Genomic DNA, 283,822 nt, shown 5'->3' on the forward strand with positions numbered 1-283,822 from the left:
CGGCGTGGAGCCTATCAGGCATCGAGTCTGTTCTACCTTGTTCTGCACGTGTGGACTCCATTCCCAAGCCCCCTTCCTGGTCTAAGGGGCCTCCATTCCCAAGACCGCTTCATGGTCCAAGATGCCAGTTCCATATCCCACGGCACTGAAGAGGAAAAGAGACCGCGGGCGGGGGGGAGGGGGGGCCCTGTCTTGGCTTTCAGACAAGCTCACACATTTTTGACACCCCTCTGAATCAGAGCGGGGGTCTGGGTCCTCTCCCTTGAATCTGGGCCACCTTTAGTGACAGGCTGACCGAAGTGATGCTATATAATTCCCCAGGCTAGCGTAGAAAAGACGATACAGTGTCCACACGGTTTTCTTCGGACGTTGATGCTCGGGGCCCAGCTCCATGTGGTGGAGAGGCCCAAGCGGGGAGGGAACCAAGGCCCAAGGGAGCCTCTGGAGAGGGCTTAAAGGGGAGCGAGGGAAAGGTTCCCGGAAGGAGGGGGTAGGGGAGCCTGTCGTGAACGTGGCGCTGGTCAGTGTGCAGCAGTGGAGTGTGATAAAGCAGAAACCCCAGGACGCGCGTGTCCCCCCGAAGGAGACGTCGAGGCCCGGTGCTTCGTTTCTTCCAGCTGTCCACGGCAAGACGCAAGAGGCACGATGGGTTAAAAAGGAAACTTTTCCGTTTTTAATTGAAAGGAAAATGCAAAAGAGCCGTAACTTGCCGGGTTTGAAAATAAAACCGTTTTCTCATTCCCGGCTTCTCCAGATGGCAAAGGAATCTCCAATGGAAAAACTGGCCTCCGGGCAAAGATCGAGCCCAGGCTGGGGACGGAAGATCCTTTGCAATACCTCAGAGGCACTTAACACGGTGCCTCCTTTTGCCAGCCACCAGCTTACTGCCGTTCGGTTCCGAGTTCGTCCTTCGTCGCCTGATCTAGAAGATGGATCGGGGCCCTTTAAATGGTTCTTTGCTCACTGGCATGCTGTTAAGCACTGACAAGGGTGTGTCTGTGTGTGGAGGGGTGGGCCTGGGGCTAAGAATGGCCAGGGCTCTAACTGAAGCACGTGGACTGAGGAGGGGGTGAGGGGTCGTTCTCCAGGGGCAAGGTGACGTTCATTTTATCCCAAGAAGGGCGACGCCACCAAGGTGTCTGGATTCTTGGCATCGTGTGCTCCCGCATGGCGGGTGCCGTTCACAGACACGGCTCGTGGCGGGACGGCATGGCTGACACGTGCCTGGCGGCCTTGGGGCACTGAGGCATCAGGCCGCAGAACCCCCAGCCTCTCTGCCTCGAGGAGCGGTTCGATGTGTTTTGCAGCTTAGCTGGAAATGCTAGTGAAAGCCCTTTGCTCTGGACGACTACAAGCTAGGTTCGGATCATCGGTATTTATATTCTGAGAAAGGAGGCAGGGCTGCTCTCGTTCCCTGGAGCCCTCAACCCTTCCCCCTGCGGAGCGAGCAAGGTGCCTTGGAGCCGGGGCAGAGGGCGTGGCCTGGGATCCCTCACGGAGGGCTGAAGACAAGTTACACGGCGTCACACACGCACCCACTCAAAGGCTGTCCGGGGCTCTGCGGGCCCACGGCCAGGACTCGGCCACGCGGGGAGCTGGTTTCTCTCGCTAATCTCACGAACATCCCTTGGCTATGGCCCCCAAGTCTTTGGAAAAGTCTAGAACTACCCGCCGGCTTCCTCATTAGCTCCCTACTCTTTTATGCTCCCAAGTTTTCCTGAACTTTGCCGGTTTGCAAACTAATGGAAAGAAACAGGAAGGACAGCAAATTAACTATGGCCTTTTGGCGATCATTAATTTGACCAACTACCCTTTGGAAATGAAAGGCCAGCGCCTATTAGCTTTAGGGGCATCGAGTGCAAAGTCAAATATCAAAAGGCCACGGCAAAAGAGGGGCCCCGTCCTAATCAAGGCAGGGAGGTGCGGCGCATTCGCAGAAATGCAGATAGGACTGGGAAATGGGGCGGTGTCCTGTGATCCTGACATTCTCTTCAGAACACTTCCACTCCTGAGACGGGGTTTTACATCTCTCGTGCTGAAGATTACGAGGAGGTCCCGACGTACCGCTGAGGCCGTTCCGCAGTGTCTGCAGAGGGCAGGCCATCCCACGGCATTGCCATCAAACCTCTGGATTCTTCTCGGAATCTCATCTTTGTGGGAACGAGAGACGGGAGGGGGTCAGAGAGGCAGGAGACGGAACAGGCCCCCCACGGACGGCTACGCCCCCCGCATCCATGCTTGTGCCTGCACTGGAGTCGCTGACAAGGCTGCCTGCCCGTCTGGCCCTCTCCCATTTGACGTGCGAACCGTATCCCGGCGACAACCACCGGTATGCAGTAGGCGCACAATAAATACCTGGCGTGGTCCTTCGCAGGACTCGCGCGCCTGCACGGCCAAACGACTGGCCCGATTCCCAGATGAATCCAGGCTCACGGGGACCACGTAACTGGCCCACGGTCGCCTGTCTAGGGGCAGAGCAGAAACCCGAGCCCGGCTTTCTTTCTCTCGTCAACATTTGGCAAAGGTTACTGAGCGCCCGCGCTGTGCGAGGGGACAGACCAGTGCTCCGGACACTTCCGGGAGCCGACACTCTCGTGGGTGTCAAGAGGGCGTGGCTGACAGCGTCCAACACGAGGGCTGCTCGGAAGAAACGAGGAAGGGGGCGGGAAGGGATGGGGATCACTCCCACAGCGAGCGGTCGGGGGACGCCTGCCCCATAGGGTGACTCTCCCCGGAGGAGGAAGGGAGCAAGCCCGGGTGACATTTTCCGTGGTCCCCTTCAAATCGAAGCGGAAGACGATTTGGACTCAAGCTAACAAATACGGTAGCCATAGACACGGTAATCTTTGCCACCCATCGAACACTTCCTATCTGTGGCCCGTTTCCAGGGTATTTACATGATGTGTGGGGTAAACGACTCCGGCAGTTATTTGAGAAAAAAACAAACCTACATCTCGGTGATTTGCCAGAATAAAAGGTTTGAAAGTTTACTTCGCTCACACAAAACCCACCGCGGGGGCTCCTGGCTGGGAGGCTCACCCGGGCAGCCAGCTCTTCTGTGGGTCCGGACCCGGGGATCCGGGATCTTGCCATCTTGTTCCGTCGCCGTGTGTCACTTCCGATGCCGCCTCAGAAAAGGCAGAGCGAGCAGGGCAAACGCATGCCTTCTTTCGGCCACCTCTGAAAGTGACACAAAACCGGGGCGCACACCCCGCAGCCCCGCTTAGACTCAGGGGGGCCGGGAAATGTGGTCTGTCGGGTGCTCTGGGGCAGGAGATGGTTTGGACGGGCATCGGCTTAGCGATCGGGAAGAGAGAGAAAGTGCGCGAGCATGTGTGAGCGCCGTGTGGCTTTCGGGAGGAAGAATGTCTGGGCTGAGAAGAACAATCCAGAGGCCGGGGGCGGGGAACTCGCTGGCGCTCCCGGGAGGGAAAGGATCCTGTTCTGGAGGCTCTTTCCACTCCAGGCCCAAGGCCCCCCGCCCCTTCCATGTTTGAGGATGGTGTCCTCCCAGAGGAAGGTGACAGGAAGCATGAGGCCCAGGTGACGGGTGAGGACAGCCCCTGTCTTGAGCGCGGGCCCCCGTGGGCTGGTGCTCCACCCCTCCCTGGGGCCCTGGAACAGGCGCTGAGGGCAGGAGGGGAAGGGGGGAAGTCAGCTGGTTTAAATGGCTTCCACATCCAACAGACCCTGTGCCCTCCTTTGCCCTCCCAAGGCACAGCCGTCAGTGTGGGCTCTCCGGGTGGCCTGGCGGTCCAAGAGGCTGGGAGCCGTGTGTGGGGCATCTCCCCCAGGAAGCCCTCCCGGATTCCCTCCAGCCGCCTCACGCGCGCTTGCTTAAGCGTCAGGACTCGGCACACTGCGGCGCATCCGACCACAGGCACGAACCGCCTGTCTTCCGGGACAGGGAGGGCCGGAGCTCCCCCGGTGTCAGACTGCCCCTGACAGAGACGCTTCCCCGAGCACTGCTACTGGGCTGTCACTGCCAACGCTTTCATAGCCTGTGCCCCAGCGGGATCTATTTCACCGCGACACGGTAGGCCAAGTGGTGTCCCAAGAAGTGTTGGGGAAGTGGAAAAGGCGTAGGCTGAGGGCTGCTTGGCTGTGGTCCTCGCCGTCGCTCACCTGCCGGGTGAGTGAGGACGGGTCTCCAGGCCTTGGACGCTCTGACTGCCCATCAAGTGCACAGGCTGAAACAAAAGGCAGCTGAGGTCGCCGCCAAGATCGGAGATCAAGATTGCTGCCAAGATCAAGATCGGAGATCTACACGGGGCTGTAAGTCAAGACGGAGGGAGAGTGAGAGGGAGAAGGAGGAGAAAGAAGAGGAGGAGTGGGGTGGGACACAGAGGCGGCAACAACGTTCCTAACGGCAGAATGCTGGTCCCCTAAAACCCAAACAGGTTAGACTTGACACCAAAGGCATGATGCGTAAGTGGAAAAAACGGACAAACGGGACCTCATAAGAAGTGAGTATGTGTGCTCTGTGAAAGATCCCCTTAAGAGGATGAAAGGCAAGCTACAGCCCGGGAGAAAATACGTGCACGTCACATGACCGACACAGGATCCGCACCTAGAATGTAAGAGGAACTCCCGACGCTCAACAGTAAAAGATCATCCAAGTGGAAAATGGGCAAAACACATGCACAGACCTTTCACCTGGGCTGATACACACATGGTAAATAAACAGGCCCACGACCGGCTCCTCAGCAGCGTTAGCTATTTGGGGGTGGGGGGCCAGGGGGGAGGTTTGCAAATAAAAAGCACACTGAGCTGGTGCCTCACACCTGTCCAGTGGCTAAAACAGGAAGTGGCGCCGACGCCAGACGCCGGTGGTGATGTGGAGAAGCCGGATCCCTCAGACTGTTGGCGGGGAAGTCAAGTGGCACAGCCACTCTGGAAGATGGTTTGGCAGTTCCTTTAGAGCTAAAAACGGACTTATGGGGCGGCCCAGCGATCGTCCTCACGGGCGTCCACTTCCACGCAGACACGTGCGCACAATGCTCCCGGCAGCTTTACCCCGAAGAGCTGCAAGCCGGAGGCTCCCAACGTCCCCGCGTGGATAAACGGTCGAGGTGTGGTGACACACGGCACGGCATATTCCTTAGCGATGAAGAAGAGTGGTTGGCTGATATGCACAATGACCTGGGTGAGCCACAAGGAGATGAGGCTGAGCGACAAAAGGCAACCTCAGGAGGAGACGCGGTGCGTGATTCCAGGCATGTGACGCCAGGTGACAAAGACGGTCACGGTGATGGGGAACGGATCGGTGGCTGCCTGGGGACAGGGATGGGGAGAGGAGGCGTGCATGGCTAGAAAGGGGTAGGACGAGGGGGTCTGGACCGTGGCAGTGGTTCCACAAAGCGGCACCAGGGCAGAGGGCTACACACAGACACACACAGCGCGTGTGGAGCTGGTGACGTCTGGATGAACTCTGGGCACTGCACCAACGTCAGCTACTGTAGATGTGAACACCGGGGAGGGGTGGGGGGCGGCTGGCGAAGGGCACACAGGCCCTCCCGTACAGATCTTTGCAACTTCCCCTGAACGTACAATTACTGTAAAATAAAAAGCTACAGGAGGCCAGCAGGAGACTCATGGTCTAAGCTGTGGCCATCGGACACTGGAAGGCCATCGCAACCCAAAACTCAGGACAAGGCAAATAAAACAAACAGGACCCCGAGGGCAGTGTCAGTCCCGAGGCAGGAAGAGGTTCGGGACAGGCTGCTGACCATCCACCAGAACAGGCTTGCTTCCCTTCAGAGAGAGTTTCTGCCGGACCCACGGCCGCCCAGTTAGAGACCACATTTCCCAGGGGCCCTTGCAGCTGGGTCTGCCATGTGACTGAGTTCTTACTAATGAAGTTCAAGTGGAAATGACACGTGCCAGTGCTGGGTCTGGGTCTTACAACATCGGGCACGTGTTCCCACGTATCCTTCCCTTGTAGTGAACTTGGAAGGGGCCAGTGGCCCAGCTGCCACCATGCAGACCGCGTCCTAGGCCAGGCGGTAGGGCGATAGGGTAAGAGGAACAGGATCGCTGAGTGGCTGCACCCAGCGGAACAGTCCTTTAATCGCAACCGCCCCCCCTTGGGGGTTCAGGGCAAGAGCAGTGTCCACATTTTTTAAAAATTTTTTGTTTTTAACGTTTATTTTTATTTTTGAGACAGAGGGAGACAGAGCGTGAGTGGGGGAGGGGCAGAGAGAGAGGGAGACACAGAATCTGAAACAGGCTCCAAGCTGTCAGCACAGAGCCCGACGCGGGGCTCGAACCCACGAACCGCGAGATCACGACCTGAGCCGAAGTCGGACGCCTAACCGACTGAGCCACCCAGGTGCCCCCGAGAAGGGTCTACGTTCTTTAAGCCACTGTATTTTGGGGCCTCTGCACTAGAGCAACTTAGCCTTTGCTAAACGGGAAAAAAAGAAAGCAGGTTTCAAAACAGAATACGGCATGATCCTATTTTTGGCAAAAAAATGGGATGCGCACAAACATACCCATATGAGGGTCTGGAAAGAGATACAGCAAAATGCTCTGTTAATTATCTCTGGTGGGTGGGAATTATGGCTATTCTTTTCTTTGCTCGTCCACATTCTCTTAATTTTCCATAAAAGGAACACATGCGTCCCTCTAGTAATTAAGAAAGCAAGCCGATGGGAGACGACAGAGGTAGGAATCAGGGAACTGGGACAGTGCGGTTAAGTAACAGCCCATCCCACGGTGTGGGGGCTGACGAGGTTCGCTGGTGTCCCCGGCCGGCTCCCAGGCTCCTGGCCTCTGTCCTCCTGCCTCTCTCCCTGAGCCCTCTTCTCTCACCGCCCCCCTGTCCCCCACCCGCCCCGAGGGACACGTCACTCTTTGTCTCTATCAGGCTTGGACAAGCACGGTGCCACTGAAGCCGGCTGCCGGCAGCACCAAACCACAGCTCGTATGGTCCCAGAGGACAGCCAATCTCCAGTGGAAATTTCAAACTCAATTGGCACAGAGACAGGCTGGAGCTGTCCTCGAGTAACTAATCATCTGAAAGCTGCCGAGATGGCGCTTTACCTGGATGTGCTCGTGAACTCTAAGGTTTGTCTCTTCCAGCACTAATGACAGGGAGCGGCCAACCTGCAATTTAAAATTCAACTTGAAAGTGATTTTTGAGGTTCCTTTCCGCTAACTGAAGGAGCCAGGGAGGGGATGGGAGCAGGGGGGAAGGATGGCAGAGACGGGAGAAAGAAACCCGCCTGTCCTAGAAAGTGAAGCCTGATTATTCCCCCGAGCAGGTGCAGACAGACCGCAAGGGTTGACGGCAGGCAGGCTCGCCCACAGCACCCCTGCGCCGGCTCGTCTTCGATGTGCGCGTCGGGCAGGCCTGAATGAGCTCCGAGCAGGTGCAACGGAATCGGCCCACCCTTTCCTGTCAGATGCAGGACAATTAAAGTTCACCGAAATCATCCTGGGCAGAGATGCAGAGGCCGGGAGGCGCAGACGAGCAAGGTGAATCGTTCTACCTTGTCCTCTCTCCTACACACCCGATGGCCTGACGATGCCTCCCGTCAAGTTGGCCAAGGTTCCAGATCTTGTGAGATCCTGGTGGTGAGGCTGATGTCCCTTCTCCTCCCCACGAGGGTGACCTTACGAGGCTCTCGATTTAGCATCAGGCCCGCACTCCTGACAGTCTTAACGCGATGGAGAGTTTGCACGTTAACACTGAAAGATCACCATTTCGTGCCTACGGCTTTCCGTCGATGGTGTGAAGTAGAAAAATATCACTCGATACCAAAAGGCCAGTTCCCAATTTAGTTCAGGAAAAAAAAAATCTGGACAACCCTGCCCAGATTTCCTCATTCCGTTCTGTCAGGTCCTAACGACCGCCCCGCTGACGAGCGGTCACCGGGCCGGCAGACGGCACAGGTACCTGCCTCACGGATTTTCACGGCAGAGGGGCACGCGCAGGACCGAGATTTCTAAGTTCGGGCCCAGAGAACTCAGGTCCCACACGCGGCAGAGCGGGGACCGGCCCCTTTGCCTCTCAGGAGGTGGCTTTGCCGTGAAGCAGCCACAGCGCGTGGTGATGAGGTCTGACACCCGGCCCCTGGGTAGACTGCTGCGTGAGACCCTCACCTGGTTCCGTCTGTGCGACGAGGGGAAACAGCACGCGCCCACTTGGGGTGAGGCACCTGGCCCAGAGCAGACGCCGAGCTGTGGGGGTCACGATTAAGTCACTTACTGTACCTGGTAGGTCTGGCCTAGAGGTCACCTTGGACAGCCTAAGTAGCATCTGAGCAGCACGCTCACTGATGGCCACGCTCCTATCCGCGAGAGGCATCAAAGGAGGATTCCGGAACCTGATGCCCTCGCTCCTGGGGCAGCAGGCCTCCCGGCCACCCTGCAACTGGTCCCGACGTACCCCCAGTCCCTACCTGTGCCGACTTGGGGTCAATACGTTGTCTGGATTTTAATGGCCGACGACAAAGCCAGTCTCCCTCGTGTCCGTCTCTCAAGCCGCCAAGCATTCGTGGATTTGGCACAAACAAGCTCGTCACCCTTCCAGCCTCGCTCAACTCGCCAGACCTCAGTACGACTTCCTTTCAGCTTTCCCCTCTCAGGACTGAAGAGCAGAAATGCCAGAGACGGGAAGGCCGTGGTGGGTGACTGCCCCGGCCCTTGTACTTCTCAACGCCCCCCCCCCCCACATTTAATTTGGGAAAGATTTTTTTAAAAAGCATATATATATATCATGTATACGGAGAGAAAAAAAAATATATATATGTAAAATATATAGAGAAAAAATACATAAAATATAGAAAAACAGAACAGCTAACATCACCCACATATCCAATGCCCAGCCATAGTTCATTATCAACTCATGGCCCATCTTGTTTCATCTATAAAACCCCACCCCTGGGGCGCCTGGGTGGCTCAGTCGGTTAAGTGTCCGACTCTTGATTTAAGTTCAGGTCGTGACCTCACGGTTTGGGAGATCGAGCCCCACATCAGGCTCTGCGATGACAGCACTGAGTCTGCTTGGGATTCTCTCTCTCCATCTCCCCCAATCACCCTCCCTCTCTCTCTCTCTCTCTCTCAAAATAAATAAATAAACTGAAAAAGCCTCAAACGCATCCCTCCAGCTCCCCTTTCTCACCATCACTATCAGCCTTCATCTCACAGAAGCGGGAGCGGGGGTCATACCAAGGAAGGGTGAGCTGTCTGGGCCCCCAGCACTGGGGGCAGGTGGCCAGGATTCAGGCCCTGGCTGCGCATGCCTCCCCGGTCGCACCCCCACCCCCATTTCTGCTGTAGCCACGCTTCAGCTGTGCCAATATTTATTTAATGTTTTTCCTCTAATGGTCTCACTTTTCTGCCTAAATACACTTGTTCAAAATGGAAACTTTATACCTTCCCTGTAAATGGGAAACAAGCATCGTTCGTCACGAATAGAAGGTGTCACTAAGTAGGACACAGAGAAAACAGGGTCATTAAGCAGAAGCTCTTGCCCGCCCCAGGCTCTGGACTCAAGGCCGGCTGGCTCGCTCTCCCGAAAACAGGGGCCGGCAGCAGTCAGAGCCCCTGGTTCTAGCGAGGACCCTTCTCCGATCTGGGCAATCGGGAGGATCCAAACAGCTCTCTCACAAGGCGATCTACTGTTCATCTCATCAGTGCCCCCCCGCCCCCCAACGCACTTTTCAAAGTCGCTGGTGGGTGCTGGCAGCCATGATGCACTTGGCCCTCCACGGGCTCCAGCGTGGTCACAGCCGGTCACACCATCATCACTGCACGCAACAACGCGCACTGCAGCCCCGCAGAGGTCAGTCTACGTGCCGTTCAAATGTCTCCCAAAAGGCGCGCAGCAGTGAGATGACATGTTATCACCTACCCTGTGTCCTCAGTTCTGTGTTTTGTCCCAGAGCAACAGACAAGCGTCTCACGAGACCAAAGAAAGGCAGCTACCCGTGAGTCAAAGGAGCGTGTTATGTTCTGTTACCAGGGGCCGTGCAAAGGGATCGTCTGTCCCACGCTAAACAGTAAAACTCAGGCGGGAGAAATCACCAACCCCCTTGGAAGACATGAAAGGCTGGTGTGACCGACTCATGTGTCACACAGGATTCTCATTAAGGCCTGGGCCACGGTTTAATTGGCAGCCTGTTTTTTTTTCCTAGTGGTTCATGAAATAATGGTGCCTCTCATGAGCGACAGCATCTTGAACGTGACGACCATGGTATTTAGTCTGGAATCTCTGGCTGTGTGGGAACGTCCCCGCTGCCTCCCATCACACCTCCCCAGACGGGGCGCCCATCTCCTGAACGGGGTCTCTCAGACTTGGGCCCACAGCAGAGTCCCCCGGGGCGGGGCCTGAGGCTCTGTGTTTCTAATCTGTCCCCATGTTGCTGCCGCCGCTGGGCCACGCCCCAAGCGGCACTGTCTTATCCTTTCTCCATCACTGGATCCTTTGTCCTCAGCTCCTTTAAGCCTGGTGGGGGCAGGTGGGAGGGCCTAAGCGGTACCAGAAGTCACCCAGGAACCACTCGCTCTTTTGGCCACCTCAAGACACCTCTGCCGTCTTCGTCGCAAAGGGAACATTTGTAGCGTAGGCTGGGCCGGAAAAGCTCTAGGAAGCTCCCCCATCCTTCAAGAGCTTCGCCCGGTCTTATATATTTCTTCATACAAACAGGTTCTAGCTTTTGATGTTGGGGTCAAGGCCCCGAATGTCCTCAGCAAACTGGGCTGGAATCTGTTCATAGTAACGTTTAGGACAAAACCTGGGACCAACGAACCAGGTACCACCGTCACGCCCGCTCACACGCGTTCTAGCTGCCGACACGGGCAGACTCCTTTCCCTTGGGCATGCATGTGCCACTGGCTTAGTAAAAAGAAACATCTGTGCGCTTTTTCCTCAAAAAGAACGATCCGTTTTTCAAACTGCAAAAAACATCTTTGAAATGGAATATTTGCCAACACTGTCCTCTCTCCTAAGCAAGAAGCAAGAAACTGTGTCCTCAGAAAGAACAAGGTTTTAAATGCAGACATTACTGTTCTTTTTTCTTCAAAAGGCCCAGATCTGCCCACATGTTCACTACACTGAATGTGGAAGGTGCTTTAAGAGACAGGAGACAAAGCCTTGTCCTGGGTACAAAACGTTTACTGCTTATGTATGTATATATATATATATTAAAAAAAAAGTTACAAAACAAAACGCTCAGCATGACAGGATGTACGGACATGGGCTTACTCAGACGATAATGGCTCGTGAACATGACTTAGAGCACAGGCCCAGGAGGATCATTCGCCAACACACAAGGACGAGCATGCTGTGTGAGTTCCTTACTCTGAGTTCTAAAAGGTTTTCTCTGCCTTCCGTTTACCACCTGCAGTGGGTAATTAGTCCCATCAAAACGAGAAGGAATCTGTTCCGCAAGTGGCTCAGCCTTAAGGTAGGACGTGCTGCTCTACGCACGGGGAGGAGTGGGGTGCTGGAGTCTACGCGGTGAGGACGGGGCCGAGCCATCAGGCTGACCGAGGGATCCAGGGAAGGTGCGGGGCAGAGCCTGGAGGCCGGCCCGGGGCTGGGGCGGGGTCACTGGCGGCAGGTGTCGTGGAAGGCTTCGAGGGTTCGGAAATCCCTCCACGTGGGGGGAAGGCCATCTTGTAGAAACTTCCCGCAGCGCTGGCACGGAGCCTGGAACAGCTTTATGTAACTTCGTAACCAGGTCTAAAAAGAGAAGTGAAGAGACAAATAAAAGAAATGGGATCCGGGAGCTTCCAATGTCATCCTTCCTGTCAAGCCTAATGATCTCGAGGCCAGAGGACTTAAGTTGGCTGTGCCCCAAAAGATAGCCTGTGACTTCACAGAAAGCTGCACGTGCCATCCACAAGGTCGTAACACTGCTGGCTGTCACTTCTGGAGCTCCCCCTGCCCCTCCCAAATGAGGGAGTTTTTTAAAGTAGAAATTCCTGCTCTCAGGGGCAGGAAGTCCTCCCACAGGAGTGGCCGTGCCCTAGCGCACAGCCCGTGGCTCGGGGCTACACGTAACCACGTTTCATTTCTGTGTCCCGTGTCTCCTGACTATGCGTACTGATGTTCTCCTCGTTCGCTACCGAGAAGTGGGCACAGACACGTGTGAAGGAAGACGTCGCATCGATGACAATGCTCGAACCCTCCACTGAGGTCAACGTGCCTTCCTTCTAATTTGATTTCAGAGGTCATCACTCACTGTCACAATGTGGCCCTTTGCACCTGTGGGGGGGCGGGGGGGACAGCCTGGTGCCATCGGGTAACATAATAAGCGGCAAATACACCCCGGAGTGGTTCAGAGAGCAGAAATCTCTCGGGCATCATACATAAGGATGAGGCTCCCGTAACTCAATTCCCAAACTCAAGGAGATTTGCTACAAAAAAAAAAGAAAACTCAACCCAACCCACACCCCGCAGCAAAAGGCCTGCGAGCAAGTTAAGCACGTTCTCACTGTGACAGGGGCACGTGAATCTCATCATTTAATGTCCTCCCGAATTACGTCCATAAGAGAAAAGTGTTCTTTGAAGAGGTAGGTCGAGTTTATTGATACAAATCCTTCTGTCTTCGTCGCAGCCGCCTTCGTGGTGGCAGACCGTGGCCCCCCGACACTGCCCCCTTCCAAAGGCCAGGTGTTTGAGGTTCTGGCAACAAACGTGAGGGGGTGGACGGGTCACTCAGCTAAACTATCCTCCAGTGCCGATCAAGTGCAAATGGTCCCCGAGTCCCAGAGTCAGTTACCAAAGGGAAGATGGGCACGACACGTGTTAGGTTAGACGGCGACGCTCGGTACGCGTCCGAAAATGAGGAGCTTGCTGGAGGCTGTCGGCGGAACCGTCCTCCGGACACACGAAGGAACCACGACGCGCACGGCTCTGCGGACTGCCCGGGCCTGCTTGTCCGCCCTCCCCAGCACCGCGGGCGCCGATCGAGAAGTCGGGTCTGTGTCTTCCAAGAAATGAGCGGCAGGTTCTCTGGGCAGCTCACTTCCCGAGGCAAACCGTGACGGGATACGCGGGCAGCGCCACGGCAGCTGGCTGTCAACACGGATTTGGACTTGCGAACAGGTAGGTCTTCTGAGTAGGTCTCCAGCTGGCAGCCTTTCGAGCATGAGCGGCAAAGGGAGTTTCGGCCGCGGTGAAAGGTGGGCGCCCGCTGAGGTGAGGGCACGAGGCCGCGTCGGCACGATGCTGGAACAGCTGCCGGTTCCGTCAGGATCCGGTGCGGCCGGCTGACGGCCCTGCTCGGGCCAAACGGGGGTCGCGGGACAGACGTGGGCCGCAGCACGCTTTTGACTCAGCCCTGGGGTGGTGGGGAGTCCTGACTTGCGGCGTTTGCCGATTTCCATGGTGTAAACCTTGGGGTTCGACTGCAAGCTACCGACGGTCGAATAACCGGGTTGCCAAATTCCGCACGCTTCACGGGAGCTGGCAGGAGCCAACTCCAACACACCGGCGCAACGGCCGTTTGGCTCTTTTGGGGTCACTCCCCATCCCGAGCTCCACGTCTTGGGGGCACCGCAAGATGTATCTTCGTCACTGCTACCTGCTCAGTGCCAAGCACAGGGCCTGGCATGGATTAGGAGCTCAATAAATATCTACTGACTAAATCAATGTGGGGAAACTGTGTTGGGAGATCACATCTGAAACCACCATTTGTTCAGCACGATAGAAAACACCGGTTAATTAAGTGGGAAACGGTTTCTCATAAATCCCTTCCCCGTTTAAAGGAAGCATCGGTTCTACGCTGGCCGTTGTGGGGCCCTGGCCCACTGTGAGCTGCGTTCTGAACTGCCTGTTCTTACCGGGAGGGCACCACGGTTTCCATAGGAGGCTCAGCTCTGAAGCCCACTTACCATGAAGGATCTGACCACGACGTCTGGCATCTGGGGCAGCTGATAGTGGAGCAGGGCGGTGGTGGCGTGGTCTGTCACCTGGAACCAAGGACAATGAGCGGCGTTAGATGCCCCTCCGAACCAGCGCAGAGAAAACAAAACCAATGCATTCCCTAGATAGCGTCTTGGGGGCTGCCTCTGGACGCCTCTTGGAGGAAAGGACATCTAAAATACAATCGGAAGTATGAAAATTAGCGAAGTTGGCGGTGGGGAGGACACAAGTGTTGGGGCCTGGAGGCAACGGAGTTGAGTTCCAGCGATGGAAAACCCTGGCGGGTGGGCGGGAGCACCTGTGAGGGGGGCGTGGCCACAGGCCAGCGGAGAGGCACAGACCGGGCAGGTCACGGGGAGGCTATGGAGCCAAGTCGCTGCAGGGAACGCTGCATGAACGCAAAGGTTCTCCAGCTGTCCACATTCGACTTCATGTCGTTTTCTGAAACGTTTACTCATTTGTTTTGCAAGAGAGCGTGAGCTGGCGAGGGGCAAAGAGGGTGAGAGAGAGGGCAAGAGGGAGAATCTCAAGCAGGCTCCGTGCTGTCAGTGCAGAGCCCTCCTGGGGGCTCGAACCCATGAATCGTGAGATCATGACCTGAGCCGAAGCCCAGAGTCGAACGTTTAACCCCCTGAGCCACCTCAACTTCATTTTTGCAATGGAACCCTTTCTCTGGGAGGGTAACTGGTCTTTCTGCTTTCTGTCATTCTCATTCTGTCTCATAATTTGTAGTCACAGAGATTTTATGACCAGGAATCTGGTAATTTCTGATCTTTCTCTTGGGCCTCAGTGTTCCTATTATCTTTCTGAGGAGCCTTGACGCTCAAAGTGTGGTCTTCTCTCCAACAAAAGTTGTGGCCTATTTATGGCATCTCGGAGGGCCACACCCCCCCCCCCCCCCACTGTCCCCAAACTCCAAGTAGAGGCTTTGCCAGCAGGGCCGAGGGCATGAATGCCTCAGGTCTACTAGAGGCATTCGGTGACCAGACAGAACGCACACTGGCTTGAAGCCCCAGCACTGTCCGCTGACCTTGATTCGACTACTTAATCTCTCTGGGTCTCAGTGTCCCTTCTGGAAAACAAAGGACTAGTTTCAGCTCCCCTGTAGTTCTGAAATTGGACACCACAAATTGCTAATGCCTGCCATCAATCAGCAAATTAATAGATTGTACCTAATTTGACAGTTGTGTTCACACTCGTGGTTTATCGGGTGGTCCTCACTAGGGATTCTCGTCATTATGAATGTTGTGGTTAAAAAACAAAACGAAACAAAAAAAACCCCAGATAAAACGATCACCTTTGTGAGCAAGAGTAAACATGCGTCTGCGTTGCGTAGATGCCTCAGTTTTCCAGCTGTCACCAGAACAGTAAGGGACAAGCAGCAGTGGGTGAACTGATCAGGTGGAAAGAAACTCGAAAGGTTGCTCCAGGCCCACAAGGCAAAGCTGCACACGATCTGGAAATCAGTCCTGCTGTGTCCACACCTAAGGCCAGAGAGGCCACACCCCAAGGTGGAGGGTGTAGGCCCCCTAGCTTACCTGAGCCTCACTTTCTCTAAATAAATGGCTGTGCGTGTGAAGCACGCCCCGTCCAGCCACAAGGCAGCCCTGCCTCTCTCCCCTCCCTCTCTGCTCCTCCCGCCCTTGGGTGGGCACTCTTCCCTTGCTGGACTTTCATGGCCTGCCTGGTGGCTGGTGAAGCCACAAGATGATGAGCTCTCTGGGGACAGGGATCATGCCCATCTGGTTCATGGTACGTCCCCAAGGCCTGGAACATCACCTGGCTGGCATCTAGCAGGAGCAGGTGCTCAATACATATTTGTAGAATACAGAAATAAAAATGCCACTCGCCAGGGGCGCCTGGGTGGCTCAGTCGGTTAAGCGTCTGGCTCTCGGTTTTGGCTCAGGTCATGATCTCACGGTTCGTGTGTTCGAGCCCCAAGTCGGGGTCTGTGCCGACAGGGCACGGCTTGCTTGGAATTCTCTTTCCCTCTCTCTCTGCCCCTTCCCTGCTTCTGCGTGCGTGCTCTCTCACCGTCTCTCTCAAAGTAAATAAATAAACTTAAAAAAATAAAAATAAAAAAAAAGTGCCCACTCACTGACGGCCACATACCAGAAACACCTGCCCTGGCTTTCTCGAAAGGACAGCTATAGGTCGTGGATCCAACATGGCTGAGAAACTGTCACCGAAGTGACTTTCAAGAGAAGTGGTACTTACTCTTTCAAGTGCAGACTGGTTTTATTTTAAGCATTTCTGACAGACAGCCTTCTAAAATGAGCAATGCTTTTTTTCTTTTTTTTTTTTTTGAACAGTAGTAATGATAACTTGGCAAGAAGGTGGGTGGTGACTGGGGGGGGGGGTGAAATTAATGGCTACAAAACACAGCAAAGCAAACTGGGCCCCATGGCCCCTGAGCTTGGAGGCTGGTTCTTACCCACCCAGACCCCTTGCCAAGCGGGACAACCCACGCAAGTGCCCCTCTGTGGGCTATCACATTTGCCATTACGAAGGAAATTTCCGGAAGAGGGAGCTTCTGGAGCATTCTTACCCCAGCGCCTACTACTTGTTTCAGTGTTTCGAGCAAGCTCGGCCCCGCACATCAGTTGCTGTCATAGCAGGGAAGCCAGGCGAGCTGTCCACTAGTTCGGGCTGCTCCTCACCCAGGACACAGAAAGCTCATCGGCGGTCCCAGGAGGCCTCTGGGACAAGCCTAGATCCGTCCGTTTCAGCAGCGTGAGCACCGGTCCTGGGGCTGGATTCCCCAGTCACACTGGCCACCCAGAGCCCACACCCCAGGCTGGCATGCCGCGTCTGGCCGCACATTTTCTTGGCTTTTCTTTGTACAGTTTTTAACACGAATGACCAACCTATAAAGTTGAGCAGCAAACGGCAAGTTAACGGAGGTGGGTACTCTCCTTATTTTCATCTTACAGAAGAGGAGGAGGAGATTCCCGGAGGCCGGGAAGATGGCTAGGTCACACAGCCGGTGAGGGGCCCTGGGTGTTTAAGCCCAGAGGCCGCGAGGCCCAAGCCTAGGCCAGCCCTCCCCAACAGGCACCCCCGGCCAGCAATCCTGGTTCTGGAAAAGGCACACGCTCCAGGTGCCCGGGGCATCATCTGCCCACACGCCCCAGCCTAAGGTTCTTGGAAAGCCGGAGTCCCGATGGGAGGTGCAGGTTAGGAGGTTTGTAAATGTGGCTGCTGGTCAGCGAGCTACTCTGGAGCAGAACCGGACGAACCGGGGAATGCCCTCCAGATACAGCTCTCGGTACCACGGCACTGTTCCGGCATCTGGCTCCCAGAGAGGGCACCCAATTAGCTTTGCTGCTAGTGGGCTGGCCATCTGGTCAAGTGTAGCCACTTTTTCGGATGGTCCAGTGTGAGGTACTCCCTTAAATCGCCCAACGGGGGCAGGGGTTTTTTTTGTTTTTTTTTTTGTGCTGCCATGATCAAATGATGTTTGATTTCAGTTTCTTCAACTCTCTGTCACTGATGACAGACATTGTAATAAAGGGAAACAAAGTTGGCTGATCTACCGTATGTCCCCTCCCTTCCTCACAAACTCCTCCGCTCCTGGTTCCGGGGTTCCTGTGGCCGAACTCCAAAGCACCAGGCAAGGCATGGCTGCAGAATGGGGGGGAAATTCACCTATGATGCTCTTCCTTTCTTGTCCAAGCATTCATTCAACCTTCAATGTTTTCTTGTTTTACACTTTTCAATATTACAAGTCCCCCCCCCCCCCCGCCCCAGCATCCAAGGTGTGGAGGAAAAAACAGGCCTGGGGCAACAAAGAAATATTGCTACTAACTAATTTAGGTGAAATCCACTCTGTGCCAGGCCAGCCGAGGCTCAGGCCCCATTGTAAGGTACAGCTCCTAAGATTCCACTGGGAGATCAAAGCCACCCTGCCCAGCAGGGGAGGCTGAGGAGGGGCACTGATGCTCCTGAGGAGGGGAGACCATTCATCCCTCCTCCACTCACCGCTGGTTACGAAAGTGCCTGCAAACAGATCAAAGCGGACCTTGAGCTGCGAGCCCCTGGCAAGGGAGGGAGGGAGGAGAAGACAAGAAAGAAACAATAAACCAGCGGGATAGGGGACCTTGGGAAGAACAGGAGAGGGGCAGCGATGCCAGGTGACCAGTGAAAGCACCGCACAGAGAGACAGGGCCACTCAAACAGCAGTGAGCAGGGGCGCCTGGCGGGCTCGGACTCTGGAGCGTGTGTCTCTTGATCTCTGGGTTGTGAGTTCGAGCCCCACGTCAGGGGTCTGGCTTACTTAAAAACAAAAAAGCTGCCCCAAACCAGTGAGCAGACAGCCACGCAGGGGCTTGGCCAGGAGGTGTCCCTTATCGCCTCCAGGCAGAGCAAACTGCAGATGTTCTGGCTCAGGCTGGGGTGTGCTTCCCTCTCTATCCCGAAGGGAGCACTGCCGGGGAGCCTCTCTGAGAGCGACGTGCCCATCGCAGCCCCGGGGGGCCTTATCCCTCTCTCGGCGTCGTCCTCCTCCGCCAACCAGGGCTTACCGAAATTGTGTCCCCAGCTCAAACAGGTGAAGGTCTTCGTGCCCCCAGACTGGCAGGGAACTAAGCTCGGAGGGAGAAAGGAATCTTTCAAGAGCCCTTGAGACAGCTGCCAGTCACACTGGTGAAGGAGATGCCAGTCAAAACAAGTCTCCCAAGGCTCCTCTCCCATATTGCGTGTGAGCCTCTCTGACGTCTGCACTCCGGAACCCGAGAGCGAGGGGTGCTCGGGAAGTCACGAGTTAGGTCGGCCGAAGCCACGGCAGCGCTGCCTGCAGTGAGGGCCACGGCCCTGCGCGAGGTGATGCGCACCGCACAGCCGGGAAGGGGTTGGGGCGGCCCGGGAGCCGGCCCGCACGGGTCGGGGTCTTGTCTGCTACTCAGGGGCCGCGTGACCTCGGGCACGGACTGCGTGAGCCAGTGCCAGGGAAGCACTGGGACGGCGCCTGACAAACAGCAGCCACCGACTGTGAGCCTTCCCCTCCCTCCCCGCCCACTCCCCCCCCCCCCATCTTCATCCCTACAACTACCTCAGGAGGGCGCCGTGATGAGACCGCCCGTTCCCAAGACAGGAAGCAGTCGCAGGGAGGCGGGGTGACAGGCCCAGCCAAGTGGCTCCAGACGGCGGTGGCACAGCCTGGTCACCGCCTCCCTAGGAGGGAATGGCCCCCAGGACTCCTGGGGGGGGGCAGGACTCCATGCCAGTCTCTTTACTTCTGCCCCAGCGCTTGTCGCTCACACGACTCTCTCTCCCTGTCCCTTTTGCTCGCTGCCACATCCCAGGCGCCCAGCCCAAAAGAGCCCGACACAGGTGGGCCCTCAGGAAGTCTCTGGACTGGAGGAGTCTCCCTGCCACTCGGAATGAAGGGGGGAAGGGGAAATGGGGCAAACAGCAGCCAGCAGCATTCGGTCAGTGTGTGCACGCATTAATCAAGGGCAATCAAAAGCACAGTGCTAACGAGTGGGGGAGGTCCTATGTCACCACGTCGATTTTGGCACAGAAAGCCCAAATCCTCTTTCCCACTGGTGGCCTCTGGCCAGCTGTGGGGCAAAGAGAATGGGGGGGGGGGGTCCCGCAAGGCTACTTTCTGCTTAACGTCGCCCTGCAGAGCCCGGGTTTCACGGTGACCAGAAAGGCTCTGGTCTCTGATCTGTAGAGGAAGAACCAAGGACAGAGCGGTGACAAGCGTAAGGGTGAGCGGGACACAGAAGGGGACAAAAACTCTCAACATACTATCACTCCTCAGCAGTTCCCTAAAGTGACAGTCTGTCGTACAGATCTTCCCCGACTTACGACGGGCTTACGTCCCGATAAAACCACCCTAAGTTGAAAACGCATTTAATACTCTCAACCTACCGAACGTCACAGCTTAGCCTGGCCTACTTTACATGTGCTCCCGGCATGTGTGCAAGCCTACAGCCGGGCAGAGCCGTCCGACACGAAGCCTGTTCTGTAATAAAGTGCTGGATATCGCGTGTAACGTACCGAAGACAGTACCGAAAGTGACCAACGGAGTAGTCGTCAGTGGGGGGGGGGGGGGGTCGCCCTCGTGACGGCAGGGCTGACTGGAGCTGTAGATGTTGGCCAGCGTCACGAGACAGCATCAGACCGCTCACCGCTAGCGGGAGGGAAAATCCAATTCAAAATCTGAAGTGTCCTTTCTGCTGAATGTGTGTCGCTTCTGCACCGTCGTAAGGTCAAAAAATCGTAAGGGGAGCCAGCGTAAGTCAGGGACTTGCTTGGTGGCCCAGGAATCGCCCTCGGGGCTTCTTGAGCTTGCCAAGGTCGTAGGCGTCACCCTGCTGAGGCTTCCAGGCCGGACTAGGGAGGCCGCAGGGCGGCAGAGGTGACGGGGTGCCAGGCACCATCCCTCAGCTTCTAGAAGGTAGTCCAGGCTGGGGGCCAGGATGTGTGTGGTTAAAAAGCTCCCCAAAGTGACTGTCAGCAGCATTAGGGACCACAGGTGAACGGACCGCTTGCGTCCCACCAGCCGGTGGGAGCTGAGCCCGCACCTGGGCTCTGGCAGTTAGTGCCGCTCTTGCTAATGCGACCGACGGAGAGCACCGAGCGAGGCATCTGTCAGCACAGAGCCCACAGCCTGAGGCCGCCACTGCCAAGCCAGGAGAGCTGAGCGTGTCCCGCAAGGTTCGCAGGGCAAGTTCAGCACCCAAGTGTCCAGAAGTTGCTTATTTAAAAGAGAGGCAAGGTGGAGCCCCAGATTCTGGCTTCCCTCCAGCCGATACCTGCTTTCCCAAACTCTGAAGGGACCACGCGGTCTCTGGCCGACAGTAACATGACCAGAGGCGGCGTGCCGGGAAAGGTGATGTGGAACTGTCAGGAGACCGGAGTTCAGTCCCGGATTCACCACTAATTATCCGGGTGACCTTGGCCGCATCGCTCTCCCCGCTGGCCCTGGGAAAGGAACACGAGGCTGGGATCCCCGGCACCGGAGGTCGAGCTTTTCAGTGGACGCAGCTGCAGGGCCTGACTGCACGCCCCGAGGGTACCCCTGTGCTGAGCTCCACCCTCAGGCCAACCAGCAGTGACACCGAAGCCCTTTGTTCTTTTAAAAAGGACGAGCTGGTCTGCCCCCACCCCCCTCCAGGAACGCGCCCTCCGCCTCCCCGCGCGGTCCTCGACTTCTGGGCCGGTCGCGAAGAGCCTGGGGAGCCCAGCTCAGACCCAGGGAGACCGTCCGCACAGACTGCTCTCGGTGCCGGCAGCCTCCTCGCACGGTGATGGCCTCCAAGAGCTGTGCAGCACAGACGAGGTATTTGCTACTTGGTTGTAACACGCTGCAACCCAAAGGAAACACACTTCTGTTCACTGGATGTACTTTAATGCTGCGCAAAGAGAGCAGCCCAGGACGTCGGGGTCTCCACTCAGGGCTCTGCCAAGGACAGACCCACCCTTAAGGAGAGGGGCCCCAGCAACCTCTCAGAATGAGAACATTCTTTGTGGGTCCAAGGAGTCAAAGACGGGAACGCCGTGTGTTAAACGTTCAACGAGACAGAGATCCCTGCCGGCCACGCTGCTCTGAGGAGGGGCACGGGCTTTATGAAGAATATTTAAAACGGCCCCCGAAGTACTCATTCCATGAAAAGAGAAGCCATCATTATTTCCAAATGGGAATGCTATGAAGTCAGTCTTGAAAGTGCTGGGGGTGGGGGCGATGGGGCCGGAGCAGGGACAAGCCTCTAAAGCTGGGATAAAAGTCCAGTAGAGTGGAAGCTGGCGGTTTCATTTTATTATGTGCCCCGAGTCTCTAATCCGCACCCTGGATCTGTATGCCGCGGGATCGTCAGGCCCAGAGGCCCGAGGAGAGAGCATCGCAGTCCGGGGGGACCGGGGATTACTTAGACAAGATCGATTCTTCCCTCTCTGCCGATGAAGGGGCTATCTGCATGGGCTTTGAAGGGCTTCTCGCTGTCCCCGGAGCCTGGCAGTGCCGCCGGGGGGTGGCGGGAGGGGGGTGGGAGAGCAGAGGCAGGGCTGCCCGCGTGGGAACTAGACAGGTCAACACGGACGCGGCTGCTCCCTCTGGCTTGAAAAGTGGCCACAGTTTTGAGACGCAGCTCGGTCTGAGAAGGGTGAGACCTTGTCTATCAAGTATTGACCACGGCCCGTGGCACCTACCAGCGCTTCCATAAAGGAGTTTTGTTTGGTTTGGGGGTTTTGCCCCGATCTCTTTCAAGTTGCAGCCAAGATGCCACGGACACCCTGAAGGGAAGCCCCTCAACCCCCTGGACCTGAGTGCTGGTTGCTGACGGCCTCTGGAGGCAAACGACAACAAACCACACACACACACACACACACACACACACACACACACACACACACACCCCACGGGGGACTTGGAAACACCGTGGTGTGGCGCCTGAGGGCCCGGATGACCTGGAGGTCCCAGCCATGCGTCCCTCGGCCTCACGACATACTCCGTCACTGCTGGCCACTCTGACTCCTCCCAAACCTGTTTTCCTGGCCCTTCTGTCCCTTTGCCCGTAACCCTCAGCAGCATCTGTGGACACCCCAGCCCCGCACTTGCCTGACCTGTAAGCAGGAGCCCTGCCTGGCCCCAGGCTGTGTTCTCCGTGAGGATGAGGTCATGCTGGCCTCGTGTGGCCTCCGTGGGCCTAGCTCGGGGCATCTACAGAGAGGAGAGTGCTCAAAAAGGGGGCTCCGTGCTGGTGCCACTCACCTGGTAGGACCCTGAGTGAATGACAGACAACGTAGGCGAGATTCTACTGATTTATTTTTGGCCAGTGGCGTTCGGGGAGCAGAGTGGAGGTGTGGGAGTGGGAAAGGCAGAGGTCGCGGGGCGCTGCCGGGAGGAGGGCCTGGGTGAAGGGGGAAAGCCCAGGGTGGCCACGAGGGAACTCTCCAGAGTGCTGACCAGCCTGAAGCTTCTGCCACAGGCCTCGTGCAGGGCTGAGAGGAGCTGCACACAAAAGGTCCTTGACATTTCCCAGGATTAAGGAATTAAAGCTCTTCATTTAGATGAACAAAAAACAGTTCCATGCTTTCCAGATGGTAAAATGCCAGATTCTGTTGCTGGCTGCCAGGAGAGTCCAAGCCCAAAGACACCTGAACTGTTCTGTACCCACTTGGTGTGATGTTATTTTCTGCAGGAACAGCCTTGCAGTTAGAGAAACACATCCAAAGACATCTGGGCTCCCAAGAAAACCCAGACAATACCACCTACTTCCCTATGAAAACCGAGGCAACCGCAGGGAAAAGAACAGAGTCTGCAGAGCTGGGAGAGAGCCCCGCCGCCCTGCTGCTGGCTGCCTTCTGCCCAGGTCCTGCTGGGTGGGGGACATGGGGCGTCAGGGCGGAACACATTGCTCTCGGGCGCCTTCTGGGGATCACCAGAGGTGCCCCTGGGCCTCTCAGGACACGGGGGAATGTTTCAGGTCCTGGGACCATGATTCTATGCCAGCACGTCACGGCTGCCCAAGAGGCACTGCTGGGCGGTGGTAATTTTGGGCACGGCTCACTTTGTGCCCGGGTGGGGCGGTCATATGCCCGGACAGAACTGAAGATGGCTGTCGCTTTGGTGGGAGCACGTGGGTTGTTGTGGCAGCTGGTCTTTGGATTACCTCACTAAGAACACGTAACGTCAAGCGGGCTGTATGTATATATTTGGCCACGGATTCTGAGTTCCGCGTCCCTTCCCCCGTAGGGTAACAGCAGCCATCACTCACTGAGCACTTCCTCTGGGCAGCCACAGTGCCAAGCACTTCTTAAGCTTTATCATCATGCAGAATCCTCACGATATGGACCCCACAAAGTAGGTTCTTTTTTTTTCTTTTTTTAAAATATTTTTAAATGTTTATTTATTCTTGAGAGAGAGAGAGAGAGTGCAAGCAGGGGAAGGGCAGAGAGAGAGAGGGAGACACAGAATCTGAAGCAGCTCCGGGCTCCGTCCGAGCTGTCAGCACAGAGCCCGACGCGGGGCTCGAACCACAGACTGTGAGATCACGACCTGAGCCGAAGTCGGCCGCTTCACCGACTGAGCCCCCCAGGCGCCCGTATTGTTTCCCCTTGTAACGGCCCCGGGACCTGAAGCGTGGAGAGGCTGAGTCTCAGCTGGCGACTCCGCGTGGGGGAGAGCCGGTTGCACGTCCAGCCCGGCTGACCCCAGAGCCTGAGTCTTCTCTACTGTGTCCACAGTGAAGAGACTGCGAAGAGGTGCAGTGAAGACAAGAGGAGACATGAGGAGGCGTCAGCGAGGCGGGAGATGGGCCGGGGGAGGAGAGCTCCCCTAGGAGAGGAGAGCGGTCACTGCGGGCGAGCACCCGAGGGAAGTCGGGGGAGCCACGGACTGGAGGTGCCCCGTGCACTCCATGCCTGTCACTCATGCCTGACTCAACCTCCCACCACTTCTCTGAGGCGAGTATTCGTCTGATCTCCATCTTACACACGGGGAAACTGAGGCAAGTCGGGCCACAGAGGGAGTAGCGGTCACCTGGCAGAACGGCTCTCAGTCACTGTGCCGGACTGCCAGTCTCTGGAAGGGTCACCGCGGGGAATGCTGACCGGGGCCCGAGACTGGACTGGGCGGGGGGTGGGGGGGGTGGGAGGCGAGGCAGCCTGGTGGCCCGTGGGAACAGGGCTGGGAAATGCTGGGGGGCCAGGCTTCCCGGAAGCACTTGCCGGATTCTGGCCTGGAGCGCACAGAGCCTCGGGCCACCCGTCAGGAAGAAGCCGGCTACAGAGATGAGGCCGACTCCCTGCCTCCTCTAACGGCAGAGAGCCGAGAACCGCCTCCAGCAGGGTGGGCCGCGCCCTCCCGCTCCACCCCGACCGCGGAAGGGTGTATGAGCAAGTACCCGGACAAGGCTCTCGGGCATCACCACGCTCGGCAGTGGCGGAGGGCGCCTTGTGGAGGAAGGTGTCGGGCTATCGCGAGGGGGAAATGAATGATCAAATCTGTTCTGTGGATACTCGCATGTGCCCCTTACAAGAAAAGGTGGTGACGAAGCAGTACTCAAGCAGTAGGCGGACAGTGATGATCCGTCCCCGCCACTCTCAGCGCCCAGGGCCCCTCGGGCTGGCGCACCACAACATCCACTCCCGTCTTCCTTCTGCTTATCCAACCCGCTCAATATGGCCCGGCTCTCGGCTCGGGAAAGGCTGCCCTCGGGGACGACCCTGGAATTGTCTGCCACCGCTCCTTCCCTGAAGCGAGTCGATGGCCCGGTCTAGGCCCCCGCAGGCCTTCCTCTGGCACCGCCCCTGGTCTGGGGTCGGCCCGCTGGCCCTCGCACCTCGTTTTATCTTTCTGGGAGCACCAGGGCACACGAGGCAGCATGCCGCAGTTCGTTCTGCGACCGCGCGGCCCGGGGAGGGCCGTGCTTTCCTCTGAAGCCTCTGGAACGATGACTGTGGACTCCGAGCTGGGCATCCGCGGGCTACGGCTTCTGTGCTTCCCTCCGAGTGGGAACGCCGCGAAGGATGCGCCAGCCCCCGTGGTACGATCTCTCCCGTCCCCACCTGCCCGTCTTGGCTGCACACGCGCCCCCACCTCTCAGCCTCCCCGCCGGGACTTAACGCAGGAAGTAGCCGCAGATTTGCTCGCACTCTTCCTAAGCGCCGGGATGAAAACGCACACGGTTTTGAAACGAGGAGGCTAAAGATCAAAACGGTGGCTGCCCCTGCAGAGTTTAAATGTCAGGAAAATACGAACACGCCTGAAACCCTTCCTGGCTCTTTGTGCTTCTGCCCTTTCAGACGGCCCCCCATTCCTAAGTCCCATTCTCCGAGTCTGCTCTGCTGGAGACGGGCCGGCTATAAAAAGCCTCTTCGCCCTAGGACGAAGCGCACAGAGCCTCCGGGGCACCGCAGGAAATGACAGGAGCCTGTCGGCAGCCGTGGCCCCACAGCACGCTGTCCCCAGCCCTCCGCCGGGGGAAGGGGTCTAATGAGGAAGAGGGAAAGGGCCTACTGACAGTCCCCGCTGCAGACAAAAGGCAGGCCACATTTCGATTCACGTGGGGGGACTTGCGACAGGACCTCGTGTGCCTGTCTTTGACCCAGGGAGTCCCGCGCACGCGGCCTGAGGAGGATTTGACAGGCGTGTGCTTCTATTCTCTTAGCTCCTGACATTATCTTCCGGGAATAAAAAGGCAAGTGTGAGCTCCGCGCGGCTCTGTGAAGCAGCCCCCCTCCCACCACCTTGCTTTGTCACATCGAGGGCAAGACCCGGGAGGGGTCCCACCTTCCCAGCACGCCTCTCTCTGCGGCCGCCGCGGCTGCTTGCGGGCAGGGAAATACACAATCCGTGGTAACTGCCACCACATGGCGAAGGAAGTCCTGGCGCTCTGCGGCACAGCAATGCTGGGAGAGGGTGCCTCCCGCCGTTCGAGGAGGCCGGGGCCGGCGGCACACAGCTGCGGCACCTGTCACCACGGGCACTGTTTTCTGCCGGGGAGAGCCCCTCTTACCGATGACCAAGGATGCTCCTTGACCGTGTCACTGTCGTCTGAAAATGCACTCTGCTCCTGATTCGGGTCCGGCCTTTCCGGACAGTGGGGATAACTAGCCCTCCCCTGCCTGGTCCGCCTGCGTGGGTGTCAGAGGGCCGACGCCAGGCAGGAGGGGACGTTTTCCGCGGCACTGTCAGTTGCTTTCTGGGGACTGCTACCAGTAACGTCGATCGGGGACACCCGAAATCTAAGTGGGTTGGACAAGCAGCAAATAGGATTCTGAGACAAAGCGGAGACTAAAAGGGAGAGTTTAGAAGCGTTGCCCCCTAACTCTTCTCTGTTGGCATTCTGAGTCTGAAATGCCAAATAGCATCCCATAAACCGCACCAGATCCTCAGAACCCGCAGCAAAGTGGCCCCAGCTTTGCTCTATCGTGCGGTGTGTCCCCTGTCCCCCAACGTGGCCCGAGACTCACACAGAAAAATAAGCAAGGTACCGTCCTGCCCCTTCGTGAGCGAGGCCACACTATGTGTCCCCATCCTCCCCACCAGCGTCTAACGCAAACACAGGACTTTTTAAACAAAACCCCAAACCCTTTCCATGTGATGATGATTAGTTAAAAGCTTCACTGATAAAAGATTGAGCTTAATTCTATCCTATTTTCCAGTATCTTCCTTACACTGACAGCAAACAGACAATGTTTTAGTCGGGAAGCCAGAGGACTCTTTAACCCGCAAACCCTTACCTGCCCCTGGAACAGGAAAAGTACTCTTCACTCCCTGTAATCAGAGGGTACCATCCCCTATCCCCAAATTACGGCTCGTTAATTGAGTACAGGTCAGTATCAGAGGTCAAGTCCATTTAGGTAACAACAGTCGAAGGTACGGATGACAAGGAGCGTCACAAAGGGCTCTGCCCACATACGACGCGCCGATCGGCAGTTGAGGTCAAACCCCCATCCCTACAAATGCGTCCGCTTCTCCTGCTTCAGACGCGTTACATAAACTACGAGGGAGGAACTGGGGAGGGGGGGCTCTCCACGTCTCTGGCTAGACTAATATCAAATTTTAAACACTGCTTCTGTGTGTGTTTGTGGTTTTAAACAAATACAAAGAGTGCTTGGCGGGTTATTTTTAGGGGAGGTAGAATAAAAATATAGCACTGTCTCTCCACATCTATGCCTGACCAAATCTGTGTCTCACACATTTCCCAACTTCCTAATAAACTCTACGCTCGCATTCAAAAATACTTAATACTACACAGGACATTAAAATACACACACACACACACACACACACACACACACACACACATGCAAAGGCAAGCATGTGCAAGCCCTTGTCACACGGGGTATTTGTATGGAAACTGGACCATTGTCAAAAGGCCAGGTTAGGGTCTGCAATGCTCATGGCTCCCTGAAGCCACCGCCTGCCTGTGCGGAGCCCGGGGAAGGGAGCTCATCGCAATACCACAGAGGGACACCAAGAGGAAGCAGGTTAAAGAAACAAAACCGCTTTAATGGTCCTCACTATCGAAGTGACACACAGTGCAAGATAATGACGGCTGTCCTTTCTCTTTAGAATGCTTTTCCACAGCTGCCGGGGGAAAACTGACGAACGCAGTCAGCCTGGATAAAGTCGGCACTCAAGGCTGAGACCTGACGCATGCTCAACAAGTACGTGCCGCAGGTATGGTCGCTTAGATAAGGACGCTACGACTCACGTGCAGCAGCCGGCCCGTGACCACACACATTTTCCTGCAGGCTCTGGGCCGAGAGTCGGCGGCTCTTTTCTCCATTCTCCTTCTAGCTAGCTCAGCTGGGTAAAGGAGTGCTAGAGGAGTCAAGACCATGATTTTCTTTTTAAAATAAACTCAATTTTGGACTAGAAAAGTTACAACGATGGTGCACGCAGCTCCCACGTACCCCTCGCCCAGTTTCCCCCTGTTAATATCCTTCACAACTTGGCACAACTAAGAAACCAGCATTGGTTACTTACTATTGATTCAACTCATTTTCTCATTAACATCCTCTTTTTGTTTCATGATCCAACCCAGGATTGCATGTTCTATTTGACTGTGATAAGATCGTGAAGCTTCAGGGGCGCCTGGGTGGCTCAGTCGGTTAAGCGTCTCACTTCGGCTCAGGTCATGATCTCACGGTTCATGGGTTTGAGCCCCGGGTAGGGTTCTGTGCTGACAGCTCGGAGCCCAGGGCCTGCTTCGGATTCTGTGTCTCCCTCTCTCTCCGCCCCTCCCCTGCTCATACTGTCTCTCTCTCAAAAAAACATTAAAAAAGAAAAAAAAAAAAAGATCGTGAAATTTAATGCTTTTACAGGCTCCCTAAATGTGTGGTGTTGCGTCTCAGACCCCTCTCCTAGCCCCAGGCATCTGTCCTACCTTAGCCTTTCACGTACAAGGGTCCAGGGAACAACGTGGAGTGATGTATTAAACACCATTAGAGGGCTGGTCCATTATGCTGCTTTGATACAAAAGCCTTAAGCTCACTGCTTAATGGGGACGGGGTCTCCTTTCGGGGTGATGAAAAGGTTTTGGGAGTAGAGGGTTCCACAGCACCACAAAGGTTCTACAAATCACAGAATTGTGTGTGTTAATTTTATGTTGTGTGAATTTCACCTGCGTTACAAAAAAAAAAACAAAAAAAAAAAACCAACAAACCTCTGTGCTCTCCCTCTAAGCTACCTGGCATCCCTTGGACGCAACTATGACTCAAGTGGAAATGATGTGGGCTCAGCTTTCAAAACCGTGTCCCTCCTCCGCACCAACCCCTTCAATGGAATCGAGGATAAGATCCAAATTCTGCAGCAGGACCTAGAGGCACCTGCCCAGCCTGGGCTCTGCCTCTCTGCTCCACTGCACGCTCTGATGGCCCAGCCCTCCATGGTTCTTAGAACCTGCTCCTCAACACCAGGTTTCTGGGCTGCCGCTTCCGTGGCCCGCCAAGCGTCTCCCGTGGCTCTCCGCACGACCGGCGCGTCTCATGAGGTGCCCGTCCTGTTAGGTTTTGCCCCATAAAGTCCTCCTGGCACCGCCCCAACGAGAGGGGCCCCTCCTGTTCTGGATTTCGGGCCCTCATTAACAACCTAGAGTCGTCATCTTCCCCGTCTGTCTCGTTTTCCCTCGTATCCCTAGCACCTCGCGCTAGGTGCCTGGCACATGGCAAAAGGGGCTCAATAAATAACTGTTGCTGAGCCGGATGAGGCAGCAGAGGAAACTGCAACCAACTCCATCATGTCCACTGGCGAATGAAAGCAGAGACGGGGGATGGCTGAGGGCAGGGGAAAGTAGCCGGCACCCCGCAGGGGAACCGGCTGGGGCGCCGTGGGGGGGCGCGGGGAGCCCGCGTAAGCCCCAGGTGCTGAGCTGCTCCGGGGAAGGGCCCCTTCCACCATCAGAAGCTGGGAGAGGATCTTCTGTAGTCACATTGCCTTTCTTCCGACATTTCCCAAACACCATTTCGTGGGGAAGCCCGACATTGGAAAAAGAAGTCACCAGGGTGTTAGGTGGGGGTGGGGGTAGGGTGAAGACGGGGCCAGCCTGCCTCTCTCAGCCTGTGCTAGGCACCTGCGTAGACCACAGGGCTCTGAGGAACGGAGCTTAAAAACTGGGTTAGCTTGGAACTCAAAAGCCTCTGTGTTTTTCTTTTTTCTTTTTTTTTTTTTTAAGGTCTGATTTCTGTACAGCAAAACTCACCCTTTGTAGGTGTGAGAGAACAGGAAAAAATACATGTATTTTTTTCATCTCCGTCCCTGGTTCCTGGCATAGAGCTCCTGAAACCCTAAGTGACAGAGTGCTAGGGGTATCTCTTGTTCTAATGAGGGGACCATGGGTGGGCACCTGGATGGGGGCTGGTCACCAGAAAGACCAAGCCATGATCAGAGTAATTAGAGGCTTAGAATTTTCCGTCCCATCCCCCATCCTCCAGAGAAAGGAAGTGGGGCTGGAAACAGAGTTAATGATCGAGTATGTCTGCGTGAGGGGGCCTCCATGAACTCCCAGCAGCACAGGGGCGCTGGGCTGGCTCAGTTGGTGGACTCTTGATCTCAAAAGAGTTGTGAGTTCGAGCCCCACGCTGGGTGTAGAGATTACTTAAAAATAAAATCTTGGGGCGCCTGGGTGGCTCAGTCGGTTAAGCATCCGACTTCGGCTCAGGTCATGATCTCACGGTTCGTGGGTTCGAGCCCCGCATCAGGCTCTGTGCTGACAGCTCGGAGCTTGGAGCCTGTTTCAGATTCTGTGTCTCCCTCTCTCTCTGCCCCTCCCCCACTCGTGCTCTGTCTCCCTCTGTCTCAAAAATAAATAAACATTAAAAAATTTTAAAAAAAATAAAGAAAGAAAAAAAGAAAGAAAAGAAAATCTTAAAATCCCAGTAGTACAGGGCTCGGGGCGCTTCCAGACTGGCCAACCCAACCCCAGAAGGGTGATGTGCCCCCACTCCACAGGGACAGAAGCGTCTGTGCTTGAGACCCTCCCAGACCTTGCCCTGTGTGCCTCTTCATCTGGCTGTTCACCTGTATCCTTTCTCGGGTCCTTTCATAAACTGGGAGGAGTTAAGTAGGCATGTCCCTGAGTTGTGCGAGCTGCTCTGGCGAATTAACAGATGGGCGCCGGGGAACCTCTAATCTACGGCTGGTAGCACAGAAGCACGGGTGAGAACCCGAACTTGTCACTGCGGTGTCTCCGGGTACACAGTGTCAGACTGAGCTAAGCTGCAGGACACCCAGCTGGGGTCCGGGACTTGCCTGTTATTGTGGGGCAAAACCCCACACGTCTGGTGACCAGAAGAGGCAGAAGTGAAGTGTTTTATGTGCCCAGTAAAGGCGACTCACTGGAGACAAACACAGGAGGGAAGGACTGGGGTGTCCCCTGTATAGGAAGGAAAACGCAGGTCTTCCTCTAGGGTAGGTATATGGTTGCAGGAGTTTGGAAACATAATAGTGTGCAATCACCACCACAATTAAGATCCAGAATATTTCCATCACCCTAACACATCTCCTCTTGCCCCTTTGGGGACAATCTCTTGCCCTTACTCCTAGCCCCTGGAAACCACTGGTCTGATTTCTGTCCCTAAGGTTTTCTCTTTTCTAGAATGTCATATAAGTGGAATCGTATCGTAAGCAACCTTTTGTGTCTGGCTTTTTTCATTAAACACACACACACACACACACACACACACACACACACACACACAACAACCCTCTAACTTAAGACCAATGTTTATACTTTAAAGCATTCACATTTCTCTTACTGCCTCATGAGTAAGAAGCAAAAAATAAAGCTTACCTTCTGGAAAACTTGATAGTTGGATTTGGACCATATATCGAGCTGGGGGGGAAAAGACAGAAAAGCATCATCAGCATCGTTTTTAGAATTTTGGACTTCAAGAGATGACGCTGTAACCCCTGCTATACCTGTCAGCTTGAAATAATAAACGTGATTACGGAATAACAGAACCATGGCATTGCACAGGCGTCTCAAATGTCCTGCTTGACTTTCTTCTTTCTCAGCCTGTCAGTGATTTAAGGAAGCCAACAGAAGGGACACAGAGAAGTCAGTTGGAGCCACCTGCTGCACCCAAGGCCACATGAGCTGAGCTTCTGGCTCACTCTTCTAACCTGGACTCCTACCATGGTTCTGTCGAATGCCAATGTCAATCCTGCCTCAGGACCTTTACACTTGCTGTACCCTTTGCCTGAAATCCTCACATAGCTCCTCGTAGCTCTCTGCAGCTCAAATGTCACCTTATTAGAGAGTCATATGCCAGTTACCATGTCTAAGATATTATTTCCACATGTGCTATCTTGATTCTCTTTGTCTTTTTAAAAATTTGAAATTTTCATTGTGCTTAAAACTGTCTGGAACTTTTTTTTTAAGTTTATTTAAGAGAGAGAGGGAGAGCAGGGGAGGAGCAGAGAGAGGGAGAGGGAGAGGGGGAGAGGGGGAGGGGGGGGAGAGAGAGAGAGAGAGAGAGAGAGAGAGAATGAATCCCAAGCCAGCTGGCTCTGAGCTGTCAGCACAGAGCCCAATGTGGGGCTCGATCCAATCAACTGTGAGGTCATGACTTGAGCTGAAATCAAGAGTCGGACGCTCAATCGAATGAGCTACCCAGGCGCCCCCAGCCTGGAACGTTCTTTTGCTCATGTTGTCCTGATGTGGGACCTAGCATGTCATAGACATCAGTAGGTCTTTGCCGAGTGGAGGAAAGCTAGCAGCTTCCATGCCAAGCACCACCCTGGGCTCTCCATATGCACTCTCACTTAATCCCTGGAATAAGCCAGTGTGGCTGGTCCCACTAGCAACCTTACTTTCCAGAATGAGACGATGGTTCGGAGCCATCTGATTGCCTGTGGTAATCTGGAGGGGCTTACTTATGGATGGTCTCCCCCTGTGGTGCTCAAACTTGGCTGAAGTCAGAAGCTGCGGGGCTATTTTTGTTTTTGTTTTTTTGTTTTTGATGTACAGATTCCTTGGTTCCTCCCCAGGAGTGTCTGAATTAGCAGTTTTACAAGTGGGCCTGAGAATCTGTTCATTTGTTTGTCTGTTTTAGCTTTGCTTCCCAAACGGTGACACAACTGTGGTGGCCGGTCAGGCCAGGGACCCTTGATCTTGCACACCCCTCCTTCACAAACGAGGGAGCAGGAGATCCCGGCTGGGGCTTGGAGTAAGCCCAGGCCAGTCCTCCTCTGGCTCTACCTGATCGTGCACAGGGCACTTCGGTGGCTTATTCTAATCAGAAGGATTTTTGTTCTACAGTTTCGTTATGATGAATCAAGTCAATGCATTCTCATTGTTTCATGAGTTTGGAACAAATGAAGTATAGCAAAAGTACAATGACCCCAACACAGTGCTGGCTCAAGGATAGTGCAGATTAAAAGACGGGCTGTCAGTATGTCCCCTGGGTATGTCCCCCTCCAACTCTAACATAGGAGTTCAAGAGCTGAACAAATTGAAACAGCTGGTCAGTGGGCCTCTTGGAACCCGCCTCTGGGGTTGGCCAGTGGTCAAGGTAGAAGCCTGAGATATGACTGCATGGCCTATAGGTTGTGTTATTGATTTTGGAGCACCTGGGAACAAGAGAAGCAATCAGATGGGACGATTCCTCTAAGAAGACAGGGAGTGGAGTGTTTTGCTTGGCTGGACCACTTCAGGGTTCTGTTCTGTTCGCAGGAAAACACCAAAACCTGCTTTTCTGAAAATGGTCCTCGGAAATCCAAAGGTAGTCTGTGAGCTGGCACGCATTCGGTTCTCCCCGGCTTCTTCCTGTTCAGAATTAGTTTCGTGTAAACTTCGCCGTGTCTGAGAACTTTCAGGCCAAGGAGGAGGCGGAGAGGATTCTAAAGAAGACCTCTGACCCCCTGAGTGCCTCCTGCTGGAGAGGGCAGGCTTAGCTGATCCAAGCCCAGGAAAAGGACTGGAGGAACACCGCCTGAACGTGCACTCGAATTGGCCCACCCCTCCCCATTCCCTCTGCTGTTACCAGCTCCTTCCCGGTTTCCACAGACGTCCCTAACTGACCCTGCTCCTTCTACTCTGGCTCAGCTGCTCTCCAGAAAGGGGGTATCAGTGTTCAGTCACTGTCCCCTGCCCACCCCCCACCTCCACTTAAACCACTTGATTAAAAAAAAAAAAATCTTTAGGCGTTAGAATTTTAATTTGGCAGGTTAGCAATTTGTAGGGGGGAAAAGTGACATGTTACCTCCAGGTAACTCCGAAGGAAACCTCAGAAGAAGTCTATGAAATGAATTCCCCACCTACACTGTCCATTGTGGGGAAGAAAAGCGGCCGGCCGGCCAGCCGGTCGTGCCTAGGGGAAGTCAGGTCCCTGCTGGGTTCTCAGGGCCACAGTGTAGCCCAGGGCTTTAAAATGCTGCACTTAAAGATTATTCAGAGAGGGCAGAACGAATAAGAATGATTTTTTTTTTTTTTTTTTTTTTTTTAGCTCTTAGCTCTACCAAATCACTGCCAAGACGACAGGGAGATGCCAAAGATTCTAAATCTACATTTTAGGGAGAAAAGCATCAGTGTCTCTACTTGGAACTGATGCCATTCTCCTTCCATTTGAAGCTCACAGATGTTTCTTCCGAGGTTCTCCACGGTTTATCCCTCCTGCCTGCCTGTTCCCATCAGACGTAGGCAGACTAAGACATAAACACAGGGCCATGGAAAGAGAGACAAGGAAGAAGCTGCACAGAAACCAAAAAGTTCTAGTTTTTATTTAAAAGGGACAATTAAAAAAAAAAACAACTCTTCGGTATCTGCAGACTGTTTTTTCAACGTTTATTTATTTTTGGGACAGAGAGAGACAGAGCATGAACGGGCGAGGGGCAGAGAGAGAGGGAGACACAGAATTGGAAACAGGCTCCAGGCTCTGAGCCATCAGCCCAGAGCCCGACGCGGGGCTCGAACTCACGGACCGCGAGATCGTGACCTGGCTGAAGTCGGACGCTTAACCGACTGCGCCACCCAGGCGCCCCATATTTATTTTTGAGAGAGAGAGAGACAGAGCATGAACGGGGGAGGGGCAGAGAGAGAGGGAGACACAGAATCGGAAACAGGCTCCAGGCTCCGAGCCGTCAGCACGGAGCCCGACGCGGGGCTCGAACTCACGAGCTGTGAGATCGTGGCCTGAGCCGAAGTCCGAGGCTCAACCGACTGCGCCACCCAGGCGCCCCTCTGCAGACTGTTTTAATGGAGAAATTATCCAGGGAGAAATACGCACAAGTTTAATTAAGAGGTGGACTCGCCAGCCTCATTGTGGCTTCTCAAAACACACCATGCTCATGCAAAGTGAGCACGCTGCTCTTTTCGAAAGGTGGTTTAAATATATTATTCAGGACCCTAGGGAATAGCGCCAACCATCTGGGAACGAAGGATGTCAGGCGATACAGCCTATGTAACAGGTGCACACGGGTAAGAAAGGGATCCGACGATAATGGGTCCCCGCGTTGCTGCAAAGGCACAGCAGGCAGTTTGTAACTTGATTTTCTGCTAGATTTATGCCAAAGAAAGCCACTGAAGTGAGTGTTCTGGAGTCAGTGCCCTGCCTTTCCTCAGGGCCAGGAAGATTTCAGAAATTCATTTCAGGGAACCAGGACAGATCCAAGTGAATATTTATTAGCTTCAGCTTATTTGCTGCAGAGGCAGGCATGGCTACCAATTTTTTACTGGCTGTGATATTCAAAAAGGAGCCTTCTGGAAGCTGTAAACTTTCAGCCTGATGAATGGGAAATTATTCTGCACTACAGGGAAAGAAATTAAAGCACCCCTCAGTATTCTGGGCGAGCATTAGGAAAACCTTAAAATGGAAAAGCCAACTTTATGGTAATTGGTGGCTGAATCTGCAGTCTTAGGAGTAGCCTCTGGGCCTCTGGGGATTGGAATGAGTATTTGGGGGGTAGGAGTGTGCTCTATTCTTGGGTAAAATGGAAACACACCCCACAGACGATCAACTGCTCCAGCATAGACACATCAGGTTCGACATCAAGACGTCAAAGGGCCTCTCGACTAATGAGAATGGTGACAATCAGCTGAGTTACCAAAGAGAACACTCAGCACGCCCAACGTCAGAAGGCGAGGACACGGCGGCTATGTCACTGACCCCTGCCATTGGCATCTCTAGCACACCCAGCGAGGGCAGACGCCATTCGCGAAGGACCGTGCATTTGGTCCGCACGACACCTGCGTTACCTTTCTAAATGCTTCAGGGTTCCGGACGAGGATGATAAAACCATTCCCGACTCACAGAGGAGGGCACTGAGGCTCACAGAAGTTGAGTAACCTGCCCAAGACCACACAATGAGTATGTGGTGGAAAATTCAAAACCAGGCCTGTCCCCAGAGGCCCAGCTGTCAACCTGGAGGACTGCCTATCGGCTAGAATCCAGGAGTGCCGACTGCTAGCACCCCTGAGCTGTCGTGGCTGTTGCGGGGGGCGGGGGGCACACTCTTGCGAAGTTCAGTGGGACAAGTCTGCTTCGAGGCCTGCTCATGTGACAGTACGTGACAGTCGTCGCCACTGAAGTGAAAACTTCTGGCAGCTTATCGGGAAGTTACCAATTCTTCATTTCCAAAAACACAGTACAAGATACTATAAATTATCTAAAATGGACAATTCCAAAGAAAACGTAGAAAGCCTCACGAGGGTCTTCCAACTTTTAAAGCTTTTATTTATTAGCAGCTTCACCTTGCAAGGTCAACAGGTGATGAGTCTGTGGGGGGTGGAGGGCCACAGACCAGCAGCGGTCCTACACTTCTCCGTGACTGTCCCGGTTTTCCAAACCATCAGCTTCTACGTGGTCCCCTTCTTAATGTGCCCACTCTTCCCTGGAGAATACAGAGGTGGGCAAGTCTTCCCAAAGAGAGTAGTGGTACAAGTCTGCTGCTCAACTTTTCACTTGCCATCAGGACAGACATTCGTTGCCAAAAACTGCTGAAAGCACAACTCCGGGGGACCCTCTGCATGCGAATTACACCGGATCCCCTTCCCCGGCTTCCCCCCTTCCCCCATAAGCAACAAGAGGCCGTTTTTCTGAAGGTCGTCTGAACAATTTCAAAGGCTATAACAAATCAAAATGTTCCCTGCATCTAATATCAAACGGGGCCGATGCCAACACTTATTAGAGAAATCAGATTCCAGCATCCCCCGCCCCCCCCGCCCCCCCCCCCCCCGCCACGCACACACCCCACTTTGAAGTGGGAAGAATGCAGGGATCAGAAATCACCCTGGAGACAGCTCTGGCTGTCTTTGAAGGTTCCCTTTGATACTACTATTTCTCTCCCTCTCTTTCGCTAGGAGGCTAAAAGCTGCCTTTTTTATTGATATGGGGTAATTAATGAAGCTATAGCATTAACATAACCTAAATCCCCTAATAAGATAAATTCAACCGAGACACATATATTTCTTCAGTTAAGTCTGACGGGTGTAAAATCAGGACAATGGCCAGGTATTCAACTTAAATCTGCCTTTTAACATGCTGAGTCATGGCTCTCCGCTCCTCCCTGGTTACCGTGAATAGCGGGTTGGTAAGTTTTAAAAGCATTTTTGTATTTTATTAGAGGAATGAGTGTACAGGAGCTTGATATCAAAAATACGCATCCCAGGTAAAGAGGCAGACCGATTAGGGCAGTGGTGGCCGGTGGTTACTGCAAAATGCAAAGTGACAGCCTTGCAGGGATTCTGACGGGGGAAAAAACCTGCCCGGTCTGGAAATGAGGGCTGGGGGGGGGGAGGGTGGCGCTGGGCCACTATTGCAACAAAAGGGCCAATTAAACTTTTCAGGACGTGCGGGCTGCTTGGGGCCTGGGGGACACAGACCTGCTGCGGTCGCAGAGGTTCAGGCCCCAGCAAGTCGGTGGCTTTCCAAGCCACACCCACCGTATCAGTGGCTGTGCTGAGACTGCAGCAGATTACCCCCAGGCCAGCACCCGGGCACCAGCTCAGCAAACGCAGGGCTGCAGGTTGGGAACAGCAAAACTGCAGGCAGCAATCTGTTCCTGCGGACCACACCCCAAGCTCCCACAGCTCCTTCCAAAGGTTACATTTTGTTTGGGGCAGGCGAGACATTTCCACACATTAATTACCCTAATGCTTACGTGTATATAAATATATATAGATTCACATCCACCAGCATCAGTACTGAAAATAGAACGCTAATAACGTCTGCATGGTTTTGCAAAGTGCTCTGAAAAAAAGAAGGGGCTAATCAAATTGGCTAGGATTCGATTCCGGGCAGACCAGCCGATTGAAGGCATCTCGGCCAGATGAGGTGAATGTACCTTTAAAAGCACCAGCGACTCGGTCCTCTCGATCTCGCTCTTCCCAGTGTTAGGGTCCCTGCTGACCACTTGGGCCGATGTGCGCAGCTGTAAAACGCGGCGAGAGGCCTCCAGTATCGCATGTGTGATGTGAATCATAGCTGAATTCAGCTTCCCAGACACACACTCGGGGTCCTGATGAGCAGGGAGCCCACGCTAATCTCTCATCAGGAAGACACGTGCCATGTGCACACGTGTGTGTACCTCCTTCATTTTCTAATTTACTTATGACTTCACTCCCTGCTGCTTCCTTGGGTCCTGTTGTGATGTTTGGTTCGCCACTTTTCCAATCCCCGCTGAAGCATTTTCACATCCCGCGTGGGCTTCTCCGGCTATCCCTTCCCATGTGTTACCGGGCTTCTCTGGCTCTCCAGGCACCGAGGCACAGCCCCGGGACAGAGTCACAGGACAGAGTCGGGCCCCTTGAGGTGCTCCTGGCAGACGGGGTCTGAGGCCTGGCGGGGTGTGACCGCGGGCAAGTCGCTGTACCGTTCCGGGGCTCAGTCTCCTCGTCTGCTGAACGAGTCTGACTTAGACAGAACCTAGGACTCTATTACCCCCGTGGGCCAAGTTTGCTCAGCAGGACACCTACAAGGTCAACATATGGAATCCTCTTGGTGTTTCTATCAATTGCAAGATAGAAACGTAAACAAATAACCAGGAGGTGCTAGTTCTAATCCTGGACAAAGACCGTTCTAAACGCTACGGGCGTGCTCACGAGGAAGCTAGCCTGTGCTGCGTTCGGACGCACGCCTGGGCCTGTGTCTCCAGAGCCCATGCTTGTACAAGAGGCTCCTGGGAAAATGGGGACAGGAAGAGAAAGAGGATGGCAGGAGGTCAGTGTGAAGGGCAGAGGGAGTCTGTCAGGTGGACAAGGGGGAGAAAGCATCCCAGGCCAAGGGCACAGAGGGTGCAGACGGGCGACAGAGTCGTGGGAGCCCCAAGCGGCACGAAAGGCTGGAAGATGAAGCTTGCATACGGAGACGGACGGCAGGCGAGGTCACGAAGGCAGGGGCCGCATCACTCGACATTTCTACGCATTGCTAAGGAGCTTGGATTTTGTTCTAGAAGCCAGGGTTTTCAGAAGCATTGCTGCTCAACGCCACTGTCACAATGTACTCTGAGATTAAAGGGAGAAACGATGAATTTGGGGTTCAAATAAGTTGGGAAAACATCACACACTATGTCCTCCTCTAGGGAGATTCGTAAGACTCTCAGCAACCTAAAGCTTCTAGGAATTTCTACGGTCAAAACGCCTGCTGACCCTTCCCTATCCCCGTGTTTCTCAGACGTTTTGACTGCGGCCTGCTTCGTGTCCAACACCTATCAATAGTCTACTTTCCTGTCTGCTTTGGGCAATGCGGGTGGTGCAAAGGAGTCATGTGCTTGGCTGTGTATCCTGGGAAGACCACTCTGGAAGCCAGCCAAGGGAAGGAGAGGCCGTGGGAGGGAAATAAGACTGGAGACAAGGCACGAGGAGGCCAGTGCACTCTCTCCGTTGAGAAATGAGAACCCGGAAGGACAGGCGGGGCCCGACTTGGGAGAGATTTAAGCGGGAGAATCGCCAGAATCCACTAGACTTGAGGGAGGGGACGGTTTCAGTGGTTAGGTGGGGTACGATTAACAGCGGCGGGAAACCAAGTTTCGGGAGGAAGCGTGACAGGCTGAATGTGAGGTGCACCTGGGGAGGAGAGGTCCCACCTAGACACAGGTCGCGAGCGATCCTCGTGGGCTGACACACAAAACCACGGCGTGGGGGGACGGTCGGAAGCCCCTGAAGAGGAGCGACCAGAGAGAAATCCTAGAGACGTACATTCGCGACTGTTTTCTAAGTCCCTTGTTTAGGTGCAGAGTAAGAAGGACATTAGTTATCTACTGAGTACGGACTAGGTGGCAAAGTGCCAAGTGCGTTCCGGGTCTTATTTAGGACACTTCCGGAACGGGGCAGTTAAATGCCACGCATTTAAAGAGATCAGGCAAAGCAGGTAAAACCTCACTCCTCAGAATCTAACATCAGAGAATGTTTCCTTCCTCTCTTGAGTCTGGATCTCTTATCGCATGGTCGCTACCGCTGCTTAGCTTTCTAGGTTTCTAGCCTTCTGTGAGACCCTGGACGGCAAGGGCTGTGTTTCACACCAGCCGTGACTACGGAGTCGTGAACCTCGGACAAAGGCAACGAGAACCACAACTCTCAATGGCCGGGAGCAGTGACGCGGGGGCTCCTGGCCAGGGTACGTGCTACCCCGGGGCTGCTTCTGCGGAGGCTAACCAGTTTGGAGCTGCTCGTCAGAACGGCCGCCAGAGTCCACGAATCGTACACAGGATCACAAATCATACACACGCCCGCCCTGATGACGCACATTATTCTCCATCCCTGCTCTAAAGAGTCACTCTGGTGTTTCGAAAGAGAAACAAGAAACCTCCCCTCGAGGAATGCTTTGTTTTCAACGGGGAGACATCCGAGAACTTGGCAGAGTCCCTGAAGTGAGAGCAGCTTCCCTCGTCGACAACACTTGAGTGGGACGTGGAAATGTGGGGTCACTTGTTCAAAACACAGCTCTTGTGCAACACACCGGTATGTGCTAAGCTACCTTTGCCACTTTTGGAAGAATGTTCTGTCCTCATTATAATGTGGCTGTCGGACGGGGCGGGGCTAGCACCGTAACAAACTTCAGAATTTTTACGGGGATTCGCGAAGCAAAGGGAGAGCTCAGGAGAGAGGGGCAGACAGAGGCTTAGTGCAAAGAAGTGGGCAGGGTGTGTCCGGGTGGGCATCTCAGGCGGAGCAGTGCTCATTACGTTCCGGAAGCAAACACAAACGAAGGCTGTCAGCTCCCATTAGCATCCTCTGATGCTTGCTATACAGCCATATGGACAGTGTGCAGTCGAGAGAAATTAGGGGTTCACACGGGTGAACTGTCTATGAAACAAATCACCCGTGGAAATAACTTCTCTTTTTTCAATTACTGTGTTCCCTACATACTGCCGTGGATACGCGACTTCCTCGGGGCCCCTCGTTAGTCTCATGGAAAAAGATCGGAAGCAGGCTGTGTGTCAAACTAACTCGAAGTTTCCTCATGGTTCTAGGAAAAGCAAGATGCCGAAAATGCCCAACGCTGGGCTATTGATGTGCTTGCACTACTAGGCAAAAAGGAAAAAAAAAAAAAAGAGAGAAAAAAAAAGACAAAGAAATCCATTTCCTCAGAAGACACATTTAATGAGGCAACTGGGGTCTAAGGTGATAAATTAGAAATTCAACTGAGGGCATCAGGCTTAAAGGAACAAGCAGAAGCATGATGAAAAATGCAGGGGGAGAGAGAGAGATGTTTTCCTGTGCAACGTTCGTCTTCCTACTGATAAACTATGCTGGCTGATCATTTCGGCTATGACTGCTGGCGTCTAATGTCATTCGTCTGGGACTCTACCACATCTGCTCTGGGATACGGGAAGTAAAGGGAAACAGAACAGAAGACTCCAGAACGCTTACCTTGCCATCTTCCGTGTAGACATTTTCATTATATCCCTTAACTATTGTTCGATCAATGAACAGGCTCCGCATGACGACAATCACTTTCAACACCTTTCCCAAGGTCACCTGTCAAAACACGTGCACGTGGGCATGAGAGCTTACACTCGAACATGCAAATGCAGGAAGCGGGGCAAGACGACGCGAACAAGAAAGGGTCACCTCTCCGTCCTGTTCCAGAGGGACGTGCCGGAGGGCCTTCTGAGGGAAGACATCCTCAAACGTTCACGAACCAGCCCTGAGAACAAGGCCCTCCCGCCGTTGCTTCAGGATGGACGGGTCCCCATTTATCCACCTACGCCGAATTTATTCAGATTTTTGGCTTCTAAATCTCAAGATAAGTTCCGTGTGTTTACTACCTGACGGATAAAATGAAGTTTCCTTCTATTTGGTTCTATCTTAAGATGATCCTGTTCAAAGGCTATCTAGGATTCTGGCATCCCAGGATTTGGTAAACGCATTTGTTTGCCTGTTATTTCGTGGCCCCACGTACGCACAAGGATTATGTAGAGACGACAACAGAGAGATGAAAGGCAGGTGCCAAATGCCCGCCTGGCTCAGCGATCTATTTATAATAGCTGGTACTAGGTGGAGACACAACACCAAGTAAGTTCTGGAGGTAAATGGAAAGTAGCTGAATTTTGTCTCCAAAAAGGGACACGATCCTGGAAATCCATTAAGTGCTTTTACTCTGTTAGAAACGAAGCATGTATCGTGGATAAAAAACAAAACCCACACACCTAAAGAAGCACGCAGTTTCCTATAACGCCAGGGAAGAAGTAACCCGCCGTGCTTGCTGGGACGGGCTGGGCACTAAGACTAGAAGCAGCACCTCCCTTGCTTTCAGGGGCTCCCGTAACTCTGCCAATACTCTGCTAAGCCTCTTGTGTTCATTTCCTAGATGAGACCCTAGAGGCATACTTGGAACACGACCCATCCTAGGCCCACGGTCTGGGTTGTTTGATGAGGCTCCAATATCAGAGGATGGACCCCAAAAGACCCCCCTGTCCCAATCTTTTTTTTTTTTTTCCTAATTAAAAAAAAATTTTTTTTTTTTTACATTTATTTGAGAGACAGAGTACAAGTGGGAGAGGGGCAGAGAGAGGGAGACACAGAATCCAAAGCAGGCTCCAGGCTCTGAGCTGTCAGCACACGGCCTGATGCGGGGCTCGAACTCACAAACTGTGAGATCATGACCGGAGCCAAAGTCGGACGCTTCACTGACTGAGCGCCCCAGGCGCCCCCCGCCTCTCCCCCCGCCTGCCCCAATCCTAACTCCACGGGCCAACGTGCACTCTGTTTCTGTGGATGCCGCCCTCAACCGTCCTCTCCTTATTTCCCTGTTCTCCACAGCTTCTAACCCTCAGCAAAACCCCCCTCTTTCCTCGACTAGTCCTGGAGGGGCAGTGAACATTCCTAGTATCCGGTTCCTTCAATAACTTCTAAGTGCTGAGAGGAGCTCTCTATTTTTGTATGTTTAAAATGGCCCAGGATTATACACAGTGTAAGAAAAAGACAGGATAGCCTTATCTACATTTGAGAGAGTGTTAATAAAAACCTCTCGTTTCTGTGTAGTACTTTCTTTTTTAAAAATTTTTTTTTTCAACATTTATTTTTTTGGGACAGAGAGAGAGCATGAACGGGGGAGGGGCAGAGAGAGAGGGAGACACAGAATTGGAAACAGGCTCCAGGCTCTGAGCCATCAGCCCAGAGCCTGACTCGGGGCTTGAACTCACGGACCGTGAGATCGTGACCTGGCTGAAGTCGGACGCTTAACTGACTGCGCCACCCAGGCGCCCCTGTGTAGTACTTTCAAATATTGTATACCACGTAGCATTTCATGGGCCACTTCTGGTATCCCTGGAAATCACTATTGAAGGATGTCAATAAACCACCAAGGTAGGAGCAACGGCTCTCTCTAGTTTACATGCACTCTAGTTGGGGGGGGGGGGGGGGGGAAAGAAAAGAATCAAATTAATGGTTTTGTAATCATCAGCACTGGAATGAACAGCCTCTCACTGGCCTGCAGTGGAAATCCAACACACCTTTCCCAACAGGGCCACCGTTTTCAACCGCCCTTTGCGAATAAGCAGAGATAACTAGGCAATTATTTCCTTAAAAAAACCAAAGTCTAGCCGACTTTAACCAATAAACTGCCTCTGTCATTTCTCAGGCTTCTTAAGATGGAATTCAAAGAGAACACACACTAAAAACACTAGATATTTTACATGGAAAACTTTTTTTTGTTGTTTTTAAGAGTGACTTTTGATACTTTAAACCTAACTAATACTAAAAAGTTAATAAATAAGCTTGCTATAGAAAATCGAAAATTGGAGTAAAAAGGAAGAAAATAATCATTCACAGTCTGCCCTTCTAAACTGTTAACATTTGGGGGCGGGGTATTTCCTTTCAACCTCTTTACTCTCCAAGATCTATGGACTCCACAGAAAGAGAGGCCAGACCTGTGGCTGCCAGAGACAGAGGGCGGGGCAGTAGGCGAGCAAAGGGCACAATGGTCCAGTTACACTACAGGTAACGTCACCCACGATGACCTCAGCTAGCACTGCGGCAGGAAGTGCAGGAAAGCAGTTTCCAGAGTAAACCCTCCAAGTTCTCTTTACAGGGAGAAGTCTCTCCCTTTTTCCTCTTCTTTCTGGTACTTCTATTCCAGAAGATGGATGTTAGCTGAGCCTCCTGTGGTGAGCGTTTCGCATCAAACTTACACAGTGGTGTAAATCGATTACTTTGGAATAAAACCGGAGGAAAGAAAGAGCTACTGTTTCTGAATTTTTGACATGGTTGTAATTGAAGCCATATATATAATTTCAAATCACATTTTTATTTAAAATTCTGACACCAGCACCCGTTACACATCGCCGTGCAGTCTCCAAAAATGGTGGCTGCATAGCATTCCACTTAGTGGGTCTATTTATAATTTCTTTAACCATTCTCCTACTGCCGGACATGAGTTGCTTCTAAGTTTTCCCTAATATAAACATGCCTACCACGTGCATTTTTGTTTTTGTTTTTGAGATGTTTATTTTTGAGAGAAAGAGAGAGAGACTGAGAGAGCATGAGTGGGGGACAGGCAGAGACACAGGATCTGTGTTGACAGCTCGATGCGGGGCTTGAACCCACAAACTGTGAGAACACGACCTGAGCCGAAGTCAGACACTTAACCAACTGAGCCACCCAGGTGCCGCTACAATGTGCATTTTTGTTCACCATCTTCGTTGCGTCTGGGATGACTTCCTGAAGATCTGTAGAACTGTAATTCCTGGGGCCAACAGGACAACTATTTTAAGGCTTCTGATACAATCTGCCAGCCAACCATGAACCACAAGGGTTATGCCAGCCAGAAAGGTACGAATGCAACTATTTCACTCTTGTCTTGCCAGTAACGGGTGCCATTAAATCAAAACAAAAGTAAAACCACCCCCTTCTGGAGGGAGCAACTTAGTTATTATTATTATTTTTTTTATGTTTATTTGCTCCTGAGAGAGGGAGCGAGAGCGCGAGTGGGGGAGGAGCAGAGCGGGGAGAGACGGGGGATCCAAAGCAGCCCCCGACAGCAGCGAGCCCGATGTGGGGCTCCAACTCACGAACCGTGCGATCATGATCTGAACCGAAGTCAGACGCTCAAAGGACTGAGCCCCCCAGGCGCCCCTTATTTCCTTAACCCATTTATTATGGAAGATTTAAACACATATACAAAGGTAAGTGAAATAAAACAAAGAACCTCCACAGACCCACAGTTCCACAGTTCCAGCTCCTGGAAAACCCCGTTTCACCGCTACCCCCACCTACTTTGCCCTTTTCCTGCGTTATTTTGAAACAGGTAACAGCCGTAACATTGTTTCATCTGTAAACATTTTCCTTCCGTGGCTCTAAAGGATAAGGGCGCACGAAGCAAAACGCACAAGATTATGATGCCATCCCCCATCCCAATCAACAAGAATTCTCCAATATTATCAAGACTGAAGTGGTCAGGGCTCAAATTTTCAACGGTCTCGTAGATGCCACTCTTAAGAACGTCTGCTTGTACCAGGATCTGAATACGGTCCACACCATGTGACGGGCTGACACGTCTCATAAGGCTCGCCTAAAGGTTCCCCATCGCCACCCTGCCCCCCCCCCACCCCCGTCCCCTTTTATTTGTTGAAGAAACTGGGTCAGTTTTTTTCTATAGAGTTCTCCATAGTCTGGATTTTGCTGATGGTGCCCCCATGGTGTATTTTACACGTTCCTCCTCACTCTGTACTTCCTGTAAACTGGCAGGAGAGGAGATTCAGCGTGATTTCTTTTGGCTCCACGAGTTCACAGGAGGTGTCACCGTCTACCAACAGGAGGCAAGCAAGCTTGGGTGTCTCGGTAGGTGATGCTGGCAGCGGCTGACCCATTAATTCGCCAGGGGTCTGTGCTGGCCACACACCAGGGTGACCATTCCGTCTTCATTTATCAGCTGGAACACTTTTATAAAGAGAAACCTCCCCTCATCTACGATTCGGCTACTCAGTGGTTGAGTTTATTACGCAGGAGGAGAGGCAGGATAAATGCTCCGTTCTTTCCCTTTATTTACCAGTTTTTGAAACAACGCATCAATTCACTAGTTTCCTTCCCGTGTAGACGGCTCAGTTTTCCACCCAACATCATTATAAACTCGTGGATCGAAACATGTTTGATGTATCTGTATCTGATGCGATTATTAGCCTCACAGTCTTACTGATGCTCACACTGTCCTGTCTGTGGCCAGGGGGCATCTCCCTGGTTGAGTCCTTCCGGCACACTCTAGTCTCTGTGCCTTGCTTTCTGGTGCAGGGCATTCCAGGCTTGTCTTGTTACAATTCCTGCCCGAGCTCATGAGTCGGCCGTTTCCTCCAAGAGTCCTGCTTTTCAGTGGGAAATGGCATTTCACGACCACGATCAGGGCAAGGGAGGCAAATAATTTTGACCGGTTGAAATTTTTCTTTTCCATTTTATGAGTAGGAATTAGCTCAATATTTTCCTGTCCACTTCTCCCTTAGCCTGTAATCATTCAGACACGGAACACCCCCACGGCTTGTGCCTATACTGGGCTGTGGCGGTTTGTGGACAACTTTATTATCTCTCAAACCGGTAAAGCTCTATGAAGTCTACCCATGCTTATTTTTTAGAAAGCCAGAAAGGACCCTGGTGTTCATCTAGGTTGAACATGCGTAGATTTATGGCTTTCTGAATTTTTAACATGGTCATAACGAAACTACGTATGCGACTTTGAAGCCTGAGGGTGAGGCCCTGGAATCGGGTGCGCTCGGGCCTCAGCTCTGCTGCTGGAAAGCCTGGTCACCTACCTTCTCTGAAGGTCGGTTTCCTCCAACGGAGGGGAGACGACGACAGCCCCACCTCGGGGTGGCAGCGGGGAGTCGGTGCGCCGAGAAAGCCGCGCAACAGGCCCCGCACAGGGTGCAGCCCAGGCGCAGCTGTCGCTACTCGGCCCAAGCCCTTGCCTGGATGTGGCAGAGGCGAGATCGCTTGGAGCCGGTCGACGTCGAAGCCGGAACCACGACGGGTGCTGCCTCCAGTTCAGCGAACTTGGCACTGGCGTTAATCTACCTTCTTCTGCTATCGCACCGGGGGCTAACGGGAAGCTGCAGAGAGGGGGTGACGGTCGGGCTGGGCCCTGAGGTCCGAACAAAAACGTGCCTTCCGATGAGCGGCTGCCGAGTCAGGGCCAGGGTCAGGGCAGTCTAGCGGAAGATGTGAATGAAGCTGTCACGTGGGCTGATCGAGACAGACCCTGCTGACACCCAAAAGAGGCCATTTAGTGTGCAGGTCAAGTGCACTGGGCTTCCTTCCCACGTCTGCCACCGGGCGGTGTGATCGAGGGGAAGGCAAACCATCTCTCCTGCCCGTTTGCTCAGCTGCGGAAGTCGGAGGGCCCGAGAGGAAATCAAACGAGTCGGTCCACGTGAAACACGTGGCTACCGCTGTGGCACACGACAGCACGAGACGGCGGCCGGCGTCGTTTCTCCTGAGTGCGGTGTGGTGCACAGGGCTGCGGGAGCCTCTGGAGCTCCACCGAGATGGTGCTTAATGAACGTTCTCTAGCGGGCTTTCCAGCCCTCACGTCACTCTGCAAGGGTTCACCTCCTCACCTGTCCAGACTGCTCTAGCGTAGAAGGTAACTGGATGCACCAGGCTGTAATGACCTTGCAGTTCCGGTAGACTGATACAGCAAGGCGTCGCGTACCAGCCCACGGACAGGGTTCTACAGCGTAGCCAACGCCGGCCACGGTCACAGGCGACACGCCCAGCGACCGGGGCTACAGGCTGGTTGCTGGCAACTGCCGGGGATACCGCAAATAAAGCTAATGCCATCTGGTAATGAAGCGGGTTTGCTGTTACCAAGGTAACACTTCTTCTATACCGAGCAGCACATTTCCGGAGAGCTCACTCACTACTCCTGTGTCTGTCCCCATGGGGGTTCAAATGGCAAGTTGTGAGGAGTCTGAGGAAGCCAGCGGGCCTCCCAGCTGCTCGTTGTCCTTCCAAGGAGGTGCCTTTAGACATGCTGCCACGGCCTCGTCCCTCGTCAGGCTAGCTGTGCTCTGGGCAGCTGGGGCCGCGTCGGTGGTCTTCCCTACGGGGTCTCACAGCGGTTGCCTACCAAGGCGCATAGCCCAGCAAGAGAATTTCTAGTTCACGATGGCAAGGCGAGTCGCAAGATAAGGGGAAGCGGGAGGAAAGTTGAGGATAACAGCAAAAACACTTAGTTGTATTCTCACCGACTGCTGCCTACCACAAACTTACCAAATCTGGTAGTTGAGATGTCGTCTATACTGGCAGACCACGTGAGCTTAGAAGTTGAGAGAAACTGATCGCCTAAAAGCTTATTCCCCTGGGGCGTGTGCAGAGGGAAAGGCACCTTGAAACTGAACAGTATCTGTGTTTAGGATACAGGGGAGGTGAGTGGACCAAAAAGCTCATTTGCATGGGGAGCCCAGGACCGGATCCGGCATCCCTGAGCAAGCATAAAGCATGCGTGTGGGAGGTGAAGGGGGTAGCACGATCTCTGTCATTCAGACAAAGGCCACATGGCTGAGCAGGGGGGTCGGAGGGAAGGAGAGAAGCCAACCATACAGTCATCATCCAATGTCATTTTCCAAGTATAACCACGGGAAAAGTCAAATATGTTAAGCAGACCCCTTAATATGTTAATTTGTACTTTAACTGACGGCTGCTGTGCTTTAAGTGATGTCCGTCAAAGTGTGGTTAGAAGGGTGGGGATGGGGAGGGAGGGAGAGCCACAGAGGCATCTCTACCCAGGCTCAGAAGTAATTATCTTTCAGTATGGTGTTATTAACAGCCTTCCTCTTGGTATTAATTCCAAAGAAAGAAAAGGATAAAGTGAATGGTTTCGGTAAACATTTACCGAATACCTACACGTCCTGGGCGAGGACACAGAGTCAATCGTGTAACCTTAGCACCGGAAAGGATTTAAAAAAATCATTTTTGTCAACTCCCCCATTTTTTTTGTAAGTAGGCTTCATGCCCATTGCCGAGCCCAACGCAGGCCTTGAACTCACGACCCTGAGATCAAGAGTCGGATGCTTAACTGACTGAGCCACGCGCGTGGCCTTCTTCAACTCCCCCATTTTATTTTTTAATTTTTAAAAAATCTTTATTTATTTTTGAGGGAGAGAGAGAGACAGAGCATGAGCAGGGGAGGGGCGGAGAGAGAGGCGACAGACTCGGAAGCAGGCTCCAGGCTCCGAGCTGTCAGCATGGAGCCCCACGTGGGGCTTGAATCCATGAGCCACGAGACCATGACCTGAGGCGAAGTTGGACTCTCAACCGACCAAGCCAAGCCACCCAGGCGCCCCTCAACTCCCCCTATTTTTTTTTTTAAATTTTTTTTTTCAACGTTTATTTATTTTTGGGACAGAGAGAGACAGAGCATGAATGGGGGAGGGGCAGAGAGAGAGGGAGACACAGAATCGGAAACAGGCTCCAGGCTCTGAGCAGTCAGCACAGAGCCCGACGCGGGGCTCGAACTCACGGACCGCGAGATCGTGACCTGGCTGAAGTCGGACGCTTAACCGACTGCGCCACCCAGGCGCCCCTCAACTCCCCCTATTTTTAAAGAAGGTTGAGGAGTGTCGAATATGGCTCCTGCCTTGAAGGAGGTGATAAAACCAGCGTGTGCCTGAAATAATTTCAGGGTACATAAGTGCCACAGCACGTGGGGCTCACAGCGTAGGAAGAATTTCGGGGGGGGGGTGCTCCATCACTAAGCTGTCTGGCACAATCAGAAAGTGCTTGGTCTGGCATCTGTCCGATTTAGCACACGTTTTGACAAGTGGGGCTGGTTGTATAGACGAGCATTCCCCAAATGGTATTTCACGGAACATTCCTCCAAAAGATATTCTTAGACGTGGCCTGGAACAAATGTCCAGTGCCACCCAGTCTTTTCCCTGTCTCCTGGAGGTCTTCCCCCGCGGACTGCAGCCTTACCACTTGACTCCAGAACAAGGACAGAGATGTGTCCAAGAACCCTGGGGTGCAGCCCGGCTAGGTGTCTTACCGTCATTCTTAATAGAAGGAAGCTGAGGTCTCGAAAGATCAGAGTCCAAGTTCCCTGCTTTTCTGTGCAGGGTCAGAAGCATGCCTCTTGCTGTCCCCCTCCCACGCCTACCCCACGACCGGTCTCCCTAAATCACAAGAAATGGCGACCACAGAGCCTCGCTTCGTCTAATCCTGCAGCCACCCGGCCGTCTTCTCTGGGACTCTGGTAAGTGGCTCGAAACCTTGCTTCAGAAGACTCCTGGTTTCCCTCACAAGTGGCTTTATACCCACACTCTGGACCCCATCTATACAAGACCCTATTAAAGCACCTGTTTCCTCTAAATTTAGTGGTTTTTAACCAAAACTTAGCGCTCTGACTTCTGCATAGCTGCTAGGTATGTGCGGTCCCGACACTCACACCGGGCCAACTGTTCTCCCGACAGCCGGCTTCGAGAAGCCGCGGCAGGACTGGAAACTAAGAGGAGCAGTGGGAAAGTGGCTGTTGCTTCCTTCTAGGAAAATGCTAAAACGGGATACAGCTACGAGGAAGTGGAGACAGACCAGCCCTGAAAGGCTGAAACTCCGGCAAAGCTGAGGTGTAGAAGACAGACCGGCTGGCAGTGGCCTGGAAGGGGGGGCCACCAGCACTGCGGTGAGATGGACAGTAATCGAACCGTAAAAAGAAAATGGGCTATGTGACTTGGAAACTAAGGGGTCAAAGTGAGGGACTGTCAGAGACAAGATGGATGTTCTTCCAGGCTGAAGGTCACTCCTCTTGCTCAAAGGGTTGGATCAATTATACCTCCGATGATCAACGCAACGCAATGAAATGCAAGAGAAGAAAGGAAAAACGAAACTGGAAAGTAACCCCCAGGTACAGCCCAGACTTGAGACAGAGTCCTCAACGCCTCGAGCCGGGAGTTCTGCTTTCCCTACTCCAGAACCTGTCTCCCAACAAGTCAGAAAATCAACTGGCCAGCAGGGCACGAGGGCATGGCCGTTCGGTTTATGGACTCTGGGAGAAAGAGACCTGAGTTTAGATGTTAGCTCTGCCCCTTCCTGGCTGCATGATCTGGGACAAGTTCCCTGGCCTGTGAAGCCCCCATTTTCTCACCTGTGCACCCAGGATAAGGCTGTTGTGAGAGAAGTTACCCCAGACACGTGCAGTGCCCAGCACTGGGATTAATACACGGCAAGTACTTCAGCAGTGGTCAGGCTGGGCTACCCCCGCTGGCGCCCTGGTCATGGAGGGAGAGGCCCAAGTTCAAATTCTGCCTCTGCCACGTACAGAGCAGGGTGGCCCTGGGAAAACCAGCCCAGGGGAGCTCTGGCTGTGTCACCTCTAACGCGGAACCTTTATGAGAACGGGACAGCTAGTGGTATCAGGTCCCGAGGGGGGGCAGGTCACCACCGGCCCTTGCTATGCGGTGTAAGTTACGTGTAAGTTAGGGTGTTAATTACCAAACACCCTGCCTGAGAAGAGGAGGCTATTTTGCATTAGTGGCTTACACTGTTGATGAATGACTCCGACTCATTTGCTAAGAGCACCCATGTTAATGTTCGGGTACCTGATCCTCCTGAACCCCTGCCTCTCTTCTAGGCTTAGACCTGCCCTGGACAGAGGGGACTGTGCCAGACAGCACGGATGCGTTTGACAAGCCTCATCAAAAGGTTTCGTGGCCTAGGAAACAACTTCCTCTTTCACACACTAACTGTAAATTTCCTCACCATCTTCCTACCCCTCCCTGCACCCTTGGCGATCCCATCAAAACAACACAAATTCACACACGGGGTTAAAAACCAGAGTGAACACAGGTGGACTGTCCATCCCGATCTGGGTTTCCAGCTACCTGTGGGCTCCCCTTGCAGCGTTATGAAAAGTTCCCTAAATCGTCAAAAATAAAACTTAACTCACTTTAATTTATAAACTATATCTTCAACTGGGAAAGAGGAGGGGTACTAACGCACGGCCGGCATGAAAACCGGGGACCCCAGTTCCGGAAAGATTCACGTGCCTGCAGTGGGGCTCAGGCTAGCTGCCGAGAGGAGAAGCTGACCACCGTGTTCTCGAACACACTGACCGTGGCGAGCTTCTCCTACCAGATGTGAAGGGGCGTCTTCAGCGACACGCATGTTTCCTGCATCCCCTGTACTGAACACGTCGGCAGGGAGGCCCCTGCACGCATCGTTCCAGCTCACGAGCCGACCTGCTTCCTGCACTGGAGGGGGGGGCCCAGCGGCAGAACCGGTCCGAGGGCGACCCCATACGGGGCCCTGGAAGGGAAGGCTCTGCCCAGCCCGGCCAGGCCAATGGGACTGCCTCCTTCTAGAATTCGGACTGCAGCAGAATGCGGAGACGAGCGGGAAGAAGCACAGCACTAGCACGAAAAGGAGGCCGTGTGGGAAGAGAGGGAAGGGGTGAAGGGGTGAGGAAGGAGCGGGGCAGAAGGACAGACAGACACATGGCCACGACCCAGAGCTGCCGTGGACCACAAATGCCTTGCTCTTCCCTTCCTCCCGCCCTCCTTCCGCCCAACGGTTCTTTGTTAAATAGGGATTGTGTGCAGGCCAGGCCTCGAGTACACAGAGATAAAGAAACACACGTTATAGAGCGACAGGCAACACATTAGTATAAAGAAAGGAACACGATTTGCAAAAAGTTTTGAAGGAAACGAAGAAAAGGGGGGCAGCTTAAAGAGAGATTTGGGTAACACCTACGTGTGAAAAAAGTGACATTTACATCAGATCGTTCAGTTCGCTCAAATATTTATTCAACGAACACCCACTATGTGCCACATGTTCTAAGGCTTAGAGATGGAGTGAATGACACAACGTCTCACGAATGGACATTCTTCGTGGGGGCAGCTCTGGGCAGACAGCAAACAAACGTAAGACCATTTCACCGCACAGGGCGACAAAGACAAGGGGGTGGTTCAAGTTCGGCAGAAACCAAGCTCGCCCGTGTCAGTGCTGGGGCGCAGCAGCCCGGGCTGGGGGAGGAGCCTGTGTGAAGGCCCAAGCGGGGGAAGACTGGGCGTCCTGGGAGCGGTGGGGCGGGCGAGAAGGTGGCATGTGCTGGGTAGAGGTAGGCCAGGTTGGCCACGAGGAGCCCCTGAGGCTCTGGTAAGGCCTCTGCTGTTAGTCTGGGAGAAATGGGAAGCCACTGCAGGGTTTTCAGCAGAGGACTGACAAGTCTGCTGCGTGCTTTTACAAAACACGCCCCTGGCTGCTTCACGGAAGCATCGAGAGAAGGAAGGCGGGGACTTTGAGCAGGGGCGATGCCAGTAGAGATGGTGAGAAGCCGATGGATTCAGGACATAGAGGACACGAGGTGCCAGAGACTGGACGCAAGGTGAGAAAGAGGCAGCTAAAAGCTAAGGAAAAGTCTAGGTTTCTGGCTGGAGCACCAGGTTGACAGTTTTGCTCTTTATTGAGACGAAATGAGGAAGAAGAGGGGAAAACCACTTCCTTTTTGTCAAGCTTAAGGTACTTCTGAAATATCTAAATGGAGAGATGCTTGATGGGCAGTCTGGAGATTAGGATTCACAGCTCAAGTTCACGAACGAGCATAAGAGTCGCTGGTTCTCAAGGAAGCCCGTGTAAATTCGCAGGAGCCGAAACGTCATAACCCACGCACCCGAGCGGCACGATCTGGGCTCTGAAGTGCTCAGGGACGCTCTTCCCCGGGGAGGCAGGACTGGGAACTGACACAGGGGCTCTCCCTCTGATGAGGCAGATTAAGCCCAGGCGAAGGCGGTCCCTGGCCAGATCTGCCGCTCGTCACCTGCCTGAGAATGGTACCCACGGTGCCCTCTGTGGCAAACTTGGCCCCGTTACATCTCGACTTCTTGCGTCGATACCCTGTTAGACCGTACTTGGCTTTTTAATATTTCGACTGTAGGATGTGTGCCAACCTGACCTTGATGTAGGAAATTTTAATTCAGATCAATACAGGGACAAGGTCACTTTAGAATCCAATTAATATGAATGGGAAAATATGCCCCACAGTTCTGAGGGCTGAAAATGGAACAGTTGCAAGTTAACAACAACAAAAGACACATCCACACAAGCCTGGCTGGTCCTTCTGTTTGATAAGGCAGCTAGCTGTGTGCCCTTAAATACATGCGGTAGTTAGAATACCGACAAACTTCTTTCTGTTGGGGCAGGGGCTCTATTTAGGGTAGCTTAAAATTAAACTGTAGTTTGTTTGAAGAAAAACATAAAATGCAGTGAAAACTGTGAATTCCTATAACCCAATTTTAAATAAATTGAGCCCTGGACTTCGACTCACCCAAGAATCCCTAGAGAAATCTAAGGTGTTAATATAGTTTGAGTAGTAGCAATTTGCATTTATATAGAACACATTCACAAAACTGTTTACCAGGATAACCAGAACATAAAGGGAAACAGAGGCACTGGTATTTGGAAGCCTTATTCCTGCAAGCATTAGGCAACCAGGGTGCTGTTGCTGTTCCTCCTCCTCAGATTTACTGCCTCTACACCTATACTTGGTTTCTTTGTAATGAGAAACGTTTCTTTTATGCCCCAAATCAGAGAGTCTTGTAAGAAACGACGAAATGTATTGTTACTTCAGGATCTTGGGCGGGGGGAGGGGGGGGTGTTCTCTTTTCCTTCTGCTGTACTGCTGTCCCGTTTGGAATCTCAGGTTTTTCAGCCTTGAGCCAGGTTGGAAGAGAATATAAATGATCCCACATCCACCTAAAGAAGCGAAGATTGCTTTGTAACTCCAAGAACAACTGCAAATTACGTAAAACTGGGATGAGATATTGGGGTGCCAGGGACGTGGAAGCCGATTTCTCAACTGACTTTACGTTTGCTCATTAAAGAAAGAGAAAAAGGCTACTCCATGCGGAACGTCACACGGTTGGGCTTTTTAGGCTTTTCTGGCATCCCGGGGAACCCCTGCCGATCGAGGTGCAGGTGTCCCGCACGGCAGGGCTGAGAAGAAAGCCTCCGCCTGAGCGCCGCCAGCTGAGGTCACAAGACGACCGTGCCAGTCCGTGCTCGCCTGTACAGGGGACACCGCAGAACACATCAGAAGCAGCCCGACCCTCTGTGGCCAAAGGACGAGCTGGCTCCTGGCACAGGTCTGCTCCGTCCTCCCCGTGTGGCCTGGCCCCGGGGGTGGGGGTGGGGGCATTCTGCAGTCTCCATCCATTCGCAGTAACGCAGACCGGCAGACTTCCCGTCCGTACCCGCACCCCCACCCCCCACCCCTCGCCGCCCCCGGCCAACCCCCCGTTACCTCATCTGCACAAGCATTAATGCTCTTCACATGCTCATTATTCTTTAATGATGCCTGTTTGTAAATAGCAGGACGGGATGCAATTAAACCATGAGAGGCTAAATAAACACACATACTAATTAGGATCTTTACAAGAAATTTTTTTTCATGTATAGACTGAAATTTACCTTTCATTAATCTAACTTAATTGCAATAGTGCACCAATAAAGAGTCAACACAAATTAAGTGCTCTAAATGATTTCTCCATATTAAGGGTGAGCAAGTGATCCTTCCTTTGGGTAACAAGCCCTGTTCTGCAGCAGGCGGGGAAAACATCGCAGCTCTGCAGCAGGAGAGGGATTTCGGCAGGAAGACAGGTACTGCGCCATTATCGTGATGCCGGTGCTTCCGAGGCCTGAAGTTAAGGAGGTCAAGGCCATAGGTTCAAACTGCAGCCTCACCCCGCCTTGTGAGTCAACTAGCTTCGCTCGGTTCCGTGGTAGCAGACGTCACCCCCTACGTTCGTTGGCTGTCACTGGGTCCGAGAGACATGCAGCAAAGGTTTGGATCAATTGGTTAAAATCTACTCCCACTCCTGGAATAATGATGCCCGGGAACGTTTGCTCTGTGGCAAGGCAGGACACTGTGGGTCTTTCTGTATGAAAAGGACATCCGGTATTTGCAGAAATAGAAGTTATTGCGCTTTCGCCTTTGATTTCAGAAGGCGTGGAAGATTATATACGTTTGGCACCTAAACTGAAACAGAATATGATGGCCCATCAACATTAGATCTTTTCTGCAGAGGCCTCAGGGCACCTGATAATTTATTCGTACGACAAATATTGACTTGAAGCCCTCCAGGCAGCAGGCGCCGGAGCAGGGTCAGGAAACTAGGAAAAATGTCACTCGCTCCAGAATTCTTTTTATCTTTTGCAAACGTCGTCCCTCCCTAATCACTGATGCTGAACCGCGCATCACTTTCTTTTCCTTGCCAGGCACAGACACGCATGGGCGCACAGAGCCCCCAGCTCTCCCAATGGCTCCCTGGCTTGGGACCCACAACTCCGAGAAAAGCCAGGCCCCGAAAGGTCCAGAGTGGCAACGTGGCTGCGGCAACCTCCCTGCAGAAGCGAGACTGGACGTCACACCGAGTGACTAAGACAGCCTCAACTAGGTTCTTCGGTTCCTGCATGAGAAAGAATACTTGGGAAGTTCACCATGACAACATCTCCCAAAGTGTATTCCCTGGAAAGGGGTCGGTGGTCAAACATGTCGGGGAAACGGTGCGTACCTTCTCCTCCACCTGGAAGATTCGTGGTATGTGCAAGCATATTAAACGTTCTGAAAAGGACTGCAATAAAGTGTGAAATGAATCAAGGGAGACCGTGAAAGCAGACTCAGGTGGCCAGAAGGGAGAGCCGTACTACTCAACATTAGTCACAGGAAGAATCGTCAATCAGAGACCCCAGCAGAGGCATCCTTACCAGGAGAGCATCGTGATCACAGGCCCAACAGGGAAGGACGGACCCTGCATCTCCCGTGAGAGACATCTCCCGCGAGAGACATCTCCCGCGAGAGACATCTCCCACGAGAGACATCTCCCACAAGAGATCCACCACCCCAGCACTCGGCCAGTGAGAAACCGCCGTCACCCTGAACTCCTGCCAATCTCCAGTGAACTTCTGTTCAGGACAGCCTCTCCCAGCGCCCCTCCTCCTTCTCATAAGATAACGCTCCTCTCCGTTCTTCATTGCACTGGCCCGTGGTTTTGCCCCAGCTTGCATGTCCCCAATTGCAATTCTCCGCTATTCCCAAATAAACCCATTTGTGCTGGTAAAACAACTTTTATTTTGAAAGTTAACAAAAGCAACCTTCTGTCTGCCTTTGTTGAACCAGTTAGTACTTCCTAAACTTAAGGCACATGTCAATTTCCTTAAGAGTTAGTATTCCAAGAAATGCACTGTCAGGAAACAAATAACTCGCCTATTCAACCAGCCACCGGCAAGCCTCGATCCTGTTCCTCCACTGAGACACACACCTTTCCTCCTTCCCTCCCTGGGAGCAGACACAAGACATTGGTGCTGCCCCTCCCCCACTCCCCCCAGAGCCTGGACCCCACTGGAGCTGGGCTCTCGAGCAGCAGACCAACAGAGCCTCCAAGGATGGAAAACGGCTCCCCGATAGACTGTGGGTAAAAATCCATCAGCTCTAACACATTTAATTACTCCCAGCTCAAGAACTTTCAAAGATTCACTCTGAAATTTATTTTTATGGTTACACGGTAAGTCTCTGAAAATCCTAGTCTTCAAACAGCATCACCGACAGCCCTCACTTAATCGCTCTGGTAGATCATATATAAAAACAAAATAGAGCTAAAAAAAAAAAAATCATTCTGTGTTAGTGAACAGATGTCTGGCCCATTTGCAATTAATACGACCCACTTCCATACAATCAGACTGCTTAAAATTCCTGGAACAAGATGTAAAAGTTAAGATGCAAATGTTCCGATTTTAATGAGAATGAATGGAAACTATAAAATCCTCTCTCCCTTTGAGGGAAGGTACAATCTACATATAAGTCTCAACTGCACACTAAATTTATCAACAAAACAATCATTTGATAAAGCCTGTGTGAAAGAAGAAAATAGAACCAGGAAAGTCAGGAGTATATTCAGAAAGCATTTCCTACCCAAATTAAATGTTGTCAGAACCATCATTCTTTTAAGAAGCTTTAAAGAAAACCTGACTCATTTCAATTTATTTCTGCCAGTTACCTGCATGTCCTGGGAACCTCTTGCGTTTCTTTGAATCTCTGGAACCTTTTCACGGGCAGTAGGGGAGAGTGACAGAAAGATCAGGATTTTGAAGTTTCTTGCATCTTGGTTCGAACCCCACCCAGCTCCAGCACTTAATGTGACCTTGAACAAGTTATTTAACCTCCCGGGTCTCAGTGTTCTTATCTGTAAAATGGCAGTATTGCCCCCCTGCACTGAGGGGTTGGTGTGAAAAATCAATCAGCATTCCCAGACTGAAGGGCCAAACAGAGGAGCACGCGGTAGGCACGTTAAATGGCGCAGTGATTAGAATTATGTTCACGGCGGTGGCAGGGGCATACGGTTCAAGCGTCACAAGACAAGCCTCACGTCTGATTTTTAGTTCTCCCTGCGTGGAAAGCTTTTCGGTCGACTCACCCAAATCTCACCCCTTCCTTGATGGTCCAGTTGTGTTGTCTCTCCTGTAGTCTGTGTTTTCACCAGGCAGCAGGGAGTGGGTCTCTCGATGTGTGAGTCCCACCGAACTCCTTCTAGACCGGATGCCCAACCCCGCTTCACCCCATTAGCTCTGGGTGGAAACTGACATTTCCAACAGGCCCCAGGGGCCCCAGTGATTCTCCGAATATTGGTGAGGTGCCTAACACGGGCGGTGCTCAAGTCCGTCTTTGGTGAATTAAAAACAAAACAAAACAAAACAAAACAGAAGAAAAAAACTTGAACTCTCCCAGTTCCTCGTTTTCAACCATTCTTTCAACAGCTATTAACAGGTACCCCTTCTGTGCTAGGCATAGCTCTAAGCCTGGCAAATACGAGTAAGAACAAGAAAGAATTTGGTAACGTTCTGTTTTTCTGGAAGAACTCACGGTGTCGTGGGGGATTTGCTCAAAGGTGAGGGTGGAAGGACTGGGACCAGGCACTGACCCTCCTTTTACCTCTGTGACTGGCATGAGCTCTGTGGAAACCAGGCACTCGAGCACTGGATGACAACAGTGAACAAAATCAAGACGGTATGGCTTCAAAAGCACAGGAACATTCTAGAGAGTTGGTAGTGGTTCAGAAGCATCTAGAAATGAGAGGCCATGCAGGTTATCAGAAAGCACAAGCACTTTGGAGTCGAAGTGACAGAGGTTAAACCTCAGCTTTGCCACTTGTTTGCTACGTGCCTCTGGCAATTTATTTTGCCTTCCGTTACAGTACCCATCTCAGAAGGTCGCCGTGGGTCCAAAACAGCACATTCATGCGTTTCATAAATGCTTGCCGGGCATTCGGCATGTGCCAGGCACTGTTCTAGGCCCTGAGGATCTAGCGGTGGCCAGAACAAGGTCTCTGCCTTCACAGAGCTTCTATTCCAGTGGGTGGAGATCAACAATAGGCTAATAAAACAAATACCAACCATGCCACATGTGAAGATGCTATGAAGAAAAATAAAGCAGTGGCAGGGACAGAGTGGCCAGAAGTGGGTACTATTTTAAAACAGTGTGACCAAGGAAGACCTAGGAACCTTCAGGAAGTGAAGGAGAGAGCCAGAGGCAGAGGGCACAGTCCGTGCAAAGGCCCTGGGGCAGGGGCCGGGGCAGGCCTGATGTACTCTAGGAGCCGTGAGAAGGCCAGTGTGTCTGGAGTGGAATGTGCCGGGGGCAAGTGGTAGGAGATGGGGTCTCAGGTAACATGGGAGAAGGGGGTGGTTTATAGCGGGCCTCCGAGATCCTGGCGAAGAGGTGTCTAAGTACAATGGGAAGCTAGCAGTCTTCCGGGCAGAAGAGAGACACTTCTGAAGTAGCCCTCCGGCTGCGGTGTGCAGAGATTGCCGAGGTGCCAGGGGAGAGGCAGACAGGCCAGCTGGGTGTTGCGATAACCCAGGTGAGAAAGAAGAGGCAGGGGGCAACTCTAAGACTTCTGGGTTGGGCAGCAAGAAGAATGGGGAGGTCACCGAGGGACACAGAGGCCACTGCTCGAGAGCACGTGTGGAAATCAAGGGGAGACGGCAACAGGCAGGGGCGGGGATCCGAGGCTGAAGCCCAGGGAGAGACCCGGACTAAGGGTGTAAACGTGGGCGTCACCCGCTAACAGGACACATTTACAGCCACGGGTGGAGGACGGCATCCAGGCAGTGCGAGGAGACGGAGGAGGGACTCGATCCAAGAACTGAGCCCCGGGACACACGGATGTTTTGGGAAGAGGAAGAGGAATCTGCAAAGACTGAGAACCCAAAAGCAGGGCGCGGGGGGAGATCCTAAGGGAACAGCGGCTGCTCTCATGAAAGGTGACACCCACCGAGCCCCCACTCTGTGGTTCTGCTGCACAAGACCTCCGCGCTCTGTGACTGAAGGAGCTGCAGGGATCCGGACGCCCCACAAAATAAGCACGGTCGGCAAGCAGTCACCTTAAAAGCAGACACAAAGACCATCACCGTGGCATTTTCACTGAGAGTAGAAGGCAAGAACGGGGGGAAAGGGAGAAGGTAAGTGTTTTCATTTCATGTTTCCAAAAGGCCCCCCACATTACTACACAGGATTTTTGAACAGAAACAAAGGAATCTTCTTATTCACAGTGTTGGTGATCGACAGTCCTCGTGGTAGTTACGTCACACCAACACCTATAAGACCCCGTGACCTTCACCAAACGCGCAGCGGACACGACTGCAGCCGTCCCCACCCACGCCCCAAGCGTGCTGCCGGGACAGCGTCACAACAGCCCCGCGAGCGGGCACTCTGGGCAGCTCTGGTTTACACGGGCAATGACAGGAGAGTCTCCGGGTGACAACTTCACGTCACGTAGCTAGCAGTGGCCCAGCAAGGACGCAGACCCCAGCGAGCTTGCTCCAGAGCCTGTATCCTCACCGCAGTTTGCTCACGAGCTGGGTCGACGATGACGACGGTGACGGTGACGGTGACGACCGCGGCTCTGTTAACTACGTACAGCAAAATTTGCTCAACTAATTTTCACTCAAATTAAGCATCATGTAATTTGTATAATTAATAATACCATGGGCCGTATTAGCGTAGACTCGTACTCCCCTGTTGAGCCAAACGCCAAAGAAAAGGATTGTGTCACTTTTATTAGAATCCAGCAACCGGTTTACCTTGACGCACAGAGAAAAGGAAAAGATGAACTGGAGGAAAAATCAACTGTGTAGACTGGGATTAGGAAATAAAGTAAAAGGCCAAGATAAACTGCTTTTAACGTCAGCTGAAGATTTAATATAGCTCTGGAAGGTTTCAATTATTTACATGCTTGGTCCATGCAGTGTGTATCTGGGCTAATGAGATTCAATTGCTGGGTATAAATCTGAAACAGGACAACCCGATTGTCTAAAGGAAATAGTTGCCTGGGCTCCTGTGTTAATAACTCTTCAAAACAAAGATTATGATTCGGGAAGGGTAGCATCATTTCTGCTTCATGTTATTGATTGCAGCCGGAGCTGAGAGAAATGGCTCCATCTGGTCAAACGCAAACTCTGAGACGAGGTGCAAAGGATTCAAAGAACCTATTGATCAGTATTGTTGTCCTTCCAATAACAAGACCAACAGTAATAATTTACATTGTCTCTTTGTCCTGCGGCGATTATGAAGCCCCAAGGGAACCCCACCTCTTTGTGAAGTTCCCCACGTCTGGCACTAAGGGCTACGTGACGCCACATAATGATGTGGACACAGAGACGTTAGCGGGTAATTGGCCGGATCACAGCACTTCCCCGTTAGGGTTTCCAGAAGGGCTTCGCGCACATGGTAGGTGATGAGGTAGGTGCTGCAAACACGTTTTGAAGCAAAGGGACCCATTTAAGATCAATCCACGTATGGTCCTTTAATACAGGCATAAACAGGGCGGAGGAGCACAAAGGAAGAAACTATCTCCGCCTGAAGTAAGGGTGGGCTTCTGGAAAGGTCACATCAGGTCCCAATCATAAAGAAGACACGGCAGGTTTGTCAGAAAGGGCAGGAGGGAGACAAGAACGCCACAGGCAGAGGGAAGAATGGCACGAGGCACCGAGGCAAAGGGACGTGAAGCATTTGGAGACTGGTTCCCAAGGAGCTTCTGGAAAAGAGGAGGTATTTTCGCTTATCACAGTAAGCGGAGAAGAGCTACGGGCATGTCGCAGCTTGGGGTGAGGGGTACTAAAACTTCTGCACTACTCTGGCCGGTACCATACCAGGAGGAGCCATTGCATCCGAGATGCCAACCGTGCCTCCACTGTGAGCACTGGAGGGCGGGGAGAGTGCCCAGGCAGAGGGGAGGCAGGCAGGAGGAGAGCCGGCAAGGTAAACTGAGGCCGGGTGACAGAGACCACACAAGCTTCCCTATGGAGGCAGGCTTTATACACTGCAAGCCAACGAGAAGCCAACAGGGCGTGGCGAGACCTGCCCTCTGGAGCGATCGCTCAGACGTGGAAGATGGAGCGGAGGCAGAACATCCAGAAACACGGAGACCGGGAGAACACCTGGACGGCTGTGGCAAGAGTTCCGGCAAGAGTGGGGAGGAGCGGGGGGGCGGAGGGGCTGCGGGGAGACGCCGGGAAGGATGCGTGTGGCATTCTGCGTGTGTGGGGACGGCTCACCGCTGGAGATGACAGTCTGGAGTTATCGTTCCCATGGGATTTGATCAGTAAGCATTTGTCACGAGAATGAAGACGAGTACCGGAACAGAGAGCTGTCAAACGGGGGGCAGAGTGTAAGACAAGGAGTCTGGAAGTCGGGTACCCTGAAAACAGGCCCAACACTTAGCCCTGAAGAAAACCGAACGAGACAATAAAAAAACCAGTTACGGAAGCTGTGGCACTGTGCGTGCCCGGAACCCACTCTTCACCCTGCCCCACAGAGCTAAGTGCCACCTGTCTGCACCAGATATTGAGTTCAGAGAATGTATTCAAAATATTTTTAAGGTAAAATCCAACTCCAAAGGACTTCACGAATAGCCTTCTCCCACATTTCAAGTCACTACCGTAAATGCCAGCCTCGTGAGATACACCTGTCAGAGCTGATGGAACATGCCTCCCAATATTTGGGGGACAAATGCAACTGAAATGTGCCGAAGGAAGGAAGCTGTCGATCTGAATTACAGGGGCTTTAAAGGGAATCACCAGAAACGGCAGACTCCTGGCATACTGGCGTTTTGGGGTGCGGTTCTAGGGCGCCTCACTGGGCTTTCACTAATTTAGACTAAGCATTTTCAGGGAATCCTAGGGAAACTACCAAACGAAACGCCCATTCAAATGACAGATGTAAGCGCACCACTGCCTCTGGGAACAACTATGTTGAAGTAATAGCTAAAGAAACTAGACATGGAACATACATCTAGTAAATGGTATCCTCAAACAAGGAGAGAGAAAGAAAGGAAGGAAGGGAGGGAGAGAGCAAACAGTATAAACTGCTCCTTGAAATTAGTCCTAAAAAACATGCTTGTGTCAGAAAATAAAAATCACGTAACTCAAAAAAATGTTTTTGAAGACTTAGCCGTCAGAAAACGGAAAACTAGATTTAAACACCCAAGTATTTTTTTTAAGCCGCTCTGCTCTCGTGCCTGAAAGTATCAAATCCATCCGCTTCCTTTACATGGCCCGCATCACTAACACGGTCCCTCTAAGGCTGCACGTTAACCTGGAAGCTACCGGAAACTCGCCTGGAAGTGGAGTACAAACGTTAAGATGTAGTGAATACAAAACGAGAGTAAGGAGAAGAAGCTGGTGACCAGGCAGCCTAAACAGTAAGGACTCAGAGCTCCAGCTGGGGTCTGAGACCAGGGTAATTAGCCTCCCTTAGGCACCAGGCGCCCTTCCGCCCTTCCTTCCTCCCTTCCTCCCTTTCTTTTTTTTTTATGTTTATTTATTTCTGAGAGAGAGAGCACCCGCAGGGGAGGGGAAGAGAGAGTGGGAGACACAGGGTCTGAAGCGGGCTTTGCGCCGACATCAGTGAGCCCGATGCAGGGCTCGAACGCATGAACCACGAGTGCATGGCGGGAGCCAAAGTCGACACCCGACCAACTGAGCCACCCAGGTGCCCCAGGAGCCCTTTCTAATGGAAGCCACAGTCCCCCTCTCTCAGGAAGGGGTACAGAAGTAAGTGCAGCCACACACGAAAACTGCAGAGATTTCCGGAAGCCTAGCCATCACCTCCCAGGGCGTCACGGACCAAGGTTAGGACCCCTGCAGTTAAAGCAACAGCTGATTAATTATAGCAGATGAAACAGGAACAGGACAGGGAGCTCCCACAAAACGACATCTGTATGTTTTAACGGAAGATGGTGTCTATACCGAACTTAAGATCCCACGCTTTCAGAGCCAAAGCCAAGCATATTTAGCAGAAGCCCTACAGACACTTCGCCTAAGAAACCAAGTGGGTCCAGAAAAATTACCAAGGCCACCACCCCACCCCCCGCCCATGCCCCAACGTCGTTTCCTGTTCCTGGCGCGCTGAGTCCCGAGTTCATCTCTGGCGGCGGGGGGGGGGGGGGGGGGGGGACTGGGGACTGCAAGGGTAAGTGTCCCCCGAGCAGGCAGGCACAGCACAGTCATGGCGTCTGGGGCAGCTGCAGGTAACTTCTCAAAGATGAATGAACGTCTGGACACTTGAGTCAGACAGACTAGGGTCCCACCTCCACTCTGCCACTGAAGATCTGGGTTTCTCTTCCGGTGTGCTGAGCCGCCCAGCTCCCGGGGTCCCGACCAGGACTGCGTGAGGTGGCGCATGGAAGGAAGGGAGCTTGGGCCTGGCACAGAGAATGCGCCTAGTAAATGAGGCAATCTCCTTAAGAAATATTTCTAGTATCAGGACAGCCCCTCTGTACCCAGGGAGTTCTATCCTGGAAAGGACAGTGTTTCTTATATAAATTTGAATCCTAGAGTAATGCAGACTTACAATAAGTGCTTATTTATTATGTGAAACAGTAACACAGTTCTAAAAGTCAAAAACCATACAAAAGGTGACACCCAGAGGCATGTCACCTCTCCCCACGCACCCCCCCCCCCAGTGTTTTGCTGCAGGTGGAGCCTTCCTGTGCGTCTCCCCTTAGAGACAAGCAGATGACGGTTACTTTATATGCTCCTTTCTTACAAACAAGGAAGCAGATTAAGAATACTCTCGCACTTTGCTTTTTTGCTCCTAACAACATGCCCTAGAAATCGCGTCGTAGGAGCCACAGAGGTCTTTCTTGTTCCTTCTCAAAGATGGAGACAGAAATGGTGTGGCTCCATGGTGTGGCCATATCACAGTTTACTCGGCCACTCTGCTCTGCCCAGGTTATTTCCAGTGTTTTGCAATTGCAAACAGGCTGCAATTAAGGCGTCTGCGGACATGTGCGCTCACACTGTAGGAGGTGTGTGTTGCGGGTATATTCCTGGGGCAGTGCCGCTGGGTCAGAAGGTGCTTGTACACACGGCTTTATGAGACGTTGCCGAAGTCCCTCCAAAAGGGCTGCGCCACTCTGCAATCCCGCCAGCAGGGTACGATGGTGTGTGTTTCCTTACGGGCTCACCAATGTGAGAATGTGTTGTTACGCTTTCTAACTCCTGCAGATCTGGAAGTGGGACTTGGTGCCTCTGAGTGGTTTTGATTTGCATGTCTCGAATTACCGCTAAGGTTGAACATCTCTTCATATGTTTAAGTACCATTTTTATATCTTTTTGGTGGGGGGGGGGCATGAATTGTCTTTTGTTCCCCTTTATTTTCTTTATTTTTGGTCTTTTTTCCCTTTAAGATTTAAAAAAATGACCTTAGAAGGGCACCTGGGTGGCTCTGTTGGCTAAGTGCCCGACTCTTGATTTTGGCTCAGGTGATGATCTTAAAGTTTGGGAGTTCAAGCCCCAGGCTGGGCTCCATGCTGATAGCACGGAGCCTGCTTGGGATTCTCTCTCTCCCTCTCTCTCCGCCATTCCCCCTGCTCACGTGCCTGCTCTCTCTCAAAATAAAGAAACTTAAAAATAAACATAAAAAATTACCTTAAGGATATTAGGTCTGTATCTGTGATATATGTTGCAAATATCTTCTCCCAGACTATCAGTTGCCTTCTGACTTTATTACGGTGTTTCTGGCCACCTACAAGTTTTTCCCTTTTTATGAACAAGGCCCTATCAACTTGAGATGCCACCTTTATCATATGCTAAATGTACTAAATCTTCATATGTACTTGAGTCTACTTCAAGCCTATCTTATTCTACTAGCCTGATTGTCTACCTATAAGCCAATACCACACAGTTTCAGTTACAGAAGCTTTAGAGTATGTTTCAATGCCCAACAGACAAGTTTTTTTGTTCTGTTTTGTTTTGGGTTTTCTGGCGTCTTCCTACCCTTTCTTACATGTTTCTTTTCCATATGAACTTTAATATCAACCGAAAAAAAAATCTTTTAATGATTGCATTCAATTCATTCACATTTATTGTTATGACTGATACATATGGACTCAACTTGGTCACACGGTTGAATAGTTATCATGGGTGCTATATTTTCAGTGCTTCTTTCTCTGAGCGATGTTTTGTTGGCTCACTCAGTTATTGATTGACTCACTGTATTCAGGAAGGCTTGTATTTTTGTTCTCTTACCTTTGTACTTATCCATTTTAATGCCTTTAGACTCCCATTTTCTTAGATAGCATTTTAGTATCTCGTTTGTCAATTTTTAATGGGGTCCTTTCATGTTCATCTATCACACACACAAATACAGTCCTGCATCGACAACTGAACACATCACATGCTCACTGTCGGTCCTTCGGCTCAGGCTCCCCAGCACAGCTCTTGGTTGGATGAAGCTCACCCTCCGGTAGATTCCACAGGATAGGCTGGCAGGTACAGAATTCTCATATGTTCAAATGGTTCTTCCCGGCTTCACTACTTAAAAGACACACGTATCCTTCATTCACACTTTGAAAATGCCGTTCCATGACCGCCTTGCTTTATATATTGTTTTGGAGACATCTGATGCCAGTCTAATCCTTTCTTTCGCCTTGTAAGTTATCGGATTTTTTTGTTTGTTTGTTTTTTTTTTTTTCCTTGGAAGCTTTGAGGATTTTTTTCTCTATCTTTGTAGTCTGATAGCATTACTAGAATGTTTCTTAGACTTGATTGTTGCTGGTCAATTTCCCAAGTGTCCAGAGAGCCCTTTCAATGTGCACATTCAGCCCTTCTTTAAGTTAAAATTTTTCTAACAGTCTTCCATATTAAGACTATTTGTTCCATTCTTTCATTTTCTCTTCTCCACAGACTAATTACATACATGTTGTGTCTTTGCCTCTGTCTGGCTTCAACCACTTTCCCTCTGACCCTTTCTTACTTCTTTGTCTTAGTTTCATTCTCTCGGTTTCCCCACCTTTCTTCAATGTTCTCTAGCAAATTTCATTTGAGTATCTTTGTCCTTGAATATCTTGAAATTTAGTCTTAATTTCTGAGACAGTTTTATCATCTTCCAAGTTTTCCAGAGTATAATAAATCCTTTTCATTTCTTCATAACCTTTTCATTTCATTTCTGTTCTTAATTTCTGAATTTCTGATTCAAGGACTTTCAAAAAAGTCTCCCCAAATGCTTGGGGAGTACCGTGTTAGACAGTTTTCTTCTGCTTTGTGGTGTTTGTTTCCTTGATGGGGGGCCTGGGGGCATGTCTTCAGTTGAGGTGTTTATTCATTGAACATTTTATTACAAAAAATTTCAAATATCTAAATAGTCAGAAGAACTGTGGAGTGAACATCCATATTCCCACGAGCTAGGTTCTGTGATTGTTACCACTTTGTTCTACTTGCTGTATCACACATCCATCTATCTCGCCACTTACCATCTTCTTTTGTTTTTTTTATTAAAAAAAAATTTTTTTTAACGTTTATTCACCTTTGAGACAGAGACGGAGCATGAATGGGGGAGGGTCAGAGAGAGAGGGAGACACAGAATCCGAGGCAGGCTCCAGGCTCTGAGCTGTCAGCACAGAGCCCGACGTGGGGCTTGAACTCACAGACCGTGAGATCATGACCTGAGCCGAAGTTGGACGCTTAACTGACTGAGCTGCCCAGGTGCCCCCCATCTTATTTTCTTGATGCATCTGAAAGTTGCAGTCGTTAGTAATCAACCCTAAACACTTAGGCAAGCATATCCTTAAGGAGAGTTTAATATTTATTTAAAAGAAATTTTTCTGAGGGGCACCCGGGTGGCTCGGTCAGTTAAGTGTCTGACTTTTGATTTTGGCTCAGGTCATGATCTCACAGTTTGTGGGTTCGAGCCCCTCACTGGGCTCTGCGCTGACAGCGCTGGGATTCTCTCTCTGCCCTTCCCCGGCTCGTGTTCTCTCTCTCAGAATAATAAACATTAAAAAAATAATGAAATCAAAATTCTTAGGCAAAATCTGCCTGTAACAAAATTGCATACACCTTTGTGGACCACTCTCTGAATTTTGAAAAGTGTGAACGGCCACCGTAAACCACATCTCTATCAAAATACAGAGCACCTGTACCACCACAGAATGTTCCTTCATGCCCTTCCCAGTCAATGCCTGCCCCATCCCTCCCAGGGCAAATCCTATTCTGATTCTGTCCGCCTTAGTCTTGGCCTGTTCTATAACTTCATATAATGCAACCACACGGTATGTCCTCTTCCGTGCGAGGCCATCCACAATCTTCCTGGTTGTGAGCAGGTTCAGACACAAAGAGGGATTGCTTGGTAGCCACCCAGATTAAAAAACCATCAAGATTTTGCCACACCTGCTTTATCTATCCCTCCTCTTTCTCTGTTGCAGTATTTTAAAGCATACCTCGTATAGCACGCCATGTCAGCTCTAAATACATCAGCATCCACCTTGGAAAACCACACCTTTTGTTTCCGGACCACGAGCTCGTCATCATACCTAACAAAATTACCCCACATTCCTTGGTATCATTTGAAATTTAGACCATCTTCAGATCATTGGGATTGCTTCAAAAAATGTTTTGCCGCTGGTCTGTTCGAATCGGGATCCAAACAGGGTCCACATTCCACATTTTGCTCTAAAGCCTTTAAGCACTCCATCCTCCCTGTTGGTCCCCGTCACTGACTTTGTTGAAGAAACACAACTCACTGCCCTGTAGAATGTCCTGCACGCCTTTGCCTTGTGCTTTTTGCCTTTTTTTTTTTTTTAAACCTCAAAGTTTTCTATCACTAATAGACTTCCATTCATGTCACTGCCATTGCAACCAATATTTCTGGAACCACCTTTCTGAGATTTAGTTTGAGATACTGTTTTTGAATATGCTTAATAACTGAATGTACTTCAAGTACTGGCTCTCAAACATTTTGGTCTCAGGACTTCTCTCTACACTCTTGAAAATTATTTGCGGACGCCATGGAACTTCTGTTTCTGTGAGCTACAGTTACCAACATTTACCATATTAAAAATAAAACAAATGATTAAAGACTACCAGAGCTGGGACACGCGGGTGGCTCAGCCAAGTTAAACTGACAAGTCTGACTCCTGATTTCGGCTCAGGTCACGAACTCATGGTTTGTGAGTTCGAGCCCCACGTCGGGCTCCACGCGGACAGTGTGGAGCCTGCTTGGGATGCTCTGTCTCCCCCTCTCTCTGCGCCCCCCCTGCTCACTCTCTATCTCTTGCTCCCTCTCAAAATAAATAAATAAATAAATAAATAAACAAACAAACAAACAAACGTTAAAAAATTATATCCATAAAAAATAAAGACTATCGGAGCCAATCAATTGGGTGTCAGCATGACGACATCATCTTATGTTGTAGAGGTTCTGGAAAACTCCACCGGGAATGTGTGAATAAACAAGTAAAACAGGTGAACAATGTCTCAGTATTGCCATAAACACAGTTTGGACGTTGCAGACCTCCTGAAAGGGTCTCTAGGACCCTTGTGGCTAAACCATAATTTGAGACCAGCTGCTACGAAGAATGGATCTGATTTTTGGAGACAAATGTCTTTTTTTTTTTTTTTTAATTTTTTTTTTCAACGTTTATTTATTTTTGGGACAGAGAGAGACAGAGCATGAACGGGGGAGGGGCAGAGAGAGAGGGAGACACAGAATCGGAAACAGGCTCCAGGCTCTGAGCCATCAGCCCAGAGCCTGACGCGGGGCTCCAACTCACGGACCGCGAGATCGTGACCTGGCTGAAGTCGGACGCTTAACCGACTGCGCCACCCAGGCGCCCCATGGAGACAAATGTCTTTTGGAACCAGGTTTGCTAAAGCAATTTTGATGTCTCCAAAATGAAGAACTATAAAAACAGATTTTTCTTATAAGTCTTATAAAATGGCATTAAAAAAAAAAAAAACACAAGCATTTAACAAAGAATTCCAGTAATATTCTATGCTGTGACAAAAATGTGAAAACACGGGTAGAGTTCCCTAAACCGACCGTTGTCGCATCACAGACTTTAGCTCCAGATGGTCTTCAGACATCTCCAAGGTCAACCAAGGTCATGATCTAAGTCTTCGCACGTCTGGAAAAAATCTGTGTTGCTCCTTTGGAATTCCTGGAGGGGTGTCAATCAGCACAGCCATTCAGGAAAACGCTTTGGCGTTTCCATGGGCAGTCACACGTCCGCACGCCCTACACCGGGCTTTCTCCGCTTTGACACTTTTCATTTGGGGCTGGGCGGCCCCCCTTCGAGGTGGGGGGCTGTCCTGTTCGCTGGAAGACGTCTAGCATCAGGTCAGGGCTCTACCCATAGGATGCCAGTCACACCCGTCCCCTGAACTTGTGACCGTTAAAAAAATGTTTCTAGACTGTGCCAAATGTCCCTTGGGAGGCAAAAGTCACTCTGGCTGAGAACCACTGCCCTAAACCGAGCATTCAGCTCCTAGGAGTAGCTCCGGGCAAAGCTTGGGCCTGTGGGTCCCAAGGAACACGAACAAGAATTGCAGAGCAGACTGTTCAGGGTACAAACACAAAAACCAGAAGCGCATCAGTGACCACTGATCGAAAAATGGTTAACTAAATCAGTATACTTTCATATAATGGAATATTTCATATTAGCAAAATGAATAAGCTATAGCTAAACCAACAATTTGAATCAAATTAAGTAAAAAAAAAAAAAAAATTAAGTCCCTGCAGACAACATATGATATCTTTTAAAAATAATTAAGTACAACAGGCCACATTAAAGAGTACACTAAGAATACACAGTACATGTTAAAGCTTCCCTCATAAAAGGCCAGGGAAGAGAATAATAAACAGGGGAGAGACAAGAGTTCCTTACAGGGCAGGGAACGGGAGGAGATACTCACAGGGTGTACAGACCGCAGACAAATTCTAGCTCTGGGGCTGGGTGGTAGGTTCACACACTAAAGAGATACACGAAGGGGCCACGCCTGGATCAACGATGACAGTGTGCCATGAATCAAGCATTGTGATCAATTCAGTTTTGGACACCTAACGTTAAAGTAAAACTTAAAAGATCCCAGTCCTCCACACAGTCTGTGAGTCTGGTCTACCGCTCCTGTGGTCTCACCTCCTCTGCGGGCGCCCAGCCCTCCGGGCATCCCAGCCTCCTTGGTTTTATCTGAACACACCCACTGTCATCCAGCTAGGGTCTTTGGTACCTGTGCCGCCTCTCCCGGACCCAGCTCAGCACGTCACCCCACTTCCTGCAGGTGTCTACTCACAGAGGGCTACCTGACCCCCAGCCCCACCCCTATGGCACCTCTGTTTCTCTCCAGCCCTGTTCCGCTTCTTTTCCCCTCAGCCTGATCGCCATCTGCCATCAGATTACACAACAACTGGCTGGCGTCCCATCCATTTTCCGTTCTCAACACAGGCTCCGTGAGTGCGGGGACTTGGGTCGGTGCCGAACAGCACCCCCAACCATGTCTTTCTCTCGTGGTGCTCTGAGTATTTACTGAACAAGTGAATGGATGCTTTAGCAACCTAGCTCATAAAACAGCGTGATGCCAAAGCTGGGACTTACCGAACAGCCCGCCTTCACTGGAACTCCAAGGGCTCCACGGGTTGAATACTGTTTCTCAAAACAGTGCTGCACAGATTACCTGAGGCTTGGGTGGGGCACCTGTGAAATGAGGTTCTTGGGCTCTATCCCGGAGCCGCAGAATCAGAATTTCTGTGCTGTCTGCCAGGGATGTGCACTTCTCCCAAAGTATACTGGTGATTCTTGGGCTGACAGAAGTCTGAGGACTACTGAACCCAGTGGAGACGGCAAAGCCCAGGGGACATAAGCAGTTCAGCTGTTCAACAGTCTTTCCTACCGCAAGAGCTTCTGCTAGAGCAAAATGATATAATCTGCCTGAATGGTTTAAAAAAGATGTGTTGTTCAGGGGCACCTGGGTGGCTCAGTCGGTTAAGCGTCTGACTCGGCTCGGGTCATGATCTCACGGTCCGTGAGTTCGAGCCCCGCCTTGGGCTCTGTGCTGACAGCTCGGAGCCTGGAGCCTGCTTCGGATTCTGTGTCTCCCTCCCTCTCTGCTCCTCCCCTACTCATGCTCTGTCTCTCTCTCTCTCAAAAATAAATAAACATTAAAAAAAATTTTTTTTAATAAAAAAGTAAGTAAATAAAAAGATGTGTCGTTCAAATGCAAGGCATGAATATGTTAAAAAATTAAAGGTTAGTTAACGTGTATTTAGAAAGATTGATAAATGAGTCTCATCTCTTGTAAATCGTATACTGTAAATAAAGAGTTACTTACAAAATAACCAGGGTATATTTCAACTATCATGGTTGAGGTTTCATCTTTTTCTTCTTTTCTACGTTTGTATACCTAGCGGATCAGTCAAAAATTGTAGATTAATATTTTAAATGCCAAAAGAAGCCAGCTGCTTGTTCTAGTCTCTGACTCAGTTAAGCTCTTACAATATTTTGACTGTTTGAAGAAAATTAATAATGGGATGTTAGGTGGTAGATTAACTGAAACTAAATATCAACACAGCTAGATTTATTTTTGGATGGCTGAGCTCATCCCTTCAAAGAACGGAAACAGGATTTATTATATCATGAGTTATGAACTTACACAACACCAAAACGGCCCCCTCCACCCCCCAACAGAGCAGAGAGCCAGCCACAGCATATTTCAAGATTATGTAAGAGGCTGAGAGTTTATGTTTCCCATCAGCTAGGACTTGGCATTTACAGGATGCAGTCAATTACCTAAGGCTCACGAAGACGAAGGAAGTTAAGACAATAATGGGAGTCAAACTAGTACCAATGCTCACTGCTCCTCCCTTGAGCAGAAGGTCCCCCCCTGCAGCCAATGCAAGCAAACGGATACATACAGAAAAGAAAGATGCTCTTATCGGTCGCTCCCGCATCTATTCGGCAAACACTCCCCGAGCACCCCACCTGTCCTGCCTTCCCTCCTCCAGCCCCACCTGATATGCACGCACTATCTGGGGGTCCACACGTGTGACTGGGTGTGTCGAACACAGTGCCCAGGCGGAAGGCGATCGCTCCTGACGTTTCTGATGGGCTCTAGAGCCCCGATGCTTCCAGCCAACACAGAAAGGCTGGTTTCACTTCTGATGTGCCAAATTGACCCCAATCACCTGAAAAAGTGCCAATCCTATACTCTCCGGTTTCTCTTTTCCCCTTCTAGACTGTGAAGAAAACTTGATGATAGACCGTGGTTCCCCATTACAGATCTCTGTACATCTAAGGCACTTGGCTGCCTTTTAGCAGCGAATGCTTGGTGAAGGGGGAAACCCATACGGGATCACCACACCTGCCTTTTGTTCACAGAATCCCCTGGAGTTCAATGACTTTATGCCATTTTCCTGTGCGCGTGCACAAAAATATCGCCACCGCGCCCCCCCCCCCCCCCCCCCGTACTCACACACCCAAACCGGAAGAGATCTGTAACAACAAGATCGGCACAACAGGCAATCACGGAAGAGAGGCCATTTAACTGGAGCTGTTTCTGGACCCCCCTTGTACGCCAGTGTGGGCACCGTGCCGCTGCGTCTTACGACTCAAGTGGCCCTGAGGAGAGAGCTGTCTGCTCTACTGTTCTCAGTGCTCCCCTTCCTCCTCCAGACAGAGGCCAGCACTGGCTCCAGAGCTTGGGTTCAACATCCACATTTATAATGCTCAGGCGACTATTGTTTAGAAAGCACCACTGGAAACAACCCAAACACACACAGAGAAAGAATACAACATACCTAGTCACAGAAGGGACTGCTACCTAGCAATGAAGATGGTCAAACTACCAGATCCGACCACCAACATGGATACGTCTCAGAAACCACACACACACACACACACACACACACACACACACACACACACACAGGAAAGGAATACACAGTATGACGCTATTTTTATAAAGTTCAGAATGCTTCAACCAAACTAATTTGTACATTACCTAGGAATGCATGCCCACATGGTAAACTGCATTTAAAAAGGAAGAGAAGAGGAGGATTACCAGGATAGTGGTGACTCTGGATGGAGAGGCAGGGACTGGGGAGGGGCACACACTGGTGAGGCTGTGCTTCTTAAACCGACTGGGGAGCGCCTGGGCTTATCCCTACGCTTTAGAACTGGCACACACGTTACACACATTCGTTTGTATGTAGCAAATTACAGAATAAAAAACCTTTCAGAAGAAATGATCAGCTCAACGCCTGGCGACCCAAACCTTACCTGCCACCATCAGGAGCTGTCAGCGACGGGAGGAGAAAGGCACCCGGAGACTTGGGAGTGGTGTCCTGGCTGTGGGGCCCAGGAGAACCTCCTGTCCCCGGCTTTCTCACTTGTGACAAGAAAACCAAGTGGACACTGACCTTCCCGGCCCTGCCTCTCTCTCCCTGGGGAATCATCGCCTCCGGCCCGCGCAGTTCCCGGGGGTCATCACGGGAGGGGGAGCGACCGCAGGGAAGCCTGGCCGGAGTGCTCGCCCAGGGTGCAGGAGCACAGGCATGGGATGGAAGGCTGGGGACACTGAAGCATCTGGGCCAGAGGGTCCTCAGAGGACCATCATCCTGCTCTGGACACCCCCGGGACGCCCCGGTGTCTGTCCCTCCTGGCAGAGCAGCTCTACCTTCGCGTGTGGGAGCATCTGGCATCATCAGAAAGCAAACAACACCAAAAACGAACCCTTTTCTTGCTTGAGGGAATCAGAGCGGGTTTCTGTCGACTGCACTCAAGGAAGTCTGGCCGACTCAGGAGGACGTGTCATTTTATTCAAAGGCGCCGGGGCACTTCGGGCCTTGGCCGAGGTAGGGAAGAGGAGAGGTCAGCAGAGACGGCTCGCGTGCGTCCTGTTCACCGGCCGAGAGCATCTTGCCCTGTCAGCCTCGCTCGCCTCCCAAAGCTTTCCAGCACAAGCTGTACATCAGATGCGTACACCCCATTCCAGACGAATCTCCAGGAAAACCACACTTTCAACTCTCGCCTGGCCCTCCTGCCCACAGTGCAGGTCCCACACGTTCTCTGCGGAAGACACAGGAGCGGCTGAACGGCAAGGGCACTGGAGGAGCCGCCGGTCTCGCTCCTGTGCCAGGTGAGAACCCCCTTCGTCTCAGACAGGGCGTCTGTGCAGCAGCAGCAAATGGCCTGGAGGCCTGCAATCTAATAAAACGCCATCGTGTAAAAGCAAAAACCAAATGAGACAATTACGTTAAAAGTGTGACTTGCCACCCAGCAATGGGATTCCGAATCCCATCTCTCACTGCCCTTCCTGTCAAGACGCACCGCCTTCTGTGAATTCCTGCGTCACCTCGGGAAGGTAACAGCTAGCTGGCTGGATGCGTATCGTACTCCGAATGAGCCACGCCTGGGGATAAAAATGTGCACATAAAACCGGGTGTAAAACGGGGTTCTTCCCCTGAACCGAGCCCCTAACTCTCTCATCGGCCTGTTAAAACAGCAGCCCCACGGGAAAGGAGATGGGGCTGACGGGTCATCGGAAATAAAAGCTGCTTTCTCGGGTGGAAGTAACTCTAATATCCTAGACTTGTTTACCTGTGATCCTGTTCTCTCTGTCCATCCCCCTCGATGCCAAATCCCTGCCTCCATCATGAAATGAAAGCTCAATGGCCCAGAGATAATCTGAACAAACCTATTTCACTGGGGACATTCTCATTTTTATCTTCGTTAACTCCGTGGTCCCTGTCAAGTATGCTGAAAGCAGGATTTATGCTTTAGCTGCTGGGTGGAGAGGATCTTAAAATTTAGACAACTTGTACATTTAACTGAGGCAGAAGATATTACAGGTTTTGTAGACAGATACAAACTGTTTTCTTTTTCTAGTAAAAGAAAACCGTTATCACCTCAATCACTGTATTTTTTAACTGAAAGAATTTTATAGTACGATACCCTGGTGAAGTTCACTAATTTTTTCTCACAAACGAAACAACACGCATTTATTTCATAAGCCCACATCTCTTAAGAGAAAAAAACACGCGCGCACACACGCGCGCGCGCGCGCACACACACACACACACACACACACACACACACAGTAAGCCTGTTCTCAGGTGAATGGCTAGGGTGAACAGTGGCTCATCCTGGGTGACTGGCTCTTCATAAAAATCTGCAAAAGTCAGAAATGCTAACGTATGGGGAGTTCACACGACGCCCCAGAGCAGCAGCAACTGACAAGACACGAAAAACACTCCATCCTGAATCCCATCTCCCTGATGCCTACAGAACACCATCACTCTGATTCAATTAATTCTACTTTTTTTTTAAATGTTGATTTATTTACTTTAGAGAAACAGAGAGAGGGAGAGAGAATGAGCGGGGGAGGGGCAGAGAGAGAGGATCCCGAGCAGACTCCTCGCTCAGCACAGAGCTGGACAGCGGGCTCGGTCTCCTGACTGTGGGATCGTGACCTGAGCCGAAATCAAGAGTCGGACGCTCAGCCGACTGAGCCACCCAGGTGCCCCAATTCTGCTTTCTGTAAAATGTGGTGGCTCCTCAAAACCTGTGTTCAGAGAAGTGTTCTTCAAGCACCCGTCATCACACAGACGATTAGGAGAGCTCCACATCACTGAGGTCTCTGTCTTTCTAATTAAGTACAACTCAGCATTTGTGTTCTGTTCTATTTCCTGAGCACACAGGTCTTTGGTGAATTCAAGAGGACACAAACATCGGTGGTGCAGTTATGAGGCACACGTGCTCAGAGCAACTCGAAACCAGAAACGCCCAAATTAGAAATCATCAGCGGTAAGGTCTCAGAACACATTTTTCAAATACATAATGGATTTTATAAGTGATTTTCCACAGAACCTGGTTCTGTTTTAAGGTGGTGTTTTCCTGAGAAGGCTCCAATAGCTGGGCATTTCTCTGGTCTTTGGACAACATGAAACAGATTCACCAAAACATCATGGACTGACTCACAGGTGACATGGTCCTTCAGGATATTTCCTCTCTGGTTAATACTTAGATGGGCTCTGCAATTTCATTCAAAAGCAAAGTTTCAATGTGCAAAATTTCTAAACTGCAGAATGCCAGTGAACAGAGATACGCCATTCACCATCAAACTGGGATTTAACCTCCATTTTCTAGATCCTACGACACAGAACCAGAGACCTAACCTTGAGGCCAGTCTTCTTCTACGTGGCCCTACGGATAGGTCCGGTAGAACTTACCAGAAGCATTGCTGATGTTCCATTGGGCCTGGATAAGTGGATGGACATTTCAGGAAACATCCTGTCGATGCGGCTAATCACATCATCAACATACCTACGTGGGAAAAAGAAGTGCACACGTATGAACCGGAAACTTAGTCAAAGAAACGCACATCTACGAGGTACTAAAGACTTCTCGCTCCCATTTGCTAATCAGTGCAATAGAGTCGAGGAGGCAAATGGCATTTACAAGTTCTTTTTACAGAAAGTACTGCTCCCTTGTTCCTCCTTGTGCCTTTCAGGGCCAACCAGTTCTCAGTGAATTCTTCTGGCATTTACCTCTGTATTTCCACACGACACGTTTTTAACGCCAGTTCTTGCTTTCTCATTTCATTTTTTTTTTAAGTTTTTATTTAAATTCTAGTTAGTTAACGTACGGCGTAATGTTAGTTTCGGGTGTACAATACAGTGATTCGACACTTCCATGCATCACCCAGTGCTCATCACGACAAGTGCGCTCCCTAATCCCCGTCACATGTTTAACCCATCCCCCCACCCAACCTCCCACTGGTCACTATCCGTTTGTTCGCTACAGAGTTTAAGGGTCTGTTTCTTGGTTTGCCTTTCACTCTTTTCTGCTTTTTGAACCCCCTTTGCTCATTTGTTTTGTTTCTTAAATTCCACATAAGTGAAATCATATAATATTTGTCTTTCTCTGATTTATTTCACTCAGCATAATACTCTCCAGCTCCATCCATGTCATTGCAAATGGCAAGATTTCATTCTTTTTATGGCTGGGTAATATTCCACTGTGTATGTATATACACCACTTATATAACTTAATCCACTCATCAACTGAGAGACACTCAGGCTGTTTCCATAATTGGGCTACTGTAAATAATGCTGCTATAAACATTGGGAGGCATGTATCCCTTTGAATTAGCACTACTGTATTCTTTAGGTAAATACCCAGTAGTGCGATTGCTGGGTGCTCTGTATTTAATTTTTTGAGCTGCCTCCATACCGTTTTCCACAGTGTCTCCACCAGTTTGCATTTCCATCAACAGTGCAAGACGGTTCCCCTTTCTCCACATCCTCGCCAAACTTGTTGTTTCTTGTCTTGTTGATTTTAACCATTCTGACAGGTGCGAGGGGGATACCGCACTGATTTGCATTTCTCTGATGATAAGTCACGTTGAGCATGTTTTCGTGTGTCTGTTGGCCACCTGTACGTCTTCTTTGGAAAAATGTCTATTTATGCCTTCTGCCCATTTTTAAATTGGATTATTCCTTTTTGAAGTGTTGAGTTTTGTAAGTTCTTTGTAGATTTTGGATACTAACCCTTTATCAGATATGTCATTTGCAAATATCTTCTCCCATTCTGCCTTTCAGTTTTGTTGATTTTTTTTTTTTTTCACTGTGCAGAAGCTCTTTATTTTGATGTAGTCCCAATAGTTTATTCTTGCTTTCCTTTGCTTCAGGAGGCCTATCTAGAAAAAAGTTGTTACGGCCAATGTCAGAGAAGTTACTGACTGCTTTCTTCAAGGACGTTTATGGTTTCAGGTCTCACATTTAGGTCTTTAATCCATTTTGAATTTATTTTTGTGTATGGTGAAAGAGAACGGTCCAGTTTCATTCTTTTGAATGTGGCTGTCCAGTTTTTCCAACACCATTTGTGGAAGAGTCTCTTTCCTACTGGATATTTTTTCCTGCTCTGTCGAAGACTTATTATATAGTTACAGGTTCATTTCTGGATTCCTACGCTGTCCCACTGGTCTGCATGCCTAGTTTTGTACCAGCACCATACTGTTTTGATGACTAATGCTCCGTAATATGACTTGAAGTCCGCAATTGTGACGCTTCCAGCTTTGCTTTTCTTCTTCAAGATTGCTTTGGCTCTTTGGGGTCTTCTGTGTTTCCAGACAAAGTTTAGGATTGTTGGTTCTACTTCTGTGAAAAAGGCTGTCGGTATTTTGATAGGGGATTGATTAAATGTGGACCGTTTGGGGTAGTACTGACATTCTAACAATATCTGTCCTTCCAATCCATGAGCATGGAATGTCTTTCCATTTCTTTGTGTCCTCCTCAATTTCTTTCATCATCGGCTTGTAGTTTTCAGAGTCCAAGCTTTCACCTCTTTGGTCATCTTCACTCCCGGGTATCTTACTCCCTCTCTGGTGCAATTGTGGATGGGACTGAATCCTTAATTTCTCTTTTTGCTGCTCGGTTATTTGTGTACTGAAGTTCAACAGATTTCTGTACGCTGACTTTGTATCTTGAGACTTTACTAATTTATCAGTTCTAGCAGTTTTTTGGTGGTCTTTTGGGATTTCTATCTACAGTATCATGTCATCTGCAAATAGTGAAAGTTTTTTCTTCCTTGCCAACCTGGATGCCTTTTATTTATGTTGTCTGATTGCTGTGGCTAGGATGCGTTTTCATTTTAACGTGTGACCTCGTGACTTTCTTCCCTAGGAGATCAGAATTTAGCTCTGTCACCACGCTGGCCGCTGGGCTCCAACACGGAAGCCCTTCCTTCTGCCTTCTAGTCCTGTCACTGTTCGTCTCTAGCAGCCTCGCCGTCCCGTTTGGCTTCTCACTTCAATCACCTGAATAACTAATTCCCTGTATCAAATTCCCTCTGGTTTTTTTTAATTAATTAATTTATTTATTTATTTATTTATTTATTTATTTATTTATTTTCAACGTTTTATTTATTCTTGGGACAGAGAGAGACAGAGCATGAACGGGGGAGGGGCAGAGAGAGAGGGAGACGCAGAATCGGAAGCAGGCTCCAGGCTCCGAGCCATCAGCCCAGAGCCCGACGCGGGGCTCGAACTCCCGGACCGCGAGATCGTGACCTGGCTGAAGTCGGACGCTTAACCGACTGCGCCACCCAGGCGCCCCAAATTCCCTCTGTTTTAAATACCTGAGTTCCTGTTTTCCTGGTTGGTTCTAATTAATTCAAGTTCACATCGTAATTTCTGCTTAAATCGGTATTTTGCATGTACATTCTAAAATCTCTTTATATATTTTAAGTAGCTGAGCCACACATGACTCGTGAGTACATTTATTTACTTGTACGACTTTCTGTTTTGCTTTAATTTTCACTTGGTTAGTTTTCTATGTCTACTACAGTTTTATCCCGGAACTCTCTGACTCTAAAACTTCTCTCACTACAGTCAGACATAACAGGCAATCTGTCAGTTCCATTTTTCCTGGAGACATTCCTCTGCAAGAGTCTTCTCCTCTCCTAGCCCAAATGGAACTTAACCCTCTTACGGTTTAATAATCGTTGAGTTTCGTAATCACTGATATTCAGTACTTAGCATGGTGCCTGGCACATATTAAGGACTCGAAAATTACAAATACTCTTACTGGTACCTCACGGGCCTGCTCTGCAAAATGCTTCTCTTAGCAGGATGAACTCTCCCCTCCGGTGGAACTCTCCCCTCCGTGCCAACCCACAGTATCAACAGAGCTGGGTCTGGCTTACATCCTTTGAGGATAAAATCATACCAATGTTTGTGCTCACCACCAATCACACTGGATACAAAGGGGATGTATAATACAATAGCTGAGATGCAAAACTATCTATTAAGGATTCTGCATTGGATTTCATATCCATTGGATATGACAAATTAAATTACATGTCCATTAGATCAGGCACATATAAAAGCTACATCCTCTTGGGGGAAGAGGGAGATTAACTCTCCACTCACAATGTGGAAAGATTTTAGTTCAAAACCGGGGGCTCACGAAAGATAGACGACATTAAGCCATTTGTTAAAAAGGGAACACCAATGGGGGCGCCTGGGTGGCTCAGTCGGTTAAGCGTCCGACTTCGGCTCAGATCGAGATCTCATGGGTTGTGGGTTCAGGTCCCGCATGAGGCTCTGCGCTGACGGTGCAGAGCCTGCTTAGGATTCTCTCTCTCTCTCTCTCTCTCTCTCTCTCTCTCTGCCCCTCCCCAGCTCGCCCTGCTCTCGCTCTCAAAACAAATAAATAAACTTAAAAAAAAAAAAAGTGAACACCAATGTATCAGTTATGAAAGTTGGGGAGTAATAGTACTGATGAACCTATCAGGTTTCCTTAGAGAATGCCCTGCAGTTTCAGACTTGGAGCTGAAGAAGGGAGAAAAAACCAAGGGGGCCCAGTGGTAAACAACAAGGATAGTAAGCAGACTGGACCAGAGAAGTGCGAGAAGAGAGGGTGCAGACGTCTAGGAACTCAGTACCCAACAGCCCTCTCCCACCTCTGGAAAGGACCAGAAGATGAGGGCAAGGCCTTAAAAAGTGAACTGGCTCAGAGACAACAAGAGGTATTTCTTAAAAGCGAGGCCCCATTCTGTTCCTTTTTTTTTTTTTTTTTTAAGATTTTATTTTTTTAAAGTAATCTCTACACCCAATGTGGGGCTCGAACTCATGACCCCAAAGGACCAAGAGCTGCATGTTCTACCGACTCAGCTAGCCATGGGCCTTCCCCCCATATTCCGTTGATTTAAAATGGGCGAGGAAACAACCTTTCCTGGATGGTAAGGAACAGACCAAGACACCGCACATCATCTCCCACAGCCCCCCTCTAGATTAACAGCTTCATGATACAACCTTGACTCTGAGCCACAAATAGGTAAAAAGAGGAAGAAAGGAGGAAGCTAACTCATGTTTCATCACTGCCTGATGCCTGATGTTGAAACGGCAGAAGACACCTGGCAAACTTCATGTCAAAAGTCTACACCAAGACGCTGGAAACATTTCTGCATTTACATACTTCTCGAAATCTGTGTGCGTAGTCTAAACCCAATTATTTCAGACTCAGCAGGAAGCAAAAATCCACTGTCCTGTGTGATTGGAGGTCATTGCTAAGTATATGCTAATGGAGAGGGGGGTGGGCAGTGTCTTTGGAACCAATCCTCAATCAATAACCATCATAGCTCTGGACAGAAGAATGCAAATGAGTATATGGGACATCAGTACAAAGGTAACATCATAATTTGCTCTCCCTTGTACCTTTCACCTTGAAGGTTTCAAGACGCTTTCTGGAAGACTTGTCTCTTTAGGCTAGAGAAATAGGGGGCGAGTAGGTCACGTGATGATGCCAGAAACCAAGTTCAGCGTGTGGATTTTCAGGATCCCACGCCAACTACCTGGCTGTGCTTGCTTTTAGTGAGGGCCAGAGTTCTACACAGGCAGACGACAAATGTCCCCTGCCATTTCTGGATTCCCTTATGCGGGAGACCTGTCAACTCAGGAAGGTAGTGAGGTGTGGGGCAGCATTTTTGGTGTCCTCCCCAAGCAGTGGTCTCAGATAAAGCTCAGCAAACTCAATCCAAAGATTTTAGTAGGAGTCAAAAATGAACCTCAAGGAGACTGTTTTCCACTCACACGCCTAGCATAAAGGAGATGCAAATTTTCTTTTCACAGGTGACATTATGTGTTTGCCAAAAAGAGGAAGAGAGAAAGTCAGCTGCGTTTTTAACTGAGGAAAACAATGTCTAAATCCTAGAAGCAAAAATCAAAACATTTCACTTTCAGATACACCCAACCTTTAAGACGCAAATCCACCGCTAGTAACTTGACAGAAATCAGGAAAGCTAGGAACGTCAAATTAAAAAGCTAGAGACAAAATGTCGCTTTCCTCCCGCCGTGGGTGGGGGTCGGCATGGGGGGGGGGGGTCCTCGTCGCGCTGCCGTGAGCCCATCAGCGTCTGCGCAGAGCTCGGCAACACGTCGTGCCCCCCTTTGAGTGCAGGGCTGAGGACAGGTAGGAACAGCGTGCTCTCCTCCTACACGGCCACCATATGCTCCACTCCATTCTGTGGCAGGATCAAGTTCCTTTAATTTCTACCTTCGGAATATAGGCAAACAAGCAGTAGCGCAGCAGCGGTGACTACTTTGCACTTGAGCAGACGCGGCGCGGAAAGACGTTAATTTAGTGCCAAATTGAGCAGTGAGTCACAATTTGCACATATCTGTCAACCTGTTAACAGGGTAATAACTTGGAAAGGTCGCTGTTCCTATTTACATGACGGAGGCCTCTCGAAACGCAGAGCTGCCTGAAGCTCTCCTCCCAAAGCACTCGGCCGACGAGCTGGCTTACAGTCCAAGAATCGGGCTAGAAACACAGACTCCTAGAAATCACAGGTTCACATCAAGGTGTGATTCAGAACTTCAGTATTTTCAGGCAGAAAGTTAACTTTTCAGCAATTAGAGAAGCCAGTCTCCCTGCTCTGCCCTCCAGTTCCAGTCAGACTTTCGATGGTTTCCGAGCCCGTTCTCCCCAGTGCAATCCAAGCAGTTCTTCCCAAAGTTTCCAAAGGCTTCTTTGGGACCAAGCCTCACGCCCAACGACTTCAACATCTCGGCGGCGTCGGAGACGATCACGCCATTCTCGGACTTCTAACGTTAATTTCTGAAGCCCCATAAGCCTTGTTCTTTCTGTCTTCAAGTAGCTTGGCCCGCTCCTTTCAGTGTCCTCCGTCAGAGAATTCTAGAACACCGGGCACCCAGAGGGCCTCCCATCGGAGGCCGCGTCAGTCTAGGGACGAGCAGCATCTCCGAGAGGTGGTCTGCATGAATGCCCCGTACCGCCCCTCCCCAGGGAGCCCCGGACCCCTCCGCGGCCTCGTGGCATCACACACAAATACTGCCCCCAAAACCGAAAGGCTTTCCACAAGCATAGACAAGACGATCAGGCTCTCCAATTTCTTCTCTCCGTGTCTCGTGATCTTCCTGGGTCACAGAACCCTCCAGGAAGGCTCTGAAAACGAAAGTACACGACCATCTACAGTTCTCCGGCAGCCATGATGAGAGGGCACGGTTAGCTTCGTTTGTTTGCTTGCGTTTGAACTACTGCCTCTCACTGTTGCTTAGTCTTTCCGACGAAGTCAAGGACCTACTTCTATGACCAGAGAGGTCATCTGGAAGTGAGTAACCGTTTCTGCCCTCCAAAGCCACACCACCCAGAAGCTCCTTGCTTGTACCAAGGAAGAGGTCCCTGCTCCCTGCATCGCTGCTTAAGGCACAGCTAGGTGGCGAACTGAAGTCTCAAGTCGTAAGGGGGCCAAGGAGGCCTGCGTCCCGGCTGCTGCTACCGCTCCAGCCTCGGCTGGCCTCCTCCTTCCACAACCCTGAGCAGGCTTGCACTACCTTGCACGTCGCCTTCTCTGCCCAGAAGGGTCTTCTCACAACTGCTTCTGTCCCCACGTCCAGGTCGGTCCAGCTCACGTGTCAAGTCTTCGACGCCTTCTCAGGGAGCCTTCCCTGACCGTCCTTCAGCCCGTATGGGTCCGTGAACCCCACCTAACTTCTTATGGCGCTTTTAACTCTCTTTGTCGCTCCCGTCCCGCTTGTAATCGAGTACCTTTTCTAGTGATTATCTGCTTCATGTCTAGCTCCCCAAAAGGATTCTCTGAGGGGTGGTACGGCTGCTTTATTCCATGCTGAATCCCAGCACCCCGCCACGCTGCCTGGTACCCTCGAGACGCTCCCTAAGTATCTGCGGAATGAGCAGGCAGGACCTTGAAAGTAAGCCACGGAGACCCAGACTCGGCAGTTACGAAACACCCAAAATGCAAAGTTCTCTGCAGATGAAGGCTGGAGGTGCTGGGGAGTTCATTACAGTAGCCACCAAAGGTGTCTAACAACAGCAACGGGAGTGCTCCACAAACAAACCTCAAAGAAAGGAGGAGAGATTCTTCAAAGTCTCCCGGCTTCATATGCAGCTACAAAACCCCTGCATCTGTTTTGGTAGCTCGACGCCTCTTAGAAGCAAAAGCCTTCTAAAGGAATGTACTGCCTTACTGACATGCCCGTTTTAAAATGTTGCTTTTAATGAACTAATTAATTCTGCAAAAACATTAGTACAAAGATGTGCGCTACCAAACTGGGATTACAATACCAAAATGATTAGCAAAACAGAATGTGGAAGACATTTCTAAAGATATCGGTTTCGCAAGACCTTAATTTTCTACCCCACACGTGAAAATATATTGCGAGCTATTTGTTATTAAAAGCCTTAAAATAATTTGCTGGACAGATGGCTTGGTTCTCTAAAGTCTGACCCCTCTTCAAAAGAAAAAAGAAAAAAAAAACCAAAAAACAAAAAACACAACCCCACCAACCTGGACTCCAGCCAGTGATCCCGTGTTAGTGAGATGTTTAGCAGCTCGAACCAGATTTAAATAGCATCTACCCCACACAGTGTGTACGACATGCTGTTCATTTTCTCCACCCATACAAAATCTGAAAGTCAGGCATGCATAAATTAATAAACCACCTTTTCGGGGGAGAGGGTAATGCCCAGTAGCTATCACAAAGAGAACCATGTGCACAATCTGAAAATGGTTCCAGATTTTCCTCCACACCTGTCTAGAATGATAAGTCCGAGAGGACTGCCAGCGGGTGGAACAGAAGGGGGTTTGTTTAATTACTCCACGAGAGCGAGGCTGCCTGAGACTCAACAGTCAATCTGAATAGATGCTGAAGGCACAAGACGGTCCAGCTTCTCAGATTTGTAAGATATTTGCATCGCGTGTGTGAAAGACTTCTGGTTATCCTCTCGAGAAAATTAAACGTATTCTCTGAAAATTTTTTTTAATGTTTATTTATTTTTGAGACAGACAGAGACAGAGCATGAACGGGGGAGGGTCAGAGAGAGGGGGAGACACGGAATGCGAAGCAGGCTCCAGGCTCCGAGCCGTCAGCACAGAGCCCGACGCGGGGCTCGAACTCACAGACCACGGGATCATGACCTGAGCTGAAGTCAGACGCTTAACCGACTGAGCCACGCAGGTGCCCCAAAAGTATTCTCTAAACTGTACGTGGAAAGGCAAGCCTCGATGTACCACAGATGGGAACAAGAGCATTTGCTTAGATGTCTACACCATCTTCCGCCACACTCCTTCGCCGTCCCTCCCTGCGATAAGGGCGCTATTACCCTCTTCCAAGGAGAGACACTCACCGCTCCAAAATCTCTTTGTGGAGACTCAACGCCTAAGCAGAGAGGGCCGTGGAGATTAGGAAGAGCTGCTTCCTGAGAACGAGACTGTGGCCAGGCAGTGAAGAGGAAGGGAGCCTTCCCCCGTTCTCTCCTTAGCAGCTTAGGAGTTTTGAACTCCATGAGGACGCTACCTGTACAAATTTAGGAGAACCAGCTGGGCGAGCAGGCCGACGCTATCTTCCATTTCCTGAAGTTGAAACAAACGCACGGGCCCGTCGCACACAGAAACACCCAGGTGACCCTGCCCGCCTTCCTCCTTCCTGGCGGGGTCGTGAGTTCACGGGCGTGTATGATCTAGAATGCAGGGCACACACCACCCAGCGGAATCGGGCCCTCTGTGGGTGCCGGGCAGCTGGAGGGATGGCTCTGGCCTTTGCTCCCCGCTGGAGAGTCAGAGGAGCTCAGGAGGGCAGGCACTGCTGCCCCTGTGATCTCATTTGCTGGCTCGCCCGCTCTGGGAGGTAGGAAGGGGGAGTCCAAAACTCATTTGATAAGTGACAGAAAGAAGGTGAGGCGACACGCCCAAGGGAACAGTACAGCCGAGGGGCGGAGCTGAGCCCGGAACCCACGTCTGCTTCCCCACTCGAGGGCTTTCTCGCGCACCACGGGGCTTTCACCAGGTCTGCGAGGGTCCCGCAGAAAAAGGAGGTTTCGTTTTCTCATTCCCCTGACTTTTTATACCACTACAGAAAAATTCTGGTAGCATATTAATGACATAAAGCCAATTCATGATTTCCTTTCTTTCCGTAACTATCCATTCGGCGCCGCAGTGAGGCAGGGACACAGCTCTTTACGGTGGATTCCATCCTCACGGGGCTTAGGTTTCACTTGCTCACGAGCCATTTTCCAGAAAAACAGGCCAACCAAGTTCCTTCCGCTCTCCTGTTGGGTTTCTGATTTTGCGCCTCTCAATTAATATGTGAAATTGGCAGGTAACAGGGGCAAAATATTTGTTTGGCGGTTTGTTTTACATTAATGAAGAAAAATTTCTTCAGGTACCTGTGGGCCTGAGTTTTTCCTAAAACATTTCAACAATGTATTAAGCTTGGGAAAGAATTACGATTTCACTCATCATCTACCTCCTATACAAGCCCTTACATGTTACAGAAAGAGAGGAAAAAAAAAAAAACAAAACCAGCCCATCTTGAGCTTTCCAGAACACCAATTAGCAATAGTTACTAAATCAGTCATCTCTGGTCAGATCTGGGAAAATGACACTCGGGGCTCAGATGGGCAGTGATGCACGTGTGAGCGGTTCGCACCGTGAGGAAGCACCCCTGGGCCTCCGACTTTCAACTAGGGAGCCGGTCGGGACAGACGAAGCATGCCGGGAGGCTACAGCCGTTCCCAAATTCACAGAGCTCTCCTTCCCAGCCCTGGTGACACCTGAGGCCTGGTTTCCTAAATGCACAGTGGCCTGCTCAGAGCTGGCACTTCTTGGCAATGCTTTAGCACGGCGACCGTGTTCCACTAATTCTGAATTCACTGCACACGTGCACAACGAGATTTTGTTCCTACCTGACTTGTAACGTTCCCGAGAACATACGTGGTAGATTTCACGAAGAGAAATGCCAAAGAGAACACTAACAATCACTAAACACTAACTTGTTCCAACCATAACAGTGCATTAAGCAAATGCAGAAATGGCCAGAAACAGCCAGCACATTTCAGGAAAACACAAAACTCTTTTTTTCCCCTCGTGGGACAAACGTGTGTGTATGACACAAGTTTCTGTTCACTCATCAGACCGTCACTCCTTGAGGAAGAGTCTGAGGCCCGCCCGTCTCCAGTCCCTGCAATGATTTTGCACTCACTACATACTTAATCAGCATTCTGTGGACTGGATTGGGTTAAGCAGACTGGATCAGGGCTAAATAAAAACTAAAGAGTAAGCAGAACCGTATTTTGTAATTGATCCTTTTACAAAACATAAAAACTTCTAAACCGGAAAATACTACCCACCAGGTTAGAGACACGCTGGGGTTGTTTCTTTCCGCTCCCCTTTTCTGACAGCGGCTGGGTTAGACGACGATACAAACGGAAAAGAACGGAAACAGAGGCAGAGCTGCCTGGGTAGGGTCTCTCGACTGGCGCTTCAGGGGAAATCCCCACATACTGTCACCGGGAGTGCTCCCTGCCTGACTCCTCGTCCCCAGTCTGACCCCCTCCAGCTCTCTGCTGACCCCAAACCCTCAGCAAGAAAGTCTTCTCCCGGACCCCCAGTGAACAGAAGCCCAACGCCATCGCTCATGGTGTCCTTATTAGTACGTTTCACAATCTCTCCCACACATCCGGGGCACTGGCTGTTTGACGTGTGCCTTTCCCACCAGACGGAAAACTCCTTGAAGCGGGGGGCCGGGTCCAGCTTGCTGCTCCTCGCCGTCAGCCCCTGGCACCCTGCCCGGCTCACAGCGAGCTCTCCACGGACGCCTGCCTGCATGGAGACTCCTTCCAAGTGTCTGCAGCAGAGCACTGCCGGAGGCCGGGGCTCAGGAATCCCACGGCCCGACGCTCTCCGTGTCACTCTGCCCTGTCTCAAACGAGTTACTTTAGCCTCCCTAAGCTTCGGCTTCCTCGTCTGTAACAGGAAGAAGAAAAGCACGATCTTCTCTGAATGGTCACCGGGAGAATTCAATGAGAATGGGACCCACGGAGCACCCGGCGGGAAGTAAGCAGTTAGCAATATCGGCTGTTCCTTTTCTATGTACAAATATTGCCTTTTTCTCCAAAAAGAAAAAAAAAAAAGTTAGGAAGGCCCCTGCCCTACGACCTTACACAGAGAGCACAGGGTGGAAGTAAGACCAAAAAGACACCCTCCCTTCCAGACCAGCCCTCTCCTCCACGGTGCTCCCTGCCCCGACCCGCTGAGCCCTGACAACAGGCTCCTTTCTCTCTGGCTCCTGGATGAGTTTGGTCGAAGGGAGGCACAGGCGACATGGAAGGAGAGTGCGGTGAGGGTGTGTCCTCTGCCGGCACGGCCACTGGGAGCGGGTTCCATCCCTGGTCACAGCCCTGCTGACCGCTCTCCGCATGGCTCCCTCTGCCTCTGGGTGCCTGTAGCCACATCCTTGGGGGAAGGACCAGCCTGAGGGACCGCACGCACTATCCCCTGCGGTTTCCCTGCACCTGCCCGCACCTTTGGTGACAGTCCTTTGGTAAAGTCTCCTCAAACTGGAAACAGTCCCCTTGCTGGAGTTTCCTCCCAGGACCACAGAAGACCCTTCTCAAGTAAAACACAGGACATTAAGACACACCCTGCAATTCCCCCACTGGAATAAGAAAGGCGGTAAATTGAAGACTATTTAAGTTAATTGAGGGTAACGGTGAGAATGGAAAGTCTAAACTGGTAACAAGATAAAACTCTGCATACCCTCTGCTTCCTACTGAATTCAATCATTCATTCACCAGCTATTTCCCGGAGTGTTTGAACTGTGGCTGCAGCTAGTTCTGAAATGCACAGCATTCCCGGGGCGCCTGGGTGGCTCAGTCGGTTGAGCATCCGACTTCGGCTCAGGTCATGATCTCGCGGTTCCTGGGTTCGAGCCCCGCGTCGGGCTCTGTGCTGACGGCTCGGAGCCTGGAGAGCCTGCTTCGCATTCTGTGTCTCCCTCTCTCCCTGCCCCTCCCCCACTCATGCTCTGTCTATCAAAAATAAATAAAACATTAAAAAAAATTGAAATGTACGGCATTCCCACAGAATAAGGGAATCACAATGACAGGATCTGCCCCCTGAGAAAAAGCTACTCCTGCCTCTTCTGCTACTCCCTCCCTCTTTCCTCGTGAAGGAACCAGTGCCTCCCGGCCACAGGCAGAGAGCATTTCCTCTTGGACCACTGCAAGTACTAGTCTGTTTCTCCCCTCTCTCCAAGGTCACGGTCAAATTCACATTTGTCCCAGATCAACAGTTTCCATAGGGTGATGTGTGTACTCACAAAGCGGTCCGTGACGGATGTTAGGTGACACAGATGGGCAAACATTTATAATTTGAATATACACGTGTATATAGAAAAATATATAAAAAGCAAATAAAACCTGTGATTCCGTTTCTAGAATGAGGCTAAGTTTTCAAAATGAGTTTACTTAAAGAAAAATATTATGCAGGGGCACCTGGCTGGCTCAGTCAGTTAAGCCTCCGACTTCGGCTCAGGTTGTGATCTCATGGTCTGTGAGTTCGAGCCCCGTGTCGGTCTCTGTGCTGACAGCTCAGAGCCTGGAGCCTGCTTCGGAGTCTGTGTCTCCCTCTCTCTGTGCCCCTCTCCTGCTCATGCTCTCTCTCTCTCTCTCTCTCTCTCTCTCAAATAAATAAACATCATAAAAAAAATTTTTAAGAAGAAAAATACTATGCAAATGATAGAACAGCTGGCCAAAGGTTATGGCAAAAATCCTAAAGGTGGCTTGTAAGTGACTGAGTTGAGAAGCCCCCTTAAAGTAAAGCGGGTAATTAAACAGCTTGGTTCAAAAAGATCTTGCTTGTCTTTGTAAACTGTGTTTTTCCCATTCTAAATAAATTCACTTTCATATCTTAAACAAACAAACAAACAAAGGTCTTCGTGCATGTATCTGGAGCTACTGAAGAGAGAGAAATGGATAAGCATCCCAGGAGGGCCAGGGTGTTTAGGTCAGCAATACCATGAAGCAAGGGCTGCGGGTGATCGATCGATCACCCTGGGAGCTGACTACACGGGAGCATGTGCCTGGGAAGTGCAATCTGGGCATGGGAAGAGGGCCTCCATAACGGAAAATAAAATGGCTTTCACATAGGCAGTACCTCGTATGGCCACTGGCCCCCACACTCCTTTTGTCATCTCCAAAAGGAGTTAAAAACTGTGCCAAGATCGATCTCTCCCCGTGGAGCCAAAGCTGGGATTCTACCTGAGACGCTTGCAGTGCCCCGAGCAAACTCTCCGAGGGCGCCCTCTACAGGTGCAGAGAGGCTTCACCAAACTACAAACACTCAACACTTCCTCCCCAAAGCTGAGAAATCTTGCGGCTGTCTTTTCAAATCCTGCACAGACTCTTCTACGTTGTAAATCAGAGGGGAAATAAAGTTAGCCAGTCTGACCTCCTGCTCACCCATACCTCCACCGCCCCTCTGAGCCCTACCTACGTGTTCAGCCTCTATGGCACCCTAATCCAAGGAAAGTTTCCTCTGCCTAAGGAGAGGGGAAAACTTCAGGGGAATAAAGCCCATCATTTATAAACAAAAGGAAGGTCACAAGAATGATTTGAAAAATAAAGAAAGGAAAAGAATAAAAGCTCAGAAGGGTGACTTCATCCAGAAGGTATAACAAATCCTAAATGTGTGTGCTCCTAAAAGAGTCAATCACAGGCCTTTCTTAGTATTTTACTAGAACAAGCAGATGGAAAATCAGTAAGACAGAACTTCCGAATCACGCTCTCAACTAACTTGACCTGAATGACACACATGTTCCACCTCCCCAAGGAGTAGAATACATACACTTTTCAGGTGCAAAGGGAACATTCATCAGACAGATCATAAGCTGAGTCTAAAACAAGCCTAAAAATCGTGCAGAATGTGTTTCCTGACCACGGTTGAAGTTAAAAATCAGTAACAAAAATCTATCAGGAAAGCCCCTCAGATATTTAAAAATTGAACAACATACTTCTGAATAACTCATGAGACAAAGAATGGATAACGAGGCAAACTAGAAAATATCTTGAACTGAATGATGATAAAAATATATCAAAATCTGTAGAATGCAGCCAAAGCCATGCTTGGAGGGAAACTTCTAGTTCAAAAAAGCTTTATATAAAAAAACAAACAAAAAAAAATGAGTAAACGATCAAAGACCCATGCTTCCCTCTTGAGAAGTTAGAAAAAGAAAAGCAAGTTAAGCCCAAAGTAAGAAGGAAGGCAACAGGCTATGTAAATAAATGAAATGGAAAACAGGCAAAAAGTAGAGAGAAATCATTGAGATCAAGAGCAGAAAATTTGAAAGAAAATTAATAAAACTGATAAATCTCTAGCCAGACTGATCAAGGAAAAAGAGACAGAGAGAGAGAGAGAGAGAGACACAATTTGCCAGTATTAAGAATGAAGGAGGAGATAGCGCTCAGATTCTAGGGACATGAGAAAGCCAGTAAGGGATTATTAGGAATGACGTTATGCCAATGTGCTCGACCTCTGTGATGAAATGGACAGTCCTCGAAAGGCATAAATTAAACAACTGATTAACAATAAACGCCTAAGGAGGCTCTGTACTTCTTAAAACTTGAATTTGTTATCAAAAACTTTTTTTTTTTTTTAAACGTTTATTTTTGAGACAGGAAGAGACAGAGCATGAACAGGGGAGGGTCAGAGAGGGAGACACAGAATCCGAAACAGGCTCCAGGCTCCAAGCTGTCAGCACAGAGCCCGACGCGCAGCTCGAACTCACGGACCGCGAGATCATGACCTGAGCCGAAGTCGGCCGCTTAACCGAGGCGCCCCTCAAAAACTTTCTTGATAAAGAAAACTCCAGGCTCACATGGATTCACTGGTTGATTCTATCAAAAATTTGGGGAAGCAATAATATGAATCATAGAGACACTTTTGGGAAACAAAAGAAGAGGGAATTGCTTCTCTACTCCTTTAACGGGGCCGGTATCCTCCCTGACACTAAGACAAAGCCATTACAGGTAATACATTCTTCATAAACAAAGACACAAAATTCCTTAACAAAATAATAGCGAACAGAATCCAGCAACATGTAAAAGAGACAATTTACCACGATCAAATGTATTCCAGAGAAGCAAACTTGAAGTAACATTCCCAATCACTCCCTGCTGTGGTGTAGACAATGGAATATTATTCAGCATAAAATAGGCACGCTTTATGTAAAGTATACCTCAATAAAGTTGATTTTTAAAAAACGTTTAGAATATGTGCTGAATTCTCCACACTAATCTCAAATATTAACAGGATGAGAGTCAAAGGAAGTGGTTTTTAATAAGTCGTGGGGAGACAGGCAAGAGACTGGATCCGCTCAGAGCGGTGGGCTGCATCAGGGTGGGGAACACCGCTGACGCACGTGAGAGCCAGGTGCTTTGCGATCCCAGGCCCAGAGGCTCAGGCACAAAGCTGGGTTTCATCATCACCGTCTTCTCATCGGAGCCCAGGCCCGTCTTTACAACTGGTGAAAATGGGCATTTTCCATGCGCCAGGCATGCCCCAGGGCAGAATGTCAGCAGGGTAACCTCGTACAGCGGAGCCCTTTTGGCCTCCGCATGTGCCCTTCTGGACTATGAAGCGTTTCATATACATCTGAATATAGAAAACAGTCTGGGTATATTTAGATCTGTAATCACTACCAAAACAAGATACTATGGCCCTCAAAATAACTTTTGTACAGAAAGTCTTTTCTCTTCCTGCTGAAAGGGAACTATGAATAAATCAGGAAGGCAGCCCGTAGTTCCGATCATGGGATCTGGAGTCCCGCTGGGTGGGTTCAAGTCCTGGCTCTACTAAGTGAGGCAAATCACCGGGCTTCAACCCTCCTCTTGAAGTGAGGATAAGAATAGTATCTTTCAGAGAGTGGTTTTCACGACTACAGGAGACAATGCACGGGAAGAATTAGCACACTTCCTAGTATCTCTCTCTCTCTCTCTCTCTCTCTCTCTCTCTCTCTCACACACACACACACACACACACACACACACACAGTAATAGTAGGTTATATAATCACTATGGTGAGTACATTACACTCTCACCCAGAATCCAAGTAACTGGGTCTTTGGCCAGCGTGTCCTTCGTCCCTTCTCCTTGACCCACGGTGTGTGGGGCAGGGGATGCGGAAAGGCCCAGGCTCTTCCCCCCGTTCTCCTACTTACTCATGGGCCACAGCGGGCAGGTGTTCTGGCCCATCTGGCTTTGAGGAAGGTCTCTGATGGTCCTTCTAGCTCTAGTCAATTCTGTGTCTATGTCCCCAGCGCTCACTTTGTGCACAAAGAAACAATCACACACTTCTGAAGACTCTCCATCTGGGAATGGTACACGGGGTAATTATTCTGGAAAATCCAGTCCATCGGAATACACTGTTCCTTCAGCGTTGTGAATAGCTGGGATCTACTGTACTCGCTGGACCAGTAGGACCCTCCACATCTTCACAGCAGGGCTACTCCAGGGGCAGTTCTGCGTAAAACACACTGCCTTCGTCACTATCTGGGGCGCCAATTAGCAGACATTGCCGAAGAAACCCGCAACCATAAAGGACCGCTGCAACTAACTCTCAGGACTAAAGGTGAGGATTGTCACAGGAGCCCCGGGAAACAACACTTTTGTGATCAAGGAAATTTACAGGAGGGACTCTGCCCACTGGAGGTCACAAACATATGCTGGCTACGGCCGAGTGGGCTGCCCCAGTGTGGCGGCATGGGATGTTCAGAGCGCACGTGTAATTAAAGGGCACATATCTAGTATGTCTTTCATTTGAGGATCTCATGGTAGATAAAAACAATTATTTATTTAAAGGTCAACAGCTCTAGAAGTCGAAGGAGTGTAAGCAGGGGGATAAGCATCCACGTCCTTAATTTCTTAAATTTCAGACACCCACTCTTGTAAACAGATCTGCCATGAGAACAGATGCGGCTCTAACTCAGATTCAGTTGTGCTGGATCAATCGCTCCATTTAATGCTCCAAATATCACCATATGCACCTGCCCATCAAGTTGTAACTCGAGCTCTGACCGTTGAAGGGAGGGGTGTGCACGCGTGCGTGTCCGCACGCACACATGCAATTTTTCGGCGGGCAGAGCAGATTATTCAAGAGTTAGGGATACAGCTCATAGTGATAAAACAATGTCAGCTTCCCCTGCTCAGATCCCATAGTCGTCCTCGACAAGGGAGACTCAGTGAGCCACTCTGCCAATGAGTCAACAACACAGCATTGTTAAAGTCAACCGCTTGGAGTTGCGTTAATAACGGAAGATTACGTGTAAGAGGACAGATAATCATTCCGTTTGGGTAAAAACAGGTGCAGTACGAACGTGAGTGATAATAAAGGGATACGACACATCAGAGGGTATGCACAGAACACGAACACAATCCGTAATCCTCTTGGGAAATGAGGTGCATACGGATGTAACAACGAGGGGAAAGAGTTTGTCTTTAGCAGAGATGAGACAGATGACACAGTTACTCCTACAACATGCAAATGGAAGTTGCTGAGTGAAGACAGATCAATTATTCTCGGTCGATGAGAATAATAAGAGAGAGTTCCAGCAGGGAACACTGAGGTTAAGCATTAGGCAAAAGTTTACAAGTACAAGGATTGCCAGTAGAGTAGAGAGGCTGCTGGGAGAGGCAAGGAAATGACCCCTGTAGAGGCATGCAGGGTTAAAACTCGACACCCGCCTAATTACAGGTGGAATGATTCCTGCCACAATGGAGAAGAAGGGAGAGAAATGTGCCATTAGGGAGGGCTGCTCCGATCTAAATGAGAACGAAAACAAGGAGGTTAAACTCTTGCTCTGCAACATTTTTAAACCTCTAGTGCTAAGTGAGGGTTCTGCCCACTGGGCAAAACTCTCAACATGTAAACCCATCACATGCCCATTACAATGGCCCTGGCGTGTGCTGCAGCTGGGCAAGAAATCAACACGATGGTGACTCCTTTCAGAGGACAGAAAGGCAAGTTGTCTGGAAAGTGGCTCTCAGGTAACGCACATCACAACCACTGAACAGTATTTCTTCCCTGCCTGAAATGCTCTCTGACATTTTTCAGCCTTAATTCAAAGGTTTCTTTCTTTGTGGAGTTCAAAACAGTCGCGTATTATTTGTTGTTAAACAACATAAAGCGTTTCAGCTTGATTAGCACGATTCCAAAACTTTTCATCATTTTCCTGAGGGTTCTAAGGGCCTGCTGACAGCTCCGGGAAAGAGGACTTTTTCTAGATATCCACTGTAAATGATGATAGACCGCTGGCCTCTGCATTCCAAGGCCTAATGAAGGCAGCAGGGTATGTGACCGAACTTTTGCCTTGGTTGACTAGCTAAGGAATCTTGGTGTTGGGGAAACTCGGCTTGCCACATCCCTTGACACCCAAAACAGCAGAGTCCAGGGGCGCCTGGGTGGCTCAGTCGGTTGAGCATCCGACTTCGGCTCAGGTCACGATCTCACGGCCCATGAGTTCAAACCCTGTGTCAGGCTCTGTGTTGACAGCTGGGAGCCAGGAGCCTGGAGCCAGCTTCGGATTCTAGTGTCTCCTCTCTCTCTCTCCCCCTCCCCAGCTCATTCTCTCCCTCTCTCTCCCTCTTTCTCTCAAAAATACTAAACATTAAAAAACAAAAACCAAAAAACAAAAGAAACCCCTCCAAAACAGCAGAGTCCATTCATGGCCACTGGGACCACACCTCCCCAAGGTGGCGAAGCCTTCTGCTTGCTCTCTGCAGGTGACGTGTAGACTGCCATGTCTAACGCTCCTTCCTCCACGAGGAGGAAGGCACTTTAGAGAAATCAATTCGTGCTTGGAAATATATTTCACAAGTTGACAGATTTGAGAATTATAGTAACAGCCCCCAAAGGAATCACATAATTCTGGAGCTGGGCAGCAACCGAGAGGTATCCAGTCCAAGGTCTTTACTTTCTGGAGAGGCAAGCAAGGCCCCCAGGGTTGGCTGACTTGTTCAAGCCTGCTGGCAGGCTGGCTGTCGGGCAAGGCTGGGGTGAGAACTCACATCTTCTGAATCTGTCCTGGGTACAGACCTTTCAAATGTGGCTGCTAATAAACATTATAAACCAATAAACTCTTCCAAAAGACAGATGTAAGAGCCTCTCAGTCACATGTAAAGAAGCTTTCGGTGTATTTTCCCAAAGCATTTTTTTTTCCTTACACTATTCATATCCACTCCTGCTTTTCCAACAATGAATTCTGGTCACAGTTTAAGTGTAATTGAAATTATGCCACAAGGCTTTAGGAAACCTTCTTGATCTATTTTCAAGCACAGATTCTGGAGAAATAATGAGTTTGTGTTTAAACGTATGCTTTAATGCACTCAAATCAGTCCAAGCTGGGTGCCACCGTGCTCAATCAATACCTGCTTTGGTGTTTTCTGAAAAACTTTTGGAACAGAGATAAGAACCCAGCCTTTGGAAAGAGTCTCGGTATTCTCTCCTTCAGCGAAGAGGAGAAGCTGGATGGCAGACACAGGAAGACAGTTTCATCCTTCGTGGATTTCAAGTAACTGGCTAATGATTTTCATGCCGCAGATGCGGATGACATTTCAGCATTGATTCAAGCACACTTGATTCATCTATTTTGGTTTGAGAGAAAGTTTCCAGTCCAAAAATAAAACTTTGAAAAACCGAACATATATCTCTAAGACCTGTGCCGCAGTACCCAGTAAAATACTGAAGCATAATGTTCAACTAAACCATTTTCAAGCCATACGTCACTTTCTGTTTGGGTCCTGCCCAACTGTTTCAAAGTTCATTTTTACGGTGTTAAGGGATAATAGCAACCATATCATTCACAGAAGCCATGTCCAGTCAATTTCTACAGAGAGTAAATGGAATTTTTCCAAACAGATTAAGTTTTAGTGTAGAGAACAGAGACCCCCCTGAGGTTAGTATTTCTGAAACAAAATGGCCAGAAATTAAGTTTAGATAATTTCAAGGGATATTTTTCAAGTGTGACTGGCTCCAAACGGGAGGCCCGCCATCTTCAACATGAACTTTTTAAAAGCCCCCAGAAGGGGCGAGCAGAGAAAAAAGATGGGAAGAATCAGGATTCCTGTATCATGGCAAAAGTATTCCTAATACAAATGGCTTGTAAGGTGCGAGACTGGGTCCCTCTAACCTGCGCTCATCGCCCACCGCTACCGAACAGTGTGCTTTCTCATCAGCAAAGGGTTCAGGTCCCTCAAGCCGATCTCTTGATGCCTCGACTATTTTAATGTTATCTGTTTTGGGGGCGCCTGGGTGGCTCCGTCGGTTAAGTGTCCGACTTTGGCTCAGGTCATGATCTCGCGGTCCGTGGGTTTGAGCCCCGCATCGGGCTCTGTGCTGACCGCTCAGAGCCTGGAGCCTGTTTCGGATTCTGTGTCTCCCTCTCTCTGACCCTCCCCCGTTCATGCTCAGTCTCTCTCTGTCTCAAAAATAAATAAACGTTAAAAAAAACTTTTTTTAATTATGTTTTTATGAATATTTTTGAAAAACAAAGATCTACTTATTCCTAACCAGAAAACAATTTAATTTTTCATTAACGCTGTAAGTACCAACTCAAGCCCTGTGTTTTATATTTATAGGGTTTTTTTATTTGTTTGTTTCTCTCCCTGTTATGTAAGCACTGGCTCCTAGCTGTTGTTAGTATGTGCGCTGTTTCCAAACACGTTACCCTGACAACCTGAGGAAAACGGGCTCTGTGGGAGGGTCTTTCACCGTCTGGGAAACTGACGACAGCAATGCCGGTTAGGCCTGCTCTGCGTTCCAATTTGCAACAGGGTCAGGAACCAAGCAGGGACTACGTGAGTGTAACAAGTGCCCACCCGGCTCCAGCACCTCTGGGCTGATCGTGAGATAATGGAGGAGGCAGCACGGACGCTGAAAGGGCTGTGAAACGTAGGCTCCGGTGAACTTGGGCAGGCAATCAATCATCACAGCTGCACCTCACTCACAAGGCTGTCAGGGGCCAGCCTGGGGGGCTCTGTCGGTTGAGCATCCGACTCCTGGTTTCAGCCCAGGTCATGATCTCACGGTTTGTGGGACCGAGCCCCACGTCGGGCTCTGTGCTGACAGCGTGGAGCCTGCTTGGGATTCTCTCCCCCTTCCCAGCTTGTGCGCATGCTCCCTCTCTCTCTCACACTCTCTCAAGGTAAATAAATAAACTTAAAAAAAAAAAAGATCGTTAGGATTCAGTACAGTGTTAAATGCTTAGCATAGGCCTGACACCAAGTAATCACTCAATAAATCACAGCTGTCGGTGGCGCTGATGGTGGCCGTGATGATGCTGACAGTGGCAGAGATGGTGGTGATGGTAAGAATGGTGTTGGTGGTGGTGAAGGTGTCAGGACAACTGTGAAGCAGCAACGAGACTCATCTGCACCTTGATTAACTTCTTCAATGTCAAGACTGTCACCGACAATTTCATCCACAGGCAAATCGCTGTGGCCACATAACAGGCCCACAGATACAAAACCATGGGAGTTTTTTTTTTTTTTAACTTGCTTTTTTTTTAATTGTTTAACATTTATTCATTTTTGAGAGAGAGAGAGACACACAGACCCTGAGCCAGAGAGGGGCAGAGAGAATGGGAGACACAGAACTGGAAGCAGGCTCCAGGTTCTGATCTGTCAGCTCAGAGCCTGATGCGGGGCGTGAACTCACTAGCCGTGAGATCATGACCTGAGCCGAAGTCGGATGCTTAACCCACTGAGCCACCCAGGTGCCCCAGAAACCATGGCAGTTTTTAATGACATAAGAGCAAGGAGAGGTGGTGTGGTGGGGGAGGGGGCGTAGTTTCGGTATCGTGATACTGGTACCTAATCCCCACTCCAAACTCTCTTAATTTAAACCTTGAACCAAGGACGTGCAATTCTTAGAAGACGGTGGTCTGTTTCAGAAAGCGGAGAGCAGAATGCTTAAGCACAAGGGATCAAACTGGTCTGCTTTGATGGAGTCCTTTCCGACACAAGGACATATTAACCATATTTCAAGCTTTCCCATGGCACTATGCTAATGCATGTTCAATGTTACGTCTAAAATCCTGCAACCCTTCCAGCAATTCTATACCCACTTCTTATTTTAAACTCACTGTATTTACATGCATATGCACCTTTCTCAGTAAAGGTTTTTTTTAAAAGTGAAAGTATATAAACTTACATTGTGTATATTAACAGTTCCTTATCTGGATCTGTATCATTGGCAGATTATTTTCAACTTAAGTTAAAAAAAGGTTTGGGAAGGTGAAAAAGTTGAGATCCCTTAATCTTTTCTTTTGAAAATAAATTATTCATGAAGCTCTCTCCCTCATTCCCAAATGGTTAGGTTTAAACAATTGCTTAAAGTGCTCTTTTTAACTGAAGAACACATTATTCATAAAGCCTACAGCCCAGGAAACACTTACTTGCTAACTGGTCATTTTCAGCTGATCAATGACTTCACGGTGTTGAAAGAGACCACAGTGGAATGTGCTTCCAGCACGAGGTCAGTGGCATTAAGTGCCCGCCTCTCATAAACAAAGCAAGTTGGTTAATGGTCATTTTATGGTCCACATATTACCCTGAAACTCTATTACAGTGTGGCGTGGCCAACCCTATCTGAGATGATTTGGGGGAACTAGGCACAGTGAAAACCTTCCTGTAACAGGTTAATGGATCAATTTATTTACTTCAAATTTGTTCTTTTCAAGTTGAAAACCCACTAAAGACTTTCCAAGCAATCAGCTCAAGAACCATGAGGCGAGGCCGTCATGCTGGATCTGTTGATCTTGGCTCTTGTCTGTCATTTCTGGTTCCTGGGTCAGTGCTGCTGGCTCACTGCCAGCAGCCAGCCAAGCTGCAGGGCTCGGATCTGCCTCCCAGGAGTCTACGTTGATGCGACTCTCACGCTACCTTATTCTCAAAGGCATCACTGGGCTTCACGGTTTCTTAAATACAATCTTGAAGTTAAGAAACAGCTCAAATGGCAAATACTAACGGACTCCATTTAAGCAACAAAGCCTAAGGCTGCTCCCACTTGTCAATATTACCTCAAATTTCTCATAAAAAGACGTCACTAATTTTAGTCCTCCTCCTCCCTGCCCCCGCCTGGGAATTCTCTTTTTACGTGAGTATCTTTCAAACATTAAAGTCCCAGTGAGAGTAACCAAGCATCAGCAAGACAGTGGGTGGCAATCAGAGATTCAGGAGTCTCGAATGTTTCTCGGTGACCATGGGCATCTAAAGAGGACATCTGCGTTGCAATATGGTTCTCACCCCTGAGATTAAGACTATGTTGCTGGTATTGGTCCCTAACCTGAGATTTCAACACCAGGCAAGAGGAAGTTTTATTTTTGCTGATTTCAGGCCTCATGCAATAAGGTTAAAAACTCAATGTTGCCCCTAATATAAGGAAGAACAAGTTTAAAATTTCTTAGGATTCTTTTTGCTCTTTTAGCACACTTCTAATATATATATATGTGTATATATATTACGTTTATTTATTTGGGGGAGAGAGAGAGAGGCAGAGAGACAGGGAGACAGAGAGTCCCAAGCAGGCTCTGTGCTGTCAGCACAAAGCCCGGTACGGGGCTCTATCTCACAAACCGTGAGATCATGACTTGAGCCAAAGTCAAGAGTTGGCTGCTTAACCAAAAGGGCCACCCAGGCGCCCCAGCACACTTCCAATGACATGGTTGAAAGCACGAACTTGGGGGTCTTCCTGGCAGTCACCATGCTGTGGCTGGGCAACGTGACACAGTAGTACCCAGACCCTGGACCCTAACTGCCCGAGTTCCGACCTTCACTCTGACACTAATGAGCTACACAACGTTGACCAAGTCACTTCACCTCCCTGTCTTCGTCATCTATGAAAGACACACAATACCGCAGTGTGCCCTTAGCTGCGGTCTGTCACCCACGGTTAAGCGTGGTCTGGATGCAGACGACCCTCCTGCCGACGTGGCGACAGGAGGTCAGTGGTAGCCTAATGCTACGTCACCGTGCCCACGTCATTCACCTCATCACACGGGCATTTCGTCAGCTCCCGTCATCACAAGAAGGGGGAGTACAGAATAGTACTGTGAAAAAAATCCCATTCACACAACACAGTGACTACAATATATTGTTACAGTTCCTCTATTTTTTTTATTAGTTATTGTTGTTAATCTCTTACTGTGCCTAATTTATACATTAAACTCTATCACGGGTACGTACGTATAGGAAAAAGCTAGCAGACACAGGATTCAGCACTACTCACGGCTTCCGGCATCCACTGGGGGTCTTGGGACATATCCCCCACGGGTAAGGCGGGGAGACAACAGCAGTACCAACGTCACGGGGATTTGTAGGGACTAAGTGGCTCAATAAATGCAGACAGAGTACTTAGGACAGAGCACAGCACCTACTAAGTACTACCTGTGTGCTCACCAGAACTATTCTCCACTAGCTGTGAGGCACTGTTTCACATTCTCTGATCTCAGCTTCCTCCTCTGTAAAACAGGAGTAATAGTCACGTTTTTCTCACAACCTGGCTGAGTAACACTGTATGAGCCGTGCTTGGCACAGGGCCCGGTACATATGTGCCCGACATGATATGCAGTAGAAATCAATCATCATTATTCTATCAGCAACCGAATGCCTTCTCACCTTGTTCTCTACTACGTACAGGAATCTCTGTGCTTGAGTAAACAATATGCCACAAGCTTATTCAACACACAACCCAGGGCCATTCCAATTTGTGAGTGATCACTCAAAACCATCAGAGACGATAGTACTATTTTCCGAGCTGTACTTCACCAAGAAATCTGCCTTAAATGTGTCGTCAATGACACCACCACTGGGAATCAATAAAAAGGCTCAATGGCTACTTGCAAATGGGTAATTGTAAAACTAAACTGAGGCGTATGTATGGCTTGTTTAAGGTATTACGTCTGCTTGTGCATCAGCAGGTTGCATTTGCAGCAGACATTCCAACTCAGAAAACACACTTGTACTTGTGGGTTAGAGTCTGTCCTAAGCTAACAGACGGTGACGCTTGCGAGAATATTTTTTTTTTTTAGTGTTATTTATTTTGAGAAAGAGAAAAAGCACGTGCACGTGCGAGCAGGGAAGGAGCAGAGAGAGAGGGAGGGAGAGAATCTGAAGCAGGTTCCACGTGCTCGGCACAGAGCCCGATGCGGGGCTCAGTCTCATGACCATGAGATCGTGACCTGAGCCGAAAACCAAGAGTAGTAGGCTCAACCGACTGAGCCACCGAGGCGCCCCAATGCTTACGAGAATTCTAGTTCTCAGAGCTGAAAAGGACCCAGTCCCCTGATTTTACTGACGGAAGGAGACCCAGTGGCATTAAGTGGTGGACCCGAGGCTGTGTAATTGTGAGTGGGCAGGTGGGGCAAGAATCTCGCTCTGCTTCTGGCTCTAAGTCTACCTTCTCTCCCACCATGTTATGGGGCTGCAGTGGAAAACACTCTACTTGTGAATCTGGAGTTTATACTGTCTTAGGTGACAATTGCTATTCTGTTTTTAAACACGGCACACGCGTGAGTACACATACACGCGCTATAATGAGAGACGACAGCAGAAAGGCAGAGACACACATCAGTCCTCTTTGCTGAGACAGGTAAGCCTGCCTTTAAGATGTTTTGATGTTTAGGGGCGCCTGGGTGGCGCAGTCGGTTAAGCGTCCGACTTCAGCCAGGTCACGATCTCGCGGTCCGTGAGTTCGAGCCCCGCGTCGGGCTCTGGGCTGATGGCTCAGAGCCTGGAGCCTGTTTCCGATTCTGTGTCTCCCTCTCTCTCTGCCCCTCCCCCGTTCATGCTCTGTCTCTCTCTGTCCCAAAAATAAATAAACGTTGAAAAAAAAAAAATTTAAAAAAACAAAAAAAAGATGTTTTGATGTTTAATTCAGTGCCTACGTCATTACTATTCTAATATCTTAAATGGAACTAATTCTTCTTGCCTTTTTTTTTTTTTAAGCTTGTATGCCCTCAAAACCTTTTAGAAACAGATTTTTCTTTGACTTGTTTTTCAGAGTAATATAAGTCATGGTAAAAAGGGTTAGAACTTTTGGGAAAAGTTTCACAATTTCTGGGTTGGCCAGGGAGGGACCGGGCCCTCTGTCCCCGTGACTTATCCCCTACCATCACAGGGCCACCACTATTCCAGCCCCGTGGGGACTCAGGAGCGAGGGAGAGGTCCCTGACAGGCGACTGGAGAATAAAGAGAAGTTTCTGCTCATGTGGCAATGCGTTATGAGGCACACGGCTCCAGGGGTGAGAGGGCAGTGTGCGAGGGTGCTCAAGGAGGCTCTGAGGCGACAGTGAATTTAATGAGCCAGCACGGTTTTGGCATCTCTCTAAATCGCCTCCTGGAAACTAGACAGAGCGACTGGAGTAGGAGAGTCGGGTGAAATCTTCAGTAAAACCTGATTTTTAAAATTCTCCACGAACCACCAAATACACATGGGTAGGACCGCCAGGGTGGAGGGACGGGAAAAGGGACAAATGATTGGCTCAAGGGCCCCAAAGCCTCCAAGCCACCAGGAAATACCCTCCTCCAAACACAGGGGGCCCCACGGGAGCGGGGGTCCCGCAGCGAGTCTGGGAACAGCTGACACGGTGAGTGCATGTGTCCTCTCGGGGTCTGCGTCTAGGTGGCGATGCACACCCGGGACGGGGCTCACTGAGGGCTGCAGGAGGGTCGGCCAGGGCTGCCTGGGCCGAGAGCCATCCGGCAACACTCCACTCAGACAGGCAGAACCCCCTCCTGAGGGCGTGTGCTGGGAGCAGCGATCAGAGGGAACAGAGTAGGGAGCCCTGAACGGTAGAGGGGGGCGCTGTCCAGAGGAGGTGCAGGGGAGCAAACACAGCCCCTAAAGGCTAGGCATCTAGCACCCTTCATGCCCAGGAGCCTTGGAGCTCTGAGAAGCAGACCAGTGCCTGGGTCTTCTGTGAGCTGGGAAGGCCACCTGGCTACCAGGCTCCGTCCACGGACCTGCCCTCCACAGAATGGGCTAGCCCATGCGACACATGGGGACACACCAGAGATGACCTTGCCCTGCTCAACAGAGTAAGAGAAGAGAAGGTGAAAGTGAACGAACAGGCCACACCGTGAAAAAGTGACTGCGAGCAGATCGAAACTGTAACCAATTATTTCAAACTGAGCTAAAAGAAATTGAGAAAACTAACTGGTTTGAAAAACAGCACAAGTCAGAAATAGTTCTCAGAAGTGAGATGGCCAGACAACGGGAGGATATGAAATGAGAACTGAGAAAACCCAGCAAAATGAGAGAAAAGGCTTTGGAAGTAAAGACCACATTAAAAGAAACACGAGGGCAGACACCCCAGAAAGCACAGAAGAGAAATGGAGGGGGAGACAAGGAAGGGTACAAAATTCGGATGCGTCGTGTGGAGTCTGTTTGGATCCTGACAAAAAACACGCCAACTGTAAAAGGACATTTTCGACATGAGCGGGGAGCCGTGAATACAGACTGAGTAGACGATACGAGGGAATTACTGTTAATTTTGTAAGGTGTGATAATGACATTGCGACTGGAAAAGTGAATGCCCTTATGTCGGAGCAACAAGTAATGGGGAGTAAAATGACAGGATGTCAGAGATTTGCTCTAAAATATTACAGAAGTTGGGGTGCTCGGCTGGCTCAGCCAACGGAGCGTGTCACTCTTGATCTCAGGGTTTTGAGTTCGAGCCCCACGTCGGGTGTAGAGATTACTTAAAAAAATACTACAGCAGTAACAAGAACAATTGAAAAAAGCAAAACAAAACACACACACAAAGAAAAAAGGATACAGAAAACGTGTCCAAATGACAATGATTTAGAATGCAGGGGACTGTCCCACGGGAGTTCATCCCGCCATTCTCTTTCGCGCGTGTTTGAAACCCGAATGAAGGGGGGTGGCTACACGGGGATCAGGGGAGCACCGCAGGCAGAAGGGACAGACGGTGCCGAGGCACGAGGGGGGAAACAAGCACGGAGACTCCCGGGAACAGGGGCGAGCCTACGGTTAGAACGGGGGGGCTGGGGGAAGGGGGTGGCGGTGCAGCTGCGGTACCGGGCAGGGGCCAGATCAGATCGTGTAGGCCTTCGTGGACCACTAGAAGGAGTTTGGAACTTTTTCTGAGTGTGACGGGAAGCCGCTGGAGGGTTTCATCGTCGGGGATACAACTAAATCAACATCACGAACCTGTTCTGCCTGCTGTGTGCCGGGGCAAGAAGGGAAGCAGGCGACGAGTGTGAGATGATGCCACGTGAGTGACGATGGCGAGAAGGGTAGGGTTGGAGACAGTGCTGATGGACTAGATTGGCAGGGAGGGAGGAGAGGGGAGGAAAAGAGGTGCTGACTCTTGGATCTCTTGGACGTTGGGCTTGTCGTAATTATCTGTCTGATCGTCACTTTCCCCCCAGAAACGAGAAAACTTTGCATTCTCTATGGTTACCTCGAAAAGGTGCCCTATGCAAAGGAGCCTGTATCTCTAAAAGGAAATTTCAGAAGCACGGTCAAGATTTAAATCACCATGGGAAGTCTGATTTACATATCCGCTGGCTGAGGCCACTCCCTACACACAGATAATGAAGCCATAAACCCATAAACGTTGCAGGTAACTCACAGAAGAGATTTTACTGCAAAACCAACCAAACTCTCTCACCGAAAAAAGCCCCTCCGTGTTGGCAATTGCTGTCTCCCTCCCAACCCTCTTAGCTCTAGTACAGATTTCTTCTAATTGGATTTGTTCCGTCACGAACCTAAAGGTTTCAAGTATGAGAGGTCTGAAGCAATGAATATTTATTTCAGATCCTTTTGGAGGAATGAATACTAAAATGATCTGTCCCTACTCCCTACATGGGAAGTGAGGGTGAATTTCATATTCCAACCTCCAACTGGAGCAGGTCCTCGATACAAAATAATGTCTTTAGATTTATCGGGGAATGACAGCTTTGGCTGTCATTTTGCTGCTATTCCTATATCAAATGCTGATGTTCAGAGAAGTTGCACTGTAAACAGAGAAAGAGAGTCAAGGAGATACCTCTGTAGTTGAGGGACAAAGCACAGAAATAGCTCCGAGGCAGCAGAGAACAAATGTCACCTCCAGTAGTAAATTCCTCAAAAGCCAGATCTTCCTCCTGAGAGCACTGAAGTCCAAGGCGAGACGCCCACATAACCTCTGTGGTGAGCACAGCACTGGGCCTTGCAGACAAGGGGGCTTGGTAAATACCGGCTCAACGAATGAATGAGTGAATGTTATCTTCGACTCCAACTGTCCTTCTCCCCTGAACTCTCCAGTCCCCGGGGATGCACGAAGAGAGCCTCAAGTAGGGGCGGTGCTCCCGTGTGAACGAGGTCCCGGAGACCGGGGGTGACATCCACAAGTAGAGCCACTATGCCACCAGAGCTACCGTCTGGACGCTGAGCCGCCTACAGTCTGCTCCATCAGTCCTGTCCAGAAAACCAGGGATGAATCAGGCACCAACCTCTCAAGGGTTCTGGAGAAGCAGGAGATAACTAAGTCTCGGGAAGCCTTTAAAGAAGAAGGTGGGGGAAACGGGTCACCTCTCCGCCCCTGAGGGAGGAAAGGGGCACTGCAGGCACGCAGGTTAAGGCTTAAGAGGGTGAGCTGGACACCGTGCTTCCTTATCAAACAGCAAGTGGGTCACAGCGTCTGCATTTCCCCAGACGTCTATCGGGAAAAGAGCACCCGAGAGGCTCAGTCGGTTAAGCGTCCAATCGGTCAAGCGTCCGACTTCGGCTCAGGTCACGATCTCACGGTTCGTGAGTTCGAGCCCCGCGTCGGGCTCGCTTGTCAGTCTGTCAGCACAGAGCCTGCTTTGGATCCTCTGTCCCCCTCTATCTGCCCCTCCTCTATTTGCGCCCTCCCAAAGATAAATAAGTATTGGGGGGGGGGGGGAAGAAACGAAAAAGAAAAAGCAAACAGCTGCACTATTCCAAATAAAAAGCGGGAACATTGAGAATACCTACTTCCTTTGTTTAAAGCATTTACAACTTACAGAATTAAGCCTAAAATATGTACTCAGGGAGGAAGACAGGAAGTGTTCAAACACCATCATTAATCTAGCATCTCCCTTTTAAGGAATTTTTTAAAAATTTTTGAGAGAGAGAGAGAGAGAGAGAGAGATAGAGTGCAAGTGGGGGAGGGGCAGAGAGAGAGGGAGACACAGAATCCGAAACAGGCTCCAGGCTCTGAGCCGTCAGCACACAGCCCGACGTGGGGCTCGAACCCACGAACCGAGAGACCATGACCTGGGCCGAAGTCAACGCTTAACCAACTGAGCCCCTCAGAGCCCCTCCCTTTTAAGGAATTTCAAGGGCATCACGCCATAATATAATCAATCACCAAACATTTAGAAATAAACTTCACGGCTTAAAAAAAAGATAATTTTTCCAAAACCGATTATGTTCTTTGCCACCGAAATGTAAAGAAAGTAACTACCACTGCAGAATTCGTAAACAATTTAATATAGCAATAAAACATCAAACACTCAAACGCTCAGAGCAAGATGATCACAGACATTAATCACAAACCATCTTCCTGTCAACAAATTTCTATCTGGAAAAATTCTGAATTCGATCAGGATACTTGCTTCAGTAGTCCTCTATCCTTCCCTCTTTCCTCCTTCTGAATCAAACCCCGTCTAGGACAGATTATCACCCCCGGAAGGTGGCCCAGTCCCCACCTGGGGGGTAAAACCCGAGCAGTGCGACTCTAACCACGCGAGGGTAATTCCGGGTCGCTTGGCAATGACCAGGATGCAATGACCAGGATGTGGGGGCATCAGCTGCAGGGGAAGGTTTCTTTTCCTTTCTCATAACGTGGGGCGCCAGAGAGGCAGAAACACCCACATCTTGGCTTTACCATGTCATGACCGGATGGGTGCAGCCGGCTTGTAACTGCTGAGGGAGGAGTGAGCCTGACAGGGTCAACCTGTTGAGGACGGCAGTCTGGAAAGATGATACCCGTGAGCTGCTGGATTACTGTATTTCACTGGAGTCCAAGATACATTTTCCCCCACATCTAATCATCTTTGAAATCAAATCAAATGTGCTTTGTCATCACTAGTACGTCACAGTTTAACGTACAGATTGTTCTTTCTTAGTGGGATGAAAAATAAGGATACATCTTACGGTTAGAGACGTCTTAGATTAAATACGGTGCAACCTTAGATTAAATACGGGGTTCAGGGCTACCCTACCTTGGAACCTACCGTACAACAAACTGTCTTGTTATAAATAAATCGCCCTACTGTTCAAATTACACTGGGGTTTCTGATACCTGTGAAGGAAGGGAACTGACAGGCAGGTTAGGAAATAACCTGCAATTCCAGGTCAGACCGAGCCCACATCCTGATTTCGATTCCTTACCACAGGTACTACTGCTAGGCTGAGATGTTAATGACCGTGGACATTCAAGATGTGTGACCGTATTACCGAGGAAGAAGGGGGGCTGGGGGGGGGTTCATAGTGCAGAGGGCCCTTGGAGACCGCCCAGCTTCATTCTCTCAATAAATGAGAAGACTGAGGCCCAGAGAGAAGTGACCTGCCCCAAAATGCAGAGCTGGGAACAGAACCGGGGAGTTCCGGGCTATCCAGCGCCTCCCCGCCCCGGGGCTCCGCTGCCCAGCTGCCCAGAAGTGCAGCACAGGACAGAAGGCTGGGTCAGCAGAGGGTGTCACTCAAGCGACACCCTACTGTCCATTCTCCTCCGAATGCAGCTCCAGGCGGTTATCTCTGCCCTGGGAGCTCTCCCACCGTCTCCGCTGTGTCCCAGGGGGCAAACTCCACATCTCCTGTCATCAGCTGCCACACTCCTGACCGCTTCCTCGGGGCCGGTCTTCTAGATCTCTCCTCCATTTCTCATCAAGTCAGGAGGGCAGCCACATTTTTTTAAGACCGGCAAAGCCAAGAAGTGCCAGGGAGAACTGTGCGATTCAGGTGTGAAAAGCCTGGGTGGGAGTGGGTGGTCGACGGAGCCCAAGTGGCGACGTCTGTGTGCTCGGTTCCAAGTTTAACTCTCGTATCCTTTCACGCTGACCTTTAAGCCAATGTAAAAACACCAGAAAAAGAACCTTGATTACTTTGCAGTCACTTGTAAAACTTGTTTTGGTTACTGTTATTTATTTTTTATCCTTTAAATATGTGATTTGGAGAAGGTCTGCTGAATACTTAAGCAAGTTTTTATAATATCCTGGAGCCAATATTTTTTAAAAGGAATCGATCTCCAATTTTATCACCAAATAAATGGCAGCTTAGCATTACCCCTCTATTATGGGAAGTTCACCTAATTTTTAATATTGCGAGCAGTCATCCCTCGGTGTTACAAAGAGTATGTAGGAATGTGATCGGTGGCCCATCTAGACCACGTCACTCTTCCTATAATCTTGTCGGCCAGCCCCACTGCTCAACACCTCCAACAGACAGGGGCAGAAGCACAGACTGCTTCTGCTACATGCTAGAACACCAAGGAAAGAATTGACAGAGGGGAGAGGCGTCTAAAACCAGTGGCTATAGAGAAGCACCGTTTGATAAGAGTCTTGAGTTCTGATCTAGTTTCTGCCTCTAAATAAACAAGCTTCATAAAATTTAGGCACATGTCATCTCTCTGGGTTTCAGTTCTCTAGCTAAAAAAAAAAGAAAGTGCTGTGGCCTAGACACATTCATCGTGTTACCCACCATTTACCACATGCTGTCCTGTCGTACGTGTGGAGAAGCAAACGTGAACAAGATACGATCCCTGCCCTCAGAGGGTTCAGGGCCCAGAGAGGCAAAGAGAAACACAACACTTCACATCCAACCAGATAAGGAAGACGCAAAGAGAGAAAGACAAGGGATTAGGAGGGTACAGATTAGGAGGATTAGCTGGGACCGACTGACTGCAAGGAATGAGACTCCGACAAAACCAAATTGAGGATTAAGCACAGTCCACGGGCAGGATGCCCAAATGTCTCTCTCAGACCCAAATAGCAGGAAAGCTGCCAGCAGCTTAAGGGACAAAGCCTAGGAACTGAGGGGTGCGGGGGGATCTAGGCAGCATCCATCTGTCTCTCTTATCTGGTCCTCTGCGACCTGGTGGCCGAGAACCGTTGCACTCGGCAGGTCTGTGAGGGAAGGCTGTGGGGTGTCGGGCAGAGACGTCCTCTAAGAAGGCAGAGGTGAGGGCAGAGGAAATAACCAGTAGAGGCAACGATTATCCGATCGAGAGACAGAAGTTCTACAAGAACCAGAATGGTATCACAGACAAGGGCGAAAAGAGACGTAAGGACTCCAACTTCTCACAGTTAGAAGGAGAGTAACTGGGACGGACTAAAGTCAGGCAAGCGCGGGGTCACTTGGCCAAAGTGGAGCCCAGGGAGGACCCAGCCTCTTGTCTCTCATTCTGTCCCGGAATCTAACCACACTCAAGCTCTAAAATGCTTTCATGCTAGAGATTCAATTATCCTCTCCATTATCCTGATCAGTTGATGATAAGTTATGCTCTTAAAACCAAAGGCCAAGAAGAAAAGAGGAAAATGAGAAGAGACGCTGGGCAGTGGGTGCATTAGATTAAGGTGTTCCTGAGGTGAGTGACAGGATTATTCTCGGGTTCCCGAGTACCAGTCCTGCAACCGACGCGAACAAATGCTGTCACCAATCCGATCGTCCGATCGTCCGGTACTGTTGGCCTTGCCAAGGAGTCCAAACCAATCCCTCGGGGGAAAAACAAGGCAATCTAGGAATGAAATATCTTCAAAGTCCCTTTTCTTCTTTGACACACTAAACTTTTCACCAATTTGCTTCATCACTTGCTTTTAAAAAAATCTGTAAACATAAACTATTTACAGTGATTACAGAAATAGCTGCCCCAAGACGCGCAACTAAATAACAAATGAGCACAGCAATGAACTAAGCAGGTTCGGTGCCTAATCTACAGCCCTATTATCTCATCAGGAAAGACGGAAAACCCAATCATTATGCTTTCAGAGCACTGCAATTACGAAAGAGGCCTTCCCCGTCCCTGCTCTCCCAATCCCTAATCACAACACGGTTATTCCCAGCTTCAGCTTGCAGGAGCCCCGTTCGAACAGGAAAGGCACTAAATGGGACTCTAACAGCAGCTGTACCACTTTGGCGTCAGCGACAAGGCGGAATCTGAGCGGAATTTTTGACGGCCTCGCCAGGCCAGCCGGTCAGGAGGGCTGGCCCCGAGGCCGCTCGCTATTCCGGTCATGGTTTCCGGGACCGTATTCAAACGCCCCACATCCTCTGGCTGGGGTGTCCGCTCCGGGACTACGACAGAGTAGTCGAGTGGCAACCGAAGAAGACTAATGAGGAAGCGGTAGCTCTAGAACGAGGCCGTCGGGTCAAAGCCTGCCTGCTGGAAACAGTGCTACGCTGAGCAGTGGAAAATCTGGCTTCTAGTGGCCATTTCGTTACTCTTGCTGTAGCCTCAGGCAATCTTTCCGGGCCTCATTTTCCTCATCTGTAAAAGTAAGTTGGTCTAGATGACTGATAAGGAGTGTTCCAATTCCTTGAAAACCAGGGTTAGGGCAACCAGACTTACCCAACCCAGCCCCCGACCCCACAGGATCTCTGAGTGGTGTGGACCAGTATGCCCTGCTGGCCCCTGAAGAAGGCCTCCCTCCCCTTGAGAGCTGCGTCCTGCTCTCTCTTGGGAAGGTTCTGGAACCTCCTGCACCCATCAGCTCTCCAACAGCCTGGAGATGCTCTAGATCCATGGAAAAGACCATCTACGCCATCTCGAAAATGAATGCTCCTAACCAAAAAATAAAAGAACTTACTTTGAAAATAATTAGAAAGTGGGGCACCTGGGTGGTTCAGTCGGTTGGGCGTCCGACTTTGGCTCAGGTCATGATCTCGTGATCCGTGGGTTCGAGCCCCGTGTCAGGCTCTGTGTTGACAGCCTGGAGGCTGCTTCGGTTATCTGTGTCTCCCTCCCTCTCTGCCCCTCCCTTACTCGTGCTCTGTCTCCCTCTCTCTCTCAAAAATAAAAATTAAAAAAAAAAAAAGAAAGAAATTAGAAATAATTATAATAATAATAGAAATTATTATTGAAGGGTGCTAGAGAACCAATCGGTTTTGAAAAGCTTCTTCCCTTTATTTAAACGGGGGAAAAAATCAAGCATTTATTCTGCCTGTCCTACTGGATAACCAAATAGTTGATAAGGGGGAAATTTCTCTTTACAGAGGCAGTAGATGAACAAAGAATGACAACATCACTACATCACTGCTCCGTACCCCGACGAATCCAGATGCTGAGCGTCAACATCTAATATCATCTAATATCATCTCATATCATCAAGAAGAGGGGTGCCCTGTGCCTCCTGATAGAAGACATTACCACCGATGAAGCACTCTTGCCAAAACAAACAAGTGAAGCAAACATGACTGTGACCAACCTTCAGGGTCCAACATTCCAGCTACCAGTTTCCAGGACCTAAGGAGGACAGAGAAACACGCTCAACAAAACCACGGGGATGCCATCGGCAAAATCCAGGCTTTGGAAACCTCTGAAGGACAAATGACACGACCTGGTTTCTTCAAAGCAGCAACAAAACCGTGTGTGCGTGTGTGTGTGTGTGTGTGTGTGTGTGTGTGTGTGTATGAGAGAGAGACAGAGACAGAGACAGAGAGGGAGGGAAGGAAAGTGGGAGAGAAGAATGTCGGGGGAGAACTGCAGAATACAGAGACACAAAAGGCACATCAACCAATCACAAGACGTGGACTTTTTAGGATCCAATTAAAACAAACTGCTCAAAACACAAAAATAAACAAGAACCTGTGCCCCCTGTGAGACGAGCAGGACAGTAAGAACTGGCGGGACACCCGATGTTACGGAGCCGCTGTTAGTTTCATTTTAAGTGAGACACCAGCGTCAGGGTCGTGTCTTTCAAAAGTCTTTATACTTCGTGTATCTCTCTATCCTGAGATACACCCTGAAACACTTATGGATAAAACGATGGGTCTTCGATGTGCTTCAAAATAAGGTTAAGGGGCTGGTGGCCGCCAGGGTATACGGCGAGTTCATCACAATATTCTGTCTGCTTCTGCTTCTGTGTGTATTTAAGGTTCTCCATTAGAAACTTAAAAAAAATACATTTAAAAGCATTGTTGGGGAAGAACAGGCAAGGCACAGAGGACCTTAGGGCAGGAAAACTATTCTGAATGATGCTACAGTGGTGGGTACGTGTCATTACGCGTTTGTCAAAACGCAGAGAACGCACCCCCCCCCAAGAGGGCACTGGTTGCAAACTACAGACTCTGGGGGATAACCAACCATGTGCCGGGGCAGGTCCTTCCGCTGTAGCAAAGGCACAGTCTGCTGGGGGAGGCCGTGCGTGTGTGGAGACAAGGGGGTATGTGGGAACTCTCTGCACCTTTCCCTCCATTCTGTTGTGAACCCCAAAATTATTTATTACGTAAAAATATTTATTACGTAAAAAAATTATTTAGCATGTAATTTATTACATACAAAAGAAATAAGAAGAGAAGACTGCCCCATGCATGGTTGTACTTCACCACGGCATTCAACATGGTGCCATATTGCACTGGGGTTCAACCCGGCTAAGACACAGGGCTGCTTTTCAAAGCAACCACAGACCCGGCGCCCCACCTCAAGGGGGGTCTTTCACTCGGTTTAAATTTGGTAAAGAACTTCCAGCAAAGAAAATGTCGTTGCTGTTTTTAATATCGCTAGACCATCTCCACCCCTTCTCCCACAACTCCCGCCCTTTGTTTATAAGACAAAACCCTACAAAGAAGCCGAAGACGGTCCCTTGGTACACAAGCGTGAGTTACTATTCTCAATGCCAGACACACTGGCTGATGGTGCCACGGCTGTCTGGCACCAATCTGGTGCACAAGTGTGAACAGGGAGGTGGCGTACCTGAGACAACGGCTGTCGCTGCCACTCTGCATCACCTGCCTTTTTCTGTCTCCCTCCAACCTGGGCCTGGGGCCGAGGGAGCCCCCTGGGTGTAGCCTGGCTCTCTGGAGGCAGAGGGCGGGAGGCCGCAGACAACCAATGTAGGTGGCACACGGGACCCGCCACCTTCCATTCTGCCTCATCATCTTAAAGAACAACATCAGGCCAGCCGATTAATCACAACAGATAAGATCCTGACTATCTTTGCAATCTCCTGTTGGGCCCAGATGAGGAAATTTAACCTGTGTGTTTTTATCTTTCTTTCTGTATTAGAAACATACGACATATATGAGCAAAGATTTAGTTTTTCCAGCCAAGTGACGTTACTTACTTGCTACTGTATTTTTTTTTTTTTAATCCCTGGAGCTCTCAACTGAACTTAACTCCCCGTTTTGGAGATGGAGAGGTCATGTGACACCCCCACGGACATCTACCTGCTCAGTGGCAGAGCCACCCACCCTGGAACATTCCTCACCTTGGAACAGAGCTCTTTCCAGCAGACAAGGCTACCTCCTTACAGAGTAGCCCTTGCACCAGTAGGAGAGATGGATGGACGGATAGGTATTTAATAAAATCCACCCACCCACAGGACTCTAGAGAATCTTTTTGTCTTTTTCCTCAAAACCTTAAGCTATTTGATCTGCCCAAACTGACATTTCCACTTTTCATTTAAAACATAATAAAAGTACATGAATCTCCAATTTCAAATCTCAGCTCAAACTGTAACTGCTTCTTTAAATGGTTATTGGTCTGAAAACTGACCAAAGTACAAATATATACCAGAAAATCGCTGTTTCCTGGGGGGGGGGGGGGGATATACACACACATACGGACACATATATATATATATATATATATATAAGCTCACAATGTGAAAATGGCCTTTAAGAGGGGAGGTGGGTGGAGGAGAAAGCAGCGGCTCTCAGCACTAAACTGGTTTACAAAGGAACCAGCTGCCCAGTTCATTAAATATCAAATGCTGGACGAGGCAAACATTTCCTCTCACTCACGGCACACCTGGTTTGGACCCCAAAACACGGACTACTGCGATCAGCAGAAGGCTGCACCGATTAAGAGATTCCAGTGTTCGGGAGATCCGAAAACAGACTGGCAGGCACCAGCTCACGTCCACAGGAAGCAACTTCATGTGTCTGCACTTTGTCTTTCCCATAAAACAAATGGGACCTTAGGGCAAGCAGGTAAGGGGTACAGAATAATACATCACCTTCCGCTTATCAGGAAGAACTGACAGTAGACAGGCTTCCCAATTATTTCTTAAAAATCAGCTCACAATATTCAATCACTGTGTGCATGCTGCTTGTCGTGGAGACCATCTCTTTAAAATGGGTTTTGACTGTTTGGCGGAAGAGCTGTATAGAAACATTAGCCTGCCTAGTCCCATTTAAGAAAAAAAAAAAGGCACCAGAGATGTGGAGCTTTTTAACTACTTCACTGCTACAGCCTTTTTAGTTCAATGAATTCTGACACCTCTCAAAGTAGACGGCAGTCAGCGAAGACACAACGCAACTCCTTGTTAGTGGAAGAAACGGTTCAATGGAGCAGATTGGGAACTAAAACCCTAGAGGAAGCGTTTCAGTCACCCAAAATTTTTGACAGAATTTTTACAATTTCAAAGCAAGGATTAAACCTCGGGTTTTCACCAGAAATAAACACAGCTTTCTTTATCATGGGCTAAAGCTGGGTGAGGGTATCATTTCTTGAAGCAGCAGGACTCTCCGGTGCAAGAGAGAACACCAGTGAAATTGCTACCAAAAATACAAACGCAATTTCAGAGATGCTGGCTGGGACTCACATTTTGCAACTATACGGAACTTAATTTCACACCTTGTATAAACATTTGCTCGTTCACAGCAATTGTTGCAAGCTTTAAGGAAACCACTGTTTGTTTTGGATGAATTACGACAAATCACACGCTTCTGAGTTTTGCACAGGGCAATGTCTAAAGGCGTTTCCCCTCAAAACTGGCGTAAGACATGCGTAAAGCTCCACGGAGCCTGGGCTCTCGTGCTGAAATGCAACTGAAACGTCGTCACTGATAATGAAGAAGTCCAACACGTGTGAAAAGGCACACAGGATCCAAAATCCCTTTCTCCCTCCGTTTGTTTACTTTAAAACATGGCCATTCGTGAGAAACAGTCCTCACTGACGCAAGCCGCAGAGTTCTTCCTTCCTCAAGCATTCCAAGGAGAAGGAATTACTATTCCAAAAGGAATCACTAGACCGGGGGGGGGGGGGGGGGGGGGGGCTCACAGAATTTACAGCCATCTGGGTGCCTGAAGCCCGGTCTGCACTCACAAGAGCAGGAAGGCAATTTCTCACACCGACACCACCACAGGGCGATGCTGCAAAGTGAGGAAGGGGACTCTGGTCAGCTGTGCGGGCCCAGAATCCGCTTCCCACCGCCCAAAGGCGGCAAGGGGGGATCCGGGGGAGGGGCGTAGTGCCGGGCAAGGAACTGCCACCCCTTCTCACAAACACCGTCCTCGGATTTCCAACGAAACTCGACCACTGACTTCTTTCCTTCCCACTTCATTCTGGAGCAACAGGGAAGGTGAGGAACGGGATTCCAATCAGGAGGAAAGGGAGCTGGGGAAAGGAGCTTTCCACATGGACACCCCCCCCCCCCCCGACAGGTATACGTGTGCATCCGCAGCAGGAGCCCCCATTCGTTACGCGCTCGCTATGCTCTTGAGTGTGCAGCCACCGCCCCACCGATGGCCCCCAGTGGAACACTTTCTGGTATTTATGCCCTTGTGCAGTCCCCTCCCCTCGAGTCTGGGGTGATCCTGTGACTTGCTTTAGCCAATCAAACGTGGCTGTCCCTTCACGGAACTCACCCTGAGTCTCCTCTAGATGCCTCATGAACGGCACGCTTACAAGAAGGGAAACGTTAAGACATGTATGCGAAACTTAAAGGGGACCCGTCACGTTGCCAAGCAGACTTTCCCATTTCCTAGTCATTTCTGCAAGCTTTCCCCCTCACTCGATAGGCACTGCTAATTGCCTGGGAAGATTCTCCTTTATTTCGGCAGCAGTTCTTATCTCAAAGGCCGCCTGGAATACTTCACGAAATTGGCTTTGATTTTTGCGTGAGACAAATACGTGCAAGTTTACCTACTACGTTAAACCTGGACTTGCCTTCCAGTCATGAACAATGAATATTTTTAGCATGTGAGAATGTGCATCTCAGACAGACATGTAAATATTTAGCACCACCCTTTTGAGACTGGTAAGTGTTCATTTTTAAGCATGCGGAGGTATGCGAGTGTTTTCATTAACAGCCTAATTACATAATATATTTTCATTCCGTAAAATATTGCGCTTCTATATTTGAAACAATTGAATTCATTTGTGCTAATAAATGTTCTAAATCAACAATTCAATCATTGAAGCGAGCACACGCCGTACCCCTCCAAACAATTTACAAAACAGCAACTAACGTTTCTATTACGGCAAGGCAAAACTGCCCATAACCAGTGGCTTGGCTCAAGGTCACATATCGGTTTAAATTCCTCCTGTCGCCCCACTGGGCTCATCTATACCTGATCGGGGCCAGTTGTTGACCTCTAGCGTCAAGAACAAGTCCAGGCTGCCTCGCTTGGTGTTCAAGGCCCCAGCCCGCCTTTACAGCCTTCGAGTAACGCTCCCCATCCTTCCGTGTCTGGGACACATTTCCCCCAGACACCTCAAGGCTAACCCCCACCCCATCACATTCGGCCCGATCTCTAGGTAAGTCCCATGCTCGCCATTCTCTTTAAAACAGGAACCCACCTCCCCGAGCTCTTCCTATCCTGCTACACTCCCTGCCTGCAGTGCTCATCGCCTCTAACATTCTCTGTCTTTATATCACCTGTCTTCCATACACTCTCTGCTAGAATGTAAGCACCGGGAGGGCAGGGGGCTGAAGTATTCCGAGCACCTACAACAGTGGGTATGTGTTAAGAATGCTTCACCTGCGAGGCACCGTCCTAGACAAAAAGCTATAGCAGTGAACAGGACAAAACAGGGTCTCTCCTTTCTGCACGGAGATTTTGGCCAAATAATTAAAAAAAAAAAAAAAAAAAGGTACTACACTAATGAAAAGAGTGCAGGGTGCTACAAAGATAATAAAAGGGGGTATGACAGAGCGTGACGAGGGAGCTAGTGCAGACTGGGTGGTCAGGGAAGGCCTCTCTGAGGAGGTGATGTTTCAGCTACAAACTAGAAAAAGGAGAGAGCCGACTCCTGCACATGCTGGTTTGACCTTCTGTCTCCCCGACCTGGTGAGGGTTCCTGAGAAGAGTCACGATCCCTGCCCACTGCTCTCACTCCACCTCCAGGCGCCTCCTGCCCTTCCCAGGATTGGTCATTTACACCACATGCCCCCAACTCAACTTCTCCAGTATTTATCTCAAAGGCAGTTTTTTCGTGGTTAGCCACAGGGTCTGTCTTTGTCCGATATCGTTTGAATGAAATGCATAGTAGGGTTTTGTTTTGGGTGACAATCTGCACCTTTTTACTTTAATAGGTATGTATTCCACTGGTGTTCATTGATAATACAATATATAGTCTGAATCTGGTCATCTTATTTTAGGTTTTCGGCTATTACTGCGTCGTTTCTAGCTCTTGCTATATGGATGGTCTTTCTTGTTGCCTTGGGGGTGGGAGGGGGCCGGTTGGGCTGCATTTTTTTAAAGTCCTTCTTTCTAGGGGTTTTCTTTCTTTTTTTTTTTAATTTTTAAAAAAGTATGTATTTACTTTTAGAGAGAGAGAGAGAGAGAGAGAGAGAGAGAGAGAGAGAGAATATCTGAAGCAGGCTCCAGACTCTGGGTCCACGAGATGTGAGATCGTGACCTGAGCCGAAGTCGGATGCTTAACTGACTGAGCCACCCAGGTGCCCCGGGGTTTTCTTTCTAATTGTACATCGTGCACCTAAACCTCTATTTCTCAACGTTTAGACAGATCTCTGGCTCCCAAATAAGATAAGAAAAGCTGCTTAGCCAAACTCAGTGCTATTTGTTCTGTGAATATTTTTACACTCCCATGGTTTTTAACACATACCTTCGGCTATATTATCATCTCTGGTGATCATCTGGCCTGGACTATAAATTTAAAATGACCGATGGCTCTGCCATAATTCACCAGAATGGATCCCTTGACTCACTGGATTTTGTCACTGAGTGGGTTTTTAAAGAAAGGCTCGGGGGTCTTTCCTTGAATTTATGCTCCTCCCCCCACCCCCTTTCATTAAGAACTCTGCCTTTCCGTGTAACAACACTTGGCTGAATAGAGAAGTCCTGGGTCAAACCTTCCACCCAAATTCCGTGGGGCTGCTCCTGGCACCGAATGAGTGCTGTGGGAAAACGGAGGGAGTGACCCCCGTAACCTTCTGAGAGAATTTCCCTGGCCACCAGTTTTCAGAGAAGTTACTCTGATCAGTGCATCTTTTGCTGGTTTTAACTTTTTTTTTCTTTTTTTTTTTCAATGAGATGTGTGAGCAGTAACCTGGCACAGAGACCAAAATTTCAGGAAGTCTTGGGAACAGGGAGATAAGAATGCGCAGGAAGTGGTAAGAATGAGCCACAGTCAGTTGGAAGGTCTGACATGATGTGATGTGTCCTGAAACCAGTGCAGCACAGCAATTTACTCGGCGGGAAGGGGAAAGGCGGGAAGGGGCAGGCAGGAAGGGGGGCCCAGGTGGGAAGGGGATGCCAGGCGGGAAGGGGCCAGGAGGGAAGGGGCAGGCAGAAAGGGGGACCCAGGTGGGAAGGGGATGCCAGGTGGGAAGGGGGGGACCAGGCGGGAAGGGGAAAGGCGGGAAGGGGCAGGCAGGAAGGGGGGCCCAGGTGGGAAGGGGATGCCAGGCGGGAAGCGGCCAGGAGGGAAGGGGCAGGCAGGAAGGGGGACCCAGGTGGGAAGGGGATGCCAGGTGGGAAGGGGCCAGGAGGGAAGGGGCAGGCAGGAAGGGGGACCCAGGTGGGAAGGGGATGCCAGGCGGGAAGGGGCCAGGAGGGAAGGGGCAGGCAGGAAGGGGGACCCAGGTGGGAAGGGGATGCCAGGCGGGAAGGGGGGGACCAGGCGGGAAGGGGAAAGGCGGGAAGGGGCAGGCAGGAAGGGGGGCCCAGGTGGGAAGGGGATGCCAGGCGGGAAGGGGGGGACCAGGCAGGAAGGGACCAGGCGGGAAGGGGGGCCAGGCAGGAAGAGGAGGCGAGGCGGGAGCTTGAGCTCTTTCCACAGCCGTGTTAAACTCAAAGAAACTTCATGCTTAAACAGGTTCTGTCTTAAAGAAATCACTACCTCCCCCAAATATCACACCTGACAATGCATGAGATCAAAATGTTTTCCTGATGATATTAAATCAGTCTTTTAGGTATTTCAAAGGCATTCTTATTTTCTTGCAAATTTACTCAATTTTCGATCTCCTCTTGCTTTCTGTTTACATTATCTCAACTGTCAGGAGGACAATATTTTGACACAATAGCAAGCAATTAAAATGCTATGGGCAGTCCTGAAGAATTGCCAGTGAAATTGGTCCTCTCGCTACCAGAACAAGTTCCAGAAACCTCATTAATCTAGATTCTACTGAGGCAGTGGGGGAAGGCAGGCTACTAGGAGTCAGGACTGGGGGGTGGGGGAATTAACTCGGGCTCCTGTCCCGCCCACCTCGCCCTCAGAGTTCCCAGTGATACAATGAGAGGACCCGCCGAGGTCCTGGGTGGCAAAAGGCTGTTGTAAAAGGTCAGTGTGTGTCTATGAAGACACAGACTGAATTAGTTGACTTTTAGGTTTACAATTTTAAAAACATATGAGCTAGGAAAGTTACTTTTGTAAATACAACAGCCCCAAGGTAAAACAAAATTACTATACTCAGGGGTAAAACGATAAGCTCTTTTTCCAAAGTGTCTCTGGTGCGGGATTACTCAGTTTTTAATTTAAAAAAAAAAGTGACAGCTGAGATAACATTCTTTGCTAGTCACTTCGGGATGCTGGCTTACACGGGAATAGTTACTAATGTAGCAACTGTCATTTGTCCACTAAAGAAGCCATGAAGTCTGCAACCCTAGGTCTGGACGGAGACGTTCACCAGCGTGGGGCCACCCCACCGCATGGTGCTGGGTTTCTTTATACATTCATCACCTTCCTGAAACTGCACAACAGGCGCAAGGTGTAAATATCATCATCCTTATTTTGTAGGTGAAGAAACCAAGGCCTATGGCAATTATATACGTAGCTGGCGAAAATTACAAGAGAACGCATTTATAACACTTGGAGAACACCTCACTGTTCGGCCTTCGCCGATTCAGACTGAGCTTTCCCTTAGCAAAACCGTGAAGTGAGGAAACTTCTCCGGTTCTAATATTTTGCCTGGAACTTCCCTCTCAGACGACAGCAGGAGCCCAGGGTTTCCTCTGACCTTTCAGCCCATAAAACTGTGTCTTGAGAGGCCCTGGCAGTGGGTCTGTGGCTGCCCATCACTGTCTGATATCACCCCTTTGTAGGTAAGATATGCCTTCTTTTTTTTTTTTTTTTTTTTTTTAATGTTTATTTATTTTTGAGACAGAGACAGACAGAGCATGAACAGGGGAGGGTCAGAGAGAGAAGGAGGCACAGAATCTGAAACAGGCTCCAGGCTCTGAGCTGTCAGCACGGAGCCCGACGCGGGGCTCAAACTCACGGAGTGTGAGATCATGACCTGAGCCGAAGTCGGCCGCTTAACCGACTGAGCCACCCAGGCGCCCCTATGCCTTCTTTTTTTAATGTGGTATAAAATACACACAACATAAAATTTGCCACCGAAACCATTTTCAAAAGTACAGTTCGGGGGCATTAAGCACACTCACCATGTCGTGCCGCCAGCCATATTGTTTTTAATTTCACTTTTTTCATGGAAATGCTTGAACAAATCCAGAAGCAGAGAGAACCGTCTCATCAACTCCCACGTCAGCCAGCTCGAGCAATTACCCATACTGTGCCATCCTGTTTTCTTTACCCGCCCCTTACATAAACATACTTCTTCAGAAATTGCAACAGAATAACACAAATTCGCTATCAGTCCACCTATAATCTACTTCAGTATGATACAGTTGTGTTTTAACACCCGCGATTAGGAAGCAATATATTCACACGTAAAGTAACTGAACTGGCAGCACCTTGCTCAAAACACTGTCACTGACGCCCTTCTACTTAGACTCTAACTTGAGCCAGAACCTTCCCAGAGTCCGGCTGGCACACAAACTGCGCGGTGGACTCTCCTCCTCCTACAGGACCAGCCCCACCCCTGATCGCCCTCACCGTTCTTCTTCAGCCCACCCGACGTCTCCTCCCCACACCTTCTGCGTTTAAGAGAGGTTCTGCTTCCTTCCAAGTCCAGATCCAATCTTGTCTACAAAGGGTCAGGGCCCTTAGGAGTGCTTTCATAGACACCTTATAATCAATACCTACGGCTCATCTCCAACAACCTCCACCTTGATTCCCTCTTTCGGACCGACCCTGAGGTTCCTGACCTAGGGTCCTGAAACTGCATGTACTATTTATATGTTCCCAAGATTATCAAGTCCGTGAAACGGGATCTCATCTGGTTAGGCATCCCAGATCTCTAGCATATGGAATAGTTCCTAGTGCACTGATTCCACAAATGTTTGCACATCTTCCAAAGGCAAGGAGCGTCTGTGATTCCAAAAAAGGTTCAGAACCACGGGCTTAGTCCTTTCGGATCCAATCTCTGGTCGTACATCCTATCTGGTCACCGATTCAATGTTGCTCTAAGAGGACACGGCCCCTTGGTTTGCCTTGAACGCCATGCTTTGTAGGTCTGCCCCAAGGCCCTCGGTTCTGACCCAATCTAGGATTTCCATTAGAGCAGAGATCTGGCCAAATCTTACTTTCCAGAGGACTTCAGCTCACAAGAGTCTCCTGGAGAACCGACCATACAAATCACCAGGAACCGGTGGTCTCTAATCTGCCTCTGAACACAATTTCAACCTCCAACCGGACTGCAAGTTCCTCACAGTCAAGGGCACATAACACTGTGCACTAATCAGACATGGAGTGGCAAATCCATAAACATTTGCGGTCAGTTCATTAATCAATGTCATCGGCATTACAGGGGCAGAGAGCGATGAGAAATTTGGAGGCGTGCTAAAGAACAGAGCAGAGCAAGTCCCGTCTCTTAAATCATAACCCAGAGGCACTAAGAGCCTGTTTTCCCTTCCAAGACAAGTTTTTCATAACTGCTACTTGCACCCAAATATCTTTAAGGCAGCCATGCAAAACAACAGATGCCTGCCGTGTTAAAGTACGGCTGCATTTCCAAACCTGCAGGTGCCATCAGAGACCTAAGTCTGCACCTGTTGGGAGAGAACTACCCTCAGATACCACCGCTCAGAACTCAGGTTTTAACGCAGAGCTCTCTAACCCAGCCAGGAACCCCTTAGAAAACAACTTAAGAACATCCCAATTTTGTTAGTTGCCGCAGAAATCCAAAGGAGCCCATTTTCTAACTTGAAAGCAGTAAAGACACCTTTGAGACTTGCCCCTGCCCATACCTCTCAAAGCGGAGTCAAATTCAGTAAGGGTAAGAGGTAAACGTGAGCTCTGTGATTCATCTGTCCTCTCAGAAAAAGCCAGGGCGTTCAGAACCTAACTTCCTGTTCTAAGGCACCACACTTAACATACATATATTAATAATTTTCAAAATTAAAGTACAATAAAACACAACACAAAATACATGGAATGGAATCGAATTTTTCCTGAAGATTCAGGAAGGAACTCATAGGTTTTTCAGTGTCTTGGATGCATTACTTCTTACTAACCAAGACATTTACCAAAATTGCCTGTTAGCAGAGCTTTCAGAAGTTCATTTGGTGACCTGTGTTACGACATTTTATTATCCTTTACTGCCCAGTTTCCAGGACATTATCTGGAAAGAAAACAATGTCCTCCTATGCATATCGTGTGTGTGTGTGTGTGTGTGTGTGTGTGTGTGTGTGTGCGCGTGCATGCGTGCGCACAGCCGAAAATGGACATGTCAATAGGAGATGTAATTTCATCTCTTTAAACTGATGAAAAGAAGAGAAAAAGGAAAAGGGAAAGGAAAGGAAAAGGGAAGGAAAGGAAAGAGAAAAAAAGGGAAAAGGAAAAGGGAAGGAAAGAGAAGGGAAGGGAAGGGAAGGGAAGGGAAGGGAAGGGAAGGGAAGGGAAGGGAGGAGAGGAGAGGAGAGGAGAGGAGAGGAGAGGAGAGGAGAGGAGAGGAGAGGAGAGGAGAGGAGAGGAGAAGAAAGAAAAAAGAAAAGAAGAGGCCACGTTACTGTCTCCACCACACTGACAGGAAATCTTCTCACCTCACAGGAGGAAGCCAGCTCCATGCAAACAGGGGTAGAAGTGTCTAACGCTCTCATCTATCCATACTGCCTTCTTCGGTGCCCACTCTTGGAAGGGACACACATATTCATACAAAGGATACCGCTGCGGAGCCTGCCTCTACCGCGGAGCCCCTGCCGCCCCTCCCCGGGACCCCTGCGGAACTCGCCACCGACCACGTTCATTTCATGAGTCACACTACCGTCACCGTCAATAACCATAATCACGAGAAATGAGCAGCCAGCAGTGACCAAGCCGTCACCACATACTCGGATGGTGGGTACTGTCCCTTTATGACCCCTGCTCCACCAACGATAAAACTAGGAGGGAGTAACGTGCCCTGAGGCACACACAGCGAGTGGGAGACCCTGGGCTCAAACCTGGTCAGCTGGAGAACCTGTTCTTTCCGTCCACTTCCTTGTTTATTTGCATACCCACTATGCTCTAAATCCCCAACCTGACTAGAAATTTCTAAGAACAAGTGCTCTCTGCAGTCCTTACATAAGTTCGCTGATAATAAATAACACAGTAGTTTAACACCAGCTGGTAGTTTAAAAAAAAAAGGCAAAGCTTCTTCCTTGCAAACCCTTCCTTACCATGTTGAAAGGTTATACAAAAAAAAAAAAAAAAAAAGGATTCATAGTGGGGAGTGGGGATGGGGGGTGGGGGCGGGGAGGAATTAAGACAAGAGTAGTATTCTGGATCTTAGCCACACAGTAAGTCTCGTAGATGAGGAAGACTGAGGCAGAGATGGAAACCACCACTCAGATCCCCTTCAGGAAGGCCTGGAGGCCCAGCTGTGGGGGTGCAGTCAGCACGTAACCTCCAGCCGGCAGCTCATTCGGGGTCGGAGTCAGCTGCAGAGAGCCACTTTTCTGCATTGACTAATCCCCTGGGACCTGAAGCTTTGTCACATCCCCCGGCTGTTGAGAGCAGGGGCATGGGGGCCAGGTACTAGATGGGAGTCCTGACCAAGGTCTGGTTTACAGTGAGCGGTTCCAAGCCCTGGGTCTGTCTGCAGACCCATCTGGTGGCACCTAATTGGGATCTACGTACTTGGCAGCTGGCACAGTCACCACTTAGGTCCTTGGTTCGTGGGGAAGGCCAAGTGGAAGTCTGACGCCGCCCTGGCCTGTCCCACTCCTATGCAAACAAACAATATTGCATCCCAGGGCAACGGCAGAGGTTAAGCGCCTTCCTGAAGGATCCAGAGGAGGCAGAGGCAGTGGTCTCCATCTTCTCTGTTTAATTTGCCAGTCTGACCCCTGCAGAAACCAGACAGATCCTGGAGGGAGACTGCAGGCCACAGAGGACTCAATCAGGAATTTAGCCCTGATCTTGGCCGCTGTGTCAAATGTACCCTCTTTTCTAGAGCAGAATAATACAGCCTCCGGTCACACACAGCCACTGATTTAGTGAATGCCTTTTTTTCCTATTCCAATCAAAAACGAGGACCAGAGGGGCCCCTGGGTGGCTCAGTCGGTTAAGCCGTCCTACTTCAGCTCAGGTCGTGATCTCACGGTTCGTGGGTCTGCTTCGGAGTCTGCGTCTCCCTCTCTCTCTCTCTCTGCCCCCCCCTCCTTCTCTGTCTCTCTCAAAATTAAATAAACACCAAAAAAAAATTAAAAAAAAAAAGAGGGATCAGAAACAGTTCATGTCCCGTGGAACCCAGAGCAGTATTTACACAGTCCTGCCTCAGAGCAAACTTCTGCCCTGCTGGGTGCCTGGACATCCCTCGGATCATGACAGCGATCCATGGTATCAGTGACATAATGATCAGGGCGGATGAGCACGAGGGGCCCAAGTCATCGGAGGCCTTGGTAAAACACGTGCTATGTCTTCCACGTCCATAAAGTGTTTAGCAATCCAGGGGCCAGGCGCAGGCCAGCCCATCTCATTATTGAGAGACAGATTTCTCGCACTCCCACACATCTGCGGGAGATGCTGGGAACGCGAAGCCCCGACCACTCTTTGTCTGGGAAGTTTCTCAAGGTTGTGTTTGCAGCGAGCGGCCTTTAGGGGTGAGGCAATGGCTCCGGAAATACAGAACAGGCTTGCTGACAGGTGGCCCTACAGCAGTGGGCCCCCCAGGCGCTGAGCCCCCCACCGGGCGCAGGCATCCATCCATCCGGGCCCACCCACATCAACTCTGCGGGAACGGGGCACAAGGAAGCAACGAGACCCCGCTGACGCAGACTCCTTTCGCTGGGACCATGTAACTTGGCATCCGTGTAACTGCGGTAAGCTAACATTTTAGCTGAAAAGGGGGAGGGGTGGGGACAAAAGTCTCAGACCTTTCACAGTTCTTTCTACCCACCCAAAGCAAAACACGACTTACTGCGTGTCGCACCTGTTACCACGACGAAAGCAGCTCGGTGTCTGGAGGGCCTCTCTAGGTGCTGCTCTCGGGCCGAGCGGGCCCCGCAACAAGCACGTCTGGGACCGAGCGCAAGCAGAACCCGAGGCTTCAGACGCCGGGGCACCCAGCAGGTCGGCCCGGGATTCCTCCCATAGCTGCTGTCTACGGCTGCACAGGGGACCCCGTGCGATCGAACGGAGGCGGCGGCAAAAGCCCAAGCTCGCCCTACGGATGAGCCACCTTGGTACGTGGGTACGAGCCAAAAATGCATGGCAGCTACGTTTCGGTCTCGCTCAGGAAGGCCGTGAGGGCCAGCGGGAGGGAAAGGTCTCCCAAGGGGCAGTGCCCCGAGCGTTGCAGAAGGCCCGACCTCGTGGGGGGGAAGAACGAGTGGCGCCAAGTCAGAGGGTAAACAGCCTCGTGGGCAGTGGTGAGCGGTCGGACCGTCGAGGGTCTAGAGGGAAAAGGCCGGGAGGCTCTCGCCTCCTGGGTGGCCAAGGCTCTGTCGGGCCTGCATCCCAGCGGGCAGCCGCCCCAGTCCAAGCTGCTTCCCTCCTCCTTCCTTCCACAGGTGTTGATCCCCGCTAACTACACCGCACCCCCAGTTCCACCTCGGCATCTGCGTCCGGAAACCCCGACCTACGTCAGGGGTGAATACAAGGCACAACTCGTACGGCTCAGAGGCGTGGGTTCTGGAGTCCCGGCACCAAGGTCCGAACCCCAGTGCTGCTATTTCCCAGGTGGGAGACTGCACGAGGTCTGAGGTGCGGCGCCGTCGTGGAGAGGGCCCGTGCCTCTCAGAGGACGGATGGACAGCTACCCGAGTGCCTTCCGTCCCGGCGTCCAGTTAGGAACCAGCCCTGTGGTGTTTCCTCCCTCGCTGTGCAGTCAAGCTTTGGTTGGTGATCTCTCAACTCATTTCTTTGAACTCGGGAGTCTATAAATCTGGGCTCATTTGTAGAACAGAAATCTCCCTTCCTACTGGCTGACAAAGTATTGCTTTTCTGCCAGAAAGCAGTGCTAACAGGGGCAGAGCTCCAGGGCCGGGAGGCGCGCTGGAGGAGAAAGCTGGAATTTTTAACGCACAAGTGCTGAAACCATCCCCTTCCACCTGCAGAACCAGAAGCAAACGGGCCAGGTGGTTTCTGGCAGGTTCAAAAGCAAGACTCAAGGAGGAATCAGCCAAGTATCCCACTTGGGGAAATCTCAGAAAAGCAAGACAGGGGTGGCGATTCTACGGTTCCACCCAGAAACACCAACTTTAAAAAAAAAAGACACGATTTTTCAATATCCTGATTGTTTTCCTCCCTCTCTCTCTCTCTCTCTCTCTCTCTCGTGCTTCTCTATCACTCCTACCCACCCAGAGCAGGGGGCAGTGGTAGAGTATCAGCAGGAAAACAGTCAAGGGGTTCGGGTCCTGGCTCTGCTAATAAATCTCTGTGACTTCCTTGAGAAAAACACTTCACGACCCAAAGTGAAGCTTCCTCCACCGTGAAATGAGGGCAGAGGAGTAGCTGCCTCCTGGCCCTTCCAGCTCTGGGCTTTCATGACACTCTAGGCATGTCCCTCAACAATATCAGAGGTTCCTCAGCGGGGAGCACAATGCCATACACTGTCTAAATGTCTGCTGGATGAACCGCATTGAATTAATTGGTCTTGGGAGACCTTTAAATTATAAGTACGCTTTGTTAGAAAATAAAGCACCAAGAAATGGGGAGAGGGGAAGTTATTTGTAAGAATTGAGCCTAGTTCCCCCATCGGATGTGTGAAGTCAAGTTCGGAGCATGCCACACCATGGGGGTTGGGGGTTGGGGGTGGGGGGGAGGAGGGTGGGTGCATTCTAGTGAACAAGAAGAGATAGGATTTCTGGCGAAGAGAAGGAAAGGAATTTGGAGGCTTTTGTTTCCTTATCTCAGTTATTTTATTTTATGTTTTCCAAGGTATCCAGGCCCACCCCCCCCCCCAAAAAAAAGTCTGTATCTATTTTGTTATACATCGGATAGGAAAATAACATCTTTCTAGAGCTATTGTTGTGCTTGGGACTTAGGCTGGCTTAATGATATGACAAAAGTGAAGTGAAACTTTGCCAAAGACTGTGAGAGGCCATCACGGGGATATTTTCTGTGGGGCGCTGAGATGGAGTATAGGAGCAGGTGTGTAGGCAGAACGGGACCCTGGGAAACCTTCCAGGCTGCAGTGAGTAGGCTGGGGGTGGTGAAGGGAACAGTTACTGAATCAGTAGCTAAGGACCCCAAGTTTCTCCTCTGAGGACATTAAGCCCCAGTAAGTCTAACCCCTTGTGTGGGGAGTTGGGACAGCTGCAGGGGGAGAAAGTCCCTGGAGTCACGAGCATTTTGGAAGAATTCAGAGAGATCTATGCAGGAGTGCCTCTGCCCGGGCCCCAGGTGCAGCAGAGTAAGAGAGGTGGAGGGGCATCAGAAGCTTTGGCTCACGAAGGCACAGGGCAAGGCACATGGGGGAATCCCAAAAGGCTATCCTGCCCTGTTTTCATGTGTCCACCAGGATTAAAGACCGGGGTTTGATCTGAGACTCCAGCCTGGTGAAGCCTCTCGTTGTGGTTACTACAGAGTTAAAAACAAGGTTTCCAGGGGCGCCTGAGGGGACTCAGTCAGTTAAGCGTCCAACTTTGGCTCAGGTCATGATCTCCTGGTTCGTGGGTTCGAGCCCCGCATCAGGCTCTCTGCTGACAGCTCAGAGCCTGAAGCCTGCTTCGGATTCTGTGTCTCCCTCTCGCTCTCTCTCTCTCTCTCTCTCTCTGCCCCCACCACTTGTTCATTCTCTCTCTCTCTCTCAAATAAATAAACATTTAAAAAAAAAGAAAAACCCAAGGTTTCCAGGGATGAAGATGAGAGGGGTAGGGGAGAATAAACATCTGCCTTCGAAGGAGGGCCAGAGAAGGGGCTGCATTTCAGGACCACTTTCACAGCAATGCCCCGATCGCCCAGGTACATCCCGGCACCCACAGGAGATGGCATCGATAGGACGCTGTGGGCTAAGCAGCAGCCTGGGCCCCAGCAAGCCTCCTGAGAGCGGCGGGATGGGCATCCGCTCACCCCTCTCGGTGGTGGGCTCCAGGAGAGCCGGGCAGGGGAGTGAGGGCGCGGGCGGCTCACTCAGCAGTTCCCACTTCTATTTCCACAGCGTCTTGCCCCGTCCCTTCCTTTCATCTCCTTTTAGGGGATACTGGGCAGTGGGCCTGTCATCGGCTGCTCTATTTAAGTCCCTTTATGAGGAATTTCAACTTTTCCAAGTCCACGTCCTCCAGGGAGCCTTTCCTGGCTCCTTAGGGTCAATTTCACGTCCTTCTCTCAGATCCTAATGGCCTCTTTACTTGTCTTATCTCTCCAGGACACGCCAGGTTCCTTAAAGGAAGGTTTATTCATCTCTGAATATCCAGTACCTACCATTACGGACAAGGGGTTTTATTTGTTGAATTTTAAAAATAAGTAAGGGGCGCCTGGGTGGTTCAGCTGGTTAAGCTCAGTCAGTTAAGCATCTGATGTCGGCTCAGGTCATCATCTCAAGGTTCATGGGTTCGAGCCCTGCATCAGGTTCTGTGCTGACAGGCTCAGAGCCTGCTTCAGAATCTATGTCTCCCTCTCTCTTTGCCCCTTCTCCACTCGCGCTCTCTGTCTCCCCAAAATAAACATTTAATAAACAAATAAATAAATAAATAGATTAAAAATAAAAGGCAGAGCAGACTGCAAATAAACACCAACGAAAGGTAAAGGACAGCAGAAGTCTAGACTCTGGTGGTTGGAAGACAGGAACCACTACCAGAAAATCAAAGTAACTTTCTCAAAAGTACTTTCTCATGTAGTAGGCCTCAACTTTCTTTCTGCACTTCACCAAAGAAGTTACACAGACGGTAACTAAGCATGTGAAAAGATGCTCGACGTCATTAGTCATTACAGCCACACAGCCACTACGTACCTATCAGAATGTCTAACATAGAAAGACTGACCATACCAAGTGTTGGCGAGGACACAGGGCAACTAGAACTCTAATCACTTGGAAAAACAATTTGGCAATTTCTTAGTGTTAAACATACACCTGTCACATGGCCTAGATACTGTATTCCTAAGTGTTCACCCAGCAGAAATGAAAGCGTACGTCCATACAAAGATTTGTACGTGAATTATTTATTAGCAGCAGTAAAAAACAAAAAACAACCCAAACAGCCAGCAACAGCTGAATGGATAAACAAAGTGTGGTCGTATCCAACCAGTGGAATGAAATACAGCAGTAAAAAGAAATGGTATACTGATACACGCAACAATACAGATGAATCTCGAAATAATTATGCTGAGTAAAAAAGGCACATTTTAAAAAGTATCTACTGGGGCGCCTGGGTGGCGCAGTCGGTTAAGCGTCCGACTTCAGCCAGGTCACGATCTCGCGGTCCGTGAGTTCGAGCCCCGCGTCGGGCTCTGGGCTGATGGCTCAGAGCCTGGAGCCTGTTTCCGATTCTGTGTCTCCCTCTCTCTCTGCCCCTCCCCTGTTCGTGCTCTGTCTCTCTCTGTCCCAAAAATAAATAAACGTTGAAAAAAAAAATTAAAAAAAAAAATAAAAAAAAAATAAAAAGTATCTACTGTGCGATTCCATTTCTATAAACTTCTAGAAAATGTAAACTAATCCATAATGACAAAAAGCAGCCCAGTGGTTACCGGGGTGGGGTGGAGGTGTGGGGTGAGCAGAATTATAGAGGGGCACGAGGAGACCTCTGGGGTGATGAATACGTTCGTTATCTTGATAACGGTAAGTAAGGCAATGATTTCACAGGTATATACATATGTCAAATTTTATAGACTTTAGACAGGTGCAAGAAAGCTCTTAAAAAATAAAGCTGTGGGGCGCCTGGGTGGCGCAGTCGGTTAAGCGTCCGACTTCAGCCAGGTCACGATCTCGCGGTCCGTGAGTTCGAGCCCCGCGTCGGGCTCTGGGCTGATGGCTCAGAGCCTGGAGCCTGTTTCCGATTCTGTGTCTCCCTCTCTCTCTGCCCCTCCCCCGTTCATGCTCTGTCTCTCTCTGTCCCAAAAATAAATAAACGGTGAAAAAAAAAAAAAATTAAAGTTAAAAAAAAAATAAAGCTGTGAAGGGGCGCCTGGGTGGCTCAGTCGGTGGAGCGTCGACTTCGGCTCAGGTCATGATCTCACGGTTCATGGGGTTGAGCCCCGAGTAGGGCTCTGTGCTGACAGCTCAGAGCCTGGAACCTGCTTCGGATTCTGTGTCTCCCTCTCTCTCTGCCCCTCCCCCACACATGCCCTGTCTCTCTCTGCCTCTCAAAAATAAAGAAAAATAATTTTTAAAAAAATTTTTAAAAAAATAAAGCTGTGAAGACAAAAAAATCGCAACAGATTTGCAATGAACTGAATTGTATAGTTCTGACTGACATAAATACATCTAAAAGCGTCTTTAATGACAAAGCAACACGCTTAGTTAGAGATACTAATTTAACTAGAGGGACCAAACCACAATATAAAATAAAAAATCTACCCAAAGGAAAAAAAGTCAGACTGTCTTTTCTGGGGACCCAAGGGTCACAAGCTACAACTGGTCAGGGGAATGTTCTGGCAACCCTGGATACATCTGGGAGCTGATGAGGAAGCAATCAAATTAGGATCCGCCTTCTTTTGACTTTTAAGTTCCAGCAGGTTCCCACGTGTGGAGTTAAAGCCATAAGCACAAGGTTGGCCGGGTCTCCCCATAATGGTGACTCCCTCCTCCTAGAGATGTCCCGACGGCAGTTTTCCCAGACACCTCCATCCCTGGAGTGCCCCCTACAACCCGCCCGCAGCAGTGGTTCTGAATCTCAGATGCAAACAGGAATCTTCCTGGGAACTGTTTCTGAATGTTCGTAATGGGGCCTCTCCTTGCAAAGAGCCCCCCATGTGATTCTAACGTGCAGCCAGGGCTGGGCGTCACTGCTCGACAGGCTCCCTCATCTCTGACAAGGGCTGGGTCCCCACATCTGGCTGGCTGGTCCTTCTGCTTGGGAGCCCACCTGGTCCGCCACAGACACACCTCGTTCTACTGCACTCTACTGCATTCTTTCCCAATCAAAGGTTTGTGGCGACCCTGCATCGAGCAAGTTTATCGGCACCACCTGTCCAACAGCATTCGCCGACTTCAAGTCTCTGTATCACATTTCGGTACCTCTTGCACTATTTCAAACTTTTTCATTAATGTTATATTGCTATCGTGACCTGTAATCAGTGGCTGCAACTCACTGAAAACTCAGATAATGACTGGCATTCTTTAGCAATGCTAATATTTTCTAATTGAGGTATATGCATTGTTCTCAGACGTAATGCTATTGCACACTTAATAGAACTACGGTATAGTGTAGGGTCGCCTGGGTGGCTCAGTCCGTTAAGCATCCGACTTCGGCTCAGCTCATGATCTCGTGGCTCGTGAGTTCGAGCCCCGCATCGGGCTCTGTGCTGACGGCTCAGAGCCTGGGGCCTGCTTCCGATTCTGTGTCTCCCTCTTCTCTGTGACCCTCCCCAACTCACACTCAGTTTCTCTCTCTCAAAAATAAATACACATAACAAAAATTTTTAAAAAACCACTGCAGTATAGCGTAAGCACAATTTTTATATGAGCTGGGAAACCAGAGTTTTCATTTGATTCGCTTTATTACAATATCCACCCTTATGGCGGTGGTCTAGAACCAAGCCTGCAACATCCCCCGGGTGTGCCTGCACCACCCCGCTGGCAGAATGTCCCCAGAGTGAGAACTGACCTTGACAGCTCACCCCAAGGACGAGCAGGCCCTGAGCTCAGAGCTTAATCGAGGTTGAGAGATTGCTTCCGAACAGAAAGGCAATGACACACTAAGCAAGCTTGGGGAGACAGTGTCTCTGAAAACAGGTTTTTTTCACGTTCTTACTTAAAAATCCTGAATGAGGACTATCAGAACGACCAGTACAACCAGATCAAAATCCACCCTGCCCTAAGAGTCTCAAGCTAAGAGACGGAGCCATTTCCCACTCTCTCCTGCTCTCATGTGACTGAGGTCACTGTTCTCGTTAGAGTTTATGGAACGGTTTTCAGCAAAGGTGAACAGAGAAACTGGCTACTGCTTCTTGATCACTCTCAACCCTAAATAGGGACTTTCTGGGCCAAAATCTACGGGTTACTAATAGCCTCAGGGCAGAGTGACAGAAAGAAAAAGACACACACATCAAAAGACCACTGAAATGACTCTCCATTAAAAAAGAACAGAAAGACGTGGGGGGGGGGGGGGCAGGGGAACAGTTTCAGTTGCAAACAGCATTAGATAGAAAGGCATAGTGCGAAATGGTGACTAATAATCCTGAAACTTTGGCTCTTTGTTACGCAAAAAATAGATTTTAAATAGTGCAAAGAGGAAAAAAAAAAAAAAGATCCAGCTTCTATCGGATGAGCTGTATGATACAACCACCCATTTCTTCCCTTCCTTCACCAGTAATGGCCAGAGTGATGTCATAACCACACCAGACAGCTGTCTTCCTGGATAAAATCACCTTGTAAAGGAGAAACACAATTAGCAGATACAGCGAAATGTAATTAAAAAAAATTTTTTTTAATGTTTACTTTTGAGAGACGGAGAGAGAGACTGTGTGAGCAGGGGAGGGGCAGAGAGAGGGAGACACAGAACTCGAAGAGGGCTCCATGCTCCGCGTTGTTAGCACACAGATCGACATGGGGTTTGAACTCATGAACTGTGAGTTCATGACCTGAGCTGAAGTCGGACGCTTAATTGACTGAGCCACCCAGGCACCCCTACAACAAAATATAATTTTTAAACCGATTCTGCAGGCTGCCACATTTGACTTGGTGCCTAATGGCCAAGTTCTTTACTATAGTTGTCTATTTTATGCGATTTCTCTTTGATTCGGTATCTAGGGAAGACACTGGGACTGAAATTCCAGGCTGTGTCACAACAGGTCTGGGACAAACACAGGTCAGAACAGCTGAGAGTGAGGCCAGGACCAGAATCAGACAGTAAGAGGCTGCAGGGCCACCAAGAGGGGAAGGGCTGGGCGGGAGGGCTGACTCCTCCTTTGCTGGCCCTCCTCTGGTCTCCCTTCAGAACCCCCCCCCCCCGCCAGTGGATTCTATCCACTCTGGCATTTTCCCTACCACCCCTACAATGCTGATCACCAAAACCATTTCTTCAACAACAATGTAAGTTTCAGACTCATATATTAAAAACACTTTATTGTGAAAATATTCAGATACACTTAAAAGTAGATAAAACAGAGTAAGTAATGAGCTCATCAACACTATTACGTTCTCATCCCCCAGTTTCAACAGTTAGTAGCTAATTTTTATCATATTCTCCCCCACTCCGACACACATACTGTCGAGAAGGGGGAAGACGGCGGATCTTAACACCAGTCCGTCATATCCTTTCACTCAAGACTTAGAGCTCCTCCTTAGGAGCACCTGGGTGGCTCACTCGGTTGAGCGTCCGACTTCGGCTCAGGTCATGATCTCATGGTTCATGGGTTCAAGCTCCACGTCAGGCTCCGTGCTGACAGCTCAGAGCCCGGAGCCTGCTTCTGATTCTGTGTCTCCCTCTCTCTCTGCCCCTCCCCTGCTCATGCTCTGTCTCTCTCTGTCTCAGAAATAAATAAACATTAAAAAAAATGTTTAATAAAAAAGACCTAGAGCTCCTCCAACTTAACATGCTCATAACGGAGCTCATTCTGTGTCTCGTCTGTCTGCATACAGCAGGAACTCTGCACCTTTAGAGTTCCAGCCTGATCAAGCAAACACCTAGCCTGTAGAAAATGCCTGGGCAATGGTTACAGAGTGACAAGTATAAACACACATGCACGCACACGCACGGGTACATGCACACAGACACAGTAGGTGGCCAGACAGCACGAAGCAAAGGTCCAGACGGAGGTTCCAGCTAGTAAGACATGATCCTGGACTTCCTCCTGGCTTCCTGCCATGGGCCAGCACTTCTGAGGATGGAAACCCTCTGGCTGAAGCAGGAGGGCAAAGTCATTCTGTCCACCGAAAGGATGACAATCAGCGACACGCTACAGATTTCAGCGGGCGGCTATTAGCAGAACTAAATACGGTCTCTCAAGGGGAGAAAAGGAGCTTCTATGACATCTATGCTAATGAAGCACAACGACATAGAGCATTTAAAACAAAATGTCCCTATATTTATTCTCCATAGACAGATTTTTGCATTAATATTTATGAGGGATTCCTCGTTGATTTCTCCCAGAGATTTTTCTCCTGCCCAAAGAGAGGGGATAAAAGATAAGTAACATGAACCAATTATCTTTTAAACAGCTACAAAGGACTACCTTATTTATCTGCATTCTACTACTTGATTAATCGTCCTCATATACCACTTTCCATACACGGGCCCCTGCTCGTGAGCCCCCAGGGCCCGCGGCTCCCTGCAGGAACCCGCTGCAAGGCCTCGGCCCAGCTGCCGGGCCCTGCTTGCTGCCCGAGCCTCCAGATCCAGTCCCAGCCATCCTCCCTCAGCAGGGCCACACCCACACCTCGGAGTCCCCGCCACCGCAGGGATTTCTGTCGGTCCAAGTGGTACCTGGTTCCCGGCCATTTAAATACCCAACGCTCACATTTCCGATTTACTAATAGCCATGAGCAGTAAACATCTTGTCAAAAGGTGTTCTCAACCTTATCGCCCGGCGGCGGAGGGGGTGGGGGGTCGCACAGAGGGGAACCAGCCCGTGGTACTTGTCCGTTCAGCCAGTCGAGGCCGGACGGGAGACGCGGGGAGCCCTGGTTCCCAGGAGTTTCCAGCCCAACCAAAACATACTGTGGACAGTGGCAAATGCCACGGGAAGAGCTCCAGAGCCGAGCATCACAGCAGTGAGGAGTTGAGGGTTTCTTCCTGCCCAGTCAGTGGACCACATTTTTCTTGTCCCAGTGACAGGCCGGGAGAGAGAGAGAGAGAGAGAGAGAGAGAGAGAGAGAGAGAGACAGGCAGAGACCCTTCCCTTCTCTACCTGCCAATCACACGAGCACATAAACACAGGAGAAAGGACGTTGCAAGAACTTTTACTGAGCGCGTTGTGTCTCCTCCGAGCCCCCACACGAGACACCCTGGAGAGCAAGGAGAGCGAGGCAGGAGGGCAGACCGGATGTCGGGGAAGACAAGTCTGCACCCTGGGCCTCAGAACGCCTTCTGATTCTATTTCGAGGCAGACGGAAACCGAACAACTGTGAAGAGCCACGAAACAGCAGGGGGAGCAAGTGAAATAGCGCTCAAGAGGGGAGACTCTTACAAGGCAGCCGCGCGAGGCCCCGGGCCTCCCCCCTCCCCGGCTCCCACTCGGGGGGCCGGGAGCGCAGGCTGGCTCCGTGGAGCTCTGGACACCGAGGGAGTCCTTCCGTCACCGTCAAGATGGCCTGACACGTCACAGTGCTCTCCCCGCTCTCCCGGTCCCCATTACGAACCCCTGCAAGAGGCAGGCACGCCCGTCTCTACCAACCTTCTCACCTTCGTACAGAAAACTGGCTGAAACTAACAGACCAAAGATAATTTTGTTGACAAAACGGGGGGAGATGACGAATTAAAGAAGTGAAGATCCATACACACAGGTAACTCTTGCCGTGTGCACGTTCCTACCCAAACTCGGGACCCCAAAGAGATGTGGATACACTTTTTGCGAAGGGGCCAGTGTCTCTCACCGTTTCCGGGACACGGCGCCGGCCTTGTAGGGAAAAGACAACAGCAGCCCTGAGTCAGACAGCTGACGCACGGCTGGTGCGAATAAATGAGCCTGTGCGCTGCTGGTTATTGGAATCTGATCTCTCCCTTATTAATATGGTCCCGCAATGGAGACAAAGATTTCTCCATGTTCTAGAATGCAAACAATGTTTTAATCTTTAATTATATTCTCAATTTCAACTCTTCTGGAGAGTTACAGCCACCAAGGCCTAGGATTATTTCTTTATTACACAGCCTCTCAGTGGTATTTAATGAATATTGTTACTTAATACTTGCCGGTAGGGGAAAGAAGGATTTAGTGAGTTCCTCCTCGAGTTTTGATGACTTTTCCAAAACTCAGGAAACTCACAGCCGCCAAGTTCTCTATTCCTTTTCGGGGACACTCGGTACAGGCAGGACACCTGCTCGGCTCACCAGCCCAAACTCAGGAAGAGTCGGCCTGTGGAATAAGCATCCCAGGAGAAAGGGATTCAAGACACAACACTCTGCATTTCTAAAGCTCACGGCAATGAACCAGTGTGCTCCTCGTTCATGGTTTATTCACCGTTGGTCTGCTCGGAGGCAAACGAAACTCCAATAAAGAGGGATGCGAAATATTCTCGTTCAAGGGCTCCCATCATCATCTAAGTGGAAGAATTTAATATAAACTTATCGACATATTACCAAATTCTGCCCTCGACGAAAATACCAAGATCCTCATGAGGCAAAACAAAAGCTCAATTAGTCGAGAAGCAAATTCGGTCCCTGCAAGGAAGCACGTCCACAGTTGCTACTCAAACATCTGCATCAAGGTTTTTGGAATGGCAGAGCAACCTCAGAAACCTGGAGTTTCATATCTGTGTGGCTGAGGGGAACAACAACATGTTAAAAAAAAAAAAAAAAAAAGTCTTGAAAATCGGCAACAGGAAAGATAACGATGTAATGGCCAGGAAGCTACAGGAAGAGGCCCCGGGTGTACTGCACTTCGTCCTGGCAGATACTGGCCTTGCTCGGTTGAAACACCAATGACCACGAGAGGCTCCCGCCCTCATTCATCACCATCGCCAAGGACAGATTTATGCCACTGCTTTGCTCTCTGCGATTCCTGTTGGTTTCACGTTAAGCAAAAGACAACATGAGCCTCTGCCTTTCAAGAACAGAAGCAGCGTTTACCACACATCTTGGAAAGAGTCCAATCATCTGTACAAGCACCGTGTGTAATTTCAAGTCGATGATCTTCCTGGGAATTAGCGTGCAAGGTAGTGGCGGAAAATGAGCCTCCGTCAGTTAAACTCCCACAGCCAAATTAGTGGCCCTACCGAAGGCAATCTGTTGTTCAAACACTGGAACCCCTAGGTGTATGTGCCGAGTCATTATCCCTGCTACCTCCTGAATTGGTGGCATTTCTTTCCAGCAACACTTGTCCCTGCGTGCTGTTTTTGTTACTCAAACCCAGGGTAGGTCATCCACGAACCGGAGCAGGAAGGCTCCCGGCACTCCGAAAGGTATGAGGTGATATCGAAACAGATGCAAAATGTGGAGGAAATGGTGCCAGCAGACTCCAAAGAACACCAAGGAACACCACTCTGCGATGAAACGAAACAAACCACTGACACATACAACATAAACGAGTCTCCAAACCATCACGTTGAGCAAAAGAAACTGGAAAGAGAATACTATGTTCTGCATGACTCCATTTACGTGGAGTTCTAGAAAAGGCAAGACTAGGGTACGGCGATAGAAATCAGAACAGTGGTGGCCTGGTCGCGGAGCTGGAGAGAAGCACAGTCAACTGTTTCGAGAAGTCGCGCTGTCACGAGGAGAGAGTGGGGGTGGGAGCTGGCAGACGCGGGATCGTGAGCCAGGTCTTCCTACGGGAGGCGGGTCTGGGTGAGCGTGTTTGCACACTGCCGGAAATAAACTAGGAGAAAGGGGAATCCTGACACGTGGGAGACAAAGGAGACCAGGGGACACATGGCTCGGAGTAGCTGGGAGGGTGGACACACTGGACAAGAGGAAGAGCTGTTGCCGGTTGGCCGCATGGACCGTGTATCCCTAATGACTAGAGAAAAGGCAGCCCGTGAAAGGGAAGGTGCCCTTAATTTATTTTATCTTTTCAAGTTTATTTACGACTTATTTTGAGAGCAGGAAGGGACAGAGAGAGGGAGAGGGAGAGTCCCAAGCAGGCTCCACGCTCAGTGTGGAGCCCAACACGGGACTCGATCCCACGAACTGTGAGATCATGACCTGAGCTGAAATCAAGAGTCGGACGCTTAACCGACTGAGCCACCCAGGCGCCCCCAAAGTGCCCTTAAAAAATTTAGCAGTCAGGACCTTTCCAGGAAGGATAACGTGGCACGAAAGAAACTGCCTGTCCCCACGACTTCCGGGGGATGGGAGGTAGTATTTTTAAAAATAACATGTCTGTAAAACGATTTTTCCCTCAAATCGAAATGAGATCTAGGTGTGCAAAAGAAGAACACGTAAGTGTTCTCTTGCCTCGCTGCCCTGAGAGCCAGCATGTGTTCAGGCCGATGCCGGGCACCACGGGCCATTCAGCCTGGCTTATGGACTAAAACCAACATCCCGTGTTAGCACAAGAGGACACGGGACAACGTGTCAGGGCGCTGACACTACTGAGCGAGCGCAAACACGCTTCCATCTGACACACGCAGCTATCTCCACGTGCAACTTGCAGATCAGTGGAGTAAGACAGCCGCTCTCCAGCTGATCTCGATCCTACAAAGGGCCAAAAGCCCGATCGAGTTCGCCCAGGAACAGGGGACGCGGCTCCTTTCTGGCAACGCCAATGCCCCTTCTGCAAGAGACTTGACGCGAGCACTCGGGAGTCACAGGAGGGAGGTCGCTTCATCCGCTGACACGTGACAAAAGAGCTTTCATCACGGAACGGAACGACATCTTTGTCTTCCACCCAGCTTCTTTGGAGGAGGAGAAAAAGACGAATCATTAATCTCACGAATCGCTAATCCTCCAGGAACTCAGGGGACACTGAGTCTTCAAAGACTGCTACTGTTCAAGCCAACCGCATTTCAAAAACAAACACGCCGTACAAACCTCCCGCGTTCTTGCCGTGCCTGTGGTCTCGGCACACTTAGGCCGAGCCCGTGGCCTTGTGTAGCCTTACTGCCATCCAGATGCCGACGCAAGCCAATGCAGAAACCCATCGGTCACCGCACTAACAGAGCTGCAGAGGAGGAGGGGTCTGGAGCCCAGCACTGGCCCTCCGCTGCTGACACATAAAACCTTTCCTTAGAATCCCGTAAGCCTGTGCGAGAAAGCATCGAGCCCTCTTAATAAAGTTCAGCCTCCATCCTTTACACCCGGCAGCGGAGAAATTCAGTGAAGTCTGGCCGGGCCCCCCCGAAGCGTGGGTCCCTCTCAGCACCCTGCCCGTGGCCTTCTCGAGCACTTTGGGGTCGTATCCTCGGGACTTGGCACACATTACCAGGATTCCCTGCTACTTGTTTGTTCCTCTCTTTCTGCTCGGAGCTTCCTGAAAGCCAAAATTCTATCTTCCTCATCTCCAAATCCCCAGCACAGTGCATAGAACTAAACGCATATAGGCCCTGAGAAAATATTTGCTGAGTAAATAAGTGAAAGGGGCTTCCTGTGGGCTCAGCCATTCCTCCCTCTGTGCAAGGATTCTCTCCATTGGCAACTGAGGTGTGTTTTATTTTTTTATTTATTTTTTTTTTTTGAGGTGTGTTTTAAAATAACATCCTCAGATTCTTTCCACTCCTTCCTTCAAAAGGGAAAGCCTCGTCCCCTCCCCTAGGACATGAGACTTAGAAATTCATTCCTAACCAACAGAATGGGGCGGAATGGATGCTGTGCCTTTGAGGCTGGGTCATAAAAAGGATAAAGTCCTCCTGGCTCTCGTTCTCTTAGATGGCTTATTTGGGGACAAGTCACCTGCAGTCATGAGGGTACTCAAGCGTCCTGTGGAGGGCGACTGAGGTCTCTTGTCGACAGCCGGCACCAACGTGCCTGCCACGTGAGGGAGCCACCATGGACAAGACCTTCAAACCTCAGCCCAACCTCCAGATGACTGCATCCCTGCCTACATCTGACTGCAATCAGACTAACACGTTTTGGGGTGATTTGTTACGCAGCGATAGCTAGCTAATGCAGCCAGCCCTGGAAGATTTGGGTGTTGTTTTATAAGGGATTTCCCTAATGACAAAGTCAGCTTATGGTCATGTCGTGGTTATAACAAAAAAAAAATGTTATACTCAGTAGTGTTCTTCCCAATACAACCATAACGTGGCTGATTAATATGCAAATTTTATGTTCCGCAAAATCACACTAATGTCTAACAGCTACGCTCAGTAAGTGTGGAGATGTGATACGGGACATTACAATACAACCCTTTTTGGAGGTTGTTTCTTGTTTTTAAAAATTATATATGCACAGAAGTCGAGAATAATATCCATCAAAACCTTAACAATAACTTTCTCAGGGTGACAGTACTATTATGTTTTCCTTTTTTTGTAACCTTTGGTTTCTATATATATATCACTAGTGGCCTATGTTTTCATTTTAAAATATTTTCTAATTCAATTAGTCCAGCAGCTATGTCTTATTGGTATTTCTATTCCTGACTCTAATACAGTAAGTAGCACACAGTAGGCGCTCAATAAAAAGGCACTGAATGTCCTTTAGATATAGATCCTGCCTACTGGACAGGTCTCTGAAGGGATCCAGGATAACATGAGCCCCAAAAGCTCAATGATGTGAAAAGGCGGCAGTCAATTTTCACAGGAAACAGGCTACTAAGTATAGGAAATCATTCCAACGTTGTATTCTTAGGACACAGTAACCACTGTTCTCTTTGAAACTAAGTATTTTGAGTGATTTATTATAAATTTATAATGACAGTTGTGAACACCTTTTTTTTTTTTTTTTTGGCATGAGAACAGAGTCTGTTGATTGCCTCGGTGCTGAAAATAGTTTCTAAGTGTCCTCATAATAGCACGTCACCTGTAAACAGGTTTCAAGCTGATGCAAATTAACAAATGGCGAACAGATGGGTTAAGAGCTGACTTTTGTCAAGAGAGAGCCGGCAACAAACACTTTTTGGCTCCAGTCTTATGGGACCATTAGAAAGTCTTTCACTTCTCGCCAAACATCTTGCCTCAGTAGACAATCCATGTGGGGAAAATGACAAGTTACAAGGCCCATTAGACTACAGAGGACTGAAAGTTGGAGATTGGCAGAATCACCAAATCAACATACAAGGAACAACAGATAATGTTCCTTAAGAACCTTTCTGCCAGGACGCCTGGGTGGCTCGGTCGGTTGAGCGCCCGACTTCGGCTCAGGTCATGATCTCACAGTCTGTGGGTTCAAGCCCCACGTCGGGCTCTGTGCTGACGGCTCAGAACCTGGAGCCTGCTTCAGATTCTGTGTCTCCCTCTCTCTCTGACCACCCCCCCCCCCCGCTTCATGCTCTGTCTCTCTCTGTCTCAAAAATAAACAAACGTTAAAAAATAAATAAATACAATTTAAAAAAGAAGCTTTCTGCCAAAGAGGAAAAAACTCTCGGTCTGGCATCTCTGAAAGTCTCTGAGGAACACGCACCTGTGCATGGTTGGTCCCGTTCATCTTATCCTGGAAGCAAACATTAAATTGTGAAGAAAACCCTAAAATCCTAGAAGGGGTGGTGTGAGTGTCCACCGGAGAGGGACAAGATCCCCAGTGACCTCCCAGTTCTCCACTGGCCTTTCTCCACCAAATGTCTCCTCCTCGGAGAGGCCTTCTCAGACCCCCCCCCCCACCTCCTGATCTAAGCAGTCTCCCCCGCTCCCACCCCTTACCACCCTACATCGTCTTTTCTAAGCACCAATCTTAACCAGAAATTATTATGTGAGCTTGTTACTTTGTTTAGGGGTGCTTTTTGTTTGGTTTGGCCTTTTCCCCCCAGCAAACAAAAAGCTTCAGGAAGGTGGGACAACATCTGTGTTGCTCATGACTGGGTCCCCACAGCCTAGGACAGTGCCTGGCAGATAGTAGGTATGATAAATATTTGCTCCTCCAAAAGAAAAGAAAAGAGATCTTGAGTAAAGGCAAACAACCGAGTCTTACCCGGAAACACTGCTCAGGGCTGGAAATTTTAAAAAGTATGGTTGAGCCTTGAACAATCCGGGTTGGAAGTGCCTGAGTCCGCTTACACGCGGCTTTTTCTCCAATACGGTACTGTGAACGTATTTTCTCTTCCTTATGATTTTCTTAATAACATTTCTTTCCTCTAGCTTATTTTATTGTGAGGCTATATAATACGTTTAACATATACAATCAGTGTTCATCGACTGTTTATGTCATCTGTAGGCTTCCGGTCGGTATCAGGCTATCAGTGGTTAAGCTTTGGGGGAGCCAAAAGTTATATACAGCTCTTTGTGCCTGTCACGTAACCCCCGCATTGTTCAAGGTGTCAAGTGTAGTTTGTAACTGAGGATGTAACCAAAAGAGGGTACAACAGGAGGGCAGGACAGGCTAGGGAATGTGTCTAGAGTCCAAGCCAAGCCATTTGGGGTACCGCCTCTCTATGGGGAGTGTGTGCGCTCACAGAAAAGCTATCAGCAAAGACTGGTGTGTTGACGTTTCTTTCTTTCTTTCCTTCTTTTTTTTTTTTTTACAGAGAGAGTGTAAGCATGAGGGGGAGAGGGGCAGAGGGAAAGAGAGAGAATCTTAAGCAGGTTCCAGGCTCAACACAGAGCCTGATGCAGGGCTCGAGCCCATGAACAGCGAGATCATGACTTGAGCCGAAATCAAGAGTCAGACACTCCACCAACGGGCTACCCAGGAGCCCCTGGTGTGTTTACATTTCTGATTCCACATTGGGTGAGCCTGGCCTTCATCCACTAGGGCCTTCTGGCACAAAACAACCCGACCGGGAAATGGATGAATCACCCGTGGCATATTCGAGAGAGCAACAAAAAAGAACAAACAACCTGGATGAATCCAACAGACACTGTGTGGAGTGAAAAAGAGATGATAACAAAAGATTCTGTGTCGTGTGACTCCATTTATACAAAGTTCAAGAACAGGTAAAAGTAACCGTTCAAAGAAGGTAGAACAGTGTTAAACTTGGGTAGGGTACCGCCTGGGAACCCGGGGAGGAGCCCTCAAGGGATCCCGGACGGGGTGGCCACGCGGCCCGATGTGGGTGGATACCTGTGTGAAGGCTGAACATGTTCTCAACCTTACAGTCTCTCTTATCTCTCCTACTAGGAAAAAGAAGGGATCGTATTTTACTCGCTTAAAAAAGGGCAAGTGAGCCCAGCACGACTCTGATCCCAGCTCTCCCAGATTTCTAGGTGGCCTCCAGCTTTCTCAAAACGTGCTCCTCAGCTGTCTCGTCAGCCGTACTTACAGCTCTGCCAACTTTGGGAACGTGACGGGGAAATAAATAAAAGGCTGTAAGGTATCTTACAATCCCAGGTGGGGGGAAAAAAAGAACCACGCACCAAATATGTCATTTACGAACGGTGTCATGACTGCTTCACTTGAGATCTATACAAGATATGTTACCCGCACGCTCGGTTTCTAATCTCGGCGGAGCCCTTTTTCAAAAGAAGGAACGATCTCACAAAAATAACTTTCCGTGGGCCAAAACCAAGCACCAAGTAGAGCTCACCCAGGACGGAAGAGCTTTCGCAAACCCCTTACTCACTGGGGCGGCAGGACGAGCGTGGTGGGCTGGGCCTTTGGTCTGCGCTTGGCGGACACCCCCATCTGGTTAGCAGAACGTTTCAACGACTGCTGGTTCAAAAGTCCAGACGCCAGGCCTGCGTGGTACTGCAACTGCAGAAAGAACCGGAACGAAAAGGGGAGAAAAATGACATTTGGTAAAAGGAGGACAAAGGCCGTGAAACTATCGACACTTGATATATCACCCCCCCCCCCGCCCTGCCACCTTAGAACATTTCAAATCACCGCAAATACAGCTACTAACATTTTGCCTCAAGGAACGTATTTGTGAGGGGACGAGACAAACAGGAAAGGAAACGTGGTCAAGGTTGTTGGGCACAGCATTACATAACGATGAGAAACTGAGAGCGATCTGAATGGCCATCAACAGCCGGGAACTTGGCTGAGATAATGGAAAGAACTTTACAGCATCATTTTGTTGATTAGGATACAGGTTGCACTGTCAACAAAGAGGCATGTAAAAAGGTGGTCTCTTAAATGTTAACAGTATATTCCTAAGTAGTAGAGCCTAGGTCACTGTTACCTTCTTCTTTATTTTTTCACTACTATTCATACGTGCTTTCTATAAATGGTTTTCTACAGCCTATGTCCTTTTTTATAATAAGATCCTGAGGGATTCCTTAAAGACAAATTAGTTCTCGGAACTCTTGCTAATAATAAAAGCCACGTAACTCGGTAGTCTGCTCGAGTAAACCGGGAGCACAGTGTGGCTTATCACAAACATATACGGAACACAGCACAGGTCGGCCTCAGCCTTCAGAACCACTGGGCCACTGTCCCCAGTGGTGGAGAGACAAGTGTCAATCCTAAGGATAGGCTCCTGAGTATAGCCCACAGCCAAGTACACAAATGGGTCCAGGCTCACTGGAGGGAAGTGGATGGAGAAGTTCATTTTACTGTGTATACACGCAATCGGAACAATTGGTAAGGAGGCAAAATACTTTAAGCGGGCTCTGGAAGTGGGCCTGTATCCTTTGCTTTGTTCTGGACAAACCGCTCAGGACACGTCATTTTACTTCTCTAGACCTTAATTTTGCTATTGGAAAAGAGAAGAAATGCTGCCTAATTCTAAACCAGACAGGACTTGGAGAAAAACATCCACTTTACTGAGTTACAATTTACATGAAATAAAATGCACACGTTTTAAGCGTACAGTTGGAGGAGTTTTGATCATGTATATACCTGTGAAACTGCCCCCCCCCCAATCACGGTACAGATAATGTCCATCACGGCAGAAAGTTCCCTCGTGCCCCAATGTAGTCAGTCTCCCCCCGCCACCCCCAAATCTCACCAGCAGGAGCTTTTGTTTTAAAATACCACTCATCATCCTCCCTCTTTGCCAAGTGAGGCTGATATCCAATCTGACATGTGACAATGATTGCTATCTTCCTTTTCTAATCCCATACTTTTGTGTTTTAGATTGTAAGAGCTGTCATCAATCTCCCTATAATAAAATTATCCTTGAAAGGTATCCCAATTTTGAACAGATGTAAATAAAACATTCAAATGTGAAAATGCCAAGCTAAGAATTTGGATTGAGACCATTTATAACATCCAATGTGTTTCTTCCTCCCTTCCCAAATTAAGCAAGGTCTTTCAAACATTTATTTAGAATTAACTAAACATGCAAATAGTCATTCACTCTGAAGCTCTGAATCAATGTCTTTTCAAAATGCTCTTCCAAGGCATAGATTTCCTTTGCAGAGTCAGCTACCCTACAGTTCATGGTAATGAAAGTGGTGACCACCATATCAAAGGGGCTGGGCCCTGGATGCAAAGGGTAATAACGTTCAGAAAAATAAATGGCCTCACCTAAAGCCACCGGGCTGCACACAAATAGAGAGTGAAAGAAAAGAAAACCAATTGAAATGATCTGCTTCTTGAAAGTGGCTATAAAAAATGAAGATATCCAGTGACCCAGTAAGACTGAAATGTCTGCGTTTGGAGCATCCATATTGCTTTTTAACAGGCTCTTGATTTACTTGGTCGATTTGCTGTGGGAGCCTCATGGCTGAACAATACAAGACAAAGATGTATCACATTCATAATAAAAATGGAGTTCTTCTCAGGGTGGAAAAGGGGGGGCATAATTTGGCTCTAACAACTCATCTTGGACCAATGAATTTTGCTCAAATTTGTTTTTCTCCTACAGATTTCTTAAATGCGAAATCAATGGAAGCAAGGGACAGTACAAGTTTGAAAGACAATGTTTCAAAATGTCAGCTACTTGGGTTTCGATCCTCCCCACCAGAATTTGCAATGAGTGCAATATGCATGGGGCTTTGTGGAATTAAAGGGAAAGACAGCTTGGCAGGGGTCCCTTCCTGGCTCAAGGAATCGTCTCTCCTTTTGGCTCTCCTTCTTCTCTGTATCTTATTAGGGTCCGTGCAAGCTCAGCCATTCCGGCCCTGCTGACTCTTCCAGTGGCAGAGTCCTGCTAACTATGCAGAGTGGCAGCATGATTTCGCCCACCTGGCATCATTTTGATCATTTGCTCAAACAAACAAAAAACCCCCAAAACAGCAGAAATGCATGCTCGCTGCTTTCTCTTAAAGGGTTCCTTTAAACCTTCTGCCATCTTGGGAACTCTTAACATACAGTGCACCTCTAAGAGCACACAGAGACTCCTCTTCCCCAAAAAACAAAACCTGCCCTTCAAAGCTGACTCATAGTGATTAAGCGACATTTGTTAATCATATATACGTATCCCAGTTTCCAGGAACACAGCTCCGACTGGCAAGATCTATAAGGGGCCCATTAAATATTTACCGAACCATCTTTATGATGGGAGAAAAGGTCAAAGTTAATAAAACTGACAGGCAGATTCTGTCCAACTGGATTTATACATTATTTAAGCACCAAATACTCCATTCCATGAAACACAGTTTAGATCTGAAAAGACTCTTGGAAAACATTCACTCAGCCAATGGTTCTAAAACAGCAGAAGGGAGTTCAGAGCGAATCTACAAATTAACATTAAGAACATATCACTCCCCGAAATACTGCCATAAGTTTTCAATTACAGGTTCTGTAATATTTTCTATAAAAATATATTTCAATAAACATACTTTGCTCCAAATGTCTGTGGCATGGAAACAACTCTATTTCAAAAAGCAACTTATCAAAGTTCTAATGTGATTTTCCTGTCCAAGATCGTTTCTCCACTAACGAGCAAGAATAAAATGAAAGAGGGTGAGAAATAAAATAATCCATTCTTCTTAACTCCCACATCTCATGGCTGTGGGGAATGGGAATGTCTGTGTGGCCAGTATTTATTTACTGGTAAATTGCCACTCTGTGGTTAACAGCTTTTTCAAGGCTTGTTTGAATTTGGAGAACATTTCTCTCAGTTGCAATTTTGCAGCTACCGTCAACTTCCTGTTTTCCATGACCGACCTCAGACTTTTCAGTAGGTTCTCAACCTAAAGCCCTTTCGAATCAATTATGTCTACTAATTACCTCTAAACCTGCGGAAATTTCAACAACTCGTAATGAGCTGGGGAGAACACCTCTTGGAATCAGGAAAACTTTGACCTCCTGGATATTTTCTTTAAGGTAACACTGTCTCTTAGTGATACTGATCAGGCAACAATGCCAAGTGTTGTCAGATAAGGTCCTTGTAAACCCTAACGTGCAGACCGACAGCCTCTGTAATCGCGTCCCCTTTAAGCATGCGCCACTGGACCCTGCTACTAACAAGAGCTGTGTGACGTCACACACCTCCCTCCCTTCCCTCTCGACAAAACAGGCATCACATCTTCTCCTCTAGCACTGGAGTGTCATTCCTCTGGCTTCCTAAAGCAGTTACCTGGGCATCTGGCTTCACCCTACGGTGGTGAGGCAATGTCCCCCCCAATTTCATGCGTCAAACTCAACAACCCTTTTCTCCCAGATAGCCTCATTCTTTACAGAACCTGCTTTTAAGCAACTCTAAACTACTGATGCCTAAATTCAAGTAGCTTGAACATGTTTCAAATTACAAACAACAACACATACTGGGAGGAACTATTATTGAATTATAGAAACCAGGATTCCAACGCAAAGTTTCTGACTTAAGTCTTGGGTTCAGAAAACCAGATGAGCAATGATCTCCTTTGGTTGGCTCTCCACGTGGCTCACTGTCCTCCACATTGTTCTCAATGTTTCTATCTGCTCCAAAACAGATAAAGGATAAGTTTTGCAATGGACAGAAGTTTGAGGAGAAAACAGAAGCAAAGCCATCACGTCTATCACATTCAATATACTAATTAAGCCAGTGGCATTCAATTAGGCCTAGTACTTAAAGGCTGAAATGTCTGCTAAAACCTCCCTGGGGTCCATGGTGCAGCATCTATCATTCCCAGCATTATCCTACCTATGCCATATGGCCTGAATCCCACTTTAAGAAAACCTGACATTCAAAATTCTCAAAATTTATCAGCCAGGTCAACCAAGGTTGGATTCTCCCCACTGTGAAAATCATGATTTCCTTTTCAAAGATTCACCAAAGGCTTCTTTTGTGGGATTGGGGGGGTGGGGGGGGGGGGGGGGTGAAAAAAAAATTTTTCTCCTAACCTTAGGGCGTAGTTCAAGTTATCTTTAAAAATCACTTCATGTATAATTACATGTAAGTTTCTAAGACCGCTAGGAAGCCACCCTGGCACTTCGGTAACTAAACCCTTTGGGTAAGGAGTAAGAACTAAGTTAAATTCTGGCTGGCTTAGACAAGGGCCCACAGGAGGAGAGGAAGAGATCGAGAGGCTAGGGAGCCCCCCCCATCTCCTCCCCCAAGCCCTCCAGGCCAGTTTCCCTTCTCTGAGCACTGAGACTGGGCAGCCCGGAGAGGCAGCCCGTGTTATTTCCTGGTCCAGGAGTGAAGCGAAGCTGGCCACCAGGGGAGACATTTCTTGAGGGTGCAAACCTTGGTACTGATTACTCTGTATTCGCAAAGTGTATCCAGGATAGTGCACTGCATACAGGAGAAGCTAATGAATTTGTCAGGTGGTAAGCGGATTAGCAGATTAGAGAAACTGCCATGGCCTGGCCTGGCCTTGTCACTGCAGCCAATCTAGGGAGCAGAATGGTGCCATCAGACAGTCCCCTTAAGGCTGGCCACTTACAGAAGCAAACACACTGCTCCGCAGGTGCTCACTGCCACGGCAGAGCCACAAGGAACCCCTTCCTTCCTCCTCTACTGACGGCCAAAAGCGGGGGGGGGGGGGGGGGGGTTGTATCTAAACCCCTCTTCAGGCTTGAGTTCAGGAAAAGGCATCTCACAGGGACTGTACTCAGATTACTTCAAATCACAGAATTCTAATGTCAGAGAAGGGCCTTGGAGACGCCAGCCTCTACTCCCCTCCATCCCCATTGTGCGGGAAAGGAGACTCGGGCTTAGAGAAGTCACTGGCCCAAGGTCACACTATGCTGAGGGGGAGGTAGGCCAGTCAGGATTCCCCTCCCGGTGGCGCTAAGTGCGCTGCAGCTTTCTAACTGGAAGACCTGACATGTGTCCCCTCTGCTTCAGCAGGAGGGCACAGTGACTCTTCCCAGACCGGGAATGAGACTGTGCTCGGGGAGCCTGGTGTTAGCTAGCATCACTGGGGTCTGCTGGCTGGTTTGCCCCCCGCATGCCGACCCTTTCACGCACTGACATGCCACGTGGTCTTTCTTCCCTTCGACAGACTCCAGTCATGTCTCAAGTGGGGAGTTTGGGGAAGTGCTAAATTCTACCATTTTAAGGTTTTAGTATCATTCATGGCTAAAACCTTGGAGAAAGGAATCAAGAAACCTCAGTATCGTCCAAAAATCTAGATTCTACCCTCGGCAATAACACATTCAACCTTCCTGGCATCTGTGCTATTCTTCCGTGATGGGGCAATTGTGCTACGGCCGAATAGATTTTTATACGTTCTCTTACTGTCCAGGAGAATCCACACGGATCATCTGTTTTAACCTGGGGGTTCTCTTTGAGAAGGTGTGTAACACATCGTGACGGCAGTAAGCAGGGATATTAGCCACGCTGTGTCACTTCCCCTGCAGATCACTGGCCAGAACAGCCAGCACTGGTTGGCATGAGTACGTTGAAAGTCCTTCCAGGACACAAGAGAACACGCCAAAGCTCACAGCCCTGACCTCGGGACACAGAACACGTGGATCAAGTTACACCCCACACCGCTGGAATGCGCGTTATGTGGCAGGGTGCGGCAGGGGCTAATCTGAGATTCTCGGCCTGCACCCATTTCCCCTCAAGCATTAAACCAGAACCAATATTTGTGCAACACCAGGCACACTTCATTGCTACTTTGAGTTGCAAGACCCTTGCCCCTCATTATTGAAATATATTTTGTTTCCAGCCAATGAGAAAAAAAACATGTATTACGATAATGCTCTGATTCTTCTTTTGAACGTAACTCTAAGGAGAGAAACAAGCAAGCCTGACTGTTATTATCTGTGCCAAGGAAAACAGCGACAGAAAAATACTATAAATCTAATTGTTTTGCTTGGGGTTTTATCTAAATATTAGATAATGGTATTAGCTTCTTTCCTCCTTTTATCTCCTAACGCTTCTTTCAAATAGCCAATATTAAAAAAAAAAAAAAAAGAAAGAAAGAAAGAAAGAAAAGAAAAGGAAACAACCTTAGATTTGAGCGTTCATGGGTAAATGATCTTTTTACTTGGTCAAAACAGCATCAATAAACCATAAGAAGGAAGCCTCCAATTTATTTGCCTATTTGTTCCCCGCTGGGAAGCTGGGTTTCAGGCCTTTCAATTACCAGGACGGCAGGACCCGAGTCAGAGCTGTGCTCGGGCCCGACTGTGGCATCATTTACATGCTAAATGCCATGTGGGTTTCGTTTTTCCTGCACACCAACCCTCAAATGTCCAAACTTCACAAACTGTCAAAGAAGCAGACAAAGAGAATGAGGAGCAGGCTTTTACTTTCTGAAACCTCTGTAATGTTCAGGGCCGTCTCCAATGGCCTCTAGTTCATCCCAGAACTCACACGTTTATTAATAGGCCTTTCTCCACAACTTCTCCTGTTTACACTACGGCTGTATGCGTGTTATCACACTTCAGAGATGCCAATCAGCTGGAAGAGATCTCACTCATCCATCTGAGCAGACTCACCAACGAAGCAAACAGTCAGTGTGGCTAAAAATGGAGGAAACCACCACCGTGGGGACTACGGGTAAAGGAAGAGAGTAAAAAGACAAAAGAGAGCAACGAAGGAAAGACAACAGACAAGGGTACACCAGGATCTGCGTTTCTCTGTCTCCGTTACTTACTCCCCTCAAACCTCAGACCAGGCCCTCAACCTATCCAGCCAGGGTAGTCCTAGAGAGCAACACAGAGGGTCATAAAGGAAGATCATCACTTAAAATGCAGACAGAAATAGAATTCAGATTAAGGCAAAACGTGACAAGGTCCCAACGAGAGAATCCTAACAGATTATAAAAAGCACGGTGACAATGAGAGGACATTCCCTCTGAAGAGGGACAACATGGTGGCATCCTGTTCCCTGTGATCCTGTTAGAGGAAAACGTCCATGGCAGAAGGGTCATCACGTCCTTGTCTCCAACTAAGCTTGAACCAGCCCAGAACAATTACCCCTTTACACACTATATACTCAACAAAAACAGAACGTGTGCTTGACTTCCTCTGTTATGACCAAAGAAAGGAGGTGGAGGGAAGAATGACACGTCCCAGAATTCTATGCTTCCACCAGAAATGCTGAACACTCATCTCTAAATGCACACAAAAGGCCTACAACGAAAGTCTAAAAAAGGAGGCTAGGCTTATGTCTAAGGCCCCTTCTAACATTAAAATTCTAGGATGTTATAAATATTTCTCTTAAGAAAATGCAGTTCTGAACCTGACTTCCGAATATAAAAATCGACGTTGGTGAAATTTAAATATACTTATGAAGTGCAAACATCTTCCTAGTCACTAAAAGTCTCCGACCGAGGCAGTTACTGAGGGGTGCGGAAGAGGCTCTCCATGGTGTCCACCTCCCGTGTGAGCAGAAACCGAGAGCACTAGGGGCCTGATGGGCGCGGGATGCTTACGGACATACCAAAATACCTTGTTTGCTACTCTTCCCAAACATTCACAGGGGAGGCATGGGGGAACAGCTGAATATTCCCACACAACGCCATCTATCCCGGGGTTTTTCTTTACCTTGCCCCTCCTCTAAAAGGTTGGATGGGGGAGATCAACTGAGAAATGAATAAAATGAAAACCACTGGACACTTGTGTACCCCAAATCTAGACTGTGAATGCCAAGTCTTCATCATCTGCCCAGTTATCACTAAATAGATTTCAGTCAAGAAACCAGTAAAGATGATTTCTTTAAGTGATCATCACAACAAACATGAAATTTTGATCAGAGTATTATCAGCTTCTCTTCTGGGCAATAAAAATGATTCCAATGCACCTTCCAGTTCATTCAGGTTTAGTTGGAGCTTCTCTCTACCATCTGCCAGTGTGAACAAGTGCTCATTTCAGCTCCCAGCACCGTGTTCCTTTCCATCACACGCGGCCCCCATCAGCTTCTCCCACTTCCTTCCAGAAGCCGACTGTCAGCCGGGGAGGCAACAGGCTGTCAGTCAGGGATCTGGTCTGACCTCCCTCCACCCCTGGCTTACTTGGGATATGAAGTAGGAAGAGGTGGGGCAGAAGGAAAGGTAGTGCAGAGAAAACTAGGAAGGAGAAGGGGAAACAGGGAGCCATGTGATCATGGACTTTAAGATCCAGAACTACGACGTCCGACAAAGTGAAAAGAGCAGGAGGAGAGGGGCCCCTGGGTGGCTCAGTCGGTTAAGCGTCCAACTCTTGGTTTCGGCTAAGATCATGATCTTGCACAGTTCATGAGTTCAAGCCCTGCATCGGGCTCTGTGCTGACAGTGCGGAGCCTGCTTGGGATCCTCTCTTTCCCTCTCTCTCTCTCTCTCTCTCTCTGTCTCTGCCCCTCCCCTGTTCACGCACATGCACATGCTCAATAAATAAATAAATAAATAAATAAATAAATAAGCAAGATTTTAAAAAAAAGAGAGAGAGCAGGAGTGGAGGAGGTGGAGAACAGCTGTAGGAATTAGATAGTATATACGCAAAAGCCTTAAACACAGTGCCCAGCATGCCGCGGACAAAGACAGAGCTGATCTTGTGATGACCAGATGTGACTACACCCAGAAATTCGCCTCTTCCAACAATGCCAGAATGACTGAATTTTCACAAAACTGATCAGAACCCATGTTTTAATCAAAAACTGTCTCCCTACACACGTCAGATCATAAAACGGTAATGGTAATGGAAAAGAGAACAATGCACCCTACAGGCTGTTCTGAATGAGTAGCTACATTGAGAAGGAACCCCAACTCAATTCTTGTACAATTCAGGAGAATCCATCACACTGGCCGTGGCTCTCGGCTGACTCAGAATAAAACCCTCAATAAAATCGAGGACAACCGTGTAAGGCCTGTGGAAACACTGTAAGAGAAAGAAAAGAAAGGAAAGAAAGGAAAGAAAGGAAAAGAAAAGAAAAGAAAAGAAAAGAAAAGAAAAGAAAAGAAAAGAAAAGAAAAGAAAAGAAAGAAAGAAAGAAAGAAAGAAAGAGAAAAGCAATACAGAGGATTAGCGGGGAGACTCCTACTAACACAGTGTGGAAATCGTTCTTTTTAATCTACACACAACCTAAATGCCCAGTCACCCTTGATGCCTTAAGCACTCGAGTTACAGAGTATTTCTGACGCAAGCCACAAAGTATTCAGGACTGGAAGATCAAAGTCTCTCTCCAGACTCCCAGGCCTTGTTTTCTTCTTACAGGACTGGTGAAGGTTTTCTCTTGGTTTAAGTTCTGGCTGTGACCGTCTACAAGTCCATAAAAGTATGAGAAGTATAAAACAAAAGCAAAACAGATGTCAGCCTAAGTGTTAGGATTTTCCTGTGGTAAATATAGGGCTAGGGTTTCTTTTCTTTTGGAATAAAAAAAAAAAAAAAAAAACCCAAAATCATACCTAGTAACAGAGGATATGTTTTTGGTTTAAAATGAACAACAGGTCAGAGTGAGTTTTCTACAGATCAACGTGACCCAGGCATGATTTCTACTACTGTTGATCTAATGGAGAATGTAGGCTTGTGGTCAACTGTCTGGATAGAAGTCATAGGCCCTGTGTGACCGTGAGTGAGTTATTCAACTTCCCGGAGCCCCTCATCTTTCTCTTCTATGACTGGGGTAGGAATGCTACTCAATACTACTTGGTTACTCTAGAAGCAATCTGGGGTTTCCCTAAGCAAAACCACACTCAGGGTCTTGAAGTTAGTGAGGGGTTAGGTCCATGAAAGTGCTGAGCAAAATGACTGGCACAAAATACACACTCCATAGAGGTTAACTGTGAGTATTAGCAACAGGCTGAGGTTGTTGAGCCATTAACAATTAGACTAAGTATCAAGGGTGACTGGGCCAGTAACCGGAAGGCCTTGTTTCCGACAAAAAAAAAAAACCTTAGAGGAGATGGACCAGCAAAACACAGGCCTATTTCTGGGTGGATCCGAGGAGGGGGAGGTTACGGGGACGGCTGGACCACGAGAGAGTGGCGCCCCTGCTCTGATTTGCAAGTTACTTCCTCTCGTGATGTTTGAAGCCCTGCTCAAACTTTCCAAATTCTGCAGTGCAGAACAAACCCGGCAACCAAACTAGGATCCGCAGCACACAGCTGGGAATGTCCAAGGAGGAATGTTGACAACACATCTATCACCAACCACATCCATCCAGAAGATCTCAGACGTGGGAAGTAGCTTTTGGCACCAGGGGTAGGAAACGAAGACCAGGAAACTGGCACCACATCCAGTGTTTCGTTTTCATCCACAATAAATAGGCTGCCTTTCCTCTGAGTACCTGGCATAGGAGGCTAGAAGAGTCGCAGGTTGTTTAAGCCAGCCTAGAAGACGTTCTAAAACCCCTTTTATAGGGCTGATCAGTACAGTATTTGTGTGTGTGTGTATCTGTCTTTAATCTGTTTCTGAACTGGATGCCTCAGGGCATCCAGAGCTGTCTCATCATTTTATAAGCCCCACAGGCCTAGCGCAGGCACCTACATAGGTGTTCAATAAATATTGGCTGAGAATAAGATGGCCTGAAAGATGCAGAAGACGGTGCCAGACACGGATGGATATACCAAAAAAAAAAAAAAAAAAGTTCTCTGCTTTTAGAAGGTCAAGATCTGCCTAGAATATAAGCTCCATGAGAGCAGATAAGAGCTCTACAGAGCTCCCCAGCCTTCACTGCTATACCCTCGGTGTCTAGAACATCACCTGGCACCCTAATAAAAAAAAAAAATATTAGCCAATGCGTATATAGGACTCACTGTGAACTTTTATACTAATTCCTGTAATTGAATTAATCTGTACAACCACTCTAAGAGGTAGGTACCATGACCTCTATCTTACAGATGAGGGAACTGGAGCACAGATGGCAAGTGGCTTGCCCAAGATCACAGAACCGGTAAGAGGCAGGGTCAGGAGCGGGATCTAGACGGCCTGGCTCCGGGGTTCCTGCTCTGTACCCACTACGCTATTTGGCCTCTCCGGAATTTCACGTGTTCCCAAGGAGTATTTTTTTAAACAAACGAATGCATAACTAGCACGACAAGAGATCTGAACTAAATGTCAAACATTGGTAGGAATTTGGGATTCTGAATCCCGCACGAGGTCTCCTCCACAAGGAGGGGAAAGCGATGGGGTTCTCCCACCCCCCACCCCCACCCCATTCCCATTCCCCAGCTCGGCCTTTTCAGGCTGCGACGAACAATCCTACTCAGTTCCTAACGGTTTGCTGTGCGGCTGGCTCCATGGGAAGCGGGGAAAACTGGAGACGTGTCCACAGCCAGGCGTCTCGGGAAGCCGGAGCACAGCTTAACCACTGTTCAGGGAAAAGCTCCGAGAGTTCCCAGCCACGCTCCCCGCCACCGCAGCCCGTGCCTTCTGAGCTCCTGTCCTGTCCTGTCCTGTCCTGTCCACGGCAGACCCCCTGCCGCCCTACTCCCCCTGTTCCCTCCCGGGCCTTGCCTGCCGCTGTGTGGGTGTGTGGGTGTGTGAGTGTGCGAGTGTGTGAACGCACGCGCGTGCACACCTTTTCACCCACCCGGTGCCTGCTGGTGTCTCGCACAGGAGAAACAGAGGATGGGACGGGGATCTGCCAGGACAGAGCATCATTTTTTCCCACAATACGAAAGTGTACAGAAAAGCCCTTAACGCCCAAAGCTTTCCCCTCAATGTAAGCACCAAAACTCCTTTGACAGCAAAAACCGACACGAACTGATGTGAGTCTATTTAAATCTTAATTTATCTCACTTAGTGTGTGACTAGTCTAACGTTTCGCTACACAATGTTTGATTGCAGGGAGCTGCCCCAGACCCTGCTGGAGAAATGTAATATGTGGTGTATGAACCATAGTACCTTTCTGTAATCCAAAATACTCTAAATCCAAAACACATTCAGATCCCCAAAACTCTGGAACAGGAGCTGTGAACCCGGGCCATGCAGTGGAGAGCGGGGTCTGGGGGAACAGCACCACCCATGCCAGCCTGCATCTCAGAAACAGCTGGTGGCCTTTGACTCGGGCACCCATCCCTGGTCCTAGTGGCCGCAGCCAGTCTGGAGAGTCGCAGGGCCCAGGGCATGAGAGCCCACCTCTCTGGAACCCACTGCTGCACCCCAGGACACTGCCCCCTCCCTGCCCCCACCCCCCTGCCACTCTGACCAGCTTCCTTTACGAGAACACCCACGCTCACTCCCATCGTAGGGCCCCCTTCACTAGCTGCCCCCTCTGCCTGGAGTACTCTACCCTGGTCTCTGCACGCCTGCCTGACTTCTCCTCATGCCAGGTCTCAGCCTGCACTTCACCTTCCCTGAGAGCTCTCTCTGGCCACCCAAACTACAGGAGCTCCCAGGTACTCGCTCGCACATCGTGGTGCTTCGTCGTAATCAAAGCAGTAGACCCAACTAGGTGTTTTATGGGAATTGTTTGTTTCTTTGTTTAGTGTGTATTCCCCGGACCTCACCACCCCCCTGCCCCCATCCCACACTAGAATCCAATATGCTCCATCAGGACAGAGACCTTGGCCATCCTAGTCACTACTAGAGTTCCAACACCTAGAACTATAGCAGTGTAAACGGTTGTAAAGAAATACTTGCCGAATGAATGAATAAATAAGAGAACACTCAGACGATGCCTACAGGCGTTGCAGGAACTGTGCACAGCCAGACCCACACGCCCTGCCCAAACAAATTAAAAATCCATATTACTCCCCAATGGTATGGATTTTTCACATCTTCTGTGGACTCTGTTCGGTAGACTATGGGGGAGGGGTGGGACTGGGGGTTCTCAGCAGGGACTGGCACAAGCAAAGGTATCACCTGCAGAGCGCTTGCCAAAAACACAGATCGCAGGCTCCCTCATCAAATCTGCCGGATCCGGGTCTCTGCAGAGGAACCCTGACATCAGCACTGGAAGACGCACGCTCTGAACACAACCTGAGCGCAGTCTCCGAAATACTCGTGACTCACTGACTGAGTCAAGAAGTCGCCTCTGCGTGGGACCCAGCAAGAACATGCTAGAAGGAAAGCTCAGACCCGCCACAGCCGGCCAACAGAAGCAGGCAGGCCTTGTTGGCCGGCCGCACAGGCTCGGGGTTACAACAGGGATGTAGGAAGCTCCCAACATTCGAGAGGCTCCCGTCTTCCCAGCTCCTGTGGAAAACCTGGCTGTGTGACGCACATGTGGTTGAGCGGTGGGAGGAGCAGCACGGGGACAAACAGCAGACCCCGAGAGGGCCTCAGAATTCGGCACCTACGCCGGCACAGCTAAGCCCGATTGAGCGAATACAGGACGTGCACTCTGGGAGTCTTCAAATAGTTAAATTTTCAATCTTTATAAAAAAGAAAATCCATCAGATTTGATTGATAAGTGTACTTTTTAAAACTAAGAGTAAAAAAGTGAAGATTGGCAACATTTTTCGCCATATAATTTGCTTTCTTTGCCTTTTTCCACAGCACTGCACATAAATCAAAGAAATGTTAAAGAGGCCCATATATCACCAACTGGCATTTCAAAACTATTTACCAAGTCTTTAACGGACACAGGCCAGACTATGGAAAACCATGACCAGGGAGGCAGAAATTAAAGGGAGAAAATTAACTCAAACACTGACAGAGAGTTAATTAAGTTTACAAATAACTCTCCAATGAGCAAGTTATGATATTTAATAAGAACGGGGTTACAAAACATGGAGGAGGGTGGGAGGGAAGACAAGCCAACAGAGTTTTCCAAACAAGGATAATGTATATTTGAACAAGCTGCCTTTCTATGATTAAGCACAGAAATCTGGGAACGAGGCAGGGGAAATGATGTTTTAATAAGGTATGAAACGGGCCTGTGAGCTGCATTTTGCATTTACTCTCGCAAAAGAAAAAAGAGAAAAAGAAGGGGAGCATTGGTCCCAAAGTTGCAGATCAAGGGATACAGGCTACCGTGTGTGAACTGCAGCGGAAGGTGGCACAGGTCCAGAAAGGCAGATTTCAGGGGGCTGCGTTTCCCACACAGAAAACACAAGGATCCCCCAAAAGCAGAGAGCACTTAAATCGGTGGCTAAGGTCCTAGTTTTCAAGGACAGAGAGAGACGTGAAAGGCTTTACCTGGCTGCCTTCGTCAGCTCTGGTTGCTCCAACAAAATACTCTAGACCACACGGCTTAATCAACAGACCTTTCTCTCTCACACTTCTGGAAGCTGGGAAGTCCAAGATCCAGGGGCCGACAGATCCTCCGGTGAGGGCTCTTTTCCTGGCTTGCACGTGGCCGCCATCTTGCTGTGTGCTGCACGACGTGTTCTTTGCAGGTCCACAGAGAGAAACAGCACTGGGCTCTCTTCCCTTTTACAAGGATGCTACTCTTATTACGAGAGCTCCAGCCTCGTGGCCTCGGCTAACCTAATTACCTCCCAAAGACCCCCACCTCCTAATACAATCAACACTGGGTCAGGACTTCAATGTACGAATTTTCAGGGGACACATTCGGTCTGTAACGCCGTGCATTTGTTCCAGACGGCCGGCCACTGGCCAGTGCCCTGAGAAGCAGGGTGTCTGCCCTGGCTCCAGAACCACCCTCTGTGCAGGGACAGCGTCACGGCACTGCCTCACTGGAGGACTGGCTGCCTGGCTCTCCCGTCCCCCCATCTGCTAATTCTAAGGGAGTGGCTGCTTCTTTGAAAAGTTCAGCTTTTAACACTGCTGTCTCCCACCAGGTTCCCTTGCCCTCAACTATACACTCCAGAAAAGCTAACTGCTAACAGCCATAATAACAAGAGAGCTCCACTGAGAAAGAGGTTTCAAAGCCGGCTTGTACGTAAAGGAGGGAAAAAAGGTCAGTCTTTTCTTCTCAAGAACTCGGCATTTTATCATCTCTCCCGCCTGCTACATAATGAAATAGTAGCATCAGATAGATCTTCTTAGAAAGCGTACCAGCGACCGAGAGACACATTACTCCATCTCAAATCAGCAACGTGCAAATGTCTGCACGCGTTTCCCAGAACCATGCAGTGAAAAGGAGACCTTCATGGGGAATATAAACCCACTGCATCAAAATGTGCTTTTTGAAACACAAAGCTAAGATGTTATAAGAGTAAAGCAAAAAACGTATCTAAAACAGGAGCCGGAGGTCTTCATGGTGAACACGGCAGAATGAAGTCACGTTCACCCCCACTCCCTCCCCAAACCACTAAAATGACAGCAAAGGGATGAACACAGGGAGGAGACAGGAGCAGAAAGAGAGGCTGGCCCCGTTTCAGAAGACGGGAAGCAGCAGCGGGCCAGCACCACGTCCACAGAGAGGATGCTGAAAACTCACCCTGCACGTGGCGGGGGCAGCGAGAGGGTAGAGATCAGCAAAGAGCGAGCTCAGCTGGACTGCAGAATCCTCAAAGACCGAGAAAGTGGGGGCACCTGGTACGCCGGAGGGCCCGGGTGGGGTGGGGATAAAAGCAGATGGACTGCGGCACCCGGGTGGCTCAGTCGGTGGAGTGTCCTACTTCGGCTCACGTCACGATCTCATGGTTCATGGGTTCGAGCCCCGCATCGGGCTCTGTGCTGATGGCTCAGAGCCCGGAGCCTGCTTTGGATTCTGTGTCTCCCTCTCTCTCTGCCCCTCCCCCGCTCACGCTCGGTCTCCCTCTGTCTCAAAAATAAATAAACATTCAAGGGGAAAAAAAAAAAAAAGCAGATGGACTGGTTACGTCTCTTCTAAACACCCAAATGGCTGCTCCTATCAGAAGTCGGGAGGGGTCCTCTCTGGAGGGGCTCAGGGCCGGCTGAAAACAGGGGGACACATCTACACTCTGAATGGCAAGGCAGCCCCCCACCCCAAGCCTTCCCAAAAAGGAATGACAACCACAGTATACTACGTGGCTCGGCTATAAGCAACATTTCACAGTCCTGACGATATAAAAACTGAGTTATCGGTTAAAGCAAATTGACGGAAAGAAGGTGGGATAGGAGAGCCAAGTCAAATCCTTATCTTCCATCGTGGGCTCAACAATCTCTAAAATAGCAGTCTGAGCAAGCGACTTTGAAAAATGTGGGCAAGCATCCAAAGAAACAGCCACAAGACTTGAAAAGAGTTCCCTCGGGGGAACAGCATGTGGGACAGTCAGGAAAGGGACTAACGCTGGGCTTACAAATCTTACAGGATTCCTTATTCGCCCTTTTGTATTCCTTTGATGAACACAGAATTATACTGGGGGGAAAAAAACCTGAGCCTCCAAGGTACACAGGTCCTCAAAGTGTGAACCCCTGCACGCTACAAAATGTGTGTCGTCGCCTGGGGACTATTAGTTTCCTGTAGTAACACTTAATTTTATTACAAGTTTTACCGCCACAGTTAAAGGTTTTTACAATAGCAGATGCCTTCCCTCCCACACGTCAATTAATTTGCAAATTCGCTCAGGTTGTAGAAATAATGAGGCGTGGATAGCTTTTGCCACCGGTGAGCACTGCCGTCAGGAGGTGGACGGGTGGGCGAGGTGCTGATCCGGGGCCGCGTGCCAAAGTAGCCTGCGTGGCCCGAGAACCGCACGGCCATCAGCCCCCAGGGCCCGAACGACCCAGCCCTGGCTTCAAATCAGGACCAAGAGCGTGGCAACCACCTTGAAAACTGGAAAACAATGGAAAAATTCTAGAGACGCGCGGGGGAGTGAGAGACCGTCTATGCCTCATGAAACAAAATCACGGCTCCGAGGCTCCTTTTTATAGGTTCTCATTCGGTGTTTACCAAGAAAGTAAACTTTCTGAAAAGAAAGGACGTGGCAACTCCGAACTCAACTTTGGACTGTAATTTGGCAAAGCCACCTATCGAGCCCACACATTTGATTTTTTTTCTTCTTTCTGAAAGAGCTGAACCGAAGTAACCAATGTTGTTTCAAAACACAGGGGTTGAAAATAGTTACGCCGCTTCCGGCTCTGCCAAAGAACTGTCTCTCCTCTTCTTTTCACTTAAATCCGTTTGTTGTTTTTTTTTTTTTAATGACCTAAACGATAAGACGAACGAGAAGACACTTTTTCATTTTCACCTATGCAAATAACATTTTGTACAGAACAAGCTATGAGCTGCAGATCTGAGCTACTTGGGGAGCTGAGAGGTCTCGGGAGGCAGGGCAAATCTGGGGGGAGGAGGGAGGGTCCCGACCCCCACCGCTGCACTCGGTTCTCCTGGTTCCACTTGCTCTCGGAAATGGCTCTTTTCCACCCAAGCCTCTCTTGCCCCCTGTCCCTAAGCCTTGCAGTGAGGCCAGTCTCCCAGCGGGCACAACCTGGCATCGCACCCCACGCTGAGCCTTCTTTCTAGTCTGTGATAAATTGTCTAAGTGTGAATAAGCATTTCAAAAGGCTTCCTGCTTCGAGATTTCACCTTCCCAGCAAATGGAAATAGGCGTCTACAGCAGCCTGACAGGTAGCAACGACACATTTTCTTCCTCGCAACTGGTCTGGACTAGAAGTAAACCATTGCTCAGATATTGCTCGTTCCCCGCCCCGCCAAAAGCAGCAGTCTCCTGCATGGTGTCTGTCTCTCTGAACATGTCACTCTCTTAAGAATGCCCGTCATTGGGGCGCCTGGGTGGCGCAGTCGGTTAAGCGTCCGACTTCAGCCGGGTCACGATGTCGCGGTCCCTGGGTTCGAGCCCCGCGTCGGGCTCTGGGCTGGTGGCTCGGAGCCCGGAGCCTGCTTCCGATTCTGTGTCTCCCTCTCTCTCTGCCCCTCCCCCGTCCGTGCCCTGTCTCTCTCTGTCCCAAAAATAAATAAAACGTTGGAAAAGAAAAAAAAAAAAATTAAAAAAAAAAAAAAAAAAAAAAAAAAAAAAAAAAAACTGAATCGAGGGGCACCTGGGTGGCGCAGTCGGTTAAGCGTCCGACTTCAGCCGGGTCACGATGTCGCGGTCCGTGGGTTCGAGCCCCGCGTCGGGCTCTGGGCTGGCGGCTCGGAGCCCGGAGCCTGCTTCCGGTTCTGCGTCTCCCTCTCTCTCTGCCCCTCCCCCGTTCGTGCTCTGTCTCTCTCTGTCCCAAAAATAAATAAACGTTGAAAAAAAAAAAATTAAAAAAAAAAAATAAAAAAAAAGAATGCCCGTCATAGCCTCTGGATTTTGAGGACAACAATTTTCTTTACACGCTTATGAAAGCAATCCAAAGCTCCCCTGACATTTTCTGACCCGCCATTGTCTGTAAAGGGCACAGGTTAACAATGTTTAAGAAAAGATCACATACAATATATAAATCATGAAGATTCCCGGGACGTTGTTTGGTCCGGGGCTTCAGATTCAATACCGTATTACCAAGAAACGAAACCACTTTCCTTTTCGCTTGTGGACCTGGGCTCAAAAATCACCATTAAAATGCCAACAAAGGCATTTTTGGATCTACAATCATTTGACATTTTTTCTAAGAAAATTTAAATTCGCAAAACTTTGGTAAATTTAGAGTCTTATGAAGTGCCACCCACCTCCCCTTCCACTCCCCTAAAAAGGGCAAGAAAATTCATCATCAAAGGTTACCCTCCATGGAATGTCATCAGAGTGTGGCATTTCAGCACATGCATTTGTGTATATAAATCTCCAACTGTTCTGAGATCTCTGCCGTCACTGGCATAACCATGAGTTAATAGTGGAACGGCGGCCTTCCTGAGCTCCTCTTTGTTTTCTCTTTTTGTCAGTGGAACTTAGATCCTTCGCGTTCTGCCCAATTCTCTTGATCCTGTCTGGCAGAAAAGTAAGGGGAAGACACCTTGCTTCCTTCCCCACCGACCTCCCTCCGCACTCAGGAATCCAAGGGCGTTCGTAACTTGGTGATTAAAAATACACTATTTTTACTTCAAAAGTTCAACCATAACACATTCCCTTCTTTAAAAATTTTATAACATCTACACTTTCAATTTGAGATTTTTCATTCATGCCAGGTGAGCCTCTTATGTTCTATATTAAATGCAAGGCATGTGCGATCAGCACCATTAATAATATAACAGTGCCAATCTCAGAAGCAGCAACACAGCACCAATCCACAGCCTTGCATGAGTAGATGTGGAACCATGAGTACCACTGCAACCTTTATTAAATATATGGGAATAAGGAATGTGGCTTGCTGCTCCGCCCCTCCCTAGCTCAAGAATCAGGAGGAATTTTTCCCTTCTTCCCCAAAGGCATATCATTAGGACTCATAAATATAAAGATCTGAAACAGAAAACAAGTGATTACCTTTATTGGATTAAAGCGAGAAAGGGAATGTGAGTTTAAAAGTATTCGTGGACAAAACAAGATTATAAATTCATCAAAATGTATCAGACGCAAGGATTCAAGGTCACCAAAGGCGTCTACTCTGATTATAACGGAAAAGCCAACTCCGGTTCTCACTTCTCCAAGAACCGGTTTCCTAACAAGGCCTGCCCTTCGTTCTGATGCCATCACAGAGCTCTGTCCAAGGATGCAACCTGAGAAATGTTCTCTAGAAACGTCTGCAGAAGAATCACAAGGTACGCCTCACTTCCAGGTCCGAAACAGGGCTAAAAATGAGCAGGGGCGGAGAAATCTCCAAATGACAGCTTGGGTCCTTGCCATGTCACCATAAAGACACTCGGCAGCACCCTCCTCGTCTCCGCAATCTCACGTGCTAGTTCACTCGGGGACGGCTGGTTCCTCCTTCTGCACGCAGTGGGTTCAGCGAGAGGACCTAACGAGGCACTGACCGTGGCCATCACCCTACTCCTGTCTGGCTCCGAGCACAGGTCAACAGAGAGAGGCCCAAGAGAGGGGGACGTGACATATAGGTGCTGGTTACAGACCGTCAAATCGCCAACTGTAAAAAGGGGGGGACGGTTTGTGTGGAGTCTTCAGCTCTGAAAACGACCTGTGCAAGTGGCCAAGCTCCTTCACAGCATCGTAAACCCACCGGAGCACACACACGCACATACACAGACATACATACACACCCACCTCAAGCGAGCAGCGTGTCAACAGAAAACACGAACCAAGGCCCCGAGTCTAAGGAACTCCTAAAACAGTACGAACAGCCTCTAGAGGCCTGCCGGGTGCCAGGTACCTAGTCCTCACCGCACGGTGAAGGTGAAACGAAACCCGCCTCACCCGTGAGGAAAGAAGCTTAGAGAAGTGAAGTCGCCCGCCCGGTCACACGGCTGATCTCAGATCCAGATGAGCCCACACTGCAAGTTGCCGCCTCACAAACGGAATTTCATTTACTCAATTATGAATGGTAATAATAAGGAATAATAAACACGTCCTGCGGATCTAACACGCCTGGCACCGCTCTACATACAATATTGGCAAGAGAGAAACGAACAAAGCAGAAACTCCCACCCTTGTGCAGAGTACATTCCGGAGGGGATGGGAAAGATACTAAACAAAAGGCATTAGGTAAAACACGCAAGATGATGTAAGTGATAATAAGAAGTACAGAGAGGGGGGCCTGGGTGGCTCAGTCGGTTGAGCGTCTGACTTCGAATCGGGTCATGATCTCGGGGTTTGTGGGTTCGAGCCCCACGTCGGGCTCTGTGCCGACAGCTCGGAGCCTGGAGCCTGCTTCCGATGCTGTGTCTCCCTCTCTCTCTGCCCCTCCCCTGCTCATGCTCTGTCTGTCTCTGTCTCAAAAATAAATAAAAACATTAAAAAAAATTTTTTTAATAAAAAAGAAGTACAGAGAGAAACAGCGGGGGGCAGCAGATGGGGGTGGGGGAGCAGTGAGAGGGCTGCCAACATTACACGGGGTGGGCAAAGGAGGGCTCTCAGAGAAGGTGCCCCCTGAGCCAAGACTTGGAGGAAGCAACACATCTTTGAGGCAACCAAGGAAACTTCTGACAGGAGATGCGACCGCAGTCGGTCTCGCACACCTCAGCAGAGCGGGGGGGGGGGGGGGGGGGGGGCCTCCGCCCATGACAGCCGCGTGGGACCCACGCTTCCCTTCCTGCGGCACCTGTGGGTGCGTGAGGTCTCTGGCCTCACCGTTACTACACAGTGGCTGACCGCCGTGGGTCCTGAGCCCGCACCTCTTCTTCGTCCAGTTTGCCAAAACCCATTCCACACAAGGAGCGGTCCTTTTGCCACTGCTCAGCACGCACATCCTCTTGCACTTGGTTACACATCAAAGTAAAAATACGGGAATGTATTTGATCGCCCATGGGATGGGCAAAGGCCTGAGACCTAGACAACATAGAGCACGAGGCACTCGTCTCTGCTGGTGGCGAGTGTGAACTGGTACAACTACTGTGAAGGGCAAGGGGACAGCATCTGCCAGAATGGTAAATACGGCTGCTCCTGGGCCGGTGCGTCACCCTCTAAAACCTTACCGCGTATCCACACAAATACTTCCATACCCGGTGTATGGCGTAGCATTGTTTGTAACAATAAAAGACCGGAAACCACCCTCATTCCCCCTACGGAGAAGTGGCCGTGGTACGTCCATCAAGTGGACTCTAACCAACTGTTCAAAAAGGCATGTGTGAAGGGTAGCAAGGGTGACACAGTGGCCTCTCAAAAGAGCAGGTCTGATAACTGTATTGTGGCCATGGATGAAGACGCCTCCGTTGTTAAGAACGGAAGGGGCAGGATAAGGTATACTTGTTCTCCAGCGCTTTACCAGAACTTCCAGGAAGGGCACTGTGTCCGAGGACAACCACAAAGCAAACGAGGCGCATCGAGGTACAGAGTGGAGTTCGACACGCTACTCTCATCACTTCTCTGAAAGCCGGAAACATTTTCGAGACAAACACTTGAAGAGAAGTGTTAAGATCACGGCCAAGCCTCAGTAGGGGAAGCTCTGCCACACGGAGGCCACCGGAGCCCCTGCAACGGGGAACGGGTGTCTGTGCCGGTGCCGGAAAAAGGGGTGGGGGGGAGGGCAGACGACTTCTCTTCGTATGTGGGTGACAGCTAGACCAAAGCTTCAGGCAGCCGGAACTCAACCAGCGACCTGTCCCCTGACCCAGCCAGAGACGCAATAAAGCCACATCCCACATGGGTCGGGGGTCGGGCGCTGTGTGGTCCACACTCCCAGTCCAGCCTAGCGTGCGCCGACGTTCCGAGTGACGGCTCCAGAAGGCCAGCAGACTCCTCAAAAGGGGTTGGGAGGGAGGCAAAATTAAATTCACGTGCTGGACTGTTTAAAGCAGAAAAAGAGAGATTTGGGGAACATCTGAAAAAAGCTGCAGAACAGAAATATTCTCTGGCTAACACTTAATAAATGAGACCACTTCGTTTTCCTAAGCACGGGATGCATTCACAATACAGGTCTTTCGGTTTATGTGATACTGTTTTAACACGTGTTTTAACCGTGTTATTAACTATGACACCCCCAGCGCCGGAATCCCCCGCCTGGTAAGACAGAGCACGAGGAAATGATTTCAGGTTTGAATCCTGGCTCTGCCACTTACTACCTGGATGATGCTGGCAAGTGCTTTAATCTCTTTACCCAGCTTCCTCATCTGTAAAACATAACACGCGCACGTTTCATAGGGCTATCGGTGAAGACCTGAACACACCGATCACTGCAGAAACAGTACTGATTCTACTTCCAGGGATATAGCTTTGGACCTCAAGGAGCTTACAGCCTGGAATATGGACAGACTTTAAGCAGATAAGCCCCTAAACTACAAGTCAATGACCTTCACGACAAATGCCTCAAAGGCAAGGCACAGCTGCTACCAGGCTGCCCCAGAAGGACACTTCCAGCACAAGGAACGGCACGTGAAAAACAGAGGCAAGGGAGCTTGGCACGTTAAAGCGAAAGAAGAAATAGTGTGTGTGAAACATACAGTCACCGCGCCAGGGACAGGTTCAGCACTCAACAGAGGCCGGGCAGCGGTTAACAGACCGTGCTCGGTAACAAGCGTGCCCCTTGCCGTCACGCTCACATATCACTCCACGCATCATGGAGAACCGCAGGCTTCCGTAACAATGCACACGTGCAAGTCTGAAATCAGTGCAAGCTTGATTCCTGGGCTCACTGGGAACTTGCTCAGACAACTTTGTGATTTAGCGTCACCTCCTGGAACGCAAGCATCAACAGCTGGGTGAGAAGCTCTTGAAGTTCATGGTTCAGGGAGGTACCTAGATACCAGCTCGTTCGGCCCAAGACGCCTGCACAAAACGCAAGTAAGCTAGGCTTTTAAAACAGGGGCTCTAGCAGTTGAAAGACTAGTTACTGGCACACAAAACAAACAGCGAGCAATTGAAATCCACGTAGTGGTTGGTAATTCCTATTTCAAAATCTAAAGCTTGGCTGGCACGGAGAACAGATGGCTGTGCACTACGCAAACATATCGACGGCAACGACGGGCTCGGGCTGGCTCTGGTGGCGCCGAAAGCAAGCTGGGGCTGCCGTGCCGGTGCGGGGAAGTGAGAACGGCCTGGCAGAGTCTCTGGGGAGCATCACCAGATGAGAAAAGGCAAAGGAGGCAGGGCGCCCCCCGAGCGGTCGCGGGCCAGGCAGAAGGGGCGTGTCTCCTACGCGTGGGCTCTGGCTGACACACGGCGTGTTCCCTTCCCGGAAAGGAGACGAGAAGGCCGACGTCCAGAGCCAGCAGAGACCTGCCACCTGCCTCCTCGACACCAGCTAAGTCCCGCCTGCCCCGCGAACACGACATCCCGGGCGGGATGAGGACGGACCAGGGGCGCACCAACGCAAGTAAAATACAAAGGACGAACGGCGGTTCCGGTCGGTTGGATATGCCGGTTCGTCTAGTACAAGCTGCTACCGGGAAAGAGAAAACAAAGGCCCCAGAGAAAAGTGGCTTCACCAAGGCTGTGCTCTCATCCGTTTCCTTCACTCATTCATTCATTGCTGCCTTCGACAACTATTTACGGGCCACTTCCCAGAACGTGCCAGGCATCGTCCCCGCACTTGGGAAGCATCCGCGAAGTACACAAAGAACACCTCCTAGTAGAGGAAGCCAGGCAAACAACAAGCTCTTTTTTCACACCCCTCAAATATATGTGTGTCAGATGAAGCGTGTTCGTTCTTACAGTGTGCACGGCAGGGGTCTTGGCTGGCGGGAGGGAAGGGGACGCTGCTAAGATACAGGTGGCGCTTGAGAGGAGGACTTCTGAGCAAAGACTGGAGGATGAGCACTCGGATACTGGGAGGTGTGGGGGACGCATGGCTGGCTCAGGTCCTAAGGTGAGATGCAAGCATCCCTGGCACGTTTCAGAGTCAGCAAGGAGGCTGAGGCTGGAGCAGGGAGAACCAAGGGGACGGGAGACACAGTGCGGGGGGCTGGGGCTCTTCCGACGGCCGAGGTGGGAGCAACGGAGGGCGTTAAGCAGAGGAGTCCCCTGACTTTCCTTGCTAAAGGCCTCTGGCTGCTGGTCGGGAATCGACTACAGGAGCAAGATGAGCCAACGAGTCCACGGCAGGCCCAGACCGAGGCCGTGAGGGTCGACCTGGCTTAACGATGGCTTCAAATCTAACTAACCGGCATTATTTTGGGTCCGGTGCTTTCCACTTGGATTACCAAATTGCAAGGAATGCCACACAACAAAGAAACTCCCCACAGAATAAATGGCTGATGATTTCTAGATGGAGAACTTTTCAAGCTTGAAAGCAACGTAAGAACACGACGAGAACCGTGAGATTTGACGCACACACGTTTTAACTTTTTATCCTCGAACCTGCCGTTCACCGAGCGTGCGCACCGCGTCAGGCGCTAAGAGGCGGGAGAGCTCAGGGGCCCGTTCCTCACCACCTAGTTGTGTAACGTAGGCTCTCGGCCCCTGGGCTCCTCACCTCTAAAAAGAGAACAGTAACACACCTCAGGGCTGCTGGGGGATTAAATGCGTTCATTTAATTTAACGGTGCCTGGCACAGGGCAAGTGCTCAATAAACATCGGCCACTGTTATCCCTGGCTGCCATGGAGCGGTCCTCGTGCGGGCCCCGTGCCACCGTACTGACGGAAGAAAACGAGACAGGCTCTCGCAGGAGTGGACACTGAGCTGAATCCCCACCCGGGTCGTCTCATGGCAAAGGCCACACCGCGTCCGCTTCTGGAGGGAGAGCCCTCCTTCAAGCGAGTCCTCGTGGACAATGACAGATGAGGAAGAGGAAGCAGCAGGCGCGTGTTCCCTGCACAAGAATCACTCCCTCAGCAGCCCCCACCTGCCACACCAGGGGAAGGTCTAGGGAGATCCTACGTCCAGGAGCTTTCAGGGGGGCATGCTTCACTTCTGGGACCACGCGTCCCTCCCTTTTGAAAGAGGAACCTCTAAGGCCTCTTTAGGCTCTCCAGCTCTGGAATGTCACGATTCCGTGTTTTTTCTTGTTTTGTTTCATAAGACCCCAGGAGGGGGAAGAGAAGAAAAGCAGGACATTTTGCTAACCGGAAAACAGACGACGTATATCCCCCTTCACGTTCACTTTACGATAGGATGCGCTTCACTCACACCGCCACGCCTGTATCAACCACTTGCGCAGCGCTTTCCAAACCCTTGTCAGCTACGAATTGATTACGTGTGAGATTTTATCTCCTTGTGCTCCGCATCAGCCCCCACACGTGGGCCAATCGACACCGAACAAACCTGGCCCTTTCAAGCCGTGGGAGCCTCATTCTCCTCCCTGCGGCGGGGAGATGAATTATTAAGAGATGAAAAAGCCAGTGCCGTCACCTTTCTGCTTTATGTCCCTATGGGAGAATGGTTTAAACCGAACCGGGTAGCAGGCTGCGCGGCAGGTTACTTAAGAAGAGCCGTTTATAAAGCGCGTCTGTCACAGCGGACGCTGAGGGGCGGGGCCCGATGGACGGCCGACCAGATGAGGCGGCTCCGCCATCGGAGAAGGTGTCACCTGACAGCCGCCTGCCCACGCAAATGTCACGAGGCAGCTATAAATAGGGTCTGAAATCCGTACGCGGGGCCAAAGCGTGATGCGGCGAACAAACAGCGAGGCAGCGTGTTTACTTTTAGCGCTGCCCTGATGGGAACAGACGGCAGAGCGGAACTACACACAGACCTTGCGGCCCATCGAGGCTGAAATCTGGATCAAGGACACGATGGTCCCGACAACTGTCAAAAGTGACAAGGCATGACGCGTCCTCAGCAGACTCTGCCTCTGCCCGCCCGCCCGGCACGTGCACCGCCCGGCACGCTCCCAGGCGGCTCCGCGGCCCTTTTACTCTGCCCGTTTTGTTAATTTCGGAGGCGACGGACGCTGACCGTTTCGCCTGTGCTGAGACCGGGCGAGGGAAGGGGCCAGCAGCCCTGCTCCAAAGCGCGACGGGTCAGGTCGCCGCGGGTGTGGCTCCCAAGTTATCCAGGGAGCAGGGCGATGCGCCCAGCGTGCCGGCATTAGTATTAAGACCAAACCGTGGGCAGCAGAGAGGAGTAAAAGGGAGGACCAAGAAAGAGAAAATAAAGTAGAAGAGGGCCAGAGGAGGAGAGAACAAAAACACAAAGGCAGGTCAAAAGAAGGCGGCCAACAGCTCCTGGGGGGACGGGGAGGAGCTGCAGGCAGGCCGGAGCGGAAGGCGGTGGCGAGCCCGAGGTGGCAAGCAGATGGCTGCGGCTGGGACGCCTGACTCTCGCTTTCGGCTCAGGTCACTGTCTCATGGTTCCTGGGTTCGAGCTCCGCATTGGGCTCCACGTTGACGGTGCCGAGCCTGCTTGGGATTCCGTCTCCCTCTCTCTCTGCCCCTCCCCTGCTCGCTCTCTGTCTCTCTCAAAATAAATAAACATTAAAAACAATTTTTTAATAAAAAATAAAATAAAATAAAACAGGGGCTCAGGGGCACAGACACTATGATACCATGGGCGCATCTTCATGGCTGTCACACCCACCACCTTTCACCATCAGCTCTGTGATCTGGACTCAAGGACCCATTCTGTGGACTCCAAGCTCTGGAAAGAATAAGGCTTGGTATGGGTAGGGGTGGCATTACGTGTGCGTTTACCTTCGGGAACTGCGCTCCGTGCAGGAGACTGCCCCGCCCCAGAGGGCGGTGTCCACAGAGCACAGCCGCGCCCTCCCGCCCAGGGCTGCAGCGCGCTCCCACGCCCACCAGCCGGCCTTCGGTGCCCGCGTGCATCTGACAAAGCTCTAGTTGAGAGCTAACCCCTGCTACCAAAAAATGTGCAGCCACAGGATTTGTGGACAAAAAAAAAAAAAATTATGTTTTACAATTTTTAAATATTCAGTGTGGCTTCAAAACTTAGGACCGAAGTCCAAATTAGTACTGCGTGGCAAAGAAAAAAGGGGAAAAATTCTGTCTGAAGCCATCATGTGCAGGCACATTCATGGGGCCTGGCCTATGATGGCAGCTGTCACTGACTTTCTTCTTCTCAAGAATGCAAATGATTAAGATAGATTAAATACCTACTTTGCTTAAATACTCTTGATAATGAGTTTCTTTCCTTCTTTTAAGGGTGTTTGATGTTGGCAGTTGATGGATCTTGAGTTAAATTGTTTTAATTCAAAACAGCACCATCTGTTGTTAGGATCTGCCGGCTCAAGAGAGGAGGCAAGAAACACACTGCTGAGAGCCAGAAAAGGTGCCGAGTAATGATGGAGAGACGCGTGGAGGGAGGCAGGTGTTGCGGTGGAAAGAGCACTACAGATGGGAGGTTCAGAGACCAGGGTTCCCGTCTCGGCTCAGGCCCTGTGTGGCCCTAAGATCTGGGACTCCGTTTCTTCCTCTACAAAATGGGAGGTTGGCTCAAAGATGGTGACGATGGGGACACTCACTGGCAATCACTGCTGGCAGCTGCAACTGCTAATGCAAACTGTGTGCCAGGCACCGAGATACGGGCTGCACATAAATGATCTCATTTATACCCATTTTATACCTTGTTTAAGCTCCTTATGCCCAAGAGTATGTGCCCTAATGTCCCCATTTCACAGATAAGCACGCTGAACTCAAGAGAGGTGAAGTCAGTCCCTTGTCCAAGCTCACACAGCCAAGCCAGGGGTGAGAAGGCCAGGTAGATTTGTGTCTCTGGAGACTGCACGTGTAACCAGGGTGCCACAGTGCCCAGCAGCCTTCGGGACTGAAGAGCCCTACGGTTCCTACCCCCCCCCCCGGTGTCCAGTCTAGTGGCCACGACCTGCATTTGCGGACCGCAGATACTCAGGTATTGCCGAAGCAAAACCGCGATGAGGGCTAAGCGTCCCGGAAGCTGGACTCTCGGTCTGGAGCGGACGCTGCGGCACCTGGTGCTACCGCTAGATACGTCTTATTTATTTACTAGGGCTCCACCTGCAACGCACACCTGTGATCCGAACGTTGATGTGAGTCGTAAAAACTAACAAAAACTGGACTAGATCCAATGGAAAATCCCCAGCATTTGATTTTCTGAAAGGCTAGCTATCTTCCAAGAGATGTCTATTTACTCGGAACCGTGACATTGTATAAAAGGAAGGATCGTGTTCCCATTAATCAGGGGACACCACCTCTACCGCCTCCAGACGTGGAAACGAATTGCGGGGATTAATACCGACATTCCACAGACCACCAGTTTACTTTCTGAGGGGCAAGGTGCGTCTCCTAATAACACCTAAGTGGGCAAACGTAAGACTCTCCAGGATAAGAGCGCTGCTTCCAAACGACCTGGAAATCTACGGAGTCAAAATCAGGAGGGTGAGGAGGCAGGGAAAACCTACCACCACCAAAGTGGAGAGGTAGTGCAGTGTTTCCAAAAAGAAAGGAAAAGTAACAGTCATTCCAGAAACCCAGGGGCTGGTATCACAGCTGTTTTCACTGCTGCATCCTGGGCAACGCATTTCACCCTTTTAAGGCTCAACTTTCCCATCTACCACGTTGAAAAACAAAACAAACCAAAACAAAAACAAAGGAATACAAACGTCTGCCTTCAGGAGATGGTAAGCGCACCGTTCAGAGTACCCACGGCTTAGCCACAGCAGCTACACTGGTGGACCTCAGGGAGAGGCGTGAGTGAGGAGGGGCTCACGGACCCCTGGGCGCGCCCCCCACCCCAGCTCTGCTTCCTGAACTAGGGGTGGGTCCGAGGTGTTCACGTCGTCATTATTTACACACTTCGTATGCTCACACTTCATGTACTAATAGACCCATTTTAATATATGAAATCTTTCATAAAGTTTTAAGAAAGGGAGGGGCGCCTGGGTGGCGCAGTCGGTTGAGCGTCCGACTTCAGCCAGGTCACGATCTCGCGGTCCGTGAGTTCGAGCCCCGCGTCGGGCTCTGGGCTGATGGCTCAGAGCCTGGAGCCTGTTTCCGATTCTGTGTCTCCCTCTCTCTCTGCCCCTCCCCCGTTCATGCTCTGTCTCTCTCTGTCCCAAAAAATAAATAAATGTTGAAAAAAAAAATTTTTTTTTTAAAATAAAAAAAAAAGAAAGGGAAAGCTCTTCTGATTCCCTACAGCGGAGAGCAAACGAAAAGGTATGCTACTGGAAAAGAGTAAACTGGGAGAAGTGACTTTCGTTAGAATTTAAGTAAGCAGATTTAAAAAGGAATTCCAACGGTCAGTAACTTATTTATAACTCAGACAAAGATCCCCTGGGCAAGAAGCAACCCTCAACAGCACGGCAGACAGCAGTGCGCGCGTGCGGGGAGGACAGAAAACGACCACCCGTGTGACCAGAAAGGGGCAAAACACGCAGCAGCAACACGGAAACATCGCCTCTTGTCTGGGAGCTGGCAAAGGTGCCCAGGCTAACACCCGGCGCTGACAGCACGCGAGGAGAGCGGAAGTCACATCCGCTGCGGTCAAGGGGGTCAACCGGGACGGTTACTTTCTTCTCGCGTTTGCTATATTTTCTAAATTTCTATAATTCACCGGTTACTTTCATGATTAAAAATGCAATTTTTTCAAGTGACTCGGAAAGGAAAGGAAAGGAAAGGAAAGGAAAGGAAAGGAAAGGAAAGGAAAGGAAAGGAAAGGAAAGGAAAAAAGAAAAAAAGAAAAGTTAAAGAAAAAAGGAGACACAGAAGGACAAGAGGGAGAGGTGAACATGACCCCAGCTTTGGAAATCGGGCAAAGCCCAGGCTCCAGCACTTGGCAGCCATGCGACATGAGGGAGGTCTCGGACCCCCATGTTCAGCATGTCCTCAGTGAAAGAGGGACGGCAACGCAGACGGTGCAGTTACTTCGAGGGTCAGAGACAACATAAGGCACCTGGCACAGGGTCTGACCCTCTGCGAACGCACTCTCTGTAAACACTTTCTAAAGGTATCCCTCCCGTTCCCGCCGTCGCCTTTTTCAGTGGGCTTTCCGCCGAAGCGCCCAGTGCGGGGTTGGGGGAGTTGGGTGCCCCAGCCTGCCCCACAGGACGAGGGGACTTCACCTCTCCTGGATGCGTTCTATTGGCAGCCTGACTGCCCGCCGTGCCACATTTGCAGCAGCTTGCAAGCTAACTTTGTTTCTAATTATCTGCTTTGCAGTTGGATCTGCTGACCTCACATCTGAAGGACAGTCCTGTATCTGCTTAAATGATCAAAAACAATGCACACTTATTTTACCCACAAAGCCCATAGTTGGAAAATTACCTGTAGAACGGTGTCAAATGAAGACACATTTCATTTTTTTCACGTCTGGTCAGTTTGCATTTAATGAGGAGCATACCACCAACAAGGCGAAAATAAAATTTACTCAATTTGGTTGAGATGCTCAAAAACAGGAAAAAATGTTGATTCAGAGCATTACCCCCACGCCATCCACCGAAAGTAATTTTAGATCGATTCGAGTTAAAAGTATGAAGTCACAGAAAAACATGGCAGAGAAAAGATGTGAATGTCTCACAGCTACTTTCTTAGTTTACAGAGACAGAAGACAAAAAGAAAAAGACCAAGCAGATTTGACTAAATAAACGCTTAAAACTTTGGTGTGTTCAAAAAAGAAAATATAACAACATCTGAGGCAAACAACAAATTGGGAAGATATATGCAGAAGCAAAAAAAAGGCTTAATATTAATAGTTTTAAAGAGCAACAATGAAAAATATTTGTGCAAAGTATGCCAAGACGTGTGTTCGAGAATATTCCCTGCGGCATATTTTTAAGCGTAAAGTAAGTTGGCTACCTGTCCATCAATGGGAGACAGGTACAGCACGTTACCCAGGACATCCCCATGACGGAGTGCTGGGCGGATGGCTCATACACATAGGATCTAGACATACATTGCTGAATGAAAGAAAATGGTGAAGTAATATGTTTAGTATGATCCCACATTTGCGTTCTGTAATTCCCCACACGCACTCATCCACACAAAAATCCTAAAGAGCTACCATCACATCAGGCTGTTAAGTAGTTGTATCTAGAGTAATAAAGGGAGCAGAGAGGGAGGGAATCTCACCCCAACTATTTATTTTATACTCTTTAGACCTCTATGTCTGTTTGCTTGTTTTACAGCAGATATTATCCGTTGTGACAAAACAATACCGTGGCAGCTACTTCTAACCGCTTGTCGGTGTCCATTCTCCTTTACTTCCTTGGTAACAGAAACGCCAAGCTTTTAAACAGGACTCAAAGCTGTCCAACCAAAAGACTACATTTCTCAGCAACCCTTGCAGCTAAGTACAGCCAAGTGTCTAAGTTCTGGCCGATAAGCTGTTAGCAAAATGTTCTGGAAGGTTCCAGGAAAACTCCTTAAAAGCTCATGATGAGTGCCTTTTGCCCCTTTCTTCACTCCTTCCAGGTTGCTGCTGAAGACGAGAACGGGACAACTAGAGCTCCAGTAGCCACACTGGGCAACTGGGAATGAGCTACGCATGGTAAAGCAACAGGATGAACGCAACCTTCATCCCTGGCGTTACGGAGCTCCCATGCCAGCCCGGGAATATTTCGAGAGGACTACGTTACCTACAGCCAAACCCGACTCTGATAAAAACAACTTTCTATGTCTACATTTAGCAAATTAAAAGACGATGGATCAGAATTGGCAAATGAGGAGAAGAAAGGAGGTACCTCTAGGTAATAAATACAGAGGCGGAAGTTCAACCTCAATACGAATTAAGGAAGCAAACTAACACAGCAGGCTGCTGTGGCTCACCCAGCAACTGAGTACAGACGGGAGTACTTCTATTTTGACAATTCTTTCCAGGGCTCGTGAAAGTGCACTGACATAGACCAACTAATATTGCTATGGATTGTAAAAAAAATCCATCCCTCATCCTGGATCCAGGTATGAGAGCAAGCATCTTCCACCCCATCTCTCCACTGACTGCACCTGGAATACCCGGACAGAATGTACGGAGCAGTTATCTGCGGATTCTGAGAAGTAAACGGCAACAGGTGAATTCGGGAGGAAGACCGGAATTCGAAGTACCACTGAGTCAGGGATGAGTTTATCCGCTGGTGTCTTCAGCCCGGACTCAATGCCGCCGCAAGCTGTAAGTGTCATCAGTGCAAACAGACGCACTCCAGGAAAAGGTCTCTAGTTCTGGCTCAAGGAATGGGAAAGGGTCACCTAGCTGACGGAGAGTAATGGGCAAAATCACCTGTTGGTCTTTTCCTTCTCTCCATTTTCTTATGTCCCAGCCCCTTGGCAATCCCAGCAGGGGTGGTAACAACATTAGCAGCTAACAGGGCCTAAAATCTTGAGGGTAAGGAAACTCACTTTTTCAATCAGGGGAACTATAGTCCCAAGAGACTGAAGGATCTCTCTCTCTCTCTCTCTCTCTCTCTCTCTCTCTCTGTCTCTCTCTCTCTCACACACACACCACCTTGCTTTCATTCTCTCTACCCTCTTTGCCACAAACGCAACAGTGAGAAGCACGTAGCATAGAAGGGCAAATAAAACCCCAGTTTGTTGGCCAAGAACCACAAAGGAGAGACCTACAGAATCAGAAATTACAAGAGAGATTGCGGAAAAAGAAATACTTGGGGAAGCAAACTCATAAAGTTGTTTATGAACTCCTGTCTTCGTCTCTAAGCTATACAAGCATGGATTTGACCCTAGAGAGCATAAAACAGACTCTAACAACTCAACTGTGGGACAGATGACCACCAGGTCTGAGACACTGAGGGGCATACACATGAGACAGTTTGGAATATTCACGCAAAGGCTTTGAAAATGAAACTAACAGGGTGCCTGGGTGGCTCAGTCAGTTAAGCGTCCGACTTCAGCTCAGGTTAGATCTCGTGGTTCGTGAATTTGAGCCCCATGTCAGGCTCTCTGCTGTCAGCGCAGAGCCCGCTTTGGATCCTCAGTACCCCTCCTGCCCTCTCTCTGCCCCTCCCCCCCCAAAATAAGTAAACATTAAAAACAAAACTAAACTAAAGTTAACATTGAAACCACAACCCATTGAAGATGGATCTGAACCTGCAGCCCAAACCCAACAGGGTCAACTGCCTCCTAAGACAAAAATTCCCATATTCCCCTCCCCTCAAAATCCATATTCCCATTAGAGTTTAAACAGATTCTCCTCCAATACTATTAAAATGTCTAAGGTACAATCCAAAATTGCTTTGCATGTAAATGATAAGGAAAATCTCAACACACATATGTAAAAATGCCACCACGAGATGACAGAGATGTTGAAGGTTTCTGACATAGACATTAAATGGCTATTACAAAAATGCTCCAACAAGTAAGGGCAAACATTCTGGAAATGAATAGAAAAACAGAAAGTCTCAACAAAGAAAAAGAAGACAGAAAGAAGAGCCAAATGGAAGCTTTAGGAGAACACACACACACACACACACACACACACACACACACCACCCCCCCTTGGTCCATTTGGCTCCTCTGCAGAAGTTCAACTGGTGATTTATGGTTTTGTAATAAAGCTTGTCCAAATCCTGAAAAATAAAAAAATCCACACCCTTTCACCCAGTAATTCTACTTCTGGGACTCTATCCTCCAAGGACCACCCTATGTCCTCTAAGAACCTTATAAAGTTCTCCTAAATAAAGATAAAATATTGTGCACAGAGATGTTTACTCCATCCATCTTTGTAACAGTGGTAAACTAAATGTCCAACCTGGTAGGGTAATGGTATGGGAAACTACGGTAGATGCCCTGCATAGAACATTATACAGTTTTTTCAATTTAAATTTTCTGAATACTATATAATAATACTGCCCTATAATATCACCAAAATTTCTTAGGGAAATGGGGTGGGGGTAGGTTTCATTGTACGTGAAGAATAAACACAACACAACAAAGCTAAACATAAGAACATTTACCTAGAAAAAAAAAGACTAGAGGAAAAGAACATCAGAGTGTTAACAGAACTAAACTCTAAATAGAGGGATTACAGATGACTTTTTTTTCTTCTGTTCCTGTTTTTCAGATTGGGATAATGAGCACACTTTACTTTGAAAACAATGATTAACTGCTTCACACACACACACACACACACACACACACCCCTCTATCTTGCAAACAGTCTCAACATGATCTCTCGAGACACTAAGTCATGTTACAGGTCTTCCAACCAAAATTTTCCTCTCCAGAATGAAAAGAAATGTTCCCCGAATGCAAGAATCTCAAATCACCCTTGTTTTTAGTCCTCCAGTCAACTACTATGGCAAGGGAAAACACTCCCACTGCTGACAGTTAATAAATAATGTGAAATTATGCAGACTATTCAAATCAGACCAGTCCTCCTTATTAGGGAAAAAAAATTAATATGACACATTTGCAGGAACACCACTCCAAAGTAGCTTGGTCTCTGTGGACAATTACAGAATGTCAAGCTGTCACACAGAACACCACTAATAACTAAAGCGTTCTTTTGATTCCTCGTAACTTAAAGGTCCCCACCCTCCCAAACTGTCAAGGAGGCCCCTTCCCCTCCATCTGTTCCACAGTACCAGGCTTAACATGAAAGGCCAACAGCAGAACCCCTCCGGACCCGTCAGCTTAGCTCATCAACCACACGGAGGAGCCAGCCCATTCTGCGGCCACGGCCCGTCCTTCCTCCGACACCCCGGTAACGGGGTGGAGGGCACGGCTCCGGCAGCACGCTGGGGTGTCATCCGTGCACGTTAGGATTTCCATGAGCAAAACAGACCATTTCTAAGCCACGGCAGAGTAGCTGTGACTAATTTTCAGGATAAAAAATGCATACTGGGTTTCTGCCCTTTAAGCACAGGGGTAGCTGCTTAGTAAATCAGAGGTGTGCTGTTAAAAGCAAATAGTGCCGAAGGACAGCACAAAGTCAACTATGGTACCCGGGCAATCTGGTATCTTCTTCAATCTTCCTGAAATGTGATTAGGCATGACCTTTAAGAGTAGTGGATCAACCAATCAATTTCGGTGCAACAACCTTGCCTGTGACACGGGAGTGTGCCCCGTAGAGGGAGGAGCCTGCCATGGCTGCAGGGCCTAACCATCTCATTGTATAGGAAAAGTTACCGAGATTTATCTCAATTGATTTTACTTGCAAGAAAAACACATCATAAAACTGCAACCTCAGCAGGACACTAAAGGTCGGTCTTGGCTTCTTGAGGGATGAACTCGATATCAATAGTTATTAGGACACATTCATATAAGATACACAGGAGAGACGGAGAGAAGACGCTGGTAATCTTACTTAATCCTGATGCGGCCCTAAATCGGGCTCTGCAGACTGTGGGAAAAATCAAGGAAACACTTCAATATTCCTGAGGTGAGATTCTGTACGCATGCGCTTGCATCTGGAGCCAGAAGAGCAGGGATTCTAGAACCCTGTGCGGGGAGGCATCGGGCAAGGAGCTGGAGGGTCACCAGGAGATGTTTCGCTGCTCCTCACGGCTCTCGGTGACAAATCGGTAAGGTCTGGCTGAAGGTCCCACAGAGTACTGGGGGGGCCTAACTGGGAACACGCGCAGGGTCGCGGAGTGCTCAGACCGAGGCAGGACCTCACAGTCAGAAGGGGCAGGGAGAGAAACCAGGCGCTTCATCGGGCACTCCACAGCAGCGCGCGGCCTCTCTGGTCTGCCAACTGTCGGCAAGGCTGGTTCCCAGAACCCTACGCTACCCTAACCACACATTCAAGCCTCGGGAAAAGCAGCAAACGGAAACCACCGCCAGAAAGAAATGGAGGCAATCCAAAAAGAACAAAAAAAGGTAAAACTTCTTCAAAGGAATCCGGAACTGGGAGATACATAGGTGTGGGTACATGAACACGTACACATACACGCATGTAAGTACACAGATCTTGCACGGTCCTAAAATAAAGTTATTCCTTTTTCTTAAACCTAACGCCACGGAGTCGTTGAGTTCAAGCCCCAAAAACTGGAGAAATCAATCATTTCCTAGACGGTGGAATGGGCCTGATCGTATGTTACCACCAACTTCACAAACACGGAGGCATCACTGGTGATGTAAGACAAACAGCACTGAGTTACACGGTTCTAGTCACAGCCAGGTGATATGGGAAATGTCCCAGAAGAAGTGAGAGCAGGTAGGCTTTCGGGAAGGGGGAGGATCTGGCAAGAAGAGAGGAGAAAAGGGTGCTCTGGAAGAGGCAGAACACCAGCAAAAGGGAAATCTGCAAAGTACAAGGTACGTGCCAGGGACAGAAAGTTGAATCGGACTGAAGGAAGACTGCACATGAGGCCTCAGGTGGCAGGTGAGAGGCAGTCAGGGTGGGCCTCGGTCTGAATGCCAGGCTCGGAGGGCAGGCGGCTGCCAGCGGGATCACCCTGAAGACGCCGACCTATCTGGCTGACAATGTCCAGCAAGGCAAGACCCCGGAAGAGACAGGGTCCAGGCCCTCCTATAGTCACAGGGAAAAGAACACTAGGAAATCAACAGAAATTACAGATATGGAGTATCTTTCTTCACAGTGAAAGATACTACAGCAACTGCATCAGAATGCCTTCAAAAGACTCCAAGGTTGAATTTCTTGCTGTTTCCTCAGGAGGGAAGGCTCTCCCCAGGTAGCAGCATGCTGCCCCCCCCCCCCCGCCTGGAAGCCTCTGCTCCTCACACAGGTCTCCCCCCCTGCATCCCCGACCCCATCTGAAGGAGCCGCGCCCCGGTTTCTCCAGCCTTTCATCCTGCATTATTTTGCCTCTAAAGCACTTGTTACTGCCCGATTTTATTTATATATTTTTGTATCCTCTGCCAGAATGTAAGCTCCATAAAAGCAATGACCTTGAGCCTTTTTTTTTTTTTTCATTATTGTGTTTCCAGCATCTGAGCATATGGGAGGCACTCAACAATGCTGGGTGAGTGAATGAGAAGACACAGCAATGACCTCAATGTTTCTCAGTCAGAGCCTGTCCAGGGGACCCCAGGCTCAACACACGCGTACACACATATAAATACACACACACACACACACACACACACACACACTGCTGCAAACACTCATTTGTCAAGGTAGTTTTTCTAGTCAATGGTGAGGTGTGTCCCAAATAACACGGTCCCCACATCAGTTAAACTACACGGGACTGTCAATAATTTACTACTCAACTGGATCGGACGCACGGTAACCTGCTGCAACAGGTGTGCCATTCACCGGCATTCCAGCAAGCTTTCTTGGGTGCGAAAGAAAGTACTAGCATTACAGCTAGCTGGCACGCGGATTTGTGGGAGGGTTAACCCAAATGCCACATGTACTTTATTCTGAAATCTGACCATGCTGGGGAGAAAAGAGGGCTTGTCTTGGCCACAGGTGGATGGATTCCTTTAGCTGAGGGTCTGCTTTCTTTCTCATCCCATGATTACAGCCAACACTTTTCAAAGACCCATCCACCCTCCGCCACATCCCTGAGCTAGACATCAAGACCATGGAAATACGTGTAGTTAAAAAGACAAGGGGGTTGGTACTGATCTATACAGCCCAGGGCTCTTGCCGGCCCCTAGACCTGCGTCATCCAATATAGTGGCTACTGGCCACATGTGGCTATTTAACTTAAATTTAATTAAAATTTAATAAAATGTAAAATTCAGTTCCCAGTTACCCTAGCCGCATTTCAAGTGCTCAACAGTTCCAGGTGACTAAGGGCTACCACATGGAATAACGCCAACATAGGACTTTTCCATCACCTCAGAAAATTCTGTCGGTGAGCCCTGCCCTGAGTTCCAGAAAATGAGTATGTCACACGCCACAATAAGACCAGAAGAGTTCCACCGGAGACTCTGGTGCCAGAGCAGTCCCTTCCCTTTCTTAACTATGACAGGGACATTCAGCTTATGAGCCACTGCACAAAAAATGAACAACAGAACAAGACAAACTGTGGTCCAGGAAAACGGGCAACGGGAGAGAATAACATGGCTCTCACTCACTCTCCGACTTATTTCGTCCAACCCACGCACGAGGTTTCGCATGATATGGGCAGAGGGCACGCAGCAAAGACGGACGGGCACACGGAAGGGGGATCATGAAGGAGAAGACAGCATCAGCAAGTACTCAGTCTGTCGGCTCTCAGAGGCAGTCACCTTAAGACAATTTTATTCTTTTACATTTCCTTTACAAGGGGTCAGCTATTTGTCTACAAACTTCTGCTTCACAAGCAAAAACAAAACATCTTGGAGAAGAGCTGACATTTAATCTGCAAACAGTCCCTATTTTGAGGTTTAATAATAAAAGATGAATTCAGCACAGTGGCTATCGAGTAGTTATGCAATATGTATGTTTTTGAAGGATATGATGGCTATCAGGAATAAAGCCTTTGACTCTTTGTAGAAGGAGCATTTCAAAGGTAAGACTTAAATACACAGGGAGGGAAAAAAATCTCCCATAACAAAGCCCAATCAAACTCAGGTCCGTGAGATGCTCCAGCACCACGTTCGGGTCACCTGAAATTACTGTTCTGTACCGGTTTTTCTGAGCATGTCCCTTAATGATTCCATGAAAAGGTTGCTCAGAAACCTGTTGGCTTGGCTATAAAGAAAAACATCGTAAAGGGAAAGAAAGTAATGGGGAGGGAGGTACTAATCTCTTCAGGATGAGCATCAAAGATCTGAAGGGGGGAGGGAGAGGGGGGAAAAGTGGGGAGAGATGGGGGCAGAGAGGGGGGGAGACTGGGAGAGAGATGTGTGTGGACATTAGGGGGAAATGCTTACCTCTTAAAACACACACACACACACACACACACACACACACACACAAGGACATTCTAGTGAGTGCTAATACGTGTCAAACCCTACACGAACCCAGATGCTATGACTAGCCCCATTTTACATGTGAAAACAGAGACACAGAAACATTAAGCAACATGCCGAAAATCACACCGCTAAGAAACGGCAGAAGCAGGCGATGAACCCAGGCAGAACTTCCAGAACGCAGGTTTGTAACTCCTGTACCGCCTTCCCCGTATCACTGCTCTGCCTCTGCTACTGTCCTCTTCACACACCTTATGTTCCAGGCAAAAGAGCCGAGTCTCATGAGCCAAATACAGAGGTCACCCAAGTAGGGAAGGTGCACCCCGGATGCCTACCAGGTGACGCCTGCGTAGCTCCCAGGAGAATGTTGTTTTACACTTTAGTGCTTACGTATTAAAATGTCTATTAAAAACACATATATAATAAACAACTGAATAAGCCACAGAGTTTCCTTTTTAAAGCAACCATATGGAAAAAAAGTTAATCTATTTTTAAAACATCAAGTAATCAAAAGTAAAAATGATACGGGAATATAATCAAGAAACACACAAACAAAAATCAAGGACATAGCATGGGAATCTAATAGTTTTAGATTAGGAAGGCTTAGAAATCTAGTTTTCTTAAGATTTCTTTCTTAATTTTTTTTATATTTGCTCACACTGTCCTCTCTACCTACAACGGGAGATACCCGCCCTCTTCCCTACCTCCGTGATTCTATGGAGACACCTTCCTGGGGCAGGTCAACACCCCCCCCCCCACCGTCTTTAGCGTGCACTCACCACACTGGTCTCCTCTGTAAGGCCTTCGGGGCCCCCCGTGCCCGCCTAGTATTGTGACCTTCTGCTCTGTGCCACATGGATCTGTCCTGCCTCACCTCTTTTTTTTTTTTTTTAATATTTATTTATTTTTGGGAGACAGACTGCAAGCAGGAGAGGGACACAGAATCCAAAGCAGGCTCCAGGCTCCGAGCTGTCAGCACAGAGCCCAATGTGGGGCTCGAACCCACGAAGCGCGGGATCATGACCTGGGCTGAAGTCGGACGCTTCACCGACTGAGCCACCCAGGCGTCCCTGTCCTGCCTCACCTCTTACTGTGCTGGAAGCATTGGGAAGCCAGGGCCCTGTCTTCTCTAGCTTCCCCTACCCACCCCCCCTGCACCGCCCGCAGAGTCAAACACACAGCTTTGCACACGGCAGGCCCTCAAGAAACATTTCCTATATGACAAGGCTGGGGCTCCCCGTGAGCATTCTCAGGAGACAATACTGGGATTCCTCACTTCCATCAACAGACAGAAAACGCACAGAATAGTTACGACTCAACTATTTCTTGAGACAGGAGACTCCGGCCAGATAAGCCAAATCTATAAGGACTAGAAATCATTTTCTTACTAATGCTCATCAAGTCTTATTACAAGTCTCTAGGCCACAACTGGGACTGAGCTTTTGTAAGGTCTCTACCATATGCCTAGCCTTCTATGAGTACTTTATAAACAAAATACAGTAATTAACCTCGGGACCATTGAAAACCACACATACAACCAGATGAAATTAATATTTACAAGATCAAACAGGACAGCAAAGACGGTTAAATCAAGAAGGATTTAGATGTGGGTCAACTCATACTCCAAACCACAAATGAAATCTGCTATTAAGATGCCCTACGCTCGCTCGTAGCACTGACAAGCTGCCTCCAAGACAACATTAGGAAGGGTAAAGCGTTTGGACTAATGTCAGTGCACAGAGGACCCCCCCCCCCATCACCCACCCATTCACGGGAGCCAAGAGCAGCCAGGACCATTAAATCCACAGAGAGAGTAAACGTCTCACGTCAGTCTGAACTCCGCCCACCACGGCACAACTGGAATGATTAATAACACGAAGGCAAGTGGCTATTCACGGAGCCCTCATTATGCGCCAGACATCATTCTAAATGCTGCAGGTGTAGCAATTCGCCGAGGCCGAACCACAACCCAGTGAGGCAGCCGCCATGGTGAGGCCCATTTTGCAGAGGAGGAAGCACGGAGGGGTTGAGCCATTTGCCCCAGGGCACGTAGGAAGGAAGCAGGGGAGGCACAGGGTGACCGGGCCTCAGACAGAGCCCGAGGTGCCTAACCATCAGGTCACACGCCTGGGCGCCCAAGTCTGCAATTTTACTGTCCCGCGTGGGCTGCCAGAGCACCTGCCTCCGTTCCCAGCACCGCAACTACGGCGCGTTGTTTACTCCGGGCCTTCATCACGGACCCTTCGTCGCGCAGGACAAACGCTGGCAGTGTCTGCGGCTCCTTGTTAGTCCTCCTGCACCCCCCTGTTCCTGCGAGGGACTCAGGCGACCCTGCCTCCCTCTGAACGGACCCCTCGTGGAGCTGTCAGGACGGGGAAGACGAGGAATAAAACTCACGCTCCCGCGGCAGCCGCCCTGGCGACGGTCAGGCGGTGACCGATCTGGACCAATTTCCAGATACGTGACGCGGGCACGGCTAGGGGAAGGCGTCCCCAACTTCCAAGCAGGGAAGTGCCACTTCGGAAGAGCCGCTTTGCAACGTTCGGAGTGGAACACAGGAAGGCACAGGCGTGGCGACTGAGGGTGGCCTTGCCGATCGAGGCGTCCAGACCGGCTCCGCATGACCCTCCGTCCGGAGGCGGCCCGCCCCATCTCCGGGGACACGCTCATCAGACCAGAACAGACAGAGGGCTCCAGATTCCCTTCTGGAGAGCGGAACTGAGAGGCTCCTCACCCGGCCCACACCGTTCACCTAAACTGGGGTCAGGTAATGTCAGAGGCCATGAGGCTGTCCTGCTCCACCAAGCACACCTGTCTGTGCCTGCCTGCACAGGAGAGCCTGATGGAGGAGACGCACGAAGAAGCAGGGACCCTTGTCCCGACCGCGGCTCCTAGAGTGCCAAGTTCTGGGTCCAGACAGCTCTCTGGTTTTTGGCGGCGGCCCCTTAGGAAGGCCTGGCTCTATTTCCTGCCCTCTGGTTCCATAAAACGCCCAACAAATGCCCCTTTTTTGCTGACATGAACTCAAGTGACTCTTTTCCTGGCGACCTAAGGAGACTAGACAAAGGCAAAAGTAAGCCTGCATCACCTGAGGTGGTCGTCAGCCAACTCCATTAAGCAGGACTATTGAAAGTGTTGCCGCAGGGGGCTGCACGCACTTGGTACGGCGCTTAGACGTACTCCTGCATCTATGGCCAGGCTCCTTCTGCCTGAAATAATCAGGAATAACTTAGTAAAACTCAGTAAACTTCATTTACTCTAGGATAAATAGGAGCACAGATGGGAGCCAATGAGAGGCCAGAATTGCAATTTCCAGATACAAAATCAGCTAGCAACCAGAAAACTCTGCCTATACCTGGGATTTTTCAGCAGATGACCCAAGCATTACTCATCAAAGTGAAAAGACTCCCTGAATTTCATCCTAGTAAGCCCCCTGAAGGCAGAAAACCGAGTTTATCTTTCTCCGAGATGCCAGAATCAACAACGCACCCTCTCTGCTTGCTCAGCCCCTCCTGATGACGATGGAAAAGTCATCACTGTGGCCCCCAGTGAGTGCAATAAACAATGGAATGTTCTGTGCTCACGGGGAAAAAATTCAAAAGTGCCAATCTTATCTTTTTAACTTCTTGCTTATTTATTTTTGAGAGAGAGAGAGAGAGAGAGGGAGGGAGGGGCAGAGAGAGAGGGAGACAGAATCCCAAGCAGGCTCTGCGCTGTCAGCACAGAGCCCGATGCAGGACTCGAACTCACAAACTGAGAGGTCATGACCTGAGCTGAAATGAAAAGCCAGACGCTTAACAAACTGAGCCACCCAGGTGCCCCATCCAATCTTATCTTCCTTAACATTAAGAATTACATGAGATTGGCCACCAATTACAAAAGCGAAGTCTTTATATTAGGCTGAGTGAAAATAACGTTGAACGTGAACATTTGAGAGCCATACAGAAAAAGCGTGATATGACAGATGCCATATAGGGATTCCAGTCCCCTCTCCCTACGCACAGAGAGGCAAAGTGCATACTATTTTCAGTAATCGAAAGGTCACGTGAAGGGTGCCGTGTGACAAAAATGTCTGGGCCCTCCAAATCCACATCTCTACAACTTGGGCTTGGAAAAGCTTTTGTAACCACACCCATTCCCAACATAGCGCATTTCACTTATTCCAAAACTTTCTGAAATCACGATGCATCTTATGATCCTGGTGTCTAAAAATTTATCTCTAGCTCTGTCCTTCTCGGTGGCACAGGCGATGATGACGCGTCTTACACTCAATGGCGTGTTATATTCAATACAACAGAAGGGATTTGGCAAACGTGCCACTCCTCGCCATCCACACCTCCTTCCCACCCCTGAGAACTACCGAACCCAGTCCGACCCCACCCTGAAGGCCCCCCTGTACCTGAAAGAACGGAGAAGCCGTGGACTACACACCCTCACTACGTCGGAGAAGAACGGAATTGACTCATTTGCAAAGATAAAAGAGAACCGTTCTCCACAAGCGAGACGCAGAATGCGAACAAGCGCCCTGCCCTTCTTCAAAGCTTCTAACTCGAACGAGGGTATTCACTTCGGACAGAGGCTGGTAACTCAGGGAGAACAAGAGGAGAAAGAATCACCCTCAGAACGACTCCGGTCAAGAGCTACAGACCAGCGTGGGGCTTAGTTAAAGGGAGACAAGCCTCAAGTCTAAACAGTAATTTGTGCATAATTATCCTCTCAGGTTGATACAAGATAGTTAGATTAAATAAATTAATCAATTACAAATTGTGCTGGCAAGCTCCAGCGCCTAGCTTCTCCTAAGGCCAACCCGCCAACCGCTCCAAGGCTGCGTGTCACAGCCCCCAAATCGGAGCTGGCAGGTGATGGGGGCAGAGGAGACGGAGCCATCTGAGGGGCGGGCAGAGGGAAGGCTCTGCTGAGCCGTGACAACGGAAGCCTTAAACACAAGATCCATTACAGCCTGAACACCCACGGCCATTGACACATCACGGCTGGAAATAAATCCTCGTTTCGGAAAGCAAAGACCAGGGAGGAAGCAGCCATTAACATGCCTTGCCCAAAACACAGCTCAAGATCTCTGTCTGCCAAGATAGGTGACTGGGACTCATGCCCTCTCTTACCCACCTCCTTACTTGGAATTGCTATCGGGAGGTCAGGTTAGTCTCGGGACGTGAGTGTCAATCTTCACTAATAAATTTCATTAGCAAAGCTCCTGAGAGCTTACATTTATTAAGCTCTGAGCCAGTTCTTTACCTAACGCTGGTAACCCACGAAGGTAAGAACTATTATCAACCCCATGTAAAGATATGGAAACTGAGGCTCGAGAGAGACCAAGGGGTCTGCCCAAGGTCACACAGTAAATAAACTGCAGAGCCCGGATTCAGTCTAGATACCTCACTGCCAGTGAAGGAGGGGAGGTTCGGGGCAGAAAAAATATTAACGAATTAACGATCATTCAGTTTCCATTTCTTCTGTAAAAAGCATAACTGAGTAGCAGAAATACAATCCCACCTGTAGAGGCGGGTGGCAGAACGAGCGAGTCCCGACTGCAGGGTGAGAGGCAGGGACACACGATCCTGCAGAAGTGCACACATACGGCCACCAGCAGAGAGACACAGGCGGAAGAAGATGGGCCAAAGGAACAAGTGACAAGAACTGACAAAAAAGTTGTACAGCAGCACCTTGGGCTTCCCGGCTGCTGGTTCCACCGACACCGGTATGACACGGGCACGCCATAAAGCAGCCCCTATGCAGGCCGATTCACAAGCGCCCTTCGTTTCCACCGCTCCGGGGAAGGAGCACACAGCAACAGTGTGTGTTATCGGGACCGCTGCACAATCCGTTCAATCGTCCCGTTTGCTGGATCCTTCATTAAGAGGGCCGCCCTCTCCGAGCTTCTGTAGGAAGCCCTTTATCCTCTCCACCAATCGCACCATGTTGCTCAGCTTCAAAGCTCAATCTTCAAGCACACAGCTTCACGACATTTTCCTCTGTGCTTTCAGAGAAAGGTACCCACAAGTCTTACCTTTGTCCCCCGTGACCCCAAAGCAGCCCCAGATAATAGTCCCCCTTCATCAACTAACTGATGCAAGCCTCCTCCTGTGTCGGCCAGCATTTCTGCAACACTGAAGGACACCTCAGGAAAGAACATAAAGGATGGGAGGGGAGGGACAAGGAATGAATGAGGCCACAAGGGATGGGGGCTGAACCACAACTTTGGAAGCAAGTTCTCGGATCACACAGTAAGCCAGAGCTACAAAGAAGGAAGGCACCTCACTCACACACGTGCCTGCAGGCCCCGGTCCTCAAGGCTCTAAGGCCAGCCTTGGGAGGATCTGCCCAGCCCAGGTCAGGGACAGTGGAGGGTGATGTGGTATAAAAAGTAACAATACTCCCAGACCCTCTGATTCTAGTTGGAAGATTCTGCTTTTTATACTTATATATATACTTTATATACTCCTACTAGCATGTAGGAGACAGTTTTTGCAAATGAAGGCTAATCTGGCATACTTTAAAACTACAGTATTTTATACTATATATATATATATATATACTATAGTATAGAGCCTGGGTGGCTCAGCTGGTGAAGTTTCCGACTTCGGCTCAGGTCACGATCTCATAGTTCATGAGTTCGCACCCCGCATCGGGCCCTGTGCTGACAGCTCAGGGCTAGAGCCTGCTTTGGATTCTGTGTCTCCCTCTCTCTGCCCCTCCCCCGCTCACGCTCCATCTCTCTGTGTCTCTCAAAAATAAATAAACGTTTAAAAAAATTTTAAAAAACAACTCTACTGTTTTGGCCGGAGTATTCTATAATAACTTTTATAGAATATATAACACGCTAAATCACTACAAAACTTGTTGTACTGTATGAAGGGTATAAATATTTTATTAATAAAATGCTTTGTTTACAAGTTTAAAAAAAGAACAAACAATACTCTTCCTCCATGGTGGTAGTTCTTAAACCTGTTGGGGCCACAGACCAATGAGTGAATTCCAATGAAAGCTAAGGACTATTCTCCTGGAAAATGTCCCTACATAGAGTCACGGACCCAACAGAGGCCTGACCACAACAGACCCTGGATTGAGAACTCCTGCCTTTTGTGAAGGGACTTCTTTATAATACGTATTTTATCAAACACAAACAATAGGCAAGCACCAGTCAGGGTGGGAGACAGTAGAAAACTAACAGGCGCAGAATATAATACAGTCCAACCCTCCCCCCAATCAAATGCTTAAACTCCTTCCATGTCACCTCTGCCATGCATTAGCAGAAGCCGCAGGAGTGGAGAACTGTGATAACCAAGTTCAAAGATCATGTCTATGGTCCCGAAGGTCTGTGGAGCTAAGCCATGCTTTAGCAACTCGAATTTGGAGACACCGCCACCAAAAAAACAATTTTTTTTAGCCTGAAATTGTAACGCAATAGAGGTAAATTAGGGAGTTATGATTCACACAAGAGATTCTCTTTTGCCAGCCCATTTATGTATTGAAAATAAACGATTGACAATGACTTTTGTAATTTACATAAATGCTCAGGAACATAGAATCCATAATGATGTTAGCAAACCTCTGGAAATTTCTTTTTGGTTGTTGTTGTTTATTTATTTATTTTTAATTTACATCCAAATTAGCATATAGTATAAAAATGAGTTGAGGAGTAGAATCCAGTGATTCACCCCCTACATATAACACCCAGTGCTCTTCCCAACAAGTGTCTTCCTTGATGCCCCTTGTCCATTTAGCCCATCCCCCTCCCACAGCCCCTCCAGCCACCCTCAGTTTGTTCTCTGTATTTAACAGTCTCTTCTGTTTTGTCCCCCTCCCTGTTTTTATATTATTTTTGCTTCCCTTCCTTACGTTCATCTGTTGTCCCTCAAAGTCCTCATATGAGTGAAGTCATATGACGTTTGTCTTTCTCTGACTAATTTCACTTCGCATAATAGCCTCTAGTTCCACCCACATTGTCGCAAATGGCAAGATTTCATTCTTTTTGATGGCCAAGTAATACTCCATTGTCTATACATATGGCACATCTTCTTTAACCATTCATGCATCCGTGGACATTTGGGCTCTTTCCATACTTTGGCTACTGTCGATAGTGCCGCTGTAAACATGGGGGTGCATGTGCCCCTTTGAAAGATTTTACCTCGTGGATGCAGACTACAGAGTAAAGGGATCTGGGGATCAGATGATGTATGAATCTTCTCAGGTGCTTACACCTGGTGGCCGGGGGCAGGTCACTGAACTTTTAGGAGCGTGAGTTCCCTCCGCAGGGAACTAAGACAAAAATGCAGGGCTATGAGACAACCTTTGGCGATGGGGAGCGTCTGGGACAGCTACCCAGCCATGCTTCTGACCCTCACACAGACTAGGCTTTTGACCTTCACCACAAACCCTGGTGGAGACACTGTTATCAACCTAATTTTACCAATCAGGAAACAGGAGTAAGTCGCCCAAGGTCACAAGCAGTAAAGGGAAGAGGCAGGACTTGAACCCAGATAATCTGGCCCCAGAGCTCATGCTTTTAAGGCCACGCTACGCTGCCTCTCCCAGTCTGATGAGAGGAGGGACGCTCCCATGCTTTTGGAGTTGTGAGTGCTAAGTAGAAGAGACCTCTGTAACTTTCACTGCATGCTTTCTTTGCCCTTTTCATATTTGCCTCAAAATAATCAAGATAATTTGCCTTCTGTTTGTAGCCCCAAACTAGTTTAAGAAGAAAAAAAAGTAACTTAATCTGCATTATCCTTCAGCAAGTCAAGCTGTGAGTAGAATCCACAAACCGAATAAAGACATCTCAGCAGCTGTGCGCTCGGGAAATACAGTGGTTAAAAGTCATCTCACCCCAAACCTAAAGAAAAGTGGGACCTTAAATCCTACCTAGGCCCCCACCTCCTCCCCTCAGAAACACATTTTATTAAAATTACAATACTGGGGGCGCCTGGGTGGCGCAGTCGGTTAAGCGTCCGACTTCAGCCAGGTCACGATCTCGCGGTCCGTGAGTTCGAGCCCCGCGTCAGGCTCTGGGCTGATGGCTCAGAGCCTGGAGCCTGTTTCCGATTCTGTGTCTCCCTCTCTCTCTGCCCCTCCCCTGTTCATGCTCTGTCTCTCTCTGTCCCAAAAATAAATAAACGTTGAAAAAAAAAAAAAATTTTTAAATTACAATACTGACTTCCAAGATTATGAAGCTACTTATTTAGCTGAAGTGTCTTCCTGCTTTGGTTTCTCTCCAATGGGCCCTGCGGCCACTGCAAATACAATGAACAGGATATATCCCTGGCCCCAGTCAGGGCGATCAGTACTTACAGCTCAACGGAACCACACACGATGTGGGCAGCGGTGCAAGCTGCGGACTTCAAGAATCTCCCAAGTATGTGACTCTAAAGGTGTGGGAAACTAAAATGAGATGGGGCACCTGGGTGGCTCAGTCAGTTAGGCATCTGACTTTGGTTCAGGTCACGATCTCACGGCTGGTGGGTTTGAGCCCCACATCAGGAGTCTGCTTGGGATTCTCTCTCTCTCCCTCTGTTTCTGCCCCTCCCCCACTCACACTTTCACTTTCTCTCTCTCAAAATAAACGAATAAACTTGAAAAAAAAATGAAAGACCATGGTTTTAAAAAACACAACACAATACAATAAAACAAAACAAAACAAAATGAGCAAGTATGAACGAAATAAGAAAGGAGCAGAGCCCATTCAAACAGGCTTAGTGAAGGGGAAAGGACAAGCAGGTTACTCAAGCAAGAAGGTGGCCAGGTGCCAGGGCCCAGGGGTCACAGTCAGAGCATTACAAACTACATTATGGAGTTTGTCTTAAACCTGAGTATAGGAATCATCAACACATCTTAAGGAGGAGACTTATGTGATCAAACCTGCACCGTGTCTCTCTGACTTGCATGGGGCAAGACAGGAGGTGGTGAGACTGGGAAGCCAGTTAGGAAGCCTGCAACTGACCTGGCCGTGGAAGACAGCCCGAAGCAGGGTGGGAGCACGAACGCTCCCACTGGCAACGAAAGCTCACTAAGCACAGAAGCACGGGGCTCCATGCTGGTGCCAAGCGCCAGAAACCACGGCGTGAGCACAGGGCCCGACACGTGGGGGCTCGCTGCAGCTGGCGTGCAGACTGGGTGAAATCACCAACGGCCAGGGATACTGCCTGGTTCCACTTTGGTTTTCCTTAACCCACCACGGAGTCTGACATTTCCAGCTGTCTACCGGACATCAGCTCTCGACTCGTCACCTCCGGCGCGGCTGGCCTGTTGTCATCCACAGAGCAGGAGCTGGGGACAGGAGGTGCGGCAGGCAGGTCGTGGGGAACTGCCTTCCAGCCCACGCCAGCTACAGCGGCTGTCAATGTCCCTTCAGGACCAAAACCAAACTGGAGAATTACGAGAGGCCTTTCCCATTTTGTGACTCATCAGAAAACAGCAATTCCCCCAAGAGACCCTCTGCTAACCAAAAGCTTTGAAGACCTCCCTCAAAAACAATACATGCCCAGCACTGTGGCACCCAACGCTTCACTATTTGCAGCAAGTCTCAACAGGAAAAGCAACATTCCCCCCCAGACATCTTGCTGGGAAATTACCACGTCCCAGGTTTATAAGCAGAGGTCCCAAATAGAGCATTTTGGCCGAGAATCCCAAGGAACTGCCAGCAGAATAATGTGGCTATGCCATCTGAGCTACTGCAAAGATGCACTAAAATCTCAATGTTTGAGCTCATCCAAGTAATTAAAATTAACACGGACTGCTCCATTTTAGACGGGGAAAACAAGGGATACAAGAGTATCGGCCTCCATAATCCTCTGCGGTTTAACATCTTAAAGGCAATCAGAGCTAGCATCGTTGCCCTCCATGCCAAGCTTGGGGGTAACCTAGCTAAGCGGGCATGTCTCTGCTGGCACGAGTCACGTGTTTATGGGTGGAGGGCACAGGAGGCAGGAGCTGCAGTGACAACAGGCAAACTGACGGGGCATCTGGGTGGCTCGGTTGGTTGGGCCTCCGACTTGATTTCAGCTCAGGTCGTGGTCTCCCGGTTCATGGGTTTGAGCCCCACATCGGGCTCCCCACTGACAGCATGGAGCCTGCTTGGGACTCTCTCTCTCCCTGTGTGTGTGTGTGTGTGTGTGTGTGTGTGTGTGTGCGCTCCTCCCCTGCTCACACCCTCTCTTTCCGTCTCAAAATAAACAAATAAAACTTTAAAAAAAAGAGAGAACAAACACCCACTGAGTGCCTACTGCGTGCCGGCCCTGTGCAGTCACCACACAGGGAGAGGAGCGTCCTCAAACTCATTTTACAGGTGAAGACAGAGACGCATGGAGAGGAACTGTACCATACAGAGACTGCTACGGTGATTTTAACAGGAGGACGCACTGCCACCGAATCATTAAACAAAACTCTTCAATGGCCACTGGATCGTTTTCTGCTCACCAGGAAGAAGTCGCGAATTCGCTCTGTCTGGAAACTCCGGTGATTCTAATTCTCATCACAAATACCATGGATGATGCAGGAGTCTGAATCAATGCATTCAACTCCAGGAAGCATACTGAACTATAAAGTGTGGCTTTAAGTGGTTGAGATGAAGAAACGACTGGACACACAACCGGGCGGGCAGTCGGGCATCGGAGACGGCGCAGGGCACTCAGAGGACCCAGCCTGACCCTGGGGGAGGTGCTATAGTCGGCGCATAAGGCCAATGTCCCCCAGGGGCAAAATCGTCCCTCAGGGCATCAGGTATTTAAATGAAATTTAAACGGACCCAGCTGCAAATACAGTGCCTAAGAATCACTAACACACACCACAGAGAACATAGAGAGTTCTCTCACCGTAGAAACAAACCAACCGGGTCAGGTCTGAGGTCAGCAGCAGCAAGGAAGTCAGTACCCTGAAGAGGACTGAGTGATTGTTTTTCTCCTCTGGACACAAATAAAAGAAACACATTTAGTGTCCTCTTGAAATCAACGAGGACCCCTGAAAGCAAGCACAGCATTAGGCTGGAGCGGGATGCGGGCAAGCGGGTAACACGCCAAGGGCAAATAAAGCAGAAAACCGGGTATCACTAGCAATAAATCTGCATTTGCATTAAGCATATGACGGAATGAAAATGCGCCAAGCTATAAAAACAGGATGATATTTAAGACATCGACACTCCAAGACACAAGCTCCTCCATGTTCAGACACTGTTCGAGACCAGCTGCACCCGCCAGTTAAGTCACCCAGCACACCATGAGTGTGTTAAGACTTTCCCATGGTTAAGACTGGTGAACTGGGACATAGGAAGGCCGCTAATTAAGAGGGGGAAAAAGACCAACGTTATTACCAGGTGCCTTGGGCACGTAACTCCTCTGATCAAATTAGACATCTGGATAGAGTCTAAGTTCCAGGGAGACGGGAATGTATCAGTTTTGTCTGTGGGGTCTAGAACAGTGCCTCAAACACAGTAGGTGCTCATTAAGTAGGCACTGAATGGGCCAATTCGATACTTGCTAGCAAAAAACGCACTACCTAAAAGCATAGTCTGGAAATGAGTAAGACTGAGCATTTTATAACAAGAGCAACTATTTTTTCCCATGTGAATGCATGCACACACCCCAAATGTGCAGACTCCCCCCCACCTCCTTCAAAATCTTCCATGTACAGAGTCATCAGGAAAGAGCCGAGCCTGGAATGCTCAGTGGTGAGAACGACTGACAAGGGACCGATAATCAGGGAAGCCTCGGGGCGCCTGGGTGGCTCAGTCAAGGTGAGCGTCTGACTTCAGCTTGGGTCATGATCTCACGGTTCATGAGTTCGAGCCCCACGTCGGCCTCTCCGCTGTTAGCACAGAGCCGCTTCGGATCCTCGGTCTCCCTCTCTCTCTGTCCCTCCCCCACTCGCTCTCTCCCTCTCTCTCGAAGGTAAAAATAATAGAGAAACCACTGTTATTTCGACTGAAAATGACTAGGGCACAATGTAACTCCCAACCCTAAAACAGGTAGACACACACTAATGGCGAGAAGAGAAAAGCAATTGGCATCTCGTGCACCCAAACGAGGACACTTCCTGTTAAAACAGAAAAACAAACAAAAAACAAAGTGGGGACTGGCACTACCTTTTCACGGCCATCCTCGCACGCCCCCCGTGCCGGCAAGGGCAGCAGGGGCCTCCAAGGCAGACACCTGCTCTTCGGGGCTTGCCCAACAAAGGCTCCGCTTTCCACATCCAAAGCTTACAGCAGAGGGAGGGACCTGCCTCTCAGAAGCCCGGGGTCTGGGGCCGTCTCACGCATGCAAGTCGGGGCAGTTCCTCTGAGCCACGTCCACACCCAGATTGGGCCCTGCAAGGCCTTACTCTGCACAAAGACTGTAGGGGTCCTTGAATCACACCTGTCCCCGATGGTGCCCTCAGTGGACTGAGCACTGCGCCTGCCTCACTGACAGGGGGTCGGTGGCCTCACAACTACAAATAAAAGGTAGTATTTTAGTGGGCCTTAACAGCAGAAGGAACCTGTCTGGTGCTCCGGACATTCAGCTGACATTCATTTTCCACGCTGCCAAGTACCGCGGGCCCCAATTAGAGGGCTGGCAGTATAGCCTGGGAGAAGTCTCCCTGTATATAACGAGGGTCAAAGACCTGCCGGACCACTGAGGTCCCTTTGAGATCCACCACTTAGTGGAAAGAGGCACGGCCCCTAGAGTTTGTTTGGAAATATGGGAGGGGGAGGGGGGCACAGCTCAATTACTAAGTGCCTACTAAGTGCCAGATGCCAGGTGTTCAAAGATGATGCCACAGTCCCAACCTTGGTGAAAAGGGGACAGACCTGGACAGCAAGGGGCTACGGCATGATGTGATCGGTACAGCTGCTGAGACGCCGTGGCACAAAAATAGACAAGATCAGCTCGGCCTGATTATTCCAGAGGCTTCTCTGAAGCAACACTTTAACCGGGCTGGAAGAGGAAGCGGTACAACACGCACTCAAGAAGGGACCAGGGGCTCCAGAATAGGGATGGCAAGCAGCAGGCGCCGTCACCGCTCTGGACTCCTCATGGTGGGACGGGGGTGCGGCTGGCAGAGCGGCCACAAATGAAGCCAGAAATTTCAGAAAGAGCCTCCAATTCAGAGGCTGTGATGTTTGCCAGTACAGTAAAGGGAGGGGGAGACCAAAGTTACCGACTTGCCAGGACTTGCCAGAACTGACCGGATGAGTAAATGGTCCCCAGGGGAAGGGAGGGGATTAGCGAGTTCTGTCCGCTTTGTCAAGTCAGCAAGGAGGAGCAGAAGGCGGAGCCAAGGCCCTGGCCCAGAGATGGCCCGAAACCAGGCCTCCCCAGCCCAGGAAGCTGCAAGCTGGAGCCTCCCAAAACAAATAAGTGACTGCAGCAAAAGCACCCCGAATAAAGGGGAATGCGGGCAGCAGCGCTCCAGAGTCGAAGGCCAGACGGACGTGCACCCGTCAGGCACCCCCGGCCCCGGCCCGGAGATCCCTCAGATGGGGCCTGGTGGCCAGAGAAGTCAGTGGAAAGCCTCTGCCACTCACTTCCACCCCCCTCCCACAACAGGAGTCTGAAAATGTCAAGGGGAAACAACAGAAGCTAATTCAGAAGGGAAAACACATACATAAATAATCTAAAAAGGAAAAGAGGAAGAGATTTAGAGGCTTCGATGTACCCACTCATATACTGTTTTATGGCACATTTAGAAACAGCTACTGGCAATAATTACTATTTATTAAATGCCACTATATATCCCACTCTGAACGAGACACGATATACACATTTCCTAATCAGACACTCGGACCAACACTATGAGACTGGCATCATGCCCACTTTACAGCCCAGCAGACTGAGGCTCAAAGTCCAAATCCTAGTATAGGACAAGGCTTAATCTTGTGGGGGGGGTCGCAAACAGGCAGAGTGGGAGAAAAGCAGCCACAGGTGTAAACACCAGGACCTAATTTGGGTATATCTCAGAAGACTTCCTAGAGGAGGTAAGAGCTCAGCTGAGATGGAAATGAGGAAGAGTTTTCCAAAGGGAGGAACGGAGAAGGAAGAATAACACGTGCAAAGGCCCTGAGATGAAAAGATCATGGCCCGTGTGGATGTGCGGATCTACTTCTGTAGACAAGAACTAGCAAAGATAAGAGCAGGAAGAATGGGAGGCATGGAAGCTGAACCGTGAAGTTTGCCAACGACGAAGTGACACGTCTGGGAGTTGCTTTAAAGCACGCCGGTCCTCACACCCCACAGAGAAAGACTGTACTTACTACTTCTGTGTATATTTGAAATTTTCCACAATGAAACGCTTGGGGTTCCTGTTTTCCCAGAAGGAAGGAAGGGAGGGAGGACGGGAGCCAGAGCTGAAGTCCTTCGTCCTCACTGTTGTTGGTAAATGGTAACACTCCAGGCGCTGTGCTCAACACGCCAGAGCGGTATTCACGTACCCCTCACAGCTACCCTAAGAGGCGGGGCTCTGCGTGCCATTTGCAGATGAGGAAACTGAGGCTAAGGAATCTGGCCAAAGGGCTGTCTGCTTCTGGACTCAGGCCCCTGAGCACAACGACTAGAATGCCTCCAAATGCCAGCTGGGGAGCTGGCCTCGGTCCTAAGAGAGATGGAAGAAACCGCTGAGGAGCAACCAATCAGATGTCTACGTTATAAAGATCCCCGGGGAGCTGTCGAGAGGAAAATAGATTAGAAGGGGTAGGAACGGGCAGGAAGTCAGTGGGAAGCCTATAGCATCGGCTCAGGCCATCATCGAGGCCCGGGCTCAGGCAGTAACAGTCAAGACAGGGAGGAAAGAGTAAAAAAAGGTTTTCAAGAGGTGGAGCCCATCGATTTCGGTCAGCAGGGGTGAGGGGCCGGGCACCTGGCTGGTGTCCAGCACGAGGAGCAGCACGTAGCAGGGGCCGGGGGGCAGGGAGTGGCGGGTAGGATTTTAGTTCCGGACTCCAGTCTCCCAGGCCTCTGGGTCTCTGAGTGCAGACGTCTGGTAGGGACTTTGATACGTGGGTCTGGAGGTGGCCCGGGGAAGGATCGTACAAGGGGAAACAGCACTCATCACCCAGCGGCATTTCCGCAGCTCGCACCGCCGCGAAGGAGGGCCGGCGAGAAAACAGGGAGGCGTAACATCGGATTCTCTCTGTGCTTGTAATGCTACGCTTCCTCCCCCCACCGTCAATGTGCAACTCACCATGAAGAAAAATGATACGGGACGATTTCCTTTCTACTAAACATTCCTGGAAGAGAAGACAAAATGCCCTTCTCAGGCTCTGGTTACAATCTCCAGAAGGCTTTGGACAAACCACACAAACCTAATCAGCCCAGAAAAGGCTAATGCAAGACAGCCAGGAAGGGAATCAAGATGAGTCCCCTACGGATAGACAGACTGACTCCTGGGGGCAGGCGTGACACACGTCTAGCAGCCTCTGCAGCCACCCGGGGCAGCTTCTAGAGAGAGTTCCTGTTCCTTTAGAGGAAAAAAAAAAAAAAAGAAAAAAAAAAAACGAGAGAGGCACAAATCTGATTCCAGGCAACAATAAATGGCGATTTTCAGAAACCACTAGTCAGTAGAACATAAAGATGTGGAATTGGGCCAAAGCCTTGGGACAGAAACCATTTAGAATTAGAGGGGCATCACTGGATTTTCATTAACATTTACACTCAGTGTGTTACAAGAGGCTACTGCTGTCTAGAGAACCTCTGGAAGGTAATTTTCCACTGAAGTCCTCTAGGCTGCTGCTCTGTTCTGGCATATTCTGAGATGCATACACAATCGCTACGCTTAAGAAAGGTTACCGGACAAGAGCTACCCTCTTCCAGCGCCCCCCCCCCCCCGCTTTTGTTTGCATAACCACAGAAACGCATACATAACTCCACGACTCTTCCCAAGTTAGAGCCAAAAGGGACCGGAGAGATCGTCCGACACAAGTCTTCAATCCAGCAGGAAGGAAGCCAGCACCCAGAGGGGTACAGCTTCCGGGACACGGTCACACAGCGGGGCACGCGGCTAGCCAGGCGACAGCCCAAACTCAGTGCCGGTCTCGCAAAAGCTCTGTCACGTGTTGTCACAACTGCATGCTGCCCTCCTCACGCTTCACCAGAAATACCAACAAGAGTAGGATGAGCTAACGCCAATGCACACCCACCACACGCGCTGCTCTGGGCACCGGGGGGCACAGAGGTAAGCCCATCAGTCTTCACCACAGCCCTGACACGGAGGCCGTTGTAAACCACTTTGATGAGGAGGCTACGACAGAGCCAGCTTATGTCACTGGCCCCAAATCAGAAAGCTGACAGAGAGGGCTGGGGATTCAAAGCCAAGAGAGTCCGACCCCAGAGCCCTGCGGTAACAAACACCCAATTTACAAAGTGGATAGCATCCAAATGTGTATTTTTATACCGGCCTTTGTGTGCAAGCATTTTCCTAAAGAAACGACGCAAGAAATCCCAGACTAGAGGCGCCTGGGTGGCTCAGTCAGTTAAGTATCCGATGACTCTTGATTTTGGCTCAGGTCAGGATCTCATGGTTCTTGAGTTCTAGCCCTGCATCGGGCTCTGCACTGACAACATGGAGCCTGCTTAAGATCCTCTCTCTCCCTCTCTCTCTCTCTCGCTGACTCTCTCTCTCAAAATAAATAAATTTTAAAAAAAGAAAGAAAAGAAGAAATCCCCGACTAGGCCACAGCAGTGTTCCCACCAGGTAAGAGCACTATAGACCAATCTGAATGCCGAGCTCTGGGAGAGAGGCCTTCCCGAGCGCCCAGTGAGCAGGTTCCTCCTCACTTTGGACAAATGGGCTGCCCTGAGCGAGACACAGCCCTTCTCAACCCCTTCTCTGCAGTCCCTCCTCCCCGCTTGAGGTCTCTTCCCGGGACCCTCACCCTGCCTTTACTGCCCCTCAACTCCCACATGCCATCCTACCCTGTCCAAAACCCAGGGCTCCACACCAAGAGATTAGCAACCCTTCTTGCCAAACTCTCAATCCCCCCGTCCAACCTCCAGGTCTTAGGAGGAAAGATCTCCCTCCCACTAGTTCACGTTAACGTGTGAACTACTAATATCTACGCTCAGGCTTCCCCAGAGCAAAAAGGTGTTGACTACCTAAAACACTCTCTGATGGGTAGAATTCCAGAAGAATATACCAAAATCAAGTTTGGGGAGCTGTGCGATAGAGCAGAAATTACTGAAGGAGAGCCCCGTGTGGCCCAGGAGTCTGTCCCTCATCGTTGTTTGTGAAGATAACAGCAGCCCAGCCCCCAGAGAGTAGCAACTCTGTGCGAGCTCAATGCTTCACCTGTATGACCCCGTTCAGCCTCAGAATACCTTTCTGAGGTAGGTGCAATTATCATCCCCATTTTACCGAATAGAAAACTGAGGCCCAGGGGCGCCTGGGTGGCGCAGTCGGTTAAGCGTCCGACTTCAGCCAGGTCACGATCTCACGGTCCGTGAGTTCGAGCCCCGCGTCAGGCTCCGGGCTGATGGCTCGGAGCCTGGAGCCTGTTTCCGATTCTGTGTCTCCCTCTCTCTCTGCCCCTCCCCCGTTCATGCTCTGTCTCTCTCTGTCCCAAAAATAAATAAACATTGAAAAAAAAAATTTAAAAAAAATAAAAATAAAAAAAAAAAAAAAAAAAAAAAAAAAAAAAAAGAAAACTGAGGCCCAGAGAGGTGGGCCTCACAGCTGTCAGACAGCAGGACTAGGAGGTGAACCACGGCAGCCCAGTTCTGGAGCCCATGCTCTTAACTGCTGAGCGATACTGTCACTCCATAACTAACTACACACATAACTACCACTTCTAGAACACCGACCGAATGTGAGTCTCCTAAGGCACTCTACGTGCATGACTTCACTTAATCTTTCCTACAACACCGTGATTCAAACACTAGCATTGTCCCCATTTTACAGAGGAGGACACTGATGCTTTACAAGAGTTTCTTCCTCACTTGTTCAAGGCGCAGAACCGGATCAGAACACAGGCAACCTAACTCCAGAACTTACAGGGAAGGCCTGACATTTCTGGCTATCTTCTCCTCTGCTTCTGACGCCAACGGTATCTAGAAATCCCAGGGGACTGGTTTTGTTCTGTTGTCTTTTTCTGGTTACGTTACTCTCTGTTCTTTTCAGAATGGCTTCCACGGCATCAAGGCTTGGGGAGGGAGGAGAAGGGTGTAGGGTTCGAGGCTCACCAGGGCAGCCGCTCCAGGAGCCACCCCCGCCGTGGCAGCAAGCCCGTTCTGAGTGAGCAGGGGCTGTGCAGGCCACATGCTGGTGAGAGGACGCCCCTAAGAATGGCACCTGTGCTCACGACACGGCCGATCCCCAACCGCGCCTGGTCCGAAGTCACGATGACGAATCGAGGTTTGGGGGGCACTGTGTGCTTAATGAGTCTGTGGTCCCCAAGCACGTATCAGAGAGAAGAACTAATTCCTCTCTCAGGGGTGGGCCTGGTGCTAAGGCAAATGCTAGGAGCAGAAATCGGGTACTGACGATACACAGAGACAGATAACCCCCAAGAGACTGATGGAACTCTCTTCCCAGTTTTCACACCACTGCCAAAATGACAGCTGCCACACAGCACCTGACATCAGGCGCTGTAGCTCAAATTAGCCTGACTCGGTCGACTCCAGAAGACTGCTATCAAGCCCCATCCCCTCCGAAGCACCTGCTGTCGACCCGGCCCTCTCAGAAAGGACACATGGGCGACAAGCGTCGTGGATAAAACTGCTAACCTCAGCCCTCAAGGAGCTTACCATCAGTTCCCCAACTGACCTCAGGCTGTCCTTCCAAATTACCCTTCTGGAAGCCAGCCCTGGCCTCCATCACAGGATCTCAGAAATGCCTCTCATCTCCACGTAGCGCATCTGGATTGCTCAGTAATGGCCAAAAATGGCAATGTCCTTATCGTACTTCATCAAAAAACACGAGCAAGCAAACCGCAAAAGGGGTTGTAAATTAAAAATTCAAGAGAAGAGGCTTTTATTTTTTCTTTCATTCATTCAGTGAATTTTAACGGAATGCTTGCTGTGTGCCAGGCGCCTTGCTAGGTGCTGGGGACGCCCAGCAGGGAACAGGACAGACGCGGCGCCTCCTCAGGGACGTGGAAGAGGCTCAATCTAAAACAACCCCACCCCCGTTAGCTCCAAGATGAGGACACATGAGGAACACCTTCAAGGATGGATCTGAGCGAGGCAGACGTAACAGCAGCTTCAAGCCATTTAATTTAACTGAATGCTGGTAGGAATGGTCAGGGAGGCAGGATGGAGGAAAAGCCTTCAGACTTGCCAGCGGAATGTTCTCGGAATAGAAAGCAGCTCTTACTCTAATAAAAATGAGAAATGAAGCAGGTGGAAACCTCGAAGGCAGCAGCAGCACCTTCCTTGGCGCCCATTTCCCAACCCCGCCCCCCCCCCCCCACACACACACCAAAAGTGACCCTTCAGGGTCTTCTCTGCTTCTGCTGTCACCTGGGAAAGGCTGTGACCTTAGCCAGCGTTTCAGGCCAATGCACAAGCAGCCTCTGCCACAAACAAACGAAAAAAGTCAGAGTCAGAAAGAACAGCCTGGTGACAGGAGGCTGGAAACCTCCGGGGAGGGGTCTCCGGAAGAAGCCTGGTATAACCCGCAGCACATCTGAGCATGATCGGCCACAGAACGTCCACGTGGACCACCTTACGGCAAGGACAGCGTGGAGGCCAATTATTTTGTGCCCTCCTCAAGAGAGCCTGTCATCCCTCTACAGAACAATCATCTATAGGTGCATGATAGTTAAAAGCTGAAGTCTGTCCCCAGTTCAGCACGGAGAAAGTGCTGCTCACAGCAATTTGCCATCATTTCATTAGATTAGATTAATTTTTAAATGTGTTATCCTAACAATTATGCCAACTACCATGTAATTAATATTCCAACTGACTTTACGAAAATTACAAAATCCCCTAAAGAAAATCATTAGTCATTAAGCATGAACGCGACCTTTCTATGGCCAACAGCACATACAACAGAAAGTTCGTCACATAACCGGTGGTATTAAAGCCCTTCCCACACTTCCTTCAATTCTCAGCCAACAGCGCGCAAAGCTGACATTGGCAAGTCACCCCAAACTTCACTTAACATATTAATGCGCTTCCTGGTTTAAACTCTTTGAGGGTAAAATGATGAATGAGGAAGTCTTCAGCAATGAAAAGGCTCTTTTCGTTTGTAGGAGGGGCAAAATAAACACACGTGATTGCTTGCTGCCTCCGTATCCCCAGCTGGAAATTAGAATACTGGCTTATTTCTTGGGGCTGCTTCCTGAGTTTATTAAAGAAATGTACACAAGGCATCCTTACCGTTGTTTCTCTCTTTCAAGGCTTCGTGTGTTCTTGCAATCTACCTTAAATCCTTTCTAGAGTAAGGTAAGGTATAAATAAGTCGTAGTCAAATGGGACATTATCTATCACGATGGAAGTAAGAAACCTGTTTTCCCTGCAGCCCACCTTGGAATAATTGGCAGGGGCCCCTGAGTCCCAGAACAGAGCTGTGAGCCCCTGCATGACCTCAGCAGGAAGGAATGCAGAGGGTGATTAGTGATGTCTGCCCGGGACGAGAGCAATAGTTTGGGGGCCCCCGCAGACCACGTGTCTGTCAACTCCATCTCTCAACAAACCATTATAAATTGGCAAAATGCGTACAGATTCACGAATGAAAGATAACGTATGAACTGCTCCTAGGGCGAACGCTGAAGGGGAAAAATGTTTTCTGTAGTCGGAAACCTTATGCCAAAATGGATTAAGGCATCAAGTCTGGAGGAAAAGAACGCTGACCTCAGTCAGGAAACGCAAATTCTCGTCTAGCTGTGAGGCCATGAGCAGGTCAGTTCAGTGGGCCTCAAGGTGCTCAGCTTTAAAATAAGGGTTAAACTACACATCTCTCACTCATACTCTGTTTCGACTGATCAATGGTACGAGCAGCCCCAAACCGCCCCTCCGCTGGGGCACTAGGGAGCTGATGAAAGAACTCTACTACGAAGGCTCACCAGGCCCAGAACAGAACTAAAAACCTCTCCATCTCTCACACGGCTTGTGTGGGATTTACCATCTATTTTCATCTGTAGCATCTCCAGGACAAGAAGTTCCATATACCTCATAGTTATTTTCCTTAATACAACCTCTTCTCCAGCTTGGAGCAAGGGGAAGGGTCGGGAGCAGGGACGTTTATTTCAATACACTATTAAATTCGGCGAACAAGCACACTGCCTTCATTCAAAAGTTAAGTGCCATCGCCTCGATTAGAAACCAGTCACTTCCCCTGGAGTCCCGGTCACTCATGGTTTTGTGAGCAGCCTAAGTTTTCCTGCCACCGAAAAGTCTCCATAGCTCTAGCCTATTCCAAAAACATTACCCACGTGATACACCAACACAGCTTCCGTGTCCAAACACCAAAAAGCAAGACTTTCTACCAGGAGTCCAACCAGAAATAAGTCACACATACGCCTACTGATCAGACCCCACCCAATCCCGGGGTAAACTCATGGAAGGGTGACCTACAGTGCCCCTGGGAAAACAAAGAGCCTCAAACAGGACAGCCAGATAGGGCAGTGTTGTCTGCGTGGGGCTGGAACAGGCTCGCGCCTGGCTACGGCAATGAAATAATTTTTATTTGCCCTGCACCCCCTCCTTTTGGGAACTGCCTCTCCAACTCCAAGGAGCCCCACTTCCTGTGCTTCAGGTGATCTGTAACAGCCAATCAGAGAATCTCGCTCCTGGACTCACGGCCTGTTTAGATAGGAGCCACCTACCAAGCAGGGCTCAAATCCCTTTTCAGGGTCTGGTGTGACAGCAGGAGATCACCTGCTATAAGAACCAGGCAAATCTACAACTGCCAGGCCGTCTTGTCCACCCTCACAGGCGTCAGGCCAACACAGGAAAGCAGGCCTAGAGACAACAGGAGAGGGACAGTCCCCATACCAACTGGGTGCCCGGATCCTCAAGACCCAACTGGGTTTCTATCCATGGCAGCCCAGAGTTTGGGGGGCAACCCCTGCGGGCTAAGGGTTCGTGTCAGAGGTGCAAGTTCTCTTTAATGCCCCCCAGCACAAATCACTTCTCCCTGAATCTGACTTAGCTGCTAGAGTTCTACCTCAAACCGAAGTGTATTAAATACTGTTGAGAAACTCAAAGAAAAAATTTTGCTCGCCGGATAAACCATCAGTGCTCATCTGCATCCAAGACAGAGGGGGGGAAAGGACCACAGAAAAGAGGGAAAAGATGATGGATAACTGGAGGGGGCGAGAGCAGCTCCCTATCAATAACTGTGAGAACCACCGTTTCCAGAGCAGTTGCACAGTGTAATGAAGAAAGCTGATTCCAAACACATATTCTAATTCTTTATCAGCAAGGGAAAAAAATACACAACAACCCGAAGCACCCAAACAAAAGGAACTTGTCAGTAAACAGACTGTTGCCAGGCTTACGAGCCTAATTGTTGTCGTTATTTTTAGACTCTAGTTTAGTCTTCCCTTCACAGCTGTCCCAGGGTCTAGGCCACAGACCTGCCTGCTGACGGAGGCCTTGAGGAGCAAGTTCCATGGAGCGTGTTCAGAACAATCTCCCTCAGGGGCGCCTGGGTGACTCAGTCGTTGAGCATCTGACTTCAGCTCAGGTCATGATCTCACAGTTTGTGAGTTTGAGCCCCGTGTCAGGCTCTGTCCTGACAGCTCAGAGCCTGCTTTGGATTCTGTGTCTCCTTCTCTCTCTATGCCTCCCCCACTCATGCTCTGTCTCTCTCTCTCTCTCTCAAAAACAAATAAATAAACATTAAAAAAAAATTTTTAATAAAAAAAAAGAACAAGCTCCTTCGAGTGCAGTCTACAGTAATTAAAGAGTAGAGAATAGTCTGACAAACACTACTCTTGTGATGTTCTTCCAGTGACCACAGGGGAAGACAGTACAAGCAACATAAACAGCGTCAGTGGCTGAACATTCAGACCACCAGTCCTTAACCTTCTAGGGATCATGGATGCTTCCAAATCTGATGCAAGCTAGGAAGTCTTCCCCAGAGGGGGGGAAAAAAAAAAACATACACACAACACAACATCTTGCATATGATTTCAAGGAGTTCACAAAAGCTGCTCCCCACACCAGGTCTCCAGGTTAAATATACCTGACTTAAACCTTCTTAAAAAAGTAATTACCTAAGCACCATGATGAATCCTCAAAGATTCAGAGGACTATGAAATAGCTCATAGAGAAATTCCAAATCTGTAACCCCAGGCTGAATCAAGAACAAACAAACCCCCCCCCCAAAAAAAAAGAAAAAAGAAAGACTTGCCTTCACCTTCTGCATTTCTGAAATGTAAGAAAACTCAGCTTTTTCTCTATCAGCTCCCTTTCTGACATGTCTCCCTTACCTTGTTTGACCATTTATATGCTTGAAGGAGTTGGCTGTAGAGAGGAGTTTTGTCCTGCACAGGATCCAGGCTTAAGAGCCCACTGTTATGGAGAGGATGGTTCTCAGATGGCTTGCCTACCAAATTGCTCAGACGCTCCAGCTCACTGGAAAAGAAAGAGATAAAGTAAATAAACCTGACTCCACTGAAACTCCAATTCTTAGCCAACCACATTGGTAAAAAAAAAAAAAAAAAAAAAAAAAAAAATTTAAGAAGTCTCTTAAGAGGAAATACTGTGAAAGGTTAACATCAGGGACAATTAAGAAAACCCCTAACTGGGAGCTTGTCTTATATTAAAACCGAGCTACAGATCATTCGAGTACCTGAATAAATGGTAATTATTTATCATTCACGTAGGAAGAGACTAGTACGTGGTACTTCACAGATGGTGAAACTTAACAAAACAAAGAAGAGATAAAATAAACAAATGGAACGGGAAGACACCACCGAGGGGGCTGTGTCAAACACTTCGGTCTAGCAGGAAAACTCGAGAGAAGCCTGGGAAAGTGAGCCAACAGCGAAAGCACATTCCAGGAGCACATTCTGTGAGGCCAGTCTCAAACTGTTCAACAAAAGACTCTCTAGGAACAGCTTCTCATGCCACACTCATTTTGGAATGTTCAGCCACCTTCTTGGCACCACCGTGTAAAGACTTTAAAAGGCGACAGAACGCAAATGTTCTTGAACTTTCTAGAACGGTGAAGGGTTATAAGATGCCGAACGTTACCAAAGGAAGCAGATCAGAGAGGAAACGCAAGAGACATAAGAACAGCCAGGGGGCACCTGGGTGGCTCAGTCGGTGAAGCGTCGACCTCAGCTCGGGTCATGATCTCACAGTTTGTCAGTTCGAGCCCCGCATCGGGCTCTGTGCTGATGGCTCAGAGCCTGGAGCCTGCTTCCGATTCCGTGTCTCCCTCTCTCTCTACCCCTCCCCCGCTCACACTCTGTCTCTCCTTCAAAAATAAACATTAAAAATTTAAAAAAAAAAAAAAGAAGAAGAAGAACAGCCAGTGCAACCCCTCAAGCAGGGGAACTATTAATTGGCACTGCGCCAGAGACAGCAAGTGGATGTGGGAGTTGAGGAGGGGTGTGTGATTTCCTGGCTTCCCACCAAAAAAGAATGGCAACTACTTAAGGGGAAAAAAAAAATCAAAAGAGGCACCCATCATTTGGTCACCACCTCCTCCTCCATTCTACCTCCTCCTTCCAGCTGGTTACTAAGGAAACCAAGTTGGGGGGGGGGGGGGAGGGATCCAGCCATTCCAGAAATTGTAGGATGACTATCTTACCAAATGCCTTTCCCTGCTAAGGTCAGTTCTGAGAAGCAAAAGTCCTGTAAGTCTCTGAGAAGGGTCACTCTCTTAAGGAAGGGAGGAGAAGTTCAGGACCTAACCATTTAAAGGGTTCCTACTGTGTGCTGGGCTTTTCACAATCACCCTTTCGCTCAACTCTTCCACAACACTTAGAAAATAGAAGAAAGTGACTTGTAAGAAAGAGAAAGAAACATACAATCCTTAACCCTACAGGGCGACGAATTAATACGGGGGGAGGGGAGTTAAACATAGGTGACTGAGCTGGTGTAGGCTGAGGTCAGGTCTCTCCACAGGAAGAAACTGACCAGGAGCAGAGTGGGAAGGAAGTCCTGATCAGGTGGTTTGGGAGGGGGCGGGGGCGCGGGAAAGGTACAGATCAAGGCCTGTTTTATCGTGTTTGGAGGTGGACTAGAGTGGACCTGATGGCTTCCAGGTTCAGGGGCGAGGCACTGGTGCTAATCAGACCGAGCGCACTTGGGTTTGGGGCAGCGCTGAGCTGGTCCCGTTTGGCAGTACTCGATCAGACACGGTGGGGCACAGAGGGCCTACAGGTGAGAAACCTGCGAAGCGGAGGTGAGAAGTGGAAGTTCGTGGGAAGAGCGCGTCTCCTCGTCAGGAACCGAACGACCACACGGGAGGTCCAGGGCGGCGGGAGGCAGCCAGGGATAGGAGGCCAAGAGAAGAGAGACGAGAAAGCGGGGGTGGGGGACGAGGTGTCCCTGAGGAACAGGCATGGGCTTGGAGGGGAGGGAAAGACAGCAAGGGAGCAAGAAACTGAGAGCAGCCCCAGGTTAGAAAGACTCGCGCGGGGTCGGGACAGGGTGGACACCGGGCGGGGTCCCCGACGCCGGCCCCTTCAGCCGGTACCTACTTGAGGTCCCGGTTGACCGAATGCAAGTTGTCCTGGAAGTGCGCAATGAAGGCCTTCTCCCGGCCCTCCAGCGTCTCCTTGTTCCGCATGCCATCCTTCAGGCAGTCGAACACCCTGCTCACGCTGGAACGCAACGCCTGGATGGCACTGATGGCCTGAGCAAAGGCCTCCAGGTTCACTCCGACACTTAGCACGTCCGCCATGTTGCCGCCGCCGCAGCGGGCTCTCCAAAGCCGGCTTCGTGAGCGAAAGGCCGCGCTCGCTGATGACGCCGACCCTCGAAGGCCTCTGGGAAATGTAGTTCTCGCGGGGCGAGGCTGCCCAGGTGGTCAGGGCAGGCTTACGTTGTCGGAAAGAGGGTTTCCGTTCAAGTGAACAGATGAGTGGGCAAGAAAGAGAGCGCCTAGATGTGTGGAAGTCAGGCTGCAGCCTCGGCTTTCTTAATGGTGACAAGGAAATACAGAAGGTTCCCGCGTTTACCCAATCTTGCGCCCGTGGGAATCACAGGGAAAAGAATTGCTCAGAGCAATAGTGTGCACGGAGTGAAGGATCATGACCCACTGGGTAAAATGAGTCCATATTCTTAAATAAATGAGGGGGAACGGAAATTTCTTCTCTACAGTAGAATACCAACTGATAGAAGTAGAAGAAAGGATGGGGGAAAGTACCATTTAGCAACCATTAGAATAATAATTGATTCAGGTAGGAATCCAGGAATGCTAAACCTGGATATTTGCACAGCCTCCAAGTATCATCCCACCAGACACCTATTAACTAAGGGTAAAATAATGATCCAGCAATTTCACTGGTTATATACTCAAATTTCTGGTTATATACTCAAGAGAAGGCAAAGTGGGGACCGGAACAGATATTTGTGCCCTCAAGTTCATAGCAGCATTATTCACAATCGCCGAAAGGCTGAAGCAACCCAAGGGAACTCGTGGGATAAGTTCATGAACAACATGTGATATGTACGTACAAGGGAATATTTATTCAGCCTTAAAAAGAAAGGATATTCTGACAACCTGGTGAACCTTGAAGACATTATGATAAGTGAAATAAGCAGTCAGAAAAAGATAAGTATTGTATGATGAGATATCTAGAACAGGCAAATTCATAGACAGGGAGTAGAATAGTGGGTGCCAGGGTCTGGAGGAAGGGGAGAATGAAGAGTTAGTGTTCAATCAACAGAGAGTTTCAGTTCCGGAAGATGAAAAAAGCTCCGTGGAGAGTGGTGATCGTTTCTCAACAGCATGAATGCGCTTAATGCTGCAGAACTGGACACTTAAAATGGTTAAATATAAATTTTATGTTATGCATATTTTACCATAATTCTTGTTTTTTATTTTTTTAATTTTTTATGTTTATTTTATTTTTGAGAGAGAGAGAGAAACAAATCACAAGTGGGGGAGGGAGAGAGAGAGAGAGAAAGAGAGAGAGAGACAGGATCCGAAGCAGGCTCCAGGCTATGAGTTATCAGCACAGAGCCCGACGCAGGACTTGAACTCACAGACTGTGAGGTCATGACCTGAGCCGAAGTGGGCTCTCAACAGATGAGCCTCCCAGGCCCCCCTAATTCTTGTTTTTTAATTCTGTAATGCAAAAGAGAAGGGTAATACTGACTTCACAGTGAAGCAGCCTGGCAGATACTACCCTAACAAGAGACGAACACTACATCCCCAAACCATCTCCTGATACAATGCCCAGAGAAAAGTGCAACACGAATTCTGGGATATTCCTGCCAAAAATGCACCACCAGAATCTGATCAGGACATCAGACACACTCAAAGACATTTGACAAAATCATTGTGAAATTGTGGAGTTCACCTCAAACCCACTTCCTGAGTAGTTCCCCCACTCTTCCTTCTCCAAGCTCGCTCCCCCACCCCCCAGACCCCCAACACCACCTCAATTCAAATCCTTCAGTTGTGGAACAGTAAAGATAAACTCTGCTCAGAAACTGGGCTCTGATGTGGCTCTCCGTGAGTGTTTAGACATTATTTAGATAAATGAATAGTCCCATGAGAAACAAGGGGTTTCATTGTCTTGAGTTTACATAATTGCTTTCATTTCCTGACATCTACACCACCTTCATAGTGTTGCCATTGGCAGCTTTTCCTAAGGCGAAGGGGTAAGAGATAGGAGAAATTTCCAGCTGTGGAACCCTGAACAAGTTCCTGAACTCCCGGATCCTCAGTTTTCTCGTCTGTAAAATAGAACTACAAATAACACCTAAGTTTAGAAAATAGCTGTGAGGTCTAATAACACCTTGAAGGCAAAGCTTTTGAAATAATGCTTGGCAAGTAATAAATACTCAGAAGATTGTAGCTGCCAGGGGAATGCTGGGAAAGTTTCCCGTGGGTCTGTGACCTGTGCTTCTATCCCCACTTGAGGACTTAGTACAGAATCAAAAGCAAGAACAATGGATCTATTGGGTCCAATGATCTCTAGTGACATTCCCCTGTTGCTAACAGCTTGTCAATTAACTGTGTCCTATAATCCATTATTTCTCTGTGGCCTTTTTATCTCCTTGGGCATATAGGGTTTGGATTTTTGTGTGTTTTTTTTTTTTTAAGATTTTCGTAGCAAATACTTTTTAACTTCATAAAAACGAAAGAAAACATCTGTGTTTGTGGGCCTCTTTTGGTGTTGATCCCTTCTAGGGAAAGATTAGAGAAGTCAAACTCCAGTATCATGGTTACTCACCTTATTGGGTCCCCTGAAGGGACCCTGGCTGTATACTCTGTTCCCGAGGGAAAAAATGTACTAGTCTATTTCTTTTTTTCTTTTTTTTTTTAATTTTTTAAATGTTTATTTATTTTTGAGAGGGGAGGGAGACAGAACATGAGTGGGGGAGGGGCAGAGAGAGAGGGAGACACAGAATCCAAAGTAGGCTCCAGGCTCTGAGCCTGACTCAGGGTTCAAACCCACACACCATGACCTGAGTTGAAGTCAGACGCTAACTGACTGAGCCACCCAGATGCCCCTGTACCAGTCTATTTCTGCCCATGCTCTATGTACCCACAAACTGGAGATTTTGCATACAATTTTAGGGGGTTCATAGCCCCCCTAAAGCCCAAAGATGGACCTCTGGGTAGAATCATGCTCTAAAGCAAGCACTATGGAGGTATGGCCCAGGGCTATCCCGTAACCACCAGATCTCCAGTGCCTGGAGCATAAAAGACTCGATGTAAGTTTATGGAAGCAATGAGTTAACACAATATATTATGTTTGCCTTCATGGATCCTCCCTCCAAATTACTTCATTTCTTTGTATACTCAGATATCATTTCTCCCTCCGTCTCAGCCCACCTCCCCCGCCCACCCTCTCCCTCCCCACTCCCCACACAATAAGATTTTCCTCTGTCTTATTCTCTGATTCAGTGGTTAAGATACTGATTGGAACAATAAAGTACAAATATGCTCCGCTCCCACAGTCATTCGTTTTCAAGATTTCTCTCTGGCTCCCCTCTTCTGGGAAACTCAGAAATTGATCAGTGGAAATAGACATTTCCCCTGAACCTAGTAAGGAGACTTTCATCACGGCAACAGAAAACTTTTCATTTTGGAAGGGAATGGACAGAGTTTCTCTAAGGTGCCATAAATTCTTGAGAATGGTGGCACATATAGGCTTGCATCTGTGTGTGTTTGTGGGATATAAATTAGTTTAAAAGGAGTTCATTTTGAGCAATATCAGATTTTAATTATTGTGATCTGATGTTTGGGTAAAAGGCAGCACCCTGCTGCTAATATCTTCCAAAATGAACAAGCCATTAGCTTGGTGCTATCAGCTCAAGAGTATTAGAATGAGCAATCAGAATTAAAGTTGTCAGTATTTAATTAAAATATGCTGCAACTCCCATCATATTCAGAGGGCATGTGGTTTAAGCATTCAGACTGAGAAAGCACCCTCATCAATTAATAATTATTAAGGATTTGCTAGATGCAGAACACTGCATTGGACGGTTGGGCAGAATGTCACCAGATAGATTTAAACCCAAATCTGCCTTGGATAAGCCGCAACGTAACGAAGCCACCTGCCGTAATCAGTGTGGCATAATGCTTAAGACCTTGGGGGTTGATCTGAGGATTAAATTGAGGCAGCGCACAGTTCTGGGAACATGGTAGACATTCAAGTCGGTCGTTCAACAAATACAGATATCTGATGTCTCGACATTTTGTTAAACAGCTGGGGAGCCAGTGGTAAAACTAGGCCCCGTCTGGTCTAGTAAATGTCCCTGAAAATATCCGAAGTGGGTTGTGTGTTTCTCCACATTCACCTGTTTAAGGCTCAGTGCATCAGTTATCTGTAGAGTGCTTAGCATCAGGTTTATTAAAATTAATCTAAAACAAGTACGGTCAAGAATCTTCTCGCGGTCTCTTCTGAACCCAGCCGCACTCCTGTTTTCCTCTTATGTTGCCTGCTGTGATTCTGACATGATGATGATGAGCAAATGGTCTGCAAGGACACAGAGGATCCTGGAGAGGAGGAAATCAGCCTGGACTTGTGTCTCTCAGGCAAATGAGTTAACCCTTCTGAACCTCAGACCTTACGTCTAGAGGATAAGGAAGGGGCATCACCTCCAGAACTGACAACCCGGGAGCATAAGATAGGAGGAACATGTCAGGAGTTCAGGAAGGAGGAAAAGGAGAGGACCGCTCCTCGTTAATGCCGATCACAACCACCGTACCTGGATTCCCGCACTCTGATTCATTCTCTTGCCCAGCGACACTCACCGAACAGAAGGATTGAATAAGGATCCAAATGGAACCTGGTTCTGCTCTCATGGCGCTCGCTCACAGCCTCGCAAGGGAGTCAGACACAAATGGAACATGAGACACGGTGAGGTTCAACTGCAGGATAAGACACCTGCACGGAGCATTTTGAGGCTCTTAGGGCAGTCACAGCATCTTTCTGCACAGGGGAGGCCTGGGCCAAGCCTTCCGAGGAGAATTGGGGCTAACCAGGTGCGGTGGGGGACAGAGGTAGGGGAGTACAGTTTGAGGTGAGGTCGTGCTGGGATTGATCTGTGTTTGTAAAAGTCGGCTCTCTCGCTATGGAGAAGGTGAACAGAAGCGTGCAAACTTCGAGGCAGAAACACCAGAAAGGCAGGGGTACCTCCACCTGCAGGACGGCAACAATGGACCACACGGGAGCCATATTCTTCCCATCACAGGAAGCCAGGAGGTATTTTAAATATTTCAGTAAATTATTGATTGCCCGTTTGGATGCTCACTTAATCAACCACCAAGCCTGTTGTTAGAGACCTCCGCTTTCGCCCGCGTTCAGACGTAATTAAGTACAAAACGTCTCAGGGATGGACCCTTTTACCAACACATTAGGCTAAATCAAAGTGGAGCAAAACGCAAGCCGTTTGTGCAGGCTCAGCCACAGCCCATTTGCGGGAGGGATCATCTTCTAATCCTATTACTGTGTTATGTGGATGCTGCGGTTTTGGGTTTAAAAAAATTTTTTTTTAACGTTTATTCACTTTTTGAGAGACAGAGACAGAGTGTGAGTGGGGCAGGGGCAGAGAGAGAGGGAGACACAGAATCGGAAGCAGGCTCCAGGCTCTGAGCCGTCAGCACAGAGCCCGACGCGGGGCTTGAACTCACGAACCGTGAGATCGTGACCCGAGCCGAGGTCGGATGCTTAACCGACTGAGCCACCCAGGCGCCCCACGGACGCTGTGTTTTAATCAAGACCGACGATGAGCCACAAGCATCAGAAGCTACTAAGTGCGTAACCCTAACACAGAACGTGGGCGCGGAGGGCGGGTGTCAGGCTTACAGGTTCCCAGGGGAAGCCAAGGCAGATGGACAGCCACAGCAACACAAGGGATCCCTGTCGGAGCTCTCATGAGCACCCCCCTACTCCTCCCAGCACTCCCCTCCAGCTCCGCACCCCCTCCTGCAAGCCTCAGGTAAGACCGCAAAAGAAGGCACGTCAGTTTCCTGACAAAGAGAGGATCCGTTCCCCTTGTGCTGCAGTCTTATTCTTTACAATGTGTCACTTTACTTTTCCTAATCTCAAATACACACTTTGAAATGTGGGAAACTGTAGAGAAAACAAAAGAAACCTCTACGAGAAGAGAAGTTTATGCCTAACACCACCACTCGATGTTTTGGCTGTTCACACATACACATTATTTTACAAAATTGGAATCATACTATCTTGTGACCTCTATGATTCATAATTAGCCTAAATGCCTTTTCCTACCGCAAACTAGGTCTTCTAAAACATTTTAATGACCACCGAAGATTCCATTCGGTGGCTTTACATAATTTCTTCAGTTCCGTGTTGTTGACGGCCCGGGGTTTTCCACCTTGAACTATGCAGCTGTCGAGCCTCTAACACCAAACCTTGGTGCATGAAGGGAACGTGTTCCCTGCAAGTTGTGTCTTCCCGCCATTTGGTTGCAAATCACTTTGCCTGTGTGGGGATAATAGGTGTGGAGGACAGCCTCACTAGATTCCGCCTCACTCCTAAAACCAGTCCATTCTTGGAAGGCAGTGGGGGGTAGAGGCGGAAAGAGCACAGGGTTGACAGGACAGACAGCAGACAGACATGTGCTCCAATCCCAGCTGTCCCGCTTCCGAAGGAGGCCATCAGAGAAAAGCGTTTGGCTGAAACTAACAATCACATACAACACTAAAGGTAGTTTAAAGAGAGAGGGCTGACTGGTCTCACCTGAGAAGTGGTTTGGGGGGCACATGGTATGGGGCTGGTGCAGTGTCTCCTCAGGGGCTCACGCCCTTTCACCAGTCTGCCCAAGTGCCCTTAGGTCTAGACTCATTTCTGTCACTTCATGGTTGCAAGATGGCTGGGTCCCAGCTCTGTATTACAGGCAGGAAGAAGGAGGAAGGGGCAGAGGTGGCATCCTTGGGCTTCTGCTCACACCTCATTGGCCAGAACAATGTCACGTGGCCACCCCTACTTGCGGAGGAGGCTGGGAAACTGAGTTCCACCTTTCTTTCCCAGCCTCTCTGTCAGCCTGGCTGTCCAATAGAGATACAACGCGAGCCATAAATGTGAGCCACATGTCGTCTTTTGTAAAAAATTTTTTAACATTTAATCATTTTTTGGGACACAGAGAGACACAGAGCATGAGCAGAGAGAAAGGGAGACACAGAATCTGAAGCAGGCTCCAGACTCTGAGCTGTCAGCACGGAGCCCGACGCGGGGCTCGAACTCACGAACCGCAAGATCACCACCTGAGCCAAAGTCAGCCACTTAACTGACTGAGCCACCCAGGTGCCCCTGAGCCACATAGTTTCTAATAGTTATATTTAAAAAGGCAAAGAGCCTCACAACTATTAGGATGGCTACTATTTAAAAAAAGAAGGCAAAGAACTTGTGGGTAGGGTATGGAGCACTGGAGCCCTGGTATACTGATGGCAGGAAGACAAAATGACTCAGCCGCTATGGGAAACGGTACGATGTTTCCTCAGAATATTAAAACTAGAATTGCTTGCTACATTATTTAGCAATTCCGCTCTGGGTATACACTCCAAAGAATCGAAAACAGGGTCCCAAAAAGATATTCGCACACCCATGTTCGTAGCAGCGTTAGTCACAGTAGTCACGTGGTGGAAGCAACCCAAATATCCATCAGTGGGTAGATGGTTAAACAAACTGTGGTCTATCCATACAACAGAACATTATTCAGGCTCCCATAAAAGGACCTTTCGACACAGGCTACAACATGGGTGAACCTGCCGCTGACCAGGAGGGTCAATTTTATGTTATGTATATTTTGCCATGATTGGGGGAAAATGGTAAAGAGAAACAGGTAAAATTCATTTTAAAAACATTTTATTTAAGGGGCACCTGGGTGGCTCAGTCGGTTGAGTGTCCGACTTCGGCTCAGGTCACGATCTCACACTCTTTGAGTTCAAGCCCTGCGTCGGGCTCTGTGCTGACAGTTCGGAGTCTGGAGCCTGATTGGGATTCTGTGTCTCCATCTCTCTCTGCCCCTCCCCTGCTCATGCTATCTCTCTCTGTCTCCCAATAATAAATAAACATTAAAAAAAATTTTAAAAACCCATTTTATTTAATATAGGGGCATCTGGGTGGCTCAGTCGGTTGAACGTCCAACGTCATGATTTCACACTTCATGAGTTCGAGCCCCGCGTCGGGCTCTGTGCTGACAAATCAGAGCCCGGAGCCTGCTAAGGGTTCTGTGTCTCCTTCTCTCTCTGCCCCTCCCCCGCTCGCTCTCTGTCTCTCTGTCTCTGTCTCTCTCTCGCTCTCTCAAAAATAAACATGAAACACGTTTTTTAATAAAAATTGAAAAAAAACATTGCATTTCATATAATATGTGCAAACCATGACATTTCAATACAAAAATTACTGAGATCATTTACATTCTTTTTTGCCTACGAATCCTTTGGAGTTAGACCTACGGTACGTTTCGAATTGAACGAGGCACATTAGCTACCTTTCAGCCCAGTAGCCACATGCGGCTAGTGTCCACACAATTGGTCGGTGTAGTCCTGAAACAAAGGCAGGCAAGGGAGAAGCGCGAGCAGGAACTAGAGGTTGGGCCAGCCAGTCTGACCCTTGGCTAGGTCACCTAACCTCCCTGAGCTGGGCAGCAGGGCATGGAGGGTGATAATGGCTAAGTCCTTGTAATTGATGCAAACGTTATATTAGATAATATGTGGAAAGCCCCCAGGAAACTGTCTGGCACACAAGAGCTACTCCTGTAAATAGTAGTAATTGCTCGTCATGTTTCTATGTTTCCATGGAGAATGGGGATAACAATAAAAAAAGGACATCATACAAACTGTTTCTTCAAAGGTTTGTAAGAATAAGGGAAGCCTGAATGTATTTTGTGTTTTTTTAAGAGTCATTGTTTAGAGGTGCATTTTGAGATAGTTACGAGTGGAATGATGTGATATGGGAGCTTTGCTTCAAAATAATATGGCGGGAGGAGCGTCTGCGTGGCTCACTCGGTTAAGCATCCGACTCTTGATTTCAGCTCGGGCCGTGGGATTGAGCCCCTCGTCGGGCTCTGCACCGACAGCCCAGAGCCTGCTTGTGATTCTCTCTCTCCCTCTCTCTCTGCCCCTCCCCTGCTCTCTTGCGCGCGCTCTCTCTCTCTCAAAACAAATCAACCTTAAAAAATAATAATATGGAGGGAAAGAGACATAGGGGAAAAGGCTGAAAGAAATGTGGCAGTCAGCTGATGACACTGGTGCCTAGTTTGGCGGTGTCATCATATCGTTTGATGTTTTCCATAATGAAGTTTGTTTTGTTTTATTTTTTTAAGGATGTTATATAGGTACTGAATATGCCTTGAGTTTTTCAGATTCTAAGTCTTTAAAAAAATTTTTTTGTAGGGGCGCCTGGGTGGCTCAGTCGGTTGGGCGTCCGACTTCAGCTCAGGTCACGATCTCGCGGTCCGTGAGTTCGAGCCCCGCGTCGGGCTCTGGGCTGATGGCTCGGAGCCTGGAGCCTGCTTCCGATTCTGTGTCTCCTTCTCTCTCTGCCCCTCCCCCGTTCATGCTCTGTCTCTCTCTGTCTCAAAAATAAATAAAACGTTAAAAAAAAGTTATAAAAAATTTTTTTTTTTTTAAATTTTTTTTTTCAACGTTTATTTATTTTTGGGACAGAGAGAGACAGAGCATGAACGGGCGAGGGGCAGAGAGAGAGGGAGACACAGAATCGGAAACAGGCTCCAGGCTCTGAGCCATCAGCCCAGAGCCCGACGCGGGGCTCGAACTCACGGACCGCGAGATCGTGACCTGGCTGAAGTCGGACGCTTAACCGACTGCGCCACCCAGGCGCCCCAAAAAAAATTTTTTTTAAAGAATTTATTGGTTCTGGGGGCGCCTGGGTGGCTCAGTCGGTTGAGCGTCCGACATCGGCTGAGGTCATGATCTCACGGTTCGTGGGTTCAAGCCCCACGTCGCGCTCTGTGCTGGCAGCTCAGAGCCTGGAGCCTGCTTGGGATTCTGGGTCTCCCTCTCTCTCTGCCCCTCCCCCACTTGTGCTCTGTCTCTCTCTGTCTCTCAAAAATAAATAAATGTAAAAAGAATTAAAAAAAAAAAAGAATTGATTGGTTCTGGTAACAGCCTGGTAGAAATAAACAGTGGCTTCTTGAGCACCAAAATTAGCCAGGACACTGTCCACTGTGATAGTCATTGTTGGAAAGAAGGAGGTACCATAGTATTGCCAACACTCACTTCATGGTCCTGCGTAATTTCCCCAAGAGAGGGACTTCTGTTTTATTTTCACCCAAAAGGTGATGTCTTGAGTTATCTGCACTGGGCGGGTGGGGGCAGGGACTGAAGGCTGTCAAAATGGTAACTGTCAGAATTCAACCGCTTGGTTTGCAGGTGGGTTTTTGTTGTGTTGCATTGTGTTGTGTTTCCCACGATGGATTGCGTGCGTAAGAGCTAACTATGGGAATCGCCTTTAGTAAGTGTTCAATTACTGAGAGCTGAGGACCTTTTTTTTTCCCCTTAAAATAATAGCCTCGTTGGAATATAATTCACATACCTTAATATTCGCCTTTTCAAAACCTGTCTTTCAGAGACGTCCACAAAGCTGTGCAACCATCACCACTATCTAATTCCCGAATGTCTTCCACTCCCGTCAGTCCCCGGAAACCACTAATTACTCTCTGTCTCTATGGATTTGCCTCTCCTGCAAATTTCATACAAATGGAATCATACGATGAGTGGTGTTTTGCGTCTGGCTTGTTTCACTTAGCATAATGTTTTCAAGGCTCATCCACGTTGTAGCACGGTTCAGTATTTTCCTCCTCTTTATGGCCAAAAAGAACGGCTCCAGCACATTTTACTTCTGTGTTCAACGGATGATGGACACTTGGATTGCTCTCACTTTTTTGGCTGTTCTGAATAATGCTGCCATGAACAGATGTGTGCAAGTTAGCGTATGGACCCATGTTTTCAATTCTCTTGGATATTTATCTAGGAGTGGAATTGCCGGGTCGTGTGGTGACCGTTTACATTTTTGAGAAACTGCCAAAGTTTTTTACAGTGGTGACACCATTGTACCTCCCCACCAGCGAGGTATGACAGTCCTCTGCATCCTTGCCAACACTTTTTATTGTCTGTCTTTTTATTTTTTTTAATGTGTATTTATTTTTGAAGGAGAGAGGGGGGGGTGGGGGCAGAGAGAGAGAGAAAGACAGAATCGGAAGCAGGCTCCAGGCTCTGAGCTGTCAGCACAGAGCCCGATGCGGGGCTTGAACTCACGAACCATGAGATCATGACCCGAGCTGAGGTCGGATGCTTAACCGACTGAGCCACCCAGGCGCCCCTATTGTCTGTCTTTTTGATTAAAGCCATCCTAGTGGGTGTGATTCTGATTTGATTTTCTCTCATTGTGGTTTTATTTGCATGTCCCTTGTGACTAATGATGTTGAGCATCCTTCCTTGTGCCTATTGGCCATTTGAGTATCTTCTTTGGAGAAATGTCTGTCCAATCCTTTGTTCAACTTTTAAGTTGAGTTGGTTGTCTTTTGATTCTTGAGTTGTAAGAGGACTTTTAAAATTAATACTAAATGATACCTAACATGATAGTGTGTGTAATTGAGCAGACAGTAGAAGTTCTTTGAGCCGGCCATCATACCACGCCTCACCCAAACTGCTAACCAGCACCCCAAATTATGCTGGATATGACAGGTTTTCATCACGAATAGCTACCATAAGCCAAAATGTTTCCATTAAAGAGAACAGAGGGAGGAGGAGGAGGACGTCATTCCTTTTTATACCTGTGTTTTCTGAGCACCTGCTAGCCTCTGGCTGAGTGATCGCTCTCTGGGAACTGCTCCTAACAAGAGCAATATGAATGCAAGTCAGCCAAAACTCAAACTTCCATGAGATCAAGGCCATCTGAAAGAGGACCACTGAGTTGGAAGAGAACTTACAGAAGGGAGAGTCACTTTCTTTGGGAGTCAGAAAGGGTTCCTGAAGGGAGTTGCATTAAAGTTAAGCCTGTCATTCTCAAGGGCTGTCTGCAGGATATTCTGAGATTGACAGCCATAGATTGATACCCACCGATTGATCCTCAAACATTTATCCAATAAATATTGATGAGTTGAATATGCCCAGGGGATTCAGCGGGGTCCATGGTTAGACATAAAGTCCCTGCCTTGCAGAGCCTAGTGAAAAGAAGCAGATGACAAAAAAGAATAGCTTTATCTGTAATGTGTCACATAGTGAAAACTGTCAAGAAGGAAAAGGGAGCAGGGCGAAGAAGTACAGTGACAGGGAGGGCGGCCATTCTGATAAATTGGTCTGATAAGGAGATCTTTGAGTGGTAACCTGTGTGAAGTCAGGGATTGGGCTGGGGTGATATCTGCGGGAAGAACAAGGGAAGAGAAGGGAGAGGAGAAGTCATGAGAGGTGAGATCCCAAGGAGCCTTTCATGCAAACATCAACTGTGGAACAAAATCACTCTTGGGCCACACATTGATGATGTGCCTGCACATTCCATCAAGTCTTTGGTGGAGTCACTTCACGTTAAGTCTGACAAGTTTGTTGGTGTGTTGTTGTTGTTGTTGTTGTTGTTTTCTCGTGGTGAAAGAGAGGGAACAGGTAGGAACCGAGGGGTCTTTTGACTGGGTGGTATGATCGTTAGGGCTTTCCCTTTGAGAACCTCTGTGCCAACATCAGAATCTAGCCTTCAGGACAGTCCACACCTCTGAAGAGAGTGTGCATCCTTAGAGGTTCTGGAAGGAAGAGAGGGTTTGGGTTTCAAATGAAATGGACAAAAGATCTGGCTTCACAGAGGTTCAAGACATCTTCCTTGTCCTCTCCACCATGGACAGTTTCCCAAAATGTTATCACCTTTCCTGGAGAGAACCAGTTCTTTCCTTAGGGGAACCGGGTGTGCTTAGCTCAGAGCAGAGAAGGTGAGGGCAGGAGGAAGGTCGTGATGGTGACCTTCAACTCACCTTCGCGTCAACCTTAGGGAAGACTCCTTCTGTGGCATCTACATCTACTGGCCGTTACGAGAACCAGTCGTGAGGAAGCTGTGGGGAGGAAGGTTGCACCGTAATACTGCAAAGGGCTTCCTACCATGGAAAAGGCAGTGAGTTCCACGACAATGGGAATGGCGGTGAGTTCCAGGTGGAAAGAAAATGGATGTTTATCTGAGATTCTGTGCAAGGGATTCTGGCATCGGTTGGTAGGTGGGAGCAGAACCCTGTTGGAGCTAAAATTCTGTAATCAGCTGTGCTGTCTTCTAGGTGAAAATCAAGACCGTTCATAGACAAGAGAAGCCCATAGAACAACAGGAAGGTCACTTACAGTGTGCCCTGAGTCTTCATCCTCTGGTTGCCTGCTGTTAAGGGGGCTTTAATTAAGCTTTCCCCTCCGGGCACAACCAGCCTGTTTGTGGTGAGTACAATATGCCGTCCCAGAATATGTCAAACTTCATTTGCAAAATATCAGACTGCTGTTTTTTTTTTTTCCCAGAGCCAATCTGCAGAGTAATACGTTCAATAACTTTTGCTCTTTTTCCTCTCAAAGATAGGACTCTTTTTGGAGCTGATAGCGCAATAAATGCGGAATCGGGTGCAAATTCCAATGGAAAGAAAAGACATTGTTATTTAAAGGCCAAATACTGGCCTAAAATAGAGTTGTGAAGGCATTGAGAAACAGCAGACTTCCCAGATGGCTCGCAGATAATTCACTTTGCACTCAGTCCGTTCACTCGCTAAAAAAAAAAATACTTTTGACTCTGTTTCTCCTCAGATTGAAAGTTGGTGCCTGCTTTAACATATGTGCTTCTCTCTTTAAATTTAGCTCTGAGTCATGTTGTATTACATTAGGGATGCAGCAGGCAGGCAGGCACTTGGAAAATGTACATCAATGCGTTTATTTTTAAGTTATATAAAAATAAAAATATATATGTTTAAATATATTAGGCTGTATTTTTGCCCAATTTCAAAATGGTTGTTCTCAAGAACAGATTAGATAAAACAATAATAACGACGATGACACTGGGATTCTGGAGTGCTGCCCATTCCTGAGGATCTCAGAGCAACTTGGCAGATCCTGGAGCTTCCCCCCCACCCAGCCCAGCCCAGCACGGGGGTTTGGGCTTCTTCGCTGAAAACTACGCCTCCGCAGGGGACCAGGCAGTTCCCTTAACAGCTGCGGGCCGCCTAATTAAGATGCTCCTTCCTCCAGGAGGGACGGTCAGAGGGGGCAGAGCCTAGAGGGACATCTTTAGCCTCAGGGGCTGAGCTTGTGGGCTCTAGGGCGCATTCACCCAAGACTGGGCTCAAATCCTGGCCCTGCCCCTTCTAGTCCGCGTGTCTTTGGAAAAGCGACGGGGCCTCCTCTGCGTCTCAGCTTCCTGACCTGAGAAATGGACACTGAGTTCCCATCTCACAGGATGGCTGTGATCATTGGTGGATTTCCTTAGTCATCCACCCAGCGCGTATTTATTAACATCTGTGGGACAAAGTGCCAAATACGATGAACAGACCGGCGATCCCAGCCCTCGTGATGCCTGTGGTCCAGTGGGTAGAGGGATGCTTAAGGAATAATCACAGCCATTGCTATTTAAACAGAGTTATGGGGCGCCTGGGGACTGAGCCCCAAGTCGGGCTCCGTGCTGGGCATGGAACCTGCTTGGGATTCTCTCTCTCTCCCTCTGCCACCCCCCTACCTCTCTCTCTAAAATAAAAATGTATAGGGATGCCCGGGTGGCTCAGTCGGTGGGGCGTCTGACGTCAGCTCAGGTCATGACCTCACGGCTTGTGAGTTCGAGCCCCGCATTGGGCTCTGTGCTGACAGCTCAGAGCCTGCTTCGGATTCTGTGTCTCCCTCTCTCACTGCCCCTCCCCTGCTCATGCTCCATCTCTCTCTGTCTCAAAAATAAATAAACGTTAAAAAATTAAAATCAAATAATACATATATATATTTATTAAACAGATTCATGATGAACGCACTGAGGAAGAGTTTGAAGGGGAGAGCCATTCTGATCTGAAGGCTGAGGACAGCTTCAGCAAAGAAGTGAATGAACATAAGCAGTTGGAAGGTGCCAGAAGCATGTGGTAGCTACTTGTTACTCTTTGTAGGCATTTCCTGTGGCCGCCATGACAAATAACTGCAACCCCAGTGACTAAAACAACGCACATTTATTCTCTTACAGTTCCGGAGGACATACATCTGAGATGGGCTGAAATCACGGCATCGGCAGGGCTCTGGAGTTTTTGGAGGCTGGAGGCAAGGACCCATTTCCTCTTCCAGCTTCTAGAGGGCACCTGCATCCCTTGGCTGGTGGCCCCTTCTCCATCGTCAAAGCTCATCACCCCAGCCTCTGTTTCCATTGTCACATCTCCTTTTTTTGGACTTGGACCCTCCCTTCCAGTATCCCTCTTACAAGGATCCTCGTGATTACGCTGGACCGGCCTGGGTAGTCTAGGATGTTATCCCTGTCTCAAGATCGTTAACTTAATCAAGATCGTTAACTCTGCAAAGAACCCTTTGCTGTGTAAGGCGACATATGTACAGGTTTCAGGGGTTAGGACACGAACATCTTCAGGGGGCCATTATTCTGTCTACCACAGTTCAGGAAACTCAATAGCCAAAAATAGAAGTTTCAGGGGCACCTGGTGGGGGCTCAGTCAGCTAAGCACCCAGTTTCGGCTCAGGTAGTGATCTCCTGAGTTTGTGAGTTCAAGCCCTGCATCGGGCTCTGCACTGACAATGGGGGGCCTGCCTGGGATTCTCTCTCCCCCTCTCTCTCTCTGTCCCTCCCCCACTTGAGCAGGAGTGTGTGCGCTCTCTCTCTCTCTCAAAATAAATAAATAAACTTTTAAAAAAACATAGGCATTTCAGACCGAAAGAAAAGAGGGAGGGAGATTATCAAAGAAATCATACACGGCAATTTCCCAGAACTATAGGGCACACGTTTCCAGACTCAAAGGGCCTTCAGAGTGCCTGGCACAGAAACATATCAAAAGCTTCCAAAGAATGAACATTGTGCATAGAAGTTCAGGCATCAGGCACTCGTCTTTTTGATATTATCACTGGAAATTGGACGATACGGTGCAGGGCCTCCATAACCCCAAGGAGAAAAGACCCCAACCTGGAATTTATGGATCATGTTAGCAATCAAGTGACGGCGTGGGCGAAATACATTTCGGACACGCTAGGTCTCACCAAAGTTTCCTCACGTGTACCTTTCTCAAGAAACTGCTAGAGGATGTGCTTCCCCAAAACAAGAGAGTAAGCCATGAAGGCAGAAGACAGACAATCCAGGAAACAGCAGAAGGAACACAGGAGAGAGGCCAAGAAGACCCAGACCACAGGCGTGCAGGGGGCTCGGCACAGCCATCAGCCTCGACAGAGCCCAGGACGCAGGGTTCAAAGCCGAAACCCACAACCGACAGGTTCTAGCGGGTTTTACTATATTAACAGAAACTTTATACTTATGATGGGGAGTTTGGAGATAACTTACCCATAGTCACAGAGAAAACTGAGCAACCAGAAAAATTGCAAACTCCGAGAAACATGAACTTGTCCAGAAAGCGTAATCATAGGGCATTGGGTGGGTGTGGCCAATGGTTTACATAAATCACAGGACAGTAAGCACTGAATATTGATTGAACGAGTGTGTGTGTGTGTGTGTGTGTGTGTGTAAGAGAGCTAAATCCTCATTCCTCTAGCAGGAAGTCATTTAGATGAAAAATCAGGATAAATCAAAGAGTTGAAGGTGGCTACTTCTGGGGCAAACAATCAGGAGCGGTGCATGGGGCTATTTTTAAATATAAGCCTTACCGTCTACTTGACCTTTGAATTGTATCACTTTAATACATTTTTTTTTTTCAACTTAAAGGGGAAAGGAGAGGGGCGCCTGGGTGGCTCAGTCAGTTGAGCGTCCGACTTCGACTCAGGGCATGATCGCACGGTTCGTGGGTTCGAGCCCCGCGTGGGGCTCTGTGCTGACAGCTCGGAGCCTGGAGCCCGCTTCGGATTCTGTGTCTCCCTCTCTCTCTGCCCCTTACCCTCTCACACTCTGTCTCTGTCCTTTCAAAAATAAATAAACGTTTAAGAAATAAATAAAGGGGAAAGAAGGGGAAAATGTTATTGTTCCCTGAACAAGGAGGCAGGTGTTGGGTTCCCGGAAACCCAGCCTCTCTGTCATTTCCAGGTTTTCTCTGACTCCAGCCTCATTAAATCACAAGATGATCTCGACAAAGGACATCAAACCTGTAGGAGGTCCGGCGAGGCCAGAAGCCCTCCACCTCCCCCACGATCGCCGCAATCACCGTGGCCGCTGCAGTGAGGGCAAGAGCAGCGGTGGACGAGGTCCTGTGAGCTGCAGGCACCTGTCAGTGCCCACAGTCCTCCCAGCAGGCCTGGTGGCCCCGGTGCCGGGGTCAGCTTGGGAGTGACAATGCTTCCAGGGACAGACCTGGGTTGGGGAGGGGACAGAGAGGGAGAGCTAGAGGCAGCCGGGGAAGTCAGGGGGAGGGGACTAGAGCCCTGTCTTGTATTCAACCCCCTGACACTCCCCGGGAATCTGAATGCAGTATGCAGTCTGGATTGCTCCGTCTTCACCTCTTTGCTTCAGTCTCCAACTCAGGGAGGATCTCCGGGGAAGGAGGCAGCCCTGGCAGGACGACTTGGGGAACAAAAGGAATTGTTGCCCTCCATCAGCAACGAAGTGCCTGGCTCGTAAGAGGGCCACTCTGGGGATTCAAGTAAGACCCCAGGCAGAACTTGGTTGCGCGGGCTCTGACACCTTGGAGCTCAGCATAGTCGCTCAGAAAAGAGGTATTGAGTTTAAAGAACGTGGTCACTTCTGGTCTGGGGACAGGAGAATGGCAGGTGCCCTTTACTGGTTTCCTCTATCCCTCTTTCATAATATGTTGATGGTCACCATCAAATTATGCTCCCTTCACAAGCAAAACACATTTGAGATGGGCTGTCAGAACACCGGAGCCCAGATTTCAAGTGCCTGCCATTCTCAAAGGGAGAGATGGAAAAGCAGGCCAGAGGCTCTTGAACAGACTTCCCCCTCTTGAACCCAACAAGGAATAAAGTTATTTCCAAATTAGCCACAGAACTGAAACCCATGTTCTATGGAACTAACTAGTCTTGCTGGTTAGTAACAGAAGTTAAAAAGGTGTGTGGAGGGAGAGGGGGAATTTTCTGGAGTCAACTGACTTTGGAAAAGGCTGGACTCAATTTTTAAAAATAGGCAGGAATGGTCAAAACTTAAAAAAAAAATTTTTTTTAGAATTTATTTAGTTTTGAGAGACAGAAAGAGACAAAGCACAAACAGGGGAGGGGCAGAGAGAGAGAGGGAGACACAGAATCCAAAGCAGGCTCCAGGCTCTGAGCTGTCAGCACAGAGCCCGACATGGGGCTGGAACTCATGAGCCATGAGATCATGACCTGAACCGAAGTTGGACACTTAACTGACTGAGCCACCCAGGCGCCCCTTGGAATGCTCAAAACTTTAATATGCCTTGCAAATACCCTAAAAAAGCTCATATCTGTTGATAGTTGCACCCGTTTTCAAGAAGCATCCCATGGGTTTAGAATTCCATGGATCATATTCTGGGAAACAATGTCCAAGCATCTCAGGCACCTGAGGGCTTGGGAACCCCACGCACCTGTGTGCAATATGCTTGGTCAGAACACACACCTGTGCTCTTTGTTCCCCAGTCCCCAACCCGTGAGGCTATCTCAAAATGTTTAAGGAGGGACTTTATCTCTTTCTCCTCCACCGGCCATCTGGTTTCTGGTATTCACACAAGGTGTCATTGTTTTTGATTGATTTCCTTAGAGATGGAGAAGAGTCTTGGGAAATAGGACCTCAGTGGACCTGATTCTTCTGGTTTCCTTGATTTCTTGGATCTCTCTTCAATTCCGCACCACCCTGAGAATCAGGATTGTTTAGTCCCATGCCTTAGTTCCAAAGAGCCAAGATTTACATATTTGCTAAGAATCCTCATGCAACAGTTTCAGAAGAGCCCTTTTACCTTTTTCAAAGGCAGAATACCATAGATCCATTTCCAACAGAAGCTTCTCCTGCAGTATTTGTGCCTTCAAGGCTATGGAAAGCTGCAGATGACAAAAGTGATCGCATGAGTGTCCCCTAGCCCATGTTCTCCAACACCATCGACTTTCACATCTGATCCTGATGAGTCATTAGTCCCATTTCCCCTCATTTATTCACCCATCTGTCCAATATATATTTAATCAAGCACTAACTCTGAGTCAGGCACTGAACTAGATACTTGGATACAGTGAACAAGACAGATGTTGTCTCCACCCCGGTAGAGCTGACAATCCAACATCCTAAACTGATCTTAAATGACTGCTTCCTACAGGGTTGCCATTTGTGGTTGTGCAGGGTGTTCACTGCACGGGGGCTCCAGGCCAAGGGGGCAAGTGGGAGCTGAAATCTATCTTGCAGTCCATTCACCAAGGCAACACAGTTTGGGGCTGCATCTACCTGAAGCAGCACGTTTTTCCAAACTTGCACAAACGTGCTGCCTTATAGATTAACAACTCTGACTTCCTGTAAGGTTATAGGGTTGAGAGTGGCCCATGTCAATGATTTCTGGGCTTATTATTGGGGTCTTTAAACCCCAAAGTTGAGCTCAGTGGCTGTTAGACCCACACGAAGGGCAGTGGGACTGCACTAGCTCATCTGAGAGATGAGAAATGGTAAAGTGAAGTTTCATGAATCATATTAGAATCAGTGCCACTTACTTCCTAAAAACAACGTCCATGTCCTCCAGCCTTCCTTTGTGGAATGGGGGTGCTCAGGCTTAGCCACCCCAGCTGTGTAAATAAAATTGTCCCCTTGCCCCTGCACACTCCTTCCCAACCTTGACTCAATCCTGAGTAGCACATAGGGTGCATAAGCAGGACACAAGGGCCATCCGGCGATGTTGACCCCTGAACTCCAATGCTTCCCAGCCCGGGCGGGGGGAGTGCTCTTTAAGACCGTATTGCAGCATTCGAGAAACTCTGTTGAAGACGGAACACAGAACGGGGAAATGTAATGAATCCTTTCGATTTCCGGAGTGTGTTCTGTGCTTGGGGGTGAGATTGTTTCTGTGTGTGAACTCCCTGGCTCGGTGCTTCTCAAATTTTAACGTGTAAATGAATCACCTCGATACTTATCAAAATGCAAATCATGATTCAGCAGGAGCCTTTCTAACAAGTGCCCAAGTGATGTCGATGCAGCCAGTCCACATTACTTGCAAAGCTGTGGTACACGTGCTCTGGCACCCGAGACACCCGAGTTAAAATCCCCTTGCTGCCATGTAGTCACCTTGTGACCTGAGTGAGTTGTTTACCTGCCCTGGGTCTTAGCTTTTGCCTCTGCAAAACAGGCAAATGAATACCCACTTCCTAACCTTCTCGTTAGGGTCGCGCGAGATGACGTGCATGCACAGCAGCGTGATGTCTGGCATACGGGAGGCACTCCATCCATGTGGGCATTAATATTCGTCCTCTGCCTTTCAACAAAAGGGGTATCAGAAAAAGGGAGAAAACTTAGTCAAACAAGACCTCAGTTGTCGCATGTAGCAGGTCTTTGTCCCAGCGTCTAAATCACAGAGGCTCAGTCAGTCCTTTTTTCTGGTCCCCATCCTCCCGAGGGCTATGACTGTGCCTGGCATATGGTAGGTGCTCAGTAAATAGTTACAGAATGAGTGACTAACGCACTTCCATCAATAACAGTAGCTGTAGCTGGCAATGGGGCCCACTTCTCCCCGTGGCAGCAAAATCAGACTGCGTGGGAGGGGGAGGTAGACAGTAGATGACACTAGATAAGAGGAGCTCTCTCTAGGACTCTGATACCGCCCCCAACGGGGCATCCCTGCCTCCCATTTAGGAATCAATAATCCAAAAGAACCCCCAGAAAAGTTAACTTCACCTTCTGTAAAATCACACAGTTCAGTTCCGTTCTTTCATGGAAGCTCTCAGGGAGGAAAAGAACTCCAAGAGCAGCTTGGGGTCCCTCGTGAGTTGTGCTAGGAAGAAGGGTCACCCTCCTGGGGTCCCCAGCCTTGGAGGGTCCCCTCCCCTGGTGGCCTCACGGTTCCTTAATCTCCTCCCTGGGGCTTAGTGCAGCATTCTCTGGAAGGTTGGCAGGTCTTTGGTGAAAGATTCAGACATTGTCAGCTTTGCAACCTGCTCCCACTGGCATATATCTCTCAGCCACTCTGCCCCGGCCCAGCCGGCGAGGTCCTGGCATCCTTCTGCCCAGGCGCGAAAGCTCCGAGCCTTTGCCCCACTCTCCAAGCCAAATTGAGCTGTCTCAGCCTTGCCTTTCATTTTCTTCCTCTGTGGGTATAATTGTGTTGACAGCTACGAGAAACCAAATGTTTCCCTACATCGTTCAGAATTGTGTGGCCCATGAGGTTCCTTTCCATTTTGTTGTTTTCATCATGACTGCAATGAGCACAGTTGTCAGGAGGAAAACCTCAAAACATTTTGGGGAAATAGCAAACTTAGACTAATGAATCAATCAGGCAGTCAGCTCACAGGGGCTGCCTGAGCAGGACGCACCCAGCTCCCAGCAGGTGCGGCCTCAGGCGCCAAAGCAGGGGGCCGTCGGGTGCAGCCCCGGGACCTCGTGAAGCCCAGACCCAAGTCAGAGTGGGGAGGAAGGGCGGGTAGGCAGCCAAGGTGGGGCACGCGTCAGTCGACCAAGAGGTAAGTTACCAAAAGCCGTAGTTAAGAGCACAGAACTGGGAATTCGTTCGAAAGACAGCAAAGGTGGAAAAAGAAGCAATAGGACGATTGGATTTGTTTTCTTGTCTTAAAGGGATCATTTTTTTCCTGATTGTAAGAGTTGCAATCTACCTGCGAGAAACCACTTAGAAGACGCGTACGCTTGAAGGAGCATCTTGGGCGGCTCCGTCTGCGAAGTGTCTCTGACTCTTGATTTCGGCTCAGGTCATGATCTCACGGTTTGTGAATGTGAGCCCCGCTCTGCACTGTCAGCACAGAGCCTGCTTGGGATCCTCTCTCTCCCTCTCTCTCTGCCCATCCCCTGCTGGCTCACTCTGTCTTTCAAAGTAAATAAATACACATTTAAAAAAGAGAGAGAAAATATATAAGTTTATGAAAAGGAAAATTTACAATTCCACTGTTAGCCGCAGGTATGATTTGTATATATTTGTATATATCCCATTAATATATGTTTACATCTATCCTAGCTGGCCCATCTTGTGTGGTTCAGAAGCATCTTGGACGACGGTGGCATAAATTCATCGCTGCTACTCTTTACTCTGAAGCAGACTCCCTGAAGTCGCCCACTTGGGAAGCAACCCAACTGGAGACCAACATCTACAATTCCAAACACCACGCTCACGACATTTAAGGCTCATATTAGAATTTGTTCTTTGTTCTCTATGTCCGCCATATCTTAGTATGTGTGGAATATCACCCAATCAGTCATCAGGTCCTGAGCGTTCCACCATCAAAATGCATTTCGAATCCTACCACCTCTTTTCATCTCCACTGACGTCTCCTTGGTCCGTGCTGTGGTCATCACTCATCTGGAATGATGCTGTAGCTTTCTCTCTGGTCTCCTTGCTTCCTGCCCTTACCTCCCTATGGTTTATTCTTCTCATAGAAGCCAAAAGCATCTTTTAAAACTGTAAATCAGGTTATGTCATCCTCTGCTGAAAACTCCTGCGACTTCTCATTGCACTTAGAACAAAATTCAGACTCAGTGCTCTGCCCAAGAAGACCCCAGCCCTCCTCTTTACCTTACCTCTTACCACTCTCTCCCTTGCTCGCTCCATTCCAGCCCTGCTGGCCTGCTTGCTGTTCCTTGAATATACCAAATACATTCCCCGCCACAGGAACTTTGCATATGCCGATGCATCTCCCAGGAATACTCTTTCCACAGGTCTTTGTATAACCCAAGCCTTTTCTTTATTTTCTCCTAGAAGATATTTGCTAACTACTCTTTCTTAAAAAACTTAACTCTCCAGGGCTTTTTCTAAATTTAAGTATAGAAGTTACTATAAAATGATTGTTAAAGTACACAATCAGTCTCAGAGAATCTTAAGCTACAGAATTCCAGCATCAGAGAATCATGAAATCTTGGAATCTAAATTTTACTATTGTGGAGTCTTCATCATGTCAAATCTGAGAGTTCAGGATTTAAAACCACCCCGTCTAAGAGATTCACTATACAGATGGAGAAACGGAGCCTACTGGTATTGAATGACTTTGCTCAATGTTCAACAACTAAGAGCAGAGCTAGGATAGAATCAGGTCCCTCAAAAGCAAGGCAATGTTAGGTCTCTATACCAGTGGTTTTCAAACTGGGTTCCCCAAAGCACCAAACATTCCTCAGAAGTATCACAAAGGTTCTGCCTTAAGTATAGAGGTAAGGAAGGGATGGTCAGAGAGCAGATCTCCAGTCCTCCTTCAACCAAAACAGTTCTACTTTTATCCCACTTGCACTGAGACCTAAGTTGTTGTTTTTTTAGAAAGGGGTATTTCTGCCCACCCCCCTTAGTTTCGAAACCTCTGTGCTATATATTGCATTCAATAAATAATCATGAAAATCAATAAACAAATATATAGCCTCCCCCCTCCCACCAAAACACCACAGACAACCACCAAGGTAATAGAAGTGAGACCTTTAGAGATATTGGTTGGTGAAACTCAGGTTGATACAAAATTCCAACTATATTTCTTGCAGGTAGTGGCGGTGGTGGTGGGTGGTTGGGACAAGAACTGTCTAAACAAAATACAGTCTAGAAATCTGCATCTGAGCTCACTTCTCAAATATAGCCTGGCAATTTCAGGTTCTGGGCACAGTGTGGAAGAGAAAAGCCTGTCCTAAAATGTACTTCTGGCATTGTATCAAGAACCGCATGTATTTACAAAGAAAGCACACAATCCTTAAGAACTGTGGTTGATAATAATATGCCTGGAGGATCAGATCCTGATTAAGACCTTCAGCCTCACAAATAAAATCTCTCCGTCGATCAAGACTGGATAGTTTGGTTACCAACCCCCCAAATATGTTTCCCATCCTGGTGAGGCAACATTCCAAAAAAAAAAAAAAAAAAAAAGTAACCAAATCAGGATTCAGGAAGTAGCAATCAATAGCAATAAATTAAATGGATTAATGATTGGTTGTGAACAGCTATTTGCCCAGGTCTGCAATGTTGACTTTAAAAGTGATAGCATCTTCATAAATACACTGCCTCCACTCTAGGACACTTTAGTAGGGGGTTGGGGGTAGGGGGCCAGGCAACAGGGGAATACACTCAGCTACCTAACTTTCTCTTGGTGTCTTGGTTCCCAAAGCAACACTCTCCAATAAATCCGAAAGACATTCATATAAAATGTGTTTGTAAAGCACCTTGGCCCCCAAGACGGGAAGTCTCACTTCCACTTTGCTTGGATCAAGATTTGATCTCACTGCAGTTCAGTATTTCTGTGACTGCTGAAAGATAAAAGATATCGTCTATAAAAAGCCACCAAGAGCAGAAGTAATTCTCAAGGGGGACAAGACCCTGCTTTTAAAGACATCTTTGTTCCTAGGGTTTGTAAGCAACCCTTTTTCATTACTTTGTTTTTCTGTGTCGGATGTTTGCTTTTCACAGACGTTCAATTCAAGGGTCATGAAAAACCTCCGCCCACAAGGCAGTGACAATACTCTCAACCTCTCTCTCTCTCTCTCTCTCTCTCTCTCTCTCTCAGCATGCTTTATTTTCTTCATAGCTGGAGTAACTTTATAACTTACAATATAAATGATACTATGAGAGTGAAGGGGGCACTATGAATAAATAGTCTGTATTTATTTACCTCCTTGCGTATACTCAGCTTCTGTCACCACTGCGTAAGTGCACTGTCCAGTTAATCAGTGTGTTCTCAGCACCACGGACAGCGGCCCTCAGAGCGCCCCGCTTGGGGAGGGCGGCTGGGCTGTCCACGCAACAGGAAGCAGCTGAGGGCGTGGATGGGACATACCTCGTGTGAAACCTGAATGATGAGCTTGGGTTTCCTCCATGAACATCTGGGAAGCGAATATTCCAGGTGGAAAGACTATCTTGTGCAAAAAGCTGGAGAAGAGCGTAAGACGGTGGCTTGTCTGCAGAGATGGAAGAACTGTGCCCGCCGTGGGGAAGATGAGAGGGAATGTGAGGAGGAAGGGGGCAGATCGCGCAGGGTCTCGTGGGGGTCTAGACTCTATCCCAAGGGAGGTGGAAAGCTATTGAAGTATTCGCAGGGAGCAAATGACTCTTAGTAATGGTCACTTTTTAGGTTCATCTCCATTGAATGATACACATGTACTTCAGGATATTTTATCTCTCTCTTTTTTTTTCTTGCTCAACCACAGACTTTTTTTTTTAAATATAATTTATTGTCAAGTTGGCTCACATACAGCGTATACAGTGTGCTCTTGGTTTTGGGAGTAGATTCCCGTGATTCATCGCTTACATACAACACCCAGTGCTCATCCCAGCAAGTGCCCTCCTCAATGCCCATCACCCATTTTCCCCTCCCCCCCCCCCGCCACTCCCCATCAACTCTCAGCTTGTTCTCTGTCTTCAAGAGTCTCTTACGGTTTGCCTCCCTCCCCCTCTGTTACTATTTTCCCCCTACTTTTTAGTGTTTGGGTTTTTTTTTTTTATTTTTTGAGAGAGAGAGGGAGAGTGTGTGTGAGGTGAGCAGGGGAGGGGCGGGGGAGGGGAACAGAGGATCCAAAGTGGGCTCTGAATTGACAGGCTGACAGCAGTAATCCCAATGCGGGGCTCGAACTCACGAACCATGAGATCGTGACCTGAACTGAAGTCGGATGCTCGACCGACTGAGCCACCCAGGCACCCCATTGAAAAGTCTATCTTTCTCCTCTTTTTTCCCTGGAGTCAACCAGTGTTATTAATTTATTCATACTTTACATTTCCAGGGGTTTCTTGTGCCTATAAAAGTATGTGTGTATATACATACACAAACATATGTACGTACATACATACTTATGTGTGTATATATAGACACATGCGTATACATACATATGCATATATACTTCTACATATACAAATTGGTACACATATATGTTCATATATATTTTTCCACCCCTTTGGTTAAAATACAACAAAAGCCTTACACACTTTTCTGCATCTAGCTTTCTTCATCTGAGACAATGCATCTGGAAGAACTTCCTCACCATTTGTACATCTTAGTTTAGCATTTAAGGCATCTTGCCTTTCCACACTTGTTTCCCCCCTATTCCTCATTGTCTATCTTTCTCTGTGAGACCAATTAATGCCTTTGATCTCAATCTTTAGATCATTCTTTTCTAAACTGTGTCTCATACTCCCAGACATTCCTATCCCCACGTCACCCAAATAAGTTGGGTAATTTCTAGGTTAAACAAGGAAACGTTAAGTTTTGTTTTGTTTCCACTTCTTACTGCAAAACTTCTCTGGACCTCCGTGGATGTTAATGTCCATGTTGACGCCCAGAGGGGACGTGGTGTGCAGCATTTCTCTCCAATGCTAGTGTTTGGAGCTCTTTTCCCCAAGCATTTCAGGGAACTGGTGAGCTAGCAACGAGACACTGGAAATGCTGCCTTGGGCGGTGTCTCTCTCCCTTGGGCGGTCCTGGTTAAAGACTGACCAGTCCCTGATATCCAACTCCCCCTTCTTTTAATCTTGATGCTGACCAATACTTTTCTGTTAATAGCTCCTCTCCAGACAGGTTAGAGCACAATCGATGCAGTTACCACTTTTTTAGTCAGTCCTGTTGATAAACCCTGCTCACCTTGATTAGATTGGTGTGTTTCCCAAGTCAGCAAGACATTCACGGGCTATTTCTCAGAGTGAGAAAACGTCCAAGTGTATATGTTCTGGGCTCATTCTTACTAGATCCACACCGAAAGAGGATCTTCAGCTCCGAACTTGGGGCACTTTACCTCAGCTCCCTAACGACTGGCTAGAGCCCAGAGGGCTTTGGGCTCCACCTCCAGTGCTCTCTCCACGACCCCACAGCTCCCCAGCCCCTGTTCCCATACTGGATTATGGATGACAGTTTGTTGGGCACCAGCCTGTCTCCAGCACAACTGCAAAATCTTTCAAGTCAGAGAGTTTGTTTTATTCTTCTTTGCATGTTCTATACCAACACCCTGCCCCCCTCCCCACAGTGCCAGGCACGCTAGAGCTGATTAATGTTTAACTATTTTTGCAATAACTTTATAGGACGGATGAGTAGCTACAGCCTCGGTCTCCATTCTGAGAACAACAGGTGCATTGCTCAATGGCAGTTCTGCAAACCAGCGTTCACACGACCTGACATGTAGCAGGCTCTCAACCGGCGCTACAGGGCACAGTCTTCCCATCGGCTTGAATATTCACAAAACCCTATGATTGGAAAGACTGGGGAGTTGTCCGGGGTCATTGAGTCTGACCCCCCTCACTTTACTCATGAAGGTGTTGCCAAAGAGGGTCGTGGCTGGCCTCAGTTAGCACAGAGCTGGGACTCAAGTCGAGGTCTGCTGTGCTGGCCTGGCTCGCCGTCCCCGGCATTGTTGCCTCATTTGTCACATGGGGTCGATTTCACAGTGGGACCACTGCGCGGTCACTCAGCTGGGGAGGTGCACAGAGCGTGGTGCTGCTACGGCTCAATGTAGTAAAAGCAAACGTCCTTCCACCCTGACATCTTGTAAGCTTGAAAGAGTAAGGCTGGTTTCTCTGCATTTCCAATGTCTCTCAGTGCCTTACCCTTAAGAGAGCCCGGCAAACACTTGATGAGGATAGCCCAGCACTCTGATTGTTCATGTAACTTCTATGTCAGAGCCGAAAGTGAAATTGGCTCTGATCTCTTCTCAGGGACCACAGGGTTGACCCTGAGGGGAAAACTGAGCTCCTGTGGGACTTCAGTGAGACAAGACTCTGAACTCTCCCCTGCCTCAATTTCCCCTGTTGGCTCACTGAACCCGCCCCGAGGAAGCAGACGCAGCAAGCCGTGATTGATGGATTCATTAGGGCTTGGAAAGGGCCTCCAGTCCGAGAGCCAAGCACTGTTATTTAAAGAACACTGATGGAGGAGTAGAGTCAGGTATTCAAATCGCCCTCGGAGGACTGACGAGGCGGCCAGTCATTGCAGGGCATTTAGAGAGCTAATTCCTTGCTTCAGTATTTAAGGCCTTCAAAAAAGCTACATCCATCTTCCACGAAGGAAAAAAAAAATGTTCTTGCATCTTCCTGCTATCTAGAGATTATTTAGTGCTCTGCTATTGACGCCGCTTCTGTAGAAAGATTTAAAGATAAAAACGCAATGTATTCAAGTGCTGATCATTTTTCATTGTCACTTAGTGACAGTACAGCCTGGAGTCAATTGCTACAGATTTATCTTTTGTGATATTGATTGTGTGCCTGTGTGCCTAAGCTGTTTGCAAAATACCTGGCTCCATCAGCGAGGGGGCACTACGGGGGGGGGGGGGGGCAGGGAGGTAGTGGGCAAAAGAGAGGGGGCCCAGTGGGGACCCTGCCCCAGTACCGGAGTCTGGATGGGCATGGCTGAGACGGTCCTGGACCAGGAGGCCCAGAACAAGTTGACCACTAAATGCCTGGGGAGTGTGACCTGCTGTTTAACCAGGTCTCTCTTCCCCAAACGTGGCGGGCAGCTCCCCAATTTCAGAGGCCACTGAGCTCCCACACAGCACCCTCTTCTTCATAATGACATTGACAGAGCACCTACCATGGGCCAGGCACCACACAGGACGTTTGCGGTGCGTCCTCCTTACAGGGCGCCACACGTGGGGGAGGGGAGCTGCATAAGACAGAAGAGGCCAGGGGGTCATTACCCTGCATTGTTCGGAGAAGGCTCAACCTTTACTGGAAAGGCTTTGCCCAAACCACCTGCCTTTTGCTCCTTAACCATTTCTTTCTACGTTATCTCCAGCGATGGCTGCTCCCTGGCTATTTTCTCCTTCAAAGCCAGCCCCAAATCTCACACTGGCTCCCCGTGAGGGAATGGTTCTCAGCAGATCTCAAGCCCTCAGGGGGGAAAAAAATGACACTACAGTATAATTAAAGAAGAAACATCAAAAAGAAAACAAAATATTGGCTCAGGAGTGAGTAATGAGTAATGTAGAATTCTAGTGTAGGCCTGGCTCTACCACGGCTTATTTGGTGACCTTGCTAGTTAGGCTTCTGTAGAAGTCAGTTTCCTGACCTGTAAAATGGAAATTAAGCGATACGTTTCCTGTTGCCTAGGTTTAACACGAAAGTGTATCGAGATGAAACCAGTAAGTGCCATGCTTTAGTTGATTCCTATAATCAATATTTATTGGGACAGGGGTAAGGTCAGGGCTCCCACCCTGTTCTGTGCAGCCTTGATATGTCTTCTATGGCCTTGGAAAGTTCTGGGCTTTAGGGTTTGAATCCCACTGTCACCTCTTGCTTACCGTGTGAGCACGGGCAATTCGTTGAACCTGCCTGACCCTCGGTATCTTTATCTATACTATTGAGATATTTACTTCTGCTTTGGCGGTTGTGGGGACAGGAGAGCACTTATGTAAAGATTGATTCCCCGTGTGTGTGTGTGTGTGTGTGTGTGCACTCAGCCCAGGGAGACACATGATGAGAGCACAAGATAACGGAAGAACTCAAATGACTTTTGGGGCATGTCCGGGGTCGTGGGTCTCCGCCCACCCATGCCTGCTTGCCTGCTGGTGGAAAGGGGGGCTCTCAAGCGCTCCTCCCCAAATCGCCTATACCTCTAGCCACCACAGACGTAAACAGCTCAGATCTTGTAGAGGCCAGAGCCCCACCCAGCGAAGGTCTACTTGAGCCCCACTTCAGGATGGCCGGGCATTCTTTTTTTTTTTTTTTTAACGTTTCTTTATTTTTGAGAGAGAGAGAGGCAGAGAGCAAGGGAGACAGAGAATCCAAAGCAGGCTCCATGCTGTCAGCGCAGAGCCCGCCTCGGGGCTCAAACTCACGAACCATGAGATCCTGATCTGAGACGAAGTCACTCAACTGACTCAGCCACCCAGGCGCCCCAGGATGGCTGGGCATTCTGGTTGTAAATGCTGGGAATCTCTAAGAAGGCTGATTTTTCACTGCCAGGGAGCTTTTTCTTGATATTTAGTCTACATTGCCTGTTCCCAAATTTCATCAGTCAGACCTTTCTCCTCCCCATGACTCTATAGTTTTCAACTCTGATCCACTTTTTTTTTGTTTGGGTTTTTTTTGTTGTTGTTTTTTTGTTGTTGTTGCCTGACATTTGTTTGATGCTTCAAATACAACCAAGAAATGAGGACTTCGTTTCCTGCCTCATCCCAGGCACGGACGCCTAGGCTTTTGGAGACAGCGGGTCCTTCAGTGTCCTGTCCTCTTACTTTACAAGGTGGGCTAACCGACGCCCAGAGAAGGGATAACCTCAATAAGGTTGCAAGATTCGTGTTCTCAAGACAGTTCGGCCTTTTGAATATAAACAAATATAAAATCAAGCAAAATGAACTAAGTCATTTGGATTTTATTGGATAAAAGAATGCATATTACCATCATGGGTAAGGCCATTTGACTCGATCTTTTAGCTTGGTCACAACTTAATACTATTTACTGAGCACTTACCGCCTGTGAGGAAAGGAACTTCCCCAGGCAGGTGATTTAACTCTTTCAACCCTCACAGCAATCCTGGGAGGTGGGCACTATTATCCCTATTTCCCAGCTGAGAAGACTGAGGCTCCAAAAGGTTAAGTCACTTCTCCATGATCACACAGCAAGCTAGAGGCAAAGCTGGATTTCAAATCTAGGTCGCCTTAACCCGAAGCCCATCACTTCATTCTGGATGCCGTTTGAGAACTCAGGCGAGTGGCAATAAAGCACAAAGAATTTCAAACTCCAAAGACGGAAGAAAAAAAGACCAAGCGTTGTCCTTGGAGACCAAATCTCTTGGCCCAGGTCCCAAGGAAATAAAAGGCACAGCAGTTTGTTGAGTTGTTCCCCTTTGCACTGGGAGAGTCCGGGGCACAGGGATGGGGTTTATTCATCTTGGTATCCACAGAGCCTGCCTGGCACAGAGAAGGTGCTCAACAAATGTTCGGGGGGTAACAAATGAAGAGCGTGGAAAATGACCTTATGAAGAGGAAGACTGGGGGGAAAGTACCACACAGAAACCACACTATGGCGCATGCTTCTCCAGCATTACACACTGGGCATCACCCCGCACAGAAAGTATAAGCAAATGGCCAAGAGTCTGTGCCTCAAGACGCCAAGCGCCTCAAGACGCTCATAAGGCCTGCGGTTGCCCAACTGTCTCGTGCACAATAATACAGTCATTAAAGTTACGCTTACTGAATGCTTACCAAAGGCAGACACAACACTAACCACTTTAAGTGCGTTATTTCATTTAAGCCTCACGCCAGCACCCGAGAGGCAGGTGCTATGGATATTCCCACTTCACAGAGGAGAAAACGGAGCCCCAGAGAGGTGATTTGCCCAAGGTCACGCAGCAAGGCAGAACTGAAACTTGAACTTGAAACTCAATCTGTTAATTTGAAGGTAACTGGTTAATTTGAAGTTTTTGGCTGATTATTCTCATTGAATTGCAGACCTGAGACCCAAACAGCCATCCGCCTGGAAGCCACCACTGGAAAAATATTATTCTACTAGTTGGCAATTTGAAAGAATGAAATCTTGCCATTTGCAGCAACGTGGATGGAACTGGAGGGTATTATGCTAAGTGAAATAAGTCCATCAGAGAAAGACAGATACCATATGTTTTTACTCATAGGTGGATCTTGAGAAACTTAACAGAACACCATGGGGGAGGGGAAGGGGAAAAAACGTTACAGAGAGGGAGGGAAGCAAACCATAAGAGACTCTTGGATACTGAGAACAAACCGAGGGTTGGTGGGGGGTGGGGGACAGGGGAAAGTGGGTGATGGGCATTGAGGAGGGCACCTGTTGGGATGAGCACTGGGTGTTGTATGGAAACCAATTTGTCAATAGATTATATTTAAAAACAAAAATAAAAAATAAAAAAACCAAAACAAAATAAAAAAGAATATATACTGATTTCCAAAAGAAAAAGAAAATATTATCCTGATATCAGTGTATCAGAATTTGATAATGATCCACATCTTACTTTCTTGCTCTTGGGATTTACCTTCATCTTCCAGATCCCTCTCCCTGCTCATCTCCTGGAGGGTGTTGTGTTGTGCTGTGTTGTTTGTCTTCAAGCTTGTGCACACATTTGGAGGATGATGATCTCCTAGAAAGGAATACAACCACATTCCCGCTTTCTTCCTGATTCCTTTGGAGGCAGGCGGCCACCAAAGCGCCTGTATAACATTCACCAGAGTGCGAGCTCCAGGAGGGCAGGGACCATGTCTGGTTGGATGGCTGGCACCGTAGTGGGTGCTCAGAGAATATTTGTTGAGTGGACGAATTTTGAATATCCCTTGAACAGAAATGGCACTGGCATTGCAGAGCAGGGTACGATGCCTTCTACACTGCATAGCAACTCAATCTCTTTAATGTCTCAGTCCCTGGGAAGACGTTCCAGAAGTCACCATCTCTCTTCCTTTGGGCCAGAAAACCACAAAGGGCTGCCTGTTGGGTCAGCCTGACTGGCTTTCCCGGGGCCAACCTTTCCTGGCCCACAGTGCCCTCCCAGAGGATGAGTTTCTGGGCAACATACATCCAGCCCCCAAGGAGCCAGGGTGACCTCATAAAGGAAATTCCCTGCTGCTCTGTAAGAACACTTTCCCAAGCAGAGGGCCTGGAGCCCATGTGACTTGTGTGGCCCAGGATGGAGTCTCTGGGGTAAATGAAACTCTGGAGGACCAGGGGGCATGGAGATCCCACCAAGGAGCACGCCTCTCTGCGTTTTGAGTGTCCTCCATAATCCTGACCATTTTCCCCCCATATCACCCTTCTAGTTAAGGTTGCTCTCTGCCTGGACCTCTTTCAGCATTATTTTCGCATTGTTCTTCTCTCCAGGGAGCATCCTGTTTTAGGCTTTCCTCCCAATTGAATTTGTCTTTCTCTCTCTGAGCCAAATCTTATTTTGTTATTTTCCATCAATATCTTTAACCCCTCTGAGGCATCCGCATTACTTCTCTGCCCTCCTTGGCGATAGCAACACCTCCCAATTAAGAATCGTACGCAAATTTCGTTAGTGTGCTGTTTACCCCGTCTTCCAGATTGTTATTAAAGACGTTAAATAAGAACGGAACAGACACCAGTCCCATGCACCTCCGGCGAGGCCGTGCTCCGCCGTTTATCTTCGGTTTACACGCGTGCACTATTTCATTTCCAGAGAAAGGTTCTTCTCCGTCCGTGTTGGAGTTATTTCCTAAGAAAAGTTTCATAAGAAGTTACGGCAAACGTTTTAGTAAGGCCTAATCTTACAGCCACCCCAGCACCCCTGCACATGTGGCCCCGGCAGCAGAATGGATACGCTAAGGAACCTTCTTGTTTTCGACAGAAACCCTGCCGGGGAGTCCGGGGTCTTTGGGATGTTAGCCAAGTTCCCCTCGATATCTCTGCATCACTTGGTTGGCCAGCCAAGAACATGTGTAAAATACCTACTGAATTCTGGCTTCCACCGTGCTGGGAGGACACAAGAAAACAGAAAAAGTGGTCCTTGTCCTCGAGAACCTTACGGCCCAACGGAGCAGAGAGAACATCTGTGCACACGGACCTGCCACACAGAGACACCTGACGAAAGCACCATGCGATCCAGGTATAGGCTATGCTTTAAAATATCCAAGTGTGGGGGGCACCTGGGTGGCTCAATCCGTTGAGCATCCGACGTCGGCTCAGGGCACGATCTCAACGGTTTGTGAGTTCGAGCCCCGAACTGTCAACCCACTTCAGATCCTCTGTCTCCCTCTCTCTCTGCCCCTGCCCCGCTCCAGCTCCCTCACTCTCAAAAAACAAATAAACATTTAAAAATAAAACAAAATATCCGAGTGTGGCACACATTTCAAAACTGTAGCTCATCTTCACGGAAAATGTCAAACACACACCAAAAGCGGAATGAATACAAGCCTCCGTGCACCCATCATTGTTTCAAAAGCTGCAACATTTTGTCTTTTTTATTCCATCTCCTTGCTCCTCCTGTTCCTTTTCTGGTTTTTTTTTTTTCCTCCTGGAACACTGGATTTATTAAAAAAGTTTTTTAAAGATTTATTTATTTTTGAGAGACAGAGAAAGAGAGAGGCAGAGCGTGAGAAGGGGAGGCGCAGAGAGAGAGGGAGACACAGATTCCGACGCAGGCTCCAGGCTCTGAGCCGTCAGCACAGAGCCCGACGCGGGGCTCGAACCCATGAACCTCGAGCTCATGACCTGAGCCCAAGTCAGACGCTCAACTGACTGAGCCCCCCAGGAGCCCCTCCCGGAACACTTGAAAGCAAATCACAGATGTCCTACTATTGCACTAATAATTACTTCAGAATGCACCTCTAACAGATAAGGACTTTTAATATATATGTGTATAACCACTATACCATTATCACGCCGAACACAATTAAAGATAACGTTTATGATGCATCATCTAATACCTGGTCCTTGTTCAACTTTTTCCCTGGATTGTCTAAAAACTGTCAATCTGCAGTTGGTTTATTTGAATCAGGACCCAAATAAGGACCGCCTTCTGTATTTGGTGGAATGCCTCTTAAATCTCTTAATTACAACATACCTTTTAAAAAATTCATTTGTTGAAGAAACAAAGTGATGTATCCTGTGGAATTGCAAATGTAGGCCATCCTAAAGGACAGTTTGTTACGTAAAATACAAACACAGAGAGATATAAAGTAGGAGATCATCCAAGAGAAACGAAGAATGTCAACACGTGTGAGACAGGGACCCTTGGAGCTGGAAGGAAGCCCAGAGGTTGTTCACACGAACCCAGCTCCCGCCCCACCCCTACCTGCGCCTTAAATCCAGGAACTTTGCTGGCATTGACCCTGACAAACATCCACCCTCTTAAATCATTCCTCTGCAGGTAAAAAATATCTCTCATTCAGCTTAGCAACAGTTACAAGACATGTTTCGACAAATCTATAGCAAATATCTACTGACCCAAATGCACTTGGCCCCGGGAAGAGCCGTGAAGGGAGGAGAGAGAAGGCAAAAACAAAAGAGAGCCAGGAACCAGAGGTACGAGGAAATCCCAGCTCGAGTTATGGACGTTTAGGAGGCCGAGGGTGGGTGGTGTTAAAAGCAAAAGATGCTGAAATTTGCTGAACTAGAATGTAGCCCCACTGCCGGTAAACTCTCTAACGTCTGACCCGATGGATCACAGGGTGACGGGACAGCGAGGCCAAGTGCAGAACACCCGGCCAGGGCCGACCGGCCCCAATACCACACTATACGGGTGGGCGCCCTGCAAAGGCTTCAAGTTCCTGAGCCCCCAGTCTCCTCCCCATCTGAAGGGTCGTTGTGCTCATGAAGAAGCCAAAGGATGTAGGGAGATTGCTGGGCGCCCAGTACCCGGCAGGCGGCCGGGGCTCCTTGGCGGAGAGCTGTGGTACGAGCTTGGCTGGGCTCAGCTCAGTCTGCACCACACCAGACAGACAACCTGTTCTCTCTGCCCAACAGCAGGTCACCGCCCCGGGGGGGAAATCTACCCACTTGATTGGCTCTAGTAACAGCCTGGGGTGGGAGCCCACAAAACATTTGATTAAGGGTGGGGGGAAGGGAGCGGTTATTCTGTGAGTCCTTTGTTGGGGGGGAGGGGTAGCCTTAGGAGTGGCGTTCCAAGTTTGGATGACGGCCTAGAGAACAATCCCTCTGTCTTTTCTGAGATAGTTGTACCCCACGAAGATCATCTTGCATTTCCGGTCTCAGCTTGAGCCTGTGTCATTTTCCCAAAATACTAAGTAGGTTAGGTAATCCCTTCAGGGCCCTCGGATGCTCGTCGGCCCTGATGTGCTGATTGTGCATTTGTTTACCCAGAGGGAACCAGGTGAGGATCCCTCCTTCGCCTCTTCCTCCCTTGCCCACCTCCGGCACGCGGGCAGCACCACAGGCTTCCCCGCGCTCCACCTGGAGACAAGGGAACAAGCCAGGCCTGCACCTGGCCTGCGCCCCTCCCGCCCCTCCACCCCGGGATCAGCAGAGAAAAACTGCATAAAGGATTTGGGCTGTCGCAAGAGAAATCCGAGCTGTTATTGGCGTCCTCTCGGCATCGATCGGGGCTCGCGATGCTTAATTCCTCGTTTTCGTGGAGTCGTCCTGAGTTCCCGCCCCGTCTGCAGTCCTGGTTAGTTTCAGCGTTCTGCTGAACCTAGCTCAGCCCGGCAGCTGTTGGCTGCATCAGGGCGGCCGGCTCACCCCCTCCTCCTTTATTAGCAGACTCTCCACCCCTCTCCTCTTCCCTTCTCCCCGGCCAGCCCTCAGCAGCTGCTTTGGTTTCTGGAGACCACCCGAGACCCAGCAAAGCTTTCCTAAATCCATTAGAAACCCATTATTTAGGGTGGCCACCCTTACCCGCCCCCGCCCCCAGTCCCTCTCCCCTGACCACGAAGCACCCGAAGGCACCAGGAAGCTGGGACGCTGGGGGTTGGGTTCCCCGAGGGAAGAGGCCTGCCTGCATCCAGAAAAAACTCTGAGTGCCCTCCCCGGTCGCGAGGAAGGGTGGCCCGCCTGTTTGGATGCGGGAGAGCTCGCATTAGGCACGGTCTCAACTCCAAACTCACCTGCAGGCCCGCGAGAGCTCTCCAAGTCCTGGCAGAGTAGGCAAGTGAGAAACGAAGCGATTTCTGAGTCCTTCAAAGCCAGCGATTCAGACAGAACTCTTTACTGCTATCGATGCCCAGCAATCAATAGCTTCTTTTCAATAAGCAAGTCTCATATTTCCACCCCTCTCTCCACAAGCCCCCAAAATAAACCCAGCCAGTCATTAAGAACCTCCCCTCCCCCTGCTTCTGGCGCTCAGTGCTGACTTGAGTTTCTTTTTTAAAACGGGGATTTCCTCCCGCCCCCTGCCAGTGACCCCCTCTGGTACTGAAAATACAAAACAGAAAGCAGCAGCAGAGAGCTGATGTCTTTGTAATTCATAAAACCAGTGACAGCCAGTCAGGCCCATCACCTCCCTGAAGATCTGCGAGGCTACATGCTCTCTCTCTCTCTCGAAGCCAGGCCCACGGAGGGCTCATTCTCGCTTCTCCAATCGCAGTGTCATTTTATTAATAATTTAGCCCCGGGGTGGGGTTGTCTCTGCTGGTGAGCGGCTTCGGGGCCTCAAGTTATCAAAATACTAATGCTACCAATTTATCAGCGCTTGGCTGATGGAGGGTCAGAGGTTGCTGGGAGTGGCGGGGGAGGGGGGCCTGTAATAACAGGGGGGACCTTGTCCAAACAGGACTCCCTGTAAGAGGAAACAGGCTGGCTGCGGTGTCCTGTGTCCCGGCTTTCCCGGGACCCTTAAGGGAAGAATTTGGCTCAGACCCCGGAGTCAGTTAGGCCTCCCAACCAGGACCAAGGGCAAAGGGGCCATGGATGATGTAGCAAACCCGGTGATTTGGACTTCTGAAATCTGGCACGGGGACCCCCAGTGGAGTCTCCTTATGGATCAGCTCACTGCCTGCCAACATATGGGACGCGTGGCCCTGGCGGTAAGTGGAGGAACTTCGGAGGAATCGGGCGTGATGTTGAGTAGCGTCAAATCACAGAGAGGATGTCTCCCTTTCCAATTCTCTTTCAACCTTCACGATGCTTTCAGGGAACTCGGTGACTCAGGCGAGCTCCTGCGTCTTTCCCTGTCTTTCACCCCTCCCTAATGCCTGCTAATCTGCCTCCTTAACAAGGAAAAAGTTGGTCCTCAGGCTCCCCGGCCCGGGATGGGAACAGGACCTCTGGAAATTGATGGCGCTGTTTGCTTTTCGTTACATTTTGTCGTATCGTCACCTCGTGTTCGCAGCGAGCTGGTTTTCCATTTCCCATCGTGATGTAAAATGTCCTCTCGAAGCGCGTATGTTTAAGTTACACATCAGGTGATTCAAAGTAAAAAAATAAATCAATGGCTAACAGCCTGGGTGGTCTACAGATAGAGCCGTACGTGTGAAGATGACAGGGAGCACAGAGAATTTAGGAAACTTGAGTCTGAGTTGTCACCGGGGCTATGAGAACGGCATGGGGGCAGGCTGCTCACAGGCCGATTTATGCCTTCTCGCCTCTGTGCCCAGCCCCATCAGAGGTGTGGGGGCCTGTATTGGACACACAGTATATACACTGCTTGTCTACCCATCCTCCTGCTATCAAAAACTCACTTTCCTGGGCCACCCGGGTGGCTCAGCGGCTCAAGCGTCCAACTCTCGGTTTCGGCTCAGGTCACGATCTCACCGTTGTGCGAGTTCGAGCCCCGCGTCGAGCTCCGTGCCGGCAGTGTGGAGCCTGCTTGGGACGCTCTCTGTCTCCCTCTCTTCCTGCCCCTCTCCCACGTGCCCCGTCTCTGTCTCAAAATAAATAAGCTTAAAAAACACAAACCACCTCACTTTCCTACAGGGAATCGCAATGGTGGTCCATCACGCGGGCGTGGGACTCAAGCCAGGCCAACGTCCATACGCGGGCGTGGGACTCAAGCCAGGCCAATGGTAGCCCTTCCCTGGAAAGTCTTCATCCTGAGTCTAGACGAAGACTCCTCTTTTTCCCCACAGCTCTGGAATTGTAACACCGCGGCTGCCCCATAGCTGTTCTCTCGGACGGAACAGGGCTCAGCGTTGAGATGACAGGGGGACCGATCAACCTCCGATCCTGTTGAAGTCGCTGGATCCCCAACCTCTCTATTTCTGTGGCCTGTTCCCCTAAGCCAATTCAAATACTTCCGCTTCGTGCTGACAGTAGGTTGAGGGAGGGTTCTGTCACTGGCATTTAAGAGAGCCCTGATGAAGTAAACACGTGAAAAGGTGCTCAACGTCATCAGCCAACTGGGAGACGAAAATCAAAACCCCAGCGGGACGCGACCTCGCACCCCCCTACGAAGGCTGGAATCCAACAGGCAGGTCACAGCAAGTGTCCTTGAGGAAAAACTGAAACCCTCCAGCGCTGCTGGTGGGAAGGTAAAATGGTGCCACCCCTTTGGGAACCAGTCTGGCCGGTCCCCCAAAGGTGAGACATGGAGTTGCCATTATGATCTAGAAGTTGCACCCTTCAGGACACGCTCAAGGAAAACAAAAATGTGTGCGTACGTGTTCACAGCAGCACTCTTCATACTGGGCGAGAGGCAAAAATAACCCAAATGTACACCCGCTGTTGATGGATAAGCAGAATGTTCCATCTAGGCACACAGCAAGATATTTTTTTTTTTTTTTTTTTTGGCAATAAAAAGGAGCGGAGTCCTGACACCCACCACAACCCCGAGGAACCTTGAAAACATTCTGCTAAGTGGAGAAGCCAGACGCGCACACGCAAAAACCTATCGTGTCTGGGGCGCCTGGGTGGCGCAGTCGGTTAAGCGTCCGACTTCAGCCAGGTCACGATCTCGCGGTCCGTGGGTTCGAGCCCCGCGTCGGGCTCTGGGCTGATGGCTCGGAGCCTGGAGCCTGTTTCCGATTCTGTGTCTCCCTCTCTCTCTGCCCCTCCCCCGTTCATGCTCTGTCTCTCTCTGTCCCAAAAATAAATAAACGTTGAAAAAAAAAAAAAACAAAACCTATCGTGTGATTCCATTTCATAGGAAATGTCCAGAATAGGCAAATCGATAGGGACAGAAAGTAGATTAGTTGTTCCCTAGGGCTGAGGGTGGTGGCGGGGGTGACCAGGGGAGGGGACAGGGAGGGGCAGGGACAGCTGAGGGGAGACGGGTCTCTTTCCGGGATAATGAAAAGGTTCTATAATCGGTTGTGGCAATGGATGCGCAACTTGTGAACATACCAAAAAGCCATCAAATTGTACAATTTAAATGGATGAATTTTACAGTAGGAGTTATCTCAGTAAAGCTGTTTTTTTTAAAAAAAAAAAGGCAGAGCCCTGAGCGATATAGTGGTTGCTGGTGCACTTTGGGAGTTCACGTAATCTGTGCGCACGCTCCTCTCTGGATCGGCTCTGTCCCAGACAGCCCTTGACCGCCGTGGCTAGATGGGTCGCTCACGTTGCCTCCGCCAGCTGGCCCTTTGGTCCTTGACCTAATGGAGGTTACTACAGGACCTCGGGGGCCTCAGCTACGGAGGACGGGACCTGGTGGCTGTCACCCTTTTGACCTGGGCCATGCAGATGAGGGGAGGGGTGGGGAGGGCATTCCAGGCAGGGGGACAGCACAAGCAAAAGCAGAATTGGGAACCTGTGGCTCACACGCCAGAAATAACAGGCAGTTGAATTTGGAGCGAGGGGTCTCTGGGGTGGGGGAAGGAGGAGCTCCCCAAAGGGCAGGGGAGCTCCCTGGGGGGACACATCTCGTGATGGTCCTCGGTAAAGGCTCACTGACTGGTTGTGTCTCTGGGGCCTCAGCTTTGCTCCTTCCAAGAGTGGGATTTGTGTCCACCTGGGAAAGCAGGACATGCCCTCCCCAGGGCTGGGCCCGGACGATGCCACGACGTGGGCTGAGGTGATCGACCGGGCGGAAAGCAGTTTTTGGACAAACAGAGTCAGGCAGGCTGCCTCATTAACTAATCATCCTACTAATTAATAGCTGACATTTCCCGTTCCCTCGTAATGTGCTGGGATCTGTGCCCCACACACATGCCAGCCTATGGGGTGGACGTTACCTCTGCTTTACAGATGAGGGAACTGAGGCACCGAGAATTTACATGAAGTCGGGTATTCACGCGTGAGTTAACGTATGATTCTAAACCATCCACACGGGTGGTCCCCTCGTAGGTAGCTCAAGTCAAATGTTGTGTCACTTCCTGCACAACATGCATGACAGCGCGTAATGATAGCAACTTACTGTTTACTGAGGGCCAGGCACGGCTTCAAGCGCTTTGTAGGTATCATCTGGGGGAGTCCTTTCAAGAGGGCTAGGAAAATTGGGTTTTCTTACCCTCGTTTTGCAAATGAAGGCTGCGAAACACAATTCTAGAAGTTCAGGGACCTGCCGGAGGTCCCTAGCACGTGGCAGAAGGCAGGATCCCCCCCCCCCACTCCGCCCCAGCCAGGGCCACGTGACCCCAAGCCCCACCTCCCTTCCTGGTCAGCGCACGCGCCCTGGGACGCTCAGGCGGTGAGGCCGGGGTGGGGCACAGCAAGTGCAGAGCAGGGGCCCCGTCCCCCTCCCTGCCTGTAAATGGGGGTATTTAGGTTACGAGTGAGAACCGTTCGGGAAAGTTCTAAAGATGGGGGAAATAAAAAGTGAGGAGTACGGCTGATGATGTCATATATTGGATTTCCTTTTACCATGAACCCCCTGGACCCCGCTTCCTCTCGGACGAAGGAGACGCAGGAGATGCTCTTGGGCTGCGTTTGGCACCACGGTCTGTGCAGAAGGCCCCCCCCCCGGCACCCCCGAGGTGAAGGGGGGCGTCCTCACCCTCAAGTGAAGTGAAGGCAGGGGTGTCGAGAAGACAGGTGACCTACCAGGCCTTACGCAGGCGGGCGCCGGGGGAGCTGGGCTCACAGCCCAGGAATCGACACCAAACCTGCCTTCGATCCCCAACACCCTCCCGCCTGATCTTTTCAGCAGCCGGTAATGACACGGTTCCCAAATCAAAACTATACAGGGCGGTGTATGTAGGCTGAGACATCAGACACCTACTGGTCTCCCTTCCCCTGACGCAGGCAGGCATTGTATTTCCTTCCCGCTGCACCTTCTAGGTTCTCTGTGCGGATGGATAGGGAGATGTATCGTATGCCTAATATACACATTCTCATTGACTTCTCCTCTTCGTATACAAAAGGTAGCATACGATAAGCACGGGCCCCTCCCTTGGTTGTTGTGTTGATGAACGATATCCCCTGGGGGGGGTCCCCCACGGCAGGGCATGCGGATTGTTCTAGGGGTTGTCCTCATTCTTCACAGCTGCATAACACTTCACCACGGGGCCGTGGCAGTTTATTTGGCCCCTCACTCGACTGAGCACCAGAATCACGTCTCATGTTTTGTTCCCATAAACAGTACGATGCCAGATGTCTTAGCTGTCATTTCTCATCCGTGCAGAAGGACCCGTGGATAGATCCCCAGACGCGGGATGGCTTTGTGGATGAAAGGGTACATTCCTGAGACTGTCTGTAGGCAATGGGAGGGCTCAGACCAGTGGTACCCACATCGGCCTGGGCACCCGAGTGCCCTGTGGGACTTGGTAACGATACAGAGTTCAGGGCCTCATCCCAGGCCTGCTGAGGCAGAATCTCTAGAGATGGAGCCTGGCAATCATCGTATTTGCTACATAGGGGTGTTATCACAAGCCACAATGTCTTTTTTTTTTTTTTTTTTTGGTTCGCTTCTGTGTTTTCTGTGTCTCTCCCTGAGGCCATATCTGTCTTGCTCATGGCCGGATCCCCAGCCTGGGTCATCAGAGCTGAATAAATGAATGGATAGATGAAGGACTATCAAAATGCCAGCCAAGCTAGGGAGCGATGGGTTTGATAGTGCCCTCCTCTCCAGGAGAAAGGGCCACCTGAGTGGCGCTAAGGTGTCCAGTTTCTCACAGCAGCAAGGGGCTTGCAGGGAACTAGAGAGGCAGGCTGACGTGTGCGGTGTGCTCCTGGGGGTTGGCTGGACACAGGGAGGGGTCAGGACCCAAGCCATCTGGGAAGTGTCGGGGAAATGAACCCTTCCTGGGGCCCTGGCCCGCAGTGGGGACTCGGCTAAATGCACGTGGCCCCTTGCAGCCCCCCTCTCTCTCAGCCTGGATCCCGGTGGCCCTTGGGACGGCCAGCCTAGGTCACTAAGCCATCCTTTATGTAACGTGGCAACGAGAGGAGGGCAATCCAGGAACTCATCAGCCTGAGCGGTCCTGGAAAGACTGGGGACCAGAATGCTTGTCCTGGCGGTCAGCGTGCCACGCCCGCCAGTTTCCAGCACTCGAGCTGGTAGTTTCCCTCTTGGAGTGGGGAGGGTGGGTTTGCACCGGGCTGTTCTCAGTGTTGCCCGTGTCCCCAAGAGGGCTGGCTGGGCTGGGGGCACAGACCGCGTCCAAAGTGTGGTGGAGAGACACTAATGAGGGCCTGCGCTCGTCCCACCTGTGGCTTTGGTGGGACTTAGCCACGCCGACCCTTTCGCAGGAAGTTACGGCGGTCACCCACCTCAGCGGCTGGAGCTGGAGGAGGGTTAGAGACGGGGGTGGGGGGAGGGAGGAGACTGGGTGGGCTCCTGGCTCATTGAGCATGCTCACTATGGATTTTGAGGGTCTGGGGGGCAGGTCCTTAAACTGCCGCAAACGTCCCACGAAGAAGCCAGTGCTGCGTGGAAAGGCATGTTTCAGGCACCAGGACGTTGCAAAGTGCAGTGTCTCCCTACGCGGGGATCGCGGCCCTCCCCGCCTGCAGCTGCCCTCGCTTCTGGGCCTCACAGCCTGCTGGCAAGTTCAAGGAGCAGAAGGTGCCCTTGTTACGGGGTGAATTATGCCCTCCCCCCAATTCATATGTTGAAATCCTAACCCCCAGGCCCTCAGAATGTGATTGTATTTAAATTTTTAAATGTGTATTTATTTTTGAGATTGAGAGAGAGAGAGAGAGAGAGAGAACACAAGCAGGGGAGGGGCAGAGACAGAGAGGGAGAGAGAGAATCCCGGGCAGGCTCCGGGCTGTCAGCACAGAGCCCAGTGCGGGACTGGAACTCACAAACCGTGAGATCACGACCTGAGCCCAAGCCTGACGCTTAACCGACTGAGCCACCCAGGCGCCCCAGAATGTGATTGTATTTAGAGATGGGGGTCTTTCAAGAGGTAAAATGAGGTCACTAGAGCAGGCCCTAATCCAACATGACTGGTGGTTTTGTAAGAAGAGATTAGGACACAGACACACACAGCGAGGAGAAGACAGCCATCGATGAGGCAGAGAGAGAGGCCTTGGGAGAAACCAACCCTGTCCACACCTTGATCTTGGACTCCCAGCCTCCAGGGCTCTGAGCAATAAATTTCTGTTGACCAGTTTCGTAGCCTCTCTGAGTCTCGGTTTCCTCATCTGGAGTGTGAGGGGATCTCAGGACTGCTGTGGTGACGCAATGAAATCGTGAGCGTAAGACACTCGACACAATATCCGACACTTGCTTCCGTAAATCCTCATCCGCTCCCTTTCACCTGCAACGTTTACTACGCAGGTACTAGGTGCTAAGCACGGTTCCAGGTACCGGGACGCGGCAGTGGATAAGGCAGACGGAACTCCCTCGGGAGTGAAGTCGAGAGAGAGAGAGAGAGAGAGAGAGACAGAGAGAGAGAGAGACAGAGAATGGCCACGCTCTGCTCTCAGACTGGCTCTCCTTGCTTGGGGCCGACCGAAGGATGGCCTCTCTCCAGCATCCCCAGCCCCTTCCCCACGCACTCCCCAGAGATAGACCCGGGAAGGCGGGGATTGGGTAAAATTCAGCCTGGCGCCCTCAGCTCCTGGCAGGGACCTCGGGTTTGCGGTATCTTCCCATCATCTATGTCTGGAAGCGTGTTCACACTTCAAGCCTCGGTACCACGTGCCCTCCACACACCAAGCCCCCCAAGCCGAGCCCTGAGGGTCTCTTTTCAGCTGTGAAAACTCTTCCCTGTACGCCCCCATGCCCCACCTCCCAAACGGATGCTCAGGCCTTTGCGTTTTGCCACAGCAACGCCAGCCTTGCTGTATCCCCTTGCTTATCATCTGTCACACCTTGAAGGTTCCAGGCTTCTCACCTGGGCTCCAGGCAGGTAAAATTCTCCAGGGATATGAAAAAGCCAGGCGGCTCCGGCCAGCGGCTCCATCTCCTGCCACGTATCAGCGTCGGTAGAGGCCCACACCCGCTCCGCTCCCCTGACCCAACTTACCTCCTGCAACAGGTTCCTGAGTGGGGCTGGGCCAGAGCCGGCCCCCTAGATAGCTGACGCCCCCGTTTTTTCTGTTTGCTCAGGCACTTGGCTAATTTCAGCATGGATCATGTCTGGAGCTCCCTAGGCCCTTCCAGAACTTTCCGTCCTGCACGTAGCAGATCTCCCTTCCTTTGACAAATGGGCTCCATCTCCCCCCTTTAGATGGGGATTCCGCTCATTTGTGTAAATCCCGCGCTATGACATATTTATACGGCTCAGCGCTGGCAGTGGCCTTCCTCCACCTTCCTGGCTCTGTTCCTTCCCAGGAAGATGAGGAACTGGGCAGGAGAGTGACCAGCCATGACTGTGGACGCTGCCCCGGGGACTTCCTTCCACTGCCTCCCTTTCAGTCCAGTTCTACAGGTGGTCACTGGGCACTCCCGCTGTCCCCAGAGTTATGCGCAGTGAGGGATCCTCATGTGACGAGCGGTGCCCCCTACCTTGAGACACTAGCATCCCTGGTAGGGGGCAGGGCTGGAAATAGAAACATCTCCCTTGATCAGCTGTGACCAGTCACGAGAAAGGTACAGATAGAGCCCTTCTTGAGTGCCAGCTACAGGGCGGGACAGACAGAGCTGCCCTGGGAACATGGCACTTGACCCTGGGTCGACCCGGGGCATGGGGAGTGGAGCAGTAGAGGGGATGGGGCCGTAAAAGGTGGCAAGAAGCAGGCAGATCATTCCGTAAGGAGAGAAGGAAACTAGCTCCTGCTAAGCGTCTATTCGAGGGCAGTGTATGAGTTTCCAGTTGCTGCCATAACAAATTATCTCACACTTACTGGCTTAAGACAACGCAAACATGTTATCTTATGGTTCTGGAGGTCCAACGTCCAAAATCTGTCTCCGTCCCCTGACCCTCCTGTCTCCCTCTTAATAAGGACCTCGGTGATCACACTGGCCCACCCAAATCATCTAGGATGATCTCCCCATCACAACACCCTTAATTTAACCACATCTACAAAGTCCCCTTTTGTCACGTAAAATAGCATATTTACTGGGTCTGGGGACTAGGATGTGGGCATCTTTGGGGGACAGGCATTATTCAGCCAACCACAGGCAGGAATTTATAAACTGCCTCCTTAGTCCCACCCAAGTGCACAAGGCGGTTATCATCATTCCCAACTTGCAGATGGGGACTTGGGTTTCCAAAGGTTTAATAGCACTTTGAGGCTACGGTTAGCGAGAGGTTCATGTGGGATTTGAACTCTATCTGCCTGACCACAGAGCCCTCTCCGCCCATGAAGAGACGGTCCTGGGATTCTCTGGAGCAGGGGGTACTGGCGGTGGCCCTTGGAAGCTGTCTCCAGGAGCTCCAGTAAAAGGGGAAGACAAGAGGAGTGAAACCAGGTCAGTGCAAAAGGAGGGGGTGGGGGGCAGAGGAGAAATCCTGCAGGGGGACACCACAGTCTGGCTCTTGTGTCAGTGGGGGAGGGACAGGAGGAGTGGGACCCGAGTCTAAGTGTGGGGACCTCCGTGACAGAGTTAGTGGGGCTGACAGCAGAGTGGGGAAACTCAGCTGAGGACGGGCTCTGTTTGGGGCCAGATGGAAGGGCCCCGCTGGCAGACCAGGCCAGAGGCTGGAGACAGAGTGCGAGGGCCAACCACTCACATGCAGCGGAGGTCGTGGGGTGGGGGGAGGTAGAACCAGGGGAGGGCACAGAGCCAGGAGCAGTGGGAAGGCTACCCAGGCATCACGAGGAGGGAGGAGGAGTGGCCGGCCAGGCTGGCAGACACTCTGGGATACAGTGCCAGACTCTGACGGAGGGTGAACTTTCTAGAAGAGGGGATCAGCCACAGCAAACGCCAAGCAAAGCTCTTGGGTTTGGCAACTTAGAACATCGCTCCCATCGCCAGCTCCCCGCGTGCTCTGGGAAGGGCCGTGTTTGGTGTTGCCCAGGCCAGGACAGCCATGAAGATTGACCCAACCTTGGAGGGATTGCCTGGGCCCCAGCAATGACCCCTTCTCAGCAGGGGAACGGACGCGGTGAGCAAATGGACTGTGGGGTCTTGTGAACAGGCCTCTTGTCCTCTGACGTCCCTCCCGTAACAACCTCATCCCCTTCCCTTGAGTACGGGCTGGCTTTCCTGACTCACTTCCAGCAAAGGGGATAAGCGGTGACGACGTGACTTCTGAGGCTAGGTTAGCAAACAGGCTCTCTCTCTCCTTTCTCTCCTCTCCTTCTCCGTTTCTCTCTCTCCCACACACACACACACACACACACACAGCTAAGGAGATGAATGGAGTGCACGCAGGGAGGCACCCCGGCTGCTGTGAGCAAGCCTCTGCCTCTGGAATAATTCCAGCCTTAGCCACTAACTGCAAGCATGAGAGGTACCCTGAGCAATTCTTGCCCAGCTGAGCCCAGTCAGCCTGATGGGGCAGAGAGGGAGAATCCCAAGCAGCCTCTGCACCGTCAGCACAGACCCTGATGCGGGGTTCGAACCCATGAACGGTGAGATCATGACCTGAGCAGAAATCAAGAGTCGGACGCTTAAACCGACTGAGCCACTCAGGCACCCCAGTTTTTTTGAGGTTTAAAACCAGGAGGCTATGGAGGGGTCTGTGACCCAGGATGCGATAACCTGGCTCAAGGATGTAGCTGGCATTTCGGGGTAAAAATTTGGCAGGGCAGTCAGGGGTACAATTGGCAGCTATGTTGGTTCTAAGTGTCCCCTGTTGGGAACTAGCCTCCTATGTTCACCTTATGCCTCTCCGCCTCACTGATAGGTGCCCCCTCCCCAGTCCGCGGAGCCAGCTTCTGGCCACCCCATCAATCGAGTCAGCTTTAGGGGAACCATCTGCATTAATCTGCGTGTTTTTCCTTCCAGGGGTGTGAACTAAACCTACACCTTGAATCCGAGCCGTACCCGTGGAAGGAAAAATTTACTCCCCGTTAAGGGATTGAAGAAACCAGGAACCAGGGGCGGGCAGTGTCGGTGGTTGAGGGTGGGGTCAGCTCTGTGCTGGAACAGCTCAACACCGCACCGGGTTATTAAATGCTAAGGAAGCTGGTGAGCTGGTTGTTAAACGCAGCCATTATAGAAGATAAATTATGTAAGCTTATAATTAAGTTATATTAAAAGCAGAGGTAATAAATACTCGGAACTCATCCTTCCTAATTGTTTCACTGCACTGTACCGTCCCCTTCCTCCTGAGGTTGGGGGACAGTACATCTACTGCATCTATGTGGCAGAGGGGCCGTCTTGAGGATGGCCGCCAAGCATCTATCCCCAAGTTCGCCTCAGCGTGAAATCCACCATGGCGGAAACATTTACACCGTGGAATTGGCCAACAATGCCAGAGCTTTTCTGGTGTTTTTTTTTGTTTGTTTCTTCTCCCAGAGGGCAGAGACTTTTAACAGGAAGCCACTTTGAGGGAGACCATTGTAAGCAGTGGCCGGGATTTAGCGTGAAGCTCCTTGAGGGTATACGTGCGTTCTCAACCAGACCTGCAGCATCAGTTTGACCCCTTCCCCCCCCCCCCCCAGTTTGGTTTACACTTTAACGACTCGTTCCTCTGGGCTTGTGTGAACAGTCTCTGGGCTGTGGATTCACGCCCGCCCGCTGCTCGGCCCGTTGTGCATACAAATGTCCTGTGGTCCTCACTGAGGCCACATCCAGGACCAGGAGGGTGGGAACAAAAACAGGGTGAAGGGCCCCCCGAGGACTTGCTCCCTCCACGCGCTCACTTGGACTGTTAGGCTTTTCACTCCCCCCACCCCCAACCGTTCCTGGAGGGGGGTTCAACAGCAAACGAACCCACAGTATTCTTTACAGCATAATTGATTCAGGTGATACTCAAGTAACATAACCTTAATCATTTTGAAGTGGCATTCACTGGCGTTTAGCACATTAACAGTTGTGCGGCCACCGCTCCGTCTAGTTCCAGGACAACTCTGTCACCCCGACGTGGAGCTCGCCGCCCAGCGTGCGCTCTCCCCGCACCCCCAGCCCCTGACGACCACCAGGCTGTGTTCAGTGTCCAGAGATCCGTCTACTCTTGAGATCTCACATAAACAGAATCACACAAGATCCGTCCATTTAGCGTCCGTTTAGCATATGTTCTCATGACGCGGCACATATCAGTACTTTGTTTCTTTTCGTGCCTGGATAACAATGAATCCATCGCGTGGCCCCACGGTGTTTATTTGTCTGTCATCTGCTGATGGTTGCAGCTTGCTGGCTGTTGTGGGTCGGTCTTGTGCAACACGGGCTTGTTTTTCCGTGTCTGTTTCAGTTCCTTTGGGTCTGTCCCTAGGAGTGGATTTCTGAGTCCTCCCCTAATTCGTGTTTAGGTTCCGAGGAACCACCAGCCCCCGCCAACCGACTCCTGCCTTGTGGTACAAGGACAGAAACTTCCGTCATGCAACCCCAGAGTCACACAGGCGTGGGTCCTGCCACTTATCGCTTAGTAGAACCCTGGGCCCTTCCTTCAGCTCTGCCGGGCCTCAGTCTGATCCCCTGTAAAATGGGAATAATAAGGGAACATATCTTTTAGGGAGGTGGGGAGCATTTCTCGCTCCTCGTGCGGGGCTTGGCCCACACCGAGCTCTCCGTAAATGGTCCCAGCGCTCAGATGACCGTGTCTGTAACTGCGGTCGACACGAAGAAGGACAGAGTAGGACGAACCTGGGGGCCGCCTCAGCCCATGAGGACACAGGGGCCTCCCTTTCCTAGTGGCCTTGACTTTGCTGTAAGAGCGCCTCTCTCCTTTGGTAACGCCAGGAATCCGTTCACAGTGAGCCGCCCACACCCTCAGCCCAGCAGGGTCACGTTCCAGCCCCGGAAGCAGCACCGGGAGAGGCAGCTGAGTTAGGGGGTGGCTGAATTAGCTGACCCTACAAACCCTGAGGCCACGGGAGGGATCAGAGCAGGGCCTCCGCTCTCCCAGCCCTGCTGTGGGGTCACGTCTCAGCTGGACCTTGACACCCAAGGACAGTGCCCTGTGTAGGGTTTAGGAGCTGACGCTCTACAGTGCAGAGGGTGGTGATTAGCCCCAAGCTGGTCGCGGGACCTGGGAGTCTGTCTCCTCCTCTCTAAACTAGGATGGTGATGGGACCGCTTCACAGCTTTCCGAAGGCTCGCACCTCACGACGTTCACATCCTCTCGCATGATTCACACCCAACGATCAGCGATCTGACCGGCCGGAGCAAGCACCCAGTTAACGGGAGGCTTAATCAGTTAATAGTAGGTGCTAAGACTGCTGACATTACTAAGGATAATAAAGAAGAGAGAGAGAGAGGGACAGTCACGTTAACAGGCCTTGAAGAGGAAATTCACCTGTGCCGGGAGGCAGAGGCCTGGAACCTTCTAGCCGTGTGACCTCAGGCAAATCTTTTTGTCTCTAGGGTCTCAGTGTCCTCGTCTGTAAAACGGGAGGCAAGGACCTCGCGGAGGTTTCCAAGGTCCCCTCCAGCACTGGCATGTGCAGACCTTGGGAAGGGCTCCCACGGACCGCCTGGCGCTCCCAAATCCCCGAGGGGCAGCTGACCCACCACCTCAGCCCACCCTGCAGGCTGACTCATCCCCCCCCCCCCCCCCCCCCCTCTCCTGTCTGCTGGAGATGATGCTCCTTCCCAGAGAAGGGTCCAAACAGCTCTCCTGCCACTTGTCCCCCCCTGATGGGGGAGCAGGCTCTGTGGAGAGGCTTTTAAACCTTCCTGGTTGCGGCCAGTATTGATTAGCTTTGTTCTTTAATGGGATTCTTCTGTGCTCTCTGCCTGCCTCCCCTCCCCCAGCCCCCATCGCTCTGGGCCTGGGCTGCGTTAGGCCTTCTTCCCAGCCCCCCACGCTGAAGACGGTCCTCACAGGCAAACGGGCTGCTGTCGCGGGGGGGCGGGGCTGGGGCCCCGGGAGCCCCTGCCTGTCACGGGAGATGGCTGATGGTTGAGCTCCTTGTCCAAGAGGCTGCTGGCTGTTTGGTAGCTGCCTGTGTTGGGGTCCAGTCTTTGGGGCACCCCCTGCCTTCCCTCCCGGGTCCCAGCGATTGCAGGCCCTCCAGTGAAGCAGCCTAGCAGTGGCACAGAGCCTTCCTTCCCATTGTCCCCAAAGAACCCCCCCCCCCCCCACACACACACACAAATGTATTCTAAATGTTCCACCATGGCTCTGGGTAACAACAGTGGTTTGGGACCCGTCCGTTGCTATGGATTCAAACTCACGACCATTTGGTGACTTTCGTTGGCCGCCTGTCTTTGGTTCTCTGACTTCCTTTACATTCGAGTCAATAAAAACGTCACCTCGCCCTCCTCTTTTTAGCATTTATGTTTCAGATCAATGTGAGGCCCGAAGCCCGCCGATTACCCTCCGATGAGTTGCAAAAAAAAAGTGCTAAAAAGGGCTGGTGCTGAGACGGATCCAGGGAAGTCGCTGGTAAAAGAGTGCAATCTATTTTCACAAACAGCCACATCTTTTATTGATACGATGGCGACGTCGGCCTCTGTTTCGGGCCCCGTTACCTCCCCGGCGACCTTAGGGGACCGCACGCCCACCCCTCTGCGCTCGGCGTCCTGCCGATCGTATCCGTTATGTCACGAGCCCTTCGCAGCAGCCTCCAGCCTTTGCAGGGAAACTCGCCGTGGAGAGCAGCACGCGTATGTGTAGCACCTTCTGGAACCAGCCCGGAGGGGGCATCTTCTCAAAAGAGACAGCTCCTGGGCAGCTGCCCGTTCCTGGCTGGTCTGGGATGAGAACGTGCTTTTGCTGGGGACGTGTGATACTCCTGATGGCCGATTGATATGCAAGGTATAGTGTCAACTGTCCTCAGTTCACGTTATCCAACAGCCCCTTCTGGGGCCATCGATAAGGCGGTAAAGGTGGTCATCTCCGACTTTGCACTGGGCCTAGAGCCGCCTCACAGCAGCCCACACGTCCCCTTACACAGGGGCACACAGCTGTCCGCAGGCTGGACTTAGGCACCCACGCCAGGGACACCGCGACAGGGTCTTTAACACACAGGCTGGAGACAGGGAGCCCTGTCGCTGGTCCCCTCAACGTCCACTGGAAGAGATTGCACCGGGGATACAAGAGATGACCGTCCAAGCTTTCAAAACAGAGAGAAAACGGACCGAGGACTCGGCCAAGGGGGCAGAGTGCAGTCAGGGGAAAGGTCAGGTTTTTGTTTTTCTTTTTTTCTTTAATTTTTTTTTAACGTGTATTTATTTTTGAGAGAGAGCGAGACAGAGTGTGAGCCGGGGAGGGGCAGAGAGAGAGGGAGACACAGAATCCGAAGCAGGCTCCAGGCTCCAAGCCGCCAGCACAGAGCCCGACGCGAGGCTCGAACTCACGAACCGTGAGATCATGACCTGAGCCGACGTCGGACGCTTCGCCGACTAAGCCGCCCAGGTGCCCCAGATTTTCGTTTTTCTTAATAGTTTATAATTTAGGCAGCAACAGAGCATAGTGGCCAAGAGCACGGACTTTGGAACTGGACAGGCCTAGGTTCCCGGCTCGGGGCCTCTCCTTGTCAGCTGTGTGATTTGGGACAAATGACTTAACAGTGGTTTCCTTATCTGTAAACTGGGAATAATAATAATGGTGCCTGATGGGGCCGGTGGGAGGTTAGCCGGAATAATACAGGCAGAGTCTGGCCTGCGTGTCTGAGCCGAAGAAAGCCCTCGATCCTTTTCAGCTGCTGCTGCTGTTACTGTGCAGAATGGCTGACCCCTCTAGGTACTTTTCTGTACATTAACTCACTGGATCCTCAAGAATGGGGCAGCTAGCCAGGATCACGACAGTTTCTAGAAAAGTCCTCGCAAATCTGAGAACTTGCCTGGCATCAGTGCCGGGTTGAGAGGGCTTCCTGTCAGGGGGGTGGCGAGGGGCTCATGATTAGAAATGCACGACGGGTGGCTCAGGGTGGGCGGCCGACTTCCGCTCGGGTCATGATCTCACGGTTCGTGGGTTCGAGCCCCGTGTCGGGCCCTGTGCGGACATCTCGGAGCCTGGAGCCTGCTTGGGATTCTGGGTCTCCCTCTCTCTCTCTCTCTCTGCCCCTCCCCCGCTCACGCTCTGTCTCTGCCTCTCAAACAAATAAATAAATAAACGTTACCCAAAAACATTAAAAAAAAAAAAAAAAAGAAAGAAAGAAATGGTGGGGCAGGTGACCAAGGACTCCTCGGTCTCCTGAAGGAGATGGACCACGTACAGCTATGTCTTGCCCGGCTTCTCACGTGTTCTGTTTCTTCTCTCGCCCCCCACCCCCCTTCTTTGAGGCAAAACCCACCTAACACAAATTAGCCATTTTAATGGGAACAATTAGGGGCATTTAGCACGTTCACCACGTCGAGCAACCACACCTCTACCTCGTTCCCAAGCATCCTCCCGCCCCCTCCCGAGGTAAGACCCCATACCTGTTAGCAGAAACCCCCCCCCCTTCCTCCCCACCCCTACCCAGCCCCTGGCCACCGTCGTCAGCCCTGTCTCTCTGGATTCACCCGTTCCGGACACTTCATAGAAACGGAATCATACAACATGTGGCCTTCCGTGCCCGGCTCTGGCACTCGGCGTACCGATTCTGAGGTTCAGCCGTGTGACAGCAGGGTCGGTCTCCTCCTCCAAGGCCGGATCCTCTTCCCCTGTTCAGACCTGACGCATTCTGTTGATCTATCACCGTTGACAGACAGTTGGTTTGCTTCCACTTGTCGGCTGTTGGCTGTGAATCGTGCCGCTGGGCACGTGGGTGCTCCTCACCTTCTCTTGATCGCGCCACACTCAGATGTGTTCTCGAACCCGCCACTCGGCTCTTCCTGCCTCTGGGCCTCTGCACGTGCCCATCTGTCCCCGGTGCCTGTCTCCCTCTGCTGACCTAGCCACACTTCAGAGCTCAGCCGCATGCCACTTCCTCCAGGAAGCCTGCTCTGCTTGGACGGGCCGGCGAGCCCCTTCCCGGTGGGCTCCCAGAGCGCCCAGCATCTCCCGGCGAGCCCTTCCGCACGCGGTTGTCGTTACTCTGTCTCCCCGGATGGGGATGTGGCTGTCACTGCCGCGACTACCGCTGCGTCCTCGGAGCCCGCCGAAGGACACGGGCACGTGGTCGGTGCTTCTAAACCGTCTGTTGAGCGAACGCGTGACCACCGTCGCTTCAACCTCTGGGCCTTTGCGGCAGCCTCGTGGATTTTCTGACCTGGGAGCAATCGCCAGACTGCAGGCCGGACTGGAGTCTCTCTGGGGGAGGGGAGAAGCCACCTCCAGTTAATATTCCCAGTGGCAAAAGGCCCCTTGGGAGACTTGTTGATTAAAAATGCAGTATGAAAATGGGAGCAAAGCTGCCATTAAAAATGATTAATTAGAGTCCTGCTCATTATTCTATTTGGAATGATGCTGTTAATATTAATGACCCTTAAAAATGCTTCACACACAGGCACTTACTCTCTATTTCTGCACGTCCCACAGTGTGGTCCCATCCCTCACCCAAGCCCTCTAGAGCTCGGACTTTTCCCAGAATTGTCCCCTCTGGAGGGCACGAGGCCGGAGTTTCTGCTACCCGCTTATTCAGGGACGGTCACCCTGGTCTTCCCGCCTGCCCCCCGTTCCCCCCCCCACCCAGGCACGTGTGCCAGAAGGGTTCCACTTTCCCACCCCAGCCAGGAGGCAGGGAATGCGTGCCTTTTCATATAGTTTTGTTTTGTAGTTAAACGGCATGGTGGTTTCTGGGAAGAGGAGGACAATATCTGACCCGGGGGGGCAGGGCGAGGCTTTCCCTAATCAGATGGCAGCAGAGATGACGGGGACAGAAGGAAAGGGCCACTTCATTAGGGAGAGTGCAAGTCATTTCCGGGGGGCACAGAGCTCCAGGGCAGCTCTGTGTGAAAAGCTCCAATTAAAAATATTAACCCGTTGCCAGGGCTCGGGATGCGGGGCCTGGTCACGGCGGGGACAGCAGCTCTGTTCTCTGCAGAAGATCTGGGGGGGACATCCTGCAAGAAATTGGGAGGGAGTGGCAAAAACTTACCCCCCTTGCTCGGTTTGCCCGTCCTGTTGGAGTAAACATCGTTCCCTCGCACTTGTGACCGTGTCTTGCCCCTTGTCTGCCACTTAGGTCTCCCACCCCCCAACCAAAGGGGATGGCGCGCACTTGCCCGAGACTCCCACGGACGGGGGTCCTGCCCACCGTGGCCCCCTGGCGCCCCGCGCGGAGCCTGCGCACAGATGCTGCTTTCGCAAACACTCGACGAGTGATCCTGACACCCTTGTCGTTGGGTCACTTGTCCCCCGTGCACTCTGACCAACTCCCCATGGTCTCTGGAAACGATCGGGCGGAGGGGCAGAGAACATTTTAAACATCCACACTTGTCTTAGGAGTGGGTTTCTTGAGCTTACATTTCACACACAATACATTTATGTCAGGAGCTTAGAACCTTTCTTCTCTGCGTCCAAGATGCGTTAATCACCTTTCTTTCCCTGTAAATGCAAGTGACATCATGGGCCCCGGACCTGTTCTGAGGGCTTCCGTTCACGAGATCGCTCAACCCTCACACCCCGCGTGACCTCAGCCTCACTCTCCGCGGCTAGTGGAGCGCTTAGTCCGTTTGTCCCAAAAAACAGACCAACGTGCGCCGTTCCCCCACACGCACATCTGCGCACGCGGGCGCTGCGAAAGACACACACACACACACACACACACACACACACACAGCTTCATCTCTTTCGGACTTGCCGTCACGTGACCTGCTCCCCGCCCTTCCCTGGAAGCAAGCGGGTGCTTCCCTACCGCTCCTCGTCCGCGGCAGCCTGTGGCAGCCTGTGTTTGTGGGCACAGCCCCCCAGGCTCCGCACCTTGTCAGATTGCTGCAACGTCCCTAGCCGAGCAGGCTGGTCTTCCCCAGCTCCCTGGATCCGCCTTCAGTTAAAGTCCTCTTTAATTAAACAGCAGCTCTCCCTGGAAAGCAGTTAAATGATCTAATTACGCGCTCCTAGCCTGATTGCCATCGTTGACGCAGGGACTTGGCGACTCAGGTGTTGATGGGGCTCAACGGGAGCCCGGAGCCATCGCCGGGCGAGCGGCAGTGACGGATGTGACCCCCCCCCAGCCCCATTCCCTCCCCCACCCCAGCCCACCCTGCTTCCTCAGGTCAGCGCCCAGCCGAGCGGACGTTGTCCTAATGGTGACCAGTCTGGTGTGCCCCTGGAGCCTTGGCTACCACTGAACCCTCCCGAGTGGCGGCTTCTCCACTTGCCAGTGGCTGTGAAGGATGAGTGGGGTGGCTCAGCCCCCCCTCCCCCCACCGGTGCCCCCATCACTTGGGCGGAGCCCCTTGGACTGCTCCGTAGCACCTACAATATCTGGTTCCAGGACCTGCTGGTTCGTTTTGTGTGTTCGTCCTGTCCCTCTCTGGCGGGCACCTATCCGGGTGCGGGCATGCGGCCAGGACCTGGGCGCGGCCGCTGAACCCTGCTGTCCCCTGACCACAGTCCCGGCGAGGCCTTCCCCCTGAGTCGCTGGGGGTGGGCGCTGCCTGGTTCAGCCCGCCTCTGCCGGGCCGGCCCAGATCTCCCCTCGGACGAGGGTCCGGGACGTATTTGCGAAAATGAATCCTAACTATTAAGGTAACATTCTAATACCGTGTGCACATATAGCCATAATAACTCCATTATTGGATGAGCTCCCTCTATTGCAGCAAGCACCCGGTTGTTTTAAATTAAATGCCATTGGTCTTTGTTTTCTGCTGTTTAATCCAAAAGCAATGTCAAACCTACATGAGAAGAGTCAAGTTAAGCCCCGCGTCTCCTTGGCCCCAGACTCAGCAGCTGTTAACTCTTTGCCACACACGTGCTTTATCAACTCCCCCGCTGCCCCTGCATCACTGGTGTTATTGGGGGTGTCTTGCTGAATCGTTTCGGAGTAAGTCTGGGGATAGTATGCCCTTCACCACCAATGACTTGCAGTCTGTGTCTCCTCAGAATAGCGACGCCTTCTCTCTCCTTTCCCCATACGTTTTTTAAGGCACCTAGGTGAAACTCGCGTGACGTAAAACTGGCCGTTCCTAAGTGAACGAGCCGGGGGCGTGTAGCCCATCCACGAATCCGCGATGCCGTGCCGCCACGAAATGTCCAGTGCGCAACATTCTCACAGGCCCAACATCAAACCTGTAACCGTCACAGCATCGTTCCCCGTGCTGGCAACACGTACCTTATTCCGAGGGTCGCTCCCTTTCACGACCTCAAGATGGTGACCGGGTTCAGGGAGTCCACAGTGATGGCTGTGGCACGAGTGCACATGTGGCTAATTCCCCCCCGACACTGTTCTTGTCGGCGATTTTCTTCTTCTCCCCCCGTCTCAGGATCCAGTCCAAGAGCCCACCGTACATCGACTCGTCCCACATAACCCTTAAGGTCCCTTTAGACCCGTCGCTTAACCCTTTAAAAAATAATAGACGCATATGTGGTTATTTGTTTAAGTTTTGGAAAAATTTTAGATTTTCAGAAAAATTGCAAAGGTAGCGCGGAGAGTTCTCCGTCCCCGTCGCCTGGTTTCCCCTAAAGTTACTGTCTCGAGTAACCATGGTACATTTATCCAAACCCAGATATTAGCGTTGGTACAGCTCTCTTCCTGGATTTCACCTGCCTTTCCACCGATGGCTCTTTTCTGTTCTGGGATCTGACTCTGCATTTACCTGTAGCCACTTTGTCCTTTACGAGGCTGACCGATGTTAGGTTCCTTATACGCACGCGTCGTTTTAATTTCCTCAAGAAGTCTAAGACAGAGGCGTGTTATTGCTGTTCCAGAGCCCGGAAACGGGTGTCAGGGGTGAAGTGACCCGCCCAAGACCACTCAGTAAATGAGGAGGCAGGTCTCAAACCCCATCCCTCTGGCCCCGAAGCTTGCCCTCCTTGGGCACCATGAATGCCACATATTCTCCCTCTCTCTCCCTCTCTCTCCCTCTCTCTCTCTCTCTCTCACACGCACACACACGTACCACGCACTCACACACACAGCTTCATGACCACATTTAGCACTTGGCTAGTATAAAAGTTTCCACAAAGCATCAAATGTTAAAATAATTGCTCGTTTTATCCAACAGGTACATTCCTGAAAAGTTAACTGCAGTTCTCTAGAAGGATTTACTAGAAAGTGGGCACATACCGACTGCTTGCTATGTGCTAAGGGCTTTGCATACATTTCTTTACTGGATCGGTACCCACCCCTTGATGGGATGTGTTGTTATACCCATTTTAGAGACGTGAAAGTTGAGTACAGAGAGGAGAATTGACCTGTCCCAGGTCAACTAGCCAGGCATTCGCCAACTCAGCTCTTTGAACTCAGGTTTTGTCTCTCCCCGTCCCTGTCTTTAACCCTCGGGCTCGACCATGACCCACTCGCAGGTCTAAAGGGCCCCCGCTGTCCTCATGTGCCGCAGTCCAGGGACAGTCGCGATCTCTGGAGTCTGGAGACGCTGGAGAGTGGCCAGAGGGTCTCTGGGGTCTGGCTGAGTGCGACTTCTCACTCCCCTGCCTCAGGGCTCCTGTGTCCCGAAGCCAGTTCAGTGGGGGCAGCTGGTGCCACTCAGTCACTCACACGAAATATGCTAATCTTCTTCAATAACGGGTCCAGCTGGTAGGAGCTTTTATTTCAGCAAAGTGTGAATGCTGTTGCCATGGAATGCAGCCTTATACCCAGGGAGCAGGAGTTACCGGGAGGCTGTTTTCTCCTTTATGCAGGTTTCACTTCCCTCTGTGTGTTTCACCACCGATTTTCATTTCAGCCTGCATGGAACACTCACACGAATGACGTTGGAGTCAAGGCGCTCGGCACTTTTCTCTTCCCCACTCTCCATATGCTTACAAAGCTACCCCTTCTGGGGCTGGGACGGGAGGGGGACGAAATGGTTATTTTCCCCACCGCACACGAAAATAGCATCCGAGTAGAGAGTGGGACAGGATTGGTCCGACCCGGGCAACGTCAAGTCCTCGTTCCCAATAGGATGGCAGTCCCCAGACCGCTTCTCCACCGCTCTCCGCTCCTATTAGAACTTGATCTGAAAGTCTCTTACAAGAAAGATGGGCGGGGAACCCCTAGCAGCGTTTGGCTGATGTACACGCGGGAGGGCCCCTCGGCCGCCACACTCTGCGTGTGAGCACCCCTACGGAGTCAGCCGGGGGATCTGGGGCCGGCGACTTACCTCCCCTGAGCCTCAGTCTCCTCGCTCGTGAACGAGGGGGGACGGCTGGTCACAGACGGGGCAGTGGGCAGAAAGGGGATGGTTATGAAGCACATGGCCCCCCCACGAAGCAGCTGCTTGGCAATGACTTCGGTAATGTCACCGTCACCTTTTCCTTCTAGAGCCACTCCCTCCTTCCTTCCTTCCCTCCCTCCTTCCAAGGGGTTGGGGGGCGTGAGGGCGGGGAGGCAAGGGAGGGAATGAAAAACGAAAGTGAGGCAGAAGCGGTCCCTGCCGTCAAGTTCTTCGCAGCCTGGTAGAGGAGAGCCGGATGTCCAAACAGCCACAGCGTAAGGCAGACGGTGATCGCGGACCCACTGCCAGTGTCGGCTGAGCACTTACCAGTGCATTACACACCCTTCCCAATCAGGCACGTGCCCGATCTCTTCCGATCTCCTGAGCAACCCCCGGGGGAGCCATTCTTCCCCCGGTCTGCAAATGAGGCCGTTGCGGTTCGGAGAGGTCAGCCGATGTGTCCAAAGTCCCACGCGTGCTGAGGGTGGGGCTGGGGCTCCACGCTGCTCGTCTGCAGAGTCACGAGCTCTGCCGCCATGCTGTGTCATCTCCCCCCAAGAGTGGCCCAGGGGGCCTCAGGTCAGGGGCTGGGGTCAGTTCTCCCAGGACGGAGGTCAGGGAAGAGGGCACCGGTGCCAGCCTCCAAAGCCACGCACGGTCGCCCGAGACCCACGGAGGCAGAGGGCTCCGGCCAGGGGCTCGAATCTGCTCAAATCCGTCCGAGTGCCTGCTTCTTTGTTCCCGATCTAGGCAGGGGACATCCCAGGCATGCTTGGGAAATAGCCTGTCCCCCACTGACTGAAGGCAAGGTGCCACGAAGGGATTATGAAGGTAAGCGGGGCTGGCATTGAAATTCTACTTTTGAACCTTGTTTTCCACGCTGAGAGCTGAGAGTGGCCGGATATGGAACAGAAGGGGGAAGGAAGGGATCCGGGGACGACAGAATCGAAGACAGGTGATAAGAAGTAAGCCGTCTGCTGGAGGACCCTGCATGTATCATCCATTTATTTTTGGGAGGCACTTTTTTTTCCTTAAGTTTATATATTTATTTTGAGAGAGAGAGCATGAGCAAGGGAGGGGCAGAGAAAGAGAGGAGAGAGAGAATCCCAAACAGGCTCCGTGCTGTCGGCACAGAGCCCAACGTGGGGCTCGAACTCAGCAACCGGGAGATCACGACCTGAGCCGAAATCAAGAGTCGGGATGCTTAACTGACTGAGCCACCCAGGCGCCACCCTCCCCCGCTTTTTTTTTTTTTAAGTTTATTTCTTTATTTTGGGGGGGGGCACTTTTAAACTAAGTTCCTTTTTCCCTCCCGAGCTCAAAAGCTCGCTCAGGTCGGGTGCGGGGACATATATCTTGGGTGTTCACGGGGTCACGGGTCACAGATATCCAATGATTTGACGCTGCCTGGGGGTGTCAATACCTCTTCTTGTCCCTGTGAAGTCATGAGGACTGGAGACACCAGGGCTGTGGGTGGCCGTGTTCTGTCTTCTCTGTGGGGGCAGTTTCGGGTAGCGAATATTGACCGAGCGTCTCCTCCGGCTTAGACCCCGAGAGGCCTGTGTTGACCGGACAGGCACAGCCATCCCGGTGGAGCTTATCAGCCAGCAGAGTGTGGGGGAGGAGCACCCGCAACCAGTAATCACCATACTGGGATTGTGGGAGCCTCCATGTGAACGAAACTCTGGGAGCTGCCGGGTCCCGGGGTCCCCCATCAGAGGCCCCACATCTGCCGCCTGACCCGTGTGAGTTTCACGCCCACAGAACTACATGGACCTTGTTCTCTGTCGCTCCCCCAAGACAAGGCGCGTGGAACAGCATCAGCGGGTACTTGGAAGAACCACCGTCACCTTTGAACGTTGACTAGGAGCCCGCCTGTGGCGTTAGCAGCCCGTTTAATGCTGTGGAGCTGCTACTCTTACCTCCTTTTTGCAGAAGACAGGACTCGGAGAAGTGATGTTGTTCGTGGGGGGCCCAGGTGGGTGGCAGAACGGGGGTCTGAGCGCGTTCTCTCCCACGGTCGTAGCCCCTCGTCTACACCTCTTTCTATCAGCACCTGCTGCCTCCTGGCCAGCCTGACGCAGGTAGAGGGAAGGGCAGGGGGGAGGGAGGAAGGAGGAGAGGGCAGTCAGGAGTCACGAATATCTAACATCTTGTGATGCTGAAACTCAAGAGCCCCCTGACTCAGCAGGATATTAATAACCCTGGCCGGTCCTCGCAGGGCTGCTCTGCCAAGGAGGTGAACAGCAGGGCTGTATCCATTCCCTGCTGCCAGTGGCAGCTCACAACCACCCCTGCTCACCTGTCTCCCTGTAACTGGGCTGGGAGCTTCCTAGAGCAGAGAGGCTGGTCTGGACCTCCAGCCCCCAACACAGAGCTCTGCATACAGTAGGAACACACTAAACAACTCTGAAGTGGATGGATGGATGGATGAATGGTTGGATGGATGGATGGATGGATGGATAGATGAATGGTTGGATGGATGGATGGATGGATGGATGGATGGATGGTTGGATGGATAGATGAATGGTTGGATGGATGGATGGATGGATGGATGGATGGATGGATAGATGAATGGTTGGATGGATGGATGGATGGATGGATGGATGGGTGGATGGATGGATGAATGGTTGGATGGATGGATGGATGGATGGATGGATGGATAGATGGATGGATGGATGAATGGTTGGTTGGATGGATGGATGGATGGATGGATGAATGGATGGATGGACGGATAAAGAAACTGACCCTCAAATTTCCCAGAAACATCACTACTCTTTCCTCTCCCTACTAATCATCTTTGCAATCACGCATAGTAGGTACTCAATGAATGCAGACTGGTTAGGTCATCGTCCTCAGTCAGCAGCGTGTCCCAAGCACCTATTTCTGTCTGCTGCAGTCCTGGACTGTCTACGGAATGGACAGAGAACATCCCCACCTTCTAGATCAGGGAGAACAGGGTGAGGTCTACCATGGCCCTCTCCCAGACACGATGAATCCATCACCAGATGGCCAGACCAGTTAATCGCAGCACCGCGTCCTGATAAGCTGGGACCCCGCTCAACACAGCCCTCTGGGTCATCGATGTCGCCCATCGTTTATTGGAACTGGAACCTTCTCTCTGCCCCCCTACACTTCTCCATCCTGTAGAGCTTGTTTGAGAGAGAGCGGACAGGACAGTCAGAGGAGAGCTCCCCCCTCTATAAGCAGAAACTCTCTTTGAATATGAAATGCAGAGTAGTGAGGGGTGTGACTGGGAAGCATGGTTTTGGGAGGCCACCTTGACTTGGCGGATGGGCACCACGCTCCCAGGCCCTGTGGGAACAGAAGCTGCCTTCCTGCCCTGCTGTGAGGAGACTCCAAAGTGGCCAGCCCAACAAACTGGGCCCTTAGGGGTGTCTGGAAGGAGGGTCTTCCTGAAGCTGCCCACAGGGGACCCTGGGCAACAGCAGGGAACCGCACTAGCTGACCTCTGGGCTCTGTAGGGGTGGAGGGGGGTGGTGTGTGACCAGCAGTGATAATTAGAGGAGTTAATCACCCTCGGGCCCCAGGTGCCCACCAGTCAAAGCAGGTGCCAGGTGAGTGCAGGAGTGAGGCCTGGGTAGCTGCTGGGCCCCGAGGGTTGCCCGGAAGCGGGTGGTGGGTGGGGGGCCGTGCCGTGGTTCTGGGCATGCCTCTTGGCCAACCAAATGCAGGAAGCATTTCGACAAACGGGAGAAGCAGTTCTTGAGCAGACCAGGTGAAGGGCAGTGGCCTGTGTGTGGACACCCCCGGTAAGGAGGCTCTTTCTGGAAATGGTCCTGTCACACCTGGCCACGGGGCTCGAGACTCACGCTCGGGGGCCTGAGACCTTGCAGGCACAGAGTGGGTGCTCAGTGCGTGTTGACCATTTAGCTACGAGAGGAGGGCTCCCGGCCCGAGTGGCAAAGGGGTTTCTGGAGCCGTGGAGGCCGGCGTGCCCCGCCCGCCGCTCTGTGCCCCCCTCCCCACCACCCCCGAGGCCACAGAGCTCACTGCCCTGCTTCACCTGTGCTGCCATGTGGCGTGTTAATGTCAGGCTTCTGGCAAGCCTGCTCTCTTCTCCTTGGGGACTTGCCATTCTGTTGATCGCTCGGGGAGACATTTGTACCGGGTGGACTCAGAACACCAGGCTGGCGGTTCATCCGAAAACGCTAGGCCTAGAAGGACCCCCTGGCTTACAACGATGAAGGTCCTGAGGCCCAGCGAGGGAGGGCAGGACTCAGCCAGCGTCCCAGAGGTCACAGGGGACAGACTTGGGGCGAGAACCTCTGAGCCAGTGCAGTGCGGCGGGGCGGGGAGGGTGGGGTGGTCAAGGTCCTGGTGCAGGACTTGGAGCGAGCCGTGTTACTCTCTGAGCCTCAGTTTCCCTATTTGTAAGGTGGAGGCAACAAGAGCGCCTCCCCTGGGGTCTGGCACGCGGTCTGGTATCAGCTGATAAGGGATTTCTTTAGAGAAACCCCAGCAGCGTCTCCAGAGCTCTGTGTCCAGAGTAGCTGTGGCCGCAGAGTAAGGCCCAGCAGGTGAGCAGGGGTGATGGCGGGGAGGCGGGGTTCGGAAGAGAGAGGGTTGTGCTCCTGGCCTCAAGGTGGATGGCGGTTTGAGTTGGCCTTACAGAACAGCTGATTTGTGGGGCGCCCGAGTGGCTCAGTAGGTCAAGCGTCCGATTTGGGCTCAAGTCGTGATCTCCCAGCTTGTGGGTTCGAGCCCCCCGTCGGGCTCTGTGCTGACAGCTCGGAGCCTGGAGCCTGCTTCGGATTCTGTGTCTGCCTCTCTCTCTGCCCCTCCCCTGCTCATGCTCTGTCTCTGTCTGTCTCTCGCTCTCAAAATAAATAAACATTGTAAAAGTTTATTTTAAAAATAGAACCGTTGATCTGCATGGGAGGACAGGTCTCTACGGGCCCTGAAGTTGTATTCCCCTCGGCATCTGGCGTCGCCCTGGTTTGACTGTCTCGGGAGGTTCAAGGTCAGAGGTGGCATTTCACCCTTGAGGTGAGTGAGCCCAGCACATCCTGTGTCTGGGGGCCGTCTGGGATCCAGGGCCAACCTGTGCTGGCAGCCTGATCCCACTGGGGGCTCCTGGGGTCCTCTGAGCACCCTGAAGCCATTATTTAATTATTTCACGATTAAATCTTTACAAGGAGCCCGAGACGTGGGCGCTACTCTCGTCCCCATTGTACAGATGGAAAAGTGAGGTGCCGAAAGGTGCCCGAGGAAACGAGTGTCAGTGCGGGGACTCTCGGCCTGGGCTGTCAGGTTTGGGGGCCCCACCCGTACTCGCCAGGCTGGCTGCGAGTGTGGCCAGAGACCCTCACGCAGAGTCTGAAGGCTATACCCGGTCGGGGCGGCGGAGAAGGGGGAGGCATCGCCACCTGCTCAGAAACTGCCCCCCCAGAGGTGTGGCTCAGGACCCTGGAGGCCCCGCAGCAAAGGCCAAAGCAGTGAGAGTCACTGGGCGGTGACAGCAATGCAGAGGGGTCCCTCATGTGGCCCTAGGCGGGGCACGGAAAGGGCTGAGTCTTGACAAGCCCTGTAACTGCACTGGGCCAGCAAATTTGGACTCGGGAATTAGCAGGGCCAAGATAAGAGGAAACTGCATCCAGGGGCGCCTGGGGGGCTCAGTGGGTCCAGTGCCGACTCTGGCTCAGGTCACGATCTCGAGGTTTGTGAGTTCGAGCCCCGCATCGGGCTCCGTGCTGACAGCTCAGAGCCTGCTTAGGATTCTCTCTCTGCCTCTCCCTGCTTGCTCTCTCTCTCTCTGTCTCTCTGTCTAAAAAAATAAATAAGAAACTAGATCCAGAGCTTGTGTTTTTCCAGATTAAAACACACACACACACACCCCCCACTTCCGGGAGTCGTCCACTGGGTGGGATGCCAGAAGCCATGCCCTTCTGTCTGTCAGATGACACAGAGAGCAAAGCATGCGGTCGGGCGGCCACCTGGCTCGTCCTCCCCGGCCCTGCACACAGCCGCTAGCGAAAGGGGGCGCAGGGGTGGGACCCCAGAAGGCAGAAGGGCCGGGAGGACCCCAGTGAAGACGAAGGCTCGTTAGGACCCCTCAGAGTGCGAGGAGCCCTCCCGGGAGCAGGGGCAGCGTGGGTTAAGCGTGGACATCCTAGAGGTCGCAGCTGACAGCCAGCGGTCAGTCGAGCGAGGGAGCGCCGTCAGCTGCGAGCTGTCCCCGTCCGTGAGGCCGACCGCCATGAAGCCAGAGAGCGATGCAGGTTTCCAGGGGCAGGAGTCAAGCTTCATGCGCGATGGTACCTGCAGCTTCTCTGGAGCCCTCGTCCCGAGGCCCTGCTCTGGGCCGAAGAGCTTGACGGGGAGTGAGGGAGAGAGCCAGGAGTCCCCGGAAGCACAGACGTGGGCCCTTGGGGCAGGACCCAGAGCAGGGCCGAGGGCCGAGGGAGCCGGGCTCCTAGAATTCAGTGTTTCGATGGCAGAGAAGGTCGTATGCTCGGCGGCCCCGCAGGCGACAACTCGATGAGGAAATTGGAAGCAATTCTCGCAGGTGAGCGCGGTGACCAGGAGAGACAGAGTCGGAGGGATCCCCTTCTGTTTCTTTCTTTCTCGCACCGGGGGCTGCCTGTCAGAACTTCCGGCAGACGTTGTCGGTCTGCCCAGGACTTGGCATGCCTGCCTGGTGGGGACCTGAGGGGGGCTCCGGTGCCCGGGCCACTCCAGCTCATGGGGGAGCAGGAGGGAGCCAGCCGCGACGGTAGAGCAGGTATTTCTATCACTAGGTGAATTATATCGTCATCAGCGCATGTCAGGGAAAGACCGTCCTGGAGGCTTGCTTGGGTCGCCCGCGCTGTAAGAAAGAAAAATGTTTTCCTCCAGATGAGGAGTCTGGGGTGGGAGCAGGGGACAGCTTCCTCCAGCTGACACAGCCTTTTCCCTTCAGCTTGCCGCTTTTATTCAGCTCCTCTCTCCTGGCTGGTGTGCGTTCCCCCCCCCACCTCCAAACACCCCTTGTGCCAGGCGGCCCCGTGACCAGCCTGCACACCCGGCGAGCCCGGGGAGGACCCAGGTGAAAGATCCCACCTTCGAGAGTGGGCGTGGCTCCTTCCTCGGCGCCCCCAGCCCTCCTGCCTCCCCTCCCCGCACTGAGAGTTGGGAGAAACGTCCCCCACGTCGGGAGAGGAGTGAGTGGGGCTGGAGGTGGCCGGTCAGCCTCCCAAGAGTGGATCCCCAACTCTGGTTTGGCTAGAGGAGACGCCTCGGCCGGGAGGAGCAGGTGCTGTTATTATCCCCGCTTGGCAGGCGGGGAAACTAAGGCTGGAAAAGGTGGGACCGAGGTCCGGGCTCCCACAGAGTCTGGGTGTCATGGTTCTCGTAGCTCTTGGTTTGAACTTTCCTCTCTCCTGTCCTGAGAGTCAGGTTCGCTCTGGTTTATCTAGGGTTGTTGTGTTTTTTTGTTTTGTTTTTTTTACAAGGCTGCCAGGCTGGCACATTTGCACTGGGCCTGTAGAAACACGTGCAGGTACACACACACACACACACACACACACACACACACACACAGACTCAGCTGCCTCCCTAGCTTGACCTGACAGTTCCTGACACATAGTAGGTGCTCAGGAAACCTTTGTGAGGCACACGGGCAGCTTGAGGCCTGTGACACGAATGATCTAAAAGCAGGACCTTGTCACCATTTGCACCCCCACCCAGGGCCTGGTGGGGTGCTGGCACACAGTAGGTGCTCAGCAGGGAGACGTCCCCATAGGTCCAAGCTGGCGGGGCCAGGGTAGTTACCCGCCCCACACCGAGAGAGGGAGGCCAGTGCCCCTTCGTACCCTCCACCTCCCAGACCTGAACCCCTGCCCCCTGCCCAGAAACTCTAGAGTCTGCAGGGGTGAGAGCAGCAATTAGTTCTGCAGACTGGAGACCTGCTATGTGTTACAGGCACCGACTGGGCTGACACCCCAGCTGCCTGCCGGCCCCCGGGGACTGGGGTCGGGGGTGGGGGGGCTTCCTCCTTGCAGCAAACACCCCTCTCGAAGGGGCCAAGCAGCCGGGCCTGGAGGAGCCGGGGTTCACCAGCACCGTCCCGCCACGCTGCCCGGGGCTCAGGAATGGAACATTCTCACATGGACCACGGGATCCCAGCAGGGCCGCGGGAGGCGCAGAGGGGAGACTCAGAAGGCAAAGGCAGGTGGCCCAGTCGCATTTCCACCCGTTCAGCAGTCTGTTCTGCTGGCCCGAGCGCTTGCTTGCTGGGCGCCCTGGAGAAGGCTCAAAACCACTCTGGGCCCCCGGGTCTTCCGCTGACAAGGGGGAGCAGCGCTGCCAGCTCCCTCCCAGGATCCTTGGGAAGAAAACCATTCTGGAACGATAAGCGTGGGACAGGGACCATACATCACGGAGCCCAGCCACGAGGCCTGGGTTCGAATCCCGACACGCCCCGAACCGAATCACCCGGGACAGACTTCTCAGCCTCGGTACTCTCCCCTGACAACGGAGAGGATACCAGCATCTTTCACGGGGTGGTAGGAAAGCAGAAACGAGAGGATACCGGTAAAGTGCAGTGCACCACGCCTGGTGTGGAATACCAGAGCCACCTTGTGTTAAGCACTTTCTAGAAGCCAGACAGGTCTTAAGCATTAGCTCATTAAATCCTGACACCAAGCCTAGGCATCGGATGCCACGATTACACCCGTATTCCAGAGCCGGCAACTGAGGCTTGGCAAGGTGAGTCCTTTACCCAAGGTCACACAGCTAGGAAATGGTGAGCCGGAGGGCGAGCCCGGGGCTGCGTGTCTCCAAAGCCTCGAAGCCCCACCATTGTTAGAGTATGTGCCCGTTTAAGACGTAGAAGGAACCCTCAGGGCTGCCTGGCCATCCCACTCCGCAGCGGCTAAAACTGAGGCCCAGAGAAGGGAACAGATCAGCCTGATCACAGAGCTGCTGCTGGAACCAGGCGTCCGACCCGCAGGGCTGCTGCTCAGTTACCCAGCACTTATTACGTGCGAGCTGTAGAGCCCCCGACGAGCATCATCGCACGTAAATTTTGCAATAACCCTAGGAGGAAAGATCCTTCTGTCAGTCCCGTTTTCTGCTTGGGTAAACTGAGGCAGAGAGGGGCAGTCGCTTACTCAAGGTCACACAGCTAATTAACCGGGGAGGTAGGGCTCCTACCCAGTGAGTCAGACTCCAGAGCCCTCATCCAGTGCCGCCCCGGCCCCCCTTGGAGCCCAAGCCAGCCTTGCTCGGCAGCCTGGGTCCCCGGCCGGCTCACCTGCCAAGCGAAGGGGGTCTGCAGGGCTCCCGGGGCGCGGCCACCACCAGGCAGGCGCAGCAGGAGCCCCCAGCTGGGAGAGCGCCGCCTGAGCTGCACTCGGGGAGACGGGCACCAGGCTGGGGCTGGCAAAGCCGGTCTCCCCGAAAACCATTAGCCCCCTGCCTCTGTGACGAGAAGTTTATCCAACAAAATGCAAGCGAGCAAAGAACACGTTCTGCTCTATGTGTCTCTTGTTATAGGCAGCGCACATCTTGGGAGATGTGTGGATGAAAGGCGCCATATAAAATGCAATCAATTATGAATCACCATTACTGAATTAATCACATGTATGATTAATACAGTAATAATAATTAATGGGCGTATGGTCTGGAGATTAGAGCAGGGAACTGGCAGGGAGGAGTCGGGGTGCTTCTTGAAGCCTCTGCCGCTGCCTGGGGGGTGTCACCTTGGGCAAGGCCCTGGGCTTGGGGCTTGGTCTCTCTCCCCCTGCCCCTGCCTTGGCTGTGGAAGTAAGGGGCCCAGGGATGCCTTGAAACCCCTAGATGGTCCTGGGCGAGTTCCCAGGATCTTACTACTTATAGCTGCATCACAACTGCTCAAGGTCAGGAGGACAAATCAAAACCTTGGTCTGGCGTAACAGAGAACGGAGCGAGAGAGGCAGAGGGTGAAACCACGCTGGGGGTGGCCCTGGAGCTTACACTTGACTTTAATCAGTGGTGTGGGCTCATTTCATCCGTCTGTGCTTTTGTCTGTCTGCAGCGGGGTTTGCCTTCTCCCCCAAACCCCAGAGGGCCTGGACCTCAGCTGCTACCTCTCATTGCAAAGCCGGTAGATGGTTTTTGCGTGTGACTTTATAATTTCTTATTACTCGCCCACGCCATCCACGCATATTTCCTCCCTGAAAGGAGGCAACACAGAGAGAATATGTACGTAGTGAAGCCTGTCATATGTCTTCCCCCCCACCCCCATCTCTCCTCTTCATACTTTGGAATCTTTAGTTTATAGACATCCTAAAAAAAAACCATGGATGGAATCAAATTAAATGCATTGTTCTGCAGATGCCTTTTGGTAGTCGATTTCACATACACAATTCAAATTAAGGCTGCGTAGTGAAGCCAAAACCCCGCCACTGAGGAGGATGGTCGGGCTGCTGGCAAGAGGGGGGCCGGCAAGGATTTTTATCTCATTTCATGTTATTTTGGTTGGGGGAGAGATTCATTAACACTTTCCTGCCCCTGGTGCTCAGCTCCTTTTCCTTACCCGGGAAAGGTCATTTGTCATAAGGTTCCTTGATGAAGTTTTAAAATGAACGTCCCTTGACCACCTGGTCCCTACACGGCCAGCGTCCTGTTTCTTTCCCGTCTTTATTGTCCACCGGAAAGGAACCGGGTCTTCGGTATGCTCCCACCGGCTGGCTGCCAGAACCATCGCAAAGGGACCACCTTCCGGGGCAAATCCTCTGGGTGCTGCAGATGGAGAAACTGAGGCTCAAAGCAGGGAAAATGATGACCCCGGGCCACCCACCCAGTTAGGGGCTGAACAGAGGAAAGCCCGCTACCCTGACTCCGGGCATTGCTTCGTTCTGCCATCCCATAATTTCCAGGGTCTGGAAGTGGGGAGACCAGAAGACACTTTTCCAGATGGGTCCCTGAAAAAGTCTGCTGGCATCAGCTTGTGGGAGAGGCAGGAAGCCCTGGGGAGAGGAGGGCTGGAGAGGGGTTTTAAACATTGTTCCCAGGGGTGCAGAGCTTTGCATAGGGGTCACTGAAACCCTGGGGTGGGGGGATAATCGGCAGGATGCACCCCGGGTCCCCCCACTGTGTTTAGATGAGCCACAAATGAGAAGCATCTTCCTCCACATCTTGTTGGCTGTTCCCCACAGTGTCGCGATGATGGAGGAGTAGGGCGTTTCCCCTGTAATTGATGGCCCTGCCTGGGGGCGACAGCAGGCTGAGGGCCGACCGGGGTCATCACTCACCCTGCCTGCACACAAGCCCCACGCTGTGCCCTTTGCTGCTGCCTGGAGGCCTGGTGCTTAGAAATCAAATCGCTGAGATCCGTTCTCCTCCTCTGAGGAGCTTTCTCCTGCTGGAGGCTTTGAAGCCAGGGCACAGGCTAACCAGGGGCTGGCATGGATCTGCTCTCCTGGACGTCTCTGCGGGGGTGAGCCCCTCTCCAGCGAGGGGGACCCGGGAGCAAGTATAGGAGCAGGCACTTGGCGGCCTTGTTCTGACCCCTCCCTGGAAAAGGAAGGATTCGCATCTCGCAAACGGGGAAACTGAGGTCCAGGGGCAACCTGTGCTGCGCCCCAAGCTCGCCAGTAAGTCAGGCGGTGGCAGAGTACCCCCCGGGGGCCGGAGAGCCCTGCCTCCCAGGCCACAGTCTTCCTTAGCTGTGTGACCTTGGGCAAACGACTCCCCATCTCTAAGCTTCGTCTGTAACTCGGGACTTTCTTTGCTAATAGGAGTTAAGTCACGGGTCTGTTGGGAAGGATCGGCGGCTGATAGGCACGGACCGGTTTGCACGAAGCCTGGCATAAAACAGGTGTTCAATAAATGCTAAATTATTGTTACTGTTATTATTATTAAAGCAGATGACAGTGTTTAATTCTGCATCATCTGCCTGCTTTGTGACAATAGCCCAAATGTTATTCAGCAGTACAGCCCCTCTGCAAGCGAAGGGGGAAACCGTAAGCGGGGAAGGGTTAAGGTGGAGGTTAAGAGGCGGCAGAGGGGTGGGGCGCTGAGGTGCTACATCTTGCTCCTGGTCCTGACACCCTCTGTGACCTTGGACCAGTCCCTCTCCCTCTCTCGTCCTCAGGCTCTTTGTTCTGGATGCGTCCAAATGACAGGGCTGGCTGCTTGAGCATTGCAGTGAGGACCCACCCCGGAGGAGGCCAGGAGCACCTGAAAACCACACGACCCCCCCCGGAAGG

The 283,822-nt window shown here is 50.1% G+C and overlaps 2 protein-coding genes across 3 annotated transcripts; one reads left to right on the forward strand and one right to left on the reverse strand.

Annotated features, from left to right (window-relative positions):
- Nucleotides 1–11,101: 11,101 nt before the first annotated feature.
- On the reverse strand, nucleotides 11,102–212,819 carry MED27 (mediator complex subunit 27). 2 transcript variants are annotated; one of them, XM_030292949.1, is made up of 8 exons: nucleotides 212,578–212,819; nucleotides 210,355–210,499; nucleotides 146,441–146,571; nucleotides 77,750–77,843; nucleotides 41,647–41,754; nucleotides 31,630–31,671; nucleotides 13,849–13,926; nucleotides 11,102–11,692 (listed from the first exon to the last, which is right to left on the reverse strand). In XM_030292949.1, the coding sequence occupies exons 1-8, from the start codon at nucleotides 212,778–212,780 to the stop codon at nucleotides 11,558–11,560; spliced, it is 936 nt and encodes a 311-aa protein (XP_030148809.1). In that variant the 5' UTR covers nucleotides 212,781–212,819; the 3' UTR covers nucleotides 11,102–11,557. The 2 variants fall into 2 exon arrangements, with proteins under 2 accessions (XP_030148809.1, XP_030148810.1); XM_030292950.1 differs by lacking the exon at nucleotides 41,647–41,754.
- On the forward strand, nucleotides 53,461–57,927 carry LOC115499203. Its single transcript, XM_032595484.1, has 4 exons — nucleotides 53,461–53,581; nucleotides 55,128–55,337; nucleotides 55,798–56,035; nucleotides 56,470–57,927. Exons 1-4 carry the CDS (start codon nucleotides 53,508–53,510, stop codon nucleotides 56,839–56,841), a joined length of 894 nt encoding a protein of 297 aa, XP_032451375.1. The 5' UTR covers nucleotides 53,461–53,507; the 3' UTR covers nucleotides 56,842–57,927.
- Nucleotides 212,820–283,822: the final 71,003 nt, after the last annotated feature.

This window comes from Lynx canadensis, chromosome D4, assembly GCF_007474595.2.
Source record: "Lynx canadensis isolate LIC74 chromosome D4, mLynCan4.pri.v2, whole genome shotgun sequence".
In the NCBI taxonomy this organism is placed as follows: Eukaryota; Metazoa; Chordata; class Mammalia; order Carnivora; family Felidae; genus Lynx; species Lynx canadensis.

Coding starts and splice junctions, on each gene's coding strand:
- LOC115499203 (XM_032595484.1), top strand. CDS start 53,508: ATGCCAGTAGAGATGGTGAGAAGCCGATGGATTCAGGACATAGAGGAC. Junction 55,338..55,797: donor CGAGCTGGCTCCTGGCACAG/GTCTGCTCCGTC, acceptor GTTCTGCAGCAG/GCGGGGAAAACATCGCAGCT. Junction 56,036..56,469: donor CCGAGAGACATGCAGCAAAG/GTTTGGATCAAT, acceptor TTTCCTTGCCAG/GCACAGACACGCATGGGCGC.
- MED27 (XM_030292949.1), bottom strand. CDS start 212,780: ATGGCGGACGTGCTAAGTGTCGGAGTGAACCTGGAGGCCTTTGCTCAG. Junction 146,572..210,354: donor CATATAAATGGTCAAACAAG/GTAAGGGAGACA, acceptor TTCTTTCTGCAG/TTGCAGTACCACGCAGGCCT. Junction 77,844..146,440: donor ACGCTCGTCCTGCCGCCCCA/GTGAGTAAGGGG, acceptor TTTCCCACGTAG/GTATGTTGATGATGTGATTA.